Below are 287,712 nucleotides of genomic sequence, written 5' to 3' on the forward strand. Positions count from 1 at the left end.
ATAAAAAGTTAAAACAATATGCTGTGTATTCCTGTAGTACCATGGAATCTGGACATTTTCCAGCAGTTCATCAAGTCATGCAGGTAATATTTTGGGTGTATATTTTGCTTTCTTCCCCGTTACCACTCTTGTTAGGGCTCTGTGTTTGTATCTGTGAATGTGTGTGTCCTGTATTTTTTTGGGATGCTACATGACTGGGAATTTGACTTCCTTACTGCTCTATGCCAAATTTAGACAAATTGATTGAAGAAACACCCAAACTGAAACTCTTCATGACATGTCTATTTGTCCCCAGGAAGGCTCAATCTTTGTCTTTAAAGAAAATAATGAGTATTTACACCCCTCCCAACTGAATTTTTAGAGTACTTCTCCAGAGACAGTGCAAATATGATTTGGCTTTGGTAAAGCATAAAGCATCATTTATGTGTGAAACATGCACAGACTCTGCAACTCAGCCCAAGAAAGCTCCTGTTACACTTAGTTTGTTTCAAACAAAATTGCGATGTTGTCTCCTTCTGATGCCTGATGGTCACAGCCCAAATAGTAAGTGTCTGGTTTTAATCTCCTAAAGGCAGAGATACACTGTCCTTTAGTGAAAGCAGATGGGAAAGGCTGGGATTCCAGGCAATTACCCACACACAGGGATCCAGGAATAGAGCAGATAATGGTGTTAAACCCTTTCAGCCCACTGGAATGGATTGTCTTTAAAAATATTCTCTTTAAGAATAGGCTCAAAGGAATAGTATTTTTCAAAGTGACAGATTATAACACTTGACAGTCACTGAAAAAGAAGATGAACTTATGGAAGACATAAGCTGAAGGCAATACCTCTTGGCACATGGTAAAATTTCCATTCTCAGTGTGCCTGTGATGAGCCAGCACTGTAAGCAGGCGCACCTGGTTACACAGGCACACAGTGACCTGAACAGCCCATATCTTGCCTTCATCACACCCACTGAAGTCTCTTGGACACATGAAGTGGTTTTTAGCCCCACCAGCAGCAAAGGACTTGTGTTACTGCTGCACTATTGCACCTTTTAAAGGTGAGTTCTGGTCCCAAGGTAATGCCCGCACACAGAGGCTGAACACTGGTCTTGTGGCATGTCCCCACTGAGATCATACTGAGGATTCTTGTTCTGAAGGACAATAGAGATTTTTAACTTCCATGCTCCAGATCTGCTTGTAGGGACATTCTCAAGTGAGAATGTCCCAAAGCTGCTTCCAGTGTACATTTCTAGCAGCTTGGCAAAATCTGAAGAATCAGAGGTCTGGACACTATGACTACATGCCTTAATCCTACAGAAGCATTTGAGGGCTGCCAACAGGAAGGCTGCTATTCCAGATTACTGTTTAGAAGATGCTGAAATCATAGGTCAAAGTATAAGGCAATGTATTAAAGATCACTACTGGATTTGAAAGAAGGTAGTTTTCTGAAAGAAGAATCATTGGGGTCCATACAAGGTTCTACATCTATTTTTAAGCCATTCCTTCTCAAAACAATTGCCAAAGTCTATCAGCAGAAGGGTGAGGATGAGCTGGGATGAAATTAAACACCTTTTTAGATGTAAAATCATTTTAAATTTGCTGGTTCTTCTTTATTTTAAATAAATTGAAAGAAGCATTTTAATTTATTAAAATGCAATTTAATTAATCAAAATACCTTTTAATAAAAATTGAACATTCCATTCAGGAATAGTCAGAAAAGAGCATCCTGAGAATAATCACATAGGGGCTTTTCCCATCAACAGTTCTAAAAGTCAAGATGAAATTCTGAAACAAGTGCAGGTTGCTAACAAATCTGTAGCTCCCAACAATGTGGTGTGATCAGATGTGCTGCATGTAACTAAACCAAGGTCTGGATGCTGCTTCTTTTCCTCTTTGCAGCTGTGCCCAGTAGCTGTTCACCACGCAGCTGGAAGGCAAGGCTAAACAGCACTCTTCATTCTTTCTGTGCTTCCATGGATTTCCATGTTTCTTTTGTGGACTTGAACTCAGTGTGACATTTATTGAGCAGTTATGCAGTGCTAGTGGTGATGACAAAGCTGCCTTCAAATTCACCTGCCCTGGAGCTTCTGGTGGCTATTTTAAACATTTCAGTGACCTGATTTACAGCAAGGCCTCAAAACCAGCCATAACTTCACACCTTGGAGGTGGTAAACTTTGGCAGAGCATTACAATTCTTGTTCAAGGCTGTTATGAAGGAAGAAAGGAGTTTCTTAAACCAGCTTTGCCACTGAAGGCAGCACACAGGCTTGACTTAATTCCCTGCAGAAATATAGTCCATTAGGCACCATACAATCAAGAAGTTTTTATTTGATTGGAGGCAACCTAGAATCTAATCACTGTGAAATGTGCTGCACAGCTACAGCATGAACTATAATATAAGGGTGTGCTTCCTTGGTTCTCAGAGTTTTAGCATGACCTAAATATAATGGTCTAATTGCTTTTTGTTGAATGTGAGACTCTGTTTCTTGTTAGAGGCAAGTCTACATTTGCTTTGTTAATCCCTTGCAGAAGTGCCTACTGAATCCTGAAGTTTATTTTCACTGAGATTTCTGTCACACTTGAGCCTTTTTCCCAGCACAGGGAATTACTGTGTTCCCCCATATGGCTCCCATATTTCTGGGGTATATTTTTGTCTGTATGTATATATATACACACACACATATGTATATGTATATGTATATGTATATGTATATGTATATGTATATGTATATGTATATGTATATGTGTTCTCCTACCCTGCCCCTCCTTAAAGTAGACATGTGTACCATAAAATCTCTTTGTCACATAGGCAAAGCTTTCTTGCTACCTCCTCAAATGCAAAGAACATTCTGCTGTTGTCTGTACACTTCCTATAGTACAGCTCTGCTGCTGTGTGCATGATCAGCTATTTAAAATACCTGCTGGGAAAATGCTCCAATCCTTTAAGAATTTTTGGAGAAATAGAGCATCCTAACAAAAATCACTACATCTAATTGCATGAAATAGTAGGAAGTGGGAAGAAGTTCTATTTCTTCCAGGAATTTGAATTCTTACAGGAGAACTGCAGGAAGTAACTACTCTGCCAGAATTAGACTTCTGTGCCAGTGCCTTCTCACAAAAACACATAAGGAGATCTCTGATTTTACCCAACAGCCTACTTAGGATGTTTTAGAAGACTTGGTTACAGAGGAATCTTTCAGCTAAAGGGAATTTCAATCAAATCTGGCCAAAATACCTAAATCCCCATTATTTTTTACCTCCTCTTCATATGTAGATACTATATGTGTGTTTATGTATGTTTTTGTAAAAATAAAGGCAATTAATTGACTTGCACAAAATACACTGAGGTAAGAGCTCATTAGAATCGAGGTAAATGATGTTTTGTAAGGTATTGGCAGCATGGAAACTTGGAACTGATTTATGCCAACATTAAAGTACGTACACTTAATTAGCATTGATTTTAAAATGGAAAATGGTCTCCCAGGATACTGTAGAGCAATTCCTTATGTCTTAATTTGCAGCAGATATTGCTCTAGAAAACAGAGTTTAGTAGACACCAACCTATTTTAGGCAAAAGGAGATGTATAAACATTAACCTGTAAGGAGGAACTGCTAGGATAATCTTCCTAGATCTCACAGAGAAAAGTCTCCTTTATGTGTCTTCAGAGCCTGCCAGAAAAAAAGGAAGATTCTCATTTCTTTTGAATATATTCACATTCCAGCTTTTAGAAAATGGATGGAGGTCTCACTCACACTAAAGATATAATTGTGGTAATATCATGCTCAGATAAGCACTGAATGACTGGGCAGATTTACAGAACAGGCTTTGTGGCCTACATTCTGTGCTTCCTTTTCCATTTCTTAAGCAAAAATTGATTCTTATGTTCAGTCTTGCAACACCTTAACCCTTTTGTTAGGCATTTTTTCATGGTACATTACCCAGCACAAATGTACAGAGCTGCAAACCTGTTCATGACCTGTTCATGAAGGCAAGTGAAGCAGCGCTCAAAGCAATGGATCCCAGAGAAATTGAGTGGAAGAGATGCAGGTGCTGAGAATAAGCAGAGCATGAGAATTTGAACTTAGGTGTGTTTTCAATTCTTCTTTTTTCCTGTTTTTCCCTTTTATCTTTACATGATAATTGGGCTAGACTGACAGCGAGAACCAAAACCCTAAAACCTGAAATTTTTATTTTGAATTGGTGACAACTGTCTGAACATGACACATTTGCCTGTCTCCATACAGAGGATTGGATCTTTGGCAGCCATCACTCATCTTAACACACAGCAGCTTGAAGGAGGACACAGACACTGGCTGCATGAGGAGGATGAGGCTGCACAGTCTCCAGGCTGTGAGCACCTCCTCACAGGAGCAGTCCTTGGTCTTCCATGGGATATAAACTCTCACTGGCCTGGAAGCAGTGACTGCACACAGCTCAGAGCTGCAGATCTCTGTGTTTGTAAAGGCATTCATACAACCATGACACATCAGGATAAAACTGCTAGATGATATCACATACCTCTACATTGCAAAAAGGAAAAGATGTTATGGATAACATAAGTGAAATACACACAGCTCTTTCCAAGAACCAAACACAAGGTTATCACGTACATCTGCTGACAGGAACAGATGGCAGCACTAATTGTTGTTCAGGAAGTTCATGTTGTTTTAATTTCCTCAAGGGCAGTGCATGGACATGTACATGATGTGTTTCCATATTACCCTATTTATGCACTGCTTAGAGAAGTACTGCTGCTTCCCACTGAAGGTGGGGTGACCTCGAGGCTTCTGCTGTTAGCAGAAGAGAGGGCTAAGCTGGGGAAAAGGGGGGCTGGAGGGAGGGAGCTGCAGGGACACAGGGAAGGGAGACACAGGAATAGGCCTGCGCCATTCAGAGCCCACTGTGTCAATGTAACAAACAGAATTTTTTTAATAGCAGAATATGGATGGAGCAAAATGTGAGCATGATTCAGTAATGATGCTTGATATTTCCACATCCAGCGGAGAGCAGCTACAATGGTGCAGATGCAGAGGTGTTGCCAAGGAAACAGATGTGTTTTGCTTCAGATGTGCAGTGAAGCACATACTCCAGACATCCATATAGCCTCATTACCACTACCTCTGAATACTTCACAGCCATTAGGAATGAATTTCACCCTCATAACACCCCTGTAGCGGTGCAGTGGTCCTTTATCCCATTTTTAAAGTAGCAAAAGCAAATAGATTGAGCCACCAGCCCAGTCACCCCAGCAGTCTGTGGTGAGATCCCTAAAATCTAAACAAGAACAGAGCATTTGTAGCCACGATCCAGCCAGTGCCATGACTTTTATATGGTTCAACAATAAACTGCAAGGGAAGAATGTAAATGTAACAAAACCTCAGCTTGTGATACAGGCCAGGGAATGGTTCCATGCTCATTTCCAAGGATATGTAACACTTCCTTTTCAGGATGCAGCAGGGAAACATGGATGTAGTTCAAGGCTCTGTACTTCAGAATCAAGCAATGGCATATGAAAAATCTCTTCTCGTCTGCATATCAGCAGTTTTATTACAAAATTGGAAAGGTAGAGATAAGGAAATGAGCAGACATTACCCATAAAAGTCTGACATTTTGTCAAGCTCTGCTCACTTCTGCCTCCAAACCAGCACAGCTCCCTGTAAGCTTGGAAGAGAAGAAAGGGGAAAGTCTCAATTTAGGGAAGATGAAGGAATGGCCCAATTATATGGAAAAAGGCCATCTGAGATGATGAGCACAGCCAGTGCTCAGGCTGTATTTTCATTGCTCTTTATTTCAATTTTCTTCTCTAATCTATCACATGTCCAGCAAATTTTGTTCTCTTTAGAACAAAGAAACAATTAGAACTCATTACTCTTATAGTAGAAATTGCTGTGCTGAGACACACGGTTTTAGATTTCTAAAGCAGAAGAAAGAGCACAGGACTCTCAGGGTGTGCTGTGGATGGCAGGAAATGCACTGAAAACACAGGCTGTGGTCATGGGCTTTCAGTCCTTTTTAAGGAATCTGGAGATAACTAGAAAGGGCATCAATAAGAGCCAAGCAATCATCCACAGTGCATAGTGTAGTCCATAGTGATTTCAGGCTGTGTGATGGGTTCAGTGTCTCTGTTCTGAGCTCTGAGTGTCAGAACCCGCTCTGAAACCTCCAAAAGCTTGGCAACAGCCTTTCTCCAAAACAGGGGGTCCTCTAAACTGTGGCTCAATAGCACAAGGTGAGGAGTGGCAAGGGGGAATGGCACCTCCTGCTCTGCCAGTCTTTGGCTGGGTTGTCAAAAGTGCTGCTTCCTTTTTGACTGTCTGGTCTGACAAAATAGGCAACTGGCCATTAATTCACTTAGATGTTTGAAGATTTCACCTTTGTCTTTATTGATGCAGACCTTGTTTCAATAGTTCTCAAAGAGGAAAAAATATGAGTGTACTAGAAAAATCTTTGAAGATCTCTGCCTGCTTTTTTAAAGAAACTTCTTCATCTGCTCATGAGAAATATTTTTCTCAATTTTTTTTTCTCAAATTTAAAATATGAACAAGCTGCAAAAAGAAATCAAAACAAATGAGTGTCAAGAGTAGAGAATCCCATCCAATCTACCTTTAGAAACACTCTTAATTATTTCTACCATTAAAACTTAAGGTCAAAAACATTTTCAAGGTCTTTGATGGAGGAATTCCCAGATTTCTTCACCCGCACACTCTTTTTCTTTCTAATAAAGTACCAACACATACTTTTGCATCAAATAAAGTTTAAGTTTAGCCAGAATCCACAGAAAATGAGGGAGTGACTGTGACCTTCTCTGTTTTCATTCTCACAGCTTCTGCTCTGAGTGTTTTCTTTTGTCAGATTAATTTGGTCTTTGAAGACTCCACTGTTGACCTCAGAGCACCTAAGTCAAATCAGCATAGACCTCACATTAAGAAATAGACTAAAGCCCCCAAAATACCTACCTGAAATATTACTTTTTTTTTACAATAATTTGTTAATTCAGAAATATGAGAGGAGAAACATAACAAATCTGTACTGCTCAAAACTTTGTACAAGGCAAGCTACAGATTGTCTCCTTTTGAAAGGGACTTTATGGGGATTTAACATTCTAATTGCCACCCATCTAAATCTGTACAGAAATTTTTAACAAATGATTACAGTTAATACCAGCTGATACCTGTCATGATACACTTAAGGGAATAGAAAGGACAAAAATTTTTTGGAAAAAGGACTAAATCTGTCATTAACTGATTGCAAGTCCAGAGCCCATGTAACTTGTAACAAAACAGTTTGGGGCAAAGATCTGTCACAAACACACCTGTTTAATGCATGGCACCAAAATCAAGAGACTGCCTTTTCTTTGTGCCTAGAGAGTTCACTCACCCCTCACTCCTGATCTCCTTCAAAGAACAATGAGTTAGTTATGAAGGCCAAAGATGCCAATGGCAGATAAAGAGGTTGCTCTAATGACCTCAACCACGCCTACAGTAATTTCTCTCATTTACCTGTAGCATTACCTGCATACAACTGATGAGCCCATCTGTCTCCAAGCCAGCAACACCTCCAATCCAGTGAGCAGTCATTTGTCAAAACCTTCCCCAGGGCTGGAGACCTGCCTTTTTCCTGCTCTTATCAATTAACTATTATTGCCACTTTTATGACTGCTCAGCTGAGGCAGTGATAAATAAGACCTTGCCCTGCTCAGAGTATTTCACTGGAACAAAAAAAATAGTCCTCTCCAGCAGACAAACCTCTATAGCAGCCTTGAAGGGCACAGAAACACCTCAAGGGCAACATGAACACAATCAGCATTTAGTGGCCCTGAAACCAGACTAATTCTTTTTGTCTCTGTTCCTCAGTGGGCTCCAGCAGCCCCATCCACAGCTTTTCCTGCTTGTAGGGAACCCCACTGCCTGGGCACAGGCTGCAGCCAGGGCCTGGCTTGTTTGCCAGCATGTGAAGTTTGGAGAGATGTTCCTGCACACGGGCTGGGGCTGCTGTAGCAGAGGAAATGTCAGGGTTGGGTGGGTGAGTTTCTGCTTCTGAATGGGAACACCAGGTGTTCTGGGATGGGGATGGGCCTGGAGCATCCTCCTGGTGCAGCAACAGCCACTGCCACTGCTCATCTCCAAAGACACTGCTGTTAACAGGTTACAGTGCTCCTTTGGTGATGGGTAAGGGTATCCTGGTCTTAAAGTCTGGGCTGGGAGCTTGAATACAGACTGAGTATCTGCTCCCTGATCCACACCTCAGTGATGTATCTTGTGAGTAACCACAGCACTGCTGAAGTAAGGATTTTCAATTTACCAAAAATGGTGTAATTCAAATCCCTGCTTCACAGTGGTTATTTATTAGAAGAGAGCAGATCCATGTGGATCTTTCAGATAGCTGGAAGGAATGATTGCAGAGGAGATTTCACGTTTCACTCCATAAATCCAGACACGTGACTAGCAGCCCTCAACACTTCACCATCAGTGTCAAGTTCAGTGAATTTGTATCTGCTGGTTTCCTGGGAGGCACTGTGATATGGATACAGATGAGGTGAACTACAGCACAGAGAGAAGGAAGTCTTCTTTGAGTTAAGTCAGAAATAGATTTATTTTTCAGCCAGGAACTACCCATAAGAATACCCCAATCCCTAATACAGACCTTAGCCTGGATACTTACATTGGGTTTAGCATGTGTTGAAAGCACAAAAACTAAGGGCAACTGTTATAGTTCCAGCCTGAGTCTCTATAATCAAGTGATGTGTCCTGGGCTCTTACTGATTTGTGAAAACTCAGCCCATTTCATGAAGACCTCCATGCCTCATCATCTGCAATTTCTAGGCTTTTTGTTCAGATATTCAAACCAGGATGGGCTTCTGCAACAAATTTCCCTTAAGTTGCTGTTAGATACTGAATACAGGCAACCTTCCAAGGAAAGTATTATTTACCTATAGGAGTACAGCAATGAGCAAAAAAAATGCTACAACAGCAAAATAACCTCAACACACCCCAGCCATTCCTAAACTTTGGCATGTCCTGGGGACTGCTCAGGTCCCACAAACTCCTGCCTCTGCAAGGACCAGGCTGCAGCAGGACCCTCAGCCATGTCAACTCCTGAGCTTCAGGAGGGGTCCCCCTCCCACAGCCTGTCTGGCCTGTTTAATCAGTATTTCCATGTGCTCTCCAACCTGTTTCTTATCAAAGAATATTGTGCCAAACCTGGACAAAAACAAATCTTCAAAGACTTTGATACCTGCATTGTAATTTAAATGTGCCTGCAGAGCTGGCCAAATTCTGAGATTGTCAATTCTGAAATATATTTTATCAGTAGCACACCAATAAAACTGTAAGTATTTAGTATCTTATATGCAAGGTAGGACTTATGTGCTGGCCTCTGGAAACCAAAGACGAGGACTGGATGAAATCAGATCTTTTCCTTATAGTTGGTTTTGGGAGTAATTGCAAAGGTAAGACAAAAAGAGGTATTCCATCTCCTCCCAGGATAAAAGTGAATTCTCAAGTGCATATGCAAACACAGAACCTGAAAGAAGTTTTCAAGCATATCCGTACTTTAAGAGCAAGGGGTGATGCCAAAAGCTTGAAATGCTGCAAGAGCACTGTCATGGAAACGGGTCATCTCTAGCTATGGAAATGCCACCTCCCTGTCCCCTAGGGCTCTACAGGTCCAAACAGGACAAATCACCTCTGGCTATGCAGTATCTGAGCTTGCAGAGGTCTGTGGTGCTTATGTGGTGCTTCACAGATGAGCATGAGAGGGAAGCCTGCCGACACAAACCAAGAACTGAAACCTCTGTCACACACCAAAACCTGAGAGAGCAGAAGTACAGGTGCACATCAGGGGCGGAGAGGAGGGAACAGTGGATTTTCAGCCTTATGGCTAACCATGAAAGGAGGATGAAAGGCAGAATGGATAAATAAGAGGGGAAAAAAAACCACTTATAGCAAGTCAAACCCAAGCATTTGCAGCTTCCCACCCAATACAGCTGCCACTGCACACTTCTAGCAAGGACAAAAGGTGGGGAAAAGCTTGACCACCCTGGGACAAGGGCTTCAGGAGGCTGAAGCAGGTGAAGATAAAAACTGCTGCCTCAGACAGCATCACAGAGCTTGTCCCTGTTGGGAGACTTGCAGTATTGGACACTTATTTTTCAAGGACTGCTCAGTGCTGTTTGAAACATATTACATATGTCTGGCACTCAGGGGAAAAAAATATCCTCAAAGGTTGTAGCACAAATCAAGCCTGTATTAAAGTTACTGATGTGGCACTAGTTTGAAGCAAAGGTTTAAAGAAACCTAGGTACTTGTTCAAGAAGAAATGAAATATAGAGCATTTTCAGGCATAAAGGCATCTTAAGCAATTTGTCTTCTCTACTTGGTATAAAGCACACATTTTCATTCTCCTCTCCTAATAAAACCAACAGATGTACTTCTCCTTCAACAAACAGAGTATTTTACAGTATATACTAAGCCTTTTTATTTTTTACCTCCTGAGTAGAGTATGAGTTTTTTATTTGAGTTTGATGTAAAGCTCCTCTGGCTCTTTACTCAAGACACCTGCATTTAATCTATGAATATTCTCAGATGTTTTTTTTATACTCTGCAAAAGAAGCTGCAATCATGCAACTCAGATGTGATTACCAGTCTAAATCACTCACCAGGCCAAACTTGCTTTGAAAGTCCATATCTATCATATGGACTTCTGAACTGAATACAACTTGTGATTTAAAACAATGAAGCAAGTCAGGAAAAACCAACTGTGACCAGGACACTCTGTCAACAATCCACATGCACAGAGCTCCTGAAGACACTTCAGTAAATGTCTAGATTATTGACTATAATAGAAAAATACCCAAAGGAGAATTAAAGGTACCATTAGCAGTCAAGTGATGATAACATGGAGCTCAGAGAAGGCTCATTTATCTAATGAGAAGCAGTTCCCAATATAAACATAGTTAAGAGGTAATGATGAAAACTGAGGTTTGCATGCCAAAACCCACAAATATATCCAGAGAATTCCCAATATAAACTGGTATTTAATTAACCAAATTACCCAACTTAATGCTCCAGCTGAGTAAAGTACTTTAACATATTCAGGATACTCTAATCCCACTTTAGTTTACAAAAGTTGGTGGGTGGGAAATGCTTCAAAGAAGAGACAGAAAAGAAGCCAAATGTGATCGACTTTTCAGTTAAACAAATGCTTAAATACAACTGATTGAAAGCCCAAGAAGTTCTGACAAAAACTAGTTTAAGTTCCTATACATGGAATTACCTAAACCCTGGAGATTGCTTTTCCCTTCTTCTACTTTTCTCCCCTTCTATCTCCATTCCCCCAATCTTCTCTTTTTAATTTCCCTTTCATTCCTCTATGTTTCCAGTGAAAAAACATCAAAGGCAAAAGTTGAAGACATTGATTTTATAAGAAGATGCAGGAACTTTCAAAAATGTTTTTCCACAGTTCTTCTTTTAGAGAAAATACTATTTAACTAAGACCAAGATGATTATATAAATATATGCATATATGTATGTAGGTATGTATTTATGTATGTATATATGTATATAACCATGACAGGCTTTTACTTCAAGGTTCTGCTAAAACCAGGCATTAACACCCTTCTCGAAAGGAAATCACATCCAGCCTTTTAAGGCTACTTTTCAGAGATGCCATTTAACTGGATTGCACTAGAATGTCTGGAGAGCAGCTCGTTTCCCCTTGAAGAGCCTGCAACAAAAGATGCAATCCTGCAGGTCATGATGTACCTGCAGAGCTCCAAGGAAGGGCTGAGGAAAGCTGTGCAAACTGCAGCTGGACAAGAAACTCTGGTTTAGCAATAGCCATTTTATTATTTAATGCAAATGAGTTCCTTGGATCCCTCTTTTACAGTTATTTGGCTTTCACACAATCAGAACCAGGCAGTGAAATACAGGTACAGGCAGGGAGATGCTGAGGTCCAGCAGATGGGCAACTCAGCTGTTTTGGGGCCCACTCACTACTTATTTCTGTCAGGCAGCACAGCAAAAGCAGCATGGGCACTGCCACTAGCACAGCTAATATCTTTGGAGGAGGCAAACTCTCCGTGCAGAGGAAGGGGCGCCAGGCCCAGTGGCACAGTGTGCTTCTAGACCTGCACATGTGGATGTGGTACAAGGGAACATCAGGCCCCTGAAGAGAAATGTAAGGTGACCCTGAGAGAGCCATCGTGGGGAGCAGACAAACATCAAGATGGTTTGGGCTGTTAGGGAAAGGGCTTAAATAGCATCAGCTGCTGAAGGCCAGAAGAGAAGAGGCAGTTTTGATCCAGCCTGGAGGAGGATGGTCCTACTTTCAACACAAGCATTCACAAATGCTTCTTTTCTCCTCCCTCTGAATGTTATCTTTGGGTAATTTAGAGTATGTTAATGATGTCTGCAATCCCTTTTTGACAGCACCTCTCTTTCCGTTCACATCCAATAAACAACAGCATCCCCAGAAAGAAGAAACAGATGTACAATCTAAAACACTTGTAAAGTTTCTACTGAGAACACATGAGTTATAACTTGGTCAGACCCTGACAGAAGCACAGCTGTGCTACTGCAACAGTCTGATCTGGACCTGCCCCCCAACACCATAAAAGCTTTCACATAGAACAGAGAGCCTATGAGGCACCAAGGCAGGACAAATTTGATTCTTTTCTGTGTTAGTGGGGCACTAGCCATGACCAGGATAAGCTGTACTGCTCTTATGACCATTTTCATCTTTCTTGCTGTTTCAACCATGGGAACGGAAGGCAAGCAGATCTCTAGAAATGTCCACTGTTACTGTTCCTGTTTAGGGCCACTTCAGCAGGCACAGGTGACTAACTCAGACAACATCTGTGAAATGCTGACCCCCAGAGAGTCAGCAGTTAAAAACACAAGAGCCACCATTAGTCTTCCTCAGAATAGAACAAGAATACCAGTGAAGTTTTATACTTTTATTTATCTCAGTGAAGTTCTCTTAAAACATACTACAACATAATATTAACAGAGGAAAGTGTCTAAACAGGATTTTTAAAAGAAGGTAATATTTCAAAGTAGATTTTTTTTTAAAGCATCACTAGAAAATAGTACTGTTTTCACAGTGTACTGCAATCTGCAGAGACCACAGAACAGAGGAATATCCACAATATTAAAATAGACTTCACATATTCTGCCTAGTTTTGACTTGACAGAAAGCATAAAAAAATTGCATAGGTAATAAATATATTCAGGTAAAACCTCTGAACTTGCAAAATGTTTCCCAATACAAATCAATGCAGGTTTCTAAGCCAAATCTTTTTTTCTTTTGTATAAGCAGCACTATACAACCTAAATTATCTTCCTGCTGTAATGGTCAAGTTTTCTATAACAACAAGTTGTCCATTATATTCATAACACAGTCAAATAACCACCTGCTTTCCTGTATGCATTAACTTAAACTAATTCTGTACAGGTAGAATCTACCAGCCTCATACTTACTATGTTACTTTGTGAATCCTTCCTTTGGAAACACTTTCTGGCAGAAAAGATTGAAGAGCCTGTCTCCATCTATTTTAACCATATTCATGAATGTGGTATCGAAAGATGCAAAATAAAAGTTTTTAAATTAATTCCATACCTCAAGGTATTATACTGTACTATTAGTAGGAAAAAATATGGAAAAAATAATTTTAAAATTCTAAATTTGTAAATGTAATTATTAAGATACCTGTCAATAAAACATGCAATTTATTACAGCAATGGGATAAGTGCCATAAGATTAGCATTCATTGTGTATTGATTCCTCTTGAACTCTGTCTTATTCAGGACACAGTGCACCACTTAATGTTGCATGGTATGAGGCAATATATATCATTTCCATAGATGCAAAGGCTATATACTATGCCATTAATTAGGCTATCATAAATCTATACTGATTCCAACATACTCAAATTCCTGTTGCTATAACCAAGGCCAGTGAGTGCCCTCAACAACAGATCCAGGTTTTTCTTTTTTTGGAAGGGAGAGATTCGAAAGAAGCTCAGCCTTCTCTTGCTAGAAATCAAGCTAATCTTGCTGCAAATTGCAATTAATAATACATATTGGATAAGACTTTCCTTCCACTCTCTGAGTGCCTCATCTCAGATGACATGAGTAAAACATTATTGGATGCACTATCATGACCAGATGGGTGCAAACTACTGTGTTTCTGCTGCTGTGCATCTAAAAACTTACTCTGAATTTAAGAGAAATTATAGGCACACCCCACAGAACCGTCCAAAAAGTTTTATTATATTGAAGAATTTATTCTCTGGAACTTCTCTCAGTTGTAATAATGTTCACTTGTACCTTCCTTGTACCTTCTATATCCTTTAATAATAGTGCATTTAAATGCAAATACCACCAGCATGCATAATACAGGATTGTAGCATCATTCTCTTTCCTGTTTAACTCCACTAATCTCACAATCCCACTCAAATAAAGCACACTCATACAAACCATGCCATTAGATTTGCTATATGCCATATATAGACAAAAGTTTATTATATTCAAGTAACATCTGCACTTTGGGAAAGATGTACCAGATTCTGATCTCTGCTACACAGGTTTCAATCTAGAATGAGCCTTAAGCTGTCATTCTGGTGAGTGACAACCTTCAACAGAACTGCACAGCACAAACCAGCAAAGGCTAATAAGGGGCTCTGTTTGTGCGGAAGTGGCTTCCTTAACTTTTTCTAAAACAAAAACATAAGCCTGTAATTTCTACCTTTCTCTAACAGTCTCTCCCTCAACTCTTACCATAAAAATATCCAGGTGTGCTCTCTGCAGAGCTTCTCCTACATCACATGCACCCTTGTACAGAAAGCAGAATGTCAGAAGAACTTTTACTCCTGTGCCATTTCATCTTTGCTCAGTCTCAGCAGACTCCAAGAGTGAAGTTCCCAGAAAAACTGCTCTGCTCCCAGGTAACACAGCTCTTCTGCACACAACAGAAACAGATGCTTTTCATTGCAGAATTCCTTGTCTACCACTACAGAATGTCCTCTGTAATGACAACAGTATTGTGCAAATGCTGAACACCTTCAATAGCAGTTTTAATTCATCCTTCCTTATGACCTTTCAAGAACGAATGAGATGTTGGCTACACACAGGCACTGAGATATCTGTCACTGACAGACTTTGGGGACACCAGGATTACTGGTTTGTGTACTTACACTGGCCACAACACAATGCCCAGGGAGGTGTCCTCTGACAAGCTGCTTATATTTTGCAGGTGAAAGCAAGAAAAACTTCTCTTCTCTATTTGGAGCAGGAGAGCAGTTTGTGAAAAGCCCGAACCCTTGAGCATATTCTTGAAGAAAAAACTGATGATGGGAAGATAACTTCAGATGCTAAGGACACAGTTATAATGTCACAAGTTAAACCAAGGACCAGATAGAAGTCTTGCACTTGGGTTCATTCTATTACAGAAAATTATAGGAGGCCATTATACAGCAAAAAAAGTGTAACAAACCCCAAAACAGGTTAAAATACAGCAATGTACATATATTTTAGCTATACATACTCAAGCAAAGACATTAAAATTATATAGTGCATAATATTTCTTTTTAATAGGGTTAATTTGAGGCAGCCTGCAAGTGCATTGGTAACATCCCTCTTCTGTAGTTGCATCTGTGACACAAACATGTATCCTTCTGTAGGAATGTTGAAAGAAAGCTGGAAAGAGATGTGACAAGGCTTGTCTTTTACTCCTAACAAAAATAAATAGCGAGAGTGAAAAAGCATTTGTAGAGGAGACAGAAGAAAATGGGATAAAACAGTCTATATAGTTTAGAAAAAGAAAGAATTAGTTTGATGAAAGAGTTGGAAGAAGATAAAAATTAGTGTCAATGAATACACCATTTTGTTGAATTAACTGATTAATTTGACAAAAAAAAAAGTTTTTTAAATATAAGTACCTGTTTGGTAAAATAAATAGACTTGTGAATAATGGGGGGGTTTGATCAGAAAAATATTTTGCTGTTTAAAAGTAATGGAATAAAAAAATACTTAATTTTCAGAAGTCTAATTTTCAAGACATTCTTTTAATACTTGTTTCTTTTTGCCTATGTACTCTTTCTTATTAGAAGAGACTTCCTTCCCTTTCTGCAACTTTTCACTGGCAAAACTAAAAACAGAGAAAAACCTTCCTAATTTACTTAAATGCAGATTACTTCCAAATGAAATTAGAGCAGTCATTAGTTCCACTGTTTTTGTTGTAAAAATAATATTCTATTTTTGACCCAGTCCCTTTCCACAATATTAAGAATGTATACTCCAGTGTTGCCACATTATCACCTATTTGAGGCAAGTTCTCTCAATGGATGGAAAGTACAATATTTTGTAAGATGTGGACAAATTAGCCCCAAAGTACATTTAGTCTTTTTATTAGCCTGTTGCAGGAAAAAAAATTAAAGCAGGTTTCAATTATTTGGTTGTGCTGCTTTCAGTTACAGTACTAAATGCTATTTACCCTCAGCTGCAATTTTTTGTGGTCCAGAAATAATCAACTTAAAGAGGCAGTTTTATTAAAATAAGGGAATTTGATCTGAATTCCACATTCCCCTCTCTGAAGATGGAAGAACAGAATTAAAATCTTGACTGAAAGCTCCTGTTTTCTTTAAACAGTGATCATTCAGTTAAGATTACATTTAAATATTCCTAAAATTGATAGCATTTTGTGGGATGACCTGCTCAAGTCAACACACTATAGTGTCAAATATGGATAGAATCAGAACAGAATCCAAATACAATTGAAACCCCACTTTTTAGAATTGCTAACTTCACTGGGCAGAAATTAAGATGAAATCCATAAAATAGATATGCTGGTTCCATGTTCATGAGTGATCTGGTTGATCCTTCCACGCACACAGTCAAGAGAAACTGATATCAATGTTCCATTATGTACTTCAAAAGATGCACGGAGGGACACACTGGTCCATATGCTTCCCTCTGGCATCTGACCTCCAATCTGCTGAGCAACTGCTGTGGGCTGCATGTGATCCATGGTCAGCTGATTGAGAGTCACTTTGAGCACATTGCACGAATGGATTAGCTTTAAGTTAAATGCAATGCTGGCAACTCCCTTTTCAGTAAAAATAAAATACTTCTGAGCAAGCTGTCCAGAAGAAACCAGCTGTATCTGTTTCTCACTGGATGAGACCTGGGTGAAATCCAGTAGTTTGTTTCTCACTGCTCCAGTAGGGAGACCTGTAACAGAAACTGTGGCTGATATGGCACTAGAAACCGCTGAAGGGATCCAGATGAGGCTGAACATACTTATTCCAGAACTATCTCCAAAATACCGAACATTACACTGTGCAGGAGAAAGTATTTCAAAGCTAACCATATCTCCAGCACCAACCTTTGTGGCCCCAGAAGCAGATATCGATGTGTCCCTGTAATTTACCCCAGATTTAAATACATTCATTAATTCTCTGTTGGTACCATTCCTATTGATATAAGAAATCAAGGAGAAGCCCTCTCGGACACACGTATGACCCATGGAATACAATGCTTGATGAAACACAAATTTGACAACACCAGTTTCAGTGAACTTTATAGCTCTACCATCATGAGATAAACTTAGCATATAAGGGTCAGAAACAGAAATTATTTTGAAGGTAGGTCGATAGTTGGTTTGGTAATGCATGGCTGTTGACATCTGTGCACTGAGTGCCACAGCACCTGTGTCATGGGACAACCAAAACAAACTGAGTGGGGTATTAAGATCATAAATATTTAAGTCTTTGCTTTGATTACAGAATTGATTAGGGCTCCTCAAATACACAGAAAGAGTTTGGCTGGGCTCTACTTCAACAGCACTGCTTAAACTAGTGCTCTGGAAATACTTTCCTTCTGGCTGCTCGATCCGAACACCACTCAGTTCATAGTCTTCCTCGCTGCCATTAAGCTTTAAGGAAAGCTGCAAAAAGTTCCTGCAGTTGTGCTTTACTGCAAAATTTAGGTCAGTCCACAACAGACCATGTTGCCTGAATACCAGGCTGCTCTCTTCAGTGGACAGGATATCACAGGGGAGCTTTCCTTTTATCTTCAAGTTCAAGCCAGAGTAGACCTGAGAGATGCCAGACTTTACAGAGGGTAGAACGATGTTTGCGGCCCAGGACTCTGAGAGCTTGTTTTCACTGGCTGCTGAGCAAACCGTGTCACTGACAGTGGAACAAGGCACGGCCACCATTCCATCTTCACACTTTAAACACGCTTGGCACTCCTGCATTTCCTTATTAAAGAAATACTCCTCTCCACACATGCCCAAAGCTGCATCCTTCTCAGCAATTCCAAGGCATCGGAAACCACCTGTTCACAGGAAATGGACTATTTTTATTGTCATACCTTTAAAATACTAAAAATAAGAACTCTACAGCTTCGCATATCAAGTATCTTTGATATATATCTAATCACAAATGAGAAAACAGAAGACAGTTATGATGTTAGATCAATTTATGCTATTAAAGGAACCTTGATAGATTACAGAGGAAATATTAGGCATAACTCACCTTGTGCAAGCCAAGCACAATGGTTTGGAGTGAAAAAGAAGCTACATAGGGGCAATTCTAACCAAAATCTGTAACATATCAGATGCAATGATATTGCCCCAAAGACAGTCTCTTCCTTCTGTCAAAGGCACAGTGACTGGTACACTGAGCAGCTCCTTTCAACTAATGGAGAATTCCCTTCCACAGGGAGAAACGTGCACTGCCTGCCCAGCCATGCTACAGGGTAGCCCAGCTGTTGCTGTGATTGCTAAAGCAGTGCTTTGCAAGCCAAAGGACATTGACTCCATATACAGTTTTTAAAAAATCTGCGAGGGACAAATTGGAAAACCAAAACTGTAAACAGCAGGCTTAAAATCATTATGCAGCAGCCCATGCATTTAAAAAGTGGAAAACCACTGCCCTAAGACACAGGACACCAGTGGTTGTGATCAAGCTAAAATAAAACACTGCTGCAAACAGTGAGGAGAATATACATGTGCTGTTTGAAATTACTTTGTTTGACATAAAGCAATTTTATGCTGTTAAATGGTACACCATTACCTCAGTGGATCAAAGAATGCACACCAAAAAAAACAGGTTTTAAAAACAGCCTGTAATTTTCTGTGGCAATTTTCCAAGAGCACCACCAGCTGCCGGTGCTTCCACCTGGAGCAACCAGAACCCAAAACCTTTGTACGTGAAGATTTTAGGATCTGAATCAACACACAAGATCTAAGGCATCCTAAAGAATAACCACCTGCAGTTTGTGCCTCCAAACTTAATCACTAATGCAGTCATTCATGCTTTTTTACCACTGTGATCAAAACTCAATAATCATCTTTCTAAGAGATCTTCTTAAATATGCTTTAGTATCTAGAGCTTAATCCCTAATATTAATCACTAATGCAGTCATTCATGCGTTTTTACCACTGTGATCAAAATTCAGTCATCATCTTTCTGATAGATCTTCTTAAATATGCTTTAGTATCTAGATCCTATGTCATACACTTGCATTATTCTTTAGATGGAAACTTCCTGTACCTTGGCTGGGATTTGCTCTAAGACTGGGACTACAAGCATTTGCATGGATCCCAACAATGGATTCTCCCTTGCTAGCCCAGGGTGGGGCCGGGTATGCTAACTGCTGATGTAGACAGGAAAGCTCACCACACTTACTGCAAACTGCAAGTACACACAAACCTGGCCCACAGGGGAGGTCAGAATGTTGGCTAGAATTCACTTCTGATACTGCATTATTCAACAGAGAACACCAGACACTGTGTTAATTCATACAGGCTTCATATATTCACCCTCATATCACTTTGTCTTTAACACTTCATTCACTTAAGTGGTGATTCTCCACTAACACCGATATGTACGACTGTACAGTTTATGATGTGAGAATATTCCTTCTAAGATCAGGTACCATTTTATCAAGACTTCACTGCAGAACAGTAAGATTTTTTTCCATCTGAAAAAAATCAAGAGAAACTTAACACTTTATTCCTCTCTGAAAATGTCTTGTTTTCTTATGAGAAAAAAAAGCCAAATAAATAAGATTACATTTTTTTCAACTAAAAACATTCTAGAGGGAGTACAGAAAAAAGTCCCAAACAATCTTTCCCTTTGAAATCAGAACATGACTTTTCTTAACCACTTCTGCTTCTCATAACAGCAACTCCACCATCACTGAGAAATACTGGATGAACTAAGTGCACACATACAACTGGTTCACATGACACAGAAAATCTTCAGTAGTGCCTAGGAACATTTTTCATGTTCTTTGTTTCTTACAAATATTTTAGTGTATATTTGAGTGCTTACCAATATCATGTTTCACAAATGCTTGTGATGGCTATATGCACTAATTTACTGCCTAGTCTTTTATTGGTTAGAACTGCAGCAGGTGTTCCCCCTGGGTCTACTTCAAACAGGTGACTTCAAAGCAGCACACACACTGCTCCTTGCTGTGGCCACAGGTGCAAGAGCAGCACCCTACCCTTTGCCCAGAAGAGGTCCAGCAGCAAATGATAGCCAAACATCAGAAACCAGCACAGCAGCATGCTGGGACTGCTTCCTACTGCTCTTTATCACTTTACAACCTCTCCCACCTCTTCCTGGCTCCTTGCTGTAAGCCCTGCTGCACCTGGTTTCACAGTGAGCAGTCCAGCTGTACTCAACCTGGCTTTGTGAAATTGAGTCTTTCTGCAGCACATTCTCCAGTCCTTGGCACTCACAGAAGCCAGGTAATTGCAAGGCAATTAGAGTAAGCTATGCATGTATTTTTCTACTGCTGCTACTCACAACTGCCTGATGCAAAGATTACATTTGGGCAGATTAAGTATGGGAATCCTTCTCTTTTTAAACACTCTATGTCAAATTTGGATAATCACATATCAATGTGGTTCATTACAAATCAGGACTATCTGTCAAGGTTTTCATTCCTCTTCCCCCTGCATCCACAGTAAGTTCTACACGAAGTCCTACAGAAAGTCCTCTATTTTGCATGGCATTCCAGGGAGAGTGCCTTTGGCTGATTCTGTCTGTTGGATAAACTATCTGACTACTCTCCCATGGTTGTCTAAGAAGGAAATGGTGCATCAACCCCTGTTTTCACTGATTACATACCCCTAACTGTTATTGAATGACCAATGATTTAATGACTAGCCTTAAATCAAATAAATCAACAATTCTCATCCCACATAGAAGTGAAAAAAAGCAGCAGGGAAAGAAGGTATGATGTAGAGGAAAGTGAAAGAGTGAAGAAAGAGAGGCTCCTAGTTACATGATTCTTTACTGTTTTTTGCTCTGTCTCCCCTCTCACCACATTGAACAAGAGTTGCTACAGATGCAACAACCTTTGCGTGCAGCTTGAGAAGCCACATTCAACATCTGGAACTCATATGTCACATTGCTTCCCTGTGTCACATCACATCCCCTTCTTTACCCAAAACAGACAATCGGTTTCAGCCTTTCTTTTGACACGTTAATTACGCTTGTGTAAGATAATGAGCTACCATGAACAGACAGGCTGAAAGTCACCTCTAACAAAAAATAAAAGGAACACTTCCTTCCAAGACAGATGGGAACAACATTGACAGGACACCAATTCCTGGGCAGGTGATGGGTAACAACTTGCTTTCACATATCTACACACCACCATTAAAACTGGGAGAAGAGGAAGAGAGGGAAGATTCCTTTCCTTCCAAATACATTGCTACTGCCTTTCTGTGGTCTGACACACCATCACTACCCATCTGTTTCTTGGCAGTGTTCTGCCCTCACTTGTGTTCCTCTGGCAGTTGTACAGACCCTTTTTTGGTCTGGTTCCCCTCCATGGAACCCACTGAATAAATTCATTACAGCTTTCCATCTGCCAAGCCACATAGCAACACCAAATTGCTACCACATTGGTGGCTCCCCTTTCCTAGGGCTGAGGCCTTGCACGCTTCCATCCAACAAAACACAAATGGGAGCAAACCCAATGTCTCAATAAAGACAAGACAAAGCCTTACACCTTTCCAATGCCCTGACTCAAATTTTGTGCTCTAAACTGTTTTGCCTCTAACTGTCCACCTCTAACACTGTCCAAAAATGTCTTGCCTCTTCTTTTGTAAGACTGATGGTACCTCATGTGCAGCATTTACCGCATCAGGCGACACTAAATGCTCTCTTCCTCAAGTCATTTCCAGTTTGCTGTAGTGTTTGTAGTAACACCATCCAAACCAACACAGCTCCTGTCCAGAGGAAGTAAGGACAAAGGAAGAAAACCCACACCCTCTTTTAATCCTTTTCTAGGCTCTCACATTTTTCTCCACCAGTGACTGGGTGAAAAAAGGCAAAAAATCACTTTCAGTTGAAAACAGCCCTTGCCCCTCAAAGACTTATAGACTTTTTACAAGTCTAAAAGCCTAGAGAAGGAAAAACATAGCATCTAATGAATCCCTTCCTGGGTTATTTGACTGTGAGATCTCAGGTAGAGGTCACAACTGGTGAAATGCTCTGTTTGATCACAGAGTTCCTTTCAAGGTTTTCTGGATGACCAAAAACTAGACCAATATAAAGAAACTTAGTACCTGGATAAAATTTGCTCAGTATGTCTATTAATTTTGCTCTTTTGTGTCTGACTGCCAGGAGAATGTAATGAAATAATGAAGTCAGCAGTGCAAAACACCAGACAGATTTCTTCTTAAATGTCTAAAAAACTCCCCCAAAGTGTCCCTAAGTAATAGAAACTGTTGATCTTTCCTCAGTATTTGACAATATTGTTGCTAAGGAGAATAAGATTAATGGAGGGAGGTCTTATAAGAGTCTTCATTAGATCAAATCAGGTATCTACCCCAGTGCACCAGAAGGAAAATGAAAACAATGTTTCTCCAACAGGAGTAATACCTTTGATTTGGGCGCTATTTGCAACAGCATAAACAAGAATGAAGTCAGGTCATAAGAAAAAATTAAAAACAAATCATATACACCCCAAGGAAAATAAGGCAAAAGGGACCATCTAATGCTTCGAAAGGATATTAATGTCCTAAATAGATATTGTCCATTGTCCACAAGAACTGCTATCAAATAACAGATTCATATTTTTTAACTCCTTTGATACCAGCAAGCTGTGCATGTCACTACTCACTAACACATAGGCCAGAATCTTCATCTATTTCTTTGGCCTGAAGATCTGATTATCCTCATTCTTTAATTATCAGAGAATATAACTTACCTGGAGTATTAAGGCATTTTATCCTCTCACCACAAATGCTTGGAGATTCAATGCACTCATCTCTGTCCTGTAAATCACAAGAATCATACTGAAACAGTTTAACATGACAACTTAAATTTGAAACAGGCATTTCAGGCTCTGTGGCATCCATCTGTCCATAAAAGGTGTATGTAGGGATAGAGAACAGGTTGATCCCATAAGCATGTTAGAGCAGGACAATTTTGATTTAGATTTGTTACCCGTTCTAATCAGGTATCCAAAACCACTGTGTGATGCCACAGAAAGCAAGCAGTGTGCAGATGAGCTGAACAGAGGGGTTGCATATGTAACTCTTGCTATGATGCACATCCCCAAGAGTGGGGCATCAATCAATTGATCTTAAGGACATTGCAACAATTGAGACAGTGAAAGGCTTTTAAGGACATTTCGTCTGGGAGGAAGCTGCTAACCAAAATGCACATGAAAAGTAAATTAGAAAGTAACATCCCCTGTGAGCAAGCCCTTCTTTCACCCTACAGCAGGCAGAGGGGAAAGAAAAACAGCCTACATTTGCCTTTAAATGCTAGCATTAAAGAAAATTGAGGCAGAGAGGGGACTGGACAGACATATTCAGGTTCTCAGTATCTGGTCTAGCTGGTCAGGCTCACGCTAAGCTAAGAACTGGGGGCAACACTTTGCAAACAAGATACTGCTTTAAACATCAAGTTGCCCGCTTATCTTAGGACTTCTAAATGACAGAAAGCAAACAAAGAACCATCTTATTTTGCTTGCATGCTAGTTTTGTGTTGAATAGTAAAATGTATTTTATAATAAAATATATTTAACAATACAAGTATCCATGTTCTATATTTGTGTATTTGTATGTTATGTTTAAGAAGGAAGTAGCTCTTACATTTAACTGACAACTTCTGTTTCCAAACTTTGAAAGAAATGTCTGACTTATGCTTAATAAAGCTTTCCTGTGCTTTTCAGAGATGTCTAGAAGCTCCTGTAGACTGTAATGGAATTAAATAAATTTAGCATGTGTAAGTCTAAATGTTTTAGGATGTCTTTTCCTATCACAATGAAAAGAATCAAAGTCCTGCCAGCTGTCAGGTTTGGGAAAGCGTCACACCCAACAGGCACAAAGCAGTGCCTCATTTAGAAAACTAAATGCTAAAGAGAAACACACAAAAAAACCTTCTGGCATAGACCCATTCAGTAAAACACATGATTCAAACTGAATTTCTCTAGCTCTCCAAGTAGTTATTTCCAGAATGTTATCCCAATATGTCCAACAAAAGGCTTCATAAGCAGTAACTGAAAGACACAGAATTATCTTTCACCTGGCAAATCCGATCAGAGTTTGCAGAACACTCAGCCATTTGGAAAAAACCAGCAGGACACAATGTGCACTTTTCACATTGTGAAGGCGTCTTTTGGAAATTGCAAAATTCGTCACTTTCACAAAGGCCACAGTCCAGTAAAGACTCCCCAACGTTAATCACTTTTGCATCCACTTCTACTTTGTGCACAGAGTATGACTTCTGGAGATGATTTCTGACCTGGTTCTGAAGTCCATGAAGATGACTTTCAAAATAATTTTGAATATCTTCTTGCAAACTCTGAAATGACATTTGTTTCACTGTATCAAAAAGCATGCCATACTGGACTTTGATCAGATCCATTTGCTCATACATTTTTCTTTGCTGTTCAAGAATCTCCCGTTGCTGGCTAACCAACACGTGCTGCTGTTCAGCAAGTTTTTGCTGCAAATCAACAATGATCTGCTGTTGGCTTTTTAGCATTTCAGTGAATTTCTCATGCCCTTTCGCAAGGTGCAGTTGTAGTATTAGGGCATCTTCAGATGGAACTTCATTTTCTCCTGAAATACAAATGATCTATTATTGTCCAAGCTTGTTGTATTATCTTTTCAAAGGCATTCAAATTTTAGCAAATTAATGAAAATCTCACTAAACTCAAGTCATCATTATAAGGTCAGTTTCCTTTTCTATCCTTGTAGTTCCTTCATGGAACCACAAGGTTTTCCACTTCATAAGCAGCTCATGAAATCATCATTTGCCCCTGCTTCAGGATATAAATTAATCACCACATCAGTAACAGATTAATCATTCCTACGTACACGTTCAAACACAGTAAAGAGTAAATGGCCAATTTTCCCTGCAGAAGTGATAAAATGAAGTGATAAAACTTGCTGCGAATATTAAGGGTAGTGAAAGTAAGGGTCAATTGCAAAGAGCTGCAAAAGGAGTCTGTGATACTGAGCAGCAGCAATAAAGTGACAAAAAAGAAGTTAAGAGGAGATAAAGGTGAATTGAGGTTCTTAATGAAAAAAAAATCCTAGTTTTTTTAGATCAAATGTCATACTTTTAGGTTATTATTACTCCTTGAAAATGGTCTTGAAGTAATGTATCTAGATAGAGATGTTGGGCTACAGAGCCATGTAATCATCAGTTCAGTGCCCAACAGAGTTCAGAAAGGCAAATAAAATGCTGGACTAATTAAAAGAAGAACATAAAACAGAACATAATATATCATTATGACATGACATTAATCAATAGAGCATCTGAATACAGAATGCAGTCCTGGTTCCCCACCTCAAGAAGGAGTATAGAAGAACTCATAAGTTCACAAAAATGGCAGCAAGGAAAATCTAACAAACAATACTGCTGCAATATGGGAAAGTAGGTATGACTTTTCAGGATCAGGGAAAAAAAAAAGAAACCGAACAACTGTGCTATATTACAGGTATCTTAGAGCAAGTAAATATGGAAAGACTCTTCTGTCTTTCTTCCAATACAAGAATTAAAGGACATTAAAGAAGGCAGAAGTTCCATACACACTAAAACTTCAAAAATAAAAACAATTGGGGCTTAAAGACAGACATCAATCAGATTCAGGAAATCTACGCAACAAACTGTTGGAGCTGGGAAAATGATCTATGAAAATATTGTGTTGCACTTTCTACAGATCTGCTGCTGGACACTGCCAGAGAGAATCCTCAATCCATATAATAACTCATCTGTTCTTAAGCAGCACTGATTTTTATTCTAATAAGCACAGAACACGAAAGATGACATAATGAACAAGGACCATATCCAGTTCTTGTTTACAGTTCCCAAAATATTTTGCTGTTTAGTTAGTTTTACTCACAGCATAAGGCACACATAAATTTCTATTTTTCAGCATTAACTTAAATATTACTGTAGTTTGCAGTATACTGGATTTGAGAAAACAAAGATCAGGATAAGAAAAAATCCAGTTTCTGTGCATTCCTTCTTTTGGGATGCCAGTCTTTCATCTGAAGTAAGGTGCACTCATGGCGCTGCTGAGAAATAGCAGGGGGCTGCTGAGAAATAGCAGGGACAATGGGGTCATCTGATGTGAAATGGGACTACAAGCCTGCACTCCAGCATCCTCACCTGGCCAAAATAAGTGGTGGTTCAGCTGCAGCTTGCAGGAGTCTTCCAGACAGCAGGTCTGTGTCACCCCACAGATGGGCTGTGCTGGCTGTCACAGGCACCTGCCTCACGCACATGAGCCTGCAAACATGGACACCATGCTGGGAATCAGCTTGAGTCCTTAGTACTGGCCTGTACACTGGAGGGCTGGCATCAGGCATGGCCTTCAGCAAGCATCTGAGTGGACTGCACCTCATATGAATGGGGCTTTTCAACAGGCTGAACAGACTACTCAGTTCACCAAAACACAGTTTTTTCCAGCAGGTTAACTAGACCAGGGATATTTTAATTACTAAAGAATCACTGCAAATCTACTCGGGCACTGTCACAAAGCTGGCAGACATAGACTGGGGTGGGCCACCCAGTCTCCACCTGTGCATAGTGAATTAATGCAGAGAGAAAAATGGCCTTTGAGTCACCAAGGCAATATATTCCAGCTCCCCTGTTGTCTGAGGAGAGGTCAATGGCAAAGGAACATCCAATTCAGCTGGTATTAGTGATGTGCTGAAATGGTACCTTGACAGAAATGTTCCTCTAAAAACACAGAAAGACAGGAACAGTCACTGACCTGTCTCTTGAATCGTTGAATAATGGTTTGCGTTGGAAGAGTTCATCTTCCAATGAAGATGGACTTAGAGCTCATCCAGTTCCAATGCCCTGCCACAGGCAGAGACACCCTGCACTAGACCAGTTTGCTCAGAGCACCATCCAACCTGGCCCTGAACACTTCCAGGAGTGGGGCATCCACAAACTCTCTGGACAACCAGTTCAGTGCCTCACCACCCTCACAGTAAAGAATTGCTTCCTAATATCTTATCTACAGCGACTCTCTTATAAGCTGGAAGCCATTGCCCTTTTTCATGGACATTCCACCTGTTTGAGTTGCAGCTCTCCCCAGACAATTGTCAATGCATTTCTCCCAGTGAGAGATCTGATTATCACATTATTTGTTCTGTTTGTTTCAGTAGACAAGCCACGCTGGAAGTGCTATACAAATCACCCTCATTTGCAAGATTTGACTCCAGCTGCCAATGGAGATTCTTCTGCACTACTGTAGGAAACCCACTGACCTATGTTCAAAAGGTCTCAGGGAAACACAGAGAATATTAGAGTTCACAAGCAGAGCAGAATGCTGGATGCTCGCCTATACACTGACTTGAAGGAAACCAAAGACAATCAGCATGCCTTATTTTTTGTTCATGATGCCAAATACATGGAATTTCTGCTAGATGTTGATAAATTCAGTATGCTGTTCTTCCACTCCTAGGAGAGAAAGCTGCCTTATGAAGGTCTGGGTTGGGTTCTGTCTTTGGAATGGGCAAAACATGTATATATGTTCTCTGTCCATTCTGGACAAAAGCATGTCTACAGCAACTCATTCACACCAACTGCAGCAGCGGGCACAAGGCAACAGCAATACAAGAGGTGAATTTCTGAGGGTGCAGAGGTCCTCATCTGAAAACTCACATAGAACCTTGTGTGTTATCAGAGGTTTGCTTGCTGCGTGCTCCGTGTCGACAGTGCCTTCCATGAGATTACATGGTTTAGTGGGCAGAGTTGTACACTGCTTTCTCTCCAATATATAGGACACGTCTCTCTGCCACAGGAAGATGAATGCACAAATCCATGATCACCGCTGCCCACAAGCCATTCTTGATGCATTCAAGGATTTTGTTAAGGGCAACTTCTAACCACACTTCTCTTCCTCCAAGATTTCACCCAGCATCAGGCCTGTAAAGAGCATAAAATTGAAAGAGCGAACTCTGAGTCTCCAAACATCTTCACCCTCTGACCCTTTAGCTTTAATTCCTCTGACCCACATCAGAGAGGACAAAGGATCCAAGTCCACGGCCCCAGAGATGAGAGGTGTATATGTAACTCACCATGTTAGCCGTAACTGCTGATGGTGTTGCAGACTGGGCAACACAGACTGACCAGAGACAGCCAAAGAAAAAGATAATGTTTGAAGAAAGAGGTTATGCTGACCTGGATGCTTTTTGTAAGACCTAAACAGAGATACAACATATCTGTTTTCAGCACCATCCAAAAGTATTACTCTTTTCTGTACAAGCAGAATGCTCTTGCTATTTGCTGAGGCTTGTATAACACAGAGAAGGACTTTGGAATGGACAAAGAAAATGCAAATATCCTGGGTTCTTTGGAAAAACAGGGGCATTTATGGTGACGGTACGAAGAAGAATATGCACAGAAGCAGAGAAAAGGGAGGTTAACCATGCTGACTTGTTTTCTGTCCACCTTTGGTCACTGAGCATACAGAGGTTCTCCAAGACATCTGGGAACAGTTTCAGGCAAGATGAGGGTAGACAGTGTCACTGCATTATGCACAGAGGAGCTTAAATGTCAGTCCTGAGGCTGGAATCACCAAGTGCAGAAGCTTCCTTTGGAGGAGAGGTCACTTCACTAGGTAGATCTTGGTAACTTGTAGGCTTAGCATGTGCTTTGGTGTCTGGAGCAACCATGGCACGCATTTGCTACGCAAACGTGACAAAGCTTAAACTACCTTCTTCATGCTTTTCATTAGCTTTTAATATCAATGGGAAATAAATCACCCTTCCTAATATATTTGCTATCTTTCAAACAAGGCATTAAACCAGAATCGAAACTGTTTTGTCATTATTAAAGACCTGTTGGTGCTCTTCATGTCAGTAAATCCACAAATCCATTAGAGACACCTTCTGCTGACCCATGAGTATAATCACAGACGTACCTGGCTTCCTACAGGGATATCAAATTCACCAGAGCTCTGCTTGTCAATGGACAGGCAAGTGTTCTGAACAATGCACTGCAAGAGACACTTTACCATTTTTTCTCCCTGGCTATTACAGCGAGACAGTTCGGCACCAATAGCAGGTTTCTTACCAATGGCCCCAGTCTGGGTGTGGAACGCACCCCATGGAAGCCTTTTATGATATTGCTACAAATTAAGAATACCAGAAGTACCAGACTGTGAATAGAGAGCCTCAAACTTGTTTAAAAACTGCACTAATAAAAGATTCTGCCACGTTTACTCAGCTATAGGTCTCCTAGGTGCAACTGTTTAAGGAGGGGAGAGGAAAGGGAGCAGAGAGAGGAGCCACGGCAGCAATTCCCTCACATGATGCGAAGACCATGGCCGGATTTTCTTCCTAACTCTCCCAAAACAAGGAGCTCTGGTGCAGTCGCTCAGGCGCCCCTGCATCCGGGCTCTCAGAGGTGCTGAAGCCCCTTGGCCCAGCAGACACCTGCCCGGCCCGAGGAGACCCAGCACCCTGCGGCTGCGGCTCTCCGTGACCACACGGAGCCTCCGCGGGCTGCAGGAGCCCTACGTGCCACGGCAGGCCGGAGGTGCTGTGGGATGCGGGGTGCGCCCTCCCGCCCCCGGGTCCCTCATGCCGCCCCGCACCTGGCTTGACGTCGCAGGTGAGCTGCACCCCCGGGGCGCCGCCGCCTCGCTCGGGAGCGGCGTGGGCAAAGTCGTCCCCCGCGAACTGGGCGGCTCTGTCGGCGGCGCGCAGCAGGGCGGGCTCGGGGCAGCCCTCGGCGGAGGCGGCGCAGGCCGGGCCGCGGGGCCGCGGGCGCAGGCGGGGCGGCAGCAGGCGGCACTCCAGGCCCTGGCAGTCGCGGTGGGTGGCGTTGGCGGCGCAGTCTCCGCCGGGGCAGACGGGCAGCGGGGCGGCGGGCGCTGCCTTGCCCTGGGACGGCCGCAGCGGCGCGGCGCTGTGCAGGAAGGAGCGCGTCGGGCGCCCGGCCCGGCCGCCGCAGCGGGGTCCGCGGCAGGGCGGCGGGGGCGCGGAGCCGCCCTCGCACGGGGGACCTTGGCAGGGCTCGGCCGAGCCGCCCCCCGCGCCCAGCAGCGAGAGGCAGACGCCGAGCCAGCAGCGCGCCCACCACAGCCGTCTCCCCGGCATCTCTGGCCGCGCCTGTAAGAGAAGAGAGGCCGCGGCCGGTCAGGGCAGATGTCCCTGTCCCTTCGCCCCAGCCCGGGGTGCGCAGAGCCGCGGAACCCCGACCCCCACACCCCTCTCTCCCTCCGTTGTGCAGGCACCGTCACATCATCCCAAATCCAGAAAAAACTTTTCACCCCCGTCCCGTCCCTCCCCGGAGTCTCCCGGCGTAACCTGAGGGAAGGTGCGGGGCCGCGCCCGAAGCAAGTGCGGCCTCGGGGCCGTGCTCCTCGGAGCGGCTGCCCGCAGCGGGGACCAACCTCCTGCGAAAGCTGGAGGGGAATGGAAATGTGCAACATTCCTGGGGCTTCGTTAGCATCAGATTTCCCAAGCGCCTCCCTTTAACTCCTTCGCTGCTCCAGCCCCTGCCGCTGCCCGGGGCGGCGGTGGGACGGAGGCGGGTGCTGCCCCGCGGCTCCGGCTTTCTCGCCGGCGTTTCTTAGCTGTGTTATCCCGTGGCGCCCAGACAGGGATATGTACATGTCTTCAAAGGCTGGCTTTTGTTTCGAGCGGTTTTACTGAGCCGAGCCTCAGGGAAAAAAAAAAAAAGGAAAAAAAAAAAAGAAGAAAACCCCAAAAGCCAAACAACCAAAACCTCAAAACCAACAGAAGTGAAGTACGGGCGCGACGCAGCTTTCAATAAAGAAAATTTCACGCGGCTGAAAAAGTTATGGGTAGTTTGGATTTCTCGGTTCCCACTTCCATCATCAGGAACCTCCATCGAAGATAAATAAGCACGACGGCAGCTGCCGTTTTCTCAGAGGCAAGCGAGGGCCGCAGCAGAACCGAAGCGAGGGACCGATTTTGAGCAGGACAGCCATGTGGCTATGCTCGTGTGTGTTTGCTTTCTGATAAAGCAGCTTCCCCGGGCCGCTTCTGGCAGCGCTCACACCGAGGTGTGAGGATCAGCATACCTTTCAAGTGCTCCGAGGCGTGAATAACTCCCCGCAGCAGGAGTCACCTCGCTTATCTAATCTCTTCCACATGCTGCCGCGGGAAAGCGACACCAAGTATGTGTCCAGCTCAGCACTAACTGCGACGCCGCTTTGGGAAGTCGGCCGGCACAGATACAATAGCTATGAGCAGAATAAGAATCACAGAAAATTCTATTTATTGATTCATTAGCTTCAGTTTCCTTCCATCCACGGGCTCACACACATATAAAACCTCTTCAGAGTATCTTTGCAATGCTCTCACACAGTCCCTTTACTATCACTGTACAGGAAAGAGGAGAAACGGTATTGTTTTGTTGGTTGGTTGATTTGTTTCAGGGTTTTTTTTTTCCCTACAAAGACTGTTTGAAACTTCTTGGTTTGAATCTCCTTTGGGTTTTTTTTTTTTTTTTTTTTTTTTGCTATTGTTGTTTTGTTTTTGTTTGTTTGTTTGTTTTATTCAGGCTGATTCATTTATTGTTTCCCTTGCTACTGGAAAAGCATACCAAATACTTGCAAACTGGCTCGCCATTTTTTGACCAAGCATTACTTTTGTTGAAAACACTGGCTTGTCAAAACTGAAATGCCCTGTACAGTAGCAGCAGCACACACTCCAATACACAGGGGTTGTAGCCTCTGCTGAATCCTGCAGGGCTGGTGACCTGCCAGGTTTCACAACACCTGCCTGGGACAGGGATACCTGTCAGCTCTGCCAGACCAGATCCTACATGAAATGCCAACAGCTCCTTGACTCTTTGCCTTGACCTTCAACTGAAGTAGAATTCCAGGGTCAACTGCTCCTGAGAGAGCATGTGTTTTCCTATGGCTTGCAGTAGGTCTATAAAAAGGCATAGAATAAATGGAGATAAACTTCTGTCCCTCTGGGGAATCCACAGCTCAGCTGGAGCCCAGCTCCAGTGTGGAGCTCTGCATGAGCTAATTTTTTTTCTTCTAAATTAATACCTGTGTGTTTCTCTAGTTCCTTGATAGGGTTTGCAGCCAGTACATTGCTACCACAGCTGTATTATTTTGGGGATCTGTGCCAGGACATATAAAGCTCCATAAGATACAAACTCATCTTTGAATCATCTTCAGAAATGCCATAAAAAAGGCTATAGCGTTGGGGATGATTCCCAGCGTGGCTACAACTTCAGGCTAATAATTTATGAAATGACATGAGACATGATGTTCTCAGACACTACACAGATCAAGAGCAACTCTCCTGAATTTGAGCTCTTTTTACACCAATGTGAAAAATAAGAATAGAATTTACCTTCAAACCTGAGCCTTAATAACAATTTTTTTTTCTGGAAAAAAAAACCTTTTTGATAGTGCCAACAAGAGTATCGATTCACACATTTTACTTTGGAAGTGCCTGTAACACAGAATGCAGCAGTGAGAAATGCTGCCATTGGTTTTACAAGTAGCATAAACACATGGATGCCATCCCTTATGACTGAAAAGCTGTGCATCAATTAAATGGAGGGGGTAACACATGTAAAAAAGTATATTCTGCTGATGTCTAGTACAGGGCATATCAGCTATATGACACTATTTGTAGGTACAGTCTGCAGGTGCATAGGTACCAGAATCATCCAGCAAACCTGCTGAACATCCAAACTGAAGTCAGTGACTTGTTTGAAAATACACATAAAGCTGTACCTGTTGTACTCTTGATTTCCTTCCCTCCTTGGTTAAGGAGGGAGAGTCTCTACTTCACGAGTTTGAAAGATTGTTTGGAGCAATGTTTTTGTTTTTCATCGCATTTTTCAGATTGGCTGTGTTTTCTGGCACAAAAGGAGCGGCTCAGATCAAAGAAATAAGTAAGGGACTCCTACATCTACCCTATTTGAAGTTTAAGGAGTGTTCTTCAGACCTGGCAATAATTAAAATTCATTCAGAACTGGTTTGTACAGCTACAGCCCTGGTCAGGCACTGGTACCTGTTTGGTGTCTGTCCAGAAAAGAGCATATCCTGTTAGATTCTCCCCAAAAGCAACCACTGCAAGTGCCAAAATTGAATGTGATAGGCAAGAAGGGGTGGGGTAATTGCTCCCTAACAGTCCTGCTGCTCTGAACCAGCACACAAACCCAGAAAGAACCCAAACCAGATTTACTTAGCCCCGTCTTCAAGTAGACGCAGCAGCTCTATCGCTCCCCGTGCAGCGGGAGGTGGGCTTTGCCCCTTTCGAGATCCATCTTACCGAGGCCAGGAGACCCTTGCGGGAGCACCCGCATCTCCCGCAGCCCCCGGGGCGGAGGGGCCCGCGGCGCTGCCGGGCCGGGGCGGCAGAGGGCAGCAGGGCCCCGCGCCTGCCCGGCGGACACGGCCCTGTCCCCTCCTGCCCCCGAGCCTGTCGCCGTCCCCATCCCGGCCCGGCCCGTCCTGGCCGCGCCCGGGCCGGGCGAGGAGCTCGCCTCGCTCGTTGTCCCCCGCCGCTCTCGCTCGGGCTCGCTGCCTTCGGCGCGGCGGCACCGGGCGCGGAGGGGACAGAGACCCCGGGAGGATGCACCGCGCCCTCAAAGGACAGTGGCTGTGACCAAACCTCAGCGGCACATTTTCTCTGCTTGTTTCTTTGTTGAGGCAGCTGAATGAAGTAAAATGTTCTTTCTCGTGCACTCTGTGCATGAGCCATTTTTTTTAAAAGTCCAGACAACCTGCATTAGGCATTTTTACATAACGTTTGGAGTTGGATGATATTTTGCAATATGGATGACAAAAAACATCCAAAGCAGTTACACATAACACATTTGATCAACGTGATTTACTTTTCTTAAATTTGTAGTTTAATCATGCAGCAGTTTTGGAAAAAATCCCTGCCAGGTACCTAAATCTAGACCCCACATTATTTTCCCACCTTTCACAATCTTTTACAATAGCAACGTTGAACAATTATTTGATCCTGCAGGCCTTACAGACATGCTTAACTTAGCAATTTGAATAACTACTACATCCAGCAGCGCTGCTTACAGTGCATACCTCTCCAGATACGCATTTTTCTCTAATCAAAACCCAACCAGAACAAAATAAATAATTTTTGTCTGGTTGTTTTCAATTATTTATTTTTACAAGACTATTTTTAGGCCAAAATTCCAAGTATTGCTGGCATTTTTAGTAAATTTTGATTACTAAAGAAGATTGATAGTTAAATCAATACTTATGCCAGATGAAAAACATGGGAGTAGTTTTGAGTTTTGCCATTAAAACAAATGGGATTTTTGCACTAACATTAGCTAAGAAGGAAAAAGAAACTAAGGAAAAACAAATCCTGCCAGAATATATCTAACTTGCTATCAGGCAGCATTTGAAACACTCTAATTTTGCTCAATACCTTATATCCTTCACTGTTTTTCAGATCATTAGCAAACTTAAATCCCAAGGTGTTTTCAGTATTTTCAGAACTGCTAAATTTCCTGTTTAGAAATTCTTTTAAATGTCCATTAATCTTCAGCCCCCTGTTTCTAGGTTGAATTTCAATAAGTTAATTCTACACATTGTAAACAGATTCCTAATCAAAGTATAGATGAACTAATAATAATTGAACTGGTAATAGTGCATGTCAAGGGATTGACAAGTTTTGCCTAAAACAGCCATTACAAACAGTTTGCAATACAAAAGAGATAGACCTCAAACTTTTATTCCTTCTTTCCTTGAATGATTTTAGTTGAGGCAAAATGGCATGCCATGATACGTGATGACTAATTTGCCTGCAACTATTCCTTAGATGACTGAGTCACTAGATGAGCAGAGCAGAGAGCCGTATCTCTGAAGCAGTACTTCTCTCTGCTATGTCCTCCATCAAGAACTAGCATCCAATCTCACAAGATAGTCAGCCTCCCTTAGATGTCCAGACTGTCAGCCCTTTACCGTCTCTTTGGCATGGGGAAAGAAATGGAAACTCACAGCTGTCCAAAGGGAGAAGACGTAGAAACTCCACTGAATAATGACAATACTAAAACACCCAACACCCCCCCTCAAGATTTCAGGGTTTCATGAAAACAATAAAGAAGGGAAACAGTATAGTTCAAGGGACATACTTTACAGTTCTTTACTGTTGTTAAGTTGCACCCAAGAGAATGTTGTTATGGCATATGGATACTGAGAACTGCAAAAAAGAAGAGCTATTCTCTGTGAGATGATCAATGCCACAGATCTCAGATAACACATATTGGCAATAGCCACCTGCACAGAAGCAACAGCAACAGATCTGCAGTGTAGCTACAAGCAAATGAAGAATCTCCTTTTCTAAGTAAGTTTGGGAATTACCTGTTATCCAACCAATCCAATTTTAAGGAATCACCTGAAATAATTTGTGTGAACGTTCATTTAAAAAAGCAGATCAAATTATTCTGATAGTACAAGTTTATTATTTTGTGGCTTTATTTCTTCTATAACTATGGTCAAAATAGACCATAGACAGGAAATACAAATCTTTTTGCTGAGAGAAAACTAAATCCTTTTCACAATGTAGTTCTTAATTGTACTAAAACTGAGCAGGAGAATGCATACACCACAGCTTGAAACGAATAGCATTTCATTGTTTCTACTGCCCAGTGTAGTTTCTCTGCAAAACAGTCTGCTGCGTCATATCAGTGTGTCAATGTGCTCCTGCAGTTCTGCAGACTTGCTCTGTGTTGCAACTGCTTCCTCCAAGTGAGTTGTATCTGCCTGGTGGATAAGCCTTCAGGCTCTCTGACTTCACTTAATCTAGGATTTTACTGGAGTGTACTATGAAAACTTTGAGTTCGTCAGAGCTCAGACTTTGCATTTTCTGAGAAATCTTGCCAGTTTGAAATTTTAATTTGTCCCAATTTAGAAAGAAAACTGTTAAAACATTTCCTAGGAAATGGACATTCCACTAGCAATGTTATTTGGGAAACAAGGATCCACGGCATTTCCAAACAGTAACAATTTTTTCCAAGAGCAGTGGAGCCCTGAATACCAGGAGGTCCTTGTATTCCTGGATTCCTGAGACAAGGGAGAGGCCATCACACAGAAGTAGATCTGACTGAATGGAAAACTGGCAGCTGATCCATCTTGCCGAGGACTATCAAAAGTTATCTGTATTCCATTAGAAGGCTCACTGAGATAAGCTTTCATGAAATGTTTCACTCTCAGTGAACCAGCAACTTCTGACAGAAAACATGCCAAGAGAACGGTGTTTCCAAGAGATGCACTCATAGCTGGATGACACAATGATAAAAATATCTCAGACTTGGCTAGACTGGCTGGTCAGCATTAGTTCAGTGCTACAAGTCTCAGCCTCCTGAAGTAATAGCAATCTTTGAGTCACCTTCTGTTCCCCTAATTGCTGACTGCACTCATTCAGTAATGCCACATGAGCATTAGAAGCCCGGCACAGAATCCTTGTTAATGGTTTCATACTTGGTTAGAGAGAATCTCCTTGACAGATATTTTTCTATTCTACTTTGAAGATTTGTAGGTAAACACGGATCACCAGGCTGCCCAGAAATTCTCCTGATCAAAGCACATTAACAAGGAGTCTTGTCTTTTTCCTCAGGGTCCCTATACCATGGTAATGGGAAAAGCATACAAATGATGAGGGAAGATTTCTCTTGTGTGGCTGTAGAGCAAGTTTTGGAAGACTTTATTGTGTTCCCATGCCTTCATACAGAAGATCTGCTAAGAGAAGCTGTGCTTGAGGTACATCACATCAGTGTACATTCAGGCTACCAAGAATTGTGGGGCAGGGTCCCTAGCTGGACAAAAATAATGTGTTTTAAATCAATGTCAGCAAGTGCCAGAGAGATCTAACTTATCCACTTTAGCTGTTGTATTTCCTTCCATATACTGCTTCTAATGACCAGAGGACAACCTCAAATCTAACCTGTTGTTTCTCTTTTTCATTAGAGGAGTAGCAGAAACTGTCATTAGCTAGTAATACTCTCTCAGATTTTCCCATTATAAAATCTGGTTTGAGTTTTTTAATATTTTTGCCAGTTTTTAACTGTTTGCATTGATACATACTTAGGTGTTTGCAAAAAATGTGACAGAAATTAATTTAAATCAGCAGCCTTAATTCTTGCATTTCCCAAGTCATGAAAGTTGTATTTTACAGCCTTAATAAAAAATTTGGTTTTGTACATACTTCTATGTTAAATATTTGGTATAAAATAAATCGTGGGCAGGTTACCACCCATTAAAACTCCATGGGCCCTGCAAAAGTAAACATATGTAATTATGGTGTAGGTCAGATTAAAATGTACCAACTACTCTTGGAACATCAAAGAGCCTGAAGGGAAAATGGTGGTTAAAGGAAATATTTTTAAAAGCTAATATGAGTGAAAAGAGAGGAAAAGGTCCTGGATTCACTAGGGTGAATGGTAAAGGAACCACAGCTATAAATGGTGTAATGCAGAAAATCAAAGCAGAAGAAACCCCCACACCCTGGAAAATCAGGAAGTGGTTCAGTGAAACACTGGATTCATTATCTTTGAAAGTCTTCAAATCACAAAACAATGTTTTTCGAAACAGAAGATATTTGGCTTACTAGAGACTGTATGTGTAGAGGATTTTGTCTTATACTATAAAGAACAACAGACTAAGAAATCTAAAATTCACTTCCAAAACTTCTGTACAGGACTTGCCAGTATGGAAGTTGGACAAGATGGTCCTGTTTATATTTTACTTTGGTTGACAGACTCTGTTAAGATTAGTTTTCTTGGAACTTAAAAAAAACAGCTCAGACCAAAACCAACTGTGTTTGGAATTATATACTTAATATTTTGAAAAGTTTTTGGCAATGTTCCTTCTAATCGATTTATGTCTAGCAGTTAGAAACAATTACTATGTCAAGCACCAGCCAAAAATGAAGAAATTAAATGTAACCTATGTGAAATCTTCCAGTGGACATTTCAGACCAGAGGCACACCAGGTCTGAATCTGATAATCTTCCTGTTTGTTTTTTAGACATACAGTCACTAAATGTATAAAATGTTTAAAATGGGGACTTGAACCTGGAATTGAAAATCACAAAATCTTGAGTGTTGTCTGCATTTCACTAATGCTGAAAAATATCACCAGTCAGTCTTGAGGCTGCCAAAGAGAACAAATAAGAATACAGCTGGATAATCATTGTGCACACAACTTATAACAGTGTAATTTTTAAAAAGGCAGACTGCAGAGCTACAAGAAAGATAGGAATACATCTTGGTGCCTTTTGCCTTCAGGGTGAAAATGGGAAGAAAACTTCAGTTGTAACAATGACTAAGACAAGTTTTTCTTTCTTTTGTTTTATGACAATTTCTGATTTTCCAGACCAACAGTGGGAGAAACAGCACAGGAGTGATACCATGGAGTGCTTATAGGTTTCCAGTTCTTTGTCTTCATTCATCCAAGAGCAGCTGAGGTTTTTCATGTAGAGGAAAACTTTTTCAGACATACCCAAAGGAAATGGCATAACTGTGAATAGTTTCTGCAAAGACAGACAGCATTATCAATTTAGATCTGTGCATTTCCATATGCAGCCTTGAAGTTTTAAGAACAGGGGAGTTATTCTTGCAAAAATGAGTAGGCTACTAAATACCATAGATTTGATCCTCATTTACCTCATGTGAAGGAGCAAATGTAAATCAGGTGCTCTGTGTTTTCCTAGCAATTATAAAAGCTTTCGAAACAAACATCCTAGATGAGTTTTTCTTTGTGCCTTTCTATAAATAAGGATTCACTTTTCTCCTTGAGAAAGGAAGCACACTCTTGCTGTATAAGACAAGCAAATTAACTTCTGTGGTTCCTAGGGCAGAAATCTGCACAGTAACACACCAGGCTCTTCTCAATAGTGCTCCAGTGTCTGATGGTCTCTCAAATAGCCTTTGTAAACAGTTTATGTTGGTCTTTGCTCCAAGCTGTGAGACATTTTGGGATCTTTATTCAGTATGGCTATTTGCCCGCCTTCAAGACCTTATTTTGGTAATCCCAAAAATAGGCCAGGATCAATTACAAAGACATTTCCTCAACAATGTAGTTCTAAAATAAATTTAAAGCCCAAGATTTGAGCAAAAAAATCACATTAACAGTCAAACTGGAGATGTTTCAAACACTGATTGATCGAGACCCAGCTAAGTTTATTCTACTCAAGATAGATTTTCATTAGATAGTCCAAGGAGAGTGTTTGTTTTGGCCTCTGTTTCTAGAAATAATATGAACCTGGCAAAAAATGTTGTTTCCATAAAGAAAAAGGCTGTTGAGCAGGCTAAATATCCCTGTCTTTCTTCTCATGTACTACATTAATTTCACTTACATCCTGTGTTTGTATTTTCAGGAGCTGCGTTAGAGTTTCAGGGCTGTGGTTAAATCACCTGTCTTGATCTCTGAGGTACTTACCTGGCCAGAGTTTGTGAGAGGGTCACAGTCCAGTGCAGGTATGTTCAGAGCACATCTGGGACTTAAAGAAGTGTTCTCTCTCCATTATTCACCCATAATGATTTGATTCCTAGACATTTAAGGTGCAGACTTCCAGGCATTCAGGCACAGTCACAGAGCTAATGGGACACAAATATTTTTTATAATCTGAGGCAACATTTAGCTCTTTTGACATTTTTAGGTCATTTTTAATGCCACTAGTAACATGGTTACAAATATCCAGTGGCAGACTTGAAAAACCTCAAGCTCAGGTCTTCCACATCCATGTTGAGGTCCTTCACTTTCATCTCCCTTGCTTTATTATCAGTTTATATGCTTTAAGGGAAAGAACAAGTTTCCTTTAGAAGGAAGGAATGTGAGACCCACAGTTACTAGAGGAAAAGGAGCTCATAAGTCAGATTAAACCTATAGAAATTTTCCTTTTTAGTTGAAGAGGATTTTTTTTTTCATTTCATATGATCCTTGCACAGGAAAAGTGGTATATAGAGTTGTCAAGCAAGCCTATCTTCACTTCATGAGACAAGAATATATTTGCAAAGTTATAAATGTTGAAGACTTTTTTCTGGAGTATGTTCACATAAATGGGATGTTTCTTTTGTATGCATGCATCATAAGGCATGGAAAAGGAAAACCTGAATACAGAAGAGAATTATGATTAAAGATGCTGCATTGATCTCTGAAAGTCTTATAACTTTTACAACAATTTACCACCCAGGCAAAGTTTGCTTTACAGTCTTCAAAAGAAACAAATCAAGTGCATACCATGTATGTGACAATACTGACTGCTTAAAAAAAACCACTGGATGTCTGTTGCTGAATCTACTTGGAATGTACTTTTATATGTTCCAGGTTCACTTGCAATATATGTTTTTCAACTTTTTATCCAGCTGTAAACTCAAGCTCAAGTTGAGCCTAAGAAGATTTAAGAAAATACTTGCTTCCACCTGTTTTCCTTCTCGGCTGTAAATTGGGCATCATCTTTGACTCAGATTTTCCTAGGTCAGTTGTGTCTAGAGATTGCTGATTATTTTCTTGCAGCACCTCTAAAATAGGTGCTCTGTTTCCATATGTCAAAGCTTGAAGCAAAGCTTTCATTTCACATCCTTATCCATGGTTTCCTGATGGGGTCTTTCCCTTCTCATTTATTCTTTCTTGCTCTGAAAATTATTTTCTAGGCCTAATACTTTAATTGTATCATTTTGTCTCTGCATTCTTTAGCTGGCACTGGCTTCCCACTTCTATCAAATATGAAGTACTGGTCTTTTTCAAGTTCCTCCATGTACTCTCCACGTTCCACACTGCCTCTCTTTCATTATAGACTCATAAGCCCTCATCTCTTCTTTGCCCATTTATTAAAATTTAGGACAGCCATCACATATTATTTTTCACATCTGAAACTTCTAAAAAGTCTTTGCAAAAGGGTTTTTTTTTTAATCCAGGATAATGTGGTACACATACTTGCTATTCTACTACAGCTACCTGTACTTAGAAAAGTTTCTGGCAGCTGGGGATAATCTAAATGCTACTGCAAAGGATTTTCATTTGAAAATGGGCAAAAATACTACTGAAGAGTGAAATGTGAAGAGTACACAATCTGAATTATGTTCAGACATAATAGGAGAGATGAAGACCAATGTTGTGACTGTGGCAAAAAGGGAGCAGAATCAGGAACTACAACATAATTAAGAAGCATAGTGCATAAACACCAAACATGGTGGAGTGATCATGAGTACATACCAAGCACTTCCTCAGCTGCTTTGCTGGAGTACAGCCATAAACTACCCCTTGTCTAATAAGTCCTGGACAAAACTGTTTAAGAGCTTGAAGTTATTTGTTAAGCCTGTTTGAGAAAGTAATCTCTTTACTTTCAGAGAAACCTTATCAGCCAAAGATCTTTCATGCTTATTGTATTTTTAGAGCAGAAGAAACAATTTTTTCAAGCTCAAGATATATTATTTGACATACTTTCTTCAAAAATTTTACCCCAAAGCCACATCTTGCCTTAATGTGTCCTGCAACAAGCTCTTCACATTGCCACCATGGACATAGCTAGCACACAGGAGCCCTGATCCTCAGGAACATGGAAGACCAGTAAAGCATGTGATTCTGGCTGGAATACCTAAGCTGTTGAATGATTTCAACTTCTGTTGCTGGCTCAAAGCTCGTTTCCTTATTCTCCCAGAAAGCTCTGTTCTGGTCAGCAGATGGCTGTATCATTGTGCAACAGTGCTATTTTTTGTTGACAAATGGGCACTCAAGCTATCATATGAGGGAAATATGACAGCATTTAATATATTAGTTATAACTGTAGTCTAAAAATAATACAACTCTATATTGCAATAGTGCAGTGTAGAAACATAAGTTGTTCAGTTAGAGAGGGAGAGGAAGTGAGAATTCACTGCCTTCTCCTAACATTAAAAAAAGGAAAAGCTACCAGAGAAAGCACAATGCTATTGTCAAGTTCCTCTTTTAGACATTATTGATTCTATTAAACCCAAAGGGAGCTCATATTCAACTTGTATTCTATGGAAAAACTATATTGCCAGCTTCATCTGGAAAACACAGATTACTAGTTCTACCCCAGTAAACCTTTCATTGTCTTATGCTGTTGTGGATCAAGTGAGATGCTTCTTGAGTAAAAGTGATACAATTGGCCACAGCTGGGTTATTGTAATTTCTTTACACCATTGAAGAAGAGTCTCACCTTGACTCTTACTTGACTCATAGACACTTGGTTTCAGACCAGCACCAACTATAGGCCATGGAAAACTGAAGAAAAAGAGAAGATAGAAAGCTCAAGGTCTCTAAATTCTTAATAGTAATATTCAGAGTACAGCTGTACATTACCTAAACAAAGTAAATACTACCTTTCAGAAAATCTATAATTTTCTGGAGGCAATATTTTATGAACAATATGGAAATAAACAAGTTCCCTTGCTATCTTATTTATCAGCAGCCATGTAAAGCTGAGACCACTGCTGCAGTGTGTTAAGCTCTAGCACGTAGCTTTTCTCTCAGGATTCATCATACAAGGTACGGTGGTAGGGTGGAAACTAAAGAATATTTATTTGTTTAAATATTGTCTTGTATCTCACACAAATCTAACATAATCTGAGCTGGCCAAGACAGGTCAAAGCTGTCAGGGTATGACAAAACTCTTAGCCTTAAATTTTTGCATTACATGTACTTTTTCTGTAGACTCAGCTTGCACTTTTATGACACCACTTGGTCTGGCTCACAGGGACCTACCAGGAAGGATTGAATGTAGCCAAATTCCAGCTGTGAATTTCATATGCACCTCCCTTTCAGGTGGGGCTAGAAGATGAAACTCTTAAAAATAGTTTCCCACAGTTTCTTCCATATTTACTACATGGTCTGAAAGCAAGTTCTGCTTTCTAGTTTCCTCCCTTATGAACAGTAAGTGCCACATGCTTGAAATGTTTTTTGCAGGAGCTATCGGGAACTTCATGGGTAAAACATAGTTCTGATGACTATTTCTGAAGGTTTCCATTTGTTTCTTGCAGACAGTGTTTACACAGGTAGGAAACAAGTGATTATGCAAAAGCTCTACTTTGCACTTCTGCACACCAGAAAAAACCATACAGGTAGTTTATAGTGCAGCTTTCCTCACGCTGTCCCTCACCCTACATGCATGTTACATCCGGACAAATGTTACACGCTACACACATGCTCTAAGTGACAGAAACACAGCAAAAAACTTTTCAGCCTAATACTGACATGCAGCTACAGAAAATCAAATGTGCAAAAAGATGTAACCTGGCATTTGTACTTAAAAAATACCTGCTGAGAGGAAAAGAATATATACTCAGATTTTGGAGATACTTTCTGACAGCAAGAAAATGCTGACAATTATCTCCTCAAAGAGTACTGTAATCACTCTGAAAATAATGGATGGCTGGGAAGTGGGCAGGGAGTGGAACAAATCTATGTTGAACCCTGAACAACAGAAAAAAAATCTCAAAATAAAGCTATAAAGTTGTCTACAACTACTATTGTGTTGTCAAAAGAAGATTATTAAGTGTTCCAAAGGCTTTCCCTGGGCCTCCAGGAAATGGGGAAATATACAATATTCATGTGAATGTAATGAAACAGTCAACGTGTAACAGGTAATGGACAACACTTAAACTTTATTTTTAAAAGGTGAAAGTTTAAACTGGTGTGACCAGAGGACCAATTTCCATGCTTGCTCTCACACGATCTAACACATCCACCTTTGAATTGATGAAACTTCAAAAGAATATTCTACTTGTATTAAGCATGCTTACAACATTTTAACAATCAGGAAAGAAAAGTGCATAGGGAAATAAATCCCAGAGGAAAGAAGTGAGTAAGGAATGGGTTGAATAGCTTTAAATTAATAAAATATAGAATTAATTTATTTTTATTAATAAAGTAAGATAATTCTCTCTTCCTTTGTCTTCAAGTACCTTATATTTACTTCAGTAAGAAGCTTCAAAACCCTACTCATTTCACACTTAGTTTGTCATACATGTGAAATCTAACATACGGCATTCGTAAAATCAAAAGCTCAGTCTAAAATGATACTTCTCATTAAGCTAACTTTTGCACACATTGCTCTGAGCAATATCAAAAAGCCTATTTTGTACAGCTAAAGAAATTATATCAATAATAAATGCTGACATTTTCAAATGAAGACCCTCAGGTTACAATTTTCTAGTTAATAACAAGTCTTGGAACAAGTTAGATGAGATTTTAATATTCCATGCTATGGCATATACAGGTTTCCTTTTAAGGGTGCAGCTGATTTCATTTATCATAAGATTAATAAAGGTAATAAATGAGATGTATTGGTCAGGCTTTTCCTGCCTCAGTTGCAATTTATGTTGGATGCTCTGCTCTCACAAGTGAAGAAGGGGGCTGACTTGAACAGATGTCTACAAGGAACAGGAAGGGATATATATAGATATCTGCTACGAACAGTTAGAAGAAATACGGATGTACACAATGATTTTTGTATGTGAGAGCAGGAAAACTTAGACTCTGATCTAAAACTCATTGAGTCCAGCAAAACAGTCTCCCTCAGGCATCTCTGACTTATTAATCAAGACCTTTGAGAAATTTTAACAGCATAAATCCTGGATATCTAAATAGTTTCCTAAACATATTCTACATGCAAAAATGGAAGCCATTGACTAAGTCAAGGCCCTATCATACACAGAAGAAAAAGAAAAATGGAAATACATCTTAAAATTATGATGGTGGATAGAATTCTAGTAACTAAGCTTTGATCATAGACTTTTCAGAAGTATTTCTAATTTTCTGCAGTTAAAAGTGTGAGTTTGCCAGCTTCACTGCTAACATTTTCAGATTAAAACGTCTTCTTCAGCTTTTCATCCAGATTAAGATACTGGTCGGTTTTGCTTTTGGTTTTCCACTGTAAGAACCAATGCTTTCCTCTTAAGAGTAATGGAGAAATAATTCTATTTTAAGTTCTGATTTGCTGAAAGATGCCTTCAAAAGGATGGAAGAGAAGATGGGCAGAAGGGTGAGGGTGCTCTTTAGCACAGAGTTTCAGCTTCTTAATTTGCTATAATTTTAAAGAACTTTATATGATACTCTTGTTAACTAGCTTCTGTATACAATGCAGTTGTACTTCAATTTGATTTACTGTGACTCTTTAAATGTTGCTTTTGGTAATTTCTTTGATATAAACTCTTAAATGAGAGCTTTCCATCTTTCTAGTAAAGAAGTTTTAGGGTTTACAGGTCTTCTGTTGTATTGCACAATCACAAATTAAACACCCACCCTTAAATATAATTAATACATGTTGGAAGAATATAAAACCTGTCATTGCTACTTCCTTATACATATACTTTTTACTTTTGGCCTTATTGCCAAACATTCTTCCAGAATGCTCTGACTTAACAGTCTGCTGTGGTGATGTGAGTCACTTCTCACTAATTGCAATCTCCTAAGGCTTTCTGGAAAAATGGTGTTGTGATGAAAGAACTTATCTGAGGATCTGTAGGAACATCCAGTCATTGTAAAAGATTTTCAGTATCTGCATGGTACTACTTGAAAAGAGGATACTCCAGCCTTTAGATATCACTTGCCTTAAACACATATTTTTAACCCTGCCTTGTAGCTTGTATCTATGCCTTTGCACTCTATGATCAAAACTTCCATTCCTTCAAAAGTTATTTTGTTTGAATAACCACAACACAAACAACCTTTTAAATTCACTGTGTTTTGCTATGACAAAAGTTCTAATTAATTGCACCGATTTATTTTTCTCTTTTTTAATCTTGGCCAGGGGCACAATGGCTTGGCTGTATTCAACATATCTGCACCCTCTCCATTCATAACACTGAGGCCTGATCCTGGATTACTCTGGGCAGGTTAGATCTTAGCATACTATCTCATTGACCCTGCAGAGAAAATTAAGGTCAGTCTCTACAAAGTCAGATGATTATTATCAGTGTATAAAATGATCTCAACCAAAATTAAGGGAACACATTTATGGTAAAATGTTTTGGTTTTTTTCCCAAGGGATTGTTGGTTTCCTGACACTAGGAATATATCTCTTTGTTCTCTTTCAAAAACAGATGTTCGGCTTTAATTCTAAATTATCTGCTGCTTTATAGAAACATTATTAGGACATGCAGTCCAAAAGAACTGGAGAGGTCAAGAAAGCTCTCTTCTTTCTTCCTCAGCAGTGGGTGTATAAAGACAGCATATCTGGTGACTTACTCACCCAAGATATGCAAAGGAAAAGAGCCATTTCTAACTGCACTAGAGTCATGCAGTGCTGAAAAACGCCCAACTGTAACCTGGGTGGAGTGCACATCTCCTCTTCCCATTAGAAAATTTAAAGCTTCTGGAGGAGAGCAGGCAGAATGTAGGGCTGGAATTCAGGGGAACAATTCTGCTGCACATTCATTTCATCTGGCAGAAAACAAATTAGGAAGTTTTACTTATTTCCACCCCCTCCTCCCTCAAACTTTGTTTCTCTTTAACATTAGAACACACACTGTTAATCAAGTCTCTATCTGTGGTAGCATTTCCCCCACCCTATGAATATGTGATGGCCTCCACCCATCCCACTGGGGCACAATCATCATGCTCCTGAACACAGACCAAAAACTTCATAGATAGCACTTAAGATTTTCTGGGATTTCTGTTCTTTTCCTTTGCTTTCTAGAGGTATGCTGTTCTTATCTCCACTGTTGTTCTTATAGGCAATGCCAGGTGAGCTTTGGAGAGCTGCAAAATATATGCAAATATATTGCAAATATATGCAAATACTGCCATTCAACTCTCTCAGCTTTTTTCAGGATACTTGGAGAGGACAGGAACAAATCTAGAGACAGAGCAAACAAAGGCTACTTTGTACAAGCAGAATAGATGTTTTCTATATTATCTTGACAAATATTTTGGTTATGTATTTAACAACAGCTAAATAAGTGTGAAACCACCAGTGTGTTCAGGGTGTGAACATGTTATTGGTAGATCATATACAGAAATAAAAATATACTTTCTGACAACAAAATGCACCATGCGATATTACTCCTTTATACATGCAGAGTGTTCAGTGCTAAGTGCTGATTTTAAAATTGACTTTGGAGTAAATGAAAAAAAAAAATTCCAATGATTCTTTTGAAATTACATTTTGCCTTGGCACTATAATGATACCAAAAATCAAAATGAGCAACTGCAAATAAAGTCAGCAAAGACAATATGCAGTATCCATGGAATCTCAGACTCCCCGGTTCCTCAACTAATAACTATGTCCATGATTTTAAGTTTAATCATGGACATGTAAAATCATGGACGTAGTTTAATAACTATGTCCATGATTTTACAAATGCTGTTAGCCAAATTTAGATGTATTTTCATGTGCCTGGCCAAAAATGAAGCTCTGACCTCACTAGAGGCTGGTAAATTTTAGCCATCTTGTCAGTGTAATAATTTGGGTTTTTAAATAACATGAGCAGAACAATGCACTATTTCCTAAATGCATTCTTCAATATGGCTGAGCTGTCTCAGCTGGAATTTTTCAAAGCAGCTACCCCTTAAATCATTGAAACATATTTGCTGTGCAAAACATGGTGGTAGTTTAAAATGCTACCATCCTTCTGCTATAATTATTTCACCTCCAGCAGTGTTGGAGGAATGAAACATGGGGTTTCTTGGCTGCTTTGGAGCAAAATCTGGAATTTTAATACAACTTGCCAATTAGCACAAGAGTAAGCTGAACTACCTGGTGACTTCTCTAAGCTGAAGTAACACAAGGAGGCGATGGTGACATCTTCACCTTTTTTCACTACACTTTTCTGTCAGTGCTTTAAATATAGAAGAAAAAAAAAACTGCTAAAAGCATTGTTTTGGCAAAATTGTAGGTACCAAAACCAGAATTTTGAATCAAGAGAGTGTTCTATTTTCACATGGCTTACAGTATGCAAAATCTAAATTTTCTGACATTTGCCTTTTTAACTTCAGATGGAAACGTCTCGATTTTTTTTTCCCTCCCCAACTTTTTATGGAATATAACGTGTTATAAAATCATTCCTGCTCCGTCAATAAAATCTAAGTACCCTTCAAGGAAGCCTTTTCCAAAGGTACGAAGGGACAAAAAAATGCCATGAAAGCAGTTCGCTGCCTTGCACGTTAGAGAAGATGTAGGCTTACTAAAGGGAGCGGGAAAAGAAACACAATTCTGTTTGAAAACCTGAGCGCGCCTGACAGCGCTGTCCAGCCGAGAGCGGCCGCGGGAGGGGAGCGCAGGGGCCGGGCCGGGCCGGGCCGGGCCGGGTCGCTCAGTCCGGCCGGGGTTCGCCCGGGGACCTCGGCCGGGCCCGGGGGCGATGGGCGGCGCTGCGGGCACGACGGGCCGGCCCCACCTCCCTCCGGCAGCGCCGGGTTACGCCGAGCCGAGCCGAGCCGAGCTGAGCTAAACTGAGCCGAGCTAAACTGAGCCGAGCCGAGCTGAGCCTGGTCCCGCAGAGCCGCCCCGCGCCTCCTCGCAGCCTCCGGAGCCGCCGCCCGCCCATCCGCCAAGGTAAAGCGGGCAGGGAGGGAGTTCCGGACCCCCGGGGGCTCCCGGCACCCGAGGGCTCCCGGCGGGGTGGGAGGTGCGGCAAGCCCCGCTCCGGGCAGCGCGGGGGGAGCCGCAGAGGGGACAGCCCTCCCGGCCGCACGCCTGGCCTCGGCGGGCTCTGCGGGACCGTGCGGTTTGGCGCTGCGGTGCCGGGTCCCGGTGCCGGTTGTTCCCCTCGGCGGGGTTAAGCTGGGTCAGACCTTCCCTGTGCCCGCTCCCTGGGGGAAGTGAGCAGGGGTCGATCATTGCAAGGCAGGGGTGCCCAAGCTTCCCTGGGGCCGGTGGGGATCCCGAGGGACGCGCAGTGCCCCGTTTCAGGGTCAGCGTTAGGAAGGGGAAGGCAGGCGGGAGAGAACTGCGGACCAAGCGGACGGAGAATACACCAAGGGGATGCGCGAATGAGTCTTAAACTAAGCGCGTAGAAGGTGGTGCCAAACAGCCAGTACAGACTTCTAAGGAACACAATTTACATCTCTCTGTCGATGGTCTTTGGCCACGTGCTGTAGGGAAAAACTATTTAAGTGTCGCCTGATTCAGAGGCGTCCCGCAGGATACCCTCAGCTGAATACCACGGAGAAGTAACTGAAGTGCAATCTCCACAAGCTTGGGGTGGTTTTTCAATCCCTCGTGCACCAAAAGAGAGGTTATTAAATCCATTCATTATCACACTGGGAAGAGGTATCCGGTGGTGTCTTTTAGGCAGCATATGATCCAGCTGTCTAACTGGTCTTAACTGTCATTAAAAATTTGTTGCAGGAATACAGCCTACGAACAAAATAAGCAGAGTTCCACCAAACTAGCAGCTTAACTTTTTTACTTTTAAACTTCTCACTTTCTGCCCGAGATGACTCTGATTCTGTGAATAATTTGGCTCCGGTTTGTCTCTCCCTCTCAGAACTCCAGTTTGCAGAACTTTGGCAGTCATTTTTCCTCTTTGGTTCTAGTTCCTCTTTATGAATTACATGGCATGTGTGTTTTCTCATCTCTTCCAAACTTGCTTCCATCTTATTTCACACATGAAATTTGTTGGTTTTACCATTAATCAATTTCCCTGCTGCTGCACAGCAGTGCAGTAAATGCAGTTGGGCTGGATGTAGTCCATCTGCGTCATTAGAGACAAATAGGTGAGCCCCAGTGCTCCAGGGAGCTGTACAATTGACCTGCTCTACCTGTGCAGTCTCCTAATCATTTGTCTCCACTAAATCCGCAGGTTTTTTTCTGGTAACTTTGTAACTTTTTAAAGAGTATGAATTTCAGTTAAAGCTTGATGTCTAAAACAGAATGCTAAACTTTTTGCTGAACCTCTTTGATTCTGTTTTCCCCGGTAAGCTTTCTAAGGAGACTATTACATTTAATTGTCCTTAATGCTTTGTGCAAGCATTGCTTAAAAATTGAAATAATTTGGTTTGAAATATGGCATACAAATGTATTTGGGAGGTTGACTTAATGGAGTATTACAAATAACTGAGTAGTCCTTGTTTTATTCTCAGAAAATTCTGATCCATCTGAGAACACAACTGAAAAAACGTACTATCACTGAAAGGAACATTTAATAATTCCCTGTGTTTTCTCTTTCTTTTAAAAATACTTCCTGTGGGTATCACAGACTGTTCTGGTGTTTGGAGGCAAAAGAACTGATGGTTCAATGGAATTATTGAGTAAATTGTGTTTTAATTGTTCTTGCTGGAATTTGTGATTCTCAATGTGTAGTATCTTCAAGTAGGGTATGATGCTTTTGAAGTCTGGTTTATTTTGTCATCAAGTGTGTTTATTACAGCAAAGTTTGATTTTTTGCCAATCAAAAGTCACTATATTTGGGCAGTGGCTAGTAGATCACACGCCATAGTTCATGTACCTGTAAATCAGGTGTAACCTTGATGTCTTTGTTATTTGTAAAGAGACATCTGGTGGGGTAACAATTTGCACAAAAAAGGCAACAGTATGAGCAGATGGGCCTGTTGGATGTTGTAACAATTTACCTGAGCTCAGTACTGAGCCCCAAGATTTCTTACAGGTAAAAAGATTTTCCCAACCCATTAAAATTTTGCTTTTGCTGTGTTTCACCTTTCCTATTTGAAGAAATCTTTTAAAGCAGTAAAAAGAAGAAGAAGCAAAAAGCTTTCCTTCTCTTGCTCTGCCCTAAGTGATGAAGAGAGAGCTAGGACTTGGGCAACCTGTGGAGGGAGGGATCAGCTATTGCATCTCCGTGCAGCCATTCATCATGCTCTATAAAATTGTCTTCCTTTCCCTTCATTGTCTAAAACGAGCTTAGGACAACCACGTCAGATGCAGATATCATAGAAATGCTATCACATGTCTTTCCATGATTAGGAGTGTTCCATGGCTCTTGGAAAAACAGGCATTTGGGGCACTTCCAGCCTATTGGTCCCTAGCTACCCTAGATAATACCAGTAGAGCTACCAGTGTAGAAGATAGATGTTGTACTGTGAAAAAAACAGGGTGCTAGGTTCTTCTCAAGTTTCTGTAGGACACATGAGCAACTACAGCAGCATGTATGTTCCTCACACCCCTCAGTTTCAATTTATTGTATTGCTTTTGGATTTTGAATGAAAAGGAAGAACAGATGACTTTAATCTGACTAAAAATTTTACTGTGTGAATTCACAAACTAGTTTGGTAATGATAGTTCAAAAATTTTAGGTCTGTCATTAGTTTCAAAGACTTTCTTCCAGTAAAGTGACCTTTTAGGTTTGTGGCTAGCTAATTGCTCTCATATTTTTTTGCTGCCAGGAGCTACTCCAGCCTGCACACAGCTCTGTTTCTTCTTGTTGAACATTGATTCAGCATGATACGAATTTAGGCTCAAATAGATAAAGACTAAAGTCATTAGAAGTATTAGGAGTATTTTGGGGAGTAGATGCATTATGAATCCTAGAAGAAGGACGACCTTCAGTGTATATACAAAACAAATTTTTCTCTGCTGCTCCATTTAGAAATGCAAACAAAATCACATCTGATAGGAGTTTTGCACTGGATACATCCCAGTGCATTTGCATTTTTGCTCTCACTCTGTATTTGCTTGTCGTCTAAAGCAGCGGATGCACAAGTCTGCCGTGTGACATCAGTACTGAGGGATAAAACTCTCTGGGTCTGCTATCAGTGATGACCACACCCTGCATGGTTGGTGGCACTACCAACGGAAGGTCCTCATTTGTCCTCAGACAATCCAACTGATAAAGTAAATATTTTGGTGAAAATCTTGTCATTGTACCTTCACTTGTCAGGAAGAGTGAGGATGGAAGGGGAGCAAATCTGCCTTTAGCAGCATTGCTGGTCCATCAAACATAGAGAGAATCACTAGGAGCTCAAATCAATCATACAGGCATTCACTGGATGCTTTTGCTGATAAAAATGGCAAATTACCGTTATAGTCCCAGTTTTAGGCAAAATGATGTGTCTGCCTCAAAGGCAACTCACCAGGAGAGTTAAGAAGCTCAGCAGAATCATAATTTCAACTGTTGGCATAAAGTCCATGTTGGCAGCAATGAAAACATGCTCCTTGGTGGCCTTAGTTGATCCATTTTGGTACCCTCGGTGCATCTTCAAGTAACCTAGACTGCAGACACATGATTACTTTACTTCTGCATCAGAGCAAGATTTTGATGTATTTTTGAAGATTTTTCTAGTATTTTCTAACAGTACTGGGAGGCTCCATTCCCTCACTTGCTGTGGGGATTTCACTGAAGCACATAAATAAGAAGGATTATCAGCCCAAAAAATACTTTTGAAAGGGTGTATGTTTTTCTGTCCAATTGCAAATTAAAAAAAAAAAAAACAAAAAAACCAACAAGACAAAAACACTCACAAAAATAACCCCCTAGTCAAATATATATTACTGTTCTCTTTGTTTTTTGATGAAATAGTGTATTTGAAATATCTGCTGTAATGGGCCTTGGAGAACATAAGTACCTGAGGTAGCCTTGACCAAGCAAGAATGTGTGCCAAAACCATGAACACAGATTACATTCACATGCACTTGTACTTACAGCTTAGGTTTGTCCTTTAGTGACCATACCTCATGACTGAGGAGAAGGTGACAGACCTAATGTTTGAGAGAGCAAATACTAATGAGCCAGTGGCTTTGGATGCCAGTTCTAGGAAGGAGCCCATCGTAAACTTAAGTGCAGTTCTGTCCCATGGGGGCTATGTTCTTGCGTGAAATCCAGCAAAGCCTTTCTTACCTGTCATGAGACTGGTCTCTTTTGTCTCCCCTGTGTCATGATGGAGTTGCTGTGACCAGATCAGCGTTGTTCCACCCCTCCTCCACTTCAGAGGGAAAAAAGAGAGGGAGGCAGTGACATTTCCTTCTCATGGAAAACCTTAAAGAAATGTAAGAATGGAAATGTCACAAGATTCTTCTCCTTTTGGTGCATTTTCTTCTCAGTTCAGGGCTCTCTGGGTTAAGACAAAGCAACTACTGCCATACCAATACAACATTCTCTCTGTGGGGACTCCAGGCTTCCACTTTTCCTTACACATCTTCATCTGAAACCTTCATCTTAAAGCTGCATGTAATCACTGCGTTGTATAGACTGAACAAAGCAAATTTGCTAGGTGAAAAGTTAGCAGTGGGCCTTGGAATTGTACCTGACACTTCAGTCAGTAATAAAACTGGGATTTGTAAAAAAATCTTAATTTAATTTTTCTACTACTCACTCTGTTATTGAGCAAGGTACTTTGTTGAAATATCTATAAATCCATATTAAAGTATTACTTGCTTTATTTATTTTAATATATGAACTTTGTACAAAATAAGCAGATGGATTCAATAAATTTTTTACAAATTCATCCATTTGCTTCATCTTACTGTAAGAGCATATTATGTCTTTTCCTTTTTCAGTGTTCCTTTCCCATACCCTGTGTGCCATCTCTTAAGCATTTCTGGCAGTAGAACCAACATGTGATTACAAGAAAGAAAATGGTGATTTAGACCTTTGCCAATGATAGGTCATAGGAATAAGTTATTTGTATGGGGAGACAGTTGTGTCATGGACCTTTGTAGCATATCCTGTACTTAGCTAGGGGTTCACTGTGGGAGGAAGTGAGTGTTGGAAAAGCTGAGCCATTGGCTATCCAGCATAGCAGTTCCTGCACTCAAATTTGGCACTGTAACTTTTCTTTCCTTTTTTTCTCTTCCTAAGTTTATGCTATTATTTTCACTATTCCACACTTTCAACATCTCTTGATTCTACAGGGAATTGAGGAGGGAAAGGATTTTTCCCTCATTTTACCCCCCTGTATGCATTCCTCTCTGATCTGTGGGCTTCCTTGTCTACTGTTTTCTGCTGGTTAGACAATCTATTAATGTGGTATCAGCCTACTTCATGGATTGTGAAGCTAAACATCAAAATTGCATTATTGTGTTTTGCTGGCAATTGTTTAAAATAGAAGACAGGTCTCTTGTTGTCATCTAAGTTCTGGACAGCAGTGTTGGGTAACAGGAAAAAAAACAGGAAGGAGAGCATTGCACCAACATCAACAAGCTGCAGATTATGGGAAGGAATGTAGAAACTATAAATTTCTGTTACTCAGGGTTACATTACTCTTTTGCTATTCTGCCCTGCCATCGTGACAGGGAAGGAGGGAACCTAAAACTGAGGTTCTGATTCTGAGTTCTGATAACTTGTATGTCTGAAGCTGTCTATACCTGAGTAGAGCTGAGGTAGATATGTTATCAACTCAAAATGGATGGGTCTGGGTAGGCTGTTGGTTCATGAGCTCAGGGGACACACTTCCACCCAGCCTTCTGCCTTTTCCAGGAGAAGATATGTTGGCAGAATGGACAAATTGTTCCTGTGTATCATTAATCTGGCACAAAATAGGGAATTGTTTCTTTTACGAGTCTGGGTGAAAGCACAGGGCTGGAAATATGTCTTCTCCTACCATTTCATTCTGTGCAGCCTGTATGGATCATAAGGAGAAAGTCCCCAGACTGGACCATTCTGCAGTAAATCGTTCTGTGACAAAAGAAAAAGATGACTGAAACTGTAGCTGTATTTCTATAATGTTCTTAAACCCACAAGCCAGACTGAAGCACATTGACTGGTATGAGGATACTGTATAAAAATGAACAGAAGTGGCGCTGTTTTGATTTCCATGGAAACAATCCCCTCTGGGAGCTGACAGGAAGATACAAAGTGCAGTTCTGGTACAAAGAAATTGCTCCCAAGCTTTCTCCTCCTTGCACATGTGCTTTAAACTGGGTTGGTTTTTTCCCCCACATTTCATAAGATGCTTTTAACTCAGAGTTCCCCAGATGCTTGAGTATATTGGGATTACATTTTCTGGAGCCCAGCATCCAGGCTGTGAGTGTGCCTGAGAGCTGCTGGGGAGAGGGTCTTAGTGAGGAGTCTTGCACCCAGCCTGCATGCCATATCCCTCTATGCCCCTTTACCTCAGCCAGAGGTTAAATGTTCTTCCTGTCCTCTTGCAGAAGAGGAGCCCTTTGCTAACCCCCTCCTCTGGCCTTGAGTAACTTCTTCCTTACATACTGTGGGGAAGGTTTTAGGTAGTCCCTTGTTCCTTTCAGCTTCACTTAAGTGAGCCACAGTGACCATTCAGTAATCTTGCCATCAGCTGCCTCTCCCAGACCCACAGCTGCCTCTCCCAGACCCCACTCTTGACAAGGGTGTTAAAAAACAATATGTGTTTGGGGCAGTGCATGGAGGGGAGAGGGGAAGGCTGGGGATGGTGGGGATCAGTCACAGAGGTGATGGATGCTGAGGCAGCAGCATCTGGAGGATGGCCCCCACTCAGCATCCTGTGGTGCTTTACAAACATATTTAATGTCTGTCTGTCTCTCCCCATCCTCCTCACCCCCTCTGACACTCTCTCTGAAAATGGAGTACTCAAATATCACTGAAAAAGATGGCATAGAAATTCCTGTAGTGTTTAAATAATTATTATCATCTTGGCAAAGCAAGTGTCAAATACAACTGCTACCATCATTTAAGTGAAACAGTGTAGTTTTCAGGTCTGTGAAATCTGTGACTTTTAGACTAATAAAGACTTCTTCCAAAATCAGTCCTCACTGTAGGTTGTTCCTGTCTGTGTATTTCCAAAATGGCAAAAAAGTGATCAAGCTTTCAACAGTTTTAATTGTAAAAATGACATAGTTAAAATTTATGTGAAACATGAGTAGAATCTGTGAGTTTTGGGTGCTTTTATCTAACAATGTTTGTGTTTACCTCTGGGTGGGTGATGCTGCGTGGGTAAAAGTGGGAATTAGTAGAATATGAGCTCTAGTTGCCCACGTTAACATTAGAGTAGGACTCTCTTGATTGTATTTATCTGCCACTTTAATGTTAATCCAAAGCCACATGTCATTCATTCATTATCTAATAAGGATACTTTGCAGTTGTACAGTCTTCCTGAAGCTACTTGTGTGTTAGTGTGTCACTTTTATTCCCTCATGAATGGAGTTATAGCATGTCACACCATCCCTGAGATAAATATGCAGTGTAACTTCAGCTGCAGATAAGCCTACAGTTATTGGCACACCACATTTCCCAGAATAGTGAATATTTGTAAAAAACTGCTTTCAAAATTATCAGTGTGTGCAAGCTTTTTATTGGAAAATACTGTGCTTATCAATGCTAGGTAAGTACAGTGCAGGAAGCAGTCTAATTTCTTTTGATCCATGCTTTTCAAAATATGAGCTAGTTTTAAAGCAGAAGAGAGTTACAGAGCCATGTCATGTAGGTAAGAAAGAGGAAATTCAACATGCTAATTAGCTAATTTGATTGTGATTTTGAAACCTTGAGATCAGCTACCATTTCTGTTGTATCAGTCCAAAACTTCAATTTCCATTCTTAGTATCTACTAGAATTTGTAACTAATTGGATTATGTTCCTCTAGACTGAAGTCTGCAGAGGCAGATGTTCTCTTGTACTTTACTTCATAAAAGTGGGCCTAAATGTCTGTTAAGGATTTTTTACTAGAAGTGATGAGATAGCTGGTTAAGGAACTTCCATCCTGGCTCACTTAGGTATATGAGAGACATGTGTAGTATGAGATTTTCTTTGACATCTAGCTGTAAAATCACTGTGAGGAACCTAGTTAGATCTGTTTCAGACCTGCAGTCCATCTGGCCAGAAGGTGATTCCCATCAGGTATTTCAGAAAGAGGCAAGAATCTCATGCTGGAAGGTATGGTGTAACCTGTCTGTCATGAAAGCTTTACTCTGGTTCCAAATCAGTGGAGTCTTTATTTTAGGTCTTAAAACATGAGGTTCATCATCCTTGCATGAAGCTCCCTGCTATGCTAGCACTTCTACCTACAACTGCATGCAGAGAAAACCAGCTTCTCAGCTTGCTTACTCACCAGTTTTGATGATGAGTTTCACAGGTACGCCGTGCATGTTTCCTTGGAACAGTTATTTGGACTTTCATTTACTACCCCATTGAATTTGTGTTTAGATTAGGATGAAATGGTGCCTCAGCAACTTTCCCCTAGGTTTTGGTGCATTTTTTAAATTGCACTGGTTTCATACCTGTTTTCTGTGACAATCAGTTGTTCTCTTTCCATCTTTTCACTTTATGCTGGGACTCTATCACTTTCACCATGCTTCCCTAGTTTTCTTCCATCTTCTGTCTTTGCTGTGGGATGATCCACTTTGTATAGTCTGTAGTACACAAGGGTGAATCTCTGATTTGAGCAATTCACTCCTGAGGGAGTCTCTCTAAAATATTAAAGATTTTTTCATTCTACTCCAGAAAGCATTTAAGCATTAAGCAATAGCAGGAGGTTGCTCTGCTGTTAGTGGTCACCGGGGTAGTCAAAGCGTTCATTTTGGTAGTCCTGGTGCTCTGACATTTACACTGTAGTGCAGAGACTAGGACCTGAAGGTGTGCTTTTGATGTTTCTGTGTGACTTTTCAAGATATACTCAATGTATTTTTATCCTTGCTACTTACGTGTGTAGCAGTTTAAGAATAGCAACAATACTTTGAACACAATGAGTGTGTCTGTAACTGTGTGCCAAATCACTAAGTGGGCTGGTTCCTGATACTGTTCATAGCATGAATCAACTCAAGTCTTCATCTTCTGGCATCGTGGTGTTCTTCATTTTTTCTGTTGGTTAAACTGCTGAGATGATAATGTTTTGGTGTTTCCTGTCTGCTGCATTACAGCTTTCCTCAGTACAGAGGCCTTGTTACCGTGTGACTTAGCTGCTCTTCCTGAGTGATCTAACAGATACCAGCTTGAGTATTTTTCAGAACAACCATATACTAAAATACTAACAGTTCAAACTCTGCTTGGTATTGTACTATATCTGGGGTTTTTTAAAGTACACTGTATGGTCAATTTTCCAGATTTCATTTCATTTTTAAATAGGTTCTTTTTTTTTAAGCAGGGTGAATTTTGTACCACTGCTTCTACTCTTCCTATGGAGTGTTAAAGATTCTATCAAACAATTCAATTTCCTATCTAAATTGGGAAGGTAAAAAAAATTAATAGATCCAGTGGTTCTGCAGGACTTCTGTTAAGTAGTGGGGTGAATTAATGAGTCAATATTTACGTATTACCTAAACTAAAAGTGAGACTCATTGGTAGTTGGAATAAGAAGTTGAAGAGAAAATGTCCCAATCTCTTAGATATGAAAAAGGTAGGAGTATTAAATAAAATGAAATTTTAAAAAAAAGTTTTTTATAAGAGCTTAGTGAAGATTTGAGAATGTGAAAAGGGGGAAATAAAAATCGAGGAGTACTTTTAACTGTGCTACTGTCTAGAAGGCATCAGTTTGAAAATCACTTTAAAAATACGTTACATTTCACATATATGGCTTCCCACAATGCCCTTCTCAGCTTGGGTTTTTTTTGACAACCACAATTTCTAATTTTATTTAAATTCTGGGGTTTTTTCTCTTCCTTCTCTTTTCTCTGTCTTACCTACGTGACATGGCTCTGTAACTTTTTTTCTCTGTTTAAAATCTTATGCCTAGTCTGGGAAACTTCAAGTACTGTTCTATTTGGTTAGGGGTTTTTTCTGTTTGATTTATTGTAGTCAGTAGTGATTTTAAGAGTTCTTAGTATGAGTACAGAATAAAGAAAAACCTGATGGAAAAGTTACAGTAGAGTAGGACTGGGTATGAAGCTCAGTATTCTTCTGGGCTTTTTCCTAAATCTTTTCCTTTGTTTTGTTATTTCACCTTGAATTTCTGGTTTGAATAAGTTCAAGGCTCTTTGTAAAATTCTGAAAAATTTGCTGATACAAAATGCAGCAACATCCAACAGGATAATTTCCAAATCTGAAAGTTTTCTTATCTGTTTCTTTCTATTGTGGCAATCAAATAAAAGAAATGGATATAAGTGGAGAGAAGAAGAGTGTATGGACAGTCTTTTGCAATTCCATGTAATGGGTACTCATATCAGTGTCTTAAGGTGTTCTAGGTCTTGGCAAGATCTTTGGTGAATATGTAGAGTTCTTATATTAATTTAATAGACCATTCAGTGTGTTTTAACATAAAAAAAATTTCAGCATATTTGTTGATTATGATAACAATTTTGTCTTCCTAAACCAAATCAATAAAAATTCCAGAGAAAATAAAATACCAGTACAGGCAGTGGCTTGTTGACAACATGACTTTATCTTTTTTGTTTATGTTGTTAATTACTGAGGAGGGTCCTTAGGTTTGATTTTTACCTTTTTAGACAATTCTTACTACTCCTCATGATAAGAACTTGCAACTGGTTACAAGTCAAGTAATTTTTTGCCATTTTTATGTTTCTATTCTGTAAAAATTTAGTAAAGGAGGATTTCAGTTTGTCAAAAGAACTTGTATGAGAATCTTTTCCTGAAAGCTGATGTAGCTAGTGCTTTAAAAAATCTACCAAAAACATACAAATAACTAGAACTGATAAGATTTCCTTAGAGGATATTTTGATCTCCTAAATCAGAAAACAGGAAAACATAAAATTATTCAGCATTATTTAAACATTGATGAGATACTTGTCAGTATGAACTGCTGCTCCATTTTTTGTCACATAACAAATGTATCTTCGCTCTGCCTGATCAAATAAGTGCCATTTGATCTAGCCTTTTTTATGAAAATTGATTCTCCAAGTGCCAGGTGTGTAGGAAGCTACACAGCTGTTGATTCAAATAAATGAATTAAGATTCAGTAATCATATGCCACCAGCATACAGCTGAGTCTACAAAACCAGAATGTTGTGTGCAAGGCTATGTGTGAGGAGTGTGGTACAGAGTGAGTGAGTGAGCCATCCAGTGTGGATTTGGCAGCTGGAAAGGAAGCAGATAAGAGGACTTAAACTCTCCACACACTCAGTCCTGTGTGGTTTTTGTTCCTTGGGCAGAGCTTTGCAATCTCCATGGCTGGGCTACGGTTGCCCTCAGCTCTGTCAACCACATCCTATTAAAATGACTTTGAGAGTATTCAGTTCCCAAATCTTTGTCTTTGATTTCTGGGATATGAGAGAAATGTGAAAGTTGAAAGTTCAGTTCTTGGTTGCCATGCCTTGTTTAGTTACATCACAATTCTCAAAAAACAGATACTGATTAAAGGGTTTAGTGACCTTTATCATTTATCCACGGAACAGTTACATGACTCAAGATGCTCTATTAAAGGAAAAGCATAAAGACTGAAGAACAGGAAACTTGCTGGTTTTCTTTTCTTACCAGTCTTTACAGCTGCTAGAATTGTTCCTGTCCTCAGTTTCTTGCATCAGCCTGGTTCTCATCTCCTACGGTGCTGTGGTTGGTTGCCTTTGGCTGGCTAGCAGGTGCTTACCAAGGTGCTCTGTCACTTCCCCTCCTCAGCAGAACAGGGGAAGAAATTACAATGGAAAGCTCATGGATTGAGGTAAGAACAGGGAGATCACTTCCCAACTACCTTTGAGCAAAACAGGTTCAACATAGGGAAGTTAAATTAACATATTGCCAGTTAATGAGATGGTAGGATAATGCAAAATAAGAAGAAAATTAATAAGATCTTCACCCCACCCTTCCCTTCTCCCCAATTTCAGCTGCACTCCCAACTCTTCTACCTCTTCGCACTCAAGTGGCACAGGGGGATGTGGAGTGAGGTTTGCAGTCAGTTCATGATGCTTTACCTCTGCTGCTCCTTCCTCGTCACACTGCTCCAGCATGGGGACCCTCCCAAGGGAGAAAGTCCTTCAGGAACTCCTTCAGCCTGGGACCTTCCCCCAGGCTGCAGTTCTTCAACAGCACTTCCAGCCTGATCCCTTCCCACAAGGTAGAGTCCTAGAGGAGCAGCCTGCTCCAGTGTGGGTCCTTCATGGGGTCACAGGTCCTACCAGTGACCCAGACTGCAGACACATGATTACTTTACTTCTGCATCAGAGCAAGATTTTGATGTACTTTTGAAGATTTTTCTAGTATTTTCTAACAAAGGCCCCATTCGCTCCCTTGCTATGGGGATTTCACTGAAGCACATAAATAAGAAGGATTATCAGCCCAAAAAATATTTTTGAAAGGTTATATGTTTTTTTCTCTGATTGTAAATAAAAACAAACAAACAAACAAACAAAACAAGATGACACATGCTGTGGCAGGAGGATCTCCAGAGGCTGCAGTGTGGATATCTGCTCTGGTATGGTCCTTCATGGACTGCAGGAGAACAACCTGCTTCACCATGGCCTGCAGGGGAATCTCTGCTCCAGCATCTGGGACATCTCTCCTCCTTCAATACTGACCTTGGGGTCTGCAGGGTTATATAGTTTATATTTTCCCTCTGCTCTTCCACAGCTGCTGTGCAGCATTTTTTACCCTATCCTACGTGCCTTGTCACAGAGGTGCCACCAGCATTGCCAATGGTCTCAGCTTTGGCCAGCACCAAGTCTTGGAGCCACCATAAACTCCTGCCCCTCTCTGACGTGGGGAGAACTTCCATCTCACAGAAGTCACCACTGCAGCCATGCCCCCCCATGCCCCAAACCTTGTCACAAAATCCAGGACAGGAGCTCACAAACCCAGAGAACTGATAGGACTGCTTACATGTTTAGTTTGGCCTTAGTTTGAACCCTGGTTTTATGTGTTTGGTGCCACAGTTCTCAATTCCTTTGCAGGCTTGAGCCCTGCATAAAATGATGTTTCTAGTCCTTGTCTCTGGTAGCATTGCATGGCAGATACCCTTTTACACTGCTTCTTTCCCTGCAAAGGAACGGATTTATGAGGAGGAGGAGGATTATTACAGAAGCTGTGCCTTCCCCATAGCTGAGCACCACTGGTGTGGGATCCTGTCCTCACACTGCCCTCTTGCAACAAGCGCTGCCACCGATAGTCATGCAGCTTGTACCCATTTTCCTTGTCTCAGTGTGCTTCCTCACATCTCTTGAGGTTAGGTAAGACTGGAGTTCTCTCAGTGCAGTAATAATTGAAAGAAAAATGGAGAAATATTGAGCCAAAAAGTTGGTCACATAACCATAACCTGATAACACCAAATAAATTCCTGTAGTATTAGTTATCTAAGCCAAAGAAAAAAGGTTTTCAAGGTGAAACGTTCAGGAATTTCTCACCATCAAACTTTGTTTCCCTCTCTCTCTCACAGGCTGCATTTTTTTAATGTTTAAGATACAACCATGGTTTATTAGCAGGTGACTTTGTATGAAATGTAAATGATAAAAGGAGGTAGTTGGAATTTCTTATGAGCATAGATCTGAAGTGTGTGTTTTAGCATATACAGCATAAGGGTTCTGAACTGTTAGTAGATACTTCTAAGGTATAGATTCAGGGTTTTGCAAGTCATGAGCAATTGTTTTAAAGTTACTTGTGAACATAATATGAAAGAGCATTTTGTAGCTTCTGGTTTTGACCATTGCTGACTTGGAAATGAACTGCAATGAACTTCTTGTTTGTGGTTTGTTTTATTTTTTTCAGATGGAGCAAACCTGTGATGATATAGATGAAATGTTCAGCAATTTACTTGGGGAGATGGACATGCTGACTCAGGTAAATAATTATTTTTTTCCATCAAGATTAGAAAAGTGGCTATTATGTGTTAGAGAGAACAGGGAACTATTCTACATTTTTCATGCACTTCCACTCTGAATAAATACAGTTACATTACTGTGGTAAACCTTCATCTAAATTTCTCTGCTTGAAAGTTAAAACAAGTGGCCCAAAGAATAAGGTAATATCAGTACAGGGTAGGTTGTTAAAGAGACCTAACTGCTTGTGAAAGATATTTTCTGAAAAAAACCCCAGCCCAGCAATTTAAATTCCTCTGGACTTGATCCAAAGAAATTAAAGGATTCTGTGAAAACAGGAAGAGTTTGAGTCTGAATTTTCAGGTATGAATGCTTAGCATACATGGGGAAATGGGATGTAGCCTGAGTGTCAAATGTGAACTTTGGAAATGAAAGCAACATTTTGAATATATGTTTAAAGGATTCTTTAGATATGGCAAAATATTAAGCTTCAGTGAGGGTAGCATTCAAAAATTCATGGAGCTTTTGTTTCCAATACAGAATATACTCTTGAGAGTATAAAACAGCATGAGCCTTTTTCTAAAGCTCTAATCATGAAATACTTCCCACAAAAGCTGATGAAAGGAGAATTTTTATTTCTAGAAAAAAAATCTATAAAGGGAATTAATTTGTTGTATTTTAATAAGTGAATGATTGAAAACACTTAAGTCGTCATCTTGGATGTGTGAGTTTGGTTACAGCCTCTGTTTTGAGGGAGTCTTTCTTCTTGGTGAATGCCAGTGCTTGACAAAATAAATACCAATAATTCTGAGGCACAGAATAGAAATTGTGTTTAAACTGGGTGAAAGCCAAGATTTCACATGGTGTTGTTAGCTGTCAAATCACAATACCTTGTCCCTCGGTAGCCTTTCTGCTCTTTAGGGCTTTTTGTAAATGTGCATATTTATTATGTATTTATATATATATGGAGGGATTTATGGTAATCTCATTTCATTATTATGGCTTCAAAAGAACAAAAGACTGCTTGTGATAAATTTTACCTCCTCAGACTGGACACAGCAGTGTTACAAGAGCAGTGGTGCAAAGAGTGTAAGAGAACGAGTCTCTCGGCTCTATGCTCCCTGGTGCAGTACTGGGTGGGATGGGGTGCTCCTGAAATTGGGACAGGCTTCTCCTCCTCTCTAAAGTTCTGGCATCACATCTCACATCAGCCTGGTGTAGGAGAAGGAGGCAGGGGTGTCTGAAAGCCTGAAGACTTTCAGTTAACTGAACTGGATCTGTTAATTCCCTCCGACTCTTAACTTTCAAAGCAAGACTGTAGATAGTTTTTCACACTTTTTCACCATTCTATCAGTTCCTAAAGTAAGTGTAAATGATAGAAGCACACAGAGGTACCTCTACATGGTGTAACAGGGCTGAAAAATAAATGAAAATTCCGAATTGGCCTTTTCTGCTGCAAACCAGGAATCTCTGTTTACAGTTTACATTGCAATTGCATGGGGTTTTGTTTGTTGTATTTGGGGTTTGATTTTTTCAACCAATAGGAGAAAGCAACAGCTAGGTTTCATTTATATTAGTAAATAAAGCATTCTGGGAAGAAAGTTACACTGCTGCTCAAATGTGTACACAGTTAAACTCTTTCCACACCCCCCTTCAAAAAACCCAAGGAAGCTGAAAATCGGTCTTTGCCCACTGTCTCCATTAGAAACAGTCCAGTTCTCTGCTGTTCCCCACACCACACCTAGGCATTGCCTGACAGGAGTTGCTGCCATCAGCACTGGACTGAGAAGCAAATCCCCTGCCATGACTGTGAGACAGTGCTTGAACCCTTGTCCTGGCCCTAGTTAGTCTACTAGTCCAACATAATCTCAGAGACCAGTGTGTGTCAATCTGTTCTTGAAGAAGAATTTATTTCATTGGATAAATTCAGGTAATTGGTTTTCAAATGTTAATGTGGGTAATAGTAATTAGCATTACAATATCATCAGATACCTGTTTTTCTTCTACCTTAACAGAGTTTAGGAGTGGAGACTGTACCACCTCCATGCCCCAAAGTGTCCAACAATGAATGTAGCTTTACAGTTGGTTTTAAAGATTTAAATGGTAAGTAGCTGAATGGACTCTTTCATGCCTTTTATACTTGCTTAAAATACCTCACAGCAACAAATGAGAAGAAAACCTTTACGTACCCTTGATCAAAAACCCCAAACCAAACAAAAGAACCCCGTTTGCTGGAGGGGGAGGTATATTTTTGTGTCTCAATTTAGGAAACTTCAAAGGGAACAATTTTTGGGGGCATTTAAATAGAAGTTCAAATAGAAGTCAGACTTTTAAAAATGTCTGAGTGCAGAGGAAAACAAACTTGAGAAGTCTCCCAAATAATTTTCTGAAATGTAACCCTTTTAATGTATGGATTTAACTTGGTGAAAGACAAAGTTCCTCAGTGTGATGTCAGAGCTGCATAAGCATTTCTGTCCAGTGGAAGTATCAGCTTCAGCTGCTTCCACTTTTCAGTGCTTATTCTCATTTTAGTTTGGACTGTCACTTTGCATGTACAGTTGCTTGAGGCTGTATGGCGAACCAAATGAGGGGATTTGTCTAAGTTTGAAGTAAAAACCCTTCCTTTGATTTTGTTTGTGATTGTGTTTTGGGTTTTTTTGGGGAGTTTTTTTGGGGTTTTTGACTAAGGTCTGGTTGTTTGCATTAACCTGAGTTGGTTTTGTCCCAGGATCAGTTCCTTGTTTGGCTTCCTAAAGACTCTATCAGCAAAGTGGGTAGAACTATGTTAATAGGGAGGATCATAAGTCAACTTTCCCACCATAAAGAAAAACTTATTAAATACTATACTGACATAACAGGGGGAGCAGAGTAAACTGAGATGGCCTAGTGACATGTTCACACCTAATCTCATGAATTACTATTGACTCTGTTCAATCTTAAAGAACCCTTCTCTTCCTGAAAGCTAAAGCATTCTACCGGGTTTTACTCCACAGTATACCTTTACACCATGGCTAGTTCAAACAACCACAAATTCCATGTGATAGGATGTATAGGGTTTTATTTTCTACTCTATCAGAGTAGAAATCAGAAAGAAAAAGTTAAAATGTTTCTATCTGGTTTATAAGTCACTTTCTTTTAGAAGAGACTCTTTTGTTTGTTCCTTGCTTAAAGGAGCCTCAAAAGCATGTGTGATGTACCACCCATGTGGTATGCACAGATCACACAATTACTGCTGTGCTACAGATGATACCATGCAGTTTCTTGTCTCTTAATATTCTTTGATTCTGCTTCATTTTAATTTTAGAGTTGTAGAATAGCAATAGTACATGGAGATATTCTTGATCTAGGCCTCAGTTACATGGTTTGTTGTGTGCTAAGCATTTATGTATGTGCTTACAGCCTAATGGGAGCTCATGGAATTTCTTGCATTCATATCACTAAGCATGTACCCAGTGACCTTTCTGGATCAGGGCCATGTTTGTAGCATCCTAAGGGCCTGAGACTGTGCCACTGGAACTGAAGCTTCCTGTCCTGTTTAGTTTGTATTCCTAGAGTTCCTTGTACTCTGAACTTCAGTGTGGCCAGATTAATGGCTGTTTTGAAAGCACATTTGTTTCTTGAACCCACGTAAAACATTGTTTCCTTTCCTATGACCCTGTAACCATGCCTTCTGCAATTTAATCTCTGCTGAACTGGAAACAGTGCTTTGCATTGCACTCACTCTCTGTGGTTCTCTTTACAGAATCTCTAAATGCCCTAGAGGACAAAGACCTGGATGCTTTAATGGCTGATCTTGTAGCAGACCTTAATGATGTTGAACAGAAAACTTTACAAGCCCAGAAAACATCTTATTGCAACCAGCAAAGTACAGTCACTCAGCCTTCAACAGGCTTGAACAATGACATTTATTCTAAAGTAAGTCCCTATGTTGCCATTACTGGACTGTGTGAGGATAATTTGCCCCCTCCACCTCCAGACCCTGAACCAGAACTTCCACCACCGCCACCACCACCTCCTCCTGAATCACTTACTCAGGTAAGTCTGGGTCAAACCTTATTTTAAACATTCACTGGTTCTTTTCATTTTGCAAGTGGTATCTGGCACTGGAACACTGGCGGATCTCTCAGGTAGATGCATCTTGGGTGGGTTCTGCAATGATGAAATCTGGAGTGAAATTTCTGCTGTTGTGGCCTCAGCAGTTTCTGCCTGTTCCCTGACCTATTGCCCATTCCTTCATGTTTCTAATCATCATTTTGATTGCCCAGTACAGGCATAATCATTGGAAATGGTTTATTGTAACAGAAAATCTATCACTGAATTCTTTTAAGAAGCACTGATCAGTTAATATCTTCTTATAGAGAGCTTGGTTTTGGCATCAGTGCAAAGCATGGCCAGTGAGCTCCACTTTGTGAAGATGTCACTACGTGTGTTCATTGCAGTCTGTGCCATTTGTACTGATGAGAAAATTCTGTGGGTGTTTCTCAGCTCCATCCCTGGCCTAAGTGATTTGTTGCAAAAGAAAAAGCAGTGTATTTGTGGAAAACTCAACATTTGCTAGGTGATCAGGTCCAGGGACAAGCACAAGAAGTGCCTCTCCTGCTCCTAACACAGAATTACTGCTCTTCTTGGTCTTGCCTTTGAAAGGAAGTAATGAAGACTATCTGCATTAGGGAACAAATGCTCTTAGAAGGTGCCAAAGTTATCAGTAGGTAACTATTTATAACTATTTATGAGCAACTGGCTTTCCTGCTTACCTGTATCTAAAATTTCAGACTTAACACAACCTCCTTCAAGTCAGTGTTTCTTGCAGAGCTGTTTTAACAACTGAAATAAAATGTGATATTTGTAGCATTTTTTTGATGTGGGGTTTCAGGGAGGCAGATAATGTGAGAATTCTGCCCTGTCACAGCCCTGTGAGAAGAGAAGGCATTAAAAGAGTTATGCAGCCCCCCCCCCCCCAAAAATGAATCTGAAATCTTGAAATACACAAATATATCTCTTTCAGTATTTGTGTTCACAGTAATTATGATTGAGAGAAGATGTTTACATTTAGGGAATGGAAATATTTTAGGCAACATGAAAAGTGTCAGTCAGTTTTGCTTAAAACCTTGGTCAATTAATTGCTGTTTAAAAGCCCATGTGAACTGAATATGAATCACCTCAAGATCACTGCTGCCCCTGTGTTTTTAATCATACAGCAGACATATTCAGCAAAAGGAACAGAAAATTGGGTAGGAAAATTGGATATGTCTGATGACATAAAGAATGATTCACTAGATAAAGCTTCATTTGATGCATAGGAGCTTTCAATGCTGTTTGAAGAATGAAACTCATAAACATGTGGGAGAAGCTTTGCCATTTTTCTGCATTTCAAAGATATTAATTAACTTCCTGTCTTAAAGGAATATCAACAATTGCAAAATACCAGCTAAACAGCTTCAAAAGCTGAAGTATTTCATGTAACTAGTGCGACTGATATAGAAGAGATGCTATCAAGATGAGTTTTATCCATTTCCTTCAAAAATTTCCCCATTTTGATTTAGACACATGATCTTTAAGGAAGTACCAAACTTCTGGTCTGGAAGGGTAGCTAGTTAGGTGGACTGAGACTTGCCAGAGTCAAGGGCTAGTAGGTCAATGTTTGCTGGCTGGTAGCAAGTGGGATCAGCACTGGGGTTTGTATTGTTTAACGTTTTCGTCTGGGACCTGAGGGATGACATAAAAGCATCTGCAGCTGAAGAAGCTTTTAATTAAAGCCACTGACTGTCAAGATCACTTGCAAGGGGACTTAAAACACGAGAACTGGGCCAGCAAAACTCTCAGGAACCAGCAAGGTACAAGGTCCCACACCTGGAGGGTAATAACCATTTGTACAGTTTGGGAAGGGACAGGTTGAAGAGCAGCCATGCTGAAAAGGAGATCCTGCTGGGTACCACAGTGAATAAGAACCTTGAGTGAAAGACCATCTCAGCCGAGGAAACTGGCCTCTATTGGGAGGAGTATGGCCAGCAGACTAAGGTGTTATTGTTCCTTTCTCTTGGCACTGGTGGTCCCACTGCTGGAATGCTGCACTCCGTTCTAGATGTGGAGATGCTGGAGAGTGTCCATCAGAGAGCTGATGGAATGGCCAGAGGCATGCAGTGACCAGGGGCCAGCAAGGACAGGCTGAGGGAGCTGTGCTTTTCTAGTCTGACAGAGGAGGCTGGGGAGTGATCTAATGACAGCCTAAACATACCTGAAGGTATGTTTAGATGCAAAGCTGGTGGAGCCAAATTCTTCCATGGTAGTGTTAAGTCACCAATGTGGAAGGGGAAACAGCTACTTATTGTAGCTTTGTAGTTTCAGAGAGGGCATTAGGAAAATGTCTTGCACTTCAGATGGTGGTGTAGCACTGGAACAGGTGATCAGGAGAGATCCCAGATTCCCTTTCTTTGGAGGTTTTCCAAGCTTTGCTAGGCAAAATCATGACTGACCTGATCTAATGTGGGTGGCCATCCTGCTTTGGGCAGAAACCTGACTATGGACCCTCAGGCCTCTCTTCCAGGCAGCTTTTTTATTGATGCTGGGATCTAAAGCTCGCTGAAATCAGCCATGATGAATTTCTTTTCATTGAGTGTTGTACTGAGCTAATTCTTTATTAACTGACATTGTGCATTACCTGAGAGTCAAACAAGATTTTAGAGTGGAAAGAGTTGCTAAACACAACTGGAATTCTATGTGAAAAAATATGTAGCCAAAAGTCACTTCTCCCTCAATTGAACTGTTCCTCTGAGACTGATCTCTGATGATATTCTGGTCTCTTTCCAGGTTCAGGGAGTGTCAGAGAAGGATGGAACAGGTTGTAAAAGCTTTTCTAAGGAATATAGCAGCAGTACTTTATTTCCTCATTAAGGCATTGGTTTGGCTTTTTCCTGCAGCCTTTGCCTCATTTTATGATACAGGTTGTATTCAAATACTAATGGCATACCCACTGTGGCTTACTGTCCACAAAATTGCCCACAGGGCTATTACACAAACTGCAGTGTGAATGATGGATGTAATAACCATTTAAAATTAATATGGAAAGAATCAATTTCAAATTAATATTCATTGTCTTGATTAGTATTTGTTTTGACATGACATTTCTGCTCAGTAGAACGAAATTCAGCTGTAAGTGGAATGTATTTTGTGTGATCAGAAACCATGTTCCTGTTAGTCAGATTCTTGATAAGTGATTCTTGAACCAATCAAGGCTGAAGTTGTGTTTAACACTTCTGGTTATCCACAGTCAAATAAGAACAGTGTTAGTAGTTCCCAGTGCAACCATTACATTAAGCTCCTATTTCCTAACCTTTAGGTGTGCCAAAATAGAGAAGTACAGCCTTCCTTTTGGGGAAGTGTAGAGCTGTCTCATAAGTTTCCATCAACCCTGGCATTTCTTTTTAAAACTGCCCTTAAGCTAAATAAGCCTTCTTCATTTGCTATTGACATGATGACTTTATGTGCTTCTGTTTAAAGATCCAGAAAACATGGTGATGATCTGTAGTGGGAAAACAAATCCTGTGGCTTGTCAAAGCATTTCTGTAACACTGCCAAAATTTTGCATCTGATAGCTTGTTTCCCTTTTATGCATTAAGTCAAAGCTTATGAAAGCAGGAAGGCTGTCAGGCGAGAGTTCTGCTGCACAGATTATAGAATGTGAGAACTCTGTTCAACACAGGTCACACGCAGACGAAGCCTGAATTCTATCTGCCTAAAATTTTCATCTGAAAGCCTGTCCACATCACACTCTGCCACTTTGGTTAAGATGCTATTCCTGCTTGCTGCATTGAAGTGGTAAGGGGAGGGTCACGGTGTGAGAGGCTGTGTGCTTTTCCCTCTGCACAGCCATCAGCCTCCCTGCAGCAGCCATCTTTGTGCTACTGCTTGTGTTCAGCTATAGAGGCTCTTTTTGGATTCTCTAAGTTAAGTACTGCTGAGATACAGCAATGCAAATTTGCACACCTGCAGAGAAAAAAAAGAGATATTTTTAACTGATTGCATGGTATTTATAGTGGAGAATTTGATAACAGGAAGCATGCTTGAAGCAGTGGTAAAACAAAAGATGTTTAGTTCAGCAGGAGGGATGTCAGTCAGGAGTACTTTAGCTACAGCTGAACATGCCCCAAAACTTGGGATGAATAAGATAACCTTCTTTCTCTTTCTTTGCTATGATTGTATGATAACTCAGTAACAGGGAAGTGATGGCAATGCTACATTAGGCTTATTTTCTTGCAAGTGCATCTTCCATAAGTTGCAGTCAGTTCTCTTGGTGTGAAGACCACTAAAAATTATGACTTTAGGGTAGCAAATGGTGGCTGAAGGTAACAGAAATCTTGTGTGGAAACAGAACAGGAACTTTCTCCCACAGTCCCTGACTGGAAGTTGGTAGCCTGTGAGTAGTGTAGCACAAAATCCTACCCCTTTTAAACAAAGGAAACTGTGAAAGTAAGAGAGCAACAGGGACAGCAAAAATCAGCAGAGAGGCAAAAAAGCAAATACAAGACAGTCTTCAGGAGAGGCAACAGGGATGTTAAGTTGGAAAGAAACCGAACCTTCCAGAAGTACTGGAGGAGTCCAAGGCAGCCCCAGGAACCACATTCACTTGCTGTCCAAAATGTGCTTTTCCAACTCTGAATGTGACTGGAGGAGAGTGCTGGAAGAGAGATGGCATAAAGGAACAGTCCCAGTCTGTGCAGCAGTCACAGAGGCAACACCAGGCACCTAGTACTACATTTGCTACATGCAGCTAAAATTCCTAGCACCTGGGGATCCAGAGTCTTCTTGGATGACAAATGTCATTGATATTGAGATAAAGGCATGATATTGATAGAGCTGCTTTGTAAAAGGAGAGCTGGGTGATACTGAGATTTTTGGGATTCTTACTGTGGAATGAACTTGTGTGCTCTAACTGGGTCTGTGTTATTATGAATAGGTACATTCATAGAATAAAAGCCAACTAATGGAGTGGTTCCTCTCAGTAAGTATCTGTGCAGTAAGAGATCATATGTGGCAAGTCAAAGAATTCAAGTAAATTAATGTACTGAACACAGGGTATAATTTTATAAGTGGTGTAATTGCCAGCCAAAATTTCAGTAAAATCCTACAAATCCTAGTTCTCTTACCCTAATGAGAAATGGTTTTTCTTCCAAGCATTTTCATCCACAATGCTATTTCACTGAGGCTAGATTTTCCTTCACCTTCTCTTTTGTAACAGCTGTATGTACAGAAACATAGGAGAGTCCAGTTTTCAGGCATTCTTGTAGCATTTGAGGAACAGATCATGTGAAAACTATATGGCTGAGCAGCAGCAGGGAGCACTGGACTTGTAAATCAAAGCTTTGGCTGAAGGATCTTAGGTCAAAGAAGGCTGGAAATTATCTGTGTGTATGAAGGTTGCTGTGACAAGCTTTATCTTCAGGATATAAACATCGAGAAACAACCCTTTTCAAGTAAATGTAAATTGCTGAGATTACTTAACAAGAAATATCCCAAATATCTTGTGTCTTGTGTCTTTTCAGGAAGAACTAGAGGCAAAGGCTAAAGCCGACAAGATTAAACTTGCATTGGAGAAATTGAAGGAAGCCAAAGTTAAAAAGGTGAGCCATAAAATATTAAATGCTGCCATAAGAGCTACCACCTGTTAACATTCTTCTTAATAATAAATTTCTTATTATAATGACTAGGCTTTTCCATATTTTATCTGTAAAGATACTCTGTGGAGCTCTCGTTATCCACCTCAAGAGAAGTCTTTGGGTGAATGCTACTGCCAAGGGAATTAATTTTTAGAGGACTTGGAAAGCACTGCCTCTTTTTTTTTCCAGTGCTGGGGCAAAACCCACTATTCTGATAAGTTGCTTTAGAGAAAGCAGAGCATACATGAAAATATGAAAATGTTGCTGACTTATGCTGTGCTGATTCCAGGACTATTGAACTTTTCTTTATAGTGGATACAGTGGATTTAGCTAATCCCTATTAAATTGATGAGGGTCTTCTTGCTAAATCTTTTCACAGCAGTGTAGTAATGTACAAGCATAATAGAAATTATTTTAGACCAACAAATTAGAAGCTGCAGGTGTTCAGTAACTCTGAATAATGGATGTGAACGAAAGACAGTCATAACCTTTCAGTCTTGCTCAAAGAAGATGGGAAGTGTTGGAGCCTGCAGAACTTCCAGGAAGAATGGACGTTTACAATAAATTTGGGAATGTCCCGTCTTGCGATGGCTCCCACAGAACACTTTATGTTCATGTACAAATGCTCCTTCTGAGAGAATGTCTTGGGAGGGTTTCACCGATGTTGACTTTGTAAAGCTCTGTAACTAAATTATGACTGATCACCCTCTTTTCCTTGTAATTTTAGCAGTTCTCTTTGGGAGACTTTGTTTTCCCAACCTTTTTTCCCCCTGTGAATATTTGTAACAATACAGAAGAAGTAAGGTTCAATCTTGTGACTGTGTCTCCAAAATGAAATTACTGTGGTTCATTCTTGAATTGACTAAATATTGTCAAGAAAGCTGGTTTTCTCTCTTTTACTAAAAGCAGAGGGCAGGAATGATGGTGAAATGTAAGCTCGCAGCCTTGGACTTCAGGAGAGCAGACGCTGGCTTCTTCAAAGATCTTGGAAGAGTCCCACGTGGAACTTCCTGATCGGAAGAAGGGATCAAGAAATCTGGTTAATATTTAAAGATCACCTCCTTCAAACTCAAGAGAGTTCCATCCCAATGGAAGATGATCAGTATTGTGAAGATGATCAGGAGTATCTCCTGTGAGGAGAGGCTGAGATTGCCTAGCGAAGAGAGGGGTCTGTATGGTGCTTGTCTATCTCTAGAAAAACCTTCAGAGAGGGTGCAAACAGAATGGAGCCAGGCTCTCTTCAGTGCTGCCCAGTGATGGGGCCAGAGGCAACGGGCACAAACTGAAACACAGGAGGCTCTGAACACCAGGAAACGCTTCTTCACTGTGAGGGTTGGTGAGCCTGGCACAAGTTTCCCAGGCAGTTGTGGAGTCCCCCTCCCTGGAGAAGATAACAAGGTCTCTAGGCAATAATGGAAGGTAAAGATAATCAGTCTCTAGGTGGCCCTGCTTGCCCGGGCAATCGGACAGGATGGCCACCAGAGGTGCTTTCAATCTCAGCTCTTTGGTGAGTCTGTGAAGATGGAAGCTGCATGCATGTTTCTGAGCAGTCAGTTATAACCAGACATAAATCCTCTTTTGCCTTGGACATGTTAGATTATGCATGTGCAGCATTCTTTTTCTGTTTTATCTGCACTATGGCTCAGATGCTTATTTTACAGGAGATTCTTCTTACAAGGATTGGAATCAAAACAAGTTCATGGCTTTTGTTGCATTTGGTTTTGCTTTTCAGAGAGAGTGTAGATTTTCTCTTGGGGATCATAACTCTGCTTCTACCTGACCTTTTACACAGATTGTCTCTACAGAACCAAAACTTCTTATGCACACATTTTAAAATAAAGAGCTATTTAAACAAAAATATGGAAAGTCCTCCCAACTCACCAGCAATGTACAGACCTTGTAGAGAATTATTCTACTGTTTTCAGTACTAATGGAGCATTCAAAGTACTTTCTTGTAATGTACTTCCAGTTCTTTATCACATTTTAGGTACTTCAGCATTTTCTTGTATTGTTCCTCTCTGAAGAAAGTTCATTGCGTTTCTTGTTTAACAAATAACACCATATAAAGAAGTAGTGAGTGCCTTAGGTTAATTTGGTCAGTTAGTAACTTATGAGGGGAAGAGGAGGGGATTTTTTCTCTGTGGTGGTCAGTGAATGAACCCAAGGCAATGGCCTGGGACAGGCCCTCCAGGAAAGTGTTCACGGCACCAGGCCTGACAGAGTTCAAGAAGCATTTGGTTCAAGAAGCTCTTGGGCACATGGTGCAATGCTCTTGGGCTTGTCCTGTGCAGGATCAGGAGCTGGACTCAATGATCCTGATGGGTCCCTTCCAACTCAGCATATTCTGTGAACTCATCTGTTTTCTTATTGATGACAGTTGGACTATGGCCCATCTTAGTACAATCCAATTTCAGGTTATTTTGTTGGCATGGCAAGATTCTTCCATTCTTTTTCTGTTTAAAACTAAACTTTCCACATTTGTAACTTGTATTAAGGACGCTCTGTCCTTTTGCACTTGGTTTCCCTATCAAGCATTTTCCTTAATTGCACATCTAGTAGATTTAGAGAAGAGATTAACTTCTGCTATTTCTTCATAGCAATTTGACCTTTCCTGAAGTCATGCATAGGACAAAGCTTAATTTTATTTTTAGAGAAAAGATCTTTATTTTGGTGAAAATTATAATGTGAAAATTTCGGAGCTGTCTTATTCTCTCAGCTTGCTGTGGGACAGAATGCCTTTGAATCAGTAATAACCTTCAGCCTTTATCTTTCTTATCTGTGTTAGCAGATTCAGACCAGTCCTTTTGTTGCTTCTGAAATTAACTGCCTGTGCTGTGACTTTGTTCTCAGCTTGTTATCAAGGTGCACATGAACGATAACAGCACCAAGTCCCTGATGGTGGATGAGCGCCAGGTGGCGCGGGATGTTCTGGACAATCTCTTTGAGAAAACCCACTGCGACTGCAACGTGGACTGGTGTCTGTATGAGATGTACCCAGAGCTGCAGATAGGTGAGTGGTGGGGTCACATAGCAAATAGATAGAGGGCTGGTAATCTTGAAAGATCAGGGAAGTGTTGTAATATTGAAAAGATAGTAACATTTCTCCTGCCCACGTGTCCCCTGACATTGGAGCATCACAGACCCTAAGCTGAGGGATGCTGCAGGAATATGTTTGGCGTGTTCGTGCTGTGGAAATGAGTCCATTCAGTGCTGTGACCTGCAGAAGGCTCCTTGCTTTTCACCATTTCCATTATTTTATTTTACACAAAATGAAGGAGCCATGTGAATTTCAAGGTGATGACAAACCCAAACACACCAGTACTCAAATCCACTTTTTGAAGAGAGGATGCAGTGCTGGAATGCTGTCAGCAGGCATGTATTGCATAGTGGCCCAACAAATGTCATTAAACAAGACTCTGTGAGGAGTGTTTCAGTCATTTCTAATGTTCTTCATTTGTGGTAATCAATTTTTAAGTGTAGCTGTGGACAGGGCACTGCCCTGTGATGAGGCTGCAGCTCTGCTGATGGTAAGTTATGACTTCTGGAGTAATTAACCTGGCCTCCAGGTCCTAGAAAACAGCTGTACAAAACTTGGACATTGTTCTGTGCAACATAATAAGTCTTGTTTGAAAAGGCTTCAGAGTTTCTAATTGTGAAATATTTCAGAATCTTTTTATTTGGCAGACTGAAAAGGTATTGACATCAAAGGAGAAGGAAAATTGCCACAACTTTCTTTCAAAGTCACATTTGACATAGAGAAATGGGAAGTTGGCAAACAGCCTTTAAGATTCTCATTTTACAGTCTCCCAGCCGAGATGGGAAAATTCTCAAATAAAGTCAAAGATCAATATTGCACTTTAAAAGAGCCCCAGGTGTAGTCATTCTGCTAAATTAAACAACAGAAATTTAAAAATAACTGGAAAAAAGCCTGACTGGTCATGAGCAAGGAGATGCTCCTCTGCTTGTAAGAGTGGTGCAGAAATTTACTGCCAAACTGTTCTTGCTACTTGATTAAGATAATGGTGCTGCATTCTTCTGTACCTGCTTACCTTAACTAAGAAAAGACTGGAAATGTCATTTGACTCTAGAAATCTGACAGCTGAATAATTTTGGAGTGTTTTCCTGTCTTAGAAAGCCGCTCCCTTTTTGTCCAGTGTGACTTTTACAAACATGTCTGAGTAGTAGGATGACATCACAATAAACATGTGGTTTCTGAATCTCCTTAGTCATTAAAAAGGAGGTGCTTGTGTTTCTGCATAATCTGGATAGATATTTGAATTTCCCATCTTGCAATTAGAACTGAAGGTATCAAGGAGATTGTTTGCTACAAACATAGGGGTAAATGGTTGGATTTTTTTTGGTGAAAATTAGTTGTGCTACTTCAGTCCCAGCTAATGCTAGGTGATTGGGTTAATGTTAGTGTATTGGTATAGTAAGGAATTGCTCTTATCATGAATTAAAATTATTTGTCAAAAGTAACAAGCATTAAAGAAAGCCTACAAAATGTATGCTTTGTTACTTCCTCTGATGCTAGACCAGTCTGGGCCCCTGGAAGATGTGATCACCAGTGACCACAGGAATGGAAGTACAGCTGTTCCCAGGAAACTGCCAAAATTCTGCTGAAATTTGGAGCTGGGTGAATTCCCTATCCCAGTACTGAATTTGTAGAAAAGTGCATGTTGGGACACTCCAAAATGACCTGTGAAGTTATGCTGAATTCCTTTTTCTTTAAAGGGAGTTTTATGTTGAGCAATTTATATATGTTATCTAAATGAAACTGAAGTGGTTTTAGAGTTACGTAATATCAGCACGCCCTGTGGCTTTCCTGGGTGGAGGAGTGGGGTTCAGAGCAGATTAGGAGGGGACAGAGCTGGCATTGGGTCTCTCACGTGCCTGGTAAGGTTAACTACAGAGATGCTGGGTGAACCAGTATATCTTGACATCAGCTCTATCTTTGTATTTTTTCTACTTTGCTATTTCTGGTTTTAAATACAGTTGCTTAAAACCAAACATTTTCTTTTCCGTGCACAGAATTCTTCCTGCTGACAAAAAGCAAATCTTCATTGTAAAGAAGTAAAGTAGAAGGACAAATAAATTGTCTTTGCTTTTTTTTTTTTTTCATTTGCCAAATTTTATCTATATCCCTTTTTCCATCCCACAGTTTGCAGTACAGCAAACATTAAACCAACCAAAATCAATCAAAAGCAGAAAGCTGTGAAATACATGGGTGTAACTATCTACTCCTGGTGGGTCACTGCTTCCATCCCTTTCAGTCTTCAAGCAGCAGTACAGAGATTCAGGAGGAATCCAGGAGCATGGCACAGCTACATAAGGTGTCTTCTGTAGCTGCTTTGCCCTCCCATGTGACACAATTTCATGTGGTGTGTGATGGGTTCTGCACCCATCTGTGCAGTGGAAAAGAGTGCTGGACTGTCCAGCCCAGGACTGTTCCCAGCCCAGGGTGAGGGAACATCAGATAATGATTACATTCCTACACTGGAATTTCTGCAGCCTCAGGAGAGGGCAGAAACAGTTTGAATGTCTTACATTATCTTCTCTGTCTCCCCAGAAAGGTTTTTTGAAGACCATGAAAATGTTGTTGAAGTGTTATCAGACTGGACTCGAGACACTGAGAATAAGATTCTGTTTTTGGAAAAGAGTCAAAAATATGCTTTATTTAAAAATCCCCAGGTAAGCTAATATGGTGTTTGGATAAGAGTCTGAACTAAGGTCATTTAGTCTGCATGCTGCCTATTACATTAATAATTTCTTTCAGCTCTATCAGTTCAGAGAAAGCAAAACTTACATTTTCAACCAAAAAACCCACCAGGATTTTAAATGCAAGGATTTGAAAATTAGAATTTTCTGCCTTTTCTCTAATACTGTTTTAGAGTCCTGTCTGTAGAGGTAAAAACTGAAGCATGTAGTTCACTTCCAATACAAGCCACTGCCTGGGTACAGCTCTTAGAACTGTGTGAGATGGCACAGCTGTAAAAACCTGGCCTTTGTTTTTGCTACAGCTTCCACACTATTTCTGTTGATGAACATCAACATTTCCTTGAAGGCCCAGTTTTTGCCAGTTGTACATAAAACTGCATAAAGGCTATACTGAATGCTACAGAGGATTTACTGGATTTTGTTTATACTGAGGAGAATTGGGTTATCAATAGCTTGTGCACATTAGCGTTGTAAAGGAGGGTCTGCACACTGAATTGCATCAAATTATTCAGATAGGTGCACAGACAAATTGTTGTATTTCTTGTGTCATGGGCTCAAAGCTGTATGTACAAACATCCTGGAACATACATTTGCTGGATTCTGGGACACAGGATCTTTTCCCCATGTCAGCTGACTGTTAGCTCACTGAGCATCTGGTTTGTTCCTAAGGGCAGCAAGAGAAAAATGAGCAATTCAGCATTGCCGAAAAAGAAGAGTCAAATGTGTAATTTGGTAGCAAATCTCACCAAGCTGCTCATTAGGAAATTGGGTTTTTTATAGAATGAGCCTGTATTTCAAATAAAACCTAAGGAAAAGAAGTTTCCTTCCTTGATATAAGTATCCACAAACAGGGAAAGAAAACTTATCCTGCAGTGCACATGGGCTAATGTTGATTTTTTAATATGAAAACCAGGTTTGGAAATACAATATGGTGGCTCAAAAGAGCACATAAACTTACCCAGCAGCAGAGGTTCAACTCCACAAAAGTGTAAGTCTGTCCTCGTGTCTCAGCTGGATCCAGACAAGTCTGCAGCCATGGAGGTTTAGCCCCTCTGTGATAAGCTCTAAAATGAGCAGTCTGAGCAACCTGGATCAGTTGTGGCTATCACACTGTTGGAATATTTGCCAGTAATAAAGTCTGACCATCTGTCAGGCGTGGTACACACAAACATTGTGAATGGGGAAAATAGTACAGTCATGTCAGCACTTTGTGGCAGAAAGTAATCAGCACTGTACAGAACTCACACTAAATACTGAAACATTGTAAAATACACATCTGCAGTGAGTCCCTGAACAGGGAAACCAAGCAGAAAGGCTGAGTTGTGGGGTAGGGTGTGTGATTGCCTAGCTAACCACATACTGAAATTATGGTGTAAACAAAGGGAAACTGAAATCTTGTGCTCTGGGACTGTGTGCTCAGTATATTCAGACTCCTCCTGGCTCAGTCAAGGCTGCCCTGTCAAACTCATTTTGGGAGTACACAAATTGCAGAATGCTTTCTTTGACACACCCAGTGGTGCTAACGCCAAAGCTGCTGAATTCGTTGTTTATTTCATGCTCATTCTGATGGAAGGGTTTTGTGGGGATCTCATAGGTTTTTAACTCGCATATCTTTTTCTGGGATAAAAAAAGAGGCAAATTCCAATGGTGGCCAGGTGCCTACAGTTTATTCTTAGACAAATTAGTGATACAAAATTTTCATCACAAAGATTTGGGCACAATTAGTGCTTAAAAAAAAAATCTTATAAAGATGGGCAGATGCCTTCCTAAAACAAGTGGACCTCTGAAGAAGGTGTGACCTGCGCCGATGTTTATTGTTCTTTCTGTGAACTAGTTATAGACCTATTTAACAACACTTAATTAAAAGTGTTTCATTTTCTGAGGGGGAATTGAGGTTCTGAAATGCAGGATTTATTCTCTACATGCTGGCAGTATGTTGCTCAGTTAATGCCCGTGGCTTTTTTTTTGAAGACTGTAATTTTTGTCATGCAGCACTTGGCAGTTTTTCTGCAGCTTTGCTTCTGAAATATTTTTTAAATGTGTTTGGAATACCTTTCAGAAAAAGCTTCTATAAAATTCTCAGGTGTCCCCTTTGCCACAAAGACAGGCACACTTTTGCCCTCTGCATATTGTGATATAATAGACCCTGTAGGGAACTCGCAGTAAAAGACTGTTCCATGAATGCCATCAGTGACTCATCTGCAGAGAGGGAGCATCACAAGTCTGTGACTAAAGAGTGAAACAAAAATACATACTGGTACATGGGAAAATAAAGAGAACCTTTACAAGATTGGAAAGGTGATGCTTTGTCATGTGGTTGAGTGATGCTGGTTTTCTCTTGAAAGGAAAGGTTGTCAGGTCTCAACACCTCTTTTCAAAAAACTCAATAATTCTCAGCTAAAAGGTACTATAAAAGGAAGAAAAATGAAGTAAAATTGTTGTTTTTAAGGTGCAGCTGAGTCTAAACTCCTTGCTGTAAATGCTGGTCATGCTCTTTGAACACTTTTACTTCTGTTTGCATGAACTTCATTTCCTGTGTTTTCTTTTGATAAAATCAAATAGTGCAGGCAACACCACCTACATGTGTTTTTGCTTGTTTGTTTTCTTATTGGACAGTATTTATGACAATTATTGAAAGTCTGTACAGTGAGTACTTTAGGCTTCTGCTCCCTCATATGTAAGCCAAAAGCCTAAACCTACACCTTCCAATGGAGAACCCATACACTGAATTGATATTTTATTTCTTCTGAAGAGCAAGAGTTCTCAACAGCATTCAGAAGGAGGGGGAGTAAGGATTTGTAACATCTTTCATTACAAGAGAGCTATAGCAAGTTTCATGCCTGAATATTTATCTACTAACCACCAGGTGATACTTTTGTTTTTCACCAGCTTGGCCATATTTATGAATCAAGGTTTTCCTTTTGTCTCCACTGTTACCCAGTGATGGAAACATAAAAAGGTGACAGGGAACCTGGTTATTGAGTATGCTGGCAAAAGTGCAAAAAAATAGAAGTGAGAAAAAGGAGGTGGTTTTCACTGTACTCCCATTGTTTTGTAATCTTAATTTCTCTCTCTTTTCAGGGTTTCAAAAGAGCTTTGCCTTTAGCTTCATGTATTTTATTACTTTTATGGTCTTCAGAGCAATTATAGGCATCTTCTAAAATTTTTAATGTGCAGTTTCCTAGAGGACATGAGTTGCAACCATGATATGAGTTGCAGATATGACCTTGTTCTATTTTTCCTGCACAAACTGTGCTGCACTGAGTAGCAGTTGCAATGATCTGAAATGGGATGTGAGCTGGCCAGTTCTTGCCTCATACTGGCTGTAGGTTGGATGAGCATAAGCAGGCAGCCCATTGCTCAAAGAAGCCAGTCGTGGGTATGAAGCAGCTGTCTTGTTTTATGCACACTGTTTGATCTGTGCTGTTGTGGATTTTTCAGATCTTCTGGAAAATCAGTCTCAAGAGCTTGAAAGCAAAAATACAACCTAAGTGTGAGAGGAGGCAGAGGGAACATGCTGCCTTGGAGCACCTTTTTTTTGCCATGCCACAATTATTACCACTGCATTCCCACTTGAATGGGTCTGTGAATGAAAAAAGTGAAATGTGTGAGAGAGGTGCTATTTCATTTAGGAAATTCATTTGTTGAGTCTAGAGACATAAACACCAATCAGAAAATTGGATAGTGCAGTAGTTAAGTAGTGTTTTAACATGATCAAGGTTTGCTTTGTTTACATGCCAACACAGATGTTCTTGGACATTACTGAAAACACTTTCTACCTCCCACTATTTGAGCATTATACAGGGCAGAGAGATACACCCTGATTATTTTTTACCTGCCTTTCCACACAAAAGGAGAAGGGCATGTCCCTAAGTGGAAAGGTTGTATGCATTGCCTTATCTTTTGAATGTAAGAAATAGTTAATTCTCAGACCTGTAGACATATGCAGAAAGTTGCCCTGCAGCTACATCTTGTCCCATTAATGACCTGACATCCCAAACCAAACATGCATTTCCCAGGGGTGTCCTCACACAGGAAAGAGCTTGCCTTTTATCATGACCTTTGACTACTGGACTTGAAATGACCTCTTCTGGACACATGTGGTTTGCCTTCTCTAGGATGAATGCTTCTGATCAAAAATAGAAGACCACACAGTAATGAAACAAGTACAGTGTTCAGTCTGCTCCCCAGTCTTTTGGCCACTGACAAATACGTAAATATGTACTTCCAGATTTCAGGAAAGAGACATAAAGCAGGTTATCAGTAATAAATGAAGTGTGTATTGACAGGTGAAACACAACAGTGTACATCTGTATAACATTGGGTTAGGAGACAGAGCCCCTAATGAAAAAGCTGTGGCATTAGAGATCCAGCATGGATATCCTTACAAACTTTCTCTTTTTAGGATTGATTATTTCAGTACAGGGTGGTCTGGGCTTCTGCTAAATAAATGCCAGATGCCTGAATGTGAATCAGTTGCAGTCAGAGGAGCTTTGTTTTTGTATTATCATTCCATGGAAGGCTGACTAAGTCAGATGGATGCTCTCCCCACTAGTAGTAAAGTTGATGAGCCAAGCCTTGTTGAGACAGAGCACTTACCTTGATAAATCTTCATTGTGTATTTTAGTGGTTGTACTATGTCTTTATAATGATCTAGAGAAGAAGGCTTACAGCTTGCATGTCCCTGTACCTTCCAAATCCATCCCAAGGTCTGGAGGCCCAGCCCAGCCCAGCAGTTCCCTCTGAGGCTTCAGGGCTCCAGTGGTGCTGCCTGTCAGGGAGAGCTGTTGCACAAGCGCAGGTCACTGGGCTGCAGCTGCTCAGGACTCTTAAGTGAGTTTTGTTTTGAGCTGATTTTGGCTTTTTTCCACTCTGAATATTGTCTTTAGATGTGACTGGATCAGTGAAGCTGTGGTCCTTAGTGTTTGCTTACCTACAGCTTTGGACTAAAGTTCTGTCCAGGCAGTCTGAAGCCAGCTGCATTTCCTAGGCTAACTGTCCATTGTAGAATGTTGAAGTTTCTCACACTACAGACATGTCATCAGCATAGGCCACATTGCAGGTGTCTGTGTTTCTGAGCTCCCCTGACTTAAAGTGAACTTCTAAGAAAGCAGTTTTTAAAGAACTGGTTTTGAGATCCAGACCTCTTCTGCTTCCTCTCCTGATGCCCCTCCAAAAACGGTCTGCTCTGAGGCTTGCATTCTGGCAGACATCTGTTCACAGCACTGCTTGGAAAAGAAGATGTGGTTGTGTGGAAGAGCAGTGTTTCACTTCAGATAAATTGCACAGCTGTGGTCTATTGTACATGTGGTCTATTGGCAGGGCAGATTTGCTGCTTGTTTGTTTCTTTCCTATACTATGGCAACAGCCTGTTCCTTTATTTACACACTTCTCGCTTGTATTTTGGTAATGTTTACATTTATGTTGCAGTTTAGGTGTTGAAGAGTTCTAGGCATGTAAACATGTTGTCACTTTCTCATAGTCTTGAGACATGAAAAAATAGAGATGAAAAGTCAGATAAATTGAAAAACTGTAAACCACAAGAACTCTGAGCGTAACTATTCTGGCCTCTAGGCCATGGATCCAAATGCTACTTCCATCCTTGATCTCCCTGCTTCCTTCACTGCCTTACAGTCTGCAGGCAGCCAGCTCTGCTTGTCTGGCCCTGCTTGCTATGGAGCAAAGCCACTGCACATGCTCCAGCACACAAGTCCTAACATCCTTCCCACTTGTCAGAATTTGCACGAGTCCAAGTGCTGTCCTTCTGTCCATCTGAACAGTGCAGATGGATGCAGACTGGCTATTGCTGTTTAACAGTGGGAGAATTTGTTCTTATGGGTGAGCATGTCCTTGAGGCACTGTGGTTCCTTATTTGTGGGCAGGCAGGCACTGGGTCCTCTGAGAGCAGCTGCAGTGTCACAGAAACAGAGGAGTGCAGGCTTTCTTTTCAGTAGGCTGGAGCACATATGCCAAGATATCATGGTGATCACTTCTTCAGATTTCTTCTAGATTTTTGAACAGTTTCTTCACTGCATAAAAGTACTTTGAAGAGCATGAGCAGGGGTATAAAAGTAGCAAGTATTAACTTTGGCTAAAGGCTTTGGCATATAAGCACTTTAACTAAAAATTGACAGCTGACTTATATCCAGAGTGTGAGATAGAAAGCATGCAAATTACCAGATTGGGTCGTAGGGAAAATGCTTTCTAGCCTTTTGATACTGCATTGTATTCATTGTATATCAGCATGCAACCAAATGTTAGGTTCTCTATAACCTGGAATAATACAGGGAGCAATGAAAATGGGAATGCTAAAACCCAAACCCATCGATCCAGAAAAACAGCCAAAAACATTCAAGCCACTGGTTTAAATTTTTGGAGACCATATTTACATGGGCAAAAACAATCTTGTATTACCTTTGGATTAAATTCAGAATAAAGAATTAAAATTCATGAGCAGCAGATGTGATTAAACTTACCTTGTAGAAGAGTCTGTAAGCATCTGTCTCTTGCACCGGCTGGTTGGTACTCAGTATTGAGAGACTCAGTAACTATTGAGTGAGCTTGTAGCAATCTAGTTACTTGTATTGCCAGCTTTATAATGACCATGAGCTTCTTTTGTGTCTTTGTCAGAATTTCTACCTGACGAACAAAGGGAAGAAAGAAAGCAAAGAAATGAATGATAAAAACAAAGAGGCTTTGCTGGAGGTAAGCCAAATTATCGGGCTGCTGATGCAAATGTCACCAAAACTCTGCCACCATTTGCATCTGCTCTGCAGTAACAACATGTAGCTCTTCGTAGGAAATAGTGTAACAACAGGAAGTTATGCGATCAGTGGTGTCTTTGTATCTTGGGTTTAATATGTCAACTTTCCTCTGCATCAGCTGCTCTTCATTAAAAATGCAGGTTATTCACTCTTAGGCCAGCCCTTGGGACTTTTTATTGTTAGTAAGGTCGATCAGACTTTACTAATTATCTTTAGGTTCGAAGTGGATTTACTTCTCAACTTCTTAGCTGTACTACAACAGAAAAAGGTATGTTCACTTTTCCAGAAAGTCTGTTTAATCTCTTGCCTTTCCTGCTCAAGTTTTCCTTCAGATGTACGCTTGAAAGAGAAAAATCCAGAGTTACTTGAAAGAAAAGATTACCACAGTTCTCCAGGCAAGCAATTTGGTAAAAGCTCACAAAGGAAATGTTTTTCTCAGGTGACTAAGGACTCACTTTTCAAAATTAGTGCATCTCATGAAGGCACCAGATGTTAACCAGCAGAAGTCCTGGTGAATTCTAAATGGGAACATTAAGTGATAAATGTGTTGGCATTAAAAATTACCCAATAGTAAGTCCTTCAAGCAAACAATTAGTATATCTGAATAAACAGTGTGTTTAAATGCTAGCATGTATTTCGAAGTGAAGGCAGAGATTGAGCTGTTTTTAGAGCTCTAAGCAGTCTCTAAATAATCTCTCTACCAAAGTGTTTCTCTACAGAACCTATAAACACTGCAGTAGAGGAAAAAACCCAACAACAATATCAACCACTCTGTTCTATAGCCTTCACTGAGCACATCTATATCTAGTTAAAAGTCTTTGTAGGTTTTTGCTTGACCCTAAGGGGTGGAGGTTTTGCAAGCTTTCTTTATCAGTGTGTGAGCACCCAGCATTAGCTTGGAAAAGTTTCCTTTGCCTGTCTAAGATGTTAATCTCCCTAGCAACTGCACTCCCCATGTTCATATGTTCACTGTCACAAGAAATGTCTTTATTTTTCAAGAGAGCATTTTTCTGCTATATATTGATAGGATTGTGCTTAATGGATTTATTTTGTGCATTATTATTCTTGTTGCACAGGAAAGCTTCTGTGGGACATCTGTCATTGTGCCAGAGCTTGAAGGGGCCCTTTATTTAAAAGAAGATGGAAAAAAGTCCTGGAAGAGGCGTTATTTTCTTCTACGAGCTTCTGGAATTTATTATGTACCCAGAGGAAAAACCAAGGTCAGGAAGCCAAATAATCCTTTTAGCAATAAAACAATTCATGGAGGTGAAAGTTAGAACTCCCAAGGTGACATTTGAAGTGCACTGTCTGGTGCATCTGAGAGGGCTGAGATTTCCATGATTTGACTTTGACTACACCACTTGTGCAAATACTAGAATGCAGTCACTGAATCCTGTCACTTTTTTTTCCTTTTGATTTCAAGGGATAGATAAAAGCATTGATAAAATAATGCTCCTCCAGAAGGCAGGAGGGGAAAGAAAAACAGCATAGCACCCGTCAGCTGGTAGTGAGCTGCCAAAATGCTTCACTGTTATATGGGCTCCCTGTGAAAGAAAATCTTAAAAAGTTGTCAAGTAAACTAATTTCTTGTCACCAAAAAAGGTAGAATTTTACTTTGTTTGATACTGACTTTCTGCACCAGTAACCAGCATGTGAAATGCTGTACTTTTCTAATACAGTGATCTGTACCTAGAGAATGTGTTGTGTCTTTTGTGGCTTTTTAAGACCGTCCTTTGTGTAGAAAGAGGTGAGTCAGAAGCATCTACCCAGCTGAATCAAATTTACTTACATTTAGTATTACAAAATATCTAAAGAGTCTGAATTGCCAGCACTGAATGTATTGCACAAAAGGGCAGCTGACTTTTCATTTCTACGGTGGTGAGGTAGAACAGTGGATTCTGGGACTGGTGGTTTTTGGGGGTTTTTTTGTGCTCTGAAAACCACTTCTGTTACCACTTACAGCTCTGCTAATGCTTAATATTTACAAATGCGGCTGGTGAAGCTTTACTGTTAGGATTTGTGCTTTGAAATGTAACTCTTCTGTTATTTCCTGACTAAAGTATAAAGGGGAAAAAAATGTTGTAAAAGGATGTTGTGCTGCTTTCACAGCAATTTATTTTGACTTTACCTGACCCTGAGATAATGGCTTTCATGCCTCAAATCAGGTTGTACACACAACATCCTATCAACTAGGATCTAGAATGCTATTTAGAGGGCACTTAAGTTGGAAAAAGTGTAAGAGTAGTCAAATGCAAAGTCCATCTTGGACATTTCCTTCCAAGCCTCCAACACTGACCAGTGGTACAATGCCAAAGCAAGGCAAGCATGTCCTGAGAGTTACTCAGCCTTTTTTCATCATCCAGTGATACCTGTTCCAGTGGCTTTTCGTCATAGTGCAAATGAGGGAAGTGCTTTCTTTTTTCAGTGGTAGGCTGTAACCATAAGCTCAGATGGAGCAACACAGTCCCCTTGTAACTCTGTTTAACACTTTACTGCCTGTTCATCATTACAGCCTGTGTAACAGCCTGTCTACCACCCTGCCTATAACTGAGCAGTTTTAGGAATTGTGCGCTTTAAAGTCACTATATTACCACAACAAATCTAGTTCTTTAGGAGATAGTCCCACCTCTTTAAAATGGTAACACAGTCATCTGTTTGCTCCTGCATCTGTAACAGCCTTCAGCAAAAGGATACCTATGCCCATGTCTTAGCCATTCCAGAGAAAGTCAAGTCTCTTAGCTCAAGTTTGTGCTTAATGGTGATCTAAGTGATTACTGCACTCCGTATTGGAACAGCTGAGGATGTGGTACATGTCTGTTGTGGAGATGTAATCTCTGGGACATGAGCAGGATGCTGTGAGGGTGTTAAACAACTCAAAGCACTGCAGTAGAATTCAGTAGAGCTCTTCAGTTAAAGCCCTTAAATTATGAGAGTTCATCCCTTGTCAGGGTAGCATGAAAAGTGCACGTGCACCTTACACATCATTCAGTTGTGGGTAGAGCAGTCTTTCTTTGAGGTACAGAAAGGAACAGTTGGCAGACAACAATATCTTCAGCTGCTGCAGCTGTTTTAAAATTCATCCAATATAGTCCTATTTTCAGTATTTACAAAAAAAGCAAACGCATCTGGCATACCTTTGGCACTTTGTGCTGGCTGTAAAATACATGGAGAAAGGGAAAATACAGGGACACGTTCAGGTAATTTTATACACATGTTAGTAGTGTTTTTTGTTTCAGAGTTATTTGTTAACAAACCAGCACCAGTCAGCACTGGTGTCTTAATTTCTTTCTTCAGCATTGCTCTACTTAGGTCCCATTCAAAAACGTGCTGTTAATGGACAGGGTCACAAAACAAAAGCATCAGAATGACAGATAATTAAAAAATCTATTTCTGTTAATTGTGTTGCTTTGTCATGTTAACATTGCTGTGTCATGTTAACATTACACAAATACTCACATTAAGCGCCTTTGTCCCTTGCATAAAAATCTGTTCCTTAGAAGATAATAACAACTGCATTCATATTGGTCTTAATCACTATTGCCTGGTTCCTGAAAGAAAGGAACAACACATTGTACTGGATGGATTTGAGCGCATCTGGGAACTTAAGGATGTTTGAAAAACCGAGGTCCACACACTCGCTGACAGAACCTCTGGCATCCTCAGCTGCAGAGGAGACAGGAGAAAGAGAGAAGTCCTGTCTACATCTAGTAGGAAGTGTTTCGCCACATACCTTATTTGCAAACTCAATTTGTAAATAAAGCCAACTCAAGGGCATATTGTAATGAAAATATCATTAAGAAAGAGAACACGAGACAAGAACCATCATATGCATATATCATACCCCCATAACATATCATATCATACCCCATTTTTAGCGGTAGAGGGAGCTTGTGGTTTGTTGTTTTATTTTTCCTTTTTTCCCCCACAATTTCCTGATTTCTCAGTTTAGCCAATGGTGACCATGTGAAATGGCCATTTTTGCATTTCCACACAAAGGGTTGCAAAAGTTACTGTATGCAGAATTAATCACTGAGAAACATGCCAGCAACAGAAACCTTGTTACTTTAGCAATATATCGTGAACAAGAAAATGTTATGATAAACAAAATGGAATGATACCAAGAAATTTGAGAAAATTTAAAGCAAAACAGATTAAACGTGTTTATGTCCTGATGAGGATTTTTTTTTGTTACATGTACAAAAGAAAAACAAGCTCCCAAAGCAATTTAGAACCCCAAGCCTTATTTCTCCTCTCAGAATTTTAAGGGTGTTGTTTATTACTGTGGTGTTCTCTTTTGTCATATTAGACATAAGCTAAAATCTCCACACAAAGCAGTGAAGCACAGCACAACCAGAACAAGAGCAAAATGTTGAACTGTGTTGTAGCTCATTCATAATATGTACTGATCCTCTTCCAATTTTTATTTTAAGAAAGCAGACACCTAAAATTAATCCTTGTTTTTTCAGCCAGCTTCACTAGCATTTGTGCATTTGATAAAGGTTCTATTAATGAGTTTCACATAAAAATTCAATTTCCTCTAACAATGATGGGCTTGGTTTTCTTTTGTAGACATCACGGGATCTGGCATGCTTCCTTCAGTTTGAGAACGTGAACGTGTATTATGGTTATCAACACAAAGTGAAATATAAGGCACCTACAGATCACTGCTTTGTCTTAAAGGTAATGTACAAAAAAAATTTTAAAAGTTCTCCAAATGTCACGCAGTTTCTTTTATATGCAAACATGTTTAAGTTTGAATCTCCAAGGATCCTGATAAGATAGAGTAACTCCTGCAAAATCATGTGCAATTTCTTCTTTGCTTCATTGTTATCAGCAACATACATTTAGGACCTTAATTTTATTACTGATGGTCCTGTGATATATGTCTGCACTGCATCCTAAAGTTGTCTTCAAAACAGGGTTGAATCTGCTGACTGTACACGTTTGGGCAGATGACACCCAGGGCAGATGTATGATAAGAAGTCTGGCAGTCTCTAATTTTGATGTTATGAGCACTATGGATTATACACCAAAAGGCATGCCTAGTTTTTGTGGTCTAGTCATACCTGTTGAGGGGTTTGTTGAACTGAGATGCAAAATTTTGCAGGAATAGGCATCTCATTTGTCATATTTTATTGCACTGCTCTTTCTGGCAGGAAGGCAAAATACATTGCTCACCCACTCATGAAAATCAATGCTTGTTCTTGAATAAGTATCTCATTGCTGCCTCTCCGGGTAATAGCACTGCAAATAGGCTGGGAATTCTGCATCCCTCTCAGGAAAGGAAAAGAAGCCCATGTTTTTCACCTAGTTTAGACAGCAGAAATGAAGCTTTGAGGTTGTAGCAATTTGGCCTTGCTTGCTATCTGTCATATCACTGTACAAGATGGAAGATAATCTTGTTGCTGCTTTTCTTTTTTAAAAGCGTGCAGTGTGAACAAAGTATCTTGCCATCTTGCCACAGTTATCTTGCCATCTCAGAGAAAAAGTACAGGAAACATTCACATCAGAGAGTGGTACTTACAATACCACATTTCTGGCTGTAGTTGCACACTTAAAGCACTTTTAAATTCAGTACCAGAATGTCTGCTAGCCTAATTTGCATACGGCCAAGCAAGAGTGGTTTATAGACAGATTTATTTTCTGAAACAGATGTATCTAATTAACCCAGATGAGCAATTTTAATACTATAGTCCTTCACAAAACACTCTACAAGAAACAGAGGTGAGCTTTCAGGAGTTAACAGGTAAGCATTGCTTCTGAAAAGCACAACCTTTAATAAAAAAAAGGAAAAAGGGAGCTGATGTAAAAAACAAGGGGAAATAGATTTTTTAAACAGATGACTGGTCTAAGAACTATCTGAATAATTTAATAACTGTTATTCACATTCTGTTCAGATGAAAATAAAAGCATAATTTTTGAATGCATGTAGCAATGTGTTTAACTGTTCATAATAGTTAGGTAAACTTTCTGGACTTACTGCCATCTTTTCTGAAATGAGGTATGCTATTTACACTAGCAAAAAGTCACACCTCAACTAAAATTCTTGCTTTATATCACGTGTGATGTTAGTGCTGTACCTTCAATGTGGAATTGGAAGAACAAGATCAAAAGCTTACACAGGAAAGCTTCATGTCTAATAGGTTTATAAATGTAGAAAACCTACTTAGCAAATTGTTTGTGCTCTGATGCTTCTAAAATGTGTTTGCAGTACACTAGAAAAATATTGTATCAATAATTATTTCTGAACAATATAATTTAGTGATGAATAGATTATGTTACAGTGCTTGTTTTTCCTTTTAATTACTACAAATCATCATTTGGTAGATTCTTTACCTGTTCAGTTTCAGACTTGGCTTTTTTTAATGCCTGACTTGCAGTGGCTGGAGTTGGTCAGGAAATACAACCAAATACTGATGTCTTCATATTTCTGTTCTTTCAGAAGTGAAAGTCTCCCACTTGGGGTGGCTTTCTGAGGGTGGTGGAGAATTTAATATTGAATATAATTTCTGTACATTGATTTGAATTCTATAGATAGATAGATAGATAGATAGATAGATAGATAGATAGATAGATAGATAGATGATAGATACTTTTTAAAGCCATGCTGCTGAAATTAATTCTCTCATATCCTTGGCTTACCTTTGGAGGCTGGAGCTGAGGATGTAATGCATCTTGAGATCTGTGGGCTGAGGGAAAGAGCAAAGTTAAATGTCAGTCTCTCTGATTGGATCCTTGGTGACACGTAAGTGTGTGGACGGTAACACTGAGCCATTTATCACAGTCACATTTTTGTCCTGTCTGGTTTGATCTGTAAGTCTCCCAGAAGAAAATCTCTCTTGCTGGGAGACACTCGTCCTGACATGTCAAAGGAAAACAAACCATCATTCTTGAGGTATTTCTCATCCTGCCACATTTTGCAAATGAAGTCCTCAAGAAGAAATAACAGTACTCTCACAGACAGGTGCAGTGAGGAAAAGGTAATGGATTTAATGGGTAAACATTTGTTTTTATGATACAGGAAGCCTAGTAATTTTTAAGGAATTTGGATGCCCAGTTCAGTCCAAGCCAGTTGGAAATTTCTCCACAGCCAAGTCTCTGCTGTGCCTTCACAGCTCTTCCATTCCCCTGTGTGCCTTGCCACAGAGGGCAGGATAAGATTATCTGTCTTACAACAAATGGGGGGAGGTAATTGAAAGAGTAGCAGCCACAGCCCATGCTAGCTGTTCAGTGAGGTGGCTGTAAAGCAAAGGAAATATTTGGGGGAACAAGAGTCTGGAAGCCCTTATTAACTCTGGCAAGCTGTAATGCCACTTGGAAAGTTTTTTAATAGCATGCCACTACATTTTTTAAAGAATTTAAAAATTTCTATCTGAGGACCCCCTTAGGAACTGCTATGTCAAAACAGTGAGCAGTCATCAGCCAAGTTACTTGCTCTGCTGTGTTGCAAACATAACAAAAGAACCTGCCCAGCTCAGAGGCAAGAGCTTATACTTTACAGTTCAGGAGAAATGCAAGGGTGTAACAGCTTCAGCAGTACCTTGCTGCTGTGCTAGGTGGAAAACCCTGCTGAATTCAGAACTACATTTTCCCAGCTTTGAGAACTGAGTTGAAAGAATACCATATTCATTTCTCAGTAGTTAAGCTATTGGCATCTTTACTTCAAAAACAAGGACATGCCCTTTGTTCATTCAAATGACAGCAAATGGCCAGTAAGGTAGACTGATTTGGAGTTGAACATGGCCTAATACTTGAAGGAAGTGTTCTTTTTTTCCTCCAGTCCCCAGTGGTATGATGAGCCTTCTAAACAAATAATATATGTATATTTGTAGTATTTGTTCCTGCTTTGAAGGTCTTGTCTCACATTAGCAGGGAGAAGAGAGAAAGAATTTACTTTCCCCCCCACTCCCAGTCTTAGTCATCTTTATGCTGTCTCTTTATGGAGGGAAGAGCACTCAGGAAAAATTTTAAGAATGAGCAGAGCATTCTTGCCATTTTTACATCTATGTTCCAGGCATTGCCAAGAATGTAAAGAGAATGTAAACGCTGTAACTAATGTTAACCACAGTCCCAGTGACCTGGTTTTAGCCAGAACAAGATTTTTCAGGTTGACTGGCACAGCCCTGAATAATATGGGTGTTGCCTCAAAGTCCTCATGACATTTCTTTGACTTTGCTTCACTTTGATCTCTCTAAATTGGATGTGGGCTTCTTCTCCGGTTTCTTCTCCTTGGCTGCAGTCAGGTATTGGGGCTTCCAGAGGCAGTGAGCTTTTGGTCATAGTGCCTGTCCCAGCTAACATGCATCCAGTCACCAGGAGCTGCTCCCCCTGTCCTGTTTCTTATATAATCTAGGTGTTTCATTTCAATTTCAGTGATCATACCTGGGTTATGTAGCTGATGCTGGCTTGGGTGCTGGTATTAGTCTAGCAACAAGATCATGCACATCATGGGCAGGTTGCTTTGACACTTAGCCTGAAGCTGTGGCAGTTTATGCAGTCTGGGATATTGGAATTGCACCTAAATTAGCACAGATGTAAGTATTCTTATCTGCAGATCCATGCTGTAGGATATTCCTCTTACAGCCAGAGAAGCACGATGTGTTGTGAGTGCTCCTTGTGTATCATTTGCTCCCATTATGCCAGCACCCCACTGTATATACTATACCTCAGCACAGAAATGGGATGTGCTTTGCTTATTTGTTAATAATCAAGACACTGAGGAGATAATGGGCAAAAGGGTGGGGTGCCAGAAGCAATTAAACATCACAGTGTTTACTAGCAAAAGAGGGAGCATTTTGTTGAGCTTATTCAGAAGTTTCCTTTCAGGATGATTCAGGAGACAACTGCAATAACAGAACAAAGCAGCTACTTCCTCATATCAGGCAGCAGAAAGCCCAGCTGTGACCAACCAGAAGGAGCACAGCTGGCTGGTTGGAGGGAAGAGCAGGGCCACCTTTAGCTCTGTGTGTGCAGCAGACCAGGACTGATGTGGCTGGGTCCTGAGGACAAGACTGCAGCCTGGCACAGAGCCTCCAATGGAGTTGGCTTTCAGGAATCCTTAGGCTTTGTGGCAACTAAAATCTTGAACTGTGCTTTATTTCCCAGTGGCTGTTTGGTCTGTGCTGAGCTTTAAACTTCTTCAGTGCACTTCTATACCACTGCTAAACAAACCTTCCTCCCTCAAAGGAAGTCCCACATTTCAAAACCTAGGAACAGTACAAAGAACTCTCAAAATATTAAAAACAGAGCCTCTGAGTATAAGAAATACTTTTTGGACATCTGCTCTTGTAAATATTCAGATTCTTCCTATTTTTGTACTCAGCCTAAGTCTTATGCTTTCATAAAGATCCCATCCTTCTCTTTGACATCAGACAAAGTGAGTCTTTTCCTAATAGAGATCTCCATATGCAGAGAAGAGGAAAGGAAAGGTCAGCCAAGTTTGAAAAAAGACCCTCACTCAAATCTGCATTCTCAAGTTTGGATTTGTCACTCTGTTCCCAGCAGAGGAGGCAGGAGAGGATCACAGCACAGCTCTCTGTGCCACCCTGCACTGAGTGCTGGCCACTCCTGGGAGAGCAGTGGTGAGGGAACAAAATTTTCTCTCCTTTCCAGCAAAAATATATGCACACACTGCACACAGCAAATAGGAATGGTTTAGTTTTTCAGAACCACCTTTGCATTTACAAATGTGTGGTTTTATATCTAGATTCCCTGCAAAATTTCTCATTCACCATCTCATGTTATGTGGGAAATGCTGTTTAAGTAAATGAGACCTTTAATGATTTATTTTATATTCTAAACCTCAAAGCCCACAAAAATAAGGTATTTGACCAGAAAGGAAGGAGTCTGTCCATCATGCTAGCAACAGCATCTATTGCACTGAGCAGAAATGGTGAACGAAATGTTCATTTTGTGGATTGTCTCTGTGTGTGCATGCGCACGCCTGCTCGTCCAGGAGCTGATTTTGTCACACCATGTTGAAAAATCTTTCAAAGCAGACAAATAGCAAGGTAATCCATATGCAAATTTGCTGGTTTAGTCAGTCTGATGTGCCTGTGACAAAGAGTGGATTTAATTATAGTTTATTGGTGCTGGTTATGCTTGAGTAATCTGGAGGTAATGGTGCATAATGCTGAATTAATCTAGGATGAAAAAAAATTGGTTTCCTGGGGATAAACTGAAACAAAGGCGAATCATCCTCTATTTCTACAGCTGGGTACATTTTCCTGTGCAGTCAAAACAGTTAAGATTTCCTGGCATCATTTGACACCATTATTAAAAAAAATAAATCTAAATATCCAAAGAATTTTGGAAGTAAAATTTCAAAAAGAATAGCTTGTTTGCAATAGCCTCATCATTCTAGCAGGCGATTTGGTATTTAGCTGCTTATTTCCTGATTCCCTCCTCCCTCACACCCCGTGTGCTCCATGCAGGCTGAGTCATGTACATAACACATTCAACACAAAGACAGTTAAAAAGGTAGAAGGTGAGAATTAGAGTGTTTGAGATACAAAACACTAGGAATAACAACTATGTAGAACAAATGGCTAGTGCAGGAAACACAGATGATAATAAGTTGGAGGGGTTTTTTTTTAATGTAAAAGATGTGGAAATTGCTTTAGTATGAGTGCTTCAGATAAGTGTTTCAGGGTAAATTCATTGCTAGATTAACTGAGAAAGCAGAAGTAGAAATAGTTTTTATTACACAACACTTTCAGGTATGTGGGATTACAGTCATGTACATGCACAGTTTTGCTAGATTAATGCATAAACAGCAGGGAGAATAAGGACAGAGTATGGACAGGGAGAATTTGAATATGATAGCTTTGGAAAATATTACTTCCTGCATAAAGCAGACCTCTTTGATTACAACGGCTATTATTTTTTTTTTTTAATTACCTAAAAATTTTGCCTCAGGTCATTAGAGAAATATAGGTCAAAAGAATAATTTCCTTAATAATAGGTCAATTACTCTCTTATACATAGAGTTCACACATCTTCAAGTGATCAGTTAAGTATGATCATCTTCATGCAAGGGGTGCATAGCATCTGAATTTGACCATGATGAATAGTAGACTGCAAATCTGAACCATTTCAATGTGGCTTTTGAAAGGTAATGACTATTAATTCTACTTCTAGCCATGGGAGTCAGAGGAGTCTCAGCTTTTCAGAGAAGCTAGTTCAACACAGCACAAGTTCATTGGTAGTAGTTAAGGTATCCAAAAGCATTGAGCATTTTGTGAAAATTCAGCCAAAAGCCAAAGCTTGTGATCCAAAGTTAGTCACTCTTTATGCTTCTGGCTATTGTTTCTGCCTCAGAGACTGAGCAATGATCCATATATTTTTGGGCAAGGAATGCAATGAGATGCCTGAATAACTTCAGTTTACTTTTCATCTTCAGTGTTGGAAGAAGGCAACTCAAAAGAACATTTTATTGGGATAATCTCCAATTTCATGCACACATGGCCTTCAGTCATTTGTTTTGGCAGACAGCAAAGAAACCACATCATTCAGTTCCCATTCCTTCAGGTTTTCAATGTGTTTTATCTTTTTTTCCTTAGGCAAAGAGTTTACTTTATATCTGAAAATGCTGTCTGTGGACAAATATTTTTTTAAACCTCTCCAAAAACCAAACTCTTTATATTCAAGTGCTTCTGCTTTTTTTATCTCTAGACAGTTGGTACTTACAGAGGAAACAGTGGGACAGGGGAGAATACTAGGTTCTGTTCCAAGCCTCTTCAGTGCTTTTCTGGGTGAAACATGGCACATCCTTTTGCAGCCTGATGTTTGAGATGCTCACATCTTAGTACCTGCAAACTCAGGCTCAATGATGAGACTAATTCATCGTTATTAACAGTTCTGACATCAATAGATGAAAGTTCACTATAGTCCATATTATTTCAAAGCACTATTCATTTTTTTTAATTTGAGAAAAATTCTGGAGAGCCTTTCTACTTGCATATTTCCTCTTTTCTTTTAAACTATGACTCTAGAGTTGTTACTGTTTAAGCAGTTGTCTTTCATAATTCATTTTGGTGCTGCATATTTCAGAGGCAAAGGTGCTAAACCTTTCCAGAGAAAATGTTTTCACTTTGCTGTCAGATGATTTTAATGATCTTTTCAAGACATGATATGCACCCTATAGCAAAATAATTTATCTATGTATGAGGTGTGGCATACTGTGGTAAGTGTTTTTTTTGCCTTAAAGTGCAGTATTTCTCACATGTTTGTTTTTGATGTTGTTGACCTCTGTTAGTCTCACAGACAAGTTATTACAGAGACTCTGAATCTAGTTTAGTAAAACCAGACTTGCATAGTGACTACAGCTGGTTATGTCTGTGTGCTGGACTAAACACTCTCCTGAGACACAGGAGCTGTGAAAGGAGGAAATTGGTCCACACAGGATCATAGAATTGTTTAGGCATCTTCATACCAAGTCAGCATCTCCAGGCATTTCCATTTGCCTAGGTTCTTCTTCAAATTGCTTATTCTGAGTTACCATGTTAATGCATTATGTAGTAGATGTTGTTATGAAGTTTTAAGTGGAAAATTGAGCTTGTAAAGGTCAGCATTGAGAGCCGAGCCTTCTGCTGTTTGTACTGCCAAAGCAACTCCGCTGTGATACAGTTCCTCCAAGCGAGCACATGGTGGGGTGGGTGGGCTGTGACAGTTCTTGGCTGAAACATTTTATCCTCCTACTTAAATGGCATGCTGCATGCATCGAAAAACCACACTCATAATCTTGTATGGGTAGAAACCTTCAGGGCTAAGCTTGGTGCTGCTGGTGTTTGTTCCTGTGGTCTGGCCTTGCAGGCAGCTGCTGCAGGCAGCCTCTGTACTGGCAGCCTGGAACAGTCCTCCTTAGGCCTGATCCAAAGCTCTTGTGAGGTGAGGGGATATTTCCAGCTGACCTCAGTGGGCTGTGGATCCAGTAATGAGTTAAGCTTTATGTGTCATTCATAAAGTTACGTGGAAAAAGAGCCAGTGCTGCTGCTGCTTCTTGGAAAATGAGAGACAATAAAGTTCTCAGCTGTAACAAAGAGATTATACAGGGTGCCTGCATGGCTCTGAGGTGTCTGACCTTCCTTCTCAGAGCTGGGGGTTCAGCAGCCTGCTAGTTTAGTCCCTAATTGACAGCACATATTTGTGACTGTGCACTTAATCATGGTTGCTGATTGGAGTAATTTAATCAAGGAACTGATTGGGGCAATTTGGAATAGGTCCCACTGGTGAATATCAGTAGTTGAGATGGATTGCCTGGTGGAGACAATAGCCTGCAAATGACAGGGTAAAGGGTAGCCAGTAAGTAACTCACATGTTATCCAGCAAGGGACACTGTCACCTTGTTCACTGACTATTCCTCCTCAACTTCTCAGGATTGTGAGATCCCCCACAGTCTGAAAATAGTCATAGGCAGGGTAAGGAGTGAGCTGAGGAAATTTGCTGATGATATTATATTATTCAGATCATCAAGGAAAGGGCAGACTGAGGAATTCTGGAAGGCCATTTTGAGGCTGAGGTTCAGTGCTCAGTAGTTGTCAGATATAATAAATCAAGCATTAGGAATTATTCGGAAAGACACAGATGATAAAACAGCAAATGTTGCCTTACATGGCACAAGTTCATGGTTTCTGTTCACCTGAGCATTTCTGATCCTCTCATGTCAAAGAGAATATATAATAAACTTGTAAAATATCAAGCAGGAGCAACAAGGATAAGCAAAGGTAAGGAATTACTTTGACTTGAAGAATGACTGAAGAGACTAGAAGCCTGTAGGCTAAAAAGGAGAGACAGCTTGCCACGAGTATGATGAGGATCTCTAGGCTCAGGAGTGGCATGGAAAGATCTGGCTAGGGGTCAGGCCTTCAGCATCTCTTCCAAAACAAGAATGTTACACAAAGCTGGTGTAGTCAGGTTCAGAGAAGGAGGTGGCTCTTCATAGAGTGTGTGACAAACTTGAGAAAGTTGTTGCTAAAAGATGTTGTGGATGCCAGAACTCTCTTTGTGCTCAATAAAAACTGAAGAAGTACCTGGAAGAAAGCCTATTTACGGAGAAACCCCGTGATTCTCAGAAAACTGCCAAAATTATTGCAGACAGAGAGTTACAGAGAAGGAAGTACCATATATGCTTATCTTGTACTTCTTCTTCCCCCATTCGTGGCCACTCTCAGAGTCCAGGTGCTGGGTTCAGGGACCTTTGATCTGACACAGTACAGGTGTTCATGTGAAACTGATATTTCCATAGGGTGCCCCAGAGGAGAGGTCTGCAGCAGCCTCTCTTGAGCACCCCAGAAGCAGATCCCTGTGCGTATGTGCAGCACCATTACCTAGCTTGCTCTAGGCCTTGACCTCCTCTGCCTTGTTATGCAGTGTAGACATTCTTCCAGACGTTTGCATGAACCATTTTTTACATTATAGAAGTCTTCTATTTTTGCTTGTAATAACAACACAGACTGGTAGGTCTGGTATTTAAAAATGGTGGGGGGATGTGTAAATGCAATGGATTTCTCACCGTGAAAAAAAGGGGAAGCTCCTTTTTTCCTGTTTTAATGGTTTGGGTGCCATCTGCTGGGTTCAGTAGGACCTTACACACTGAAGCAAAAATGCTGGTTGAGAAGTGCCTGAAGTGGCTTTACTGAGGGTTGCAGTCTTTGCACCTCCTGGTTCTTTTGTCTCCATTGGTGATGACATAACCCAGGTATATGGGATGTACTCTGTCACACAAAAAAGTGCCTGCTTACAGTTCCCTTTTAAAGGCACCATTCAGGCTGAATTCTCTGATTTTCTCTGATTTTCACTTTGTTTGGTCATCTAATGGAGAAATAGTGAAAGGAAGCAAGGATTTTTGGGCACTGTGTTCTAGCTACATCTTGTGATAGCAGAGGCTGCTCTGAGGCTGTGGGAGACAAGGAAAGTCTTGTCTTGGGAGCTGGAGGAGACAAGGAAAGTCTTGTCTTGGGAGCTGGAGCAGGCTCTGGCCTGGTTGCTGCCTGGGTTTGATACTTGGCAGAGGTGTATAAAAACAAGATACAGCCCTGTACACTGAGCTGTGTGAAGGAGTGGTGTGTGAGTGTACCAGGTGGGTGAGGGTCCGCGAGGTGGATGTGGCCTCTGCTCTGCAGTTAAGGCGCATGGTGACAGTGCCTTGTCACTACTTGCAACATGGTTACAAGCGGTGATTAGGGTAGTATCCCTTTGGTTTTTGCTTCCTCACAGTTATCTCCATAGTATGTTCCCTCTCACTCCATAATTTGATGATACAGGGCTTTGGCAGCAATAGTGGCTTCTGCAGCCCTATCCTTCTCCATCCCTTGCTACTCCTTCTCACCCCAAGTCACAGTGTTCCTTATTCCCTTTCCCTCTGTGAGGTCATGCTGTGGACTGCTGGGTTTAAAAACAAATCAGCCAAAACTACAGCATGATGGAATGGGTTATATTTAACCTAGACCAGTTCCGGTTTTGGGTTGCTTTGTTTTTTTAAAATCAGAATGTGGCTTCCTGAGCAGCTGGGTCAGCACAAGCAAGGGAAGCCTGGTGTCTGCAGTGCTGAGCAGGGAGCAAGGGACACATGGCTGGGGAGCTGTGTTTGGCTCTGCTTTTGGGTCACCCAGCTGTGGGCAGGTTTGGCCCCTGCAGCAGGACGTCCCAGCCACCAGCAGATATTTCTGAGGAGGTGGCACCTACTTGAGCCAGAGGCTGGGAGTGCTCTGTGCTGGGAGGGACCTTGCTGAGTTCTCCATGGGCAGCATTGCTCTGCTTTGGGGGCTTAATAACACCTCTAAACCCAGTGTCCTTGCTAGGTGGAGGTGTGCTTTGAATTTTTAACTGCACAGGCTGAAAAGAGAGTGAATCCTTGAAGCATATTTAGCTACTCTTTGTGCATTCACAATATTTCACTTATTGTGCACTTATAATTTTTAAGAATATAGATAGAAATGAACACATAAATGAGGGATAATGAAGTGTTTTTCCTTTGGGTCTATTCTTTCTTTTGCATATCAAGAGATGGCAGTATGTTATTCCAGTAAGTTACTAAAGACTTAATCTTTCTCTGCTTTAGCAGGGACACCAAATTCCTTCAGAGTCTTGGAGAGAATATTCAGTCCTAGGCAAGTAGGAAGTCTGGCATTTTGATGGTTTTTAAGCTGCAAAGATATGTCAACACATATCCATACTACCTTGATCAGTAAAGGAAAGAGATCCTAAATATTGCCCAAAATGAAAAAGAAGTTTTTAAAATTGTAGCACTTTCTGGTACAAACAAATGGAAAAGAATACTTCTGATGGTGCTGGATTTTGAATGATCCTCTATTCAGAACACATAAGAGTTTTATATATAATTTTTGCAAAAACAGCAAGAGTAAAGCAGAATAAAAATATACAAGAAGAAAGCTAGAATTTTGCCCAGAGAAAAGCAGACAGTTAGGAGGAAAAATATGCTTGAGCTGCAAGTTTATACTTAAACAAATTTAACATATTCTGTGAAAACTAATTGTGTTCAATGTTCAGTCTAAGTGCCTCACGTATGGCAAACCACAAAACGAGAAACAGACTTCCTTCTAGTGTTTGTACATTGAGTGTTAGACCTTGAACCAGAACAATTATAGATTTCATTGAACTCTAGATCACTGTTACATTTCTGAAACCCTTGAATTCACATTACAATGCATTCAAATGATTTCAAGCAAAAGCTGCCAGTGGAAACTTGTGTATTGTTCACAATCACCATATTTTTCATATTTTCTTATACTCTGTTTTTTGCTGCCTTTTTTTTTTTTGCAAATCACCTTCCTGATGTGTTTTCACAGGGTCATTGTGTGGTTCCTTCAGACTTTCATATAGTGATTTAATTTCTGTGTTTGTCTTATTTTATAAATTATTATCTTTCAGCACCCCCAAATTCAAAAGGAGTCGCAATATATCAAGTACTTGTGCTGTGATGATAAAGCAACCCTGCATCAGTGGGTAACAGGAATAAGAATTGCCAAGGTGAGATTAAAAGTAAATTTACTTTAATATGTTTTCTGTAAAATCAGATCTTCCAGAGATTACTCACTGTCATTACCTCAGCTGGAAATGCTGTGACAAGAATGGACATTCATGCTAATTTTACCACAAAGATCAGAAGTGCATGATGTGGATGGATTTGCTGAATGTCCCTGTGCCTTAGCTATCAGTATGTTTTTCTTATTAACACAGGAGTGAGTTCAGTAGCCATAAAATTCATGTACTCATAAAACTTACTGCACAGTTATCTGGCTCACTAATAATATGCTGTAGCTAAAGTATGCAAGCTCTGGCCAGTCCAGTTGTGACATTTTTCAGACAGTCCTACCCAAATTGTCTACCTCATTCTGTTCAAAAAGATCCTTATTGACAGCCCATTTTTCTTTGTACAAAACATTAAGGTAGATGGATTTATACAGAGCCTTGGTATTGGCTGTATTTTCTCACATAGGCCCACTCCTCTGGTCTGTTAGTTTGGGCTTTTTCCTGACAGTTCTGCTGGAGGGTGGCATGTAACAAAGGTGTGGGGTGAAGATAAAATTATGTTGTGTCTTACACTGACAGAGCTGTTTGCTCTAGAGCCTGGGATTCAGTGTCTCAAGTCTCCAGTTTGAAAATGTAATACTTGAGAAAAGATACTGAGAACAGTTGATTTTAAAGCCAGGTTTCCAGAAGTTTACAGATACTGAAACAAACATGAAATGTAAGAATGACATCAGTCAGACTGTGTCTGGTCATGGAGATTCATTTTATTGTGCTTTCCACCTGGCCCTACACAGAAAAGGCACACTACTTCTAGAAGGACAAAACTAGGTAGGAAGAAACAAGGTCAGAAAAGTTATCCAAGAGCAAAATGAATGCTTGCCCTATGTCAAGCTCACGTTATTGTTTGATTCTTTTGCAGTATGGCAAGACGCTCTATGACAATTACAAATGTGCAGTGAAGAAAGCCAGCTTGTCCTCTCTGTGGGCAAATCAAAAAGTGGTGGAGCCAGCTGCCCCTGCAGGATCCTCATCAGCAGGTACTGACACTGCCACGGCAGTTGAAGTCACATTTATTGCCCTTTTCTATTATCATCAGCGTTGCAAAGACTCCTCTTTGTCCAGAAAACTATCCCATGGATTCAGCAAGATGTCTTTTTATAGACAGGCCAGTGTAGCAGCAAAGCTCTCACTTTACAGTTAGAACTTGGAGAATACAAAGACAGTTCACTGAAGATCAGTTTAAATCTGCACAACTTCATAAGGCATTTTTCTGTTGGCATCTAAATCCTTTATCCTCCACCTACATTTTGCAGACTGATGGTCCATGTCTTGAAACTTTCTGTTTGCCCATCTCTACACTGGCTGTACTGGAGTTTTTCTTAGTAAAAGGGGTGAGTGGGATATTCTGAGATTTATCATTATGGAAAGATTAGAAAAGATGAGAAATCATTATAGAAAGGGTGAGTCACTCTCTGTCCTAGCCTTTCACTCATTTGCAGGGTAACAATGTGGGTGTTAGGACACAAGAGTAAGAAAGGACTGCATTATTTTCTAACCTTATTTTTCCAGTAGCTCCATCATACTGCTGAGACCAGTACAACAGTGCATGACAGTAGCTGTAACTTGCATGACTATTTTTAGTTTGCATGCTTAAGATATGCTTTATGAGGATGGGCATGCTGGCCAAGTACCTACTGTCATAAGGCAGGTGAAGGCACAATCACTGTTGGAAGTTAATACTCTGACTTCTCATGTAGACAGCTCAAATACCTTTCTAGGGCTTCAGTTCAGTTCATCTTTTTTGAGTACATGGGAGATAGAAGGTGGTCTTCCTACTATTGCTTGGAGTCAAATCATGTTAATAAATACACATCTGATGTGGGTAGACCCAGTAACAGACTGTTTGGAGATCAGGGAGGTTTCTGATGGGGGAAGGTGTTTTTAAGGGCTTGTTTTACTGCTCATTATCCTGCTCTGATTTTGTTAGCAATAAATTCACTTTGTATCTCTAAGTTGTACCTGTTTTGCCCTCGATGGTATTTGGTAAGTGATCTCTCCCACTTCTTATCTGAACTCACAAGTTGTTTGTTAAATTTCTCCTCTCTGTCCGACTGCAGAGAGGAGTGACTGAGCAGCTTTTGTGGGTGCCTGGCGTCTGACCAGTGCCAACCCTTGACAGGAGGAAGTTTACTTGAGTGAGGGTGGCTTTGACAGTCGTGGAACATTTGTGTTCAGGTGCTGACAGCAGTAGAGAGGTGGCTGGCTAGGGGACTCCATGCTGGTGCTGTCATCTGTCCTGGATATGGGCAGGACTGAGGCCCTATAAAGGCTGTATCTACATCTCTGAGACTTCAGCTCCTGACTAGAAACCAGGAGTACTGCATGTGTTCAATAGAATATCTGCTAATTTTAACTAATGAATTGCATTAAATGGTTAAGTAGCCTGGAAAGGTTGTAGTCATGTATACTGTCTCTAGGGAATTATCTCTGAAGGATCATTAGTGTTGTAATTGAGGCAAATCACTAGGTATCTTACACTTGTCATGGCTGCCCTATATAAGGCCTGGGGCCTGACTATGCTACTAGAACTGCCTCACGTGAGCAGCTGTTGGTTTGTGTTTTGGAAAGGAACAAAGGATGTTCACTTCTGTTTTCAGATGGCTCCACAGCCATTTATATTGCTGACTTTGGCATAGGCTAAAATCTGCTATAGAAAACTACAGTCCTGTGTGAACTGGGCAGGGGCTGTACTCTAACTTCAGTGGCAGTCAAGGGATGCAGGTGAAACTTTGGTTCTCACTTACCATGTAGCCATTATTCCCTGGACACAGTGCTGTAACCAACATTGGTATGTTGACATGTACCCCAGCCTGCGTAGTCTGTGGCTCTGAAGCGTCCCAGGTGCACCTCAGTCAAAAAATGTTGTTTCCCTCTCTGCCTTTGAGCCTGTGTGCCTTTGAACACTAAAACAATCAGTGTATGCAGTGGTCCTGTGTGATATTGCAACACAATATCATGATGTTTGAAAGATGGAAGATGTTGCTTTATGCAGATGTTCCTTATCACTACAAGGATAAATATTTTGCATTTGGGTATCCATATTTTGCATTATTTGGACTACCTTTTTTTTTCCTTATAACAAATACTAATTCACCATAAAATTTTGAAGAAACTAACTTGTAAAGAATACTATAACATTTAAATTAAAAATAAATCTTGAGCATAGAATGCATGGGCTCACATACTATACTGTCTGGGAGTCCATTAGCTGGCTGGCAGGAGATGATGCATCAAGCACTGCTTTCAAGTCTTGCATAGTTTATGAAATCCATTAACAGAAGAGGAAACAGATTACTGTGTTCCAGCCTTCTGTTACATAATTTTTGCCAAGTAGAACACCATACCTGCTCTAGATAGAGTGGATCTCTCTCTGCTCCTCTTCATTTAGTTAAATCTCAGTACGACTGAGGGCAGCAACATCTTTGAGCAGTGTGAAAACCAAACTCCTGCTCTGCTATGGACAGCAGACAAAGGGAGGTGAGATAGTAACTTGCTCCACTTTAGGGAGCACAATACCTTTGGGCCACAGAACCCAAGGATTTACATCTGCTTCCACTGAGGAAGGAGAGCCACAAGTTATTGGTCTTATCTCTTTGTTGACTTCCATGTGAGTCCTTCAACAAACACAAGGTTATAGTTTGAATGATCCAAATGGTACTTTGGATTAAAGATGCTGAACAACATGCAGGCACAGGCATAAAATCTAAGGATGTTAGACCACCTTCTGTCATCCCTTGAAGCTTAAATAGCCTTAGTAAATTAGGCACACTGCAGAGTTTTTCTTAATTCTCTGCCAGTCATGGGATTTGCAGGTATAGCTGTAAAAATACTTTATTCTACTTCTTATCATATTCCTGGAACCCCTTTGCTGATCAGTGAAGTAGGTGTTAAGATTAAAGCCATTGTTGTGCTTAGTCTACCCTGTAGACAGCTAAGGGCTCACTAACATCTGAGAAGTACAGGAGCGGAACTTTACTGGATCTCAGAACTGGAAATTATAATAGAGCTAAAGCAGTCATTAAGGGTTACCAATGCAGGTCTCTAGGCACCAAACACTGTCTACTACTTTGACACATACAGCTTTCAAAAATGCTGCACTAAACTGGAGAGTATTTAATCCTCGTCAGACTACACAGGGGTAGGGGATTTTTTATAATTAAACTTGTAAATTTGTTCTTTGGTCTCACATTCACTTACTCCATTTGACAGTATTGGGTTATTCATGCATATCCCTTGCACAAGCAGAAATGGTGGGCAGATGTTTTGCAGAGCTTTGACTCAGCCAGCTTCCAGATCTGCACTAATCTGAGAACACAGTGAAGTCCACAGATCTTTGTGATTCCAAGTGGGGCAGATATTTCAGAGCTGGGGAGATGTTTTAGCTCATTTACTAAAGAAAGTGGATCAGCCCCACTGTAGGATTTCAGATCTTCCACTCCAATTACTGATTGATATGAAACTATGGTGCATTTCGTCTTTAGCCTAAATTAAACCAAGAAAAAAAAAAGGCAATAAAAACTGGGAATATAGTAATACTACAGCACACTGCAAACTTCAAAATGCTGTTATGAAACACAGGTATTTTAATATAAGGTGCTTATGGATTTTAAGGTAAGGTACTTTATTTTCCTTAAGTAATAAACTGAATAAGAAAAGTCACAAAATGAGCTTGAAGAAGAAAACAGATTTTACTGAGTTATGTATAAAAACTCGGTAACAAGTGTTTCCTTGTGGAAGTTGTAAATAAATTGTTATATTCCCTGGGTATTCCCTGATCTGGTTAATATCACAAAAACATAACACTCTCTTCCCTCTGACTCCTCTCCTTCTCACAGGTGCTGTCCAGTCAAATGGACAGATTCCCCAAAGCGATCATTGTTCCAGTGCAGAATTTCCAGACACTCAGAAGAAAGTGGATACATCTGAGGTACAAGTGAGCAGTTACTACAGTCTGTGAACAAGTTTTCCAAGTTTGTTTTCCTTCACCTGCTGTCTTCCCCCTCAAAGTGCCAGTGAGAAGGATTTGGCTCCGGGGAAAGGTGGCTGCCCCGCACACTGCTAATGGTGTGTGTGCTGTGCAGAACCAGGAGCCTGCCACGGGAGGTGAGGGCACAGCCACCCACTGCTTCTGTTCTTCAGAACAAGCAGCCATCAGTTCATGTAGCAGGAATGTGCCTGCTGGGATAGTCTCAAAGTGTGCTGCCAGAACCTTGGTGCCATGTTCTGTCTTTGCCCAAAAAAAAAAAAAAAAGGTCTTGCCTTAGAAACACAAGATATACAGTAGTGTTTTCAATAGGGAACACTGCACAGCTGAACATGAGTGTGTAAGAAAGGAGAAACTGTGAAGAACTAAGGGAAAACCTTACATGCTTTCCTTAGGCTCTAAATGCATTTCTCGTTAAGCTCCAAATTTTATGTATTTGCAGCAAATCTGGCTATAAAAACATCAAAGCGTACAGTAAGAACCTCAAGAGCATCATACAGAAAAAAAAAAGTGCATTTGTTTCAGTTCATCACTTGATCTCTTCATCATGTATGAAGTGCACAGGACAAATGAAATTAAATTCTTAAATTCCTAGGATTTTCCTGTCACCAGCATCACATGCTCTACACTTCTTGTTTCTGTCTTTGAGTTCCTCCTGTTTCTCTGTTCTGAACCTTACTTCCTCTGGGCCAGATCACATTCTGAGAACTCAGCCACTCATTCCCTCCTCCTGTGTCTCATTTACTTCCATGTGTGTAGGCAACGAGTGAGGAAGAGGAGGCATACAGTTATAATTAGCTCATGCTAGAATTAATGCTGCTGCAGGGGTGCAGAGCACTTTTCTCTAGAAGCAGCAAACAGGAGGAACTAGAGATCTCCAGGCAGCCACTGAGCTTCGATCTCATTGCAATTATGGACACAGCTCCCGTGACCACAATGTTTCATGAAGGCCCACAGGCTGTTCAGGACACAGACCAGGAGGGTGCAGTGCTGAAGTTGCCCCTGATGTGAAGCAACACTTGGTGTGCCGAGCTCTGCCCTGGTGAGGATAAAAGGGCGGCTAGTGAGGGTGACACCATTGTGGGCGTTCGCTACGGGCCGCCCGGTCAGGAGGAGGGAGGGGATGAGGCCTTCTGCAGGCGGCTGGGAGCAGCCCCACAGCCCCAGGCCTGGTTCCTGGGGGGCTCTCACTGCCCTGACATCTTCTGGAGAAGCAAAACAGCAAAGCACAGGCAGTGCAGGAGGCTCCTGGAAAGCACTGATGACAGCTGCCTGTCCCAGGCAGTGAGGGATCCCACAGGGAATGCCGGGCTGCCCGACCTTAGACTAACAACCAGGGAAGGCCTTGTTGGACACGCAGCGCTTGGGGCAGCCTGGGCTGCAGCGACCACGAGACTGTAGAGCTCAGTATTGAAGGAAGAGGTAGCAGGACAGAGAGCAAGATTTCAAACAGGGACTCCAGGAGAACTAACTTTAGCATCTTTAGGGATCTTCTTGGAAGAATTCCATGGGAGAAGACCCTGAAGGGCAGAGGGGTCCAAGAGAGGTGGTCAATATTCAAAGATCATTTCTTTCAGGTTCAAGGACAATGAATCCCAAAGATACTTCCTTGATGTTAGTCTTACTAACTGCAATTACCTGAAATTTTAAAAGCACTCATCTTCTGGGGACAGCATTCAAAGAAGCACTATGAATACTGTCAACAGGGAGAGTTCCACTGTCAAAACCTCTATGGGCAGCTTCAGAAAGAGAACAAAATAATCTTTTCATGTTTCAGGCAAAATGTACTCTACTTAATTTCCCTGTCTACTACACTCATGTATCTTCACATCTTTTTATGTTCTTAGGCAGTGGCATTAGTTTACATGTTTACTGACTGTGTCTGTCCTTTTCTTTTTCTGCTTATTAAAGGCTGAAACAAATAATGCCAGTGCACCTGGCCTGGCACAACCATTGCTGAGGCCACAGAAAGTCCAGAGTAAGAGGAACTCACTGCAGCCTCCTCCTCCACCTGAAAGGCGTTCATCTGCTATTTCTGCTTCACCAGTTCTACCCTCCAAAGTGAAACGAGACAGTGGCATTTTCCTAACAGATCCAGAGACTTTTCCAGCACCACCACCTATATTGAAGACTGATTTTCCTCCTCCACCACCACCATCTGATTTCTGTGAACCACCTCCTGATTTTGTGCCTCCACCACCACCAGTGTCCAGCAGCAGTAATGGAGATGTGCCATTACCCCCTCCACCTCCACCTGTCTCCAGTAAGCCACCACCACCTCCAGCGAAGAAACCTGTACCACTTCCTCCCAAAAGGCTGGAAACCACAGGACAAGGTGGAGAGCCACAGTCAGCAGGGCCACCTCTGATTGCAGGGGGAGGCAAGCAAGCAGATTTCATGTCTGACCTAATGAAAGCTCTTGAGAAGAAAAGGGGTAACAGCTCCTGAACTCTGGCATGGCTGATTTTGTGAGGCATCACAGAAGGACACGCTGAACTCTGGCATGGCTGATTTTGTGAGGCATCACAGAAGGACACGCTGAACCACGCTGAACCGCCTGAGGAGGAATTCTGCAGAGTTCCTCTTGGTCTCAAGAAGATGATGTGGTAGTGTGTTTTTATACTTTGGCCGTAGTTTTCCCAAATAGTTTATCCCAGGCTGTACCCCCTTTCCCTTTACCTGTGTAATAATTCTTCTCCCTTGCTGAGATCATCCCCAAATCCCCACCCTGGCTCTCTGTCAATCACTCAGCATCCCATCCCCTCCATCTAGAAGCTTCGGTCCAAGACATTGAGTGATTAGCCAGAGGCCAGGATTCAGCCCCCCAAGACTTGTTTGTGTGCTGTCCTAAATGTCCATCCCCCAGTACCCATCCCTTTGGGTCACCTATTGGTTGGTAAAATGTTCTCTACTTTTGGTTTCCACCTCCCTTTAAATGTAACCTTGGCACCTCTCCTGGGGCTCTCGGCAGGAGGCCCCCTGAGGTGTAGGATCTCCCCTGGCTCCTGAATAAAACCTTGGATTTACCCCTGCTAAGAGTCGACCCTTTATCTTCCACCGATGTCTCTGGTGTCCCCTCTGCTGCAAGGGGACTGGCCTGGCTGCCCTCAGCACCCTTGGGGCACAGAGAGGGTCTCCCCACAGTCGGCCGTGTTGGGGCTGCTTCTGAGAGGCTCCCAGAGGGACTGAGACAAGGTGAGACACCCTTTGTCCCCCACTTTGTCCCTGTAACCTGCTCCTTTCCCCCTGCACCTCACCATCCCCTGCTGTTAACTCCCATTCCAGCACCAGGCCAAGGTAAGAATTAGCTGGGGAGATGGTGAAACAGCACTCTGGAGCCAGCCATTTCAGAAAGTGAAATGCATCTACTCTGGCTGCCTTTTCAGTAGAATTGAAGTTAAAGGAAAAATACAATGTCCTCATGCAAATTTTGAGAAGTGGGAAGGAAGATCCCTTTTCATAGAAATGCCCTTTAAAGTTCTTTATCAGAAAACTTCCAACTGTGGGGGGTTTTCTTCCAATACAAAGATGCTTTTAATTTTTTTTTAAATAGTCTGTCTTAAAAATTAAAACCTCAGCTAGATTATTGTGAGATGCAAGCTAGGGCCAGGACCATTTTCAGACAGTGTCACCCCAAATGTTATACACTCCTGTTCCTGTATGCAACTCAGTCGTACCTGTCAGCATTCACAGCTGCTGCTTTGAAATTTGGTTACCTTAGAAAAGGAAAAAAAAATTATTTTGAAATCATGTATGCTTCCATGGTAAGCAGGAAATTTTTTTTCTCTTGGTTAACATTTGTCTTCAAACTGTACTTAGAAATTATCTCTCTTGTGAAAGACTTTGTAATTATCTTGTACCTGATAGGAATGTCTCCTCCCACATTTTTTTCATTTGTTCTCCCCACTTAATTCTCCACTGTTCATTTAGGAGGCATTCATTGCTAGCTCTTAAATAAAAATAGCTCCTCTTTTATATCTGTACAAAGTGTCACAGTTTATGAACAGCCATTTTACTGGCAGTTGGAACTTCTAATATTTTAAAGAATTTTTGCCTATACCTTCTAAACTTTGTTTTTATTTATTCTTGTCTTTGCCTCTTCTCATGCACACTTCATCTTCTAGGATACCGTCAGCAGTATATCTCTGTATTTTGAATCATATGAAAGCATAAAAAGCAAAGTGTGTGGTCTAAATAAATGAATGCATGAAAGCAGCTGACAGAGCAGGGGGTGAGCCTGCTGTGTTTGTCAGAATGGATTCCTAGATCCAGAAGTGGTGGTGGAGGCAAGAGAGTGACAAGCTAGTGGTAGTGCCACAGTCTGTGTTTTGGGTTATCTCTAGTCTTATTTGTGGCTTAAGGTTGGTTTGTCAATACTTACATACCTGCATTACAAGCTTAGCAGAAATAAGAAAGCTGTAACCATGTCTTCATAAAAAACCTTTCCCTTTGAAATTACTACTTTCAAAAAATTTTCTTTTATTTTATTTAAAGCTGAAAACAGTGTTTGGAACGACATGCATTTCTTCCTGAAATGATTTTGCTATAAACACCATGTTAAGCTGACACAGAGAGAATCCATCCAGCTCTTACTGGTTTTTGAGCTTGCTTGCTTTCAGCTGAACTGAGCAAAAAGCTCTTACCAAAATAACTATGCCCACCACTAACAAAAGTGTCACCTGGAAGTCTTGAATTGACATGCTGGGACAGTCAAAAGTATCTAAGCACTTTCAAACTGCCAAACTGAGAAATGCCCTCGAGACCAATGCAAGGCTCATACAAGCCTTAGTTCAAAGTGGAGGGGAAAAATACCAATGGCCTAAAAGTAAGAGGGTTAAAACCAGGAGTTTAAAAAAAATTTAAATGAGGAAAGGATTACTGTTTCCAAATCCCTTTCCACATATAACTGAAGGAAGTATTATGCAGAATCATTGAAGAGCTAGGTGTCATTTTCTGACTAGGTATTAGGAGTGCACATATTTGACATACTTAGGTGATAACAGCTGTCTGCAAGTGAACTGTTTTTAAATCAAATGACTGTTATGAAATATACACCCAGCATCAAAATAAAGCAGAACATGTCCTTAGAAAAATGTTGCACAGTAAGGTCACAAAGGACTGAGACTTTTACAATGGCTTTTCTAGCATTCACTCTTCTCACCAGAATGCTCAACCTCCCACCCTATTTCCTCCCTTTTCTTTTGTTACAACACAAAAAAATCGATTTTAATACATTTTACATCTGCAGTTGATCATAATTCATGCACTTAATCTTACACAAAAGAAGTTAAATTTTCTTCAAAACACAAAAAATTCAAAGCCTACAGAAAACTCCAAAAATCTAGTAAAATGCTGTGATGATTAGACCTCTCTCAACTATTTTGTGTAGGTACATGGTTACATGGAATTTTTTAAATGTAAGATTTAAACTCCATTCAAAGAACAAAGCTGCCTCTTATTGATACATAATTATCTGCCTTGATCTGGTACTAAAATATGCTGCAAAATTAGAAAAGTTGTTCCAATGTTGTAATTCAAAGCGTTTGCAAAAAGAAATTTATCCTTCTACCTCTACTCTACCTGCCCTATTGCCTTCTAAATGGTCTGCACATCACTAGACCTTACAGTATTTCAGCCTGAAAATATCTGAAATTGCAGCATGTCCTTTTTAACCTTCCTCCATACCTGAAATGGAAGCAGTCTCAGCTGAGATGCTCCCAACACAGTCCTTTTCCAGGGCCAAACAGTGAATTTTTCCTGAGACTTCATATCTATGCACCAATAATCTTTCTACTACTAACTTTTAAAGAGCAGTGGTCCTCTGGATAAGCACCTGACACCAACAAAGACACCAAAACTTACTCTGGAGTAAGACAGACATCTTCTGTCTCTCCCAAGAAAGACATCTTTGCAAACTATTTAACTGAATTTCCTTTAAATCTTTTGTCAGTGTAATGGGACAAAACATAATCAGAATGAGAAAAGGTGTCAAGGTCTGTGCCAGGTCTGCAAGATTTAAGAACATTTATGTCTGCAGAACACAGCTAAATTTGACCAGTGTGTAACAGCAAGAGGAAAATTCATCAAAATACTGCATTATTAAAACTAGCTTAGATGGATTTTAAATTGATCAGTCACTAAAAGCTATTAAGACCCACCTGATCAGCATGAATTTTGAGAGGTTAAGTGTTAGAGTTTGGCAGAACTTAAATATTAGGACTGAAAATAAAGCACAGCTGAATGTGAGAGGCAGAGTTGTCAATGCCAGTACAATCTGCTGATGCAACCATCCATAGTGATGCACTTCTTTAATCTTGAGACTTCCTAAATTGGTCAAGAACAATAGCAGATTCCAGTCCACAAAGTCTAAGGGAGAGAAGTTCCTGTGGCTTGATCCATTAGCCCAATTTGAGGCTTGAGCTTTGACCTTGATTCTTCTTGCTTGTTTGAATTTCCTTCAGGATGAGCAGCTGACTTTGAGATGCTTGGCCCAGGCTGGGGGCCGCAGAGAGTACCCTGCTCTCTCTGCAGCCTCCTGCCTCTGAAAGGGCTGCTGTAAAACCTGTTCTAGGAGCTGAACCTGGAAGCAATTACAAATGGGTAAGGTTTTATACCAAATGTTTTCTGGTGAACAAAGAAAGCTTTTTCCACTTTGTCTTATGCACCTTCCTGGCTCCAATTACATGAGTTGCTTACTATTATTTGTACTGCTATTAATACAGTCACTACTATTTATGTTATAATTAATACTATTAATAATTTTGTTAATACTTTAAATAGCAATTGGTGTTACATGGTACAATTTTGGTCAAAATGTAGTGCAATTCAAAGTGTAAATGTAAAAATTGTTTCATTAGCTGTTATGCCAGTTATTATTAAATCTGTCAAGAAATAAAGAAAGATAATTTTACCTCTGAGAAATCATTCAAATTAGCTTTTTGCACTGCTGATTCTGCCATCCAATTCCGAAGTATGTATCTAGGATTAACAGCTAAAACCAAGAGTAAATAATGTTAAATTTAGTTAGACATATTAAACAAAAGGAGAACAGTCTTTGAAACATGTCACTGAAGTCTTCAAGAAGAGTTAAATTTGCAGATCAAGAAAAAAATGCATAAAAAGGAAAAAGAATTCATCAACCTACTTAATTCTGTGAGTTGCTAAAAGGACTTTTTAAACTTATCAGTGTGCCAAAGTGCCAAACAGAAATTAGAGTAGCACAGAACACGACATGGATAGAAGAAGGATTTCCTGCCAGGAACACCAGCAGGCTTTTCAAGTGCAATGAGTTTACCATGGCCTAGGTTCCTGCTGTGTTGATGGAAAACATTTCGATGTTGTCAATACTTTCCTGAAGATCCCAAAAATGAATATTGTATTATTTAATTTTAAAAGTAATTACTAATATATCCTCTAAATTATATGTATATAGGCCATAAAAGCCTTTAATGTTACATTTCAGCTGTATTTTTTAGAAACTACTTTTTCAACTTTCCTTTCAATCTCCTGGCTGGGGGTAGGCAGAGGTTCCTCAGTTTTTTCCACAGCTGCCTGATGTATCCTTTTGGTAACCCTCTGACAACTGCGCTGCTTCCCTGCCTCGTTTCAGGCTGCTTTTGTCTAATGAGCAGCCGAGAGAATGTAGCAACACTGGAAAACGAAACTGAATTAGTAAACTAGGATATATCCTACACCAGAGCCATTAACAACTTATATAAGGAATTTTGTCAAACTGTATCCCAGGGACAATTCATATCAGCACACATGGCTCTAATTATCAATTTTTTGGCAGATTATGTCAATGAAATTCTTATTTTTGTTCTGCAATTAAAGGCTAGAATTCTACTTCAGTAAGTTTTCCCTTTATCTAATAATCAAAACAATGTTGCAGAATAATTGTAACACTTCAAGCTGCTTTGAAGTCTTTAATTTGCCATTGGTCTGTATATTTTCCCCAATTCAGTAGGCATTTATTACATTAAGGCATTAATGATACCAAAGGTGTTTCACTCATGCATTTGAAACCAAAACTCTGTGATTTATGGACATACACAAACTTCATCTCCTTCTCTTTCCACTGATGTCCCAGTAGGTTTTATATGAATAAACATTAGGTTTATATATTTATTTTTTAAAATCCATGGACATGTATAAAATATTCTTACAAATACCATTACAGCATATTTGAAAGAGGGTATTGGAAAAAGCAGAGGAACCATCAAAATTACCATCTCAAACTTCCCCCATTCAAGTCCTTTAATCAATTAGCTATTAAATTATTTTATTTACAAATTATATATTAGAAGGGGTCACAGACATTTTTCTTTTTCACATCCCCACTGTCCAGTATGTACTTACACACATTAAAAAAGTCAATAAATACAACTGTCTACTGGGAATCCTGACAGTTGGATTTTATTCTCTACACAGGCATAACAACACTGCCCTAACTACTAAAGAACAGTGTTTTACCACTTGGCAAAACAATTTGCTCTGGCCAAGTATTTGATTTAGTCCAGTAAATGGGTTATCAATAGTAAAGTGTGATAACTATTTTAAAAAATATTTTAAATGGTGAAAAAGTTAACATATGACTCATTCAAAAAATGGTAATTCACATTACAGCTGTGAGTCATTTTAGCAGGAGAATATTTGTCCCAGAAATAAATTCTTAACAATTGCAAATTGACAAGTTTCACAGTGGTTTTAAAAATACCGGTATTTAACATGAGTGACAAGATAATTATGAAAGAGTAATACAAGCCAGGTAAGAAAAGGACAAAGCAAAAGAACTTTCGTGCCCTTATAAGCATGATCTGGTCTACTTTTTTTACATGCTGCTTTTGTAAAGAAATACAATTTTAGACTAGGATTGTCAAAACTTCTTTATTAACTCCAGAAGAACTAAGTTTAGGCAGTGCAAGATAAAACACTACTAAGAACAGAAACAAAAAGAGAGAAAAAAAATAAAAATAATGACTAAGTGATGACTTTAAATGATTCAAGTTAATGTACTTTGAGAAGTGGGATTTTTTTTATGACACTTACTAACAATTAGGGAAGGGTGATGAATAATGAGGTGTTAATGCCAATATATTCAAGGTCAGTCAAAGACAGCAGTACACAATTTAGTGGAACTTCCCAACCCAGCTGAGAATCTGAGAAGCCAAGACAGCTTTGTCTTCAACATGAAATGCTGGGTAAAAATGCAGAGTTGACTAAATTGAGACAGATTTCTGCTGCAAGTTGTGCTGACAAGGACAGCTGTTACAAGCAAATGCTCAAACAAACAAGCAAAACAAAAGAGACCACGGGGGGGCATCTAAGTAATCTATTTAAGTCCATGGATGTAAAAATGTAAAAAAGAACCAAAAAAATCCCAAAAACCTCTGTAAGAAGTATCGATCACTGTAATATCAAGCAGCTAGTAAAAAGTCCACCAAGGGTTGTTGATTTTAAATAAAACAATAACAAGCTAACATCAGTAGCCTATTTTAAATTTTTGAAGCTCTGCAGTATGAATGGAGAATGACAGTTGATTATATGGAAGAAAACAAACTGAACCATGAATCTTTGCAGATCAGGTTTTGACTGCTACCAAAACTAAGACCATTAGCACAAGTGTGATTTTGGAGGCAAAAACCCTTTTCCATGTTTCATCTGTCTCTTGTACTATGAGATCCTCCGAGGTGCATGTAGAAAAACATAATGATGGTTTGCACAAGATCATTGACATATTAGGATCCTTTCTGATTTGGAATAAAACCTCAGAATGCCATGATTTTCTCTAAAAGCAGATTTAAAAGATACAGAAAAATAAGAAATGTGTTTAGACAGTTTTCAGTATTCAATTTTAGCTGAGGAAAACAGGAGCCTGAAAATTCAAAATGATAATTGAGTGAAGGGCCTCAGAAACTCACAGATGAAGCTTCTTAACACTATGGAAAACCAATAAAATAAATATTTCTTCTTGGGAGCTCTTTTCATATTAACTTTCTAAAATGCATATAGAATTTTAAAAAGTGTTCTTTAAAAAAGATAGAGCCTTTGTTAGAAAATGGGGATGCAAACCCGAAGCCATAAATTGTGGCCTCTGTAGTTTTACTACTCATTAGTGAGTCAGTGCCAGCTCCTGCCATTTTCCTAGCAAATCAATTGGAGCTTCAGAAGAAAGGGGCCAATCAATACCTAAAAAAAGAGTGCAGCCATTTCCATCCTGCTTTGCAGGAAGCACCCTGCAAAGCAGTGTAACAGTGAAGCCTCATCAGAGTTTGATCAGATCTTGTAGTTCCTTTATTCCCTTTTGGCCATTGATTTTTAGTTGCTCATTTTCTCTTATAAGCAAATTTCACAAATTTACCACAGCTTACTGCAGATCAAAAATATCTCCCGCTGAACAATTCTTGGAGTTTCATATCCACTTTTTCTGCTGAGATACCTAACTGCAGTACCTTTGCCATTTTGTCTTTAGAATACCTTCAAGAATCAAAGCACCTTCCTTTGCCTCCTATGACCACATAGTCCTTTCACAAGGAGCTTTTCCTCTGGGTGACAGAAAGAAAAAGTGTGTCCCTATCAGAAATCTGTGTAGCATGTAGAAAGGGCAGAGACAGACAGAATGCATGTATAGTGTTAAAAGATTCGGAGCAGCACAATGAGAGCTTCTCTTCAGAAAAATACTGTACTTTAGTTCTACCCAAAAATAAAAACATCTAACACTAAAGAAACATGTAAATAGATAATTGCCATCTGCAAGCAGATGATTCCTTTGGATTGTTTTACTCACTTGCCATTCTTGTTCTTCTTTTGGCGTCTGAGTCACCATTGTTACTACACATCAAAAACAAACAAAAAGAAGAAAAACAGAAAGCACTTTAGCTAGTGAGGATTAAGCTGATTTATTTTTAGAAATATCTTATTTGACTTCCATTAAAATCATTAAGTGCTCTGCTTTTGTGTTTGGCAGAAGCCAGTGTGAATCTATGACAAACTTTCTCATAGGTTTTGTGCCTCATCATATTGATTTTTTCCCCTAAAAATTCTATTTACTGGATAAAATTTTCAAGTACCTGATATGTATTTATTTTCACTACTATTAGCCATGCATACCATATGTAACTAAGAAAAAATGTTAGATTCTTTATTGATTTAACACAGAAGAATTCTGTGCATTCCTATCTATGCAGCACCATGGTTTCCAAAGACAATCTGTGTATTTAATACTGTTCAACTTCCATCCCCTGCCACCATAAAGCAATGTTATTACATAGTAAATAGATAGAAATAAACAGTAATTAAACACTATTCATTCCTATGTACTTGAAAAGCCTGTTTGTGATTCTTGGACTGAATCTGTAGGATTGGTATTTTAAGAGAAGAAAACTGATCAGGTGCTCAATGAAGGACAAAGAATAAAAATTACTCCTACCATGTAATTTTTATGTACCTGAGTGTCAAAACAGAACTACAACAGCAATTATTGTTGAATCCAGGACAATGTAGAGCCGAGAAAACAAAAAAGGCATATGAAACCATGTTTGGGCCAGTTTTTTAGACCCATTAAAGACTATGCAAAATCACTGCAGATTAAAGTTGCCTGCTTCTGGCAAATACACACTTTAAACTACAATCAGACTTACCTGTTTAATCTCAGCAGGTACATAGTAACCCATTCTGAAAATAATTTGTGTTTACCCAGATCGTGGAGAGCCCAGAACTCCTAAAGAGAAAGAAATATTTATTGGCAGATAATCAGAATTATTTTTCTGTTAAGCAAAAACCGAAGTAAGCAACAAATAATTTAATAATAAGAATCATACTAGCAACGAAAAGGAAAATATCAAAAGGAGAGAGAAAGAAAACCCAACATAAACAAGTGATGCAAATGAAAGATCAATTGCTCACCAACCTATGCCCAGCCACTTCCCAAGCAGGATAGTTCCCCGAACTCTCCCCTAGTTCATTTGCTGAGCCTGGCACCAAGTGCTGTGGGATATCCCTTTGGCCAGTTTGTGTCAGCTGTCCTGGCTCTGTCCCCTCCCAGCTTCTTGTCCACCCCCAGCCTCCTCACTGGCAGGGCACCATGAGAAGCTGAAAAGTCCTTGACTTAGTGTAAGCCCTGCTCAGCAACAACTAAACCTTCAGTGTGTTATCAGTATTATTCACAATCTGAATCCAAACCATGACACTCTACCAGATACTAGGAAGAAAATTAACTCTTATCCCAGCTGAAAGCAGGACAATGAGCAATAAAAGGATTTAAAAAGCAAACGTATTATGACCCTTCAAAGAATTTTCTCCCTAAACATTCTACTAGTATCTTTTCCCCTGTATTCAAATTATTTCTTTTTGCTAGCATGATACATCCACATGAATCCATCTCTGTTACAACAAATTTTACCTAAATGCTTCTAGCACTTCACCCCTGGTTTTTTCTTGGCTTATTGTCTGACCTATTTGATTTTTTAAGCTACATAAATACAGGTTTCACTTTCTTCTGAGACTCATACATGGGCCAGATATATTCATAGAGTTGTTTTTCATTAAAAATTGTGCAATAAGCAAAATATATAAATAAAGAAAAGGTGGAGAGAAAGGGAAACAAAATTCTACAGGGATAGGAGAAAACTGAGAAGAATAGAGACAGCAGGGGAGGCTGAAATTTTCCTCATGAGCCCTGTGCAACTTCACTTGTTGAACAAAAGGTATTCTTAAACAAAACAAAAAAACAGGGACATGAAGGGGAAGAAAATGCTTTGTAGCAGACCCACATTAAATGTGGCAAAAAAAACAATTGTGTATGAGTATTTATGACTACTCATATTGGATCTGTATCAAAGGCTGAAAATCTGACCTCAGCATTTTTCATGAATGCACCTTTCATTAGCACTTTTCATTAACACATCCATCATTACCAGATACTGGCTTAACAAGGGGTAGCCTGATACAGGTGTATTCATCCCTCTGTCCCTTAATAATGACACAGTAACATATTTGTCAGACAAATCATGGCTTGAGATAGGCTCTACTACATCAGAATTATGTCCAGCTTGATTTACTCTTTTTATATTAAGTATTCCTAGGACTGGGTGCTTGTATTTATACCTCAGGAATATGGAGTTCCTTTAACTGGTCTGCAGTAATTTCACTTAGCTCTCGGAATGTCATTGTAAAATCAGCCTTTGTATCTTCCATGATCTAGTGAAAAAGATACTTCTATGAGTGCTTTTCAAGTGTGGGGTACCAGTTCAGATGTTTGCCAACAAAATTAACAAAGTAAACTCACTTTTAAGAGGAAAGCAATCAAAATAGTTATCATTCTCATTCTCCCCAAGAAGACCCAATTTTGTTTTGAATAGTTCTGTGAAACTGAAAATAGTAACAAAGTATGGAAGTTGTAAACATTATATATTTTATAGTATTGTGACTAGAAGATTTCAGTTCTGAAAGTGCATACCGACTGTGATACTGCTCACCATACCCCTCCAAAATCTGGGAAGCTCTGCAAAACAGGAGAAATTTCAAGTTCTAAAGAACTGAAATGCTGCTGCAGTTATAATCCTGCTGTACACTAAACAACAAAAACTTCTGCCTGCTCTCTCAGAAACACTGATATTCTGAATCATCTGGGGTCTGTTCTTCATATAACAATCTTTACAAGAGGCAATTAAAATACTACTTCATTACTTCAGGAGGATGCATGGTGTTCCTTTTGTAAGACATTTACAAAACAAGCTAGGCAAATTCAGAACAGAAAACTATGGGCAAAGGTCCTGCCTTAGTGAAAGGAGAAAGGATCACACAACATTTAATACCTCCCTGTGGTCCTAGTTTACTACTATTTCTGACCAACAAAAACTTTTCTCCCCATCCTCCAATCTTATTCTGATCAACAACTAATCCAGAATCAACTTCCAGTTAAAAAAAAAAATTAAAAGCAAATCCCTTTCTTTCCTAAGCATATGGTGATTACAGTGTCTCTCATCTCACTAGTTCCTTTAAGCATTATGATATTTTAAGGATTACTTACAGCTGCTTTTGCCTGGGATCCAATAAAGGTTTTAGAGCTTGTAACAGCTTGCTCAGATTAAACAGCCCAACACTTGCCTGATTTCCTATTTTATACCTCCTTTCATCATCGGATGTGTTTGGAACAAAATCTGTTTCAAACAAAGCATTACTTTTCCATAACAGAGTAATTAAATAATGAAGCAGTGTTAAAATATTGAAATACATATATTTTTATACTTACACAGCAAACTTATAGAAGACCTAAATCTACTTAAACATTTAAAATCAGATCACAAGAATGCTTATTTAAGGTGAATTTACTCAAAATCTATTATTTGCAAATCTAAGGAATGCATCCTTCACACACAAGTTCCCATGTGTCACAAGTGACATTTTCCTGCCTGAAGATACAAGGTAAATTCAGATGGTTACAGAGAAAAAAAAACACTTTTGCATTAAAACCAGTCCTTTTACACTGAAACCCAGTATTTTTACTACATCTAATTCTAGTATTTGGCACATAGATTAGGCAAACAAATGTCCAACTAGATTCAGGATTTAAGTATTTATGGAAAAGTCACACATACAGTAAGCATGTATTTAATAGGCCACCTAAGCAAGATTTGTTTCAATTGGATAATCAAGCTTTGTATTCACATAAAAAATAGGCCTAATGTGTTCCAGTATGCAAATCCATTATCTGGGAGATAACAAATACCTGTCATGCAAGTTACAAGTATCTGGATTTTATATCCAGAAGTAAAATCTATCCTATCTACAGCAGCAGTCTCTGGGGGGATCAGTGGGAACCCCCCACTCAGATCAAACCCAGATAAGCTGATCAATGCACATAGCATCACCTGAGTCCTCAGAGGACACTGACAACAAATGGAGCTTTAAGGAGGAGACTCCTAACTCATCTGTCAGATCTGGTGAGTGGTTCCAATCTGAATTTTGACTCCAACACCTCTCATCTGGCTCTAGGGTGCACTGTCTGGCTGGGACAGAGTCAGTTCTCTTCACAGCAGCCTGTCTGGCGCCGTGTGTTGGACTTGGGACCATCCAGTGCTGATAGCACAGCAACATTTTACACATTGCTCAGCAGGGCTGGCCCAGCATCAAGGCTCTATTCTCATTCTGCAGCCCCAGAAAATGAGGCTGGGGTGGGCAAGAGGCTAGGAGGGGATGCAGCTGGGACAGCTGAGCTCAGCTGATCAAAGGGATATTCCACACTTACAACATCATGGTCAGCAATATAAACTGGGGGTAGTTTTTCCAAGGCAGTTGTTGCTTGGGAATTGACTTTGGCATCAGTCTGGTGGTGACATATGGTGAGTGATTGTCTTTGCATCACTTGCTGCTCACTCCTGCCATTTTTTCCCCTTGACTTATACAAATGTCATTATCTTGACCCAAAAGCTTTTTCTTAGCCTTGCTTTTCCAATTGTCTCCCTCAGCCCACAGCAGGGAGGGGTGAGCAAGTGGCTTGTGGATCCTTAATTGCCAGCTGGGGTCAACCCACCCTATAAAGAAAGATCTAAAAGCAAAAAAGCCCCATTTTGTTCAATACAATAGAAACAATGACATTTATTCTCATGACTTTTCCTTAATTTGATGCTGCAGGCATGAAAACACATAGCAAGATAACTACTGCAGATTCTGAAGTTTATTTAGTTGCAAACTATAAACAATATTCTAAGAACACACATTTATGTCCATATTGAACCTGTACCTATCAATCCCAGATTGACTGAGTTAAGACTTTCAAAGAAAGGTTACCATGACTGTGTAGGTTTGATTTCTTTTCTTCCAACATATAACTTGCAGCTGTGATTATAAAACTAGAGCTTTCATGCATGCAATGTTACTGTATTCCACTTCTGCTTTTGGCTACTTCCAGCAATACACAATTTTTCTTTTTCTAGGCTTCTGTTGTAGTATCTATTGAATTGATAGTTTTCAAGTGGAAACACTCTCATGGAAATGAGTTTATTAGTAACATTTCATTAACAAGACTTTTAGTCCTTGAATGCAACTTATATAGTGTATCATAATGCAATGAAATTTTTTTTCCTAAAGCTCTTCTAACAGTACACATGCTTAGGGTTTTTCTAATAATGAAAGGAGTTTTCATGCAATGGAAACTATACAATTTAATATTAAAAGATTATTTTAAGTAAAAAAAAAAAAATTAAATGCTACACTCACTTGGGTCATAGGAGTCCATAAATCCAAATGGACCATAATCTATTGTTACGGACAATAAACTGAAGTTATCTGTATTGCACACTCCTACAGTTAAACAGAAAGGAGAAACAAAAGTTAAAATTCCACCTAAATCCCAGTCTCTAGGCAATTTACTGTGAAACAGATGCACTGAATTTAGAGAGCTCTCAGGAATCAGACTCTGGAGAATGTACCCATCCCTGTACCCCCAGCCCATGCCCCACAGCACACCCAGGCTGCTGCTCCTGCTGCTGTTTTGGAGTAAATCCCACAAATCTGCAGCAGAGCCAGACAGCTCCATGTCCTGAGCACTGTAGCAGGCCTGGGCTGTGTGTGGAGGGATCAAATTCAGAGCAGTTAAACTTACACATGGCATCAGTACCTTGTCTTTGTACCCTGCACTGCTGCAACAGCTCTGAGAATTCTTGCTCCCCTATTCTCATCCCGTCAGAGCTGTGTTCTGAGAGATCAGACAGCATAACTGTCACAAAAGCCCCTTGTATGACAAATAAAGCTGAAGGTGAAGACATCAGCAGAACAAAATACCAATAAAAGCCATTTTAAAGTACATTACTGTAAAGTGTCCCTCCCCTAAAGCCAATGCCATCTGGCACCTTACCATGTGCAAACCCCACAGACATCCACAAGGAAATGAGATTTGCAGTCTCCGACACGACTGTAGAGAAGAATTCCTGAAATCAAATACATCTTTTACTTCAAGTCCTCTGTATCAAAAATATTGAAATACATAAGGATTTTATTCACTTTAGAAATATGTAATACATTCTATTTTTCAAATTTAAGTATCTGTCTCTCAGGACTTGTCATTCCCATTCTAAATTATGTGAATGCATAATAACCTTCTCCAGCAAAGACTATAGTTAAATAAGTATACACAGATGCCCTTAAAGAAATTAAGAAGTAAAATTAAAAAAAACAAACCAAAACAAAAGACACTATATATACTAGGCAGTGTACTAGAATATACCATATAGACTACATTTACATTTGCAAAAGCACATTTCATCACAACATGACCACTGATCACTGACAACCTGAGCAGTAAGAGAACAAAATATAACAGAAAATGGAAGCTTCACATTAAACATTTCCAAAATGGACACTGGTAAAAAATGTTCACATTTGACTTTGAGAAAACAGAAAAACATCAAGAAGCAGATTTTTACTGCACAGAATTAACAAACTTTTGCTAATAAAACCTGAAAGCTCACTTCAAATTTTAAAATCTTGTAAAACTTGAAATTGTGAAGATCTTCCTGTAATTTTTGTTCACACGCTTGTGGAAAATAAAAATGACTCTTAAAAAAGACTTACCAGGTATCTGTTTGAATCATTCATAGCTATTGATGGAAAATGTTCCTGGATGATAAAGTCTAGCAATCTTCTGTAACAGCAGAAACAGAATTCTTTAAACAAAACTGGTACTTTGGAACTGATCATTAAAAATTCTTGTTTTCAAACAGCAAAATGCTGATCTACAGCTTGTTGCAAATGGTTATGAAAAAACTCAGTCTGTTTAGACTAAGTCTATTTATTAGATTAAGCTCTTCCAACTACGACCTTAGGTTTTAGAGATAAAACCTAATGTTGTAGTCATAAATATGACTGGAGACTGCCACACTGAATTAAAATTATCCCCACATTAAATCTCCAGAGCACACCAGGACATGGTTCTGAATGCAGCAATATCCATTTTTTAGAAAATAAAAGAGTTTGCATTTCCAAAAAAACTGTGTAAGATTACAAGGAATAACCATGCTACATCAGAATTCTCACAAAGAAAATGTTATGGGTGAATTCTTAGGGAGTAGGGTCACTTCTACAGTAGCTGGCTGTTCCCAAAACAGTTCTCCACATTCCTACAAGACAGGCTTAGGGAAATGGGATACATGCATTGAAATGTGCAGGACCTGTCACAGAAAACTGAGAAATGTAGGAACTTACACTTTCAACTTACAAATCTTTCCAAAACAAACAACTCCTCCTTAGTGCTTAGTTACCAGAAGTACTTGGGTATAAAACTTTCCTCATTTTGTAAGATCCAGGCTTTTAGACCATCACAAGGGTTTTACCCCTGTGAGGTAAGATCTTTGGTATGCCTGTACAAAAATAGCAGGTTACCTTTCTAAATTATGTAATCTCACTTGCTAAATAATTTATGTCTAGATTCCATCTGTATACATGAACTCTAATGTAATTTGATGGTTGAGAAAACTATTTCAGTTACTGTGAAGATTCAATTCAAACCTTAGTAAGTCCAGTTCCCCAGAGTAAGCTAAGATTTCCAAGGATCCTATACGAAACCACGATTTGGCAAGTCGTAGCACTATTGCACCTTAAATATAAAGACAAGTATGTTTAAATGTAAACAGAGCATCAGCAAAATAAAACAGTTCCATAGTAAAAGCCACCATGTGTTGTTTCTATAGACACAGAATTTGTATATACACAGTTAAAATTGTATTTTTGTAAGTATGCCTAACACATAACAGATGAATATGTATAACATTATTTTACTACACATGCATTTTAATGATAAAGCTTGATTTGCTATACCAGCAACCACAGGCAAAATTCTGTTATTGTACTAATATTAGAATCACTCCAGAAATGCCAGCCTCAAAGAACAGAAACAGATTTTTCCCCATGCTGTGCCATCTCTCTCTTTTTCAGAGCAGGTGTAGATGATGTAGCAATGATATGGCCACAACAGCATTCCACCCATCCTGGTATTGCTATAAAAGCAATGGAAAACTTCCCTAGATTTCAATATAATTTTTGTAATGGGAAATTAAAATCAAAATTTATTCTTTCAATATGTATGCCACAATCATAGAAGACCAGTTCAGAGGGCTTTCTTCAACCAAGATATGTTTCAGATTGATTTTCTCAGGAGGGGTTTTATATCTTAATAAATGAAATTAAGCCAATTTGTTACTTTTTATTACACATTTTTTCATGGAGAATTAACTTAAAATGTTTAATATTTTAAAATATGTTAATTACCTCTTTCTTTCTTAATATTTCCATTGTAAAACTGGTCTCTCCACACATCATCATCACTTACAACTAAGCTGTAGCAAACAGAAATGAATGTTAAAAGTTATCTCAGCAAAAGTAATTCCTATTGAAGATCAAGGTGATATTTTATAAAAATTCATTTTCTTCATAAGAAGAAAGATTGTTTTGGTGGCATAGCTTTGTATTTACAAATGACATAGGCAAAGAAGATCCTGAGGTTTAACAAGACTTTTCTTGGGGAGATGGCTGCTCTCAAAAAGAGCAGTGCATTCCCTTGGAACTTCAGTGACAGATTAGTGTAATTGTAACATTAACTAAGTCCCAATTTCCCTGGGGACAACATGGAAATTTTGAGGAGAGAGAAATTAGAAATGAAATTGTTGCATCAGATGGAGGTTGCCCTTTACGTGAGTCAAAATTATGTCAGAAATTTCGGGGACAGTCTGTGATCCTTACCAATCACTGCTACTGGAACTTGGATTATTAAAACCAATCTCTTCCTTTCATTTGCCTTAAAATTCTGCACATCCTATAAATTTTCATGTTTATCTAAATATTGAGGTTTGTGAGAGTTCAGTACAACTTGCTTTAAGACATTTCACAACTTGCATTAATTTCTTTAAATAACATATGTAATTTCCTTGTATTTTCTGTTCTGTCAGAAATCCTCACAAACAAGGGCATCATGTTCCTCTAAGGTTAACAAGTAGGAAGTTATACCAAAAGAACTGGGATTACACTGACAATCCAGCTTGATGCCATTTTCTGAAAGAGATTTTATCCCCTCAATAGGCACAGAAGACTTCTTGTTCAAGACTCTAGTAGGAGGATAATTCAGCTCTCTTTGTATAATTCTTTGTATAATTCTTCTTTATCTTTGCTTGTTATCTGGAAAATATTCTTCTACTCAGGAAAGACATGCACTTATTGGAGTGGGTCTGGAAATGACCAGAGAGTTGGAGCACCTCTCCTGTGAGGACAGACTGAGAGCTGGGGCTGTTCATGGGGAGTGAGGGGAGACCTTACAGCCCCTTCCAATCCCCAAAGGAGGCTACAAGAGCTGAGAGGTACCCTTTACCAGGGCCTCTAGCAATAGGAAAAGGAGGAATTGCTGTAATCTGAGAGGGCAGGTTTAGATCAGATACTAGGAAGAAGTTTTTTACTCAGAGGATGCTGAGACACTGAACAGGTTACCCCAGAAAGGCAATAGATGCCCCATTCACAGAAATATTCAGGGTCAGGTTGGAGGGGACTGTGAACAACCTGACCTAGAGATGTCCTTGCTCATTGAGGGGGAATTGGACTAGACCAATAGAAGTCTCTTCCAACCCAAATTATGATTCCATGATTCAAAATCTACTTGAGTAGCACACTATTTGATATTTAATGCAGGTATTTATATCTGCTATTAGGTAGTTGAAGACAGCAGAGAAGACAGAACCAAACTTTTCTTCTTATACACAGAAGGCACACAACAAAGAACAAGAGACAAACCTATTATTCCATTCATAAATATGACTGAAGATAGTCACAGTGTTAATTCCCAAGAGTTTAATTTTCAAAGTACACCACATTCCAGTTTTGCATACTTGAGCATTGAAATTTTAGAAAGAACTCAGTTGAACCAAAAATGTGGGAAATCCATATAAACATAAAGATGTGCAAAAAGGTCATGAAAAGAAATAGCATGAAGTCTTACCTAGTGCATTTGCTTGCAACAGTAACTGTGGGTTTGAAACTTAATTATTGTTATTGTATTCAGTATTTTTGAAGATACCTAGTAGCTATTCAAACTGAATGTTCTGTTAACTGCTAAGAACGGGCAGTGAATTATTTCAGGAGGGGAACAATATACAGAAATCAATCTGGTCTTTTTATAGGAGCTGTACTGATACAAGTAGAATTAGGTTTTCTTTTGTTTTTTTTAATATTCATTCGAAACCAATTGGTATGGCTGTAGGATTAAGTACAAAAAGCTCTGATGTAAATGAGATGGAAGAAGAAAATCTTAATCCTTCAAGAGAAAACAAAAAAAATTAGAAACAGAGAAGGAACCTCAGATGCCTACAAAATACTGTGTGCAGCTGAACACTAGAGGACAGAAGGCACAAAAGTTGTGCTACGAAACTTTACTGTTTTGAACAGACCTCTGCCAGAAAAGTTGTTTCCTTTTTACTGGGTAACTCTTAGCAGGTTCTCTGCAAAATTCCTACAGAATACCAGTACTTCTACTGCAGATAAAAAAATCCATGGGGGCATCAACGTTTAGTTAATACAGACGTGCAACATCTGAGAGCTGGCCAGGTAGCTGAGCAGCCACATAGACACACATTCCCACTAGAAAAGTAGCTCTCCAATGGTCCCTGCAGTTGGTAAGTACCATAAGGCAGCAGCAGACCAGCTGTACACTCACCCACAGGAAACAGAGCACTGAAATTGCTCTCACACCAAAGAAGCTGGAACAGCACTCACAGAAGGATGGATGGATGGATGGATGGATGGATGGATGGATGGATGGATGGATGGATGGATGGATGGATGGATATCCCTCCCTACCGGGCTCTCACTTAAGGGCTTGACTTTACACTCCCAGTGCTCTGCCTGCTGTTCTGCATGAACATCAAGCCCCATGCAAGTAAAGCCACTCAGAAAACTATGCACATTGGCTCACTCTTTTGACTTAATGTGTAACACTGCTCACTGGTAGTCTCAGTATGTGACTAAAATGGTACTGTATGAAGTGTTCTGTATCTGGCAGTATAGTCATAAACTGTAGCACCCCATTGGGAACACAGTACTTAAAATTAATAGAGAAAACCAACCTGCTGGGTGTTCTGGGATAAGCCATAAGGTTTTTCCTCCCACTTCTGCCAAGACTTGACAAGACCTCTGTTAAGTGCATCCCACCAGCCTCAGTACAACAGCTCCCCATTGGGAAGAATATGGCTGTCAGCTGGGGTTTTTCCAAATTAAGTCTTGCAAACAGTCTGCAGAGCTTGTACAACAGTTAAGAGAGCCAGGCATTTAACCAATCTGCCAGCAGAGAGCTAAAGCACACTGTGTGCTCAGTAGAATTCGTGCACAGTAAAGGGGTAATTTCATACTGGTTTTGCACTGAACAATTTGTTGAGACAGCAGCAAAGAGAGGCTCTAACCTGCCAAATGATTTCCTGCTGATATTCAGACAGATTTAAAGTTCTGCATTAACAGCCAACAGCAAAGAGTCTCAAGATGAAGTCAGTGAATGAACCATCAAAAATGTCATTTACAAACACTGCACTTCAACAGAGCAAATGAGTTAGAACTAATGCTAAAGAGATTTGCAGACACTTTGCAAATACAGACACCTAGCCATGTGGCAGCTGAGTACAGGCCTTTTCTGCAGAACATTTGCCTTCTTTAAAGACTGAAACACTGCAGTACAGACTTGAGACTACTTGGAACACAAAATGAACTTGGTATTTTAAACATGATCATCTGAAAATATTCAGTTACTTGATTCTGAGAAAATCATCCAAATGAATGAATGTGTTAGTCTCCTTTGGCTCACACAGAATTAGTGCTAATTTTTTTTTTACAAACTCTCTCTGCTCAAGGGGTGTTTGCATAGACAAAGAATTGAGAGTAATTGCCTACATTCAGTTCTACCTCCGTTACTAATATTTGTTTCATATGACTGACAATTTTTCCCAGCAATCTAAAAATGACAGTACAAAAATAGCCACTTCCAACATTTTCCTAGTTGGCAAGATTCTAGAATTTGAATTGACTTTACATAAATGAGTCTTTACTACACTAAAGTTAAGCTCTATTTCTAGAATCCAGGAAACAATGTGATGCAATTAATTGCTGAAGTTTATTATTATTGGAAAGTTTTATCCAAAAATCTTTAGAGAATATATTTCGTTTTGATTGCATGCATATGAAGAGATCTTTCATCTTGGAAACTAGCTGCCCTGCTTTATTGATGTTCAGTGAAACTCAGACACAAAATTACCTGTAAATTAGTATACTCTGAATAAAGGAAAGAAAAATACCTAGCAGCTCTGCTTGTAGGAATTCCAAGATGGTGCATGGCCTCACTACATAAAAACTCGCGAACAGAAGAACGAAGCACAGCTCTCCCATCACCATTCCTACAGAGAACACAGAAATAAGGAATACATCATAAAATCAAAGTAAATTTCAAAAAGAAAACATTCTGTTTCAGAGTACACAGAGTAACTGCAACTTACCTGGAGTATGGGGTCTTTCCTGACCCTTTTAGCTGCAGTTCCCACCTCTCACCAAGCCTGCAAAATTACCATTGGCATTTCTAACAACAGACCTCAGGTTAACCATGAATCAGCTAAACTGAACACAGAGTTCAATAAGACAGTTTTAAAAAAAGTCACACCTGTTTGTATATACTCCAATCAAGTGGGCTCTTCCATCCCCCAGCTGACCTGCCCAGTTACCAAACTGACAAAAATGAAAATCAAATTATTGTCCTCTATCATTTATAGAAGTTATACTTGAAACAATACAGATTAAATCTAGGTCCTCACAAAAGACACATTTGCTCACCTTAAAATGTTGAACCCTAAAGCTGTACTTCCATACTCACTCCAAAAATGAGTCAGAAAACCACAGTAACTCCAGTAATCCTCTTTTTATTTTTTACCTTCCGGCTACAACGTAGAGCTACAGACCTGTCTTTTTTGTATAATGAGCCTTTAAATCCACGTGGCTTGTTTTGGTTTTTTAATTGGAAATTACAAATCAAATTCTAGCATTCTTCTCCATGAATAATCACACCCATTTCAATGAAACTTGAACATTAGTAATCATGGTGTTGCAGTGAGGCACTGTCCTTCTCCACTCCTCTGAGCTATTAGTATTAGATACTAATAGTTGGCCAGGCTGCTGGGGTGCTAAGCAGATTCAGCAGCTAATGAAAGTTAAAAACATAATTTGCTTCAGGCATAAACAAAAGCAGAGCAAGTAAACAGGATACTGTGGAAGGATATGATAGCTCTTTTCCACCTGCAGCCCAACATGAGAACAAGCCTGCAATCAAACTGTTAGTAAGTGTTCCTCTACTCACAGACATTCACTCATGTACTCACAGGTATTATCCAGGTGTAATTCACAAGGAAAGACCTACAGAATTCCACCTGGAAGAATGAGTGCCATACTTACCTGGTGACCCCCATACCTATGGGCCAGTGGAACAGACCCAAATATCACTTTCCCACCACTGACGAACTCCAGAAAATCAGATGATCCTTTGACAGATATGTCAAGATCCAAAATATTTTCAAGAACTTCCTGGAGAAAAAAATAATACTTGAACATGATCAAATTATTAGTGGTAATGAACATGTTTTCTCTACAGATTTCACCATTAAAAGACATCTCACAATATGTTTTAAATGTTCTGTTTGTTTGAAGTATTTATTGAGAAGATGTTTCAAGATAAATAGCATATGAATAGTACATGTATTAATAATTTCTACTAATTAGAGAGGAATAAAAAAACAATAGCCAACCTTTGAAACAGCTACAAGACGAACTCTAGATTTAAAAGGTGTAGGATAGACAACTGAAAAAATGCAATTTCTCACATTACGGACATAATTTTCTTGGATCACATCAAGTGGAAAAGGATCTGTAAACATGAAACAGACAACAAATGCCATATAAAACAAAATTAATCATATTATTCCTAATATGTTTCCTCTTAAATTCAGTCAAAATGCTTTAAAAACAATTAAAACTTGTAATATTACACCTTTAGCAATGTATATTAAGCCTTCATGAAAAGCAAGCCCAAATAAATTTAGGATTTTATTGTTTGGAATTTCTAAAAGGACTGAGTTAAAGTTCTGCAGTTAAAGAATCTACCAGGACATTCTAGTTTTAAAATCTAAACCGTATCTAAGAATAGATTTAATAGACTGGAACAGTCTCAGTGCAGTTTGGTGTTGCACTCAGAGACACCCTAAAAGATATCTGCAGGAGACGGAGAAGTTCAGCTTTTCCCACAGCTGAACAGTGCAGTGCAACAAATTTAAGTCACGGTGAACCAGTAGCTGCTGTGTACAGTCCATATGCAGCAATGATCACCATGCAACCCAAGAAAACAGATGAATCTTTTCTGAGTAATGTAAACAGTGAATGAATGGGTGAGAAGATGTAGCTCCTGCTGTAGCATACATGTGTACACAGAAGTTGTGTTTCACTCTTCCTTCAGACCTACTCTGTGCCCTTTTCCATGGTAACAGAGGACAAATATTGTTTTAAACCAGTGTGGTTTACCATCTTTATGGACTTTTGCTTGCAACAATCTTACAATTCCACATTAATTATAAAATCTCAGTACCTCATAGTCACTGTTTCGTAAAAATTTTAAGTTAGTTAGCATCTTTGGAGCCTTGCTGCTAGCCATGTTTCTCACTACCTCTAATGACAGATCCTGTTATAGCCAGCTGCCACAAGATCACTGACGATTATTTCTTAATGCTCACAAGTAATTGTACCACCTGATGAAATCAGGTCTGTAATGTTATCATATCAATTAGCACAATGATTACAAGCAGTTTTGTATGCCCCAGAGCTAGAATGCTTTGTGTACTTCCAGAGATGTGTCAGGTTATCAACTCTGCACTAACGCATCATTGGGATTCAGGAGGGGGGGGGCAGGAAAAAAAGCGCCATTTATGACCAATCAATTTTAAATCTATACTTGACTGTGTATATCAGGTCTTCACTTAGTTACCGCTTCAGGAGCTGCTACAACTCAACAAGCAAAAGCAGCGGCAGGGCAGGCCGTACCTAGGAGGCTGTCGGAGGACAGGGCCCAGGCGCAGAGCTCCGCCGCCCGGTGCCGCGGGCACTGACCCGGCCGGGGGCGGGAGGCGTTCGGGGCCGGGCAGAACCCGCGGGAGCCGCACAGCGCGGCCACACAGCCCCAGGCCAGGCAGGCGGGCAGCCAGGACCGCCACCACATGTCCCCCGACCTCGCCTTCCAGAGTCCCTCACGAACCCGGCCCGAGGTCTCCCGCCCCCAAAGAGGGCGTTGGGGCGCCCGCCCGGCACCGGGCCGGAGGGCGGTGGCTGCGCGGGGCTTCCGCGTCCGGGTCGCGGCTGTGCCGGGAGGCGGTGCCGGCGCGGCGGGGCTGGGGGACACCATGGCCTTGCGGTGGTGGTGGAGGAGCGGCGCCTGGTGCCGCCGGGCGCCGCCGCTCGGCTCCGTGCCGAGCCCCGGCCCCCGCGTCCCGCCGGCCCCCAGCGCGGCGGTGAGTGCGGCGGCGCCGGGCGGGCGCGGAATGAATGGGGCGGGGGGCGCCGGGCCGGGCGGGCACCCGCGGCCGCCGCTCCTTCGGCGTTCCGCAGCCTCCGCCCGGGAAGGGCCGCGGCCCGGGGGCGGCTCCCTGCCGGGGGTCCTTGCGGGGGGCTGGAGCGCGCTCGGTGCAAGGTTAAATTCCGGATTAGGGGTTTTCAGCGCTGGTCAATGTGTGAGCCTCTCTGAGCCGGCCCTAGGTGGGAGCAGGGAAGTGGTTCTCGTTATGTGAGATTTTGATGGCGTTTGTGTGTGTAAGCGTTGGGAGCGGTAATGGGGGCAGTTCACTCACTGCCTTGGTTTGGAGCTTCTTCACAAGGCCAGGCTGCTGTTCCGAGCCGCGCTGGGGTGCTCTGCCTGTGCTGACCCGGGACAGGGAAGGTGCTCTGGGGAACGTGTCCAGCATCCCGCACCAGCCGCTGTTCCAGGGTCGAGCAGCAGTGTAAAGGAGGGAGTCTGTGTGTGCCCGCGCTGGAGGAAGAGATCAGCTATTTTTAGCAATAGAACGCGGTGAGAGGTCCGAGAGAGCGACTTGGGAATGCCTCAGCCATAGGGCCGGACACTGAAGTCAGACAGCAGTGGGTTGCAAGTCTGTGATAAGTTTGAGCTCCTCGCCTTCCTTTGTCTCCTTGCATGGCCTTGTGTAAGCACGGCGGATGGAGGAGTGCCCTTGAGCCATGACAGTGCTTTCGTTTGTCACCCTCTGTCCAAGGGAGGCTTTACTTTAATCCAGGTCTGAGGAGACGCTGAGGCAGGAGGAGCAGGTCTCCTTGAGCGTTTCTGTGTGAGTTTTTCCAGAGGCAGGTTGGTGAACACGTGGATTGCAGTGATTTTAGGTTGGCTCAGCCCAGCATTGGGCAGGGCTCGGTACTTCCTGGCAGCACTCCCAGGAGCAGAGTAAAAGCTGTACTTCCTTCCTCAGCCCGTATCTGCTGGAATCGTGTACCTGGGACTGTGCCTTCCTTCCCCCATGGTCCTGGGCTCTGTCTGCAGGGAGGGATCCTTGGAGGGATTGCTAGATTTGGAAGTCAGGTTTTGGACATTTAGCAGGGAAGATGGGCAGGTGTAAATTATAAACAGCAGGCAGAATTGAAATTGCTTCGGGGAAAGCAGGGACATGATTTTCTGTTAGTGTACTAAAACGGCTCGTCCTTTCCTCTGTGCCTTGACTGGTGCAGTCCAGGTTTATCTGCCAGGCTGGGAACGTTTGAAAATTGCACCTTGCTCAAGTGCAAAAACAAGGTTTTATTGGAGCAGCTTTGGTAATTTAAGTGATAAGCTTCCTGGGCTTGGCCTGCGAGGGGAGAAAGTCCAAGGCTCTGGAGCAGAAGAGTCAGTTCAGTGTGCCTGGTGAAGTGTGCACTCGTGTCTCACGTGGTGTGGAAGGGGTTATGAGACTCCCTTTGCTGCTGGGTTGTTAAAATGGAGAAATAGAGCAATGGTGATGGGTACATTTCTTTTGTAGTCAAATGTTTTCTGGCAGTTTAAAGTTCTGATAAACTGTCCCTGGTTTTATTTTATGCAGATGTGTCACATTACCCAAAGAAGTTCAACTTTCTCGTTTCCAAAAATATGTAGTATATTTTGGCGGTAAGTTGGAGATTCACATTGTTGTGTAGTGGGTAAGGACACAGTTATTGGGTGAACTGGGTAGTTACACCTCTGAGCTGTAAACTTTGAAAATAAGGTTATTTACTCCAGTGTAGACACTGCTGTAATGCTGAGTCTGAATCTCAGTCGGCTATCCTGGAGAGTAACAGGCAAAGCAAGAATGTTGCAAGAAAATACATATGGTTCACTTTGGAAAAGGAAACATTAGAAGAAGAAACTTCAAATCCAGGAAACAATCTCCCAAGCTTAATGCATCCAGGTCGAGCTTTCACCCTTTTCTGATGAACTTTCCTAGCATCATCACGCTACCTGGAAGTATTGATTTAAATTATTATGTAGCTGGGTATACAAAGGAAGAAATATCAAATCTAAGTCAGGAATATTTTTTCAGGAGTTTACCTGAGAGGGAAGAAAGTAACAGAATAGTTGGGTTTCCAGAAGTGAAGGCTCTATCTCTGAATGTAGGCTACACTATCCATAGTGTATTCAAAAGGTATAGATTGAGAGCAAGGTGGTGTTCTGTGTCTCAGATCTGGGATCTGTTAAGTGTGTGTGTTTGCCAAATGCACTTTGCCAGGTCCCAGAGTTTTATGATCATCAGTGCACAGCTTTTCTGTCCTTGCACCTTACTGTCTATCTGAAAAAGAGTGTTCTTCATATATTTTAGCCATTTGGTTAAATGTGGTGTGAGGGAAGAGGGAGAGAAAGAAACCCTTTCAGATGTTTCTGTATGGAGAATCAGGGGAGCTTGACTTCTAACAAGACTACTCTTGAAAAACACTGTCACCAGGTTTCATCATACAAGTACATCCCACTGGTGCAGCTGCAGTAAGACAATTAGTGATGAAAAATACCAAGACCCTTTTCAACTTGGTAGAAAAGACTTGAAAAATCTCTATGAAGATATTAAAAAGGTAAGGGATTTTGGTGACTGTCTTGGGATGTCATGATGATTGTTTTTAATAGCAGCCATCAGCTTGGATATTTATTGAAATATATTTACTTATGGATATTTATTGAAGTAATGTTATTTATGTTTACGAACTGCTGTCTGAAACTTAAACTGAAGGCAAATGGAGCATTTCTCATATGTTGTAGAACCAGAATGCAATTTTTTCTTCTGATTTGCAGTACTGGAATGCATCATTTACATTGCAGATTGCTTATAGTAATTTTAAAAATAACTTGAGCTTACACTGGGCGGAATGAATGCAAGCAATAACCTTATACATGCATACTTTTTTACTTACACTAAACAGACTGACTTTGTGACTTCTATGCTGAAAAGCTCTTGTCCTTTTTATAGGAATTGCTGGTCTCTGCAGCAGAGCTTAAGGAAATGTGTGATTATTACTTTGATGGGAAGGGAAAGGCCTTTCGACCAATGATCGTGGTGCTAATGGCTCGGGCTTGCAACATTCACCATAATAATTCCAAGTGAGTTGGTCACTTTCAGATACACACATCATGCTTGAAAGTTATCATTCTTGTGTTTCTGAAAAATACTTTATGAAAATAAAATGCTCCTCGGTAAAACCTGAATGTAAGTTCCATCTTGAAGCTGTATATTTGTAGTTGTCAGTGCAAAAGGAACTGCTGGGTTTATTGCAGATTTCTGTGTGTTAAATTGGTGGACTGTACTGCACTTGTAAGCAGGGTGGATAAATAATGTGGCTGAATTACTATATTTGTAAAGCTTTTAGTCAATTCTTGCATAAATGCTTTATTAGAACTTTTTCTACTCTTTGAAACTATGTAAACTTCATTAAGTATTATCATTTGTAACCACTTCTGTTCCTATTAAACTCTAGTCACAGGTAAGAAGTTTTCTGTGAGAGGAGACCTTCATAGATTTTTTTTTTAGTAATTATGCAGAAAACCTATTAAAGAGGTGGTATTATTATATTCAAAGCTGTGAGATTTTGAAAACAGTAAGGGGTTTTTTTTCCCACCCTCTAGTAGCAAGTTTCTACACTTTATGTAAGTTTCTAAGCTAATTAGTCTGGTGTAATCCTTATGATCTCCAAGTTACTTGAAAGCAGTTTTAACTGAACAGAAGATCATGCTTGGCCTGTATTCTCTATCACTCCCAAGTCTGGCTTGCTGCAAATGCTTCACTCCACACGTTCCTGTCAACTGCTATGTTTGCATTTTGAGGAAAGATGTTGGCTGGAGTGTTCTCCAGTTGCCTTCCAGCTATGCTTCCAGTCTCGCCTTGTATAGAATTTCAAGTAGATAATCTTTGGTTCCTTTCCAGAAGTGTTTCTAGACTAATTTGTCGGTCTTAAGGGATTTCTCTGAGCTCTTGCACCGTTTTCTCTCTGTAGGACTAGTTTAATGCCTTGTTGGACTTGATTGCTACCTCAGAGCGTGGCATGTATTTTGTTGCATGGATAGCACCTCCCCCTGTAGCCCCTTCTATGTGAATATAATTATGAAGGAGAAGGCAAAACCGAGCTGGCAGCGTCCTCTCCTCTGTGTGCTGGCAGTGTCCTTTCCTCTGTGTGCCAGTTCCCCTTGCTTTAGGAAAACTCATCCAGGATTAATGAACTTGGCTTCAGCCAGATTCTGTTGTCAGTTCAGGACTGCTTCTTGTCATCGACTCTGAGATAGCGAAAGGAGCAATATTGGTTGTGAAAATCCTCAGGGATACCTTTTGCCACTGACTGGCTTAATATTTTCATGGGTGATCTTGACATGAAAAACAGGAGTGTGAGGATGGCACTTTTTGTTGGAAGAGTCATTCTTGATGATCATCCATCTGTGGTGAAGTGTAAGGAAGCACAGTAAACCAAAATTTTCTGCTTGAGCTTGTAGGGTCTCAGGTGTCCCATTAGGGCATAACTCCAGTGTGGTTTGCAACCACCTTTGTTATGAAAAACCTCAAAGATAGCCTAGCATGCATCAGCCATCCAGTTCAGCTGCAGGAGTGTATATCACACTTCCTGAAATCATCAGTGTGCCTGATCCTTGTGCTCAAAATAAGTTAAGTCCAGATGGCTTCAGGGGTGGATAGGTGGATGGCTTCAGGATTGCAAGGATAATCATGAAGATTGAAGACTTGTGGTCTACAAATTCATCAGGAGCAGAGTGAAAGAGCTACTTAAGACAAAGCATTATGTTTCTAAGAGAATGGAAATCTAGGATAAGACTTTTAACAACAGGGACAGTGAGTTTTTGGAGCATCTTTGGAATCAAAATGATGGTAAAAATAGTTTTATCTCATTCTAGTGTGTAGCATGAAAAGCTTATGAACAAAATCATGTGTGCAGTACTGAGAAGGCTGAAACTGATGTCATACAGTGTGGGGGTTGAACAGTGAATCAAAGAGAGGTAGCAGTAGAAAGCCTCAATTTGCCTGTATGCCCAAAGTGTATTTGCTGTCTTTTGACATATGTATATGCTCATGGACATATTCTCATCCACATGTTATGCTGTCTCAAAACTGTCAGGACCAGTTTTGAGACCTGCCTCATGCCAGTAAGAAAGTGCCACATATGCTTGGGGCAAGTGCTTGCTTTGCTGTAGCCAGCCCTCAGCATAAGTCCTCTGATTTCTAGATGCCTGTGTCATCTGGCAGTGTTTGTACATCTGTTGTGGTTCTAATCAGCACCTCCAAAATATGTTCAGTGTTTAAAAAGCCTCCTCAATAATCTGAACGTTCCTAGTACAAACCAGGCTGAGTCACCCTCTTTGTCATGTTGCTTTTAGAATGAAATTCTGAGTGGCAAGGGCAGAAGTGTTTCAGCAAAGGGGTGGGATAAAATCTCGGGGTATTTACCTTCCTGTTCTGTGCCCTGTGCCAATTTTTCCAAGCCTGTGATTGTAATTAAATATCCCATATGTTGACACAAGTCTTCGCTGTACTGCTTGTTGGTTGGTGCATGGTGACCAATGCTTTTGAGGGTTGGTAGGGCCATGCAAAAGGAATTTACATTTGTTCTGTGGATACTTAGTTCCTGTGAGCTGATAAAGTTTTATGTTTATTTTCTTCTCTTTTGCTTTTAAGCTGCTTGAAGCAGGCTGTCTTACATCTGCTTTGGGTGTATATATACTTCAGTTCACATTGATACTATGATTGATTCATTATTGTTCTTTCTTAAAGCAACATTGTCTCCAGGTGGCAAATTGTTCTTCCAACATTTTTATGTTTGTGAGGAAAATTGTGTATGTGGAGAAGTAATACTGCATATTTTTAACTCTGCTACTCTTCTGCAAACCTGGGGGGGAAATGCTTGCCTTACATTCTGCTTCTCCCAGTGTTTTTTTAAGATGTTTTTCCACTTTCAATTTGTCATTTCCCTTGAAGCATTTTATCATTCTTTTCCTCAGTTAATACTGATTCTTCTCCCAGGCTTGTTTTTCTTTGTTGAGGCTTTGGTTCCCACATGTGTAATTGAAGAGACTGACCACAGTTCTGTAGGTTTGTAGGGTGAGCCAATATCCTGTACTGTTCATCCCCAGAATTTTTTTTTTTTTTACTTTTGCCTCTGGGGTTTGTATTGCTGATGTTCAGTTTCTGCTTCATCTTGCCTTCCATTCTCAACTGTAATATAACTTGCTGGACCCAGCATGCTTTTGCCTGCTTTTTTATTTTCTTTTCTTCTTTTCTGCAACTTTTGTATAAAAGGTAACGCTTTTCCTTATTTGGCTGTTGAAATAACAATTTAGGAAGGCTACAGGTCCTGATCTTACAAGGCAGTCCCAAGGGACCTCTTTGTCTTGTTCTCCACACTAGCTGAGATTTCTCAGGAGAATGGAATGGCCAGGTGGCTCTGCTTGCAGGTTAGGTGACACTGATCATTTATGTTTAGGTTTGAATGAGGTGAGGTATTTGCTATACCCTCAGCAGGTTAACTGTTTTTCTAGAGTGAGGTCACTGTATTGTAGTCACAATAAGGAAAATGACAGTTGTGTAAAGAATTATCTGAATTACTACCATAGAGGTAAGTGACTGAAGTATGTTGTTTCTTTGCTCTTGAAGTTTTAAGTGTCCTAAGTCCTACCCTGAATCTTTAAGTCCCTTGGGCAGTGGCTTTTTGCTTATTGATAACAACTTTGCTTTGTGTGAGAGTAAGAATTGTTGTAAATAGTTTAAGTTGCGGTCATGCAAACCCTCAATTTCACACATCCACTGCCTGGATTTCTTCACATGCCTGTATGAAGAACTTCACAGAATTATCACTTAGCCTGACAGCACCTAGTGTTTCTGTGTTCTCTAAAGTGTTTGCAAATGAGAGCTTTTATTTCTTTTCCTACAACCAAAAAGAGAGAGGCAATAAGAGAGGGCCAAAGAAATACAACGATAATAGGTAAAACGGCGAGCACAAAAGTTTGGGGGGGAGGGGGGGAAGAGAAGGGAAATAAATTTATCAGACTAGGGTGAGAAACAAATAAAATGACATGGCTAAACTCGATGGAATATTTCCTACAGATAGAGCCTGCCAACAACCTTAGTTCCCTTTTGTTTCACTCCTCCAAACCGTTGTTGTCAAAAGCCTGTGGTGCCAGCTGCTGTGCAGTTTTCTCTGGTGTTAGCACATGCAGTCTCTGTGCTTCCCCTAGTTTGCAGTGCCCTTCTGTGTCACAGACTGTTTCTGAGATGGTTGCTTCTTTCAGCCCCAGGGCCTTAGCAGGGGAATGATGCTTGAAGGACTGCGGCCCTAGCACAACAATGTTGCAAGTTCTTATGCTCATTTCCTGTCCTTAAAATGGCAATATTTACTTAGTGGCAAACACATTGCCTCCAAGCTTTTTGTTGGAGAGTGTAAATACTGGTTTGTGTGGTTTTGAGTTCACCCCTAACTGTTGTTGCGTAGTTTTGGTTGTTTGTTTTGTGTTTGTTTTGGTTTTGGACAGGGACATTTGGAGGGAGACATTTCGGGTTTCTTAACCTGTATGGTCAGCCTTGGCTTGTTCAGTGTTCATGAAATAAGTTCTGAAATGGAAAACATCTCAGGGTACAGCACATCTATAAAGCCTTATCACTGAATCAAGCAGGGGGTCCCACTGAAGAACAGAACATGATAAGTTGTATAAAATATCTGTAAATATACATCATCTCAGGGTGTCTTTACTTTGAGAATGACCTAAAAATGGCATCTTTCCACTTACTGGATTTGCTATTATCCATTGAGTTACTGCCACTTTTTGCTTTTGTTTTGCAGGAGAAGCTGAATGAAAAATGGCAGGGGATGAGAAGGATCCTGGGGTTTGTGTCTTTTCCCCTAAAAGTAGGCATGCTCTGATCTAGAATTAGTCTCACAAGATGCACGTAGGAAACTATTGCAGAACATTTTTTGCCAGCAGTGGGTAGAACCTTGCTTGAGACTTTGTGGAAACAGTAGTTTTAAAACCCCTTCAGATTAAATTGTCACATTTGATACAACATTCTGGAGACCATGAACATTCCTATGCCATTTTTAGTCATTGTCAGAGATAAGATAGAGTATAATGCAGAACTTTTCAGAACCTGCTTTTGAAATAACTGGTTTTGTGCTGTCTTCATACTACTGAAATATTTCAGTGTGTCAGTGAGTGTTGCCATTTACTGCTGCTTCCCAGCAGGAAGTCCAGTCTGCTGACATAATTAATGAAAAAGGGAATCCTCAAAAGGAGAACAGTGCATGAAAGAGGCTGGAGACCTTCACAGTTTTTTGAAGGTAAGTTTTCTCCTATTTAGTAAGAGTAATTTGTTTTAGAAAACTATTTACACTGAACTAGTATTTGATTAAGTCACTAGTCCACATTAAGACTTGCCTCCAAACAACCATGAAGGTTTCCAGCTCTTATCTTCTGTTGTGTAAAAGCCATATTTTCACCGCCTATGAGCTACCCATTCATCCTGCTATTGTTCAGGATGTAGAACTCCCACTGACAGCAGTGCAAAATTCTGTATAGAGGTAGGTGTCAGAATGCAGTGTTATGTCAGCAGACTGCAATATGTTCTTTCATTTTGTGATTAATCACTACATTTTAAAGGACATAGGCAGTGCAGGAAAGCTTTAAATTACCTTAGTTGTGGTGAAATTATCTTCTGTTTCAGTTCTCTTTCTGTTCTCCTGTAAAATAGTATGATTTTCTCTGTTGTCTGTATACCAGAAGTATACAGACAGTTATTTATATATCTGAAGTAGTTTCTTTCTTGTGTTGTGGGTTTGGGGTTTTTTGTGTTATTGATTTGTGTGGGGGATATTTTGAATGTCCATGTGGAGGACTTGTTACACCTGTGAGGCAAGGCTGACTGGGATAGCCATTTCTGGGATCCTGCATGTAACCCATGATGAGAACAGAAAAATACCACAGAGGACAGTGGAAGCTGGATACTAAGGGAGATAGTCCTTTGTGTGAGCTAGGTTGGCTCTTTTATGTGCTTTTTGCCACTTTTGTTCTCTAGATAATTGCTTCTGTGTTCTTCCCTTACCTTCTTTTCACCTAGTTTAACAAAAAAAAAAAGTAGTCTGAACTACTGAGAGTTGAATCATCAGTGTTAGATCTTCCCAAAACACTTCCAATAAGTGTTAGGTAGTTGGTGTTTACAGTCCTGAAGTGGTTGCAGTAGAATTCTAGTTAATTCCTCAGGCTTCTGAAGAACCTCTGGGGTTTTAAGGTAATCAGATAACATAAAGGATAAGATCTATGAGTTATGTCTTTAGAATGCAGGTTTCTGTTCCTTCTGATCTCTCCAGCTTGCTGCTTAGAGTTATCCAGCTGTAGAGAGTTTGTGATGCCACGATTATAGGTAGAGCAACAGAGATAAGGAAAACTTAAAACTCATCTACAGAGCTACCTGTCATTCTTTTCTCTGCTGTTTTCCAGATGTCAGTCTTGGAGCCAAGCATCCTTGATGCCGTGCTATTTATTGCAGTCCGGATTTAGAGGGATTCAAGTCAGTAACACAGGAGTTTTGCAGTACTGTTAATGCAGCAATGTAGAAATAGTCCTCATGAGGATGGACTCATCCCTCTGCACTTACTGTACTAATGTGATCTTACTTTCTCTTGTCTTCCTAATTCCAGGTTTGAAAGAAGGGGGTCAGACCAGGAAAAAGCTGTGACAGCTGTTTTCAGAGGAGCATTTTGTTTTGTTTTGTTTTTAATAGAGATTTTGTAGTATATTGCAGCATATATAATTGATTTAATTATTTGACAGTTCTTGTTTTTTTATTTTAGGGAGGTGCAAGCAAGCCAACGCTCTGTGGCCATAATTGCTGAGATGATCCATACAGCCAGTCTAGTTCATGATGATGTCATTGATGATGCAAATTCTCGCAGAGGAAAAAGGACACTTAATCAAATCTGGGGAGAGAGGAAAGTGAGTTTGCTAATACGTGCAAGGCTTGCCTTTGAATTTCAGCAGAGCACAAGTACCTAGAGCTTTGTAAAGTTACTATGGCTAGGTCTTGGCATATGTCAGAAAACATATGAAGAGGTGTGCACAGTTTATGGGTGAGACAAATGTGTTTTCCTTTTCTTAACCGTTGGAAGCATTAGATAATGAATGGTTGAAGTGTGATAGTGTTGCACCTGTCCATCCTCCAGAAGAGATGACTGAGAGGGGCCCTTGTCATAAGTGTCTGAAAGCAGTGTCACAAAGATGGATCCAGGCTCTTCTCAGCTAACAGGACAAGAGGCAGAGGACAAAAACTTATGTACAGGAAGTTCCACCTGAATGAGAACAGATTGCCCAGAGAGGCTTTGGGGTCTCCCTCACTGGAGAGATTCAAGAATCATCTGGATGCAATCCTGTGCCATGTGTTCTGGGATGACCCTGCTTGAGCAGGGAGGTTGGACCAGATGACTCTGGCCTCTTCCAACCTGGCCCATTCTGTGATTATTAGTGATTTTAGATTCCCTGTGCCATTCCCTGCAGTGCTGTTGAAATACTTTAAACTTGTACCTCATCCTGAATGCTGATTCAGCGGTGAACACAAAAATGCTTTCAGTCAGCAGGAAATTTTTTTTGAAATTGGTGTTTACTTCACAGAACATAATAAGAAAGGTCTTCACCAGAAATGCAGGGAAGGAACTTGGGGCAGTTCAGAGTTCACATGGCGTAGCAGCCACAAGAGAATGGTGAAATAGAGAGCTAATGTTCAAAAAAACTTCATAAGCAAACACATACTGCATACAGGAGAAACAGTGCTTATACAGAAAAATATAACCAGTACCATGATAGGGACTCAAAAATTACTCAGATTTCAGTATTTGGTTATGTGTTTTTTTGCTCTTAAAATAAGATATTCGTGCTTATGTAGGAAAGTTTCATAATGTGAGTAGATCTGACAAGTAAAGGGAATTGCACAGTCTGTAGTAACACAGGAAAAGACTTAAGGGATCACCTTTTTGTTGTTATTGTCAGGCTGTTCTAGCTGGCGACTTCATCCTCTCAGCTGCTTCTGTAGCTTTAGCACGAATTGGAAATACCACTATCATCTCTGTTCTAACTCAGGTGATTGAAGATCTGGTGCGTGGTAAGGTTTTTTCCTGTTTTTATCTTCCAATTTGCTTACCTAAGCAGTAAACCCACAAATAAAACCTCCCTTCTGTGCAACTTTTTAGGTGAATTCCTCCAGCTGGGTTCCAAGGAAAATGAGAATGAGAGATTTGCTCACTACCTCGAGAAGACTTTTAAGAAGACGGCGAGTCTGATAGCAAACAGTTGTAAAGCAGTATGTACGTCTGTCTCTTCTGAAGTTAACATACCATACTGTAAGCTTCACAGCTAAACTAGTATTGCTGTTTGCTCTGGATACCCTCCCAGGCAAAACCTTGAAATGGTATTCTGCCAGAATGTGAATAGGTTTGAGATTGTGAATTTTATCACAGTTCAGCTGTGTAGTCTCCAATATTGGTTTTCACTTTTCCTTTGCGTTTTTTATTTATACACAGATCTATTGTTACTCTCAATTGAATCAAAATGAAGTTCAAATAATCATAACAATGGCAATCTTCAATTGATGAAATTCTGGAACTTTGAGACAGTGGTTTTAGACTCAGTTGATCATTTTTTAGCCTATAATTTGATTTTAAGACTTCTTTGACATCTGGCCCTACTCATTGGTGCTGAGTGAGACCTTGAGTGGTAACAGTGGGAGGAAACAATTATGATAGCATCAGAGAGTAAGCTGTGTTGGAAGGGGCTCGTCAGGATCATCAAGTCCAACTCCTGTCCCTGCATAGGACACCCCAAGAGTCACACCATGTGCTGAGAGCACTGTCCAAACACTTCTTGAACTCTGCCAGGTTTGGTGCTGTGACCACTCCCCTGGGGAGCCTTTTCCAGTGCCCAGACACCCTCTGGGTGAAAACATTTTCCTGGTATCTACCTCACATTGTAAAAAACCAGAAGCATGTACTTGATTTGTGTTGGGGTTTTAATTACCAATTACTTTATCCAACCCTGTCACTCAATTCTCTTCCTTGATTACAAAAAGCTCCAATTCAAGATTATGTTCTTACACAAAAGTAGATGTTCAGTTTTAGTGCAGAAAATAGAAGTGAGTAATAATCTCATCACAAAAGAGAGTTTTGTTTATTCTTTTTAGTGGAAGGCAGTATAGCTAATGGATTCTATAGCAAGCAGGAATTCTTAAAGAATTAGAGTAAAAATCTGTGCTAGTGTTAATCATCTTCCTTTGTTCTTAGAAACTGCTGCATTTGTGCAACAGACAGCAGTTGAAAATTGCTTGTATCAAAATGATCACGTAGAATGAGACACATGGGTTTTGGGGGTGGGAAAATACCTTTTATTCTAGTTGGAGGAAAGAAATTAAATCTTCTGGATTGCTCATATTAATGGCAATATGACCCTGACAATTTTCTTCTGCAAATCTTGTTTTATATCAGTAGGCACCTGGACTAGTGAAGAGCATCACATTATTCTGCTACTCCAGAAAAAACATACACAAGTTTTAATATTCATTTTGACAGTCTGCCTAAAAGAATCTTTGCAGATGAAAGATGGAAGAAAACACATTCCCACTGGGTGGATTCTCCCTACAAATGTGCTAATTTAAGCTTTTTCCTTTTCATGACTTGCAAGAGTTAAAGATTTAAGCACTTCCCTCAAGACTGAGGCTGTGATGCTGTGACCAGCAGGTCAAGGGGGTGTTTGGCTGCTTTTATTCTAGTGGCTGGTCTGAGTTGTTCCATTGCTGAACTGCTGGAATTTTATATGCTGTAAAATTTGTGTTAGAAAGGAAAACCAAGAGGAAAGGTCTCTTCATGGCAAATCCTTATTGCTGCACATAGTACCAATGAGTTGAATTTGTATGTTTCCCTCAGTTTCTTTCTGCATGGATTAGGAGAGCTCTGTTGATAGCAGTTAAAAGGGATTTTTTGGGGGGTGGGGGGAGAATTTGGGGGTTTTTTTGTTGCATGTGGATGTTGAGATATTTTTGTTTAGACGGCTTTGGCTACTGAAGAAATGGAATCAGAAGGGAGTTCTGTTTTCTGTAGCAAAAGGGATAAGCAGGATCATCAGTTCTTTCTTGAAAGGAAATTCAGTTAGGGAATCGAGTATTCTTATCTTGTTTTCAGGGACAAAACTAAGAGGAGAGACTATGGGTTTTAGAAGCAGTTCTGTTCTTGTTAATGATAGGAAAAACCTAATTAGTTGCTGTGATTGAATAAATAGTATCAAATTGAATAAAAAGTATCAATTGGAAAGAAGATGTCAAACAGGTTCAGGTAGCACCTTAGAATTTCATGGTGCCATGCTTTAGAAATGGAAGAGGAGAGTATTCCTGCAAAACTGTCTAAATAAGACCTACACTGTAACTGATACATTCTGTACCACCAAAGCTTTACTGCATTTAAATCAAAATTCTTTAAGTTAGGACTTAGGGAGAGAACAGTCTGTTCAAGATGTTAAGAGCCATCCCAGTCTCCAGTTTATCTCTACAACAGTTCTGCATGGGGGAATGTTACCAAAATTTCAATTAAAGTGTATTGTAAAAGGAGGCAGTGGCAGATGGCCCAGAGTCATTGAAACCTTAGTTACTGCAAGGCATTTTTCAGAGAAGTATGAGGTGACTTTAGTTCAAGAATTCAGAGACAATAAAGCTAGAGTGGAATTTCTGTTTAGTCATCAGGCCAGCTGGAGACAGCAAAATAACCTGAGCAGGTTTTCTGTCTTTTTTAAACCCTGCTGTAATGTGAATTCCTGAGCCTCATAAAGCTATTTCTATTTTGCATGGTATACTTTCAGATGATGGATTACATCCTGCTTGCTTTGAGTGTAAGGGTGCACTAGAGATTCTTGATTTCCATATTAGGAGGAAGCTAGGAGGAAGGTTGTGCCTCCTTGTGTCAGGCAGGGCTGTGGAAGGGACTGAAGAAACCAATAGTCTAAAGCTCTGGATCTTCCTGTGAGTTCCTGGTGTGTGCACAGGGCTCCATCAGAAAACTCTACCAGCATGTGGAACTGCTGCCTAGGAAAATAAGACCTCTGACTGTGAAGTAGACTCTCCTTTGAGCAGGTGACTTTCAGAGTTTCCTTCCAACCTAAACTATTCTGTGATTCTCCTGGAAAGAGGAACAGTGCTCCTTTCTGGAAAAACAGAGGTGGATGAGCCAGGAATGAGAAGGCAGGAACCTGACTGCTTCTGGAGATGGGCATGGAGGAGAACAGCTGGAAAAGGGGAACATTTTAGAGCCTTTTCCTTTCTGAGTCCACAAATCTAGCACTACAAGAACAAACATCTCTTGTAGTGTTTATTCAAACAAATTCTGGCCCAGCAGCAGGTTTCCTCTCTGACCTACCGAGCACTGGTGGAGATGTGCAAATGCTTTCAACTCCACCTGCCATATTGTCACATATTAAATATCAGAGCAGGATGTATCTACCCAGAGCTGATAATGTATTTTATGGATGTGAAATTCAGCAAAGAGGCAAAATTGGTTTATAGTTTCTTATATAACATAACAGAAACAATTTTTTTAATTGCAAAAAGTGTGTTTGAAATAACACCAAGGAGATTGTCCTGCTTTGCTGAATTCAGAGAAGAGAATTCAAAGAACTCTTCTAAAGAATTTGTTTCACTTGGTATAAGAAAGGATTTTTCATTATGATTTAGTGGAGGACAGGCCTGAATTCTTGCAAGATTAAATTTGTCATGAGCCAGTCATACCTATTTGGGGAGCTTTAGGCTGTTTTCAAAGGGGGAGTTTTATCATTTAAACACACATCACTGTATTGACTTAGTTATCCTGATTTGTATGTGTAAATGTGGGTGTTATCCCAGAACATTATCCCAGTACAGTTCCAGTTAAACTCTGTGTGGGAGTGAGAGGCTGCCTGGCTGCAGTGTCCAGCTGGGGGCAACAATCCACTAGAGCGGTTTGAGAAATTGCATCCTGAAGGAACTCCCTGACACACACAACCCAATTGCAGGCTTATTATGTGGTCATGGTCAGAGGGTTGCTCACTTGAGGATGACTGACAAAACAAATCTCCTGAATTTTAAAATTTTTTTTGTCACTTTTTGGTCTACGAACAAGAATTGACCTTTCAGGTTAAATGAGGAAGTTCTTTTCTTTACACAGCACTTCCTCCCACCCTCTGCCAGCTACTGCCCACTCTGACCCTTTGCTGTTAAGCAGGATTTTGTCACTGAATTCTGTATTTTTATCCTCCACATGGAGGAGGTAGGTAAGGATTTCATTGGAAGAGGGCAGATGCAGCCCCCCTGCCATGCTGGTATTATGTGATTTATATTACAGAAGCAACCAAAAATTTGCATGGTACAGCAGTAGATGTTAGGTCTTTGGGCAAATATTGCTATTTAGGAGACAAACATCAAAAGGAGGATAAAAAGGCAAAATGTTCTACTTTGATAGACCCTAGCAATATCTATTTAAATATCTCATATTTGCAGTTCACTCTGTTTAATAGCCTTCAGGATCTTGTGGGATTATTAGAGATAAGTAGCATTATTTTCCTGGTATACTCTCCTCTTTTAAATAAAAATGGAGAATGTGTGATGCTGTTAATTTCTCAGTCATCCAGATTCCTCTGGGGTTTAGTTATTATCCACAGATGCAGGTTATGACTGGGAAGTGTTCTGATGCTAAGATATGAAGTGCACTGCTGCATGAAATAATTTCTCATTTTGTGCAAGTTGCATCACATTTATTAGGATATAATGTTTTTTCTTATTTTCATCTTCATGTTCACCTTCAAAGCTACTTCTGGACTTGCTTTTAGTTTGGGGTTGGTTTTGGGATTGGAGGGGTTTTTTATGATCCTACCTTACACAGTCTTAATGAGGAATACATATACATACATACATACACACACATAGTTATTTTTTTATATTGTGTTTTCCTAGCATATATTTTTAGTCTTAAGTAAAATGTATCTTCACTCCTTGCATTGGTGACAGCAGATTTGGAATGCCTACAATAAACCAGAGTGGATTTTTGTCCCCTGTTCTAATTGGTTTATTGAAGGTTGAAATAAATCTGAGTATTTAACCAACCTCATTTTGCAAAATGTATAATCGGTACATAAATGCAAAAAGCATAAATGCCCTTACTTTGAGGCAAGATATTAATTCTCAAATCTTAGTTAATGTCCTGTATTTTAGTTTTGTGGAGTTTATTCAGCAAAATTTCTGTCTCTCAAGTAGTTGATTGTACATTTGAGTAAAATGTTTTGTTTATCTCAGTTTAGTGATACCTTTGTGAGCTTGGTGTGCTTTCTTCATTTGCTGTCTTTTCTTTGCCACTAATTATCCCTCAGTAGCTTTGCCTGCAGGCTAATCAAGTCATCTTCCTGAGCAAGTCACATACAGTTAACATCACCTTAAAAATAATCATAAGTATGTCAACTGCCCCTACTGCACCAGGTCCAACACATCCAGCTTTGTGATCTTTTATGATAATGTCCATTTATCTGCTATCTGACCTCCAATTATCCCCTGGCTGATTTAGGTATGTAATTAGCTTAATTTCCCCATCACTGGACTGGATACGACTACTACCCTGCATGTGAAGTGCATCCACATTTCTTCTCTCTTTATCCTTGCATTGTAATTTCTAAGCCTGATAAATATTTAATGAAGCTAATCTCTTTGCAGATGTGAATGCAGTTTTAATACTGCACTGCTGTTCAGCCTTGTTTTCTAGTAAGCTTGGCCAGTTGTGTGTCTCCATGAGCTGAGATAAGCCAGAATGTGCCTGAGTCGGCTTTTTTTTGCCTTTCCCAGATCCCTCCAGCCTGTGCTGGCTGTGTCACACCTATGGTTGGGGGCTAAAAGTGCTAACTTTTAGCTAACTAAAGCTTTCTATTTACTTGGGCTTTTTGGTTTTTTTTCAGGTTTCAATTCTAGGCTGCCCCGATCCCAAAGTTCATGAGATTGCATACCAGTATGGAAAAAACGTTGGCATAGCTTTTCAGGTAGTGTTTTTGTTGAACTAAATGGAATCTAAGATCTAAACTTCTCCAAAGTGCTTTCGAAGTCAAAGTGGGCTGTCTTAATGCTTCCTACAAATCTTATCTTTAACAAGGATCATTCTGTATTTAGCTCTAATACTTGAAAAACAAATTTTAAATAATCTGTATGTTTATTTTTATAGTTGATAGATGATGTGCTGGATTTTACATCATGTGCTGACCATCTGGGGAAACCAACAGCAGCAGATCTCAAGCTTGGATTAGCCACAGGCCCTGTCTTATTTGCTTGTCGACAGGTAAGTCAGCAGGAAGCTGTTTGCTCAAAATGAAAAGTGTAAACTACTCCTCACAGGACCAGCTAAAACACATCAAATCTCTAGTGATGAGAATGGCCTGGGCACATGTGACAAATCAGTGGGTTCAGTGTCAGATGGATTCTGTGCACATTCAAGATATGAGAAACACTTTCCTGCACAACTCTACTTCCTGTTAGGCTCTTGTAGGTATTCAGAGAGTTTTAGCACATTTTGTGTAGGTTATTCCTAAGTAGCTTCTTGCTTGTGTTTTCTCCTGAGACATCTTCTTCCCAGCCTTGACTGTGTATGTAGGCTTTTTTTGCCTTGTTCTGGACTTTGTATCCATCTGGGGCCAAGAATTGAAATCCCTGCCTTGCCTTTAGGTGGGTACCTTTATTTATTGGATTTGATTTTTTCATCTCTTTTTCCTCAAGTATTATCCATTTACAAACATGAGTAGGTTTCTTGTCTGAAGGTTGGGTAAGAGAAGAGGAGGAGTCATAAATAAAACAAGCTTAAAATTGGTCAAGATTCTCAGTGCCTTAAAAATTATTTGGGGGAGCAAAATGAAAACAGAAGTGTGAGCAGCATGAAAAAAAACATTAAAATTGGTGCTAATCCATAAACAGGAAAGAAACTGGTTTAATTCCTTGCTCCAGTATCTTGTTCACCAGAAGAAAGCAGATTTGGGACTTAAAAAGCAGTTCTTCCTACCAGGCTTCACAGTGTGATATGAAAGCTGGCACAATTAGTTCCAGCAGAGCTCTCATCTATGCTCTCTCAGTGGAATTGCTTAGAGCTTAACATGGGAAAAGTTCTAAATCATTTAAAAAACCCAACAACTTTGACATTTACTTCCCCTTCTAAAAGAGCCTGTTGTGGGGGGAGGTGGAGCATACACATCTGTTTGCTTCCTTATCCTTTGGGCATTTCCAAGGATCTGTATCTCAGAACAGACAGGAGCACAGAGTATCGGCCAACTGACAAAGTCAATGAATGCATATTGAGAACAACCTTCTCTGTGTCCTCACTGTCTCCCCATACTCATCTGGGGGATTCACAAGCATATTCTTGAATCATTATTTCAGAACTGTGTCATCAGCAATTGGAGCTGTCCAAAGAACAGGGAGACACTCAGGTAGAGAGGGAGGATGGAGTTGTAAAACTGTTTTTGTGTGTGCTAAAGCCAAGTGCAGAAGGAAACCAGGCATGTTGCAAATACCCAATTTTGGCAGAGAATGGGTGACATTGACTGTCTTGTGGGTGTTAAATATTCCAATTTGGACTTCATCTATCTTTTAATTAGCTGTACAAGATAAATTAGTTCATAATATAGAAATAAAAGAAATGTCACTCCTATTGTAAAATCTTGTTCTTCGTAGGCCACTTTTTCCTCATTTATATATTTGATAGATGGGAAGTGTACATTTTTGCATTGAAATATAACTTAACCATCTTTTAAAGTTTCCTGCATTAACCAGGCTTCTTTGCTGCAAATGTCTTGCTCTTTTCAAGAAACTGGAACGACAGCACTGCAGACTTAACTGATATATAAACAAAGCATGAGTGCTAAAAAATGTGGAGCTTCAACCGACACTTGTGATGCTACTAAAAGATATTTCATATATTTGTGTCTGAGAAAAAAACTCATGAGCCAGGACTTCAAGACAGTCCCAAGTGTAATTATTAATTTTAGGCTGTCTTTTCAGATTAGTATTGCTGCTATCCTTTCATGTTGCTGGTACTCTTCCAATTGTCTTCCTGACAAACATTCGTTAGTTTTTAATGTGCTCTGGATCTTCAGTGGCAGATGCCTTTTCTTCCTATCCTCTCCCCTCCTTCTGAAATACACCTTTGTGCATTAGAATATTAAGGAGAAAAAAATGTTTACTTTGATATAGTACCTATTTATTCAGTATTTAAAGTTAGCTCACTCATTAAAAAAAAAACCACCCCATTTGTTTTTTAAGGAAATAGACTAGTGTATGCTAATTCTAAAGCTCCTCTTAAACAAGTACAGCTGAAGAATGAAAGTTTATTTTTATTATAAGCATTCCTGTTAAATGCTGATGTGCTGCCCACTAAATATGCAGAATTGCTAATAACAGCTCTGCCTTACAAGTTTGGGGATTTTCATGTCCTTTAGTGCTTAAATATAAAAAGTGATCCCATATACACCCTATATAATTGTAAATATGAATAATGTGAAAACTGATTGCATGAACACTGCAATTAAGTTGTCGTTACCTGGGAAGGAAGCTAGGATCTAGAAAAAGCCATGACTTTCTTCTTTTAGATAAAGTATGAGTCATCACTGAACTTCTGAATGCATCTCCAAGACTGTGTATGAGTAATAGGAGACTGTCACAGCACTGATGGGTGCTACATGTTTGTACCTGAACGAGGTTGTAAAGCTGCAGTTGCAGGACCAAAGGTGTGCAAGAAAAGCAGATCATTGTTTACAAGGATATAGCAATAAAATCATCTTTGTTTGGCTGTAATCCTTTCAGGCAAGATGAACAAACTGCTCTTTCCTTAAAAAGAATTCTTTTGTGGAGTAGCTGCCTTAAGTTGTAGCCTTATTTAATTAAGCACTAGGTTTTTCTGTTTCTAGGCTGTCTGAAGAAAGAGGCTGCATATTTACCTAAGTGATGTGATTTTTCTCAAAACAACTGACCTGAGTTACCTGCTTGATTTGTAGGGAATTGAGCATGCATTGCTAACTACAAATACTATGTGACTGAAAACAAAATACTTTAGACTTGGCATTTTTCTCTTACTAAAAAAAAAAATCTGTGTATATAAAATACCAGCACAATGAAAAATGTAAGAGAATGTTACAGCTAGTGTTACCATGAGGGGATTTTACAAGTTGAACTGTACAACACTGTAACAACCAACATCCCACGTTCTTTTGTATGTGTCGGGGCAGAGGCGCTTCTTCTAGGAGTGCCAACACCAACCATCATCTGTGATGGAGTATCTGATGCAGATAATACACCAGGCAGTAGCCACATCAGTAGTTACCACACTGGAACATCTGCTTAACCTGATAAAAGGGCAGGTGCTGACTTCTGCTACCAACTGGCAATAGCCAGCAGAGGCAGAGCGAGGTTTCAGTTTTAAATGCTTGGGCTATAACGTAGTCCTGTGCAGACTGCAGGTACAAAGCTAAAGCTATACTGTAGCAACAACAGCGACAGGGGAAGAGGGCTGCACTTTGGTGGTGTTCTGACCTGAGCATGGCAGGCAGCTACATGGAAAACAATTCAAAAGCAAGTACAAACCCTTCTCCCTTTGTGCTTAGTTTCCAGAAATGAATGCTATGATAATGAGGAGATTCAGTAAGCCAGGAGATGTTGAACGTGCATGGAAGTATGTGTTGCAGGTAAGACTGATATCAAATATTTCTGCTCTCCCTGCTGCTCAGTCTGAAATTCATTGCCTCTCAAGTAAAACAGCAAGGCTGCATTGGTGAATACCTGCTGTGTAGCATGCAATGTGCAATGCCAAGTAAGAACTCCTCAGCTCTCCTACTGGCACAGTGTTTTAGCAGAAATGCTAGGTACTGAAGAATTCTTTTCTTCTTTTTCTCCTCCAACAGCATAAAATCCACATAATAAGTAAAAAGCTCATGCAGGAACTAAGTTCCTTCAGCTGAGGCATAGCTGTATTCAACAGCTGGTATAAATGGCATGTAATTTCCAGTCAGTCTTTTAACAGCAGTGCACACCCTCTACCAATTTAAATGACTCTGGTCTAAAAAGACTGAGTAATGGTCTGTGCAAAATTATTACCTATTTTTCAGAATAGCATGGGTATTTTGTACATCTCGATTTAGGGCAGGAGGGGAAGGGATAAACCATTAGTTTCTACTTTGTTATTAATACCAGCACTGTTTTGTAATGGATGAGTTGCTGTTTTAGCACGGATGAGTTTTAGTACTTGGACAGTTTGGGGCAGGTAGGTGGGCTTCCTCTTCCTTTCCCCATCAGAATATAATGTATGAGGGTACTTACAGACCTTAGAACTTCCCCCTGTGACTGGAAGAGGCAGAAGGCAGCAGGAGGCTGATCAGGTCCCCGTTTGCTCTCTCTGTCTCCTTCCCTCAGAGTGATGGTGTGCAGCAGACGACCTACCTCGCCCAGCGCTATTGCCACGCGGCCACGCGCGAGATCCGCAAGCTGCGGCCATCCCCCGAGAGAGAGGCCCTGGTGCACCTGACAGAAATGGTTCTCATGCGAGACAAGTGAGAGAACTCCTTCCACTCCTTCTGGCAGCTACTTTACCAGACTGTGCCTACATTATTTCAAAAGTTGTTTGCTTCCAACACAAGCTACCAAAAATTATTTTTTTAAAAAAAAACCTCCTTTTTTTTTTTTTTGGAAGTTCTACTTTCTTTTTTTTAAACAAAAGCTTAAAGTGTTTTACTGCAGGAAGCCATGCAATTCAGAGCAAATCAAACTGTGCTGTACAATTGTTTTAGTGGGGGCTATTGATTGTGGGGGATGGGGAAGATGTTTACATGTTGATGCACAAAGGCCACAATGAGAATAAATATAAATCAGTGTATGAAAACTGAAGCTGTTCCAAATTTCACTTGTTTACACTAAGAAAGAGAGCATGCATGTACAGGAGCTGGTAAACTCCCCTGAAGAGAGGGTTTGGATGTTTCCCTGGCTACTTAACAGAAGCACCTGGAATTGTATAGATAGAGATACTGGTTTACTGTAAAAGACTACAAGTAGATTTTAACTGGTTATTCATCAGAGAGTTCAATTCGTGCTACTGGTGGCTACCTGCTAGCAGCTAACATGAGGCAGATTTTGAGATTGTTACCAAATGAATGTTTTTGTTCAGAAAATGTAAGGTTCAGTATTTCTAACTCAAACTAAAAATGAATGATTCACCAGCCAGTCAAACCTGCAACTCCATCACTTTCATCACTCATTTATAGAATATATTCTGTAGCACCCTAGAAGCTGCCTTTGAAGTCCCAGACACATTCCTCTCCCAGTAATTACCCAGTACTACCACATTCCTTCTCAGGTTATTTCAGCCACAGGATCTGTAGAGCAGGAAAGCACACCCTTTCTGGCTATCTCTGCCTGTGATCCCTTAACAATGGCCAAGTTCCTGTCACTGTGTTCCCCTGGGTGCTATCTGGAGGACAGCCTGCTCCTGTCCCTCCGCTCCATGGGCACGTCCCACAGACACACAGAGTTCCCACACAGAACTGTCAGCTACAGATGGGTGTCCAACTCACTAGATTCCATCAAGAACCCTCACTGAAACTAAGTGTTGGCAGAAAAGAACTTTTAAGAGTATGTATAAGTGTGTAATTCAGGTTTCAGATCTAATTTATTTTCCCTCTGTCAGTGATAAAGTCATGTTACAAACATTTGCTTTTTAGTACATTGCCTGGGATAACACAGCCATGATTTTGCTACGTTAGCATTCCAAACTTCTTTGCCAAGCCAATGAACAAAGTAATGGACAAGACCTTTGGTTCACTTATATATTTATGAATGGAAAAAGTCATAATGTAAATTTACTCATTAAAAAAACTTGGGTACAAATTACACATACATAAGACCACCCATTTTTTGAATCACATGGACACCTTAGACCCAAACAACTCATTGTAATAGACTTTAGTGAGAATACTCCAGGTAAAGATTACAACAATTGGAAGCATCTTGGATTTTTAAAAAAGTATATTTCAATACATAAGTTTGTATGCATGCTTTAAACAAATATAATTCATGAGCAAAGAGTCTAAACAAAAAGTAATATGACCAGCACTAACATTAAACTTCTCATCCAGGTTTTAATATGTTAGTCTAACGTAGTGTTAGTTACCATGCTGTACTGAAAAATGTAATGGCACAATCTGATCATGGTTCATTAAATATTATACCCTACTTCCCCATAACAATTAGGCTGGTCATAAAATTAACAATGCATAAGTAAATAAGTATAACCAGTTATAGACAGTTGCTTGTTTTACAAATTGCCATCAGGTAAGACATACTGTCCCCAGAGACTCAAAGATGGACATTCAATCATACCATTAAAACAGTATGGCCTGAAGAAATGGGCACAACTTTTTGAAAGTATATTAAGACAATTCTGTTAGCTTTTAGTTACCCCTTGTAAATAATCATGGTATGACTTGAATACAAGACCAAACTTTGAAAAGCAAAGGATTTTAATCGGCATAGTGCATGATTGATTCAACGTAATTCCCAGGAAACAAGCCAGTTACTCGATTGCAAACTCCTTCATACCAGCCATCATCGTTCTTCTTTATCACATAAATGATTGCACCCTCCATAAATGACAGCTCATCGTCTTTGTCCTTTGTATAGTCATATATAGCAACAACTGTGGAATAAACAGGGACACATTCAGCATTTTATTAATAGCAACAGTATTAAAAAACAATTGTACTTCAGAAAATAAAGATTAGTTCACCGTTGTGGGATTTTCAGTAATGAATTCACATGCTTTTCCTGTTGAACACTAAGCCCAGAAAATGGAATTTCACTCACCTTGCAACATTAGCTAGCACTAAGAAGTGTGTGTTGACTACACTGAACACTCAGTTAAACTGCTGGCAGAGAAGTACATCCAACTGTGACACAGTAAAGTGGGGCTTACAGACACTTAAAAGCTGAGTTAGGGAACGCCTGACTTGTGTGGTACCCATTTCTGACCAGATTACCTCAATAGCATGTGAATCTCTTAGTATGAATCTCTTGATTAGAACAAAAGAATTGTACAAAAATCATTCCACTGAGGCCCCTGTTGGCACATCAGTGTGGCCTTGCACACATTGCTGCTAAAGCCATTGCACACAAATGAATGGGCATTCCTACAGAGCTTTTGTGTCATAAGGAATTTTGGAACTACTTTTCAAGGAGCTGCACTGAGTGGAAGTAGGAAAGTTGCTGAAGAAGAGCATAGAAGCAACATCTGCTATTTTCAGTCCCTGCTTGGTACCTACCACCTTATTCTTTCCAACATCCAACTTGCTGTTTGCCATTAACAAAGCAGAGATTTCCCCAAGGAAAGAATGTTGCCACTACCGATACTGGAGTTAAAAACTACCACAGTGAATACACAGACTTCAGACATCACAGCCTTACCCTTCAAAAAATATATGGATTTATGCAATTGATCAGCTTTCTGAATTCCAAGAATCCAGTATTTTACACATACATATAGTCTCAGCTATCTGATGTCTTAATGCCTAGCAATGCTGTGCTGCATCAGTAATTGTCATCCCATGGGTATGTCCTGCACACAGTCCAGCTCAAGTGAAGAGGGAATGCAGGAGCTTTGCCACAAATATCACAAGTACCTGGCCCCATTTTGTACTCACTGCAGCACCAGCCAGCTTATGAGAGAACTGGCAGCACTGCTGCTGACAAAATGGTCAGTGCTACAACACAGACAACTCCACTGGCAGGAAATCTGCTTGTCCATTATTTATGGGAAGAGATCTTTACTATGTGACTTCATACCTAAGCACAGTTCACAGTCTGCTGATCTGGAGTCACTGATAAATCTCCAAGGAGACCTCAACACATTTTATAGTTCAAAGTCTAATAATCCACTCGTAATCTAGTTTGATGAGATAAATAGAGCTTGGAATTTCTGTCCATTTTGCAGCAGTCTGTAGTTGACTGCCCAGCAATCCTGAGGTAGGTACAGACAGTCCAGCTCATCAAAGATGAAAGCCATCCAATTTACACCTGCTTCCCATGAAGAAACTTGCTTTTTCACCCATTCTAGAATGCCTGAAGATATTTTATAATTTGTCCAAAGACGGATTATGTCTTACCACATTAGGTGTAGACACAAACTAAGGAAAGCATGGCTTGAGCTCTGACTTAGGAGGGACAATGCTTTCATCAGACCCAGACTAAGTCCTTCATTCGCTTCAGACACCATTAATCCCCCTGATACTGCACTAACACAGCTGCAATGCTTCTCTTACCTTTCTCTATGTAGTTTTTAGGTGCCCAAGCAGGATCTCCATCTGCATAGGGATCGCTGTACTGCACAACAGCAGCCTCCTCATCCTCATAATCCACAGGTGGTGGGGGTGGAGGAGGAGGAGAGTCATCAAACATCGGCATCTCATCGGGAGGCGGCGGCGGGGGAGGAGTTGGGCTATCAGCAACTAGAAACATTTGGAGATCATTGTTTTTTCTTAAATCAAGACAGGGTGGAGATGCAAACAAACCTGAGGCTGTACACTGTAAATAAAAGAGCTGGGGGGACAACACACACAGCATGCACTATAACACCATGCACTGATTAGAAACAGAGGCTTTGTATTAACAACTACAACACACAACTCTATTTATTATTAGTGGTCCAATCTATGTGTAAATGCTACTAGAGTCAAAGCACATGCTGCGGGGCATAAGCTGAACATGAGCAGAGAGGAAAGCTTCCTGCTCCAATGTCCGTGCGCTGCAGCGTTAGCTATGGAGGACTCGAGTGGCACCCTCTGAGCCAGGCAGCAAAGCCTCTGAGTGGGCCAGCAGCTTGATTGGTTTTTAACAAATCCTTTGTCTGTAACAGTCATTTCAATTAACTTCTGAACACTGCTTCCTTGGATTCCTTCTCTCTCAGAGCTAGCATTAGGGAACAAAAAGATCTGGTGTGGATCATAAATACTAGTCTCTTCCCTTTTTTAAGATTTAACCAGGTAAGAGGAAGCCAAGTAATCCTTCCTTCTGCAGAAGAAAAGCTTGGTACAGATCCTTATCTTGCAGACTAGTTTGTGTGTGTGACATTCAGGAGTCAATTAAGAAATGAAAAACAACAACAGGCAGCTGCTGCTCTTAGAGAAAAAGTGCTCAAGGAATTAAATGTATAATCCAAAATGTCAAATCCCTGCCCTGAGATTCTCCAATCAGCACAGTTACAAGTTGCTTTGGGAAAGGGAAAAAGAGAAAGGCAGTATGGTAAAAATCACTTTTTAAATCAGTTCATTAAATTAGTTTCCAGTAATGTTGACAGCAGCTAGCTGCAAAACAGAGAGATGGCATACTCAGATGCAGGACATCAAGTCACTTATCCTATTCCTAGGGAGATGTGGTCCACTACACATGGCCCTGGTGTAAGCACTATGGAGCCACAAGTTACTGAAAGGAAGCTACTGTTACTGACATCAATTTGGTTACATCGCAACACAGATTCATTTTCAAGAGATCCGGGATTCTGCACACTGCAAACATAGGCTGGGAACAACTGCTCTAGGAGTGTTTGATGGAACAAGGCATCAGGCCTCAGAATGTGCAGCTCCAGCACACAAATTTTGAAAATAAATCCAAGCAACAGAGAAAGACCAACACGGCACGGAATGAAGCTTTAACTACTGATAATTACAATGGCACTGGAGATTAGAAATAGGGTTTTTGTTTGCTTAAACACTTTTTACTTTTGGCTGGTCACTACTCTAGTGGTGACTTAACCTTTGCTCTTCAGCCCCATGCCCCTGACAAGGGACTTAGGCACAGCTCCCATGTCCTGTCTGGGTCAGACTGGCTGCACTGGGACAGGTCTGGCACCTGCTGCCAGGGCCAAAAGGGGGCAGGAACTGCTGGGGCAGGGACTGCCTGAGCCCAGGCATCCAGCCCACTCCCTTCCCTTCACCTGCAAGCCCAGCTCCTCTTCAACTTGACCAGCTGAGCTGAACACCCCACAGTTCTCTGCATCAATAAGACTGGCTGCCACTGTATTATTGATTCCTCTCCCACACAGAAGCCCATTTATGTCACTTGGAGACAGACTAACAAACTCTGTGGCGGAGTGAATGCTACGTCCTGCCCGTTACTGAATAGCACTCACAGACAGGCTTCATTAATCCACCACAGACACATGACAACACCGTTTATGAATGGACTGGTTTTGTGCTGCAGTTTAGCACATCTTCCACAAATGTATTTCTCCCCTTAGTTTCTGTCTGCAGCCAGGGAAAAAAAAAAACAGAGCTGAAACAACAATCATTTGAGATCTTGAGAAATCCTTACCTTAGAAAATTTTTAAACAAATTTTAAATGCAAAAAAAAAGTTACATTTATCCAACAATGAAGCTACATATTTGAAAAGCAAAGAGAGCAGGAAATGCAAGTGTGAAAGCACCAAGACATAATCTGAGATGCAGTGCAGGAACTGCAAGCTTTATGGGAAGCATTTAAAACAATTCAACTCTGCATTTAAAGAAAAGGAAAGAATGGAACAGAAAATTACACAAGTGCCACTCCATTGAAGTATTCCCTCGCCTCCTGGACCTTAACCTAGACTTTCTTCTGGTTCTAAACTGAGCCAGACTCTAGGACAGCATCACTTCTCCTAGGGGAGGGAAACAGTATGCAAAAAGCCACTCTAAATGAGAAAGGGTAAAGGGACGAGTATTTATATAGCTCCAAACTGAGATTTTCTCTTGTATGCATTCCCATCCTTGCTCTTTAAATGGTGACCAGCAGACTCCTTCTGAAAGGACTGGGTGTGAGGGTACAGCAACTTGAATCAGCTGTTCCTGAGCACCAGATATACTGGAAAACCTCTCTGGAGGAGATGTTCACAGTTTGAACACAGGAAAAAAAGAAGAGGCATTGCGTAGTTTCTAAGCCCTCTATGTCCTTGTCCTCTGAAAGAAGCCCACAAGCAGTCTGCTTTCCAAATCTGCAGATCTCTATGATAAGGAAAAGACAAGTCTACCCACATGTCTCCCTAAGACCAGAGACTTCTTGAGAAAACAAGACTGATGAAAGTCTAGGACACAATGCCAAAAGCCAACAGCAGCCTCTACGGCCAGCTCTGCTGAGCGTATGCGCAGGCTGCCACACGCACCCCTGCCTCCGGAACGAGGCAGCAGCTCCAAGCCATACTCATTATATAACTTTCCAACCCAAGGAACTATTAAAAGAAATAAAATAAAGAACAATTCCTATGACCAGATTTCAAGCTTCAGCTGTTTTGCTGCAATCTCATCCACAAGTCAGCTTGCATTCTGCTCTTGCACGCACAAGTCAGTCTGTCCCTTTCACCTCCGCTCTCCCAAGGGCTGTGTTATCTCCAGAAGGACAATACTAGGAACGATTCAGAAGCAGGTGTCAATTTTCTCAAGTTTATCTGCAAGTGAAGATATTCTGTAACCTTCATCTTCAGCAGGTTTACCTCTACACTTAGTATTTTGCAAAGGTTTTCAACACAGTTTTGTGGCACTATTCTACATCAACGTGATTCTTACTGTTTACCTAGCACAGAACCAAAATAACTTCTTTTTGAAAGAGAACCAGAGAATGCTCAGAATACAACCATTTAAAAGCTCTAATGGGAAGCAGAACAGCAACACTACTCAGACCTGGGGTCCCTAAATGGATGCTGCAGCCAACTGTGTAGCAGTAGCCCCTGAGATCCTAGCAAATCTCAAAATTGTTCCCAAACACTTTAAAAGCATTTTTCAGTTCATACTCTATCTAAATCTCATTTAGTCTGTTGTTTACAGAACTGCAACAAACTCTAACTGAAAAGGGTATCTCCAGATCAGGCACATGACTTTACACCTGCACTAGCACTTGAGACAGTAACACTCACCTGAAGGGAATCAAGCAGTAATGGTAAAAGCAGTATACCAGTATAAACCAGTATATTACCAGTATAAACACAGCACAGCTAGAGAGCACCTCTCACAAACCTAACAAGCAGAGCTATGCTGCTAGAAGCTCAGCAGGGAAATAGGAGAACACAAAGAAATGGAGAATGAAAGGCTGCCGAGAGGAGAGATGCCTTCCAAGCTCCATTGTAATGCATTAGATCTTAAGACTGCACGTTTTCAATTGACTGTACAGCTTGCTGAAAAATGCTACAGCACTGGAATCAATGGTTACACATTACACGTTCTGGCAGTCTACATAAGCCTTTCTAATAAAAACTAATCAATTATCCCTACTGAAAAAGCCAGGGTAATTCAACATGAAATTAGTATTTTCAATTAAAATACAATTTTATATTCACACCAAACATATGCCACATTTCACACTGTACTTCTGTAATAAATTTGCAGTTCAGTACTTAAATGGGTCAGTAATAATCATGCACGTGTTATAAAATATTGAAGAGTGTGCCCTTCAGCTCCAATAGCATATTGACACTAGAATGCAAGATGGTATTAGCTTCTGGAAAAGGAAACAAAATAGAGTCTGACTTGCCAGCCATGCATGCTAGAAGAGAGTAGGCTCTACCCTTTAACAGCTCAGCTTGTCCAAACTTACTGTTTTCCTGCACCCTGGCCACGAAGCCTGTGAGAGGTATCTGTGGAGTCAACTGAGGCATAGGGGGAGGGGGTGGAGCAATAGAAACTGGTAGCAACACACACACCATATCGGGAAAGTCAAATGGACAAAGGAAAAAAAAAGGGAACAAACAAAAGCAGCCGTCAGTAACGAGGACCACAAAACAAAGTATGTAAAGAACAACAAGAACACACACACACAAGAACCTTCTTCAAGCTTGTGTTTCCAACAAGGCTGAATTCATGGTTAGCCAATGGAGGATCAAAAGCAAAGCATGCCCGTGTTCAGCCAGGTAACAGCTGAGTGCAGGCTGCCTGGCTGGAAGCTCACTGGTGCGTGTGAAGGTTCCTGCTCTGTCACACATTTTGTGTGCTTCACCTGGGGAGCACATAAAATCGAGCTTTTGTCTTGCTGCTAAATAAGGATTACTCAATTTAGCAGTTCTCTTTTCAAAGTGAGCTACTAGCAGTAGAGGTGATGTTTTGCAGGATTCTGGACTCCTCTAAAATCAAAGTGGAGCGCTGCATCAAGTGCAGCAAAGCAGCACTGACACAGAGCAAAGAAAACTTTAGCAAGGGGCACAATGTTCCAGCATCAATACTTCACATTCATACAGAGAGCCCTCCCACCACTGTGCTCTGCTGGGACAGGGGCAGTCAGCTAGCTTACTGCATTTTTGTTTTTCTCAAAAAAAGGGACCTTGTTGCTTGCTGGTAGAAAAAAATAGACAGGTCTAGAGCAGAGTGAGCAGAGTGGAGCTCTATGAAGTCTTCTGTGGTGAGAGGGCACCCAGCAATCTAAAAGGCTGGCAAAGGCTTCAACAGCTCAGAGTGGCTACAGGAGCATGCAGAGCTCCCCAGGAAGCCCTTGCAAGCTCATCTTCTGTGAAGTATGTGCCTGGCTGGTGAGTAATGGGACATGTGACCACACCTGTGCTCAGAGACACTGGGCTGACAGCCCCAATGTTCAGCTGTTCCCTGCTGAAGGGTAGGGAATGGGAACAGTAGGGCAAGTCACTCAAACAATCAGCTCTGGCAGGACATCTCCCCCTTAAGTTCAGGGAATGAAAAGTATAAAACAAAACTCCACCCAGAAACTCAACAAAACATCAACTCATTTGTTTATATAGTGTCCCTTCTCAGTGGAATTTCTCTTGCACTGGAGCAGAGAAATTCCTATGAAGGTGGGAATTCAGCATGGTAATAAATCCAGTTGGAACCAAATTTGAAAGAGGTTCTGTTCTTCCAAGTAAGCAACAGTTTTAAATAAAGCTTTAACTAAGATTAATGTTTGATGAATTAAAATGAAGCATTTAGTTCATTACAAAACCAATAATCAAATAAACTGGATGGGATAAATGATTGATAAAAACAGGAAAACAAACAGTGTCTCACAAAATTGAAGTAAACATCAAGAAAAACCAGAGCATTTGTTAGCATGAAAAGTAAAATCTTAAGGCAACATGGGACCTGGGTTTAATGTCAAGACAGTAGCACTAAAAAAATAATCACCAGTTACAGAAACAGAGGAAAACAGTGTCAAGTAGCAAAACACACCCATCAAAATACTGTTTAAAAAATGCTGACCATCAGTATTTTGAAAACACCAGAGAGGCTAGATTAAGAAACAGCACCTGCATTTGAGCAAAAAATTGCTTTGGACAAATATAAACATTCAGAAAAAGTGGTGTGCACAGCATTTAAGACAACTGAACTATTCCCAGAAGTAAAATCCTGTTCATTTAATGGAGCTCAACTCTTCAAGCAGGACGGAGTTTCTGTTGTTATGGTGAATTAATTTGGAGGAGTGAGAATGTGGAGGAAAATGAAATGCTAGTATGGGTGAGCAAGAGTAGGAGGAAAATCAGGTTTGGAAAAAAAGAAAAGATAGATACTGTGTCTGCATATTAAAATACTTTCTGACAAATGTAATACTTCTAGACTACTCGGAAAACTCTTCACTTTGGTGTCTCAAGTATTTTAAAAGCATTCTTTTCTTAAGAGTAAGTACACAACAGCAAACATTGGTCTAAAGATATCTTGAACCCAAACATCAACATTTCTTTTCAAAAGAAATATTCCTCTGAAGTTTAAAGACTTGGCATTCTGAACACTACCAAGAAAAAACATTATATAACTACCACTCCTCAATGTGTACTTGATCAAAATTTATGGAAATGGCAAGGAAGAAATTTCCTGATAGAGCTTCCTACCAGCAGCCAAGATCCTTATTTTGCAGATCTTTCTGCAGTGAACCTTGTTTGCCCTTCTGGGGTAGAAGGCAGGAGGCTGCTGCCTAAAACCTGCTCACTTGCCCATGGTATCCATCCCTTCCCTCATTCATCTCCTTCTGCAGATACTCCTACTAGTGTGAAAGCACAGAGAAGTTGTCTGCTAAAAGAGAGAGACTGAGCTCTTTAACAGTCAAACTTAAAGATAAGAACAAAGGAGAAACTTGGAATCAGGAAAGGATTTAAGAAAGACACAGAGACAGGGAGGAACTGTGTGACAGGAACATGAACACTGTGCTCAGTATTCTTTTGCCGCTACCCAAATAGCGGGGGGTGTACTACAATCACATTAGGTCTCCCACAAAAAACCTGACCCTTGCTTTAGTTTATGTTTTCCAAGCACACCTGAAATGCCAAGTATAATGTGCCTACAATTAAACAGGCAATCCTAGCAATTTCTTGTCATGAGTAACAGCAAAAAAGTCAGGGGAACACAGTATAATTGCATATAGTGCAATCACTGTGCAATTTCAATACGGTTTTTCTTGTTTGTTTTTCCTTCTATTTCAGGAAAGAGAGTAGTAATCTTATTGATGCTTTTCATAAATGAATTAAAATGCCATGCATGCTTTTACAATCATTTTGCTCAAAACAGTTTGTGATTTCAGAGCTCAGCAGCTTACTTGAATTTTGAGAATAAAGAGGCCCGCCATTAACATGAGGTTGAGCAGAGAATGGGGCAGTCACAGAAGGATTCCGTCTGTATCCACCAGAAGATGTTGAAGAAGTGGTAGAGTTGTGTCGTGAGATTTGCCTGGTCATTGTGCCATACTGGGAACCAGGAGCTGAACCAGGAGCAGCTGAAAAGCATTAGCCAGAGGAACCAAGGAAAAGACTTAAGCAGAGCATTACTTGGGATAGAACGCAGAAAACAGAAAAAGTCCAGAACGTGGAAAATACTCGATTACAGTTCTCCAACAATTTAAGATCAGTAACAGGCAATTAACAGAAAAAACAAACATCCCCATTACAATCAATAATGAGAAAAAACACACAGAACACTCATATAAAGGGCATTGAGAAATGCTGAGAGTACTTTGAGAGACTGGATTGGACTGGAAATTGAATCCAACTCTTCCAACTCTTAAGTGTATCTCAATTATGCTACATGCAATAATACCCTTTATTAAAGAGCACACAGAAAAAAAATCCACATTCTGTTCAAAACAAATTATTTCGATTGCAAAGCTAAACATGCCTCCAATCTAATATAAAACAACACTCTAACAAAACAGTGAAACAAATGTCATGAGCTTCAGACACTTGGTACATTTATCAATCATATTTGCTGGTTGTGCTTTTATATTGATGGAATTTGTACTAACAAATCAGAATCACCAATTCCAGCTGACAAAGATGTCATTCATTCTTCATGATAAACACCTGTATTTACCTTCCACCTACTGGCTGCACAAACTTCAAGGTTAACAAAACAGTTTAAGTTCTTTCAGACTAACCTCTGACAGACAGAAAATCACACCTAATGAATCAAACTAATGAATCTCACATATTGTAGTTGGATGAATTGATGCAATTCTTAAATGCAAAAACTAGTTTGCAATAAAATGTTTTGTGCTTTTGTATACATATATCATATAATTATAAGACACAAACAGCAAGCAGACAGAAGTTTGCAGTCCTGTAATGCTATCCAAAGTCACTTTCACTTAACATTTCAGTAAAGGAGAGTGCAAAGGGTTACGTAGGTCAAAGCCTCCAAAGCTAGTTTCATAACTCAATCGATTATTCTTGTCATCAGCATGTGACAGGAAAGGGTGGGGTATTTTTTCCTGTCTATTTTGAAAAGTACTGCTTTTAGATCCCACCCTAACTGCTGTATGTAGTGCTTCAAGCAATTTCTCAAGAACTGCTAGTTCATATCCTCAAGTCTTCCAGTTTGACACCTGCCTGCAGCATTATGGAATCAAAGCCAAGCTACTGTGACAGACACTTGTGCTTTCTTTATGCCCACAGAATAGAACACACACATCAACCTACACAGAAACTACCACTTCCAAGCTAGAGTTTCTGCTGCAGGAATTACACAGCCTAATACCAATATTCAAGCAGATTCTGAGATCTTATAGATCAAATTAATTGGATCTTAGCTTAATTGGGAGCAGATTTCAAGCAACTAGCAGCCTTTTTTCCATACCTATTGCATTTAGCTTCAGAGGCTTTAACCACGGGAAATTAGTGGAGATTAGATATGTTGAAAAAAAAAAAAAAACAAAAAAATCCCAGAACTGATTTTTGTAATAAAATCACGTAGATCCCACTACAGAAGAAAAAACACCCTCACTGAGTTCATTAGGAAGAGGTGATTATTGATTATGCAGCATGTCTGCAATCACTTCAGCAGTGTCAAGTCTCACCTATCAGACTGCCCATCGGGAGAGGTGGAGGCAGTGGTGGTGCTGGCGGGGCTCCAGGAGGAACAGAAATGTGTGCTAATAAAATAGTTTATATTCCTAATTAGGCCATATTATTAAAAGTTAAAAAAAAGAAAGTACAGGCACTTGACAGGCTTCCCAAACAAATATAAAAATTCAACTTCTGTAAACTAATACAAATTCAGACCCTGATGCTATCCAGGGTTCTGTACACGCCAATCTTTATTCTCATTGACTTTCATGGGATGCCAGATGATAGTAAGATTTCATGCCTATTCATGCCACTGCAGGACCAGAAAAGGTCCTGGAAAAGGAAAGCCTACATGTATAAAAGGAAGCGAAGACTTGTCATCCAAGAAACAGAGAAATCTCTGCAATAGCAAAATTACATTACACCAAAACTCCACTATTTTCTTATGTCTTATGGGCTTGCAAAACACAAAGTGACTGGGCTGGTTTGTTACTAAGATGATAATAGTAAAGAATTACCCTACTCAATCTCACCATTCATCATTCTTAAACACAGAGGATTGTGCCTCCAACACTGAGAGATCCCTCATGGCTCTTTCCCCACAGATGGCAAAGTCAGTAGAGTATTTCAGAAGCCAGTATTTCCCATTAAACATGTACATAGTTGCTGCTGCTCTCAGGGCATCCAGAAATGCCAAACTGTAGACACATCTAAAATTACAGTTAAGCTTTAAAAGGATACATTTGCCTTTTACTCCTCTTGTACACCCTTGATTGCGTTGTAAAAACATGGACCAACAAAGGTATCTTAACCATCCATTATTCAGTAACTGACTGTCCTGCAACTACTCTTAGTAAAGAATTAAAACTTTAGACATCCCTCAGCACTCATAAGTGATTTCCTGAGTAGGACTGTACTTCAGGACAGTTTCTATCCCATCATGTTTAGTCAAAGTCCCTGTGCAAACACAGGGAAGGAGCAAGCAGCCTGCAGTCAGCGCAGGAGCAGTCGCACATACCTGGCCCGATGGTTGGCGGTGACGGTGTAGGCACGGCAATGGGAATGCCAATACTGCTGCTGCCACTGTTCTCTCGGCTGCCACTTCCTCCACTACTGCCACTGTAGAAGAAAAACACAGGTGTGAGCATCTCCTAAAAAAGCACATCAACCGTCTCACATCTTGTGTGAGCTCTCCTAGCCTAACTCAATTACAGGCTGTTGAAAAACTCCCTATTAAATGTCTCTGTCTTTACCTACAATTGCATACAGATAATCAAGCCTGGATGCATTACATTTCTAACAAATGGAATTAGCTAAGCTGATAAACATCACTATGAATAAAACGTACAATTAAATGCTTCAAGAAATTAAAAGGTAATCGACCATGCGAGTTCTAGGCAATGGAGTAACAACTGCAGGAGTAGTTCAGGGGCCTTGTAATAATTGAAAGTAGTATGCTGGGGCTGGAAGACTTCATGGCTAAACTCTAAATAATTATTTAGGATTAATTATGCTGTCAACTGAAGGAACATTTCCTCTACTCCAAGCAGAAGTTTAGATTGATACGTTTTCAACTGAGGATGGACATGATAAACCACCTAGGGTAGGGTGGGACATGGTGTGCTTAATTTTCTGTGTATCTGACCCTTCCCACAACCTATGCACACACCTTTTACATATGAGTTTCTAAGATGGTCTGAAAGCTAACAGTAAAGCCAGCTCAAAATTTGTCTAACTAATGTTATATGATATGCAAGTAAGAGTCCAGCAATGCAAAACATAGTGAACTATTGGATAACATTTCTAGACATGCCTTTTGGAGGCTGTAACATTTATTTTCTTAGAGGGAAATGAAAAATAATCAAAATTCAGGCAAAATCTATCCTATTTGTATCTAAGAGCACTCCTTAGGTTAACTCTTGAATTTATATGCATTAAAGGGATAATGTAAAGGAAACTAAGCACATGTTTTGAAGCCAAAACTTCATTTTAGTCCATCCATATTAATTAAGAGTACTCAGCAAAGTTCAAGTTTATTTACCACTCCTGGATAGCTATAAATCAGTCAAGAGTCAAGTGCAAATCATTCAAATATATCTCTTAAGAAAATAACATTACAAAAAAGAAAATTGGTGATCTGAAATGGAAGCCAAGATAATTCCTTCAAAATTAGTGTTCTGTCTGCTGAAGACCTTGATCTTGTCACCATGGTTGCAGCTGAATTTCTAACTGCAGCCTACATAAAAGAAGATCTTGTGAGATAGGAGTGAGGAGCATTCACAGTAGCCAGCTAAACAGACTAACGAGATCCTCATGCAGCGACATTTAGAAGTTATTTAAGTCTGACAGTTTTTCATATCACCAACTGTGTCTAAAATACTCTCTCAGACCCTGTTAGTGACCTACCATGTTTAACTGCCTGCTGGGAGTTTTTAAAATAAGAAAAATATTAAGAAAGAAGCTCTCTAAAATACTAGCTAACCTTTTAACTACATTGAATTCTTTAATCTGTTTTTTCCCCTGCAGTTTGAAGCCTGTGATAAAAATCAAATTGAAAAAAATGAACTCACTCAAGAGACTCAGAGAAACATTTAGCCTCGCAATTCAAGAAGAAAATAAGTTTTAAAAAGCTACACTCAGAATATTGAATATGAAGGCACTTCTTCATGTTAGGGAAGTCAGCAATGCAGTAAAGCTTTGCTGATGCAGTGGTAGAATAACTCACATTTTGCCTTTCAACAAAAAGCCAAGAGGCATAAAGCCTCAAGGCTTTTCTGTGACTTTAGTAAGCATTGCCTTGCCAGGCAGGAGAGAGTTACTGTGGAAAACAGCCTACCTGTGTGTTCGTGGTCTCTGGTTCAAGGAAGCTGTCCTGCCTGGACTGTGCTGACTGCCCAGCCTGGCAGGGCTGGTCATGTAATCATTCGGGACTGTTGGCGGTTTGACTGGCTCCAGGGTTTTGTACGGAGTATTTCGTCTGGTCAAGGAAAAAAAGATTTGAAGACAAAAAGATAAAGAAACAGAAGATCAAAAGGATAAATAAGTGAAGTTGTAAATCCATTTGTTTTCTAAATTTTTTGTCAAAGATCGTGGCAGTGACCCACACTGCGATATATTAAAATTCCAACGGGCAGGGTAGACAGGTCACACTAAACAGCCCAAAGTACTCTTACACAGACAGATCCATACAAGTTGCCCTACAGCACACAGACTGGTCAAAAAAGCCTAAACTAAACTATCCACCCAAAATACATTACTTTAGCAACCTAACATACAACAGCTACATCTGCATAATGCTCTGGGTAAACTGTCAACACATGACAAATTTCCTTTGTACCAATCTCTTCTTCCCTCCCCCCCACCTTCCCTTCCCAGCAGAATCCTTTCCAAAAGTATTCCTGGCTAAAGGTATTCATCTCATTAAGACATCAGCAAGACTGAATCAAGATTCACAGAACAAGTGACATTTGCAATCACCAGTGCTTCTCCTAGGAGCACTGCTTTACACAGTAATCAAGCAACCTCATCTCACATAAGCAGATCTGAAAGTGCCTCACAGATGAGCTTCACTGTCTCCATTTTGTGGCCCAAGAAAGTGAAGCACAGAGAACTCCAACTGAGCAGGCTGCAACAAGTCAGAAATATAACAACAGATCTTTCGAGAGGTTTTTACCAGACCCATTACTGCCATGAGAACAGCGCATTTATTGCACTGAATCGCAGAGCTCTTCAGTTCTCAGCAGTAACTGACAGGCCCATTGCAAAACACAGAATTTGGCAATGCACCAGAGCTAAGCAAAACCAAAAATACTGAACTGCTGGCATTTAATAATTTGTTCACTTACTGGTTATAACTGAGTTGCTAAGTTATACAGTTTCCTGGTATTTTAAGAAACTTACTGACTTTCTCTCTACAGTATGAAAAGCAACAGTACTAAACTTTTCAAGCTTATTTCAGTTGGAAGCACATTAACGAGTCTTCCCTGCTTATCATTTTTATTTGGTAGTCTTTATATCTCTATTGCTTACAATGGGAATACAAGAATTTTTCTTTTTTCGACAACTGATCTCTTTTGGCAGATCCATAGGTGGTGACACTGTGCATATTAAAATCATCTAGAGTTCTTCATACAGACAAGCTAATTTAAAAACACCACAGTATCTGGAAACAGTTAAAGTATTTCCGCTTTTTTCTTTAAGAGGTTTTAATAATAAATTGTTATAGATGGAAGACAAAGAACTGTTACAGATGGAAGACTGCTCAGAGATCCTCAGCTCACTGTCCCCCAATGTTTCAGGGTGATGCTGGGAGCCCTTGCGACCAAGGAGAGCTACAGGGAGCCCAGAGTCTTGCTTTGCTCCAGGACCCTCAAGGAATGACTTCAACTACTCCCACCACATTCAGTTCCAGCAATTCACTTATTCTTCCATGGTACTTTGAAGCAGAGTGCCCAAATCCACCCAATGATTTCCACAATCTCTCTCTGGTCCTGTGAAGAGACCCCTGCTTACTTCAGCCCCTTTTGCTTTTCACTCTGCTGATTTCCATGTACAACTCCCTTTAGGTAGTCCTGCCCTGAAGGGACAAGCTGCACAACAGGCAGCACCTACTTAAAGACCAACGTTGTACACTAAGCTCATTCTGGTTTTACATACTTATCTCTGTTTTCTGGATCAAAGGGAGAAGAGTAGCATCCTTGCGGTTTCCAGCGATTTTTTCTGCATAAATTAGGGTAAGTCATGCCTGTGATATTTCATGCCTTGGCAGAACACGGCTGCTCAAGACAAGAAATGTACTTCCTGAACAAGAAGGGCAGATAGAAATCTCTCTTACAAACCCACATTATTCCTCCCCCTCAGCCAACTGCTGCCGCTTGTCAAGCTCATCTGGAAATGACATTCAGCTGATTAATCCTTATCAGGCATCAGCCAAGGCAACCAAACAGCTCTGGCTTGTTCAGGGGGGAGTATTGAGAGAGGCAGCTCACCAGTACATCAATGCTTCTGTTTCACTAGCAAGCATCCAAGAGGACATGAAAGTGCTACCAAGGTTCCCAGGACTGATAAACAACTCTCTCAGCTGGGATAAGAGACACAATTGGAATACTGATTTCATGCCCTTGAGCGATGGGAATTTTCAGAAAACATGCAGAGGAAACCTCTAGGTTAATTTCTCTGTGGAGTGTGCAGCAAATGCTACCACCAAAGCATCAAACAGGGATTTAAAATTGCTCATTCCTCAACAAAAGGAGTTGCTGCTTCTAATTTTCCTTGACCATTGCTCCTGATCTCCACGCTGCTCCATCTCAGTAGTCCTCATTTTTCCAGCTTCCTGCCTCTCTGAGACAACATACCTGAAGCCACCACAACCATGCCAGCCAGCTTTACAGTGCCTCAGTCTCCCAAAGCATAAGGAAAAGGCTGAGTGTGACAATGGAAGGTCATTTAGGATGCCTTTGGAAGATGTTGCACAGCTGGACAGACAAAACCATATGGCACGTGCACTGAGCTTCTCAAGAATTAAAGTTTTGGTCTCTAGCAACAACTACTTGCTGGCACACCAAGATAAGCAGATTTCACTCCCCACAGGTCCACAGCAGCAAAATAGATGCAGGGAACTCTGCTCACAGTGGGACTTGGGAATAGCAAAATCCTTCCTCATTTAAGTATAAAAATGAAACTGCACAAGCCAGCAAGAACTGATGCTGCCAATGTGTTCACAATGCCATAAATTTTGCTTAGATAATGCAACAACTACAGCACTAACAGCCACTTCATAGCTCTTCCAATATTAAGAAATGAGTAGACAAGAACTTTGCTCGTAATGTCCTTCCCCCACTGAAGCTAAAACGTTAAGATTTGTTTCTTTCACTAAGGATTTCTTCCCAGAAGTCCAGAATAACAATAGCCTCCTCATTTATCCATATCACATCCTTCCCTGTGAAAAAAAATTCTTGCAGTCATCCTGAAAACAAGAGTCAACCCAGTTGAAGGAGTTCATACAGAAAGGGATATTGCGATTTCTTTTTGCTAAAGGCAATCAGAATTGCCTATCCATGAATTTAAGAAACACCAGCACTGGCACAATTAAAAATTTCTATTACACAGGAGGGACCAGCCAGTCCATTCTTACCCCAGAGTTCCCCGGCCTGACATGGGAGGACTTGGTGGTTTTTGTGTAGGCGGATTTGTTCTTGACAAGGTGCCAGTTCTTGCAGGCTGGTTATTTCCATGCTGAAATAAGGGAAAACATGATTTTATTTTTATAACAGAGCAGCTCTATTACTGACAGCTTTTTTTTTTTTTTTAAGTGTAAGAATATGAAGTGAGAATTCCCAGACAGCTGTCAAACAGCAAGTTTTCAGCTACACGAGACAGACACCAGTAAATACAAAGAGTCTAAACACAAGCTTAATGTTATTTTCACTATTAATTAACAACAGACATCAGAAAGGTAGGCAATTGACAAGTTCATGCAGAAATGTCTTCTATCATTTTTTTTCCTTAAAGGGAAGCCACATTTGTATTCATTGTCATTCAGATGTTAATAATTTAAATCAAACTTTAACACTGACTATAAAATACAGCCAGTATGGCCCAGGAATTTCTCAATCTGCCCCTGCTATATGACTAGCAGAGTCATTCAGGTTGTCTGGGAAGTCTCCTGCAAAAAATGTAAGTGAAGGGAATCAAGGCATCTACTAAATTCAGAGCAAAGCACTATATGTGTTAGAGAAATTAATGCATCTATGTATAAACGCAGATGTCAATGTATCACAGATATATTGACAGGCTAAATGCTGTAAATGAAAAAAAAAAGTATAGCATGTTTAATCTAGATATCCTATGGAAAGCAGAAGAGAGTGTAAGAGAGCGCTAGTTTTCAGTTTTAATGGCTCTGCAGCCTCTACTATCAGTCACATGAGGCACTGTGGGTCAAAGGAGAAATAACACTTCTTACCTTGGCTTTTAGCCACTTAACGTTGGCAAAAAAGGGGGGGAAAAAGGTAGAAATTAATGGCAGATCCATCACAACTGATATGACAGGTTAAACTAAAGATAATCACATTTTAAAGAAATAATTTGTGTCTACTGATAATTAGCTCATCCCAGTACACTAAGAGAAATTCTGCTGTGTCAGTTATTGAAAAATTTGATGTCTGATGAAGAGGCCACAGGAAAATATCTCGTGTCAAAATTAAGTTTAGCTAAGCCTTGCCAGATATGTCTGCCAGGTTCCTCATGGGCAGTAAAGGGTTGAAAAGCCCTCTGCTGACCATTCAAGTCCAAAACCACATCAGTGCTATTTCAGTGGCAATATACACTTAAGAAGTCTTTCACAAAACCACAGTTTCAGCAATATGCAGAGAATTGACAGGCCTGTTGCTTTTACACTTAACCTCTGGATGTTTTCAAGAAATCCTAGCTGCTGCATTGAATGGTAAATAAAGAAAAGGGAATTTTTAAACAGGATGAGCAGCAGCGCCTTTCACCTCTGGTTTATTGATTGAAATCTGATTCAAGCCAGCACAATGCTGGCTGCTCAAAACCGTTTTGGCAGAGATATAATGATTGTTATTCTGAAATTTTAGCTCTTAGAATCAAGTCATTCTATGACTCCACTGTATCGTTTTAACAGCCTTCATGACTGCAGAGGGAAAAAAATATCAAAACTTGCCCTCATGAGGAAAATTTAACATTTTAAATAAACTCAAGCCAAGTTCTCCCATTTTGGAGGGAACAAGGGGGTCATGGGAGCATGGGTCAGGGGGATAGGCACTCATATGTTTGAAAGGGTTAATTTAATTTCACCAATTTAAAAAAAAGGTCAATACAAATACCCAAACCAAAATGATCCCAATGCTTTTTTTGAGGTTGTTTGGAATTAAACTGTTACTTCCAGAACAAGCCTTCCCAGGCAGAGCATTTCAAACTGTGAGTTTGCATCTTCTCCTCCTCCAGGAAACACAGACTAGTTTAAAGGCATCCATTAACTCAGTAAAAAAATGTAATTAAAACATGCAATACAGCAAACGTGCATTTGAGACTTCTGACAGGGTCTGCAAAACCAATGAAAAACAGCTTGCTTACAGCTGAAAAAGTATGGTTTACCAATCAAATGAGGTTGAAAGCCACTGCCCTTAAATTATTCATATTACAAGAATAGGAACATAAATCCTGTTCCAAAATTCAGATTACAAAGTTTAGCTCTGGTAAGTAAATTTGAAGGTCAACCCATTTACTCCCAGCCTGGGCAGAAGTTCATCAGCAGAGTTCACAGGCATTTAAACCACCTCTGTCTCCACATACTCATTTCATGGATAAACATGCAGATTCAGTTCCCAAGATGCCAGAGTACTCTCCCAAGTAGTGTATTTTTAAAACAGGCCTTTAGTAATGAAATTTACTTTCTCTTCTCACAGGAATATGTGACCCTTCTCCTCACTTCACCAGTTGCCAACAGCAATGGCATAATACAAGGAATTTGTTAAAGGAGGCCAAACAAATTAAACTCTTGGTTCTGTCCTTCCCCAGCAGACATAGCTAGAAATTTTTTGAAGGTTTAAAAGGAAGGGTGCCATGGCCACTACTACTAAATTTGCCTGCCTCAAAAATACGAAAGCAAAAAGCTTCTTTCCTTTCCTTCCCTGGTGCTGTGTCACTCAGCATTTATGGTGAGTACCTTCCACCCCCCTCCTAATCCCCGCTATATTCTGTCTCCACTGCAGTGACAGTATGGATATCAACATGTAGCACAGATTCACTTAATCTTCCTCTTACTTCAGACCTTTCTACTGCTAAGTACACCAAACATTTATCTGAAGTCCAACAGCTCTCGACCTTTATTCCTGTCTCTAGGACTACATCAGGTGAGCTTCGTCTCTTTTGCTACCAGTTAAACGCTATACAGACAGATACACACACGATTGTTCAGAAGAATTAGAAACTGCTGTCATACTGCTTTCTATATGTAAAAAGGTCTGTAGATATCCTCTCTGTTGTTGTCAACATAAACAAGAGTCATTCAGGCAGGAAAACAGGCGGCCAGAACAGAAAAGGAACTGGGATTCACATGGGAAAGCAACTCCTGATCCAAAAGACCTAAGTAAGGGGGGAAAGCAAATGAACCAAAGAAATATGAACCATGTGGCTATTTAATCATGGTTAACAAGCTAATTAATTAAGAGGAGACTTTTTTTACTTATTGGCTGAGCTTATTAGGTCACCATTGCTGCATTTTTTGGTCTGAAAACCAAATGTGATGCTTTCCAAGCAATTTAAAAACCTGCCTGGAATCGAGAGCAGTTAATGCAGCAGCGTCTAGACTCACTGTGATTTGAAGAAGAAGGTGAAAAAAGGCAGCAGAAAACATAAAGGAGTGCCAGGTAGGTGCTTAATGTATATGCAAGCATCTCTCCACAAATGCCTCTAGGCCAGCCAGCCTGTTGGGAGAACATGACCACCACCAAGTGCCTGATCAGTACCAGGAAGGTCAGAGCCAGGAGGGAGGGACAGGCAGGGCATGAGGAGGAGAAGCGGTAGCATGCACACAGTTCACAGCTTGAAGAGGGAAGAGACTGTTCTGAGAGGGTATAAAATAAGAGACAGGAGGTGTAAAATGAAAAAAGCTTAGTCAAATGAAGAGCATTGCTGAGAACTCCAGCAGAAGCTGTGAGGAGCATGATTCCATTCTCCTCCTGCTACTTGTATTACTGCACACACAGGAGACAGTTCTCAACCCAAGACCAGCATCCTGCATGACACACATCAGAACAGTCTGTAGGCTTGCTGGGAATGCTTGTGATGCTGAGGGTGAGAACTAGACAGACCAGGATGTTCCCAGAAAGGAAATAGGATAGGCAGCAGTATTGGTTGGGGTTTCTCGCAACGATATAGCAGATCATGTTTTAAGGAAGCAAGCAGAACAATCTTGCCTTTCCAGGGAAAACCCAACAAACAGTGGCTGTCCTGGATAAAGCTTTAAGGGCTGCCCCAAAACTAGGAGAAAGAAACCACAATCTCAAGTTTGAGGAGTAAGAGTCAATGCTGCTCATTTCCAACATGTTACAGCTAGGGCAGTGACATATCCATAGGGTTTGGACAGCATGGGAGAGCAGGCTGGCCTAGGACTGAGAGCCAGCAATAGACTGGAAAGGAGCAAAGCAATCAAGGCAACAGGCACAACAGGTGCTTGCAACAGCCATGCAAGGCATTTATCAAAGCCAAAATTGAGGCTGCTCCTGTAACTCATGCCAGGAATTCAAAGCACCTGGACTTCAGCTGTGGGTTTGCAAGAGCAAGTAGTGACTGCTAGTACCAAGAGACTTGTTTGCTTAAGGCAACTCTTTTGGCAATTCCAGCACACTCAGTTCTGGTAGTCTGAGGAGTACAAAAACACCTGCTGCCAAAGGCAGTACTGCAGGTTGCTGTACCTGAGGACAAAGGGACAAGACCAAGAATGGCATGAAAAGGAAGGGTGTGAGGAAGTCAAAAGTACCCACTAGTAGTCAGAGGACGCCAAGACATCAAGGGACTCCACTGGCTGCCCTCAGGAGGCAGCCATCTAACTGTTTTTAATAGCTTTCATGCCAAGGAACAAGTCATGGGGGAATATTAGTTATGATTCAGGGAACTATAAATCTATCATTTGAGCTATAAACTGTGCTTGGAAAACTAGGGGTAGGGATGATTGCAAATAACTCACTTATGTGAGCAAATTTATCTGTAAGGACACAAAAGACCACCTGCACACAGAAGCAAAATCCTTATCATGCTGATATTCAGCAAGTTTCTCCTGCACATTTCAGCTATGAACTCTCCAATTTCAGAGTGCAGAAGCTTCAAATCTCTGTGCAGGTTGTACTTCCCCTGCTGTATTCACTCATTATTTCTCTGACTCCTGAATTTAAAGAGCCAATTCCACTATATATCCTGCTATATCCAGGATGACTGAAAGAGGTCATTAAAGACCACCCAATATAAATGCTCTTCAATGGAAACAAGGGTTTAAAGTGTGCCAGTCTGATCTCCATTAATAGCAATTATCTGGTGAACTTGAAACTTTAACACATGGGGTCTGTAAAAGCAATATTCAGCCTAAAACAGGTTATCTTTGACCAATAATCACCATTGTCAGCCACAACAGAAAAAAACCCCACTTGGTCACTCTAGACTCTTTAGTCAACTTCCCTTTTACTTAAAAAGGTACTTCCTTTATGAATCATGGGAGAATACCCCTACAGAAAGGCAGCTGGCCAAAAGACCTTTTGAAATGCTATTATGTGTGTACAGCTAGACAATTTTGTAGAAGATTGCCTCTTCTCTCATTGGTGGGGCAGCTCTGAAATACTACATTGGTAACACAGAGCAAGAAAAACAGAAGCTGGAAAGGTGCTTGTGTGTGAAGGTAGGGATTGCCTGAGGAAATGATAGAGTAAAGCACCAAGCCTAGAACATGGTTTCCTTACAGAAATCAAGATACAGAGTTTGGTAGAATATGTAATCAAAGATGTTCAGCAGGCAGATTGTATATGGGTGTCAGACACTCAGGGTAAAACACTTCTGCCACACTAGTTTTGTGCAGTTTTAAAGAAATTATGCCTGTGTCTCAACTTTCTTAGCAGAATGTCTCTATTTCCTTATAGTCTATAGTAAAGCAGACTATTTTCAGGAAAGGTAGGTTTCAAATTAGTATTTCTTTAAAAATTGAACATATGTAGGGAAGTTTCTCTTCAGGGAAATTTAACTTCTCCTGCTAATATTTGCAACCTAGTCATTAGTCTTCTGTTAAGAGCAACCAGATGTAGCTTGTCAGTACTGCTTCTCTCCTTTATTTTTCTTTTCTTTTTTTTTTTTTTTTGTTTAACTTTCCAATTAAAAAGCATTAGCATGCAAAAACCTGTTGTGGATTATAGACAAACTTAACATTGTTCTCTCAGCACTCATGAGTCTTGTTCAGAGAAAGATACCTAGATTCCTGCTTTTAAATTATTCAAGATTTTTCAGTTGAGTTGGTGACATTGAATCTAACTATAATAAAGTAAGACTAGCATTAAAAAAAAAAAAAAGAAAATAAAGAGACCTCAAAGTGTTGAGTTTCCTTTGCAAGCTGAAAGGCTTGAAACCTGCATTATGTCAGATGGCACTGGGCACATTTCTGACTTTCCAGTAGCAAGTGCCCTATGGAAAGCACACAGTGTTAACACTCACAACAGAGTCATTAGAGTTGGCAACAGGAAGTTCCTTTTTCCCCCCAGAGAAGCATTCTTTACCCTACAGCAATATTTACTGTTTGGCCGTGACCCCAGAGGGATGATGCGACATTAATGAAATTGGCAACATGACATCCTTTGAAGCGTGAATGTCTGACGGAGGCTGGTAAGGGGACAAAGGCAGCAGCAGCAGCTCCAGCGCAGGAGCTCTATCTCACTTGGGTTTTATTAGGGTGAATTATTTAAAATTTAATATTCCAGCAGCTACACATAAAAAGTCTTATCCTAAAGGGTAAGTAAGCTTGGTGAGGTAGCCTTTCACCCTCACATCAGCATCTCATCTACATTTTTGTTTTGCACTGACACCGATAAAAGCATATGAACTGCAGACAAGAAGGCCATGCTGAGAAGCACAAGAGTAAGAGCAAGACCCCCTTCTCTAAGCTTAGTGTTTGTCAAGTTCTGGCCCAATCCCTACTTTAAAGGAGTCCAACTTCCATTTGCTTGAGAAACATTTCTGAATGCTTAACTCCTGTTTAACTTTCTGGGCTCAAATGCTTCTTACGGCTTTCATGCGCTAAATGCAAATTTCTTTATGGTGACAAAATTACAATTTTTTTCCTTAAAAATAAAACTGAAATGGGATCAATCTTCGTATACAATTGAAGTTTTGAAGAACTATTAGTTCCATAAAATAAATTTGATCCAATTACAGCTATTGGGCATTTCAACTAAGCATGCATTCAATGTTTTATCTGCCTTTAACCATAAGGCATCATCACTTCAATTTCCTACTTAGCTGCTATTTTACAAATTGCTGCAATTCTACCTGCCTTCTATTCAAAAAGAAGATTATTATAAATTCAAAGGCCAATTTGAATTTGGTTTTTAAGTGGAAATTTAAAATTTTTAAGGCAGCTTCCAAAGCCTCCTCCTCCCCGCTCTTAAACTAAGAATTTTCTGTATGAGTAATTGTGTTTGACCTATTTATTTGCTGGCACGGTATTTTTTTCTTTCCTTTCACAAAAAAAAGAAGAGGAGGAAGGAAATGCTAAAGTAGCCTCTGCCTAATAATTTTCAAGCTCTACACAGGAAGGTAGATAACAACACTTACTCTTGTTTACAAAGAATTACTTGAGCTACATTCCCCTATGCCCAGAGGGTGACAGCTGAGCAACCATTTAAAAGACCAGCAAAAATGCCTCCCTGTGTGTTTCTTGGAGGCATCAACATATATTTGTAATGCAAAGGAAAACCCTCATGATTTGGACTGATCCCAGCCTCAGCTTCATAGGGACATATATTAAAAAAAAAACAAAACAAAACAACTTTTGGAGACATTGTCTGTATCTGTCCCGGCAAAGGGAAGGGGCAGGGAGTGCAACAGCTGGGGAACTTTGGGGCTGCCATGGAGGTTTCAGGCTGAAGGAGAAAGCACCTCTGTGATCCTAGGATGCTCCACAAAAGCTTTTCAACCAAGATCGTGCTGGAGGAGGAAACAGCACTGACCTCAAAGGAAGTGTCTCCCATCAGTGAGGAAACTGCTACGGAGAGCAGCTGCTTACCCACCACTGCCACCTCCACCCTCACCTGCCCCCACAGAAATTGCTGCATGCATGTGAGACACAGGGGGGCATGCAGAACCCTTCTCCATGCCCTAAGCACATGCATCTGCTTTTGTATCCTTTCTACACAGCCACAACAAGCAGAGACAAACAAAGAAAATGAACTGTGAGTATACACACAAGGTGGTTTTGCATTTGCTCAGATGGAAGACATATGGTGAAGACAGCATTTACCCTGAGGATTACACACCTCCCTAATTTCATTATTTAACTCTGTGAGACATTTTTATCTACACTTTCCATATGAAACAATTCAGGATCACCCCATAAAATATACTGCATATTTAAACAACATTTTTCCTAGGATCAATATTTAAATACATAAAAGCAGAAACAGGCATAATCCAGTTGAATCCAATATCCTTGATTTTTCCTCCTTGTATTTTTCCTTTATGCTTCTTTATCAAATCCTACACCAGAACAGAGTCCCACTAACAGCAATAAATTGTCATCTACAGATTTCCAAGTGTTGTATAAATTTTATTTAATATCTAAATGCCAATATATGTGTTGTGCTGTATCTTATTGACAGCTGGTACAACAGAAAACATTCAAGGATCTGCAAGTTAGTCAAACTGACAACTGTTCTAAGCAGACCTCAAACTTTTTTCTCAGGAAAAACATGGTTTCTAAGGCCTTAGTGGACATGTTGCTGTCTAACTTGGGGTGAAATCTTTGTCCAAGAAAATAAAACTTAACAAAGACTGAAGCATCTTTTAAGACCACTCTGGACAAGTTTGTAATTCAGTTTATTGTATGTTCTCCTCTAAGTGTAGATTCAAGAGGCAACTCAGATTCGCAGCATCATCTTTCATTTGTGCTGACTTGCAACAGGACTTGATCCAGCTTGTGAAGTTGTTTTGGTTTGATTTTCTGGTAACATCACTGCCTACATTTAGGTGACTAAGTAAGCTACTTCCATCAGAACCTTGATGTGTGTCACACTTGGAACCCAAGTAAAAAGATGCCTCAAACATTTAATTGTGTCATTAACTCAGCACACTCTTTTCAACAGTGTCTCTAATGCACGGCAGCCACCTTGAACTACATACCTGAAGTCTGGCTGGCAGTTTATTTCATTTGTGTAACAAGTCTACATAGAAAATATCAACTGTTTCATGCCTTTGACAGGTGTAAAATAGACTCAGGCAAGTCACTCAAAAAAACAATATCAAGATATAATTTGCAGCTGTCTTGTAATTGAGTTGGCAATTTGGTTATTACTAGAGGCTTTTTTACCTCTGAGAAGACCAAGCTTTCAGTATAGAATAAACCACTAACATTCAAAAAAACCTCTACCAAAACCATTCCATAAGAACCGCCTAGAAATGAGTGAACAGCACCCACTAAAAAAAGAGGGTCACATGAATAAAGATAGTAGTACTCCCAAAAGCAAATACTGATATTGGAAGATGCAACAGCTAACGCTTAATAAGCTCAGCCTTCATGGATCAAGCAACCTGTTTTGAGTCTGCATAACACAAGTAGTTCAGCAAAGCATCAATTTCAGAGACTAATAGTAATTATTTGACTTTTAAAGTCTTCTACAGCACTTGATCCCTGGAGCACTTAAATGCAAAGCCAATAACCTGGCATTGAATTTCTGTACTCTCTATTCGTAGAGCATTCTCCTCAAGTGCAGGCTGTACTGAAAAATCATCAGTTTCTCTGACTCCAGTGTTTCTATTTTATAGCAATTCAGAACACGTCTGTCTGTGTCAGGCTTCTACACAAGACTTATTCATCAAGACTGGCTTAATTTCTTACTGAAAAACAATCCTGAGTTACAGGTTTAATACAGGTTCACCTATAAACAAAAAAAAAATCAGGTAATCTAAAGTCACTACATTAATTCATAGTCTACAGCTATCATGGTATAGACCTGCTTTCTAACTTGTGTTGGAATTAGACTCATGTGGACATTTGGAGGGCTACTACAAAGCAGGAGGTACCCTGGTCTCTGTTGTGCCAAGTAATTCCAAAGATCTGTTCCTCAAGCTCAGCAATTCAAAGGGCACATGATGGGCTGATACAGCTGCACAATCACTGACCAGAGCACATCAAGAGGATGTGCTATCCTTTAGAGGATACAAAGGTTTTGAAAAAATGCCATCCAAGAGAAGATTATTGCAAACTGAATATACCTTGAACACCTGATCTAGAGGGATACAAAAGTATTTTTTACAAAAAGATGACCAGGGAGCAAATGGTGTTATATTAATTCACTCCAACTACAACCATTTCAAGAGAAGTAGACATTATCTTACTGAGGTTTTTATTTAGAGAAAAGGAAAGTTAGGCTGTCCAATGGGAGTAAGACATCAAATGCCCCTGAGATTTAAAAGCAAACTAGCTGCCCCTTTTTCTACTGTTCACCTACCAAAAAACCCCAACCTCACCAGCCAACTTCCCCATAAGAGACGACTTCCTTTATTTCTTTAGTTATTGAGGAAAACTGAGTGGCAGTGATAACTTAAGGCAGAGAAGGAAGTAGTGATAATTTTAAAAGTCAGTCACAGCTTTTTTTGACAAGTCATTAGCCTAAGATCATGAGCCATTATTTCCTGACACTGTAACTGTCACAGTCACAAGGGTAAGGGAAACATTGCTCAAAAACCCCTTACAGTAAAACAATCCATTATGTTATTGAAATGTTTGTATGCGGGAGCATATCACACCCATAATCCTTGCTATCATAAAGGAGCTAAACATTTTAGTATCAGTAACATTCTGCCCCAACCCTGTCTCCTGGTCTGTGTTACTTGGAGTCCTCAAGTGTCCAGGAGTTCTTACCTTCACGCCATGGCCAACATCATCCAGCACCGTGTAGTCTATAGGTTTTCGAATATACCTTACAGGACGTTCCATGTTCGCTGGTGCTATAATTTTGTGAGTTCTTGATGTGTTCTTATTGGTCGTCAAAATGCCTATCTCTCTGCGAGCGACCTTTTCTTTATGGATGTCCACAGTCTAGATTAAAAACAAGAAAGTATGGGTTTCTTTAGGCATTTGCTGTTTTCTTTACAGAGCTAGCTACATGTTTAGGTTTCACTGTTAGACAAAGAGTCTGAACGTTAATGCTGCCGGAAGGATGCCAGTTTATTGATGAAATGAGTTTAATCTACACAAATGTTGTAAGAATATTACACCTTAATGAAATAACCAATATTAGTAATAAAATTACAATTATATGGTACTGCTTTGACACCCTAAAGACACTATGCAGATACAGTCCTCACAGATTAACCCTCAGTGTTCTTATGACTGACACTGGTAATAAATTACTCCAACTCCACAGCTGGGAAACCAGGACAGACAAGCTAAGCAATTTGCTCAGAGCCCCGGAGGGGACTCAGCTTGGGAAGTCTGTGCGGTAATTTCTTTCAGCAAAGCCATCAGTGCATATCAGAGTGAGAGTCTGCACAGGTAGGGACTAATTTCAGCACTGGGGCTAGTTTCAGTCATACTATTCACAGCAGCTTTACTGAAAGAATAAAACAAAGCTTTAAAGACGCAAGTAAAGGAATATAAAATACACTGCATTTTATTCAGAAAAAAAAAAAAGGAGACAAAGATCAGTCTGGCAGTCTGTGAAAAATCAAACTAAGCTTCACATAACAGACACATTCTTCTACATGGAATACAATCACAGCTTAAACCCTAGCTGAAGAACAAGTGCAAATCAAGCATTGGATGCCACAGAAGTCCTATTTCTAGGAAGCCTATTTCAAGATTCAGGGATTGAATGCACTGATTTAAGTACCTACTAGAACCTCAGGATCTCATTGAAGGTGATGGTAGCTGACAACAAAATGCCCCTTTGAGAAAAACCTCTCAAGCCACCACTTTATCCACTGAGGAAAATCAATCTTAGTCTATAAGCATCAATTCTTCCTGGAAAGGCTATCACAGAAAAAAAAATAGTGAAGGTTCACTGAAGAAAGAAAAATCTTTGCCATCCTAAATCCTACCTCATTTAGGTACATATCCAGAAATGGTTTAATCTAAAATGAATATTGTGATAGGCAAGGTTTTGTTTAGTGAAGCAAAGTCAAAGATAAAGCACAACAATTTCTGTTCCTGTATGAGGCAAGATAAAAAAGCAAGATTAGTATTCAGGAAATTAACATTTCTAGGAAAGCCAGCATTCAGTGGTCACTGTGAAATATCTTCAGCTGAACTGTTTTTTTCATTAACTGGTGCACATGCTCAAATAATCTTAAATTCTCCTGACTACAAAAAGACATGAACACCTAAGACCCTCCCTTAACAGCTCTGATAGGTGGCATTGCAAACTACAAGTGAGAATACAGGTAGGGAAGCATCTAAGAACAGTGATACCAAGCAATCTTGTTTTCACAGCTGCAAGCTAAATAACAGACTACTTGTAACACTGCAAAAGGTTCTTTTACTTTGAAAGCACACAGAATCTTAATAGAAATAAGAGTTTTAATTTTCCAGAGCAATGCAAGACATTAAGTGTGTATGTCTCCATTAGCTTATTTGGAATAAATTAATTAAATATCCCAGTAAAACTTTGGAATAAGCTTTATTGTTCTAAATGCTCACACTGTGAAAAATCCCTAAGTCAGGAATTTTAAAAATGCCTTTCCAAATAAGACAGTCCAATACACCAAGTATTTACCTACATGAGTGTATCAGGTATCACCCACTGCACCCACGTTTTCTCTGGCAGCCAATTTCACAGATGAGAGAATGAAGACTAAAGAATGAGATTAGTCTAATTTTTTCAAATGCATATATCATTTGCTCTTTTCCTTTCAGAGACTGAAACACACATATTAGTTCTGCCTTTTCAGTGTTTTCTTGATCTTGCTAAAAGAATTATGAGGGCTGTGCTATATGTTCATCTCTCTTCCAATTTTTCTGCACAACCTGAACTTTTCTGTACAATGATAACAGCAGATCTCAAACCATCTTACAAAACTCTTCAATAATAAGCAACTCTCCATATTTTGTAACACATGAGCACTGCATACGAGAGAAAAAGAATGAATTTCAAAGTCCCCTGAATAACAAAGCAATTTAGGAGGCTGAGAACATCAATTTTAAAAACATACAACAATGTTTCAAAGTTGGGTTCTCTAAAATACAGCTAGGTCCCTAGAAATAAATCCATGCTTCTACTTAATCCTCACAAACCAAATCTGTTGTTACTGAAAAACTCATTTTTTGTTCAGTGGATGGACAAAAATGCATCTTTATACTAAGAGTTCTCTTAACACTGATGGCAAAAGAAAAAAAACAAAACAAAACAAAACAAGGCATCTTTTTTTAGCAGGTAGTCCATGAAACTGACTTTTCCTCCCTGCAATGGACAATGAAAGTTCTGTAAGTTACTGGAACAGAGGATAAGAAATTCCAGGAACAGATGCTGTACCATACATGCTTTGGAAACTGACTCAAGTAATATTGCAACAAACTGCTGCTAATGAAAATACCTCTTAGAACAGGAAAATACTATATATTAATTTTATCAGTCAGCTTATCCAAAATTAATGGAGCAGTGATTTGTAAGGTCTTGGCATGAATTTCAGTGAGAAAAAGAAGAATATCTGTACCACAATGCAGGGCCAGCAACAGGGCACATATGTAAATCCTGAAAGGCATTTAGATATGCCTGTGCAAGACACTAATTTGCTGTTCAAAGCAAACAAGACTTCAACTCCTACCACATCTGGTGCACTGGAAAAGCAAGGCAGGATTTTACCCCTATGCAAAGCAAAGGCTCACAGCATATGCTTTGCCCAAAGCAATAGGCTGCCTGTCAGAGCTATCAGACAGCATCTCACCTCTTCAGGAAATTACTGGGCTTTTTTTAGATCTGCATATTATTAAGTCTTATGTGAACATTATGCAAAACAAAGCACACAACAATTGGTCATTCTTCCATTTTCATTTCTATCTGCTTGATGCTCATGTTGAAGTTGATTGTTTAGTCATATGTGAGACTTTTCACTTTCAAAAGAGGAAAAACTCAACACACAAGCAATTTTTAGTAGGACAGCAAAGCTTTCCAGCCAGTCAACAGTTAAATTTCCAAGAAAGACAAGCCACGTATACCAGGTAACAGCCAAAACAGACCATTCCCAAAGCTCTGATCACACTTGACATCTGCAGCTATGAGTGTTTGTTCTGATATGGTATCAAGACAGCTGAACAGTAGCTGGTTTGTGATTCATGCACAACACCCACTTCTCGATATCAAAGTTGGAGAGGAGCAAAGTATGGCTAACTGGCATGGGTTAACACAGGCTAACAGGCACTTGCAAGCAGTCAGACTAGCTTCAGGTATCTCTGACCTATGCTGAAACAAATACATAGGCATAATTTAAAATTTGGGGAAAAGGGCAGGGATTTTCACTCCTAGACAACATAATCCAGTGAGACAAAGCCCAGCTTTGTATTGATTTGGAGAAGAGGGAAAAGACAGTCTTTCCAGAAGCACAATGTGCTTCCTTTGGGAAGCAAATTTAAATGAACTTGACAAACAAACCCCTTTGCCATTACAACTGAGTGCCAGGGACTATGCCAGCTAATTCAGAAGCTTGGAGGTTGAAGGAACTGTTAATTATTAGCTGACTCCACTATTTGTCTTCTTTAAATCATATAAAATTTAAAAAACCCAACAGACAGTTGAACAACAGGATGTAGAGTTAAATTTTAACTGCTTACTTCCTTGGAAGTAGCCTCAAGGCCAAGTGAAGCACAGCAATGATACAGGAAATAGTTGTTCCTTTATTATCCTGTGCTAGAGCATGCTAGCCCAGAACAAACAATTTACAATAAATACAGACTGAAGTATCTCTGGCCAAGCTAATATAAGGGTATCTAGACATTTTAATAAAGCTCACACATATGGGGTTATTAAAATAAAAAAGCAAAAAGAAAAACAAAATCCTTTTACTCTTGAACCACTGCAACTTATGAGTTTAAGGAAGAGCAAAAAGTCACTTTAAGGACCTATCTTTCATCTTAAAAATCTAACATTCCAACACATAAGACCAAAAAAAATTCCTAAGGTTACTTTTAATGACAGCTTTTCAGGCCATTTCATGCAATACTTTTAAGAACTTTCACATCATACAAACAAATGCCCTGTGCCACACAGAGCTGCAAGCCAGTAACTTTCCAATTTTTCCCTAAACTCACTCAAAGAAGAAGGAATGTAGGATCACAGTCCACAGAATTTCTTAAGATGCCAATTTCTCTAAAGCAAAGAGACAAGGAAGACTAAGCAAATGTTACTGGCAACAGTTTTCTATAATTTTGACATTGTTTCTCTTTTTTGCTTTTTCAGTTCTGGTTAAATATAGGGTTGGGTCTCTTACTAACACTTAATTTCAGGCAAGTAGAGCCTTGATTACAGAGCATCAGTGCTATACATACCTAAATGTCAGCAGAATAGATTACAATTACTTTATACAAACAAAACCCAGACATATCAGCCATACAAGCAGCATGACCTGCTACCACTTGGCACCCTCATCTTCCTACTGCACTCGCTGCAATCACATGTCCTGAGGCTCAGCAAACTGTTCTGCACAAACTTGGTGCTGTACTTCCCCAAAGGAATCTGCCCCCACACCTGAAGTCCTGTGTGCACTTTGGGCAGCTCAGTGCAAGAAGGACAGACTATCAGAGTGTGTCCAAAAAAGGGTAAAAGGTCTCAAGGGAAAGCCATACAAGTGGCTGAGGTCACTTTGCTTCTTCAGCCTTGAGAAGTGAAGGCTGAGGGGTGCCCTCATCACAGCTGACAACTTCCTGAGGCAGGCAGCACCTCAAGGGAAGGTGCTCATCTGCTCTGGTGAGCAGCAATAGGATATAAGGAAATGGAAGGAAGCCATGTCAGGGGAATTTCAGACTGGACATTAGGAAAATATTCTTCACTGAGAGGGTGGTGGGTCACTGGAACAGGCTTCCCAGAGAAGTGGTCAAGGTCTCAAGCCTGTCAGAGTCCATGGAGCACCTAGATGACACTAAGTCATATGGTTGAGTTTTAGGGAATTGGACTCAATGATCCTTATTGGTCCCTTCTAACTTTAAATGACTGTATGCTAAACACTGCATCATTGAATTCCAAGTTAATGGAGTGAACAGTATTTCATGCATTCTATACCTGAACAGCAAGATTCTCTTAACCAAAGGGCAGTATAAAATAAAAGAATTGCATAAGGAAAAAAACCCCCAAAGACCTCTAGTCAAAGACAAGCCAATTGGAACACCAGATCTGACATATCACATCACAGCAATCCGTCAAATACAGTATCTTCTTTCAGCAGAAACTGTGCCTGATGTGACACAAAATACTGGGCAAAGGCACAGATTTCAGACTGAACTTTACCAATAGAACTATGCAAAGCATGGGACAGTGAGTGATGCAGAGAAAGTTTTGTTTCCTTCCTCAACCTCTGGTACACCTGTCTGGATTCCAAGCTTGCCTCTTTGTGTTTCAACATGAAAGGTAGCATCCATTCTACTGCCCACAAAAAATTAGTCACAGCTTCAGATTTGATTGGTCATACATAGCAGTAAAATACATATAGTTAAAAACGTTGTTACACAAATATTTTCTACAAGTTCACACACCCAGACTATAAAGTGTATTAACCAAAGGAAACAACTTAAGAAACAAATGCTAAGGTGCTTTCAGCATCCCTTAATAAATAAAACAACCCAAACCCTCACTCTTTGCAATTTGTTCCTAAACCCAGCTTTGGTATTAATCATCCTCTATATCCTTAATATTAATCATCCTTTAAGATTGTCATCCTCCAAAACTACAGATTTCATTGTCTTCCTATATATATATATATAGTTCATACAAAAAGTTTCCCCAAAAGGAAAAAAACTGGTGAGAATAAGAGCATCAGCTTGCTCTGTTTTAGAAATACAAATTTATTCCACTGCTACTTCCAGAAAGAAAGCATATTTAGTAAGACCTTTTAAATAAACGAGTTATGGTTGAGTAAAGGCACTGAAGAGACCTGGACAATGCACGTTGCACAGGCCACCTGCAAAGAAGTCAGTCTGACCTACAAAAAGAACAACAAAATCCCTAGATTTAATGAGCTCAGTCAGACAGCTGACTTCTTCAGTGAGAGCACCATTTTATGCTGTTATTTTGCAAAGAAAATTCAACACAGGGAAACGTGAACATATTTAAACCGCAAATAAATATTCTACAGAGAAGAACAATTACAGGCTCAAGGTACATCAAGCATGAAAAAGCTCAAATGAGTTTTTTGGGGTTTTATGACATCATGTATAATCAGATATCTACACAATGCTATAATTTACACATTCCACTTTAAGAAAGTGCTAGTAAAGCAAGTATTTGACTTGAAACTATTGCTTACATATTGTCTGATCCTCACCAAGATACCGTTCAAGAAACCCAAGAAGTTTACCTACAGAAATAAAATAGTTTACTTCCCTCTCTTGTCCAGGAGAGCCCAAGCACGTCCTCATGGAAGACACAGAGAGCAGAGCGTGGGCACAACTGGCATGTGCCACCCTTGTTCATCACTGTGCACACACAGGTATTCCATGGGGATCTCCCCCAGGGTATGAGGCTGTACTGGCACTGGGAACTGCAACCCCAATTCCATTGACTAGAAACTGTTTGAACACCCCAGCTGTGACCACACCAACTCAGTTACAGACCAAAACTGGTCAGTTTGATGAGCATTTACCTCTTCCCAGTTCTTCAGCACAGACACCTGGTTAAGTTAACCAACAACTGAGAAGCATATAAAAAAACTGAAAGAAACTTTGAAGTACTGCTCTGTTATCAGGGACTGGTAGAGTCAATCCTGTCTCTTAAGGCAGAAGACTGATGCAATCTTCTATAATGCCCAGTTGGCTATCAATTGTGTGAAATTCAAGCTCCTAGTTAACCCTGAACAAATGTCATATGAAGGCACCATTCTAGAAGCTTTATATTGGTTATCTTTCACTTTCATAATAAAAAGGGGAGTGGCCTTTCTTACCATTCCCTCTTCAAGAGACAATTTCAAGATATTTTTAACAGCCTCTTGGACAGTAACCAGAAACAAATCTGCTAAAACACTGTCTATTTATCAATTTATCAGTGAATCCACAGAAGAAACCCAGTGCTAGCAACAAGCAACAGTTACTAGAGGAAAAGAAAAAGGGAGATGCTTTTTCCAGTTCCCCAAATTCCTTTAAGACTATAAGGACTTCAAGACCTTTTATTTCACATAAACAATCCTTCAAGCCAATTTTCACTAAGGCTAATAGTTGCCTGAACACCACAACTTAAATTCATTTGAGAATCCTCAGAATATCCTGCCATGTGTCTTTTGAACCTGCACCATGAAATTAAGGTTTCCTATCACTCTGAAGCATTTGGACATACGAGTTTCACCTTGTGTGTTTGTTTTGTATGGGGTGCTGGAAATGTAGGAGGCAACTGAAATAGATGTAAGAGTTGTATTTCCAGAGCTGGAAACCCAGCAATGTTTTTGGTAGGTTTATAGATAGAAGTTTCTCACACATTCTCGTCAACATACAGACAAGTGACACAAGTGACAATAGTAGGACAGGCTCTCCAGAAAGCTTCATCTCCTGAAGTCCTGGTAAATCCAGGCCTCTTAAGGTAAAAGGCTAGAGGAGCCAGATAAGCCATATCTCATGTAATCTGATATGCCACCTTCCTTTTCCTGCACAGAGGGCTCACATTCAAGAGCTTTTACAGATTGACACGATGAACTAAGACCATCAACACAGATATATACAGCAACTTTCACAGTCCTTATAAAATGTTTGTTGCCAGCAGAGGGGGGAAGGCACTAGAGACACCAAAGGAAAAATAATGAGAGGAATACTAAGTCCCACTTCCAGAAATAACTCATACATAAAGGTACACTTTCAAAATACATTTCTATACATAAAATATAAATATATAGAGAAAAATTAAATCACAATGCTAACAATGCATTTTACTAATATTATCCAATGGAGAGAAGTGTTTAAAAAGTGTTGATTGTGGGCCTTATTTTGACTATCACTATTTCTTCAATTATGTCTGAACACAGACTATATATCAGTTTAATCCTATGGAGCTAGCCCCTGATTTAGAATTTACATCTCTTTCATATACACTAGCAATTCTTTCTCAGATTCTCCTAGCAATTGCTGTTGGCATAAAGCAAACTTGACTTCAGCAACACTTGAAGATACTTTATACTTTCATATAGACTTTTTTTCTGGGATATCAGGACAGCTATAGAGGGTGAGTGGTCAGGTAGTAAGTATACCACAGACATCCCATTTACTCAGGACTGTATGTTTTTAGAATTCAGAAGCACAGAATGTAAAACAATAATGCACAGAGTTTCATAGCAAGTTTAAGCTGCGTTCATTTCAAGGCATTCTTAACAAAAATCTGATTCCTGACTAACAGAACATGTGCTTACAAGTGTTAAAAAAAAAATAAAATCAAGAATCTGAGAACAGAAGCTAGAGAAACAGGCTCAAAGATTACTAGCCATAGACAAACAGCCCCACCATTAGCCTTTCTTCCAAAAGGAAGACTAGGATTCACTGAGAATTGGACCTCAACTGGATACCAATTTCCACAACACAACCTGCGGAGTGGCAAATAACACCTATACAACAGCACAGAAAAGGAAAAAGAGACTTGTTCAGCTTATTTCTATAGATGCTTTTCAGAGTACCCTATTGGCAAATCTAGTCATGCATTCTGCTGGAGAAGCTGACCAGAAAGGGGACACTGGGCAAGGACAGACCAGAGGGGCTGGAAGCGGGTACACAGCATTCTAGGACAGGAATCAGAGCAAAGAAACCAGCCCACTTGTCCAAGAGCCAGACTTGACTTCATTCCCGGTTTTTCTTTCCTGGTGCCAAGTGCAAATGGGAGGACTGCTATGGAGGATACATATTCATCCCTCACAGAGCACTGAAGGAAAGAAGCTTCTCACATTATTCTCTTAATGGTTATTTCAGGCATGTTCATGTGAGGTGCATCAGATAAAATGGGGCACCTGACAGAAGCCAGTAGGTCTCACCTATGAAATGCCACCTCACAGAATTAGGGCCTATGAATGAGAAACATCTTTGGAGAGACACAAGGAAGTCCTATCACACCCTCACCCTCTGCTCCCCACTTTCCCCAACTGAAAGGAAGATGATGTCAACACAGAGCATAAGGAGGGGAGGTCCACAGAGCATCTCTGGGAACAGGGAGAGGAATGTGGGAAGTAAGACTGGCAGATGGCAACTGAAGGCAAATGGAGTACGAGTCCTACAGAGGAAGAGATTTTTAACAGCTCTAGAGAGGCCCTTCTTATGGAAAGAAAACAGTTAAGACAACAGCCCTCCCCTCCTCTCTGCTGCATTGGTGAAATGCCAGAAGCCCTTTGCTAAAGTTCACATAAGCATGGGGGAAATGGAACTTCAAACATCTGGAGTATGGAGGTCAGACAGCGCTGCAGAAGCAGCTGGCCCCGCACGCAGGAGGCGGCTGTCTGCCAGCATGTCAGCCAGTGAAGAGGTGGGATGGGGCTGCGGCTAAAAGCAAGAGCCTGGAAAACAGCAGATTGAAGTTCTATTCCTGGCTCTGCCAGACTTCCTGTGCTATGCCAAGCAAGGAGCTTTGCTGCTTGGGCTTGGAGAAGTGCACAGATAGAGTACAGGTGGGCACAGGTACAGGCAGCACTGCCACAGCTGCCTGCTCTAGGCACAGTGACAGACAGCCCAGATTTCTCTGTTAAACTCTATTCCACTGACGTTTTTAATTGCTAATGAAAACGCACAAGTGAGTTACAGATAACATTTCCTGTGCTTTGGCAAAACCTACCGACAATTTTAACCATTTGAGCAAACAAAATGTTCATACACTGCAGTAAGACATCTGTTATGAACATTATTTATTTTAAAAAAACCACTAGCCCTCCAATGACCTGTGGTATATGTTTATATGGAGTAAAACAAATTTTTTGTGTTCTAGATAACCTTTTCTTTCATATGTAACTGCTATTTCAATACCTTCTTCAAGAGCTTGAATATAATAATGCATCACTAATGTACATCTCTGTGGGAAGACAGAGAAGAGGAAACAAGGCATTTATCTCCACTTGCCTCCTAAAGTCTATGGCTTTTCAGCACCCAATGTCAGGAGTGGGGGAAGAGGAAGAAATAGCTTCCATGGGGTTATTCCCTGTTCGGACACAAAATCCCTGATCACTCTAGAATATGGTTTCCAGTATTAGCAGGAGATTCAGCTGTGGCTGAACCCCACACCCCACCACTTCAGAAGCGATGCACAACAGGAAGCACAGACCCAGCTCTGCATCAGATCAAAACTACTGCACATGGCAAATTAACAACTGGTAACTATTCACTTGAGTTTCACACTGCCACAAACATCTTTTTGAATGTCAGTTCTTTTACTCAGCCTTTCCTCTGGCCCACCACTTCCCCTTCACCAAGGCAGGATTCCAGTAAGAGAACTCTCATGGTACACCCCCTCTCCTCTAGTGTTCTACACAGTGAACTGAACAGATACTTCAATGCTTAACTACAACACCAGTTGCTGATTAAAATCAGTCTTTAAATTGGAAGACACTTCAAAAGAGAAGTGTTTCAACAGTACAATCTGATGGATTTTTTGACAGAACAACATTTGGGATGTGTAGTCATGTTACATTTGTATTCAGCCCTAAAAAGCAGATAAATGCCTTTGATTATGCAAAGTCAAAATTCCAGCTGTATGTGTAAGTGTATTTCAGTCTGTGAAATTAGATATCAGTAACTTCAATTCTTTTTTTTTTTTTTTTGGGTATTCCTGAAGATATGCATGACTAAGTCAATTCAAAAGAAAAAAAGAAGAAAAAGAAATACGCTTATGCAAGCTTCCATATAAGAGTTCCAGCATATTAATGTAGCTGACTGAGTCCCTCTTTTCCTTACTGGAAGCAATGCACTTGTCTAAAATTAAACAAAACACACAAACCTAAAAATACTTTTGACTGTAGGAAAGCACAACAGAAAGGAAAAATTAAATGGCTTCTTCAGTAGTTTGGACTCACTAAAGAACCACCATGGGAGTAGAACAAAACTGTATGTCAAACAAAAAGCATTTTGTGTGCCAAAAAAAGCAACTTCATAGGAGATGAACATGTGCAATTGCAAAGAGCACTGCAGGTGGCTGAAAAAGAAACCATCTAAAAAAAGCCTATGAAAAATAAACTCAACAGAACAAGTCTGAATTTTCTGAAAGTTTGTCTGAGGTAAGAAGCTGATAAAGCTGTAACAATGATGAGTCAGAATGCTCATGCCTGAACAACAAATAAAAAAAAAGCCCAAAGCCCAATACTTCACATTTAGTTGTAAGCTGGCAAGTCAAATCGCGAAGAGCACGGAACAGAAAGTGAACTAATATTGCCAAGAGAAAGTGAACTAATATTGCCTTAGCCTTAATGTATCACCTATTCAGTGCTTTATTTAATCAGCTCTAAAAGCAAAAATGAAATGTTTTCCAATAATAAAGGTTATGTTATGTGGATGGGATAGTGGATTTATTGTATATTTCAAAATAACTCTTATGCTAAACAGTAAAAAACCTCACATAAAAGCTATTTTCATTTATCCTATCTATTTAATTGAAAGTAGTCTGGATTAATTTTCAGACACATTTTTCTTAAAAACAAGAAAATCCCAACCACCAAACAATCTAAAACCAACAAAAAAATACACACACACACACAAAAACACAAACATGTACACAAAAATGCCTTTCCCAAGCATCCCCCTTCTCCACATGAATTCAGGGCCTATGAGATGTCTAAGGCTGACAGTTCTCAGAGAGACTGTTTCCCCACACATAAAACAAGGACAACATATGTTGGAATGACGATGGGTATCCTTTAGCCACCTGCAGACACAGTCTGATTACAAATCACCCAAGGCACAATGTTCCTTCTATCCCTCTTTGATCATGTCATCTGATGGCAGTGATACAAGCTAGTGGAACATGTGCTGGTTTTCAGCTGGGTCAGCACTGCACCAGGAGTAACTCAGGAGTATTAATTCAACAGCCATCACGTGGCCAAAGGCCACGCTATCTTCACCACAAGCCCTCTTGCATTAGTGCCACAAACACAGCTTACCCTCCATGAAATGTCTATTTCTCATTTCCTAAATGCTCAAGGTTGAATATTCCCCTTTGTCCAGAAGAGAACTACTAAAGTTCTGGACTTTAAAAATATTTTTTAAATAAAAAAGTAGGCAAGACGCTACAGCAAACAACTTTGTTGCAGCACTAAGAGGTGCTACTCCAATGGAGTGACAACCAACAACAAGGATTCATTTCCTCTTGTCCCTCTGCCCATCAGTAAAATAGGGTGGCAGGAACAATCCTCAGCCACTATAGATTCCAATCCAAAACTTTTCAGTACACATATTCTACTTCACAGTTCACTTACTACTCATACTACTATCTTCTGCATCTTATTGTAGCAAAGAGCTCTTCCATGTCCCTTAAATACCAAAGCAATCTGGATCTGACAAGTTTCTTGCTTTCGTTTTCAAAGACAAAAATAGAACAAAATGGATCAACTTCCTTACACTGCCTGTCCTTTCTCAAACCCCCTTCAGCAAGAAGGTACATCAACACAGGACAAGATTAGAAGCATTATGAACTTCCATCAGTTCAAACTTAAGATACTCAGGTAAAAAAGGAGAGTTGACAAAAATTCCCTCACATGTTTCCTAAGACTGCACTACTATTTTGGACTGAGTCATACAGACTTGCAATTTGGGATATATTAAGTAAAAGCAGAAGACAGACAAGCAAATCACAAGCATGTATGACATTTACCAGTTTAACAGAGTGGGAAGGAAGGGCCAAGGCAGAGATGGAATTGCTAAAGCTGCTCTAATTCTTCATTGCCATTTTTATTTCCACACAGAACTCAAACAGGAAGTTGCACATTGTTTCTGTAAATGGATTTCCCTTAGCCTCCCAGCTCTTGGCCACAACTGATCTGAAATACTGCACTTCCGTCTCTTGGTAACAGCCAGATGGCCTCACAAGTCCCGGCAGCACTTACTGAGCACTTACATACTGAGCCACAACCTTATGCACCCTAAACTTTTTCTAACTAAGGCAGGGCCCACTGGCAGAGGAAGCCCGGCCTAAGAAGAAGCTGTGCCATAATTCAGCCCCTCCAACAGGATCACACCTCAGGCCTGTACATGCACACACCCAAAATTGAGATCTTGACTTCATCCTGTGCAAGAGCACCTGAACACACTGCAGTCTGATGGCAGGTTAAGAGACAGGGCAAGTCCTGAAGAGAAGCCTTGTGTGTAGGCACAGAGACACAGGCACACCACTATGTGCCTGCTGCTGAATGCATCATCCTACTATTGCTATAGTCATTAGACTGATAACGCGCTCAGAAATCAGCAATTTCCACTGTGCAGTTATTAGCATATTGATTAAATATGATTGCAAACACTTGGGGAGAAGCAGAGCATTAGCCACTGGAGAAGACAGAGAATGAAGCCAGTCAAAAAAGCAGCTGGAAGACTTTGTCTCCAGGATAACTGAGCCCACAATTCAGGGAACAGGGGACAGAACAAAACACTGTCACAAGAGAATGGCAGGAAAAAGAAGACTGGCCATCTCCTGCGGTCACTTTAGGCAGAAGTTATACACACACTACACAAATATTGACCACTGAAGTGTTCACAGCTAACTGAGGAGGGCACAAGGGTGCCCTGGTGAGGATGCTCCCAACACCATGGTGGCTTATAACCCTCTGAACGGTGCCACAGAGTTTCAAAAGGCAGCTCTGTCACACCACAGTAACAACCACCACAGACATGTGCATGACTGGACACTGACCTGTGGAGTGCTGGGCAGCTGATCACACGCTGAAGAGTCACTGAACACCTGCAGGAAACCTGAGTGCACAGGAGAGTGATAGCTACCTCAGTCAGGGAGGGAGGTGCTGCTGACTTTCCCAAGAGATGAAGGACTACTAAAGACATCTGTGCAAACTTCTGGGGCCTGCCTCCCTCCACTGCTTTGGTAGAGTCTGGGGAGGTCAATGTACTTTTTGGATTTAAACTGTGTATATCCACTCAGCAATGCAGAGTGTGTTTATTCCCAGAAGTATACAGCTAATATAAACAACAACTACACATTTGTTTTAAGAGCTACCACGACTAAGGAATCTCAGCAAATGGGAAGGAGGGGAAGAGTACACAGGAAAATTATCCAAGTAAGATCTGCAGACTGCTCACAATCTGTTTTCCCAGGATGTTTGCTTAAGTCACATAATTGTTTGCAGAACCTCTGCTTTCTAAAAATGCATTTGGAAAAATTCATTCCGCATTTTCTTAAATCAGTTTCTACCGATTAGATTACGCTTTTCAATATTCTCAAAGTAAGTGACCTGTCATTATCCCATAATGACCAGTCAGCAGCATTCTCTGAAACATATTCTAGGCAAACATTTCACATGAAAATGAGTGTTTTTAAAGTTGTCCAAATAACTTTTTTAAAATGTTAGATATATTTAGTCCAAGTATTTAAGCCAGCTCTAGTAGAGAGCACCTCTGAAGAAATTTTTGCATTGACTGAAGGACTACACATTAATGCAGCTCAAGGAAACACAGTATTTAAAGTTATTGAGATGAAAATAAGATGCCAGTAACTTGGAGTTGGGGTCCCCTCGTTCTCCCTTTGCTCCCACATCTGGAGGTCTAGAAGTATGAAGCAAGCTAACTGGAAGTGATGCTTGATATTCTTGCTGCCAGGGGCACACTGCACTGCAGGAGGAATTTGCTGCTTAAAGCAGCAAAATCCCCAGCGATTGAACTTGAGTTTTGCTCTGTGAAGGCTTATGGAAACTATCCCCCGCTTCCTGAGCTTTTTGTTATTTATTCATGTGCCCCAGCCTGAGCTCAGAAAAGGGAAAATTTTGTTATTTTAACCAAAGCACCGTGAACACCCCCAGAAATTCTCTCCTCCAGTTTCAGCATTCAGATTCCAGAGTACCATCAAACACAACCACTACATCACGAGTGCTTTGAAACTGTAATAGATGCAACACTTCTGAGGCCAGCTGTCATGCTACCATCAAAACAAGTCACTAGCAGACATATCTACAGGTCTGAATACCATCCATAACACAAAACCAGATATGCCTAATTACACGTCAGTTTAGGATGAGGCTAAACCAGGGATATGGAAGTGGTGCAATGACCATCCTCAGTGTGAAGAGTGGAACAAATAAAATAAAGGATGATCTGGCTCCTATCAACTTATAGGTGATATAACTCTATTGGTGCTAGCTCTTGAGATTCAGAATGCTTGAGAAACTAAATCAGAATACAGTGACACAGATATGAGATTAGATAGCTGAGAAAGGCTAATTTGTTTCAGGCCTTTTGACTGGACTTCCCTCTTCACCTTAATGACTCGTAATTACGTGAGCTTAGAATATTTGTTATGATTTGGAGGTTCCTCCATTTCACAAATGGAGATTGTCCTCAATTACTTCAGCATCTTGCTCCTCACCACAGCAGGCAAAAAGTGCCATGAGACAGAGTACTGAAATAAAATAATATTTCTACCATTCCTCCACTCTCAGAAGCCATAATCTACCAAGACACATGTGTAGGTCAACTGCATAATTTCAAGTTAAGTTTCTTTCTTATTTTTAATCTAAGTTTTAACTAAAAGAAATTCAAGAACTATTTAGAGGAATACACAAATTGCTAGTCCACAACAGCAGGCAAAAATATGTACCCTGCTCAAAAACTTGAATTAGCACCTTTTTCAGCCTAGCTTAGGTGACAAGCCTTTTCCACAGTAGAACTCATCTTTTCTAGTCCTGAACTACATCTGGCCATTCCTGCATCTTGCTCAATACTTGACTTAACAACACACATAAGAAAATCCTATAAACAGACAAAGAAGGATCAGCTTCCCAAAGACGACGTTTATCTCCTTTCCAGTCTGTCAAAGGTTGATTTGTGGTTTGAAGGCTTATCTTGCAACCTCATAAAGCCTAGTTTTTAACACAGTTCAAAAAAAATAACTTAAAATGAAAAAAAAAAAATCCTCTAAGACACTGAGTTCAACATGCAAGCAGAAATTCCTAGATTCAAATCAAGCCCTTCAGTCATTATTCAATTTCCTTGTTTTTATATTTTCAAATGATGGCCCAACTGACTATTCCTGAAGCAATTATGTTTTATTATTTCCATCATGACCCCTTTCAACTCTAAGGTCCCCATCCTACTTGTTCTTGCTTTATATTTAGAAGCCTAATAGCTTTTAATAATACCCTTGCTGGTCCTGGTCTTGCCACACAGAGGAATTTGTGATAGCATGACAAAATCAGGTTCATTATTATTTCTCTATTGCAAGCAAGGACAGGGAAGCCAGTTAAAGAAATAGCAAGCTGTGCTTCAGTCCTGGGGTGAGACCACGCCGAATTGTACCATTGGATCCATTGTAAATAATCATCCTCTGTGAGGGGAAGAAGCAAATGCTTTTAGGCATGAACAGGTGAAGGAAGCTACATTAAACATTAGCACTCATACAAGGATACATTCATTAAGAAGTCACAACTACTCTGCTTTCTCTTTGAGAATCTGCTAACACCCAAAACCATCGCAATCAATATGTGATTCTGCGGTCACGTATTACTTACATTTTTATGCCCATAGATAGAATTAGGTACAATATTAGCCAAAATTATTAAATAATAAAACTATTTGTTGGAACCAGAATTTAATATTAGAGAGGAAAATGACAGCTTTAGTAATCTACATTTTGGAATTGAGAAAAAGGCACACATACTTTGATGCTGGTTACTTCTATGTGCATAGTAAACCTTCCAAATGGGAATGACTGAAAGAGCAAATGATGGCCTTAGCTAACTGTCACTCAAAATGTGCTCACTCAAAACACATTCTGTGTTTTGTCAAAAAATAAAAACCCTATATGGAGGACAGCTTTTACACAAACAAATTTACAGTTTTATTTCCACTATGGCCACAATGCCCTCTCTGTGGTGTCACCAGCAGCAGGGTCAGGGAAGAATTAAAAATATTCTCTAGCAAAATAAACTGTCCCAAACAATGATCAGGGTAACCTTTATAGGTCTTTAGCCACAAATTATATCACCCAACACCTTTCACATTTTTTTGCAGTACAGTAAACAGAAACTTCCCTTTGTGGTCTGTGACTGCCCCAGTGATGCAGAGATAATGCTGGTAAGGGAAGGGATTCCCACTGGGGCTCCAGGGCCACACAACAAGTGTTTAGTAAGATTAACATAGTTGGACAGATTGTCACACTTCATACACACTTTTTCAAAGTTACGAAAAAACCAACAGAAAGTTGTCCCAGCTTCAGAAGAGCAGTTACCAAGTAATTCATAGACCTCCCATGAACTAATGAAGTGCTCTCTGTATATATATATATGACCTGTAAGGGGGCTTTTACAAGACATGCACAACATATATTAATGGGTCCCAAAAGGCTACTAATAAAGAGAATAAAGTCAAACCAGCAGCACCATAAAAAGTAGCAGTGTTATTACTGGCTGATAAACACTCATGTGAATCATTATTTGGTTTGCCACCTGCAGATCAAAGTTAACTAAGCACTTCTAATCAGCCAGCAGAAAATACTAAGCAATTCCTATCTGAATGGCACAAGAGTCTACCAGAAGCACCCAGGAGGATTTGTTCTTGTGCTTGACTAGCAGCTTCAGTGATGCTGTACAATGAATGCTGTTGCTCATCTTCTTCACAGTAAGCGTCTTGTACTTGTTTTTCAGCTAAAGCACATTACCACCCAGCTGCCACAAAACCCAACATTCCAAATAGCTGCGCTGGAGGGCACAGGTACAACAACTGAGTAAATGCTTTGGTAGCTGGCTACCTGCTGTTTTATTAGGCACAATGTTCTTATCATCTCATACACTGCATTTATGCAACTAAAACATTGACAGAGGTAAAACTTTAATTCAATGTAAACCAGGAACTATTCATATGTGAAGACTGGTAGTTTAGTAAGACTTGAAACAGAGGGAAAATCCATTTCATGCAGCAAGCTAATCAGATGTATCTGAAGAAAAAAAAAAACAAGACTCCTTGGAAAGTCCAATATGTGACTTCATATCAGGTTAGTGACGCATTTCGTCTGTGTGGTGTATCTCCCAGATAGGAGAGGTTTTCATTAAAAAGACTGCACAAACACTGACGACTCCTTTGTTACACAAAATTGTCAAAAAGGCCTTTCAGAGTCATGTTCATAGTCCTGGATTTTTGGCTTTGATTTCAGAAAACAAGAGGCTTCATCAGGCCTCTTAATTTAGAATTTAATGAGGTATCTAGAGCTTACAGCGAAATAACCGTTGAGCAGAAAGGTTTTAATGGTCTAAAACACTATGCATTCAGACTGTCCTTCAAGCAGATAGTGGAATGGCAATAAGCATATGTAGGAATTCATGACAGTCAATGGCTATTAAAGTAAGCAATTTTGCTCATTCCCCAAAAATATGTACAAAACCCTGCATTCCACAGGGAAAAAAAAAGTGTAAAAAACAAAAGTTTCTGCTTCAGTTTCTTCTTCATCAAAGCAACTGCTCTTACCCGTCACAGAAAGGCCGACATTGTGTCAGCTCTCATAGGTGTTCGTAACTAAGTATCATGGGAGGGTTGCTTTGATTTGTTTGTTGGTAATTTGCTGGGGTTTTCTTTTTGACTGCAGCAGTTGAACTGCACAGGGATTACAGACATCCTACATGTATTCATTTGTGGACATGAAGGGAATTTCTCAGCTGAATGGCTGACAAGGCAACTCTTACACATTATCCTATTTTCTGAGCAACTTATATAGATCATGTAGAAGCTGATATGCACAAAGTTGACAACAATTTTCATAAGCAGACAGATAAACAGAGCAAGCACAGCACAACTTCTTGGAGCCTTGGCCTCTATCAGAGAGAGAACAGGAAGAACAGGATGTGAAGCAAAGGCCACAGATAACTGTCAGCACTTTAATAGGAGAGAGAACATCACCCAAGGCAAGCTTAATCTAAATAAAAGGTGAAAGTTTCTTGCCATATTTAGAGTATTTGTGGCTGCTGACAGGCACAGGCAGTCCAAGAGAAGCAGACAGAAGACATTAGCTTTCTAATGTATACAACATTCGATGATGCACTAGTTCCCGCTGATACTTTTGGCCTCTCCACACACTTCTGAACGTGTGGAAAGGAAAGTCTGAATGGAAGTGGAGCTTACAACATTTGTAGATACGTGACGGAAGCTTCTCCCCCGACTTTGTAATTATCTTTCCCCCTCCATCACCAATCAGTTCCTATAACTTTATCGTATGCCTTTCAAGGATACAAAGTCAGCTTTTAGGATACATCCAGCTGCTGCAGTGTAATACCAAAAAGAGTCACGGCAGAGATCCAATGCTGCATCACACTCCAAAATAAAAAGGCTTTTCCCAGCTCCATGTACTAATCTGCCAAGCTTCAGCTTATGGCTAGCTGTTTAACATTACACTGTCACTATCAGGCAAAAGACTAACTGCAGAGACAGAAACAGACTTAAGTACTACTAGGCTACCATAACATCACTGCTTTGCTCTTTCTTTATCAAAGCAAACTAACACAACTCCCTCAACCTCTCATTGCAGGCTGCATGCTCCATGCCCCTGACCATCTCGACATCCCTGTCTGCTGGACTGTCTCTGGTTTCCCTAAATCACTCTTGAACAATACAGAGATGACAAAAAAGAAAAACCAACAAGCCGCACCCAGCACTCCCGATGAAATTGCATCTGTCAGCCACAATCTTCCCAAGGCAGCTCCACCACACTGCTTCACTTATTCAGAGAGCCTTGTGGTGTTGGCTCATGCTCAGCACCCATCAGCACACCAGTTCCTTTCCAACCCATTACTACTCACATAGTCACCTCCCAGTGCATACAAATGCATGTGGGGCCCTACCCTAGGGAGCAGGACCTTGCACCTTGCCCAGTTTGCCAAGGATTTTGCTGGTTCAATAAGAGTCCTGTATACTGAAGCTCTGCCATTCAGTGTATGAATCACCTTTCCTAACTTAGAGTTAGTCCCAGATTTGTTGAGGATATGCTTTATGTTCTGAATGGTCTCCAAAGAATGTTCTGAACACTGTGGGCTCCAGTACTGACCCTGCTGTTAGTAGCAGTCAACCATTTGCTAGTTCTGGCTAATCTTCTCTCCAATTAACAGTCCTTCCATCTAGCCCATATGTTCTTTAGGCCAGAGACAAAGGTCAAGGGTCTAAGCATTTACTTATTTTTAATGAGGCAACTTCAGCATAGAAGTACCTGGACAGCTGTACTTTGCAAGCACAGTCACCATTAAGAGGATCTGGAAAGGTCTTTTGCTCCCATCTGTAAGTGTACTAAAGTACTTCACATAATTGCTTGTTTCTAGGCATGACCATCCACATTCAGCAACAGATTTGTCACATTTTCTACCGTGTTTCTACTTCTTGGCTTTCACACATGAATTAAACTGTGTTGTGATAATACATCGCAATCCCTAAATGCAGTATCACATTAATCCAAAGTACACACACACACTCTGAAAACTCTTTCCCACAAAAACTCCATCATAAAGAGTCAGCACTGTATGTGCCCTGCCTTGTGCCTCCTCAAACACAGGAGATGAGCTGAGCATGTAACAGCTCTTGTGCTCCTCTTCTCTGTCAAATACCAACCTGCTACTACTTTGGAGCTCACCCCGTACAGCCTCAGAACATGTTCAGCAGGACTTCTCTGAAACCTAATCCACATCAGTCCTGACTGGTAGCTAACACAATGGAAAGGCCTTAGTATTTGGGGTTGTCCATGTGTGATTCAACACAGGCTACAGCTTCAGGATTCAGAAAGCCTGCAAGAAGACATCTGTGTATCTGCACTGTTGCCCTGACTTTACCTACACAACCATGCCATAGCAACATAAGGCCTTTAGCTTTCTGCTTGCATACAGCACTTGAATTACACATGCAATTAATTAGACATGGATGGTAACAGGCAAGATTCTTCTGAACTAATTCAGGGGAGTTTTTAAATTATTTTTTTAGTTCTAAAAGCTTATAACTTTAAATGGCAACAAAAAATGTGTGAATATCTTTTTTTGCTGAGAGTGATGTTTTCAGAACACTTTTTTTTGCAATAGTCCCTATTTTGCATTAGAGGAGAGCTTCAGATGCAAAAGAAAATCTTCACACTGAATGTTTAAGGGCAGCAGTGCTTCCTGATGAAAATCATGATTTCTTTAAAAGGAGACTATTGCTTTCTTCATGCTTGGATTTAAATACTGAGCTATTTTAAAACTGTTTATGTAGAGGGGAAAAAAAACAAGGAATAGCTGCTACATCCAGTGCTGCAGCTCTGACATAAACATGAGCACTGATGTGTTACATTTTTCAGTTTTGACACAGTAAACAAGGATGCCCCTGTCAACCTCTCTCCACTGAGAAATGTGCTGTCCCATCTTCATTCTATTGAACTTTATGGAAATTAAGCAGCAAAAAATGTATCTTAAAGTACATATTTTAAGTCAACTTTCATTTCCAAGAAGAGGAGAGGAAGAGCTGAGTACAATCAAGAAACAGTGCTGAGTACAGAGGGACAATCACTTCCCTAGTCCTGCTGGCCACACTACTTCTGATACAGGCCAGGATGGCACTGGTGGTCTTGGCCACCCGGGTACATGCTGCATGAGGTTCAGCTTCTGTTGATCAATACCCCCTGGTCCTTTTCTGATGGCCAGCTTCCCAGATACTTCTCCAAGCCTGGAATGCTGCATGGAGTCCCAACTGCAGCACCTGGCACTTTGTCTCACTGAACCTCAGACCACTAGCCTCTTCCATTCCATCTAGCCTGTCCAGATCCCTGTTCAGAGCCTTCCTGCCCTCCAGCAGACCAACACTTCCACCCCACGTGCTGTGTCTGCAAACTGACTGAGGGTGCTCTCAATCCCCTCATCCAGATCATTGATAAAGCTATTAAATAGGACCAGCCCCAATACCAAGCCCTGAGGTGACCAGTGACCTGCTGGATGTATCTCCATCCACCAATACTCCCAGGTTTGGCATCTCTGCAGTTTTCTACCCAGCAAAGAGCACACCCATGCAAACTATGAGCAGACAGTTTGTCCCAGAGATGCTGTGGGAAATGGTGTCAAAAGCTTTACTAATGTCCAGGTAGACACATCCACAGCTTCTTGCTCATCCACTAAGTGGGTCTCCTTGTCATGGAAGGAGATCAGGTTGGTCAAGCAGGACTTGCCTTCACAAACCCATCCTGGCTGGGCCTGATTCGCCGGTTTCATGGGTCACATGTTAGCACACAAGATGATGTGTTCCATGACCTTCCCTGGCACCAAGGTCAGGCTGACAGGCTGGTATTCCCTGGATCCTGCATTTGGCCTTTCTTGAAGGATGGTGTCTAGCACATTTGTTAAGTTAATGCCATCAGCGAAGTCTTGATGCCCGTGTTGGTGCCAAGTATACACTTACTATCTTTTTCCCCCCAGATCTTGCCTAACAGGCTAAGTAGGATCCTTTATACCAGACGGGTTTTCAAACTTCTCCAGAAGAGTGACCGAGTCTCTGCTCTTCCATATCAGAGCAGCTTGGAAAGGTCAAATCAGCTTGGCAGTGCTCCAGGTCAACATGAAGGATTTAAACCAAAGAGCTGAGCTCTATGTGCACAGGCCCCTGTACTGGGTGTAGTAAACAATCACATGGCAGGTCACTCCAGACCCAGGCATTACAGCTTGAAAGACAACTGTAACTACAGAAAGCACAGATGCGGCTGGGCAGGTTTTTGCTCTGGCTGCTATGAGAAAGCCATTCCATTGCCTCCACCTCAGAAAAGTGCTCCCTCACCACACTGTGATTACTCATGTGAAGTCTCTGTGTTTGTGCTCAACCAGAAACCAAAGCCAAATAAATTTTTTCCTATAAAACCAAGCACAATTTCTATCTGTAAAATTAGGGTCCAGTAACAATATAGCACATTAGTCCACCACCTAACTTTTCATGAGTGTTTTTTCCAGTGAAGAGGATACAAAGCTAGGAAAAATACAGAATAGCTACTGATCAGGCTTAGCTATCCAGGGATTTAGCTTAGAGTCATTCTGGAGAACACGCACAGTGAACTGAAAAACAGTATGGAAACAGAAATGGTCTGGGCTCTGAAGAGCCATAGGACTTTCTTCCTTAGACGAACTAACAAATTCTATCTTATTTCACAGAAGCTGCTCTTTTTTGCAAACCCCAGAATCGAGTAATTGACCTGGCAATGCCTCAGTTCTGCGCTTCTAGGCAATACTTCTTTCATGAAAAAGAATGCCATTTTGAGAATTTGTTCATCCTCATGCTTTAGTAACATGAAAATAAATATTCACAATTGATACAGACACAGGGAAGGACACTCTGGAGATCCCAAAGCATATTACAACAGTCTATCACAGCAATTGTACAGCCGATTTAAGAAAGGCAGTTGAAGCATTAGAGCAGAAACACTTCAAAGCAAACAGCTGAGCTGGTATGTGTGCATTATCTGTATCCAGTTTAATTCTACAAAATTAGTTTGCAGAGGTTAGTTTATAAGCAAGGATTAGTTTCAGGCAAGACCAACCAGGACAGAAACTACAAGCAAGTGACCTTGCTGAACACTCCTCAAAAGCTTTACAAAGCACTGATTGTTCACAGCCTTTAGCAAACAGTTCATGTATCAGGTGACTCAATAGCTTTCAACATAGTGCCTTCAATCCAAGCAGCAAATAGTACAGTGGGTTAACACCTTTTATGCTAGTATCAAACATTTTGGCTTTTTCCATGGTCAGCCATACTAGTGGGCCAATGAGAATTTAACAATAATTGCTTCACACACACACACACTGCAGCTTTCAAACATTTAAGAAAATATGTGCTCAGTATAAGAGGGTATCCAATGCTTGGGAAAATCTGTAGATTCAGTTCTTTTTTCAGCCATTTCTTAAAAGGTAGTCATAATCCCAGCACCTCTGAATACTTAAGAGAAAAAAAAAAAGCTTATCTACAGCAATTTCATTTCCTCCTACTTTCCTGTTCCAGTGGCAGGTACTTTTTAAATACTTCACACAGCTTTTAGCATTGTTCAGTTCTCAGCACATGTTAACCTCACATGCCTTTTTGATAGGTTTGTCACTAGGAAGGCCTTCCATATGCACTGGAATCTTCTCCCTGCTGACATGCTTTTGAGAAAACCACTGTGCTGTCATTTCACAAAGATGTTTAGAAACCACAACTCTAAAAAACCAGTAAGAGTTAGCAGGGCTGGGAAGGGAGACAGCAGAGACCATAAGAAGCATTTCTTTCACGTATTTGGTCTAAGGTGTATCACTGACAGGATGCTGGTTGACCAACTAAGGTTTTTAGCTCACTGGCTGCACTGAAGAACGTTGCATCCTGTGCTATTTGTTTACAAAACATCTCAAAGAGACGTAGGAGGAAGCCCAGTGAAGATCTAACTGAATTTCAATAAGAGCACAAGAAAGTGGATACTGGGCTTTTAACAACTTCCTCAAGCCCATTTCAGAACAGCAATGTAAGGGTGAAATAACTGAGTCCTGTCCCTGCCTCCACTGGCACTAAAATGACACACACCTGATTATGCAGCAAGCCACTTCCAGATTAAACACAGCAGACATTTTTGGCTGAGCTAGCATACAATCAGGCCAATGATCAGGTACAAGGCAGGCAGCAGCAGCAATGCTTCCCCCCCACAGAAGCAGGCAGCCAGGGTGAAGCTTCAGCCAGGGAAATATAGGCTGCCACAGAGAGGGATAGACCTGTTCTTTCCTGTCATCTATCTCCATGTCCTCACTGCAGAAACTCCAGTAATACTGCAGTCACAGTTCAAGTCAGGTCAGCTCACTCATTCAACTGCCTTGGCTGGGAAGGAGTTTGGCTTGAGCAGGTAGTGGCAGCATGTGAACCCCTCTCTCCTTCCACACAGCACATGAAATTATATCCTGCAAGGCTATGAAAACAAATGAACTCACTGCATGTGTTAAATAAAATACCACCTCCCATATGGCACTTCTAACTGGATTTCCTTCAGAAACAGAATCCTTCTCTCTACCCCTCCCTCAAGGACAGCTTCAAATCTTGAAATCTTAATAATTAATTCCTGCTTTAAATCAAATATAATTCCAGCATTCTTGATACAGGAACTATTTTATTTTGGTCATGACCTTAATCACAAAGCATGTTTCATAAATATTAGAAAGAAAAAAACTTACCATTTTCTATCACAATAAAGAAGCCAACATAAACTATCCAACTCAACAGTAAGAGACACAATAATGCCTCCTCCAACACTCTCAGTCCTCTATTAAAAAAGAAAAGAGATTACCTGGGAGATATGGTTGATGGAGGACTCCATCCTCCGTAGCTGGGACGCTTGGATGTCCAGCAGTTGTAATACATTGTTGGCCAGCGCATTGATCTGATAAGCAACACTGGCTAGAGACTGAGTTGTGTAGGCTTTGGTCTCTTCTAATGCTTTCCTTTTATCTGGAGCCTGTAAAGCAAAACAACAAGACATCAGCTTTAGGGCATGAAGAGGATGGGGAAAAAGGACAGGAACAAAAAACATAACCTGTATTTGGTAGAATCTGTACTCAAGAAGGTCTGGCTGAGCAGCCAAAGTACTTGATCTGCATGAGATTTTAAAAAATCTCAATCATACGGAGGCGAGAAAGTATTTGAAAAATATTTAACAATAATAAATTTAGATGCCAAGAAACAATTCATTCAGTAGGAAAAACAACACTACTGTGATTTGTTGGAGTCAATTTTTTAAAGCCTGTCCAATCCCACATTTCTCAAAAAGCTTCCAAATCCCCATGACCACTGAAATGCTCATTTTGCCATTTCTTATGAGGTCATGCAGCCCAGGCTAGTTAAGACAGAAAAATATTTTCCCACAGTTGGGTGTCCCCTATTCCACATGCCATCTACAAAGCCCACCCTCCAGCTATGCTGGCTACTACTCCCACAGACCAGAGGAAGGATGAGTAGAGCATCAGGATGGCATGCACAGAGGCCTCCTGCATACAGGAGTACTTGTGAAATTATCCCTCCTCACACAAAAGCTTAATAAACTTTCCTTGACAGCTGAGAAAGTTCATCACTGTCTGAGAAGACACACCTATTTTGAGGTATCAGAAGGGAATACATGCTTTTGCCTGAAGGGTAAAAATATAGGGAAAGGGTAACCTTCCCACTGAAATCCCACCTTGCTAAGGTAAAGTTTTCCATCTGTCCTGAGGGATGGCTCCCTAGTCAGAGGGCAGGTTACTGCCCAAGATCAGGAACTGTTTACATGACTTGAGTTGCATGGCCCAAGTAAGTCCCTCCTCTCTGACAGGATGGGAGATACCAACAGCAGCTCTACCATGAAAACGCACAGACAAAACCTCTTTTGAAGTACTCCCTGTATCACACGTTAGGAGATGGCAGTGGAGGCCATATATTTCATCTATTACCCAGTTTGCAAACTGCAGCTATCCAGAATTTCCTTCCACTTGCAATAGAGATGCACTGCATAAGGAAGAGTTTGCCATACACAATGACTCAGTGCTAGTTTCTTCACAATTTTATGTATTTGTGGAACAAACAGTAGACCTCAGCACCCAATAGAAAAAGTCCACATTAATAGCCCCTTCTAATTAGACTTCTATTTTTATTGTTTTCTTTGAATAACTCTACACACATTGTACGCAAGAGTTACAATGTTAAGCACAAAGCAACGAAAAAAAGACACTCCATTAGCATTCAACTGAGCCCTGTGTATTCCAGTTTCCAAACCCTCATTCATTTTTAAGTCCTGTCTCTTATTTTTAAAAAGAAAACCAGAAGGCAAGCTGTTCATATACATTATAAAAGTTGCATCATTACCTAAATTCTGCAACATGCTATGCTATGCTACATTTTGCTCATATATTATTTAAACACTGGTGAGTTCCCCCCAGTCCAGTAATTTTGTTCATATTCACGACTAACATTCCTAGCAATGTTTGACACTTATTAGTGACATCTGACACTTGGTTAATGCCACCCTTCAAATGGAATTCATATACAGATGCCTTCTAAAATGTGAAGCAGCAAGAATGATTCAATGCGATCTGCTGCCAAAAGGCAGAACAGCTATTGCATGTACTAAGGACAGACCATGTAAAACTCCATTTTTTAGTATTTCCAAATGCAAACAAAGTTACCTTTCATCTAAAAAAAGTATTGACATTTCCAGCTGTTAGGAAGAATTAGTAAAAGTCACTTTGCTTATTCAGAAAACATAACCTGCAAAATAACTACTAAAGATTCGAGAAACAAATTTCTGAAAGCTGGCTTTCCAAAGAGATATTTTAAACTTCAACTCACAACTAGCAGTGACTTTAAAGACATTGTCCTACTGAACTACAGCCTCAAGAAAACAACCGATAATTCATACTTGAACTTCTACCACTGTGGAAAATGGTACAAATGCAGGTAGCAGATCAATGGTGTCTGAAATAAAAGGTTTACTGAACTAGATACAACCAATAAAGCAGCAGTCAACATCAGTGTAACTTCATATAAACTCAAGTGGAGATCTGCAGCCTTTACTCAAGCAGTTTTCCTATTACAAAGTTCCAATTAAATACTATTAGGCTAAACACTAAGAGGTGACAAAGTCACAGCACTCCATTACTGAGTGCTGTCAAAGAAGAAAACTTCAGCGTATAACAAGTTTCTTTTCATCTGTAATGATTCGTTGATTAAATGTCTTGTTCTCATTTGCCTAAGCACCAAACGTTTTAGTTATTTGCTCAAATTACTACTTTGGCAGCAGGATTAAATGAACATAGTTGAGATGTGGAATGCATTTCACGTCCTGTAAGAACTAGATCAGGAACATTTTCAAGCCTTGCAGATAATTCAGGCAATTTCAGTTTGCCGATTAACAGTTTAGATTAGAACTAACTTGACATACAGTCCTTTGCATTATTTTAATGGGAATTGCTGGCATCCACAAGATATAAGCTAAAAGCTTCACAGACAGCAAAGGCGAGAGGGTAGAGGGAGAAGCCAAGAACTGTGTGACAAAAACAGGAGGGAGCAGAGAATTCCTATGTTCTTCAAGTGTTACTTTCACATCTCTTTTTAAGCAGAAACTGAAAGCAGACAGCACACGTGTTTACATACAACGTAATACATAAGCATTAGTTAACTACGCAATTTTGAGACAGCGCAATACAAAGACTGCCACCTGACTTCTTGCCTAATGGTTCAGAATTACTTTGCAATCTAGTATTAAAAGCTTCAAATAAATTGTTTTTTTTCACCAGTTGTCCTTGATATAAACCAAAATTTGATCCCCTTTAGTAGCAAAGTGGATATTCTTTACAGAACATCATAGCTTTTGAATTTTCCCTCTTGTAAACTCCCACCCGTATTGCCAGTTCACCTTTAACAGCCACATGACTAGGACAAAATTGCTGTTTGAAACTGCTTTCACATAACTAGATTAGATATTAAACAAAATTTAAAAATAAAACCTCTCATATAATTCAATGGGGTACATAAAGAGAGTTAAAACTGCATGGCACTCCACACTTCATACCAGGTATTTTGGTCAAATGCAACTTGTATTATAAAGCTTCCTTGAAGAGTTTACATAAATACTATTGTAAAATCAAAACTGGTTCTGCACCCAAGCAATTGACACAATAAAAACAGAGCAGAAGCTTAATTACTGAGTCTTCAGTTCAGTGACATGTCAAGGTCAAATGATGAGGAGGAACCTCTCTGTCACTCTACAGCCGATCTTTACAAGCCACATCTTCCCCTCTCCAAACTGCCATCCACACAGGCACATCCCCACAACACTGTGTGTGCATTGTTCAAGCCATCTGCCCTCCCATCTCTCTCTCTCAGCTAATTCCCACCATGTGCCAGATCATACAGCACACAACATGTACAGGCTCCCTCCACAAATCTCATCAGCTCACACTGCAGAATCATCTTCAGAAGTCAAAGCTTCCCCTGCAGACACACCAGTCCAAGCCCTCAGTACCCGCTGTCCAACCTCTCTTCTCCCTTTCAACTTCAGTTCCATTCGCTGCTCTTGAAGCTCCCTGTAAGATAAATTCCCCACCAGAACAAATGGTTCCATTTGACAAGGTCAGAAAGCAGCTTATCAGATCACACCAAAGCTGGCTGGCCTAGCAAAAGCAAATCAAAATGCCTCCTTAGTATGTGACATGCATTGCTCCACATTTCTCATCTTCAAGTTGTTGGAATATGTGCAAATTCAAGCATAGAAAAACTCATCCAGGATAAACTAATAACAGAAAACTGCCCTAAAACAGCCCAATAATCAGTAAGTTAATCAGAGCTCTAAAGTACTGAGTGCTCAATAGCTGTTCAGATGCTTGGAGTTCTGCTGCTGGGCTTGATCACTCTCAGCAATCAAGCTACAGGAACAACTTACACTCAGTTCTATTTGCCTCTGCTGCCACTGCTTATGCACCTTTAAAATGCAACACTGCAGGACGTTTACATTAGCTTCACAAGCAAACACGAGAAAACTGTTCAGTTTTATGATTTGGTCTTTTTGAAAGAGAATTCTACCTATCATTAGTTGATTAAAGATAAAATTAGGATTACTAGAATCAGTTGCCACAGGAATTCAGCAATCACTATTGCGCATCACAGAATGCATTCACAGAATGCAACTATATACATTCTTTAGCATTCTCTTTTGTTCATCTCATCATGTATCTATCTTTGGTATTTACAGAATGCTTCCTGATAACACAAGCACTACAGTGGAGGTTTCCAAGTCCTGATTTCTTCACCAAGGTCTTGCCATTTTAGCTCAGAGATCCATATCAAACCACCCAGTCAAAATTTGTATCTTATGGGCTTATGTTAACTTCAACCTACAGCAACTAATTTTTTAAGTCAATAGGAAATTCTTTTAAAGAATGGTGAAGATGTACATTCTGGAAGTGGCTTGGAGACTCCTAGACATCAGTACTTTAACCTGTCTGAGAAACACCTGGGGACACTTCAAAGTGGAAGGCTTGGATTTCTGAAAAGTGGTTTCCACACTCAGAAAACAGGAACACACCTCCTTAAAGTGAGGGCTTGTAACATTATGTGGAACTTCTGATATATGAGTCTGAAGCTGCTGCTTTACTGATCTCATAAGGTTTTTAACAAATCAAAGCTGGTCTTGAGGGTTTATTTGTTACTTCTGACTGCTAATTGCAAAAAGCTTGGACATCTCTAAGCTACTCACAATATATGTTCTTAGACCAAGTATTTCACAGCCAAGCAGTAGTAATGTGTTTTTAAAAGGTTTAAATATTCCATATACACTAGATTAGACTTTTGGCTCAGGAGCTAAATGTAATTTATGTTGAATATCACGTCTCTAGATTACTGCAAATAACTGAGGAGCTACACACTGAAATAAGTAGGTACCCCACAGATACAGGTTCTCCCTTATCTGTTTTTCATAGAGCTTGTCAGACTGCTTTGTAAACACACTGCACCACAGTAGACTTTTTGGCTGTTATGGATGTTTATTACATCAGAGTATCAGTTATTCATTAAAGAAGAGAGAAACACTGGCAAGTCACAGCAGCAAGCGCCACAGGTCTCTATACTCTGAAGAACTTTCAGGAGCCAACTACCTACCTGGTAGTCATCCAAGTAGATCTACACAGACTGTGGTTATTAGTAGCAGATCTACACAGACTGTGGTTATTAGTAGCAGGTATTCAGCAGAGAGCATTCAGGGTTTTTATCACCACAAATACAGCCTTAAGGGATATATGATATGGCATTCCAAAGTGGCATGGCAAACTAAGGTTTCAAAATTTACAAAAGGGGTTGCTTACATTACATATGCCATGAAGGTAAAAATAAGAGTATCAATCAGGTGTGTCAATTGTCTCTGCAACAGGTTTACAGTACTTGTGCCATACAGCAATTCCATTGAAGAAATTCTCTCTGCAATGCATAAGGCTAGGCAATACTTCAAGGGGATGGATGATGTGCTGAATGCATCCCAATATCCAGAGAGTTATATCTGGCCTGGAATTTACCTTCCTACAACTTGGACTGTTCTTCACTGATCAGCACCTCAATTCCCCTACTGGAAAGTGAAGCAAGCTGTCAGAAGGGGTAGCTCAGAAGTTAAAACTCAACCCTTGTCCAACATACTAAGACAAGAGACACCCTCCCACAGCACCACAGACAAGGCTGTAGAGAGTCACCAGTACACTTCACCTAACATCTCTGTTCAAATGAAGCAGATCATTATCCAGATTCTTGTTACTGGAAACCCTTGCTCTGCCATTCGTATCATTATTATCATCAGTAAAAACAACTGTGGGAAATTTTAAAAGCAAGCTTTGTGGGGACAAAGAACAGGAAGGGACTTAGTCCAAGTACAGCCTGTTAAAATGACAGGACCAACCCAGCCTCCATACCAAGCAGTCCTAAAGCCAAAAAGCCACACACGTTCCAGACCACTGGCAAATCCCAAGTAAAATTCTCATCATAGAGATCATGCACATCATGTACTAAAGTTCATGCAATACAAAAATGTTCAAGGGTTTTACTGAAATGATTTTTATCTTAACTTGTCATGTTGTGGTAGTTTTCTACCATTCCTGAATTTGTGTAATTTGTACAAGGAAAAGCTCAAGATTTTAATTACCCCACAGCCTGCAAGCTATTAATAGCAACATATTGCAGTCACTGAACATGTCCACCTCCTGTCCAAGGCCTCTCCAGGGGACTGGCAGGCAATCCTTCACTGACAGTGAAAACAAGAAATAGAACAGACTATTCAGCACACTTCTCTCTTCATATAGTGAGAAGTAGTGTCAAATAGAAATATCAAAGCACTCGATCACTTAAGTAACTAATTGTTCCAGCAGTATGGAGGAATCTGAAAGCCAGGTAAGGTACAGAAGGATACCTAACCATTAAGAGCAAGACACCCAAGACGCCTCTCATTATGGAAACCCCAAAACTAAAACCAGCATGATTAAAATTCTTTCAAGTTCATTCAGTAAACAGTAATTCTCCACATCTACTAAGGCAGAAATCCTCAATAAACACAGAAAAGCTAGCATCTACCATTCAACTCAAGAGAATATCCTTCCAGCATCTAAGACAAAAAAACCCACTGGTTTGAAATAATACCATGTCTGTTGAGTTTCTCCAGATAAGATGCAGTAACTCAGCTATACAAAACACAGAGAAACTGGAAGAACTTGAAATCTCTTCTCCCCAGGTAAAGACCTTGCACAATAAAGCTGGCATTCATTCAAGGCAGCAGAAGATGAGATGATCACCACCATCACTACACCACAGTCCACAAAAAAGATTTCAGTCTGTTTCTTTTTAGAAACACTATCTTGACAAAAAACATTTTGACTAGTCAGCTTCATTATCTCAAGGGTCAAGACACACACCAAATTACTGTTTAACAAACACATACAGCAGTGTAACCACAGTGCCTGTAATTCCCAAACTCTGTTTCAGACAAGCCCTTCCCCCAAATCCTGTATGCACGAGACAATCAGCTAGAAGCAAATCCTTCATTTCCATCAATAATATTCCCCTGACCAGTCCTGAATAGCTTTGATAGCAAATTAGCATTTCTATGGGCTGAGACAAAATTTAGTCGATCTCACTGTCTCCTTGCTGATTTTCTTTTACTTGAAAAGAAAGTTGTCTTCCATTCTGTTGATTAACTAAATAGAAAAGTCTCATTTTCTTAAATTATCCTCTTTTTTGAGGAAGGGAGGGAGAAAAGCTTCTTTATTAAGGGGAGAAGTTAATTCCAATAGAAAGTTTAAGGGACATACATATATCATTCACATATATATATACACACACACTTAAACAATAAATAAATTTTAAAAATAACAACTGAGAAATTCCATTTTAATCCAGGCTGCAAACATTATAGCAAGAAATAAATCTCTCCACTAGGAATGTGATTTATAAAGCAATGCAGACTCTGACAGATGGAGCCTGGGAAGGTACATGCCAGCTGCTCTGTTAGTAGAATTTTCTGCCCAATGCAACAAACAAGGTTCATGTTGGCTCTGGATTAAGCCACTCCCCTTATTAAAAACTTACCTATATATATATTATTTATGTACTATCAATAAAAATACTGTTGAAAATGTAATTTTCAGTTCTTCTGCCAAATCAAATCAAAGAGATGTCTTAGTAAATATGTTGGCACAATACATTGTTACTGTCAGTTGTCACAGTTTGTCTATGCAACCATAACTGCATGCTACACTGAACTCCAGGGACAGAAGCAGACATGCCCATGTGTCATTTTCGCACAACCCTTGCACAATCAATTAGCAAGGCTTCAAGGCTGCACACACAGCAAGGGTAAGAAATTGGGTCCAATTCTTACATTCTGTGTTTTACATGATTTAGACAGTAAGTTTCAGTACAGAAACCCCATAATTTGTTCCTGTAAAGCACTGTCCAACTGTAGTTTCTCCAAAACTACACCCTGAACTTTCTTGCAGCGTCTGATTTGCCTTATGACATCAAACACAATTTTCTTCAGAGCTGACATAAAGCAGGCTCTGACATCAGAGATATCAGCCAGAGCTCCAGAGTGTTTGATTCATCATCCCTAGATGTATTTACATGATGTGAGATGTGGCACCCAGGACATGGTTTACTAGTGGACTTGGCAATGCTGGGTTAATGACTGGACTTGATGGCCTTAAAAGCCTTCTCCAATCTAAATAATTCCATAATTCTGTGATTCTGTGATTCTGTGACCTTGGCCACCTTTGGACTGTCAGACAGAAAAAGAAATCTTTGGCACTTCCATAGCAGTCTTCTTCCTTCAATGCTAAGAAAGCTACCCAAGGCTTTGGAGCATATGATTATTTTGGCACGCCAGACAGCAGATAACAGCAAATTAGAGAACTTACAGTGCACAGAGAAACAAACAGAATGTCTCTCAAACGTTGATTTTGTTTTTGTAATAGGGCTTGAATTTAAAATGGCTTTCTGTTTACTTTCTTAAGTGATGGCACCCACCCTCAAATGTTAGCTCATCTAGCAAGACATATTCCTTGATTAAGTCAGAGACTTATTTTTCTTTTTTTTTTTTTTTTGGTGAGAATAAGAAGAAAACACTTTAGTATTTATTAGTTACTTCAATATTCTCTCTGTGATATAGTGGCAGCAACATAGAACCAAACCCAAGTTTCTCCAAATAGAAAGAAAAATCAGAACTTGACAGACATTCACGTCATGCAAGCCTTTGAATCCAGATAGCTCAGTCACCTGCTTTGTGGCAAAGCTCCTCAGTTCATTCTGTGTGTAAAAGTTTCATTATGTTCATAAAAATGTTTCCTTCTATGGATTTTGTTTACCTTTTCAGTTTACTCTCAAGGACTGGTGACTGCTGACATGAAGTCTTATTTCTGTTCTGACAAATAAAACTGAGGGTCTAAACCCAGAATACAGCAAATCTTTATCTGAAGACAAGCAACATGCTAAAATTTGATGACTTCATAGGTAAGCTTCAAAGAACTGTCTTTTTTTTTTTTTTCCCCCCAGATTCTCACTCTCTAGTCCTCCCTACCTTCTATGCAGACCTGGAATCATACCAGATAGCATTGAGCAAGCAATGTTAAAACAGTGAGGTTTAGCATAAAGGATCAAATTACAGTCTCATCACAGCATGTCCTGGTATCACATATTATTATCAAAGACATTCTAGTATTCAAAGGGTGGCTATAAAAAAGATGAAATCTCCCTTTTTACAAGTTACTCCTGGGGAGATTCCAATTAGATAATAGGAAAAGTTTTCACAATGAGAACAACCAGTCAGTCGTCAGGGAAGCGGTGGAATCCCCAACGCTGGACATCTTTAATATTCAACTGGACAGGGTCCTGGGCCATCTTGTCTAGATGATGCTTTCTTTTGCACAAGGAAAGTTGGACCAGATGATTATTAAGGTCCCCTTCCAACCTGGTATTCTATGTTATGTCAACAGCGCTCTGAACCCATACAACAGGGCAAATTCAACATCTGTATGCAAAACAAACACACTGAACATCAGCATCCACTAAAGAATTGGTCCAAAAACAAGGAGGCTCAGAGCTGCACTCTGCACTGCAACAGGTTCCTCCCCATGAAGATGCCAGGGACGTTGCAGGACAACAAAGCAGTGAGGGAAGTGGGAAAAGAGAGCACAGAAAGTCATTAGCAGGCCTGTCCAGCTCCAGGGATACTCTCAAGGCAACAAAATGTAGAGCCAAGACTTACACTGGCTTTAAGACAATCAGCAAATTTCTGAATTGCACGTGTTCCTAATTCAGGAACAGTTCTCATGTTTAAGAGAGTCACTTTAGACACGCAGCTGCTGCCCAGATTTTACAGTTCAGGCAGTTCCCAAACATCACAGTATTTTTAAAACAAAGAAAACAATGGCCATTATAGGATCAAATTCTCTACTCATGCTTTGTATCACTACACTGCTGACTATTTAGTGTCTTGAAGATGAATATACTCAGTCCAGCAGAAAATCACCACACATCTCACCGTACTTAGCAGCATACTTAGACCAGAAACTAGTGGATTCCCACAATTTTGTAGTAGCTTATTTCCCAGCACAAGGCATACTCTCACACAGCACACAGGCTATACAGTGATCTCATGGCAATAAAGTAATGGACTGCAATACAAGGAATGATTGTTTTTATAAGAACTTGCATGTAATTGGAAAAAATCAACCTAGTTTCTGTTTCTATCCGACCACATAAACAAATACTGCTCAGACTTTGATGCACTTCTGTACCTGATGGTACGATTTTTATTTGATAGTGGCTGTAAGCACACTACATCCAGCTTCTGTTTACACAATTATTTTTATTATGTTAAAATTTTATCCTACAGTTAGCAACAACATTCCAAAACCTTACACACAGAAGCTCACTTACACAGTGGGTTATTTAAATTGCAGCAAGTAGAAATTTATCTCATCTAAAAACCACACACAACAGAGCAAAACAGATGGCTCAGGAGAATGAAGGAGAGGGAGTAGGAAGGGCGAGTCAATTTGGCGAGTCATTTCTTTCCCCACCAAAAAGTGAACAGAAGACTAGATAACCAGAACTAAATATATATGGTAATATCCATATCCAGCAATAGTTAAAACCTAACATAGAGAAACCAAGAGAAGAAAGCAAGCAAATTCTTTAATAGGAAATACAGCATCAAGTTCAGGAGTGAGGGAATTGCTTTGTTTGGCTTTTCTAAACAAAGTCCTTGGTGAGACAATTGCCATGCTGTTAGCTAGTACAGCAGTAATTCAAGTGAGTAGCTTTCCCTAGAAATACAGCTGCAATGCCTCTTGCAGACACAATTACAGGAAAGTTTTCTCACCAGTGTTGAAGTTGCACTGGTGTTTTTAAGATGCACCTTCACATTATTTTAAAGACTGCTTCCCCTCCATGTACAATGTAGAGGGCAGATTTAAGCATATGCAGGAGGTGCAGAGTCATACAGGTGACAATAGAGCTGCATTTCCATGCAACCAGATGCATAAGAACAGTCATATCCACATCATTCTGCCAGCAGTAAAACAAAACCCAAACTATTCTATTTCAGCACTTGTCACAGAGCCATCAGGACACCTTGCTATCTCCTCTGTCATCAGCTTGAGTGGCCTTATTACAGCTGCAGAGGAGCTGTGCTCAGAGAAACAGTCCCCTGACAACAGGAACACATTGCCACAGTTGTGTATCCACCCACATCCACACTGCCACTACATCTGCATCTGTACACCCTGGAGAAGCTGGGCTAAAACACAGGGGAGGCCACGGAAGGACATGTACAGCAGTGGAGCAGCATGTGGGATGGTGGATCTGTCATTTCCAACTGCTTCAAAACTTGGGATGGCCTCTCTACACTGCAAGAGGCAGAAGTTACCACTTCTGCCAAGAAAATGTTATGCCCATTAAGTCTGCTGGTAAGGCTTACTATGAGAGGTAAGATTCTCACTCTGATATACTATGGTGTGAGCGTCTGCAAGTAAGCCCAGGACTGGAACAATTACATTTCATAAGGCCTGTTCAAAACTCTAATTTAAAACAGCAAGAAGTGGCTGTGTCAGTAAAGAAAAAAAAATGCAGCTGTACTCTAAAAACATGCTCTTGGTTTTACTGAAGAATACACAGTATTTACATGTAAATTAAATCCTGCATGAATAGGGGGACAGAGAAGAAAAAACTTTTTCTACAAAACCAGCCTAAACACTGAAGATATGTACAAAGCAGAACTGGAGACTGTTCTTTTTACCACCTCTCTCCCCACCACCACCAGCTCTTGGGTTAGGGAACTGCTTTTCAGCTTCCTGCCTTGTTGTTTTTCAAAGGAAACTGCAAATTTTCAAGCACAAAAAACCAAACAGACTGACAACAAGCATGTTTTCTGTTCAACAACTACAGAAATTAATTTTGTTATTCACAAAAAGAGAATTCTGGACCGCCACATTTTTGCACCATTACATTTAAATGATCATGCATTTTTCTTAACTTTTACAATGGTTGTTTGCATTTAGTCATTTTCTGAGAAGGCAAGAAGCTTAAATGAGTACCTTTGCTCATTATTTATGTTCTCTATTTGCATAACTCCTGCACAACTGCTCCATTAAACACCTCTTCCCCTCCAAGGCCAATTTTAAAAAGCCTCCTGCTTTATGAGACTGACAAGTATGACTCACAGTATTCCCCACATTCATTCCCCCAGGCCTCGTGGGATGTTATGCAGCCAGTAATAGTACCTGTTCCAGTTCATACTCCCCCATGCCCACCACTGCTGCAGTAAACCCTTACAGCAATCTGGGGAAAAAGTAAAGCTATTTCTCTGCTGTAGGCAGGAAACAAATAGTAACAGTATTTGTTTTTCATATTGTCCTTCTCAGCGCCACAGTTAGCAAGAGAGAGTGGCTGAACACAATGAAGGAAGTTACACACTTTCTACCCCATTCTTCCTGTGCTCTTATTCCCACCAGAAACTTAGGAGTTTCTCAAGACCCACAAACTGCTTTTCAGTAATCCTTCAAATCATTCCCGTTTTCTATCAGCAAGGCAGAAAGTTATTCAACATAGAGTATCTACTCTTAAAGCTCTTTCCATGCCCAAGGAACGCATTTAAATACTCCACACATATGACATTCAGGACCAAAACCAGCAACTTCTCTCTCCAGCAGAGGAGCAAAAAAACCAACAGGTACCATGCCCCTGCATACTTGGCTTCTATCCCCAGTAAACAAGCTTCTCTCATAATTACAAAAATACCTCCCTCAGTCTCTGAACAGTCAATATTCATTCACTGCAGAGTATTGAGAAGAGTTGATTTTACAGTTTGTGTTGATGGACAGTAGGTTTTCCAAGAGGGAATGTGTGCTAGAAAGCTTTCCACTGTCTGTTATCATACTCTACTGGTTAAAGGACAGACTGATAAAGAAGAATGAAACATACATTTAGAAATGACAGTCACTATTGAAGAGATACAAGATTTCTTACAAACTTAGCTGCATTGTACGAGCCTGAGCTTCAAATACATCTATGGCAACACCAATTTCTCTAATATTCAAAGTTAAAGACACCTTACAAATTAGATTAAAAATCTGTTGCCATTTAAGACAAATCCCAGGACTACTGCAGCAACCACATCATTTCAGTGCTGGGAGAGAACATATGGTGTGCTGCAGCAGGAAACACACCCACAGTATTTGAAGAGAGCCCTTGTAGAGCCAAGCACTTCCAAACCAGACGCATATTTTATCGAATGCAGCTAAAGCCAGGAGTTTGCATCATAGAAACAATAGCTCCTCCCAGAGATTTAGAAATCCTGCAAGTCAGACAGCCAAGCAAAAGCTGAACAATCCCCAGCCAGGTCTCAAAGAGCTTGCCAGCATAAGTGCATTGATCCACCATATCTCTACTTGTTAGTCTGCTATTCTCTGGACCTTGACTGAAGCACCATCCAAGCCACCTGCCATGAGGCTTCTCAGTGGAAATCCTGCAGGTTACAACTATATTTTATAAAACCCTTTAAAGATCAGGTCCAGCTCTGCTTTGTGGATACACGCACGTTAAGAGAATGCCATTCCTCCTGCCACGTTCACCTTCCTTCACTGTTAAGAGAACCAACGCCCTCCAAGCAGAGGAGTTTCATTATGCCCATTTTACTCCTTAGTCTCAAAAGAGTAACAAAAGGACCAGTTTCCTGAAGAAGACAGGTTTCTCATAAAGGAAAGGTCTGGCTGCATATAAATATAAAAGGTCTCATAAGAATTTTACTAATAGGGAGAATCATGTCAGTCCCATTCCACACTGTCTTTCCAGCTGCATTCCATTTCCTCTGTACCCTGGTCATCATGGCTTCCTCAGGTAGTTAGAGACTACTGCAGAGATAAGGCTTTAGTCTCAACTCTGTGCCAACAAAGATAATTTAAAAAGGAAATGTGTATAAATGTTTTTGGTAGCTGCAGGTTTCAAATTGCTAGCAAACCCATGCTAGAAGAAGCTGTTTGTCAGAAAGGCATAATGAATAATAGCTGCATAACATAAGTCACAAGGCAGTAAAATATACAGTTAAATAATAGAAAGAGATTAATTAAAGGAAATAGGCAAGGGAGAATAGGTCATTTCAGATCAGATCTGAAATGAGACAAAGTCAACAACATGAAAGTGAGACAAAAGGTCTAATAAAGCAATCTGTAGCAAGCAGATGACTTGAGCAAGGAGAGAGAGAAATCAGCAAATTCACATTAAGATCACAGTCTAGGAGAAGCACATGGAAAGAGAGAAACGTCACTAGTAATATTTAGTGACATAAGAGCAATTAACATTACTAGGTATGTGAAAATACAAGCCATAGCATGGCATTCTGCAGCTACTTAGATGTTCATGCATTAATCTGATGCACCTGCCTGGACACCTTATTCTTCTTTCGCCTATTTGTTTTAAGCAGTTGTTTTCTTATCATAGGCTTCAGAAAACACAAAACTATTGCATGAGGACCACAGCTCAAGTATTAACTTGTAGCACACCTGCTACAACAAAGTTAAATAAGATGCACAGCTGACAATGATTGCTGCAGGACAAATTTGCTGACCCCAAAGTACAACAAGGAGATCAGAAAATGAAAGTGAAGATATGCATCTGGTAAAAGCTTATCTATGAAAAAAAAAAAAAGCCACAAAAAAACCCACACTTGCCTGATAAGGCATAGCTTATAAAAAGTAGCATCATGTGAAACACTGGTGTGAAAGTAACCAGCAGAATCTCCACTTTAATTCTTTTCCAAGAATTGTTATACTTCAAATGGTAAACAAACATCTTTTTTCTTGGAACTATTTATAACTTTAAGACCACCCAGTAAGAACATTACATTCAACTCTAAGGATGTCAAACCAACATTTATTTTAGTATGACTCCTCTGTGTGAGTTCTGAGAAGTCTTCCTGCTCTTAACAAAAGTAGGAACGGTACCATATTTTATTCCTATTTGTCTTTGAGGTTACAATAAAGTTAGGACAGGGATTCAGAGTCTCTCCCTCATGAGTTCTTTAACTGTACATTACTACAGTATCAGAACGTTCTTGCACATGGAGCAGCATGCTTGCACTTCAACTTCTGCTGTATAAAAAGTACAGAGAATTAATTATTTTGGGCTCAGAGAGGGAGGGATGACACTGTCACAAATACATCTGCCATTTGAAACACAAGAAAGATGCAACTTCATTGCAGAAGTGACAACCTTTACTGCTCTTTCAGAAGATTCCACAGCGTCAGAAGATCCAGCATGGCACACATCATCTCTGGAGGTTATGAAGAGACTTTATCATAGGGGAGGCTCAAACAAAGGGAAGTTTTGATTTTCAGGTACTTTTTCAGTTTGCCAAACCCCAGCACTTACTAAACATATTTGATCTGGAACCTTTGACAAGAATATTATTAAAAATGAAGTCCCCTTTTAAGTAGTCAGTCTTTTTCAGAGTTAAACTAACCTGCTTCTTTAGCTCAGCCAGCAGGTTACCTACAAATTCCAACTCATGTTAATACAAACTGCTGAATTTTACAAGTTGCACCAGAAAATGCTATACTCATGTTTCACTCCAAGTTGAAAGTCTCATGCAGGATTCCCCACCTCTCCTTTTCTTTTGAACTATCAGCATCATAGTAACAAGCATGCATGGCTCCTATTAACAGCATTAAGGGCTTGCATAAGTAATGAGCAACCCTATTTGCACAGTCTCAAGAAAAGGTGGCATCTACACTTTTATTAATTAACCGAAAGAAAGTAACATATTCCCTTTAAAATCAGGAGAAAGATTTTAGAGTTCTGTTTTCATCTGCTGCCTACAAAATTGATTCTTTCAAGAGCCCACCTGTTAGAAATGCTGCATATTCTATTTCAATACCTGGCATTAAGCTGATGAAACACTTGACTGAGCCTACCTCCAGCACCATCAGGACGCACTGACAGGCTGGGGGTGCAGGAGGAGAGGCAGCTGCAGTGCCATCTTACTCAGACCTGTGTTCAGGAGCACACTGAGACCTATTCTCCACAGCACCCTGATCTTGGCTCTCAAGGGCTCTCTGCAAGTTTTGAGGTACAAAGGGCTATTTCTGCAACCCACAGCCGACATCAAGTCTCTGTGGCTGCTGCCTCACCAGCAAGGTCAGGAAAAGGGAGGAACCAGACTGAAGCACGGTATCTACCATTTCAAATTCCGTAGTTACTTCCCTTTACATAGGGGGGGAGGGAGGTGAGGATCATTCTGACCAAGCCCACCCACCTCTGTCACCAGTGCTCAGATGCAGGACTGAGGTGGGAGGAATAGCCGCAAAAGAATACCACACTAGGGAACACAGATGCTAAAGAGAGCAAGAATGCTCAGGTAGTTATGAACAAGCCTGGACACTGAGTAAGCAGCGTCCCACAGGCAATTTCCTATTGTGCAACAATAAAAACCACACTACACTCCTTTACATGCCAAGTCACTAAATAAGGACTGAGAGAGCAAGATATCCCCTTATCCCTCAAGGCTGCCTTGGTATGCCAGGACTGACTTTGTCCACACAGCTGCCACCCCACCATTCTGTAGCTAAGCAAGATTTCAGTCACCAGAAATGTCATAGACTGCTTTCAGCAATGAGAAATAGAGCGGCATCTTCTCGTGCCTCTGCCAAGACCCACCAACACACAGACAAACAGTACTGTGAGCCTTATGTAACTCCTGACGTTGGCAAAGCAAAAAAATTAGAATCTCAAGGCTGAGAGGTGATACGTTAAATTCTTAAGAAGTAATTGCTGCTAATGAATTCAATGATGGTTTCAGGTGCATATTTTCCTGAAAGAGTCATTACACTGCCTCTGTGCATGCTGTCTCTGTGTTTCTGTGGATACCCACTTTTTGTTGTGTTGCAGTATAACAGAGGCAGTCTGGAAAGGGGTGGGGTGGCAGGGGGAACAGCACTACAAGTCCACACAATCAGGTTCTGTTCCCAAATCTGACAATATGTCCCTAGATGACCTTCCATGAGCCAGTTACAAATTCCATGCCTCCACTTATGCTTTTGTAAAATGAAGACACTTCAAAATGCTAAACAAAGATACTGGGAAGTTGCATCAGTTCTTTTGTTTCAAAGTTCAGGCTTTTTTCTTCTGTTAAACTTAGATTAGATACTAACAGGAACTTTGCCCTCAGAAGTATAACACTTCCTACTTGTACTCAGCCTGTTCCCGTACTCTTACTTTCATTACAACTGCCTTCATTCTCCACTCTGTGAGACCCTCCCAAGGCTCATCTATTTTCTCTTTACCAGAAGAGCTACTTACTGTAACAACCTCCCAGAGAACCAGGGGAAGTATTAGATTGTTGCTCCATTTAATCATACTTCTTTCTTCCTTCCAACAATTCCACAGGACTGTGCACAGCAAGAGCAGCACAAGGAGCAAGGATCACTCTCGGCATATGCTGAGCGCAGATATCCTGCAAGTTTCTTCCTTCCAACAATGCACAAACAGGAGGTGGAGAGCACTTCCCTTGTGCAAGAAACAATACACACCTGTAGAAGCTTATCCCAATCCACTTTACTGCATCAGATTAAGGTAGCACTTAGGAAAAATGGAGCAGGAATAGCAGACATCATCTTGCTGGCTTCTTAAACCAAATATACTGAAATTCATGGAAACATTTCAAATTTGGAAAAGCTCATTTCATATCATCTACCTCCTCTGGACACAAACCAGACTTACAACCTAGGATTCATCTTCTTTAAATTCAGTGTAATCACTTGCTGATTCAGTGAAGTTGGGCTACAGTCTTACTGCCGCCTATGAGTTAAAGCTTTATTTTCCAAAATACAAGGACACTTGCATAGGCACAGAAGACCTACACAAGGCACAGAAGACCTATAAGCCTAACCCACCAATCTGTACCTATATTATTAGTCCAAAAAAAAACCCCAAAAGCACACACAGAACAGCCAGTGCCTTTTATACTGCTGGCAAACATTTGCCTAAACTACCTTAAAAAGAACATTATTTCAAAGTATAATGCAACACCTTTTTAAAAATAATATTATTTCAACCTACAAAGTATAAGAGATACATTTGTATTTTATCTTATTGCTCTCTAGTTTTGAACTATATTTGGTGTTACAGAAAGTGAACTTAATTTGCCTTTTTTGTTAATGTTCCAAATTCAGCAAGAAAACTCATGGAAGAAAAAATATTACTGTATTTACTCTCAAACTAATTAACCTATGAACATAAAAGCATATAAGTTCTAACAGCACATAAAGGATTTGTATTAGTGACAATTTAAGAAGTTTATCCTTTTAGAGCAGCTCATTTCCTGAATTAGACATTCTGAGCGAACTTCTTTGTACCGAACTAAGTTAAGCCACTTTCCATGTGCGAGGCAATGAAATAGAGTGTCTGACCAGCTACCACTGTTTAAAGAAAAGCCACAAAAAAAGGTTTGTTAGTGTTGGAAAGGAAATATCTACAGTATAGAAGTGTAAAACATCCAACTTATCAAGCAAAAATAGTTCCTCTATGCATCTTGGAAGATGACACAAATATTTATGAAACTTTCTGCATGCAATACTTCTGCTCAATGGCACACATTTACTTTTCTACCAACTGGAGAGATACTTTAATTATTCTGCAATAGCAGTTAAACTGAAATCTGTCTGTGCTTTTGTCTGTTTTACCCAGAATAGCTTGTAAATTCACCGTTCAGTTTCCACAGTCAGAAGCTACAGAAGGAAGTAACATGACACAAAAACATGACACATATTTAGGCAACACAGCGCTTACTTCCTTAAAAGGTCTCTCAATTTATTTTTCTAAAGCTACTAAATCTACCCACTTGAGACTATCAAGATGAGAATTTATACAAGGAGTGCAGGCTATTTGTTTAGAGATTCTCACAGTCATATTAAAATTATATTTGAGCTTAAAAATAAAAATTACAAATGGATCTTCACAAGTGGTCTAAAAGCTTGAGATTGACAAAAACTATGTATATCTGCATATGCATCAACAAGGTTATAAAGAACCCGTGATTTAGACAGTAGGAGAGTTGCAAGCAGTGTTTTACAGCACAGAGAGGCCTCTCTGGGATACACCAGTCAACTGAAGTTGTTCAAAAGGAAGTTATCAGTGCAGTTACACTGTGAAAAACTGATTTCCTGTGTCATTCTAATGTTTTAAAAGCTAGTTATTGTAAATAAGTTCCTTAAAACACCAAAATAATCAATACAGCTAGAAACATGATACAAACTCAAATACAGCTAGAAACATGACTAGCGGATCTCTATGGCAGTTAGTATTTTTCAGCTGAAGAATCATAACTAGAACTGCAAATGCTTTAACTCCTTGTTATTTCTGTATTAAATAGTACTGAGAATACTGTCTACACTGATGAAAACCCTCACTAGCATCTTCAGCTTTATGTTACAGATTTTCAGATAGCCTTTTGGTTACAAGCACATCAGAAGGACTAGTCCCAGAATATACCAGCAGGGAAAAGAATTTGGGGAAAACATCAACTGTGGGAACTTACATTTTGAAAATAATTTTTTTTAATTAATACATCTATATATAAGAAAAATTATTCCAGAAGGCAAAAATACGCCTTAAAGATTAAAGGTTCATAAAAGAAAAATCAGGTAAACATGCTCTTAAAACCATTCAGAGTTTAAGCCTCTGACCTAAAACAGGGATCTAATTTTCTCCCTGCTTGTTATTGAAGCTTCCAACCAGAAACATCACAGATTTTAAATATTGTCAGAGATTAAATACACTGATATATTTATAATGCCCTTTTCCTTCTATTCAAAGCCAAAATCACCACCAAAACATCACAATGTTCTTCAGTTACTATTTCTACATTTGGTTTTCTTTACTTTTTTCTGTCTCTCTTTTTCTCCCATCCTCCTCAAGACTGCCACCATACTGCACTTTCCTTTTAGTACTGGTCTTCCTTAGAAGCTTATGTGCTCTGCTTCTCCTGAATTCTTTTTTTTCCTCTTCCTAACAAATAAACTTCCTAGATAACTAGAATACATGATGATCTGGAGAGCAAACTGCATTACCAGCCAGCATTCTGATACAGTCACAGTGTGCCTTAGCAAGAAACTGCTTCCTGCGTTTCTGAGAACAGCAATTTTCAACTGGAGATTCCCAAATGCTGTCATATTTCCTAAATGCTCCAAGTAAAGGGATACACAGCTACATTCACCATCAGGCAGGAAAGTTCCAGCCAGGTGAGCTTTTCCCCATTTCTCTCGCTCCCTTTTTTTTTTTCCCTGAGGAATCTCTAAAGACATTGAATACAAGTTTTCCTCAAGAAATTAGTATGACTGAAATTTTACCAGCTTAAGTAAGAGATACAAATTATTCTCAGCTTAAGTAAGAGATACAAAACAAAATTCCTGTATTTTCAAATAAAATACATATATATATATATATATAGCTTGAAAACAGCAATATTAGGGGTCAGAAGTTACTTTCCTGCTTAAGTCAGCAAAGAATATAAACGGTAACACTGAGAATATGATTCTCTCTCCTATTACAATCACTATAAATTGTTAGTGCCAGCACTAAGAATAGTCTGACAAACCTGTTTCACCTCAGTGGCACAACTCAGAGTGGGTAACCACACACGGTAATTTTTACCACTATGGAGCACTTCATTTTTTCCACAGAAAAAAAGAAACCCCTCCAAATTCAAAGTGGCTAAACTGAACCAGCTACATGCTACCAGATAACTTATAATATCTAGCTACTAGTGAAGAATTTTAACATTCACTTCATGGCCAGGCTCTCTATTGTGGTGTGTCTTTTTTATAACATGCTCAATTACATTAAACACATAGATTTTTGTATTGTATGCTTGTTAAGCCTCTTCCTTTCCTTTTCTCCCTTCCCACCCCACAATACTCATACACTCAAATCTCATAACCTAGTGCCCTGTGTCATATTGCCTAATCCAGCAGTGGCCCCACCACACGCACTGGCAGTATAATCTGTTCAGTAGTCCAACTGGACAGCAGATGGCTTTGCATCAAGTGCTGATTAAAAAAACCACCTCCATCAAACACTTGAAAAAATACATAGTTTTATCAATACATTTACCATTTTTACTGAGCAAACGTACAATACATGTAAAATACAAGCAAGGTATATACATTTTCTAAAGCTATCGGACAAGACTGCATTAGAAATTTTAGAATTCTGGCTTCCTTTTAAAAGGGGTAAACACAGCTGTGCAAAGATAAAACAGACCCCACCAATCCCACATCCAGCTGACCTTGATACTTGAGGTGAAAATGAGCTACCAAATTTAAAAAAAAAAAAGGAAAAGGAAAAGCCACCCCAAATGACCAGATGGGAATTTGCTCAAGTGTTGTGTTTATCTGGTTTGTTTGATGAAAGTAAGAAAAGACAAGTTTTATGACTCTGAAGAAAATGATGTAAGTAAAGACTCTCTGCACCTTTCTGACATAGGGAAAAGTCAGGAGCAGGAGACACGTCAAAACTTGTGCTGCAATTACCATACTCATGTATTTGTCATATTTCCCATGAGTAAAACCAAATGAACCTCGCCTCTTAGAAGCATTTATATCAGCAGCTTTCTCTGGGTGGAGCAAACAACTCGGAAGCATAAATAGACATTAACTCATACTACCTCATATACAAAAAAACTGAAAACTTGAAAATATGGCTTGTTAGAGCAGTTTTAATTCAAATATCTCATAAAAAAATCACTTCGTATTATTAAAGATGTGCCTCCATATTTGCTGCTCCATTACTAAAAACAGCAAGATAGTTTACCAGCAACGATGGATACCGAAGATGATAGTAACCTGTATTAAACACTTATCACAGGTAATCTAGTCTTAGATTCAACAAGTTCACTCTATGAGCTGTCCAGTAAATAAAGTTTATTTGCCTTTCCCCTTCAAATTTTTTACAGAAAAAAAAAAAGCGCTGAGTTTCAGCATCTCTGGATGGTTCTGCATCCAGATCAGTATGACTAAAGACTGAGACTTAGAGTCACGTGATGTAAATCCTAAAAAAATAATAATAGTAAATTGTGCTTAAAGTAGCTTCATAAAAGCGGACTTAAAAGAAGGCCAAGAAGCACTGGCAATCTACGGGATGTAAAAAAAATCCACACCGACCGGTGGAGAGACGCTACAACCAATGGAGCCTCTTCCCGCATGAGAGACCCGCTCTGCAATCACTGTTGCAGGGTGTCGGAGCCGGGCAGGCTGCGAGAGGCACAGATTGCCATTTTGAAACACCGCCTCACGCCCGCACGGCGGTGCCAGCCCACGGGCAGCCTCCTGCCCCCGCACGCCGCTCACGGCAGCGCTGCGGACCCGCAGCACCGCGGCTCCCTCGGCCCCGCCGGGACCCGCACGCCGAGGAGGACCCGGCGCGGATCCCCGAGCTCCGTGATGTCACCCGAGTGCGGGGCCCCTTCCGCTCCCCGCGCCGCTGCGGCGGCGGCCCCGGCGGAGCGCGGTGCGGGGCCGCCCGGCACCCGCGCCCCACGTGCGGCGCATCCGCCGCGGCCACCGCCACCGACCGCCGCCCCGAGGCCCGTCCGCGGCCCCCGGAGGGAGCCCCGCCGCCGGGAAGCCGTGGGGAAACCCGGGATACAGGGTCGGAGCCGGCCTCACGGAGAGGCTCGGGGCCCCTCGCGCCTTCCTCACCCCCACCCCAGCCCTGGGAGGTCTCCGGGATGTGACTCATGATAAATAAATACGGGGGGGGAAGGGGGGGGGGAGGAGGAAAAAAAACGAAAAAAAAAAAAAAATACACACCCTCGGAGCTGGACTGACATAATAACTCCCTCCCTTCCCCTCTGGAGCGGGGGAAGGGAAGCCTGGCCGTTCAGCTGGGAAAGTTGAAAGAAAAGGCAAACCCGAGGGACCGGCTGCGGGGCGGGAGCCGCGACGAGGGCAGCCAGGCGCCGCTGCCCCTCGGGCGGCTCCGGCCCCGCCAGCCGCACCAGGGAGCCGAGCCCCGCCGAGCGCAGCCGCCGGCCGCCGGTGCGCTGCCCCGCCGCCCCTCACCTGGATGTAGTTGTTTTCGCAGTAGTCGGCGACTCGAGTGAGGTTCTGGTAGCTCTCGAGCAGAGCCCGCTTGCCAGAAGGGATTTCCTCCTCTAGCAACATCTGCAACTCTGCCATTTTCCACCCCTCCGCATCGCTTCCTCTTACATTAAAGAGACAGCGGCAGCGCCGGGCTCGCAACCCGCCTGGTATTGTGGGATTCCTCCTCGCCTCGCTTTCGTGAACGCTCGCTTTCCCCACCCATCCTTCCCCTCCGAGGGGAGGGGGAAGAAAAAAAAAAAAAAAAAAAAAAACCAAGAAAAAAGAGGAAAAGCCCGCCCTCGCTGTGCGAAGGCAGCCGGGAGTTGTAGGCAGGGCCGGTCGCATGCGCGGGGCGGCCGCCGCTCAGGGGCACCGCCCGTGGGCCGGAGGGACGTGGTGGGGCCCGGAGTGCTCCGGCCTGGCTGGGTCCTGTGGCGGGACTGCCGGACTGTCCTGCTGGGAGCGCAGAGACGAGGGGAGACAGTGATGTCCATCCCCCGCCCCGCTCAGAAAAGCCTCAGCCCCACAGTGTTGCTCGGAGGCAGCGCCTCTGCAGGAGAGGCCAAAAGGGTCTGGGAGGGAAGCACTGCTTTCGTTATCTGCCGTCTGGCAGGCTAAAATTTTGGAAGATCGCAGAATCAATTAGGTTGAAAAAGGTCTCTGAAATCATCGAGTCCAACCCATGACTGTGCACCACCATGTCAACTGGACCACAGCCCTAAATGTAATGGCCAGTGTTTCCTTAAACACCTCCAGATACAGTGACTCCACTGGGCAAACCATTCCAAAGATAACAAAAGACTGGTAAGATGTTAGAACGATCATGGTTTGGGGCAACTAGTCCCTTCCAGAGAGCTACCCCCTGAGGGGGAGAGAGAAATACTGAATCCAAGCTGTGTAGATCTTAGTCAAGGCCTGCCCAGTATAACTACAGTTATACTGTAGTTAGTGACTGCCTGGATTTAGGTTCGTAAGACGACCTTAAATATTTGGCTGAAATGAATACAGTATCCCTGCCACTCATTTACCTCAGTTGTTAATCATTGTTCAGGGCTTCTTCTGGCTGTTAGCAAAGATATGGAAGACAAAGGTCTGGTGATTACTTAGTACAATCTTTCTTGCATGTGTTTTTTGTAAGCAAAATCCTGATTCTGCAACCGTGCCAGAAGAGAAGCCAGTAACAACAGGTGACTGCTCTGCTGAGATGTCCGTGCCTGCTCTTGTAATGAGTAACAGGCCCAGAAAAAGCCTCCAAGGCTCCAGAGTTCATGGCCTGTGCTGTGTCTGCAGTCAAAAGCACAAACACAGTTAGTCCTTGCATTTTAGTGGTTGTCCTAGAGAAATCCACACAGTGATAAAAAGTTAGCATGTTTCAGAAAAAAGCAGTCTCAAGCTCACATTATAGTAAGAGGAGACTGCCTCATCTCTACATAATCATGTGACATTTTACATGTTCTCTGTAGTCTGTCTCCTGTTTGCAGTACTGTTCTGGTCAGGATGATTTGGTGTACCTGTTGCTCTCTCTAAATCAAGGTGGAGAGGGGAAAAAATTGATCTCCCATCACCTCTGTGCTCAGCAAACTCCAGCATCTCAGCCCAGAACTGTAGAAGGAAGGATGAGAAGTAAGGAGCCTGGAAAGGACCAGTGGGCCTGGGAAACTCTTTGCAGCTGGAGTTACGAAAAACACCCCCTGTTTGGAAACAGCCAGACAGGTACCAAGAAAAGTATTTGAGAGCTCTTTGAGGAGCAGAAGGAGCTGGTACATTTGCAGCACTTGCTGTAGGATAGAAATGCATCTACATTGCTATCTTCTGATGGTTAATTTACTTGGCGGCTTAGCAAAATTGTTTCCAAAGGGGTTTTAATAACTCTCCCTAGGGCAGCTTGTAATGTCCAATAAAATACTTTATTTTGGGTTCCTTTTATTGTGAAATAATTCAGTTTGTTTGTATTGAGATACTGGCAAGCTTTAAATGTGTCCCAGGGCAAGTGTGACCAGAACCCCTCATGCCTCAGGTTTTAGCTGTACTGCTTTAGTGTGTAGTTCTGAGCTTCATACTAGGGAATAGTAAGCTCTCTTCACAGAGTAGGTAGACAAAACAATTTATTCTCTAGCTGGGAACCAAGCTAGAGAAGGACAAATGATCCAAATTTCAGGCCCAAGAGCAAAAACAATATGGACTGAAGAGAGAAAAACAAGAAGGATAGGACTTCATAAGCTAAAGCTATAATTGGACAATTAACTCCAATATGCTAATGGACCAGAACTAATAAAAGTGAGAGACTCTGTGACTGGTTGTCCATTTTGTGACCATTTTGGATTCATCTTGGGTGTAGCCCTGGCTGGGTTCTTGTACTGCCCAAGGTGTACCCATTGAGGTCTTCTAATAAATACCTACTTTATTCTTTAACTCAGTCTAGCCTTATAAGACATCACCCCTCTTGGGCACTGGCTTCGCCTTGTTTCCTGTACTGACTTCTTGTTTCCAGCTGTATATTAATACAATGACAAATTCGGTTTTTCTATTCATTTTGGCTGCAAATTGCTTAACACCCATTGGCTTAAATGAGTCTGTAATTGCCTACAGATCACAGACTGGCTTCATGGAAGCTGTTAACATCCTCAAATGTAGCACAATTGTTGTTGGCTCTTCTTAAAAATGTTACAGCTGCCCCTGTAAAAGAAATGACAGATGTGTGGGGCCTTGCCCATCAACTTTTTTCAGTATGAGAAGAATGAGTGGCACGTGTTTTGCTAAATGTATTGTGCTTCACTTTGGTGAGCAGGCTTGTCCTGCAAGGCCACTCCAGGAGCACTGGGGGCTCCCAGGGAATGCATCCACCTAGCACAGTGGAGCAGCAGCTCCAGGAGGGCTTGCAGCCTCGTGCCCTGCTGCAACCTGAAAGACTTTACACAAACCCCACCAAATGTACTTCAAAATGTTCTCACAACTCAAGAAGACCTTGGAGGAGCACATCAAAGGTCGCCACCTTGTGACAGCTGCGTTGAGGCTCTTCTGCAGCTGCCGTGGCACGGCCAGGCATTGTCCCCATGCCCACAGGTTAGACCTGGGGTAGATAACCAAACCAGGGCCACTCCTGCAGGACCTCTCATCTGGGTGCTATACAATTATGGCAGTGCTGCTGTGAGGGCCACACAGTGTAAGATGTACTGGGAATTGTGGTGTGGATATGCCCAACTGATAAGATCAGCAGGCCTTATTAGCTTTTGCCCCATGCTAGCCTTCCTTCTTTCTAAATAACTCTCTGCAGGGTCCCTTGAGTGTCTTTGCATCCTGCAGGGTGTTCCTTGTGTCTGAGGCTCTTGGATGGTGCATTGACTCAGGTGCAGTAGATCGAAGCTGGCTCCATGAGTCTGCATGGTGTGTACACCGAGTGATTCTAAAGCACCTGAAAGAGTGCAAATCTAGCAGAACCAGAGCTGAGCCACAATCAATAAACCTTGGGCTTGAGCTGACATTTGCTGAAGATCTTAGTGTGTATCTAAACTGCATTCACTGGGGTTTCTTTTTAGAAACTGTTTTATTTTGTTGTTCTTTTCATTTTGGTTTATTTTGTTGGGTTTGGGCTTTTTTGCTCTGTCACACTTTCTCATTGCATGAAGCAATAAACTGCTGATTAGAAAAAAAATAAAATTACCTAACTTACACAAGATACTTCAAGTGTGCAAAAGAGCTGGGAATTAAAATTTTCCTGGCTTGGGCTGCTGGACTGTCAGAGGACAACATGTAATTATGTCCATCAATCTCCACCTAAACAATCACCCAAATGAGATCCCATCCATAGTAAAATGGGCTTATATATCTCTCAATGTCTCAACTTTACATCTGAGATTTTCTCCTCCTCAGTGGGGCATGAGGTCTCCAGGGGCAATCCTGTCTTTCTGGGACAATAGGCCATTTTTGGCTGGGAAAGAAAAATGTGACTACATTCTAAGTGCTGTTTAGAACAGCAGCAAAGTAGCAGTATCACAGCAACTTCTCCTGCACTGTAATTTGTGTAGCTCTGTAACTGTCTGTTCCCTTTCCTTGGCCATAGATTGGCATGTGTCTTTGTTTTTCCCTTGGGAACGAACAGTACTTGCTTCAGTAGTGTTGATTGGAAAATAACCCTTTATTTTTTGTTGGACCATTTCTCAGCTGGATTGATTCCTGTTTCGGTTGTTTAGCTGCACAAGCACTTCTGACAGTGCAATGGAAAGGGAGATGAGGGATCTGAGGGGGCAGCTGGAAGCACAGAGGACACAGGGCTGTTCAGATCAGCCACATCAGCTCTGCTGCCAAATGCCAAGTCTCATTTTCTTGTAAGAAATTTTTTTGTTGATTGCAATGATAGTTACATAAGTATGGCTGTACTAGGATGAGCCTTTGTTAATACTTAATACTCTTAACAGTTTTTTTCAGTATTTCCTCCACCTGTTTAGTAGCTGCCCAAGAAGGTACATAGCAGCATTGGGTTGCTTTCCTTTGCTTTAGCACAGAGCCGTATTTAAGAACCAGAATAATTACCCATATTGATATTTCAGTTGTCCTCACAGATTATTTGAGTATTGCAGAGATGAATGGGCTGTTCCTGCATTTTGGAGACAATTTGTCATGCACTCTGCAGTTTTGTGGTCACCTCCATGTGCCCTTTTCCCCAATTAATATTTTTAAGGTTTTCATCAAAGCTGTTAACAGCTGGAGATGCTGCTCCTGGCTTGCCAGGGGAGCAGGGGTGTTTGGGGCAGGACTGCATCCCTTGGCTGGTCAGAGACCCCAGCACAGCCCCCTGGCAGTTGCTAGGCAGCCACGAGCTCTGTGCAGCACAGCCAGCACAGCCAGGCATTGCTAGGCAGCCTGAGCTGCTGGGGAGCACAGAAGTAATAAGATTCAAAATTGCAGCTTCAAGAATGCACAAGATAAGTGTGGCAAAAAATAAATAGTTTTACTGTATTTTGACATGACCTTTCTCCTCTAATATATTTTCACTTGCAGGATTTGCCTGCTGTCTCAACCTCATTTTTCATAAAACTCTTTCCTCTTCATCCCTCCTGCATGCTTATCTTTGCTCCTCAGCAGTACTCTGGTGTCAGCAATTCTCCTTTTCCATCACCTCTGCTACCCTTTTCTCCATCCGTCATCTCAGTTGTTCTCCTCCTGTGTTCCACTGGATCCCTTGTTCCTTTGGCCTCTTTAATTTTGTTTTTCATTCTTGCATATTTGTCAGCTCAGCCTTTGGCCATCAGGTTGTCTCCTGATGTTTCCTTTCCACTTTCGCTGCATCAAGGAATTCCTCTCCTATTTTGCATTCCTAGCTCCCAATCTAGGTCCCTTCTGCTTCTGTCATTTCCAGCTGCCCATCAGAAGGTAGGCTTATCTTCTTAATCCCTCAAAATACTGTCAAGGCATCCACTGCCCTATGAACATGGGGATAATGGGGGATTTAGACCCTGGTGTTGCAGCCAGAAATGCGCATTTCTGAACCTCAGACAGCCCATTTCCTTCTCCTAGACCTACCTGGGAAGATGGCTATTGTGTGACAAATGCTAAGATGATTTGCTTCTTCCACCATTAACAAATGGAGCTAAACTGTTTCGTTACAAGAACATTTTGAGTGAGGGCTGACTATAGAGCAGCCACTTAAAGCAGGAGGTGGGCTTCTGGCAGTAATCCTTTTTATTAGCATTTTTTTTCATTCTTTTATTTTATGGCTTTGGAAAGGTAATTTAAATATGAAAAGAGCCATCTTATTGCAAGGGGTAGGCATGGAGTGAAAGTCAGCTTTTTGAATAGACCCATGCAGGTTTGGCATACTCATTAGAGGGTAGGTTGGGATTTCCTGAGTTAATAGCTGTTTGTTGGAGGATGGCAATCCTTTAAAATGGAAGAATTTCTTTGATATGTACATACAAAATAAAAACTTTCCTGGGAAAGCTTTTTCACCCTATATGGAGCTTCTGGTCAAAAGCAGACAGACACCTTGCCCAGGAAAAACTAATATTTGCATAATTAGCAGAGAAAGGAAATATATCAGACCCAAAGACACGTCTCCTGTGACTCTAAATTGAAAGCAGGCACTGAAAAGGTAGATGGCCCATATCAGCAGTCCTACTTGCTCAGCTCTTTGGAGTGAGCATCCCTAAGAGGAAGAAAAACACTGCTTAAGGTCTTGGAAAATGTTTTGAAGTCTGAGAACACCTTTAGCACAATTTCTGTTCTGTTTTGCACTGTTTGATAAAGGCTATGAGAATAGCACAACCAAGAATGTTCCTGGGAGAATGCATATAGAGCCAACCCAGGCTTTATGAGACTCACAGGCTCAGACATGGTTTGCAGAGCTGTAACTGCTTTCTTGAGAAGCAGAACCTAAGATGGCTTTGCAAATTTATGCAACACTGCAAACAATGCCTCGAGACCACTGCCTAGTGCTGAACACAGAGTTAATAAGCTCTTCTGGACTACATTATCACACACAGAACTGAAGTGTCTCTGGTGTTCCTTGGAGCAGCTCCATTACCTATGTTTTTCTCTTCTCCATCAGTTCCCAGTCTCCTATGATCCCAGATAACTGAGTTGATTGTACTATGCTATCACCTAGTTTATCCACACCTCAGGATTGATTACTTCACGCTCCTAGCTATACCTAACTTACCCTATATATACCCAGACTAATTTATTTCTTATCCTCAGTACTTAGTTTCTGTGTTTGGTACAGTGGATTAATAAAATCCAGAAATCAGTAAACATCCATGTTTCAGAGCCAACATTTGAGCTATCTCTGTGGATTTTTTCTTAACAATTAAAATTATAAAAATAAATTAAAGGTTTATCAAAATGTGGTTAGCATAATGCAAAGCTTTAAAATAACTTATTGTGAAGATAATCTAATTGCACAATTGCAATTTTTCATTGAATTTGAGGAAATCTGAGCACGGGTAGGAATTACTTTTATGTTCCTTCTATTTAAAAGATTGGTGTTTTTCTAAGCACCACCGTTTTTTTTGATGCAGATTAAAAGCATTCGTATTCTGTACTGATTAATTGGTGTGCCTCTTTTGCATTTAAATATATACTTCATTGAATTGCAGTTTTCCATCACAAAGCAGAAAAGAAAAAATAATTAAATGATAACATCATGCTACTACAGAAGGAGCACTATTTCCCCAATAAAAATAAATATTTGACAGCAATTTTGCAGTGATAGTATTACCAAGCACAGTATTTGGATGGCAAAATAAGGGACAACATAATAGGGTTTTTTTCAGCAAGTGAAAACACATTACAGTTCTTGGGTCTGTTCCAGCTCCCAGTGAAACAGTAAAGCTTCAACTGGAAGCAATGCTGAGTCTGTAGGGTTGAGCGGTGTTTGAAAAAGACCGTCTCCAATAGCACTAAAGGCAAAAGGGATTCTACTGAATGCACAGCAACCTTCAGATGCAATTGTATACTAGAAAATCACTTCCACACTAAGATAACATTGACATCCTCCTTAGTATTGTCTCAGTCAGAGCTCAAACACAGACTGTGTAGAAATGAGGGTAAAAAGTCATTACACATAGACTGAGGCTATTCTCTGTTGGGAACATTTAAAAAGAAGTCAGGCTACCTAGTGCATTCCAACCAAATTTAAAGGATAAGCTTTGGGTATTCAAAAACAAAAAACAAATGGGGGGGGGGGTGTTCCTGCTACTTTTCATTACATAACAGGAATAATCTCTCATGCCTCTGAGACTGATTGCATCTCAAACTTAGTTTAGATATTAATCAATCTCAGCAACCACTTCTTGTTTCCTGTAGAATAATGCGGTAAAAATTGTCCTTTAATTACCAGTGATGAAAGTTACCTGCAGTGAAAGTGAATATATGCCACTGGAAAATGACTTGGTTCCGAGGACAACGAATGCAAACACGCACAATCTTAATGATGCATAGGCACAATTAGAAGTGAATATGTAAATTACTGATGACAGCATCCTGCTGTGCTCAACTATTTGCTGTCACCATTAGCTATGAATGTTTTAATTTATTTGGTCATTACCATAATAACTCCGCAGTATCTTTCTGGCCGGTGTGTTTCCTAAAGGGTTGGGGACTTTTTAAACAGTGTCATTTAATAAATACATACTTACTCTGTATTAATAATATTTCTAGCATTCTTTAAAATAATTCTGAATGTGAGGTGGATAATTATGTGTGCCATCACTTCCCTTTAAATGTCTGACTCTTCATTCTGTATCTGACATGTTTGTACTTCTCAAAATTTCTTCAAAATGAAAGGTAGAGCCTATCTGTGTTTTTACATCAATTGAAAGATGTCTCACAACTAGATATATTTTCTTACATGCTAAGAAAAAAAAGACTCATGCTGTTGTGACTGAAAAAGAGATCAAGATGTTGTTTTATGCGGAAGATACATTATAGACCCCTCAGTATACTGTGTGTGAAATTTGCAGTTGTTTCCCCTTGTAATGCTTTGCTTTTAGTTGTTTATACCTTTCTCAGTCTTAATTTAGCCCAAGTAGCGCATATTTCTATTTCAGACTTTATTTTTCCCCTCCAAGGAATTTATGAGACAGGAAAAAAAGAAATGCTTTCTGTAGCATCATTACAAATATTTCAGCCAAGAGGTTACACCCCCAGGAGCTCTGTTTTGAACGAGGAAGGTAGTTAGCAGAAGGTAGTTTCAGAGCCATACCTCCTGCTCTTCCTGAAAAACCTGACAACATTTGGTGAATTCTTAAAGTTTTAGAACTAATATATTTGCATACTCTCAATAGAGTTTATAAGAGCTAGAATTTATCCACGGAGGAACTTGGCTGTGCTGATAATGTTCCACTGTGCACTGCAAGGGTCAAGGGATTTTCTCTGCACTTTTTTTGGTTTTTCATACAATATCACTGTGATGGATAGTGGCATAGAGGGATGTAACAGTATGATGAATCTGGGATCTGGAATGTAACAGTATGATGAATTCTGGGAGAAGAAATAGTGGAGGCACTTGCAAGGGCCAGATAGAAGGGGCATGTACAGGTGTGAAAGGGGAGAAGAGGAAGAAAAGGTAAAGAGGAACTATGATGAGATTGAAGATAATTTAGGTATGTGGTGTCTGATCACAGCACAGAACAGGTGGGCTGTGGAAAGCTCTAAAAAGCTACAAACGCTTCCCACACGGGATATAGACTTGGACTCAGGACCTTATTTTCTCTTGTTTTCTCACAACAGCCAAAGAAGTCACAGGAATCTATGGACTACAGTCTACAATCATTGACAATTACTCCTGCTGTGTAAAGGCCATTTGCCGTAGATCTGAAAAATCAAATCTTGATGTTGGTACTTATGTTGGCCACACGCCAAACTCTTGACAAGTTTAAACAAAGTATCGATCAGTTAATCACCTAGGGAGTGCCATCATCTCTTATCATCTTATGGATGTCATACTTGGCTGGGTGTTATCATATGAGCTACTAAAGGGGGCAGGTCCTTGTCATCCTAAAAAGCTTGTTGAAACACGCTCTCTTTTGGTTTCCAGTGAAAGAAAAAAAAGTGTTTTGTAAAAAAAGTTGGGCTGAATATCTCTTCTCAAGTGGCTAATACATATAATTTTAAATTGTTTTTATTGTGTGGCCAAAAGGTTCTCTATCTCATTTCAGAGAATAGAATTCAGTGTTCAAATGCTTTCTTGTTCTGCATTAGGAATAGGGCAGCAAATCTGACATACAGTGCCTTATTCAAAGATATTATGTCTTCATAACTGAAAAAGCCTCATTTCAACAACTTCTTTAAGTATTATTTACAATAGCATGCTGCTATAATAGTCTATTAGAACAATAAAATTGCTATGAAGTGATTTCCCATCACAGTTCCGTGGTGGATATAAACTGCATGAACCTGTAACCCAAGCCTGTGTCGCTGATGCTGCTCCATTGCCGTGGTTCAGCTGAAAGCCAGGAGGTGTTGGCTCAAGCAGCAGCGAGCCAGTCCCAACCCTGCCACCTTCCAGCAAGGTCAGCGCTGGCCATCACACTCCAGGGTTAGGCTGGAGGCTGGCAGCTGCCAGGCATTCCCTTGGTGCATGGCAGACAGCTGCATTTTCTGGGTCAGGGGAATCACTTGTTTTTCCGTTTAAGCAATGTTAGTAAGAGTTAGCAAAGGACCCTGTGAATATTGGGTATTATCAGTGCATAACTAGGATACTAATAGGAGGTTAAACAGTACATGTGTTGAATACGGCAAAATTGTCCTCTGTACTTTATATCCAGCTTTTTATACCCTCTAATTTTAAATGTACCTACTGAAAACAGCCTGGAGCTTCCAATCCATCAGCGGTCAGGCTGTTCCACAGTCCGCTATGGTACTGGACAACTTGTGCAATGCCATATAACACTGCCATATAACTTTTCACAGATTTGCATAGAAATGTACCTTTCAAAGGTTTAGTGAAGCCACAGGGGAATATATTTATTTATAAGTGCCTAGGAATAAGGGTCACAGCAACAATCTAACAATTTATGTATTGCTAGTGCTTATTCATAAAATAGACTGTATAAATTATGCTATCTAATGCATAACCATTTTTGTATAAAAGATTTTAATCAAATAAAAGGAAATGTCCAGAGAAGGTTAACAAAGCTGGTGAAAGGGCTGGAGAACAAGTCTTACAAGGAGCAGCTGAGGGAGCTGGGGTTGTTTAGCCTGGAGAAAAGAAGGCTCAGGGGAGACTTTGCAACTCTCTACAATTACCTGAAAGGAGGTTGTAGCCAAGTGGGAATCGGTCTCTTCTCCCATGTAATAAGTGACAGGATGAGAAAAAATGGCCTCAGGTTGCACCAGGAGATGTTTAGATTGGATATTAGGAAAAATGTCCTCCCTGAAAGGCTGGTTAAGCACTGAAAAAGGCTGCTCAGGGAGCTGGTGGAATCACTGTCATTAGAAGCATTGAAAAAACATGTGGATGGGGCACTTCAGTGGGGAACATGGTAGTGCTGGGTTAATGGTTGGACTTGATGATATTAGAAGTCTTTTGCAACCTTGACAATTCTGGGATTCTAAGTAATTTTTATTCATACGCAGAGTAATACCAAAACTATTATATCAGTTTCAAATTCATGCCTTAATTTATGTTCCAAATCTCACAATAGCAGGCTGGATTTTGTGTGTTCCTCCCCCTCCTCCCCTTGCCAAGCAGATTTCTCCTATCATTTATTTTCTGAATTTGAGTAAGAAACTTCAAAGTAATGACAGGATATGTTTTGCCCTCAGCTGGCATGTATTGTTATATATTAAAGCAATATACCACTATTTGATATATCTCATATTTCTTATCCTTCTCTGTTGGTTAGTAGGAAGAGATTTAGTCACAAGAGGGTTTATTTTCATATGGATCAGTAATCTGAAAGCTAAAATCAGGACACAGAAGCAATAAATCTTTGATTTTAGCTGGAGGGTTGGTATGAATTTCTTCCTTCTCACTATTCCTGACATTTTGATTTTCTGATTTGATATTTGATTATATTACTCAATAATTAATCCAGAATAATTTAGCACATCTCCTACCACTTAAAGTTATTTGGTTTTGCTCAACCATTTCTCAGTATCATGATTGTAGAAAGGAAAGGACAGAAATCTGAATACTATAAAGCATGCTGCCACATCTGTTATGCAGGGAGGGCTGTGTTACATGATGAAAGAATTAATCCTGTCTATCTACTTATTACAGAGGTTTAGGACACACCTGACTTTTGTGCAGGGGCGTATGGATAAATGTGTCTACCTCATAAATAGCCTGCTCCAGCAGGATAGAAATACCTGTTACTGTCTTGCCAAAGTGCTTCAGCTCAGCTGTGGGAGCCTGGTTCTTCAGGGCAGTGTAACTAATCCCTGTCACAATCCCAGCTGTGCCATGACTGTGGAGGTTTGCCCAGACATCTGCATCTGTGCAAGAGGCTTGTGCTGGAATGGTTTTGTGGCCAAGATTTGGCCAACCTCACACTGCCCCACCAGCTCAAATCTATAACAGGGCCTTCCTTGGTCAGTGCCTTGAAACTGTTTGGCTGAACCTCCTTTACTCTGTCTGGGAGAAGGAGAGGGGCATTAAGGAGAGCAGTTTCAGAGGCAGATCAGAGGGGCAACAATCAGCAGCTGTAGACGTGCAGGAGATCCTCACCTCAGCCTCTTTGAAGTAGCTAGCAAGGAATGTGTGAATGCACCCTGAAATTATGGAAAGCGGTTTTAAAAATTATTTACTTTATTCTAATGTAATTTGCCTCTGTCAGTTAAAATGGGGTAAAACTTGAAAATTAGTAATTTGTTCTCTTTGTTTCTCATTCCCAGCCTTGGATTGAAGGGGGAGTTCAGTTACACTGCAGGGTGAGTTGACACCCTTATTCTGGCACCATCCTGCTCTTTTGAAAAGTGCCTGATCTGTGAGCTAATCTGATAAATGAGGACATTTTGTGCACACATGGTGTGCATTTTAAAGAGCTTCAGTGTGTTAATAAACTGCTCTGAATATGGTGGGCCCCACCAGAAAGCACATAATTTGAGCCACATGAGAAAGAGATGCAGACCTGAGGAAGTAAAGAAGGGTCATTTGGAATGACTGAACCACCACCACGGAGCTGCTTTCCAGGATGGGCATGAGCTTTCACTGGCTTTTACTGCAACTGTTTAAAATGTGTTTTCTCAAGTCATTCCCAATCACTTTTCGATACCTCTTCTCAGTAATGTAAAATATCCAGAACCATTGATTTGGGGGCATAACCTGTTTCTTTGTACCTTCAAATTTCCCATTTCAATACATGTAAGAGAACTTAATATTTTCAATATCTGTGCTCACAAATATAATAATTTAATAATTTTTGTGCATATTTATTCTGTTATTGTTGATTCCCACACATGATGTGATGTTATGCCACACATTCTTTAATGAAATATATTAACATGATGCTTTGGTCATGCAGATGACAGCATCCAGCAGCCATGAATCTCTTTCACAATGATTTAGAAAATATCCATCTGTGAGTCTACTGTGAGTGCAAATCTGAGTCAAGAAGTAAGGGGACTGGCAGGTGGCAGGAAAATAAACGACAATTCCAGAATTCCTGACAGCCAAGGGCTTATAAATGTACATAGGACTTAATTTTATTATTACAAAATCAGTGGGATGCTCTGGATGTTGAGCTTGAATGTGTGCAAAAGTCAACACAACTGCTATTTTATCTTCAAAGGACATGTTTGGGCTGTGGTTACAGTGGTTTGGTCTTTGATTTGTGAATGTCTTTTGTTCCTTCCTCTGTCCAGCGCACAATTTTAGATTTATGCAGAATAAAGGAGGAGCTGTGGTGGGAGTGGGGTCAGAAGGTTTGTGCGGCTGTGTGAGCTACAGCACAACTCACCTAATCCATGGGAGGACCCTGTGGGCAGTACTGCATCCTCTGGGGTCCTGACTACAGGAAAGACAGGGACCTATTAGAGCAGGTCTGGAGGAGGCCACAGAGATGATCAGAGAGAGGGAATAACTCTCCTCTGAGGAAAGGCTGAGAGAGTTGGAGTTGCTCAGCCTGGAGAAGAGAAGGCTCCAGGGAGCCCTTGTTGTAGCCTTTCAGTGCTTAAAAGGGACAAACATTTTATCAGGGCCTGTTGCAATAGGACAAGGGATAGCTTTTAAACAAAAAGGCAGTAGATTTGCACTAGATACGTGGAAGACATTTTTTACAATGAGAATGGTGAAACATGGGAACAGGTTGCCCTGAGAGCTGGTAGCTGCTCCAACCCTGAAAACATTGAAGATCAGGTTAGATGGGGCTCTGAGCAACCTGATCTAGTTGCAGATGTGCCAGCTTATTGCAGTGGCTTTGGACAAGATGACATTTAAAAGTCTCTTAAAACCAAAACTCTTCTATGAGTCTATGATTTTACCGATAGCTCATAATGTACTTATCAATTTTATATAGAGCATCACTACTTTAGACTCTATCATGTATGTACAAATATACATATATATAGTTGGTCATTGCACTGTTCCCTCTATTATAAACCATAAATATATTCTCCAAATATTTAACTATTTTAAATCTTTTTGAAAAATAAAGTGAGTAAATAATGTCTGCAGTACATTTATTCTGACAGACTCTGGAATAGAGAACATGACTAATCAAAAGCTTTAATCACAGTGTTTAAAACCCATATTTTTATTTACATTAAAATTAAAAACAAGGGAGATCTAGTTATCTGCATCTTCTAAAATTAGATCTTCTTAAATAAGCACATACAGTTTAATCACATCCAAGAATTTTAAATGAGCCAGCAAAGAGTGTTATGGACTGTTAATATTCATTTTCAGACAGTTTTCAAACACTGGAGAAGTTCCAGAGCACTGAAAGAAAGCAGGGGTTGTGCCAATATTGAAAAGACATATATAGGTATTATAGTCCTATCAACTTAATATTGATCCCAAGTGTATGGCAGAATGACTAACAGGAGATTCCACTAAGAAAAAATTAAAGAAGAACAATTTAATTAATGCAAATCAATGGGAATGTATGGAGAAGTATACATATTTTCAGGATAACTCAATATCCTTTGGTATGAGAATACAAATTGAATAGATAAATGGATTGTAAAAATGTATTTATGTTCTTTAGAATATCTAACTTAATAAAACTTTGAGAAACTACAATTAAAAAATTAAAAATAAATAATTATTTGAATAGAATATCATTATGGTGCATATTAAATAAAAAAATGCTGATAGACTTCAAAAGTGGTCATAAAGGGTATATTGATCTTGACTCCTTGTTGGAGTTAGCTTATTTTGGTTAACTTATTTAGATTAGCCTCCAAGAAAACAATAAAATCATTGCTGATAAAATTCCCACAGAGACAAATAATTAAAAGGACAGACTGGCATGATAGAACAATCTGATAAGCTAGTGTCACAAAAGTGATTGCAACCCAGTCTTGTTCCCACCAGTCCAAACAACAGCTTTAAGTGTATACACTTATGACAGGGGTCCTCGACTTCAAGTGGGGTAAGGAGATCCTGTGCTTTGAGGCCTTCACCCACCTCTATATCCAAAAGGGCCAATGAATTCTGGATGTAAGAGTGAGACTGTTGAGTTTGGATGAGGCAATATTTCAGTCTTCTATTGCCTCTGACATTAATACAAGTACCTGGTAGTAGTATCAATGATTCACAAAAGATGTTAAAGTATTGGAAAGACATAGCAGTGAAAGAATGAATTCACTGGAGTTAAAACATTGTTGAATTCAATTTTAAATAAAAGAAATTCAGGAGCTGCTTGTTTTTTATGTATATAGGTTCATAGGATTGTTGGAGAGCCCTTCAGGACAATAATAGGGAGCCTAGTAATTTAGAAGACATGGCTGCATAAGGATTAAAAACTAATATTTTTAATATTTTGCATTTTAATGTGGCATTTTAATATTATGCAGGGCATATTTTACTGTTCTGTTTCTTTTACATGGCAAAATGTAGTATTAATATTTGATTTCAGGAGTGCTAAAGTAATCTCTATGACACTGAAGACTTGGGTTCTTAACAGGTACATCTTAGGTTGAAGACTTATAATGCCTGCCAAAACTGCCCTCTGCCCTCTGTTAGATAACTCAGTGTGACAGATTCCAATGTAATTGTTGTCACAGGGATGTGGCCACCCAGCTCCCCTCTATATTTCATGGCTGCATTTGTGTCTTTATCTGCAGCAGACCTTTAAACACTTCTCTTCAGGTGCATTCAAAGACTTCTGTGGATTCAAAGATAATTTTCATTTTGTGTAGCTAAATTGTCTCTATTTCTTGGGTTATTTTTAAAAACCAGCAGTAATTTACTTGGAAATCTATTCAGCAAGTTCTTTGATTTTTTTTCTAGTTTTTCAGATACAAAAACTAGACAGCTATCTTTCATCATTAACCCATCATTTACAGAAGCTTTGATATTAAGTTTCTTATGCTGAACATATTTTATAGTGATTAGAATACTTTAGGGCCAAGAAAAGTAAGAAAAACACTTAAGAAACTTGATTTCCTCACTTTTTCCCATCTAAGTGAACTGGACAGGCCTTGTCATCCGAAAACTGTGAAGCAAAGACAATGCCTTTATTTCAGTTGAGCAGAAATGATCTAACTGTATAAACTGAAATAGCTCCTGAATGTCAAACTTCATTCTCAATAAAGCTTCCCAGATAAATTTTGTTAGAAATGTCTTGCTGCAAACGTGATCTGAATATGAGAGTGAAAAATCTGTGGTTCATAATTGGGACTAGCTGGCACTGATTTTTACAGAAGTCTGATCTTTACTGTGACTGGTACAGGAAAAAGAGGGGTGTTTATGGGGCTTGCAATGAAGTGGGGGTCCAGTGCTGAGACACGCAGTTAAACTCAGTCTTAAATCCTTCTGAGAGCTTGTTGGAGGACTCACTCCAGCAATTCACCTATCTGTTGAATTAGGTTGTTGAAAGCCATTGACCAAAACCACAGTGGTATATTTTCTGCTGAATAAATATCCACAATGATGAAAACAGGCCTGAAAGTACTTGAGATGTTTGCCAGTTATATTCCAGGCTCTGCATACTGATAAATGTGTTCCATGAACAATGTCATTAAAATCATCGAATTTTCACAAAGTCATTTTTCAGATTTGCTAGAAAGAATAATAAAATTATTTTGCTAGAATTTTAAAAGAACATGCATAAAATAAGGGTGTTTTATTTTTTTCCCCTTTCCAGATACTGAAAAGAAAATATCACAAGAGCTCTCTGGCTATAAATATGCCATTGCATAAGCACATTAATATGATACGGTCACAGTATTTTGTTTGCTGTTCCCAAGAGGCAAATTACACAGGGATAGGCTGTACAACTTTAGCAGGAGTAGCTATGAAGACAAGAAGCACAAATGTCAAAACAGGAAAAATATACCAGACACAGTTTGATTTTTCAGAGTCAAATTCTTACTCATTTACATTATGAAAATGTGTAATGCCATAAATATTCCCAAATCAATCAAATGATTCCAAATTTATATCACTGTAAATGACAGCGCAATTCGACCTCCAGAAATTCTGTATTTTACTGAAGGGAAAGGATTAAGTATTTATTATAAGCTGTCTTCTGATGTTTATAATAAGACACAGTTTGTCATTGCTGCAAGATGAAACTACATACTTTTCAAAGCTCAGTTTCTGGCTCTGTAAGGGAATGGGACTTTTAGAATGTTCTTTCTAGAATATGCAAAATCTGAACAATTCTGTTATAACTATCTGCTGTCTCTACAAGAATAATACCTTGAGGCAGTAAGGAAAACTGAACTTTATTAAAAATTTCATCAAAGAGATGAATAGTAGCCTTGGAGAAAAAAAAAAAGAGGGGCTTAAAACACAATATGGCACTGCATTATGCTTTAGAACCTACAACAATATAAACCTGTAAAGGGTTTTGGCTTCCTAAGTGTTGTACACTTCAATGAAAAGTCAAATGCTGCTGAATATTTTTTGGAAGTATGATCATATTTTGTTCTTCAAAGAGCATTTTATGAAACAGATCTAAGCTTATACTCTTGTTACTCCATCTATTTTTTTGGAAATATGATCATATTTTGTGCTTCAAAGAGCATTTTATGAAACAGATCTAAGCTTATACTCTTGTTACTCCATCTACTTTTTTGGAAATATGTGTGAAGTGGAGGAACATGGAAGAAAACAAAAACATAGGTTGAAATATTGATCACTGAGTGACCTGGGATACCTGAATTGAACAGCTTAAAAAAGGCTTGAAGTGGGATCTGTTACCTAATCCGCTGAGAAGCTGCTGTTAATAATCGTTAAAAATAATTCCATTACTTAATCCCTAACTGTGAAATGAATGGGTATTTCTAGTTGAGTTATTAAGGGGTGTAACTGAACCTCACAAGGAACTTCTATCCCCAAAAGCATTATTGTTTGTGTCAAACTAGTCCTTTGCCCAAAGGGCTTTTGCTGAGGAACAGGGATTGGCCTACATAAGTGAACAAATTTCAGCCAGTGTTTTTGCCATATTCATGGTAAGCAAATTCTCTTTCTCCAGAGCTGTCAATTTTGACACAAATATCCTTCATGATTTCATTAAAAAATCCTCTAAGTAAATGTTATTTGAAACATTAGCCTTTCTACTGTAAACAGTGTAGAAAGTTGCTCCTCACAAAAAGCTCTTCCCTTCTTAGACGACATCTTTCCATTCTTCATCAGCATGTAGATTTGACTGAGAAATTGTAATGCTAATTTCGTTCTTCATAATTATGACTATTAGGTTTTAAATAATTCATTTTTCCTCCCTGCTGGATTGCATACTTCAAAAAGTAAGCCGTGCTAAAATTACATGCTCTTGGATCTGGTAGCTTACAGAACTTGCTCATAATGCATATGAGACTATGGTCCACTTTCTTGAGAACCATTTTTAAAGTATTCTGCAAAATACACTGCTGTGATTCAGACCCTTGAGGGAGCAATAGGCATAATTGGTTCCAGTTTCAGCTTTTCACTTGCATAATTTAACTGACTCCTTTGTCCCTCAAGTAAAACGAAGGTGCTCTTCAAGCTGGGCTGGGGTATAGCTCAACACTGGTAGCAACTGCTAGAAAACTAATGCAGTAGGATACAAATGAAAGTGATACAAAGGGACAGTGGCAGCTCACAAATGGTACAAAATTAGGATTGTAAGGTAGGTCCACACATCAGACTTTGATATACTATCCTGTGGCATAGCAGCACTGAACTCAATAACCATCCCTAATGCACTTGTGAAGGGTATGTCCAGGTTTACGCTCAAAATCATGCTTGTCTGCCTTTTTTTGAGATCCCCTAAATTTATTCCTTTAGCAGCTGCAATAGCATGCTTCTATACAAGATTTTATGTGTCTCAACGCTGCCAGGAAAGCCTCATATTAGTGATTCACAGGCTCTCCATAAGTAATTTGTGAAAGACCAAGTGCAGAGGAGCATGAGGACTGCAAATCACTCAGACGTGTCAAGTGTCACACATTGCACTTGCTGCCAAATCACGCTGGTAGCAGAGCCAGCCATGGTCTGTCCTCTCTTGCATCCCAGCTGATGGGCATCATTGGTTACTCTTTCTGTCACAGTTCCCAAAGTTTGGCTTCTCATACACTGGATCATATAAAAATAAGAGCAAGTCATACTTACGATTACTTTGGAAACTCTTGTTGTGGAACAATAGAAACACAACCCAGTTTAACACATACATCATAATTAGATTTTGCAAGCATGTAACATAACTGTGTTCCCTAAGGAATGGAGCCTAGGTCCTCCTTGAGAGAAAGCTGCAGATCCATTCCTCGCTGTCTGTGAGAGATGAGAGGGTCTCCTTAATTACCTGTACTCCACATTTATTGTTATCATTGTTAACTCTTCATGGAAGTCACAGTACCAAGGATGCAAAATATACTTAAGGATATCTATTAACAATGCTAATTACTATTAAATATGATCATTAAAATTAATTAGCCATTTGTGATATGTTCTCACAAAATGTTTGTCAGCGCTGAAAATTTGCCTCTCATTTACTATTTCATGCTTTTGTCAGAGCATGATGATACTGATTATTTTGGGTAACTTCAATTACTTCATTCTGGATCTGCAGATCTTACACCCTCACATATCTTCAGTTCAAAGAGGGCAGCTTCTGTTTCTGCACACAGCCATTAAATAGGTTGTCACTTGCATCTCTTCTAAAGCCTACTTCCAGTGAAAGTCTGGGAACATTCATTATAAAAATGCAGACTGTGTTTCTCTTAAATCAATTAAAAGGCAAACATCATTATAGATTGTCTCGGATAAACACAATTTACACATCAGCTGGCTTCACAAAAGGCTCCTAATTTTTGTATTACTTTTGAAATTAACTCCTTGCATGCTCAAAGAATACAGAGACCCATTTATCTTCAAAAAGCACTTCCCTTTGATCTGAGCTTCTGTCATTCCTACCTTCATGGATAAAAAAGATGATAGATCTTAGTATGAAGCTCACAAGTACTTTAGAAATCTAGTACTCAAAATGAAAAATGCAGAGAAATTATTCTGTAACATTCAGGAGTGGAGCAGTGCTCAAAACACGGGTTCATCATTTGCCCAGTGTGGGGAATCCTATCTGAACACCTCTGGAAGTGTCAGCTTCCCTCCAGCAAAGCTCTCCCCAGGCCAGCTGGCTGCTGACCTTGTAGAATGTACTAGCTCAGCAGAGCTGGGGCTGATCTGCTCTAATTCCCTCTCTCTGGAGCTTTTCTTTCCCACCAGAGGGCATCCACTGTGAGCACAGAACTGCCTTCAGTGGAATTTAAAATATATATTGTGTACTAGATAAATGAACTGACTGAAATGCCAAGTTTTTGGACTCAATTCCATTCAATGGGGCTGTTAATTCATCCTGTTGCTCACTGGGTAAATTATTCCATTTGCTACAAAAGCAGTTGGTTTAGCATACTTTTGTTTGACTTTGCAGAGTGCTGGATGCGCAGCGCTTTTGAATAAGGCCATTCATTTATTAGCTACCGAGCTAACTGGTAGTGCTGTGCTGCTATTCACCCACATCTCTGGATACCATGGAAATAGTAGCTCCCTGGGTTCTAGGCATGCCTAAAATTTTAATGTAAATAAGAGTCGTTAAACCTATTTCAAAAAATGTGTCTACAGTGGTACCTTAGGTGAATTGTGTGTGACTAGGTGAGAGTATGAGGACCGCTGTCCTGAGGAGGGGAGGCAGCAGCACGTCAGGCTGTCAGGTGATAGGCGTCCTGAAGATAACCGAGGTCCGTAAAACGGGTGGAATATGGCATTGGCACGTTTTCAAATTTTCCCGTATTGCAGCAATACAAGCGGAGGGGAGAAAGGGGAGGAAGAAGAAGGAGAGACAAAGAAACTACGTTTCCCGGCGTGCCCCCGCGGCCTCGGGGCGGTGCGGGAGGAGGGAAGGGCAGGGAGCCGCTGGGGGAGACGTAACATGGGCGCCTGAGGCCGGGGCGGAGGTCGGGGTGGGCTGAGCGCGGGGCCGGGCGGGGGTGCGGGGCGAGGTCGGTCCGAGGTGCTGGGCGGGCTGTCCCGGCCCCGCCGGAGGGGAGGCGCGGGGGCGGGGGCCGGGGCCGAGGCCGGGAACAGGGCTGCTGGGGCTGGGGCTGGGTACGGCCCGGCTCCTCCCGGCGCCGCTCCCGTGCAGGCGGCTGCGGCGGAGGCGCTGGGCTGAGCCGAGCCTGTCCCGTCGGACGCGGCCCGGCAGCCGAGCAGGAGGCGGTGAGGGGCCGGAGCCATGGCCGAGACCGGCTCTCTGCACGCCACCAGGTTCGAGGCGGCCGTGAAGGTGATCCAGAGCCTGCCCAAAAATGGTGAGTGCGGCGGGGGGGTCCGGCGGCAGCGGCGCCATCGGTGCCGGGCGAGCTCCGGGAGCGGGCAGGGCCCGGCGGGCGGCGGGGCTCGTCGCGGCCGAGGGGGGGTCGGGGCAGCGGGGCCGCCCCAGCAGCGGCTGGAGAACCGCTGGAAAGCTCGGCATTAGTGCTGCTCCCCGCCTCTCGCCGGGAGCGCCGGCTCGGGGGCCTTCTGAGCCCTGCCGGGAGCTCCTCAGTCGGGCGCCTGGACCAAGGGGATCTGTCAGCTGCCCGCGATTTCAGCCTCCCTGAAATCATGAAGTTGTTTTAACAAAGCTGTTACCGTGAGTTCCCCTCTGCTGAAAGAGTTAACAAAACGGAAAAGGAAAAAAACTCCAGAACTTATCTTTTTGATAAGAGTTGTGATAATTTTAAAAACATTTATTTATTACATACATTAATTATGGTGTAAAGTACAATCGGATGTTTTTTGAGGTTTTGAGACAAACGTCACTGTAAACTTCTAGTTATTAAAATCCAACCTCAAGCTACTTGATTTAATGGATTGGTTATGAATCTTCCCTGTTAGCTCTTAGAATTTTATATTTACATTTTTTACCTCTACAAAAATATGTTCCACAAAGGAAGACGAGAAAACCAAATCGGGAGGTACGGTGAAACTTTAACTGAAAGTGTTGTCAAATACCCAAGGTAAACAAAAACACTGCTGAAGGCCGTGTTTTGGGTTGTGTTTGTTTGGATTTTTTTATTTTTATTTTTAAATTTTGGAGACTTGCAGTAAGTTACCATTTGTTAACACCAAAGTGACTTGCAGGATACTTTGTTTACTTAGAGCTAAACCTGTCCCTTTAAACTGAGTGAAAGGACTTCGGCTTGATGTTACTTATTATCTTTTTTTATTCCGATTGTGGAGTTTGACCTCAGCAGTAGGAAAGGTTCCATCTGAAACTTGCTGTTTGTACAGTAAATATTTTCAGTGGTGCTGGTTCTCAGTAGATGATGTGAAGATGTTCTCTGTTGGCTTATATCGTACTGCTGTAACAGGCTGCAGGCTGTTTTCTCACAGAACCATTAGGCTTGTAAAATACTCACTAATATTCTTCATGACAATTTAATTGTATTTTAAAATGTTTTCACTAGGTTCATTCCAGCCAACGAATGAAATGATGCTCAAGTTCTATAGCTTTTATAAGCAAGCAACCCAAGGACCCTGTAACATTCCTCGACCTGGATTTTGGGATCCAATTGGTAGATACAAATGGTAACTTTTCATAAGTTGTTGTTTTGGGGAATTTTTTTTATGCTCAGAGTGGAGATGTTTAGAAGAGTAGCACTTGGAGAAAGAAACTCTCTAAATACTTTCTTTTTTAAATAAAAAGAGTGTTTACAACCTTTGATGCTTGAATTAGTTTTCTGTTGTATTTCAACTTTCTAACTCAGATAATTGGTCACTTCTCAGAGTTGCAGGTGGAAACGTTCCCTTGGATTATGCAGATGGGCAGGTTTTTCTTGGGCAACCACCATCATGGTACCTCTGCAGTGTTTATCCCATGTTGTAAAATCAAGTCTTAGGTGCTCTGAAGAATAAGTGATGTGGAGGAGTGTCTGAAGCTCTTCCTTCTTGAGTTTTCTTGTGTGATGTGAGCCTGAAGTAAATAAGTGCTCACTGTCAACTACTAATACAGGTCTGAGCTCTTGGTGGAAATGTTTCTGGTTTGTCTGCTCAGTGGCAGGTCTTTCCACTATCTGTGTTTGCCTTGGCCTGGGAAGACTTCTGATTCACTAAATTGCCAAGTTCTCTTTGAAAAGCCAATGTGAATGTTTTGCTTATAATATTTAAATGATGATTTGTCCCGAAGAACAAATATTATTGCTGTCTTTGTGGTCATGGTGTTCTTGGGAATCTGTGAAGTGATTCCTAGGACTTTTTTTTTTCCCCTTTCCTTCCTTTTTAGCCTCCCCAAGCCAGAGTGCAGGGGATAGACTAGGGCTGGGAGCTTTCATCCACCTGGCTGGTTGTAGCTGGAATGTCAGCCACCAACCTTAGTGGTTTTCTGTGAGCGGGACAAATACTCTGGAATGTCAAATAACGTGCAAGACTGAGGGACTGTTTTATTGCAGTCTTTGTTCTGACAGATGCCTTGTGCAATACTGATAAATTTGGTTAGAGTTTTCTGTCTTGCAGAGTTGGAGAGGGGAAGATTTTATTTAGGTCATAAGTAGCTGCTGCGATAACTATTTGCCTTCTAGACTGATGTGTCTTTCCCCAGTTGCTAAACTCAAAAAGGAGAGATTTTTCTTGTAGCTTGTTCTACCTCAGTGACAGCTGTTTGTAGGTGCTGGCTGAAGTGTCTGGGCCTCTTTGTTTTATACAGCAGAGGATCTTAAACTCAACTTAGTCAAAAGGGTAACGTGTGTGTCTTTTATCTGGGCTTATTTGCAACTTACTGGGTACATAATCATAGGTAGTCAGTGAGGAACTCTTCAGTCCCCAGTCTGTTCAGTTTTTTGCTTCTTCTTCCACTGTGTGATTATCCTAGCAAATTATATATTTGTACTTAAAAAAATAATGTGAATCATTCTTGCATTTTACTCATATCAGAGAAACTTTGGACATTACGTAACTGACCTACTTAAGGCCAAGTTGAAAAAATCCAGTATGCCCTGAAGATCCTGAAGGTGTATGTGACTTTCTTTCCTAGGGATGCTTGGAGTGCCTTGGGAAACATGTCCAAAGAAGAAGCCATGATAGCCTATGTTGATGAAATGAAAAAGGTATGTTTGCTAATGAAGGGATATTCTAGAAAAAATGTTCCAGAAATAGAGGAATGTGAGGGGGGTCTTGCTGACTACTGCTGCCAAAGCTTCAAATGATTTATCCCCTATGTGAACTGTTACATTTCAGTACTATGCTGTTTGGCCTGTGGGAAAAAGAAAGTTCCTTCAAAACACAGAATTTGTGTTGTTTTCAGTGAAACCTGAGAGCTCTAGCTGACACAAAGCTTAAATGACAGACCTAAAGAAAGTGAAATACTGAAATAATGGTAAAGGGGGAATTAAGGAAAAAAACCTGTACTGCACACTGCCTCAGTTCTTAGAGCTGAGAGAGGTAAGTGATCCTTGTTCTGGAAAAGAGACTAAAACAACTTTCCAGAAGGACTTTAGGAGAAAAAGTCTCACTCTCATGACTGAAGACATGAATATAATCCAATATGTAAATTTAATAATTTTCTATTTTTCAGGAAGAACTCAGCAACCTAAATTTTCTGTAATTGTTATGAAAATATTCTATGAATGTTATAGTTGCAGTGAAACTATTAGCATTGAGTAATGTGCTCTGTTTTCAAATAGATAAGTAGCTTGTAAGCAGTCACAGTTACCATACAAAGCAGGAATTGCAGCATTAACTAAACAGTTAAAAGTTTAATGTAATTTCTTAACTAACCCTTTTCACTGCAGTCTTTTCACTAAAACTTTTAGAGATTACTTTTCCAGTTTAAAGATTATTTGCTGTCAATCTGAACAAAAGTGTAATTGTAATCTATCATTATAATGATGTTTGAGTCAAAGGGAAAAGGTTCTACTCCAAATACACTTGCTTTTTTCCAAGGCCACTATCTTGACATCAAACTCTGAATCTGTTTAAAATTTTTTACTAGGCAGGGAGCTGAAGTCTGATTTACTGTTCTTTTTCCTGTCTGTAGTTCTAGTAATTTAGTTCCTGCTTCTATTACTATGTCTGCTCTGAACTGGAAAATAAGCAGATCCAGAAACCACAGAAGGCCAAATACTGTTTGTTTGATTAAAAATCCCACTACATTTTAACAATTCCTTTGAATGTGTGTTACAAGGTTTAGTGCTTCATTTCAAATTTTGAATTCAATATGTGTTGATATTTCAGTAGATTACCTTATGGGTTTTTTTCAGTGCAGTAACTCGTTTGGTCAAGACACTAAAACCAAGTGAAACTGCAATGTTTGTTCTAAAAAAACTCTAGTAAGCCTCCTGTGAGGAAGTCTGCTTCCTTCACCCTAATGAACCACAAATATTCTGCTTCTGTGTGGATTATGTGTGGGGATTGGAGAGCAGATGACTTCCTGCCTTGCTCAGCTTTGAAGCTGGGGAATCTGTTTACCCTGCTTTGGTGCTGTTTCAGTTCTCACATTTGGAATACTAGCTTCAGCTTTTCCATCCCAACTGATGCTACTTGAAATGTCGATGGAAGTGCATTTCAAATGGATCCACTGGGTTGTTCTATCAGCACATACTGCACTAATCCTCATGGACTTACTGTGGGCAATCTGCTGTTGCTGTGTGGGTATCCATGTCTGAGGGTGCAAAAACTCGCTTGTATGCTGATATCCCAGGACTGTGTTTAAGGGTGTATAAGCCTGCCATATTCCCCCAGTCCTGGGGCATTCCCTGGCATTTGCACATTGTGTTTGGGCTATGCACGCACCAGATGATCCTGTCACAAAATTCCAAATTTGCTTTGGGGTTTTTTCCCTCCTTAATGTGGTAACCTTGAAAATCACAGTTGAGGAATGTGTCTGGGTGATCTTTTGATATGCTGATGAGATATGAACACAAATGTATTATTTTTAGTTAAAATAAACAAAATGCACGCGAGCTCAGACTCAAGGTTAGTTTGTTTCAGGTAGATTTCTGAAATTTATTTTGCAATGCTGTTTAAACGAATTTGTTTACATTTCAGATATATTGTTTTCTTATGTAATACAAATAAGAGATATCTTAGCATGAAGTGTTAACACTATGTGGTGTTTCTAATTTAAAACATGAGTGTATGTGAATTATGTGGCATCTGAGGAAAACAGTAAATCAGGATACATAATAACTTATTTTTCACTTTGAATTTTTGAGAGTGATTATTAAGCCTAGTGGCTATAATAAGCAAGCAGTTACTTTTGCTGGTGAAAGTATTTTCTCTTTTTGTGCTCACCAAAAAGCTAGCGGTTAGAAAAAATTCTAAGTGCTATAAGAAGCACAGAATATATTGAGGTCTGTTTAGAACACATGAAGAGCAGTAATGTGCAGGCATCACAGAAATGCATGTATGAAACAGTTTACAAAGGTGACAATAGAAATAAAAACAAATACGAGCCTTATTCTAGGAAAGGCTTCTTGTTTCTCTCAATGTTATTGAAATTAAAAGATCAGCAATCACAAAACTGTTCAATCTCTGTTTCATATCCAGCTCTGTGTATCTGAGTATTTCTCCCTAACAAAGACAGAATGAATTACGTACACTGAGCAGATCAGAGAAGTGGCAGTGAAACTGCAGGTCAATAGAATTGCTGTCTCTTGGTATCCTTGACTGGTTTGCAGGTGTTGACTTGCGAGGTGTTAGCCTGCCTGGAGCTCCTGCTCTGTGCAATAGTGCTGCAGCTTTTGCTCCTACTGCATGCTGGCGTGCTCGGTGCCTTTGCGCAGCATGTTCTGTGGCAGCATGTACCTTCATCTGTTGCTTTCTTGGTGCCCTTCAGGAGGAGGAGGTGCACTGTAGCTGTTAGTTTGCTTCAGCCTGTGTTTTTACCTATAGCTATTGCCACTTTTAAAATACAGTAACTAAAAAAGTAGAGGATGAAAGAGGAACAAAGCTATTGGCAAAAAGCTTGTTTGAAAAGACTTAAACTAGAATGGGACAATAATACAATTTGCTTTAAAAATAGTATCCAACTATTGAACCTCTTCTGTTTAATTTATTTTAGTTTTAAGATTTTGCATTCCTATCATATAATAAAAGATATTGCGTTTGTAACTTAAAATGAAGAAATGTTCCAAATTACTTCAAAAGCAGAACTTGGTTCTAGTTTGTTCTTCATCTAAGTGAGTCTTTGTGCTGTTTCAGTTTTGCTTTATTGTGCCCACTTTTTTGTTTGGGCTTAGAAGGACCTAGTAGAGCACTTTTGATCTGCTCCTTACATTCCATTGAAGGCGGCAGGGTTTGACAGTACCTAAGAATCCTCTAAGACAAAAAAGTATTTCCGTTTTATTTTTTCTGTGAAAAGACTTGTCTATAAAATAATTATATTGATATTTAAAATTATAAATATCAGCATCCTATTGAACTTTGAGATAGTTTAGTTCAAAATTGAAGAAATAATGGATTCCAAGATCTACTAATAATTACTGTGTCAAGGCTGTGTTTTAGTGTTGGCAAATGTATTAGCTCTCTCATCTCATCTTCACCTGAAAAAAGTTAATGTAATTATAAGATTCTTATTCAATAACTTAGTTTTATGTTCTCTCCCTGTAATTAAAAAAAAAAGTAAACAAAAATCAGAATAACTAGTTTAATGACTTAGTGAAATGTTACTGAGTTTTGCAATAACCAGCAGTTTTAAAATCAGTTGAAATGAATGAATGATTGAAATGCTGTTTCATAAGATGCTTCATGTCTTGGACTTGTGCAGATTCTTGAGAGTATGCCAATGACGGACAAAGTTGAAGAGTTACTCCAAGTAATAGGCCCTTTCTATGAAATAGTAGAAGATAAAAAGAACAGAGGATCTGACCTAACATCAGGTTCGGACAAATAACTTTCTTTGTACTACTAATAATCATAACTCAATGGTTTTGGGGGCTTGTTTTCTGTAAATGATTTAAAAGCTAAATGTTGCATCTCTTTGTTCATTCTCTTTACCATATGGCAGTTCGAATGGAGAAAGTCTCTAAGTATTTGGAAGGTAGGAATAATAAATTATGTGTAAAACCATCATTTCCATTGTTTTGGTGCTGTAGGAACTTCCTGCTAACATTTGTGACTTCTGGGCTTGCCACTTCATTAGACTGGGTTTTATTTTACTTTTGAGATGATTAGGTCCAGGAAGCTGCACGTTTAGTCATTGTCAACAGGCTTTTTGAGCTGCTGAAGGAAGCCTGAAGAAAGGAGAGTATTTAAAACAAAACAACTCCCCCAAGAAAATCTAGTTTGTGCCTTTCCATTAAGAAAATGAGCTAATGTGTATTGATACCTTCTGATGTAGGTGTGGATTGCCAAAATGAATAGAGTTCTGGAGATCCAACTCTGTCATCTAATCTAAAATGTAAAAAAAAAATTGTCAATCAAACATCATGCTTTTTAAATCATGGCTTCTCAAGTTTTCTGAGGCTCAAGTTCATAAAGGGAATATTTAAACATTTTAAATTACTGACAGGTGGCAAACCTAGTGGTATCTCAGCTGCATAAAAATCTGTGTTGATTTTTATTTAGCAATGCCATTGTGAGAATGTTTTGATCATACCAATTATTATGTTACAGGTAATGTGTTCATAAGGCTGTTGTGTAAGTCTTACAGTTGTTTAAATCTGGCTCAAAAGGATATTTAAAAACTGAAATGCAACAGGGCAAAACTTGAAACTGTTTTTAAAAACTAAATCCATTGCACATATAAATTGGTTAATGTCTTTAAGAAGCATGAGTCAACTGGTTAAATTGCCTTTTGTATGTGGTTTTTTTCACCCTGCCTTAAAGGAATGTGGTTTTATTATCAAGCCTCAGAGCAACAGAAATAATTTTTGTTTTGCGGGAAAAGTAGTGGTAGAAGTTTTTACATGGCCATTTTGAAAGTGGGTGTTACTTTTTTCTCAACTGAAGTTGTGTATACTTCATGTGTGGGATGCAATAGGTTTGTCTGACAGCTGGATTGATGGGTGGGTAAGAGTATCAGTAGATTCAGGTCAGTGATCTGTGTAATAAGGATTTACTTGGACTTGTTGTCTGTGGCTCAGTGCCAGAAGCCACTTCTTTAAAAAATGACATAGAGAATCATGGAAGTTGAACTGTACTTATTTCCATAACAAATCTAGCACACTTGTTTTTTAAAGAGGTAGTTTATATATAAGGCAGTGTAAGTTAAACAGAACAGCAGATTTCAGCTTTACCTTGTTCTGTCATTGTTGCAATAATTCTGGTGATATGTCATCATTCATACCGCTTACAGGTGCAACATCTGATTATGCCACAGTAAATTAGGGCAGATTTTCACAAAGTCCCTTGAATGTTACAACTTTACCATTGCATTTAAGGTTTTGAAGCCCTTTCTTTGGTTCTCTTACCACTTCCCTGATTAAAAGTGAAGCTGGAAATAATTATTGTTGTTTACAGTACAGGTACCAAAATATTCCACAGAAGTATAGAAGCATGATTACCTTCAGTCTTTCAGATACACACTAAAGAATAGAACGAAAGGACCCAAGTCTGTCTGAGGTGATGTAAACACTGGTGACAATACTGTTAAAAATTGACACATGGTTATGTTTTGATTGTGTGAGTTTATCCATGCTAGTTTCTTTCCTCACTCCCAAACCCCTACAGTCTGTAAATTCTGCTGTGGAAGGTATGCTTTTCAAGGGCAGGCAGTTGGTATCTTCTGAAATCTGGGACCCTTCTCTTGACTACCTTGTTTCATATTGTGCCCCCATCTTCTGGTCCATTCTGTTTTGAGTTTGCCTTCCTTTCTTCCATCAAACTTTAATGTGCATGCAGATCATTATCTAATTGTTTGGGAATTGTATGCCACTGCCTCAAAATCAACAGTTTCTTGAATTAGTGAAAGAGAATTGTCTGCAAGCTCAGCGTACATCAGTTATGGTTTGTGTATTGTCTCTAGCAGATTGACCTCAACAGAAAAGTATAGCCTTTTATAATTGCATTTCTAGTTTTTGTGGGTCTTTGAAAATGTTAAATACAAACCATTGAAATACTGCCTTTCTGAATCAATAGAGCCTGTGAGTACTTAATAAAGAACACAGAAGTCTGGCATGCCAGTGTTGAAATCAATGACTTGTAATATCTACTAGAAAATGAGGATGAACTTACTGGGTCCATGGGTTACAAATATCCAGACTTGCATGTGTTGGTAAAGAACGAAAAATAGAGAATTCACTCCAATAAGAGGAGCAAATCTAAGAGTTATTTTGAAAGCATATAAACTGGGTAGTGTTTGGAAAGGTCACCCTGCAGCTGTGTGAGAAGCTTGACTCCTCTGGAAAGCTGTGTCAGTAGTGTCTTTCTGACAGGTATGAAGTGCTTCTTTACAGACAAAGGCATTGACAAATTATTTTTGGGTACATGATATACTGGACATCAAAGAAAAAAGTGGGCTCTTAGCTGACCTAGCAATGTGGAAGGGAAGAGGTAACTCTTGCAGTGTTATAGAAAAGACTCTTGTTTGTAGCTGCTGGAAGAGTAGAGTGATACATAAGCTGCACAGGTGCTTTAGAAGAGTAACATTTTAACTTTTTTTGCACTTGAGAGTAAATGCACCGAAATCTGACCTTAAAAAGGCAAAGAAGCTTCAAAACACCATTGCTCAGTAAATGTGAATTTTTTAGAATGGCCATTCAAGTTTTCTTGTTTTATAATAGCTGAAAAAGCCAGAGGTAGGCTAGGATTGGCACCTAGTGATCTGATGCGGGGTGGAAAATACTGAGTGTTTCAGAACCAATTCATCCTTCAGAATGTTTCCTTGAGAATGTTTGTGAATATTTTCTTTTTTCAGAATGAGAGTAAATCCAAAAGGGGAGCAAGGAAATCCCTATCTGACAGGCTCCCACACTAAGTTAAGGTATCTGAACAACTAAGCAAAGTATCTGAAAATTGTTTGCAGGTTGTTCAGTAGAATTTTTCTGTATAATCTTTCTGCTTTGTGAAAAGGCATTTAATCTGTTCTAAAGTCCTGCCAAATAAAGATGACCCTTTGCCTGCATGCTGCGTAGTAGTGGTGTTGGTAAACCTTTGTGAAAACCAAATGTTGCCTCCAGTAACAAGAGGTTAGGTACTGCAGAGGCTGTAGGAAGTTACCATTATAATACTCTTATACCTTGGCTTCCTAAGGACCATTTCCCTCCTGAAAGCTTTTCTCCCAGTTGTGTTGCTGTTGCACCAGATGAAGGTCTGCTGAAGTAAGGTGCTGTGTAGTGCTGCATATGCTGGTTTGGGGCAGTGCTGATGGCAGCACAGGCTGTGAAGGAGGAACCTGTGCAGGGCACTGCTTGTGTGAATGGCAGAAGCTGGCCCAGCTCACAGGCAGACTCAACTGTTTAACAATTTGCTTGGTGTCTTCCTGCATTCAATATGGGAGCTGGGTTTAAAAGACAATACTCACTGAGGTCTGTGTACTTTTAGAACAAGCAAATACTTTTAAACATTTGTATTTCAAAGACAGTAGTTAGTACAGGATCAGCTTTGAAAAAAGTGAGTCTGTTCATAATTACTATTTTCCAGGTAGAAATACTTTTCTTACTCTTAAAATGCAATATATTTTCCAACTGTGTTTCTTTAGGTTGTGTATGAGTAGTTGATCTGTTCAGATAGTTTTGTATTATCAAAGACCTTCTCAGGCTGTTTTCAGTGTCTTTGCTTTCTAGCGGGGCATTTGGTGGCTCTTTCTGCTTGTGTGTGAGCCTTTGCTCTGAAACACCCTCTGTTTGCTTCATAAGCTCACTTTTTCATGGCTCTTTGACTTCAAAGATACTTGCTTAACAGATTTCCTTCCCTTTCCTTTCACCTTTCTTCACTAGGATTTTTAGAGAGCTCAATGTCAGTGAATCTCTTAGTCATTCAGACGAAGGGGAAAAAGATCTAAAATCCATGTTGCTTTGAACTGCAGGGCTTTATTAGGTTCTGTTAGTGGCTGCACCATAATGAGGAGTTGCATTGAGGCAGGAGGAGCTGCTCGGTGTGTGGGTGAGTGAGGTTTTTTAAATCCCATCTTTTAAACTTTTCTCCCCTTCTAGTTTCTAACTATAAATTAACAGGTATAATCAAGGTTACAAATGATATTCAGAAAGGCTACTGTGAAACTTACTATACAAATACTTTTTGTTAAAATCTCAGTAGTTTAGCCTTCAGAAGTGTCTAGAACGTTCTCTCCAGCATTTGCTGCAGGATGGGATTATTATAGAAGATTAAGGGCTGGGCCAGCAAGTGCCAGTCAGTGGAGAGTCTCATGTGAGATGTGGAATCAGTGACCCAACAAGCCATGGCTTGTCCTGTTGCAATCTATACCTGCTTCATGCTTTACGCACCAAATCTCAGCCTCCTTTGTGAACTCGACTGCAAGCTGATGGCTTTATGTCAGTGCTGTCTAACGGTGCTGGAAATCAGGGCAGAGCATCAGTGTAGCTGTAAGCCTGAGTATTTCAACAGCTCCCCTCTCATACAGAGTGATCAGAAAATATATTGCCACAGGATGAGCAGCAAAGTATCCAAATGGTGGAATGTAAGATTAAAAATTGTTTCTTTGTAAGTGGAGGGAGCTATGAGATGTTTTCTTCCATGGACAGAAAAGCCTGTCTGTATTGTGATTCACGCTGGGTTGAGTCAACAGTAACAGTTTTGGTGCATAATTCGTTGTTGAACTTGGATTTTTTCCTTCCAGCCAGACAAGATTTCCCTACAAAAGGGAAAAGTAAATGTCAAAAGCTCTTTAGGTTTCATAATTTAGAAGATGCACCCACTTGCCAGATAATTCTGGTATCTTATATTTTCGCTGTCTTATTGTAAAGATCTTGTGACAAAAGACCTGGAATCTGTATTTCTCAGAGCCCTGTTCTACAAAGACAAGCTACAAAGAAGCAGTGGATAGGGGTGTGGGAGGCTGGGGAAGGTCAGATATAGGTAGTCATATCTTGATTGCTGTCAGAAAAGTACCCAGTGGACACAGTCTGGCATTTTGTATTTAACTTTGTGTAGCAAAAATAATTAATTATAGCCTTTTAGATGCATAGAAAGGCCATTTATTTTACCTCTGAGACTGTTTGATATGGGCTTTGTAAAAGGCAGTTCAGATGGTAGGCTTGGTGCAGATGGCAGGAGACTATGATCTTAATGTTATTTCATGTTTGGTTTTTTCTGGTACAGGGCAAAACAATTTTTGATTGCTACAATTCAAGGCTACAATATGTGACTCAGCTATGTGGCCTTGTGTTGTTTTCAAGCATAATTCAGTTTTCTTTATAGGGTTCTGAGTTCACTGTTCTCACGTTTTGTATTTTCTGGGACAAAACTCAAGAGTGAATAATGCTCCTTCCTAGCTGCCATGCAAAGTGAAAGTTCCAAATGATGACTTTATCTCTTCTGCACAGAGAAGAGCTTAGCAAGTTTTGCTCCTCCCAGAGGGAAGTAGTCCCAGGCTTGGGGACATCCTGGATCCCGGACTGGTGTTACTGTGCTTTCAAGTTCCAACATATAAGAAGCAGCTGTTCTTCATGTTCATTCTCACACGTTGGCTGAGGTGCTGACAGAGTGCTGGCAAAGCCTGGGTCGTTGGTCCTGCTGCACACGCGCCGTGTAACCGAGCTGTGTGTGCCTGGTGGCCCTGGACATCTGGGGGCCTTTGTGGAGCTACCTGCCAGTGCTGGGAATGCCTGTGGAGCAGCTGCTCTTCTGCCTGGCCTTCCCTCTGCTGGGAAATCCCAGGCATGTTGTCTCTACTGTAGAAGGCTGAGGAGCGTCAGGGAGGAGGGAAATGTATCCAAGTCAAAACTTGATATCCTTATTTATATGGCACATATTCTGAAAATCTTTCGAAAAGGTACTGGCAATATGGGTGGAGATGAGAAACTCCTTAGGTACTGAAAAATGTAAAGGTCTGGGATGACTAGTCAGTAATCCTAAATACTGTATTTGCAAGTTAATATGAATGTCTGAGACGTGGCTGTTTTCTGTGTTTGTTCTTATCCACAGGCTATTGTTTTAATGTTTATTAATGGTAAATAAAGATGTGAGTATTGTTGATTAAATTTTTTTTATTAAATACAGAGTCATCTCTTGGAGTGTAACAGCTTGAAAGGCACATAAGCAGAGAGAGGAATGCTGACAAAACAAGGCTGTAGTCTTTTGGACCATATTAAAAGAAAAATGAAAATGAGGAGAGGCTTTTTCTGTTACAGTAAAATTTAGGAAGACAAACCACCAAAAAAAAAGGAAAACTGTATAGTGGAAGATGTGGCTGCCCCAGTGTGTGCTTAGTGTGTACATTCATCAGAGAACTTGCACCTAACGCACTTAAATTTAAAAGAAATAAAACCATGGTAGTTCAAGTAACGATTTTTAGATTTTTCAGTCTGTATTTCTGACAGACTCTTCTAAAATCTCTTCTTATTTGTGATGGCTGCTTGTTTGAGTAGTGCAGAACAGATGTTGCAGAGCAGGCTGGGCCCTTGGAAATTTTCTTTGTAAAGAAGAAAATATCTTTTTAATATAGTGATATAGATATCTTTTAATATAGTGTCCTATATTAAAAAGAATGCAAGGAAATGAGAGAATAGAAACTCTTGTTCTAGCTGAAGAGCTTATTGCTCCCAGATGCTTGCATGTACCACTTGTGCTTCATGCAGACACTGCTCCTTGCAGTATTTGATACATCAGTTTCAAAATGAGGTGGGGATTTGTGTAACCAAGTATATTGGAAATGGCAGAACATGGTTGCACAAACTTGGAATTGAAGGGAGGGAGCCTACTTGGATCAGTAACAAGCATGAAACATCAAGGGGAGATGGCTAGAACATAATTACAGTTACCTGATGATGAAAACAACTTTGTACAACATATAGACTCCTTGAGAATTAACATAAACACAGGTGTGCAGGGAGATCCCTACACAAAGTGATACAAGTGTAGGTCACAGAAATAATCTTTCTTAGTGGTTAAGATTTTGCTGCTATTGAGCAGATGTTATGGTATTTCATGTAAACACGTAATTTTTATTAAACACTGAGGGTGTACACAGCTAGCTAAATGTTTTATCATGTCTTTCATGCGCTGTTGCAGACTGGCTCCTGATCACTGGTAGTTTCAAAGCATGTGAGAGGCTGTGGAACTTGTGAGAGGATGATACTGTGGTGTACTGGGCTAACCATCAGTACAGCTCCAGCAGTGCATGTTAATTTTGTATAAGAATTACATGCCCGTTCATAAAACAAAAATACAAGGCATTTGAGAAAAACCTGCTAGGCAAGCTTCTCTTTGTCAATTGACCTTCAAGCTGGGGCAGATGTACAGAGGCCTTTAAGTTCTGAACTCCCATCTGGGTAACAAAAACAGCCTCGAAATATGTGAAGAATTAAAAATCGCATACTTTTGAGAAACTTAGCCCCATTATACTGGCCATTGAGAAGAATTGTAGTGATGCCTTTAAAGAAATGTTTTTAGTAATGGCTTGTAGGAAATCCCTTAGAGCTGATACTAGAAAATAAACATCTGGTGAAAGTTTGTAGAGAAGTTGCATGCTTGTTCTTCACATCCTTTCCATCTTGCCTTTTTTTTTTTTTTTTGACAAATCTTTCTTTCTGTTTGAAGTTGTTACTGTTATACAGCTCCTACTATTTAGCATTAAAAACCCCAAACCCACAGCCTAGCCTTTTACTGAGTAGAATTCCTTCTAGGGCTGAAAAACAGTACAGCTTTGATTTAAAAAATTGTCACAAATCCCACATTTTGATGTTGTATGTGTGACATGAAAATAATAAACCAGAAGGAATTCTACAGTATCTAAAGTAGGGCAACAGAAAAAATTCCTAACAATTTGCATGCAGTTGAAGTGAGTAGATGAAATAAAGGGTTGAGGGGTGGCTGGGTGGGATTAGCACAAGCCAAGTAAGGTTTTAAAAGCTTGTTTAACTTGTGTCATTCACACTGAGAATATATATTCCTCAGGGAACAGCCATTAACCTACTGGCAGGGGATGTAGAAGTCACTGCTAGTTGGCTCTCTCTGCTTAGTCTTTAAACCTGTCACCCCCAGGATTAAACTGATGATTGACCGTCATGACTGGTTCCTTAGCAGATACTCAGAGCAATGAGAAGGGCAGCCAACTGTGGGTTTACTATGTAGTAAAAGCAATTGGGGATGGAGCTGATGAGGATAGCAGGGTAAGGGTTCTGAGGAAAAGCACACAATTAAGCCTGGCATTTCAGGTGGCCAGACTCTGTACAGGGTTGTGTTCTTAGAGTGCATCAAAGCAATGCCTCTTCATGGTCTTTGGGAGCACTTTTGCTAAGAATGACTTAGTAGAAGAAATATGATCCTGATGGATTTCAGTTATTCAGGTGTGCTGTGATGTGGTACCATTAATTTGTAACTGTTGATGCATTCTCCCAGTTCCTCCTCTTGTTTTAAATGTATGTAATAGATCACTTAGAAGTTTCCCCAAATGAATAATCTCCTTACTGCAAGTAAGTGAAGAAAGAACATGCTTGAATGTTCAAAAACATTCCTTTCAAAAAGAAAAGAAGTAAATCTTAGGAAAAGCCTTATGGTGTAGCTGAAGCTTTTTGCAGTATCTTTGGTAGGATGAAGAGTTTTGCAGTTTTAATTCCCCTTCACAGCTCAATGTTCCTCCTGGTCTTGTCTTTCCTGTTTACTCCCACGGCTGGGTAGGACACATGGATGATTGTGTCCCCACCCCCATGTTATTAAAGGGAAGGGTGACGTGTGCCTTACAGTGCCACGGGGGCTGTGTCTGTGCCTAATGCTCGTGCTGTGAGGACATAACTGCTGCCTTATCCTTCTTATGCTGCTGCTTCTCAGACAAACATCTTGAGAACTAGCATTCGCAATTCATGACACACACTCGTGAGGAAAAAAAATGGGACTATGTTGGGATTTCTCTTTTGTGAAGTAAATTTCTGTGCAAATAAGTAGTGACCTATGAGGAGAAAATGAGCAAGTGCTTATATTCTTGTGGTGTACAAGATAGACAATGGCTTTTCCAATTCTCATTTTACAATAAAGTAGGTGTTTTTTAATCTTCAGATAAGAGAAGGATTAAATCAATCCAAAGCAGTGATGCAAAAAAACATTACCTTGCAATAAAACTAAGTTGAACTTAATATTTAACATATTCATTGTTACTATACAATAAGTTATTTTACCTTTTTTTCTCTTTTTAAAGTGCTGTGGATAAGCTTGGAAACTAGAGAAATGTGGGAAGGCTCTTCACTGGAAGGTTAAAGTAGAAAAAAGCCTTTGCTTTAAATTACCATGCAGCAGAGAAAGTAGTGAAGCTGGTTTGGCAACTCCAATGTAATTGGATATTATTTTGCAGTTTAATGTTAAGCCGAAATGTGAGAATAAATCTTTCAAGGTTCTGACAAGAGAACGTAGAAATTATGCAAATGAAATGCTGTGGTGACAATTAAAACAGTCAGATTTCAGCCTTGGAGCCAACATGTAATCTATTCAAGTGTCTCACAGAAACTCTCCCCTCTTTGTACCTTTGTACTCTGTCCTAACATAGGAGGCTTAAATGATCATCAGGATGTATTTGACCATAGCTTTTTTTACAGGAGGTGGTAGAATTGTCCTTGATATACTTCATCTTTTTAATGGATGTTTACCTTTCAATTTTTTGTACTGTTACAGTAAATTGTGATCCTTGGAGTGATCAACATGTGGAAAATAAGGATTTGGTAGTTACTTTGTCTATTTCAATATTTGTTTCTTTAAATACTTATGAACAAAATGCTCAATGTATATATTAATTTCATCAAGTTTTTCACTGAATTCAGGGAATTTACTTCCATGTGTCATTTGTTAGGTAAATATCTGTATAAACATGAGTCATCTTACCATATTTTGCATCTGCCTTAATTACAGCAGATGTGTGGAATATTGTATTTACCTTATTTAGAATTATGTTGTTCACATAATTGAATATAATGTTTCAAGATTTGCCTCTGCACTGTGAGCAGGTTTGAAGCATTTCAGCCTAAAAGGGAAATTCTGTTAAAACAGTGATTTCTGGCTTTAAAAGAATATGGCCATATCAGTCCCAGCTGCAGCTGTAACCTAAATACAGTAATAGGCTTGGTCTGAGTCTCCTTCTGAAAGTGGCTGCAGTCATTTCCCTGGAGGCTGCACAGAGTCATTGAGAATATCTGCACCAGCAGTCAGGCTCTCAGTGATGAGCCACAAAATAAAAACATTAAACCAATTAATAAAGAACTTATAGAAATAAGTTGCCATTATTTGGTAGATCTTCTAATATGGATGTACTTCTGTAGAACTGTGACTGATAGTTTTGGGGATGGTAGTGGTGGTGTGTGTTTGTTTCCTTTAAAATATTTTTTTTTCTTTGCTTTTTTCTTAGACCTTAGTAATGTTATGACTTCCACTCCAAATATAAAAGCTGTAAATGGAAAAGCTGAAAGCAGCGATAGTGGAGCAGAATCAGAAGAAGAAGGGCTTCGTGAAGAGGAAGAAAAAGAAGTGCAGATAAATGGAAAAGGTAAGTTTCCTGGATCAGTGTGTGCCCCAGAGTTGTTCTCAGCCACCTAAGTGGCAGAAAATACCAAAGTATCATGAATGCTTTTTCAAGGCAATTAGGTGGAAATATATGTGAATGCATATGTGAAAGACATCTGTGTTTCAACTTAGGCTGTAAGAATTAAAACTAGTACAAATTTGCAAGCTATGCCATATGATTTTTGACTTGCCTAGCAAGTTCTGTCAAAAGGTTATCTAAATATCTATACCCTGCATTGTTTTGGGTTTTGTTGCCAGTGCTTTTTTGTAAGAGCTATGAATGGCTACATGTCCTGTAAGAGTAGAATTGAAAATGACTATTTTTTTCTTCAGAGACAATAAAACAGAACTTTCAGTGAGATTAATTTAGAGGGTTCATAAAGAACTGGATGCTGAAATAACAGCATCTAGTGAAAACCAAATGCAATGACATATTTAGAATTCTATACAGATGTCCTCCAAGGACATTTTGATTATTATTTAGTTTAGAAGAAATACCTACTTCAGATTTACTTACTTATGTTTTAAGTATTTGCTCTTTATGCTTTTTACAAGAACAGAACAATCCACACAAATGGGAATATAGGGGCATTTACATGTTTCGTTCTGCAGATATGTTACACATACAGTCCATTAGTAAGGTAGCTGCGTGAAGAGATATGGTTGGAGCTATTAGGTATAGAGCTTTCTCTTTGCAAAGTTTTCTTTTCTTTTACAGATTATAAGAATGTGAAACCCGAATCAGCAGCTGCTAAGGATTTGGAAGGCATTGTTAGTAATGGCTGTTACAAGGACAGCTTTATCCCAGATATGCAGAATGGCATCCAGACCAAATCTGCCTTGAATGGCTTGAGCCCAGAGGAAGAAACAAATAAAACAGAGCCAAGCCTAGAAATAGCTCAGAATGCTGCCCACCAAGGTATTGTCCTTCCAATACTGTGTTTTCATTTGCACGTGTTTTTCATGAAAAATATTCTTTTTCTGGAAGCTTAATCCCAGGATTCAGAGACTAGTAATGGTGTCTTTCAGTTGCAGAAACCTGAAGACAGAATACTAAAACAAATTAATTCATTCCAGTTAAAAATAAAGCTTTCTTTTAGTATCTCTTATAGAGAGAGAGGGGAATTCAGCGAGGCCTAAACCCACAGAAGTGTTTTCTTGTAATATCATTATGCTACCTTTGCAAATACTATTTGCCTTTGAAAGTGAATTTGTTGTAAAACAAAAGTCACCTATATCTGGTTTATCATTCTGAAAAGCTGAACATTTTATAAATGCCAGTTTGTTGAAACTGGGATCTGAATATGTATTTTTAATACTAATGTAACTTTAGGCAAAACTGCTTTATACTGAGCTTAGGAAGGAGAGGGCAATGAAAAAGGCAGAATTAAAATTTATCATGCAGAAATGCCAATATGAAGTATAGTTTTCCCACTAGCAAAAGTTTTCTATAATTCCTAAATTGATGTAACATCTTTATTCAGAATCCATGTTAGGATGACAGTTGTAGATAGAAGAATCATTAATTGATGCTCACCTACACATTTTAACTCATTGCTCCAGTCTTTGCCAGGGTTGGCTCAACTGGCTCACATTTACAAACCATGTGTGCTATCCCTCTTTCCCTGCACTTGCAGGTGCAAGTGAAGAGAATACTGAAGAGATCTCAGCAGCTCAGCACTTAACCAGTGATTCAGACAGTGAAGTTTATTGTGACTCTATGGAGCAGCTTGGACTAGAAGAGGTAGGGGTTTAGTATTCCTGGGTGTATTTTGAAGCTGGTATGCTGCTTATTTTTTAATAGGTTCCTCTCAATCAAGTGAACATGGACATGCAGAGGTGAATGACGTGGCTCATGCATGCTGTCCTTCTGTTTGAACGAGAGGGGTTTGTTCCTTTCATTGCCAGCATTTTACAACTTGATTACTGTTAATCTAAAAGCCTTGAAGCCTTCAGAGAATTATGTGAGGAGAAGGCTTCAAAAACAACAGTACAAAGAAACAATTGTCAAAAAGGAAAATCAGTATAAAGAATCTAAGGTCTGTGCTCACAAATTAATGTAGGGTCTCATAACATGTAGGGACCAGAATTCAGCTATTTTTAACAAATGGGAAGTATCTTTTTAAAAATTCACTTTTTGCTTGTCTTTTTTCTGGCCTGATGACTTTGGCATTTGTTTCTTAGAATAAATAAAGAAATAAGTGTTAGCAGGTGGCCTGTAGGCCAGTGCCTGCAAGTGGCCTAGGTCTAAAGAAGTGGGGGATTACAAGGATTTCTGTGTTCTCTTGGATTCTCTTCAGTCATAATGTACACCTCTGACTTCTTATAAAACGTGAGCACCACCTGTGCTGCCATAGTTTTGACTGGATTTGTGCTCCTGCTGATTACTATTCATAACTGTATTCTTTGTTGGCTTTCTGGCCTAGACCTCCTTCAGAGGCCCAGGTTAAGTGTGGGCTTTGTAGGTTGTACTCAGAAACCTCATTTCCTGATTCTGGAGAGAAATGTGTGAACGGTGCCTGGGATCAGAAAGGCCAGAAGCACTCAAATATTGCATCATTCTCTTGTCTGGCTCTTTCCTGAGTATGCAGGGAATTCATTTTAACAAATCAAAATTCTGCCCAGTAATAAAGCATGTTGGGAAATGTAATTTGATAGAAGTGCTGCAAGCTGTCTTATCTAGCCGATTTCCCAACCTTGTATGTCGTTCAAGCTTGTTTGAGATTCTTTAATTGAAGTGGGTAGATAATTTGTCAGAGTTTCCCAACCTGCATGAGGAAAGTTCCAGTTTTGCACAAAATAACTAATGTTCAGGTATATGTAAAGAATTACACAGGTAGAACTACAGGTCAATCAGCTCAAACTAGAAGAGGTTCACTTAAAGAAATAAATACAGCTGTTTCTTGGAAAAGATGTAGCCAGCACTCTGCCCTTCAGTTCTGATGATCCAGAACTGCTATTTTACAAATTTGGACAGCAGTTTCCATTTCACTGCCCCTCCTTTTGGTTATTTTGACTTCTCCATGAAGTTCTCTTTCAGCTAACTGAGGTCCCAAAGCTGCTTCAGCTATCCTTGTGCAAGAGAATCCTTGTCCTGTGCCAAGGGCTGCTTGAACCACTCACCAAGACAGCCCCAGTGCAGAACCTGAACAGCACATGTCATCCTTTATTGCTCTCTTCCTGCAGTACCAGTTTTGAGTGGAAGTCAATAGAATACTCTGCCTTTCCTTGGTTTGCTGTGAGGTGCAGGTGCAGCCAAGCCGTTTGGAGCAGGCTAATGATAAGCTGTGTGCTCTCTTTGCAGTGAGTGCAAACACTGCCTGCCCAGGGCTGCTGACAGCATGGGCCTTCTGACCGTGCCTCCCAAATTCAAGGGAAGAGGCCATTTCACTGTCTAGGAAGCAAATCCAGTTTTACAGGGGAAAATTGAATTGTTTTAGACATTAATGTTCTATTTTAGTAATTACTGAGAATTAATGTATGTTGGAAATGTCTAAAGAAATTCCTGTGGTATCACTGTTGCGAGATTTCCCTGAAATACCTTCTCAATCTGGAAATAACATTAGACAGTAGTATTCTACAGGAAAACACCTGCTCCCCTCAAAAGAAGTCTTAATTCTGGGCAAAGTATTTTCTTAATGTGAAAGTAAAGATGATATTTTTTTCTTTTTAATATTTAACTGTCATATTTTACAGAATTTAATTACTTGCTAATGTTAATTTGTAGCCCTTGGAGATCATCACATCAGCTAAAGGATCTTTAAAGCATTCATCCCATTTCTTGGATGTAGATCACAGTCCTCTGTTAGAAAATATGGATTTTCCAAGGCGCACTTGCATGACTTACGGGAATCTCCAACCTGGAAGTACTGGAGAGGGAGTAGCTGAAGAACAAGGTGAAGTCAAATGTGGAGGAGAAGATGGCAAAACCAGTAATGGGGGTCCTCACAAGGAGAAAAAAGGTGGAGAAAAAGCAGATTTCTACAGTGTCAGAAGAGGGAGAGGTACTGTGGCCCCGCATTTGTGTTCCCCACTCTCCTCACTGCCATAAATTACTGGTGTCTGAGAAGCACCTGTCAGGACTGTCCAGTGGGACAGTCATGTGTACAGTGCTTCTGCTCTTCACAAGAAAAATAGATAACAAAATACCTATTACAGTGGGTAACATACTCCAGCTGCTGCTTATGGCACTTGGGTTTTTGGAAATTTAATCCTCAAAATGGGTCTGTACGTGAGAGGAGTTTCTTTAGAAGTTACATACTTATTGTTAAAATACATATGCATTTATATCTCTGTGGTGGTTTGTTTGAAACCATGGAATGCCGTGGAAAGATACCAGTGTTTTTGTTTTGACATATTGTTTTGTATGTAATTGGAATGTTAGCCACACCTTTGAGTGATTCTGATACTATCCATTATGATTCTTAAAACTTAACGAATCTTAATCAGGTTATAGTCCAGATGTTCAGTTTATGTTGGACCTCTGCACTTTTTAATTCCATAACACTTCTAAAAGCAGCACCATATTCCAATGGTATGATCTGTAAAGTCAAGGATAAAATAGTTTTTTCTTGTAAAACCAAAAAAAGGCAGAAAGTATTTTATTGATATATTGGATGCCTTTTTGTATAGCACCTATAAGTAATCAGATGGTAAAATTAAAAAGAAAATCCAAATAAAAAGTTTATGTTGAAAACTATTATAAAGAACATACTATAGTTAACTATCCTCTTTCCCTTGTTTTATTGAAGTTTGCTACTTACAGGCAGAAACATGACAGTGTTATGTTAGTTAGTTATGTTAGCTAGTTACTTATGTTAGTTAGTGGTAGTTGTATCTAGTTTAAGGGACTATTGCTGATTTCAAATAATTATCTTTTCTTCTCACTGTATTCCAGTGATCTTTGTTTTCCAGCTGGAGACTTTGCCAAACTTAAAACACATACTAAGACAGATCTTACTTTTTACTAGGGCAGAATTTACTGCTGAACTTGACTGGTTGTGTGTTAATAGCATTTTGTAAATGTTCTTGTAGTTCTAGGAATTTGAATGCTACTGTCACACCAAGGCTGTAGGGAAACATCCCAGATGACATTTCAGTGACCTCGCAGTGCTGCTGAACTGTCTAAATAGAGTCTGTGACGAGGAGTACCACACTCCTGGGTGAAAACTGAGGGAAAAAACTGACCTGTTTAACATTTTCATTAGAGCTGTAGCCCATTCTGTGTTTTGTGTTTGTTTTTCCTCCCTCCCAACAGGGCATAGACTTCAGCCCTTAGGAGACGGCTCCCAGGGTGGCCAGATGGGCAGTGGAGGCGATGGCGAGCGCTGGGGCTCCGACAGAGGCCCCCAGGGCAGCCTCAATGAGCAAATTGCAGTGGTGCTGATGCGGCTGCAGGAGGACATGCAGAATGTCCTGCAGAGGCTGCATATGCTGGAGGCTGTTGCAGCATCACAGGTACTATTCTTTGGAGTTATTTGATCACCTTTTATTAAATGTCCTTGGATATTTTTGTGTTTTTTTCATTAACATTTTTGACAATATTTTCTTAAACTGTGAAGACATTTCAGTCACATTCAGTAGTTGAATCCAACTTAAAATTTCCTATTGGTACCTGCTCTTAGGAAAACAATTTGTAACTCTGATACATGTAAGCAAAACCATGCATTTTTTACCTAGAAATTAACCATATGTGATTTCACTGATTTCTGATCAGACTGATCTTAGATAGTTATTGATACACATTACAAGGGCTCTGCATGGACACTCCACAGTTAATGTTGTTAGTGCATGATCCCACAGAATTCAAAGCATTCTCAAAGAAAGTGAGAAATTATCTTTATCTCTCAGATGGTAAATGTTCACAGGCAGAACTTCAGATTTCATTTTTCAGATAGCAAAAGACTTGATTGTTCATAGCTATCTTTCCTCATGAAGTAATCCAGCTTTTGTACATCATGTCCTCATCCAGCCAATAGAACTCTTAAGCAAGCGTAGATATTATTGATACAGTGTTTCTTTTTTCTTTCTGTTTCAATAGAACATGTTGTGAATATAGTTGAACCAGCAACCTGAAAATGTTTGGTTTTATTTGACTTGCTGATATATTTTGATCTGCATGAGAATGAGCAAGCTGTACAAGCAATATCCTATAGGATGCACACACTCCAAATCTAAGGCAGACCCAGAAAAGGATTTATTAAAACTATAATTTTGCTGCATCACAGATATTCAAAAATCTAATGTTTGGTTAAATACAGATTGGCTTGATATCTTTGCCTGAGCAATATAAGTAGTAAAAGATTCATCCCCAACAGTTCATGCTGTGCTTGCTATCCATACCTAAGGAGAAACAGAAGCTTCTGTTTCATGTTTGTGTATATTAAGAAAGACCTAGGAAACCAGCTGCTTTGCTTTTGTGGAAGCACCACAATAGTGTATGGGAATAGTCTTGAAAAGATTCTGATACTTCCATTTTCAGAGTTGCCTGGAAGACATGGAGCAGAGTATTCTCTTTCCTTTATGGTGACAGACATGCCTGTAGCTGTAGCCCAGGCAAACTAAAGCAGTGGTTTTGACCTTAATATAGACTGGTGTTGAGCCATGCAAGCAGGCAAATTAAGCTGCTGCGATTTCTGCTCTGGGCTGGAACTGGACTAGACCAGAGCTGAGAAAGTTGCAATGACAAGTTGAGCAGGGGAGCCTTCAAAAACTGTAAAGAGGTCCAGTAAGTGACACTGATTCATTTTCTAAGACAGAGAAGTGATAAAATTACTATAAAGAGTAGTAGAAACATGAGAGGCAAGTTAGCAGCTATGTGGGATCACATGGGGGTGGTTCTGTGCATTAAACTGTGATATATACAGATTGCAAAGCCATCACAAGATGAAAAACCCCATATTCTTGTTTTGTGAAGAAGAAAAATTTTAATTGCAGTTTCCTTATTTTATACTTAAAAGCCTTTGTTTGTATTTCAAGGCAAAATCTGCAACACTACAGTCAAATTACCAGCCTGCCTCCTCTGTCAAGGTAAAATACTGTTTTTATGATGTGTAAAAAGTGTGAACTGGGAAAAAAGATTAATTTGAATATTTTATCTCTAGCTCTTGGTATGTGCTTTTTGTATTGTCTGTTCCTTGACTACGAGATAAAAAATAATCAGTCTGAGGAAATTACTTCATAGATTAATCTTTTCTTACGGTCCTACTATTATTTGTTTTGGTACTGTAGCATTTGAAGTGAGGAGAAGTATACGGGTGGTATTCAATATGTGCACACATATTGCTCACTGGAATTTTTTTCTGTTTTCCTTAGAAACCATCATGGTGGCCCTTTGAAATTTCTCCTGGTATTCTAGCTTTTGCTATTGTTTGGCCATTTATTGCCCAGTGGTTGGTACATGTGTATCACCAAAGAAAGCGAAGGTAAAGATGTGCATTTAATTGAACACATACAGTATGTGTCACCTGTTTAAACCAATAGGCAATATTATCATGTTATTTAGACAGGACAGAAAATTCTTTGCCTTAAATGTTTGTCAGTATGAGAAAGTATTGGTTAATTTGACTTTATATGTAGTATGGTTTATATGTGGCAATTTATGTTAAATCTATGAAATGTGATGCAGGATAAATAATTTCAAGCATACACAAGTGGGTGAGGTTGGATAGCTTGGAAGCATCTCCATAACATTCTTTGATCCTCCCACTCCTCATATTTACTTGAGCAATTTTCACTGCTTTTAGACTTCCTAGTCCCGTTGTGCCATGAGAATTTTATTTCCTATCACATCCTTTATAGATGTGCCTATCATATCCTTTATAGAGTGCCATCTGTCACCTACATTTAACATTTACTAGCACCTTACTAATGATATTTTTGTAACATCTACCTTGACTTCCTTCAGCTGAAGGGCAGTTGAACTCTGATTTTGCCTTTTCTCAACTCTCTAAGTATCAGATCAAGTGAGTGTTCTCTAGTTACTGTCTGCTTACTTCAGCCTCACACCTGGTTCTGTTAGCTTAGTATGCTCTTGGCTTTTACATCTTCTTCCTCTGTCAGACTGCAGAGTTTGCACGTGTGTGGATCTTAGAAGAATTAGCTGAATTTGCTCTAGCTTTTTAATGTTTGCTAGCTTTCATGGTATAGTTTTCTCTCCTGTGGTAAATCACAGAAACGCAGAGTGGCTGAGGTTGAAGGAAGGCTCTGCAGGTCATCTGGTCCAACATCCTTGCTCAGCCAGGGACAATTCGAAGGCGGCTGCCCAGGACTGTGTACAGGCAGCTTTTGATTGTCTCCAAGGAGGGAAACTCCACCACCTCCCTGGGCAACCTGTGCCAGTGTTTCCTCAGAAATGCTCCAAACCTTTAATCATCTTTGTGGCCCTTTGTTGGACTCTCTCCAGTTTGTCCATGTCTCTCATGTAGCCAGAAGCAGACACAGCACTCCCGGTGTGGCCTCTCCAGTGCTGAACAGAGAGGAAGGATCACCTTGCTCCTCCCAAAGGGATGGATAGTTGGAAAGGATAATGTTGGAAGGGAGGCCTGTAACACCACTGGCCTTTGTTGCAAGGGCATGTTGCTGGCTCATGTGGTGTCCACCAGGATGCCCAGATCCTTTTCTGCCGAGCTGCCTCGCAGCTGGCACACACTGATGCTTGGAGTAGTTTCTCCAGTGCTGGACTAAGCACTTCCCCCGTTGTATTTCATAAGGCTCCTGTCAGCCCATTTTTCCAGCCAGCTCTAGTTCCTCTGGATGGCAGCACCACCCTCTGGCATATCAGCCACTCCCAGTCTTTGCAGCTTTGCTGAGGGTGCACTCCGCACTCTGCCTGTCATCCTGGCCATTGCTAAAGGTGTTAAACAGGATTGGCCCCAGTATAGACCCCTGGCATTCACCACTAATTACTGGCCTCCAAGTACACTCTTGTCACTGATCACTGCTCTTTGGGCCCAGCCCATGGCTTTGTAAACAATACAGCACCACAAAGGCTGCAAATCTGCCCGGGAGCTCCCCTGGCTCAGAGCTGTCAGCAGCAGCATCGGTGTTGCTGCACTGTCTGATGAAACCAGAGATTGCAGTACTGAGGCTTTCAGGCAGTTATGCACATTTTGCTCATTCTTTGCACCATCATTTAAATAGAAATTTCCCCTTGTCAGCAAGGACAAAGTTGAGGTGTTTTATATCAAAACTATTTAAGTATTTTATTTGAAGCTTCTATGAACTTCAGTGTTTTGCTAATTGCTCTTGCATGGCTGTTTTCTCCCTCTCTCTGAACAGTGTGCTGTTCTGAAAATCTTTTTTGATCATCTGTTCTGACCTCTGTAGCACCCTCAATCCAGCCAGATTCAGACAGAAATCAGTTTTTAGAAAAGCACCCTTTCCAGCAATTTTTCTAGTATATTGTCCTAGTAATTCAGTGCTTTGATTGAATAAACACATGGTACATTAGTTTGGATTTGACCAGCTTCAGTTTGCATCCATTGGATTTTCTTGTATCTTTTTGCAGTTGACAAAGGGCCTGTAATGTGTTTCCCATAGTTACGTTTTGCTGTCACCAGGTCATCTCATTATCTTTTGCTTAAACAAAACAAATAGAGCAACTGGAATCTCACTTTAAAATTGTTTTCCAGTCTTAGAATGATTCTTGTGGTTCATTGCCAAATGCTTCAGTTTTTCAACATTCTTTTTGAATTTTGGACACCAGGATTTGTACCAGTGGTAATACCAGTGTCGGTGTGAAACACAGAGATAGCATAGCCTCATGTTTTGTTTACTCCTTCATGTATTGTTTTGAGATGAACTTCAATAACAGAAGCAACTCAAGAATTGTCTGTGTTCTTGAGCTTTTCTCTCTGTTTCTGAAGTCTGCTCATAGGCAGAATTTAAGGACTATGTGCTGCAGCACGTTTCTATCTGGAGTTCTATCTTCTTTAACAATGTGTAGGAAGCTGATCAAGTACACTCAGTGAGAAAACAGGATTACAAAATGAGTCCTTTTCTCCTGTCCCATGGCCAGTTTCAGCTTGTGCTCTTAGGCAAGGTGTGTGAGCTCTTAGGCAATAGCTGTTCACAGTGCCTGCATTGACCTGTGTACTTTTAGTTTTAAATTATGTGTACTGTCCCTGCAGCAGAGACCATGACTCTCTGCTACCATGCAAAGTTCTCTTGTGCTGCAGCTGTGGAGCTTTGACTTCTAAACTATTCTGCAGAGTGCAGCAAATTCCATGTAACTGGTGGAGGGAGGGACAGCCTTCTGTAACCAAGAGCTTTGTGTTTAGCTCTTGTCCCTGGGCAGGGGTAGCTCAGCTCCACCCCAGCACCTCTTAACCTGTCCCCTGGTCCTTTATGGGGAACTTAATGCTGAAAATCTGGGTACTCGTACCGAAGCCTTCACCAAGAAGACTTGAAAACCTGAATCCTAAGATTTCTAGCCTAAGATAGAAATGTATTTTCATAATAGTAAAAGTTGTCTGGGTTCAGCTCATGATTTTAGAACCCTCTAATTAAAAGTTTTATGGAGTCATGGGGAAAACAGCTCTTAAATGTTGCTCTGCTGAGCCAGCACACCACTGACCCAGGGTCAGGGACTTTTCTGTGGAATTCCATCTGCAGTTCCAAATTCTTAGTGAATTTTCTACTCCTTGGTGTAAGAGGACAAATTTTTGGGTGTCTTGAAGCCTGTTGTGGTTTTTTTTTGAAATGGAAATCTTTCACAGGTAACCTTAATTGATTTGTTTGTTCAGACAAATGAAAAATCATCTCATATGTGAAGGTACATTAAACTAATTTATTTGTTTCCTCTTCTAGAAAACTGAACTGAGAATTCATTACTATGTTTAAGGACTTCTAGGAGAAGATGGCCCTGGAAAGCAAAGAAGTTTGAATTCTCAGAGAATCTCAGAACTTGGGATGATCTTCCTTATATTACAGTAATATTTTGTACTACCTTTGAGCTAAATGTTTAAGGACTAATATTATTGAAACTTGAATACAGCTCCTAGGTAACAAATAAATTGAATAATTCAATCCTCAACACCATATGAACAATAATTATTTTGGAATGTGCTTGTGGATGGGCCTTCAGTAATTACTGGCCTACTGATGTCAGTTGATGAAGAGAATAACATCTCTGTAAAAGAATAAATGAAAAATATGTAAAACTGTCACTTTAACATTGAAATAATTTTACAATCTCAAGATCCCTGCCTGTTCTTCCACAGCATTATGTATTACCAGGTGAAAGCTCTAAAAAAGTATAATTCAATACATTGTAAGCTGTTGGAAAAATACAATATAGCTCTGAGGAATTCAACTTGTTATTTTTGCTGCTGAACTAGTGTGGGGCAATTTCCATATAAATTGGTCAGAAATGAAGTTGAACCCTTCACTTATTCTGTAAAATTGTAAAGAAGATTTTGGAATTTGTATATATCCTGAAAGTTAGAGCCATTAATAACAGGGGGACCGTCAAATAAAAGTTTGGAAACAGCATGTGGTACAAGGGATCCATGTAAAGAGGCTGCACCTTATCTTTTTAACTTTCATAACTGTATTCTTGTTGACAACAGCTTATTTTAACTGAAATGCATAGTTTAGGCACAAGGTGCTTTAAAATGAGATCAAAAGTAGCTCAGTAAGTCTAGCTTTAAGCTTTTAAAAAGCTCAGTGCACTGTAAGTTTTCTGTTGACAGTTAAATTAAAGTAAGATTTAATGTATTGTGGATTTTCCCCAAGTTACATCATGAAACATATCACTTCTGGTATGTCTTTCTTATCCTTCTACTTCCTGTCAGAAAAAACCTTTTCAGGTGATTTTGGAGCTGATATTTTTTCTTTTCCCCACAGAATATTTATTAACCCATATAGAGATAGAGGTACAACCTTGTGAAGTTTGTTTGACAAAAGCATGCTTTACACTTAATTTTAAAATAAATTAATATATAAGTTGTATAAATCTCTGGAAAATGCAAATGCACTAAAATTAGATTTGACAGAAAACTTACAGTTTGCTATGAAAAATTATATCACAACATAATCCATGGTTAAGCTCTAAATCTTCAAAAATTTCACCATTATTAATGTCCTTTCATTTTCCACCAGGACTACATCCTACAAATAACTTTTAAGGAAAGTTTTTTTTGGTCCTTCCTGAAAATATTTTATATTTGGAAAACATTTTTCATATAAGCTATACTGTATAAAAATGTAATCACAGAATTTAATGTTGGTTTTACCAGAGAAATTTTAATCTTGTTTTTTAGTTATGTGAAAAAAATTTTTAGTTACTTTTCCCCTCTTCTGATTTTCTTATTGTAAAGCTGAATTAAAAAAATAAAATAGCTGTAACCTCTTTGAAGACTGCTGTAACAAGCAGATGGTTTCATGTGCCAGAGATGAGTTTTGGCATGAGATGTACTGAAAACTCAGGTTTGAACAAAGCTTATCCTGGAAGTTCTGCTGGGACCTGAAGCCATTGTGCCTGAGCTTAAAATTCCTAAAGTGACTGATTTCTGATCATAAGGGATAGAAATGATACAGGAAAGACACTCAAGCCTGAAGGTCACATGAAAGCCCAGCCTCCTGAAGCAGCATGTCTTCTGCCAGGACAAACCACCCTGGAGTGCCTCCCACAGCTCACCTGTAGGGGTCGAGCTCTTAGAGATGGGACAGACATTCCCAAAGGTACTTAATTGTTAACCTATCCCTGAAATAAATGTAGGCTTGTACTATCCTTGTTATTTATTCATATTTCAATAAATCAATCCCTTAATATTTTGTATTTTATCTTGGACTTAATATTTCCTAAATGCTGTACACCAGATGCTGTGTATACAAGAGCCTGCTGGCTGTATCATGAAGAATCAGTCACAACCTGAAAGTTGTAATACAAAACAACATCACTTGATAACAATTCACTTGTAACTGAGAACTGGGCCTATCTCAAACTCACCATAATTTGAACAGGTTCCTGGTTGGTAGGTATTTCAGCTTAAAGGTAAGGAAAACTGGTTGTTTTGTATCATTTGCCCAGGTGCAGAGACACAGCTTTGATGTGGAGGCAGTAGCATAAGCAGATAGCTGGAACTCAGACCTAGGATACATAGCTTCAGCCTGTGCTCTCTGCAGGAGGGCTGGGAGCCTAATCAGTTCTGCACAGCACTGGAAGGGGCCAGCCCCAGCCCCAAACTGCACTTGTGAAGCAAACATCAGTCTGGTTTTCTGCAGCAAATCAGGCTTCACCTGAAAGGCAGAAGCTTGCTCTGTATCAAAGCAGATTAGACACTCCATCCCCTCAGAGCTGCTCAGCTGAGAGCACTGAAGCAGAACCAGGTCTAAGTCTGTGTCTCCTGCAGCTGTTCCATCCTCAGGGCTCTGCTGCTTCTGTTCTGGTGCTGTGGCAGCACAGCAGGTGCTGAGGAGATGGAGCCACCATCCTTTCTTGACTCATGTGAGTTATGCAGAGGAGGAGACTCATACCCTGCAGGAGTTACCATTCAAGACTTGGCTCTCCTGCCATTTCAGTACACAAATGTAGCTGGTACTAAAGCTTCCAGGCAGGGCCTAGCAAGTTATGAGCTAACTGAAGGGCCTACAGACCTCTACTGAAGTAATATGTATTTCTTTAAAATCACTGCCTTTGCTGAGGTAGGGGGAAGCATTCAGCGTTTCTTTGTGTAAAAATCCATCTGCCACACTCCCAGCAGAGGCAAAAGTAACACAATAAAAGAAAAACAAGATGCAGAAGCAGCAGCACAACTGCACTATTTTATTTTATGTATTTACACAAAACTAAAGTGAATTTTTGAAGTAAGTGCAAAGTGAACTTTTGGAGAATGAAGTAGAGAGGAAAACAATGCATTTAATTGCCAGAGTGAGCACGTGGTAAACCCAATCATGCCGAAACTGGAATCTCTGAGCTTAACAACACATGGCAGCACTTCAGCACCTTGGCCCCCCCAGACACTGCTCCATATGTAGGTGTGCCCAACAGCACATATGGGCTGGGAATAACCATCCAAAACTGCTGCTTCTGTGTAACCAAGTACAACACTGATCTCTCCAGTAGTTTTCAGATGTCATGGCTGATAAACTGTCTCCCAAGATAACCTGGAAGCTACTGAGTTTACGTGTAGGTTATGCACATAAAGTTTAGGGCTTCAGGGAGCACCATGTAACAGCTGGAGCACTGGCCGAGTGGTACTCTACAGCTTCTAAGGATCAGAAACTTTTGCCAGCCTACACTGTTATTTGTAGATCTTTACTAATAACACTAGATCTCTTCCAGCTACTGCATTATACTTATCAAACTTTTACCTGTAGCATTTCAAGTCAAGCAACAAGTGGGACAAAACCAGTGGGATTGAGTTGACAAGGGAATTCCATGTTGAACAATAAAGCTAGGATTCACCTTTTTACAAAAGATAAAAGCCCCACCAACCAAAACACCCCACAACAAACAAAACCACATCACAAAGCTCAACAATCAACATCTGACATTCAACTCCATGTTTGCTATAACCAGGATAAATGCAAGATAATTAAGAGAACAGAATATTGCAATATTTTCAGGGCTAATCATGTGAAATTTAAATTTTGGACAGCAGTGTAGTGATAACTTTATATTAAACATTCATATTTGTCAATTGACCAGTTTACTGTTCTACAGAGTCTATGTTCTTGTATTAATCAACTGGTTTTGTATTAACTCTATGTTTTTGTATTAATCAACTGGTAGAAACGCCACAATTTTCTTTTAGGATAAGATTTTTATAGAAGCTTTCTTGACCCTTGTAGATGATTAAAACTATTTCAAAGGGTTAAAGAAGATTATACCAGTGCAACAAGTTTTTTCCACCTTCATGGGAATGTGTTACACTGCCAAATGGGAACAGGTGTAACCATTTGTAAAGCACTGAAGAGCTGTTGTGATGTTCAGTTTCTTATTTGTTTGACATGTAACCATAGTTAATTCTTTTAAGATTTGCTTTCTTAAACTAGATTACTAGAAATGGAAGAATAAATTGCATAAAATACCAGTGATTAAGATACTCTCCTACCCCAGTTTATATATTTAACAGTACACAGGAAAACCACTAAAGAACTTCTCATCACTTTCAGAGAATGTTGTCTATGAATACTGCTTCAGTAGTGCAGTCATTTGTTTGCACCTTTTCCATCACGTAACAATTGCAGTGTGACTGAACAATTTAGAAGTTCTCTGAAAATGCAGTCCTTAGCAAAGGGAGTGAAATTCACTGTATGTTTTGCAACTTGCCAAAATTCTGTTTCACAAGATTGAGTTTTCACAACAAGGGCTGGGATTGGTCATTCTGAGCTATTAAAAATCAGCTCTCTTTAGGTCTTTC

At 40.2% G+C, this 287,712-nt stretch overlaps 6 protein-coding genes across 14 annotated transcripts; 3 read left to right on the forward strand and 3 right to left on the reverse strand.

Annotated features, from left to right (window-relative positions):
- Positions 1-16,801: 16,801 nt before the first annotated feature.
- LOC311156593 (uncharacterized protein) lies at positions 16,802-30,989 on the reverse strand (the record flags this gene model as incomplete). The annotated part of the gene is made up of 5 exons (XM_084210633.1): positions 30,886-30,989; positions 30,085-30,601; positions 24,546-25,084; positions 23,221-23,287; positions 16,802-18,321 (listed from the first exon to the last, which is right to left on the reverse strand). The coding sequence occupies exons 1-5, from the start codon at positions 30,922-30,924 to the stop codon at positions 16,802-16,804; spliced, it is 2,682 nt and encodes an 893-aa protein (XP_084066759.1). The 5' UTR covers positions 30,925-30,989.
- Positions 30,990-48,833: 17,844 nt separating this feature from the next.
- APBB1IP (amyloid beta precursor protein binding family B member 1 interacting protein) lies at positions 48,834-109,563 on the forward strand (the record flags this gene model as incomplete). The annotated part of the gene is made up of 14 exons (XM_084227168.1): positions 48,834-48,979; positions 62,895-62,966; positions 64,960-65,047; positions 66,687-66,979; positions 72,484-72,561; positions 75,448-75,607; positions 78,167-78,288; positions 84,946-85,020; positions 86,156-86,299; positions 89,649-89,759; positions 101,970-102,068; positions 102,991-103,108; positions 106,967-107,058; positions 109,027-109,563. Exons 2-14 carry the CDS (start codon positions 62,895-62,897, stop codon positions 109,561-109,563), a joined length of 1,989 nt encoding a protein of 662 aa, XP_084083294.1. The 5' UTR covers positions 48,834-48,979.
- Positions 109,564-113,564: 4,001 nt separating this feature from the next.
- On the reverse strand, positions 113,565-133,384 carry LOC311166928 (protein adenylyltransferase SelO-like; the record flags this gene model as incomplete). Its single annotated transcript, XM_084227194.1, is given in 20 exon segments — positions 113,565-113,695; positions 114,027-114,106; positions 117,902-117,945; positions 118,755-118,834; positions 120,220-120,312; positions 120,401-120,421; positions 120,423-120,483; positions 120,572-120,616; positions 121,145-121,274; positions 123,334-123,417; positions 123,971-124,043; positions 124,687-124,756; positions 125,620-125,707; positions 126,379-126,446; positions 130,431-130,529; positions 130,629-130,685; positions 130,790-130,854; positions 131,575-131,703; positions 131,925-132,043; positions 133,210-133,384. Coding segments are annotated over 20 exon segments (1,704 nt in total). The 3' UTR covers positions 113,565-113,572.
- PDSS1 (decaprenyl diphosphate synthase subunit 1) lies at positions 133,383-155,563 on the forward strand (the record flags this gene model as incomplete). Its single annotated transcript, XM_084227181.1, has 11 exons — positions 133,383-133,673; positions 135,243-135,307; positions 136,119-136,242; positions 136,635-136,765; positions 143,500-143,641; positions 144,689-144,800; positions 144,889-144,998; positions 150,650-150,730; positions 150,910-151,023; positions 154,331-154,411; positions 155,136-155,563. The coding sequence occupies 11 exons, from the start codon at positions 133,383-133,385 to the stop codon at positions 155,274-155,276; spliced, it is 1,392 nt and encodes a 463-aa protein (XP_084083307.1). The 3' UTR covers positions 155,277-155,563.
- A 795-nt stretch (positions 155,564-156,358) lies between these two features.
- ABI1 (abl interactor 1) lies at positions 156,359-234,124 on the reverse strand. 9 transcript variants are annotated; one of them, XM_084221164.1, is made up of 12 exons: positions 233,662-234,119; positions 210,342-210,509; positions 184,628-184,804; positions 174,959-174,973; positions 174,131-174,231; positions 170,834-170,974; positions 169,016-169,116; positions 168,009-168,083; positions 166,257-166,433; positions 163,323-163,409; positions 159,029-159,214; positions 156,364-157,410 (listed from the first exon to the last, which is right to left on the reverse strand). In XM_084221164.1, the coding sequence occupies exons 1-12, from the start codon at positions 234,025-234,027 to the stop codon at positions 157,235-157,237; spliced, it is 1,770 nt and encodes a 589-aa protein (XP_084077290.1). In that variant the 5' UTR covers positions 234,028-234,119; the 3' UTR covers positions 156,364-157,234. The 9 variants fall into 9 exon arrangements, with proteins under 9 accessions (XP_084077295.1, XP_084077296.1, XP_084077298.1 ...); XM_084221167.1 differs by lacking the exon at positions 163,323-163,409 and having other exon boundaries at positions 156,362-157,410; positions 233,662-234,122; XM_084221165.1 differs by lacking the exon at positions 174,959-174,973 and having other exon boundaries at positions 156,362-157,410; positions 233,662-234,121.
- Positions 234,125-254,774: 20,650 nt separating this feature from the next.
- On the forward strand, positions 254,775-285,125 carry ACBD5 (acyl-CoA binding domain containing 5). Its single transcript, XM_084208410.1, has 12 exons — positions 254,775-255,072; positions 256,213-256,333; positions 257,775-257,847; positions 261,507-261,618; positions 272,190-272,327; positions 273,063-273,263; positions 273,982-274,088; positions 276,072-276,348; positions 277,602-277,801; positions 279,323-279,373; positions 279,659-279,768; positions 283,154-285,125. The coding sequence occupies exons 1-12, from the start codon at positions 254,997-254,999 to the stop codon at positions 283,164-283,166; spliced, it is 1,479 nt and encodes a 492-aa protein (XP_084064536.1). The 5' UTR covers positions 254,775-254,996; the 3' UTR covers positions 283,167-285,125.
- Positions 285,126-287,712: the final 2,587 nt, after the last annotated feature.

This window comes from Fringilla coelebs (genome assembly GCF_963513975.1).
Source record: "Fringilla coelebs genome assembly, chromosome: 1".
Lineage (NCBI taxonomy): Eukaryota > Metazoa > Chordata > Aves > Passeriformes > Fringillidae > Fringilla > Fringilla coelebs.

Excerpts from the sequence above, each read along its gene's own strand:
- ABI1 (XM_084221164.1), bottom strand. The coding sequence starts at position 234,027 with ATGCGACCGGCCCTGCCTACAACTCCCGGCTGCCTTCGCACAGCGAGG. Across the intron at positions 168,084-169,015 it reads ACCGCCAACCATCGGGCCAG|CACACATTTCTGTTCCTCCT; the intron begins GTATGTGCGACT and ends CTATTTTATTAG. Across the intron at positions 166,434-168,008 it reads CCCGATGGGCAGTCTGATAG|CTGCTCCTGGTTCAGCTCCT; the intron begins GTGAGACTTGAC and ends AATGCTTTTCAG.
- ACBD5 (XM_084208410.1), top strand. The coding sequence starts at position 254,997 with ATGGCCGAGACCGGCTCTCTGCACGCCACCAGGTTCGAGGCGGCCGTG. Across the intron at positions 257,848-261,506 it reads ATGTTGATGAAATGAAAAAG|ATTCTTGAGAGTATGCCAAT; the intron begins GTATGTTTGCTA and ends GGACTTGTGCAG. Across the intron at positions 273,264-273,981 it reads TCAGAATGCTGCCCACCAAG|GTGCAAGTGAAGAGAATACT; the intron begins GTATTGTCCTTC and ends CTGCACTTGCAG.